This window comes from Thalassophryne amazonica, chromosome 20 (genome assembly GCF_902500255.1).
Source record: "Thalassophryne amazonica chromosome 20, fThaAma1.1, whole genome shotgun sequence".
Classification (NCBI taxonomy): Eukaryota; Metazoa; Chordata; class Actinopteri; order Batrachoidiformes; family Batrachoididae; genus Thalassophryne; species Thalassophryne amazonica.
In genome coordinates, this window is record NC_047122.1 from 22,769,066 (window position 1) to 23,011,086 (window position 242,021).

General features: G+C 41.6%; 4 protein-coding genes and 2 long non-coding RNA genes across 9 annotated transcripts; 3 read left to right on the forward strand and 3 right to left on the reverse strand.

The window, feature by feature from the left end:
• The first annotated feature begins 1,240 nt into the window (after positions 1 to 1,240).
• On the forward strand, positions 1,241 to 32,957 carry LOC117502258 (hepatic lectin-like). 2 transcript variants are annotated; one of them, XM_034161303.1, is made up of 8 exons: positions 1,241 to 1,249; positions 10,847 to 10,853; positions 18,075 to 18,182; positions 23,510 to 23,638; positions 23,911 to 24,072; positions 24,386 to 24,570; positions 25,178 to 25,293; positions 31,536 to 32,957. In XM_034161303.1, exons 3-8 carry the CDS (start codon positions 18,092 to 18,094, stop codon positions 31,714 to 31,716), a joined length of 864 nt encoding a protein of 287 aa, XP_034017194.1. In that variant the 5' UTR covers positions 1,241 to 1,249; positions 10,847 to 10,853; positions 18,075 to 18,091; the 3' UTR covers positions 31,717 to 32,957. The 2 variants fall into 2 exon arrangements, with proteins under 2 accessions (XP_034017194.1, XP_034017193.1); XM_034161302.1 differs by lacking the exons at positions 1,241 to 1,249; positions 10,847 to 10,853 and having other exon boundaries at positions 17,992 to 18,182.
• An 8,621-nt stretch (positions 32,958 to 41,578) lies between these two features.
• gnb3b (guanine nucleotide binding protein (G protein), beta polypeptide 3b) lies at positions 41,579 to 60,904 on the forward strand. 3 transcript variants are annotated; one of them, XM_034161368.1, is made up of 9 exons: positions 41,579 to 41,776; positions 44,540 to 44,650; positions 50,068 to 50,213; positions 50,655 to 50,718; positions 51,010 to 51,166; positions 55,951 to 56,017; positions 56,718 to 56,919; positions 59,262 to 59,478; positions 60,745 to 60,904. In XM_034161368.1, the coding sequence occupies exons 2-9, from the start codon at positions 44,582 to 44,584 to the stop codon at positions 60,849 to 60,851; spliced, it is 1,029 nt and encodes a 342-aa protein (XP_034017259.1). In that variant the 5' UTR covers positions 41,579 to 41,776; positions 44,540 to 44,581; the 3' UTR covers positions 60,852 to 60,904. The 3 variants fall into 3 exon arrangements, with proteins under 3 accessions (XP_034017259.1, XP_034017261.1, XP_034017260.1); XM_034161370.1 differs by having other exon boundaries at positions 44,547 to 44,650; XM_034161369.1 differs by lacking the exon at positions 41,579 to 41,776 and having other exon boundaries at positions 44,508 to 44,650.
• Positions 60,905 to 84,001: 23,097 nt separating this feature from the next.
• Positions 84,002 to 107,866, reverse strand: LOC117501640 (gamma-enolase-like). The gene is given in 14 exon segments (XM_034160562.1): positions 84,002 to 84,777; positions 90,977 to 91,035; positions 91,699 to 91,807; positions 95,025 to 95,226; positions 95,418 to 95,615; positions 98,824 to 98,954; positions 99,146 to 99,237; positions 99,352 to 99,485; positions 99,601 to 99,670; positions 102,064 to 102,122; positions 104,686 to 104,739; positions 104,742 to 104,780; positions 107,240 to 107,325; positions 107,750 to 107,866. Coding segments are annotated over 13 exon segments (1,302 nt in total). The 5' UTR covers position 107,325; positions 107,750 to 107,866; the 3' UTR covers positions 84,002 to 84,707.
• Positions 107,867 to 124,504: 16,638 nt separating this feature from the next.
• On the forward strand, positions 124,505 to 205,155 carry LOC117501335 (cell division control protein 42 homolog). The gene is made up of 6 exons (XM_034160191.1): positions 124,505 to 124,589; positions 129,858 to 129,962; positions 195,643 to 195,715; positions 195,806 to 195,915; positions 196,140 to 196,337; positions 204,821 to 205,155. Exons 2-6 carry the CDS (start codon positions 129,858 to 129,860, stop codon positions 204,908 to 204,910), a joined length of 576 nt encoding a protein of 191 aa, XP_034016082.1. The 5' UTR covers positions 124,505 to 124,589; the 3' UTR covers positions 204,911 to 205,155.
• On the reverse strand, positions 161,835 to 178,197 carry LOC117501336. Its single transcript, XR_004558012.1, has 3 exons — positions 178,186 to 178,197; positions 170,027 to 170,032; positions 161,835 to 162,162 (listed from the first exon to the last, which is right to left on the reverse strand). It is a non-coding gene; the product is annotated as an uncharacterized LOC117501336 (long non-coding RNA).
• LOC117501337 lies at positions 201,502 to 217,834 on the reverse strand. The gene is made up of 3 exons (XR_004558013.1): positions 217,823 to 217,834; positions 209,680 to 209,685; positions 201,502 to 201,829 (listed from the first exon to the last, which is right to left on the reverse strand). It is a non-coding gene; the product is annotated as an uncharacterized LOC117501337 (long non-coding RNA).
• Between the last annotated feature and the right edge of the window lie 24,187 nt (positions 217,835 to 242,021).

Consider the following 242,021-nt stretch of genomic DNA (forward strand, 5'->3'; position numbering starts at 1 on the left):
CTTTTCAGGGATGTCTGTCACTGCCAGGAGTATCTTAGTGCCACCTTTGACAATATTAATTATAGCAATATGTGTGATGACTTTTTGTAATATTTTTACATGTATCTATGTTATACGTTTAAGGCGAGAGGTGGAATGGGTAATATTTCAACGAATGCGATGAAATTGACACTGTTTACGATATAGTCAATGTTTATGGATGGAATTCACATTTACCTATTTCCATACAAAGTTACATAAATTGATTGGTGCAAAACACCAAGAGTGGAAATGTATAATAAAAATGTTATTGTGCTGTTTTGCACCTGTCTTAAAGTAACCCTGAGAATGTACTTGTTATTCAACTTTGTTTTAGCATGCTGGGGTCAGACTGAACTGGGAGTGAAGAGCTGGATGTACTTGTTATTATTCACAACTTTGTTTTTGTTGCTATTGACGACTGCGCTGAAGAGATGTTTTTGCAAGAGGAAATACCTTTTTGATGCCTGTTGATTAAAGAAATTATGTGCGCCAGGGAGTTTGAAATGGCCACTCACCCTCCCTTTGCGCACACACTAGAAAAGAGGAGGCAGAGCCATGCTCCGATAGAGTCTGCTGCGGGTTAACGTACGAACGCCCAGCCGGTTGACAAGCGCACTTTACCGAAGGTGTTGGCTCTCCACCTTAAAGGCATCACGGTAAGAGAAGAAGAGATATTTCATGCGCTGCAACCACTTGTGTTTGATGTAACTGCTTTTGTGGGGAATAAATATACGCCTTTTTATTCTAGCAAAATGCAGTCTGTGTGATCATTTCTGTGTGCCGATCTGACCGAACCTTGTGTTTCAAAACACTATATCTGCTGTGAATTAATAAACTGCTGTTCTTGATCATCTGCCTTCTTGTCTGGCTGACCTGCTATTGGGGTTCAATTTAGCCTGTCCCTACAACCCACCATAACATTTGGTGATAATTTGCAGAGCTCTGCACGTTCAGATGCCACTTTACATTAGTGAACTCCTACTTGTACATCCTTATCCTCCAAGCAGTTCTCTGAGGTCTGCAGACCAGAACTTGTTGGTTGTGTTGAGGTCAAGGTTGAGAACCAAGGGAGACTATGGATTTGGGGTGGTAGCTCCCAATGTATGGAATGCACTGCTACTGTATCTGCACTCTGTGGACTCTGTTGGAGCTTTGAAGGAGAAGCTCAAAACTCATTTGTACAAAATTACTTTCATGTAGTGTTGTGTTCTTGCTGTTTTTAATCTTTGTGTTTTAATTTTACTGTGTAGCACTTTGTAATTGTATCTTGAAAGGTGCTATTTCCATAAATTTTACTTAATTTCTTATTTATTTCTTCTGTCTTCACTTGAAAATGTACAAAATAGTCAAACGGGTAGTTTACGTGATAAATGTTGCCATAAGGTTTAAAGTATGTTTCCTGAAAATAATTTGGTGGTAACTGTGAAATGTTTTAAACTTTTAAATATTCTGAAGAATTTGACTTTAATGGAACTGAAATGGAATTTTTATACAATCTCAGGCCTTCATTATCACATCCCCATAAAATATGCTTTTTTGCAGATGACACCCCGTTGTACATGATTTTTGTAAATGTAATTATTCTTTATTTATACATATATTCTTATTGGGACACAGAGTCTAATTCTCAAGAGAGACCTGTGTCAGACAGACATACAATATAACAAACAGCAGTTAGTTACAGACAGACTGAGATATAATATACAGTTTTAGAACAATACAGTACAATCAAAGTGCCAAATGAAAGCAGATTAAAATTCCATTAACAGGAACAAGTTTCTAGAGATTTTTCAAGTACCCTGAAAATAAGTTTGAAATCCCCCACTGGAATCAAACTGGACAACTTCAGAGCATTTTTGCCAAGCTCTGTCATTGCTGAAGGAACACTGAAAGTAATAACGGCCTTGGAGTGTAGGCTATGACTACACTATCTGCATGACATGTAGGAGGACATACTATATGAGTACAACAGCACAAGGATTGATTTGTATATTAAACGGTTCCAGTGCAAAAGTGTATGTATGGATAGTGATGACCAGTTGACGAGTACAGTGGTGTGTTCAGAGCCACTTATGAATCTTTGCACTCCATAGTAAACAGCATCCAACATCTGTAGAGAGCTTACAGAAGCATTTATATAAACAATGTCAATAACTGGGAAGAAAATGGCAGCTACAAGCTGGCACCTGGAGTTGAATGTGAAACATGACTTGTTCCTGAAGAAGAAACGTAGCTTCAGCTTCTTTACAAGGTTTTCAATATGGTACTTAAAAGAGAGATTTTAATCAATTAAGATTCCTAATTATTTATAGGAGGCCACACCTGTTCTTAAATAATTTCTACAACTTTTCTAAGTGGTGATTTTTTTTAAAACAGTTTTTAGTCATGTGTTGCACTCTTGAAACAGACAGGACAGGACTCCCCAGGACTTTATTCTCCTTGGTGCTGCGTATATATTTTTAAAAGGTTTATCTGGAGGTAGCGGGAGCACACACAATCACACCATTGCAAGGTCGCACTCAACAACTACCGCCCTGCGTACATATTGATGATTTACACTGTTGTTCATCATGCTGTAATTTACTCCTTTCAGAATAATTCACAATGAAATTCAATTTAATTTCATTCAATTTATTTTATTTATAATTGTACTCAGAAGTTTACATACCGTGGCAGAATTTTTTTATTTTTTTTTTTTTTTTTGGCCATTTTTCAGACATTATGAATTCTAACGCAAAAACTTTTTTTCACTCATAGTTAGTGGTTGTGTGAAGCCATTTATTGTCAAATAGTTGTGTTTACTCTTGTTAAATCATAATGACAACAGAAACTACCCCAATGACCCTGATCAAAAGTTTACATACCCCTGTTCTTAATACTGTGTGTTGCCCCCTTTAACATCAATGACCGCTTGGAGTCTTTTGTGGTAGTTGTGGGCGAGACTCTCTGATGGTGAAGCTGCCACTGAATAGGGTCTTGGACTTTATTTACATCAATTATGAAGAAATAAACACTATGGCACTCTATGGTAAATCTGCATGGAGTAGACAGTTCTCACACTGCAAAAACTGTCCCTCTCAAAATAAGCCAAATAATCCAAAATCTAGCCAAATTGACTTTAATTTAGCAAAAAAAAAAAAGACCTCTGCCAATAGGGTAAGAAAATTTACTTGGTTAGAATTCTCAAAACAAGCAAAATGTCTAGGCACTGAATAATCAAAATGTGCCTTAAAAATATAGCAAAAACTATTTTGTTCCTTTCTTGGATGATTCGAAATCCATTGCCTTTCCTTGTTACTGGTTACGTACAGCTTGATATTAGCTGGAAAAACCTATTAAGAAAAAGTGAGATACATTTTCCCAAAATAAGACATTTTTTTCCCATGTAAAAACTGCTTGACAAGATTATTTTTCTAATTAGACAAAAAATAAGTAAAATTTTCTTTAAACAATTCTTTTTTACTTTCTTAGATATCAGTTTTTGCAGTGCAAAACTGAGCGACTGTACAAGAAGGAGAAGAATGAGGAAAGACACCCAGACAACCCAGAAGACGTTACAGTATAGGCTTATGTGACTGTGATTGGAGAAATTGTGCACAGTGCAAATTCTGCATTTTGCATCACCACTCTTAGCTTTCATAGTGGAGTAGAGCGGACAAAGATATTCTTTTACCAAAACAGATCAAATCCAGGCTTGCATCTCAGATGTACCTTCTGGCAATTTATAGCTAAACTTTCAGGTCTTCTTTTTAAGAAAATCCTCCACTATACCACTTTATCATGAAGCTGTATAACTGGTATCACTGGTTGATTGAAGCTGTCACTCGGAAATCATCCTCATCACAATCATGACTTTGATGTCAGTCCTCGTCTGGACTCTGCTCTGCTGCTGCTTCACAGGTAAAGTTCGGAATCAAGCTTCTCTGAGAACATGTGAGATGAAGCGATCAAACCACGATGCTGAGTTCTGTTTTTGTGTCCTCAGAGGTCAGATCCCAGTCACTCAGTTCTGTCTTCCATCCATCCATTTTCTATACCAGCTTACTCCATTTAAGGGTCACGGGGGCTAGAGCCTGTCCCAGCAGTCATGGGGAGTGAAGTTCACCCTGGACAGGACACCAGTCTATCACAGGGCCACATATAGACTAAGTCTATGAGGCAGGTTACACAATACATTTTTCTAAGAAGTTTGAAGTAAATTTGAAATTTGTGAAAAGAATTTGGTAGTAGCTTTGACATGTTTAAAGTTCTCTTAAATATTGCAGTGTTAATTAAACAAATTAAACTGGAATGTTTCCAATATCTCAGGTTCTCACTATCATAATTCAATTTAAAACAAATTTATATACCTTTAAATCGTAGCATTATTACCCCACATTTTACAATTAAGGGGCACAGGGTGCCGGAGTCAATCCAAGGGGTTAATCCCAGGGCAAGATGATTGGTTCATCCTGTACCGGACGTCAGTCTATCACATGTAGACAAATGAACACATTCACAGTCCCTTTGAAGTTTCCATTCCACCTAATCTCCATGTCTTTGGAAGTGAGGGGAACCCAGAGCGAACCCATGAAATCTCTACACAGAAAGGACACATTCTTGCTGTGAGTCATCAGCACTAAACACTAAGCCACTGTGCTGCCCTAAAAGTAGTTCCATTTAACACTAATGTTAGTCATACAACAGAGAGAAAGGTGTCTTTAATCTTGATTTGAATGACTCCACACAATCAAACTGTTTTATTATAGCAGGCAGACTGTTCACAGAACAAGTGCTTGATAAGAAAAAGCTCTGTGGTCTGCTGAATTCTTTTTCATCATGGGAACACACAGTAATCCAGCATCCTGTGAAAGCAGAGCACAGGCTGGTAGATAAAGTTCAGTAACAAGTCTATGAAGGATTTTGTATGTTAACAACAAAACATTAAAATCCGACCTTAAACAAACAGGTATGACCTCATAAAAACTTCTTGTTTGTTGATGACAACTTGTTATACAAAACCATTTTTTAAGATGTGATCAATAAGTATATTCTCTTGTGTATCTCTGATTTGAATCTGATTTAAATGTATAAATTGTCAATGTGTAATAAAATACAAAAATATAGCAAACTCTTAATAAGACACAACAGTAAATGGCAATGTGTAAATATAGGACACTTTAGATTTTTCCGTGACCTCCAAGAATGTCTTCACAAACAGTCATGAAGTCAACATGTATGCGGATGACATATTTTTGTACAGATGACATTACAATTATTCTGTTTTCCCTTGTTAATATGTAGAAATGTCTAAAAGTCAGCTGACATTATGAATTTAGCTATAAAGTTTGAAGTGTGTTTTAAAATGTTGAAACACTCAGATACTGTATTATATGTTGCATTTTACTGTCATGGAACTGGAATTTTTTCAAAATCTCAGGTCCTCATTACACCTTCTTATGTCATCATTTCACTTTCTTGTAAACTATGCTTGTATGCTGATAACTCCATGTTATACACTATACAACCATCATATTTTTTTTTCTTTTTCAAGATTTGATCAATAATTACATTGGATTTTCTGACCTCACGCATTGCTTTTGATAAACTCTCATGATGACAAATATATAAATGGCAATCTGTAAATATATGACAATTTATATTTTTCCATTACTTATGAAATATTTATAGAGAGTTATCCTATATGATAAGTCTGAGCCAAAGGATAAAATGGCTAAATTGTGATAATTAAAAACAAGACAAATGAAAACAGTGTGTCTTGTGGTAATTAAGACAATTTTTTTTTTTTTTTTTTTTTTTTATGAAAGAAAATGGAGAATATCACTTACTGCAAGCAAGAAAAAAAAATCATAATTATTAAATGCAATGATTTTGGATGGAAAATGGAAGGAAAGAATGTAGCTATGTCCAGACTGACTGCAGCAGCAGGTTGACACCAGCAGGGGTCAGTACTGGTCCCTCAATGTCTCTCTCAGTGAAGTCTGGGAGCCCCGTGTGGTCTCACAGGTCACAGAGTTCATTGTGTTCCACTGGTCTGCAGAGAGCCTCAGGGTGCTGCCCCAGCTGTAGAGGGCGCCCTTCTCCGTCATTCTTGAGATCTTGTTCTCCTCCGAAGCAATGCTGCTGCTGCTGTCCACCTTCCAACCCAGAATCCAGTCAGAAGGGAAACATTCAGCAGCCAGGCATATGAGCGTGGATGTTCCATGCTGCAGCTCCTCACCAGATGGGGCCGCACTGTCAGGGTTGAGACAACAAGTCCCACTGCAGGGAACAGAGAAATCAACTGTTCTGTTCTAAACCCCTTTTTGGTGGAGCATGGTGCATGTGGTTGCGACTCAGCAGGTGGACAGATTTGGTAAATTTGGTTTTGATACAACCAAAAGTCCTTGTATTCCACTTTATTGATACAGAATAGTTAGAACGAGAATATTGATAATATTTTAAATTGGTATATTTGATTAAGAGTTGTCAGGTCAATCAATTCCTTTTCAGTCAATGTTGAAATAACTCATTTTCTGCTGTGGTCAATACAGCAGACCCAATCCCACCCTCCTTTCAGTGCACCAGAGAATAGTAGTGATGTTACAAAAAAGAATGAAACACTCTTTGTTGTGTGTTGGGGGGTGTGGCTGGATGTTTTGGTGTTTTTTTCTTTTCTTTGCTCTTCAGGTGGCATGGAAACTGATTCTTCTGTGGAGAAGGTGCTGGCTGAAGAGTCCTCACCCTCATCAACATCATGTGTAGCACCTGTGACTGGTGCTCACATGCAACCTTAAAGACTTTCAGCTGAAGCAGATAATTGGATGGCGTTCTGCATTTAAGGCATGTGTGATTCAAGCAGAACTGCCGGGAACTCGACCTTGTGATGTTCGTTTGTGAGACGCTGAGGACCACGCCTGGGTTTGACACATCGAGCCCATGAAGCAAGGAAGGGTGAGGACACATGCTGTCAGCACACAGCAAAGGTGATTAAGTGTTTGACTAATTGTTGATAGTAACTTGGTGTTTTGTTACACAGTATACTTGAATTGTGATGAGAATTGTGCAGCTTGCTTCTCACTGCTGTGGCGTGCGGATAAGTGATCCTCCACCTGTTGTGAGAAGCTGCTCATTTGCATGAAGTTAAAAAGATACAGACCTGAATGTGTTGCTGATAGCGTGTGTCTTTTGAAAGATATTGTTGTAACTGCTGACTTACCTCACCTCTTCTTTGCTTCACAGAGTCAGTTTGTCGTGTCCACCTGGGGGGTGTTTGGCGGTGGTAGTGGGTCCAGGAGCGCCGGGCTATGATCCTTACGGGCGCTGGAGAGCGTGCCAGCCTTCACTCCACCAGAAGGACGCTATTTTTGTTTTTACACTTTTTATGCACAGCAGGTGGAATAAATATATTGTTTTTGGAACCGCTTTTCTGGTTATTTGTAGCGCTGGGTTCCGTCTGCCGCAGGTCCGCTCCTCAACTCGCGTCGACACATAACAGTAGTTCCCGGCCATTCCATAATGGACCCAGCGGCAGAGGCGGTTCCTTTTGCCAAAAAAGTTCAAGAACACTTGGAGAAAATATGGGAGCAATTACAGCATCTCGCAAACCAAATTAAACAAACAGACGCCCGTGTTATGGAGCTTGCAGCGCAAGCCGCTCCGCTTCCTGCTGCTCCAGCTGCGGCACCATCGATACTAGTGCAGATAACTCCGTCACCCAGAGATTCGGCGTCCGAACCGATTGTTTGTCATCCGGAGCCTTGTGCGGTGATGCAATGTTCTCTGGTTTCTGCTCAGTCAGGTTGGAGCGCCACAGCTTTACGAGGAATGTTTGTAGATGGGTTAAATGAGTCATTAAAAGACGAGCCGGCAGTCCGTGACGAGCCAAACGATTTAGATGAGCTAATATCGTTGGTGATTCGTCTAGATGATCGGATGAAGGAGCGTGGACGCGAGAGAGGGCGGCCATCAAAGCGGGTTTTTTCGTCTCGGGGCTTTCCCCGACACAGATCTGGGCCGCCTCTTCTTCGCCCCACTGAGGCTCCTCCGACGGGACCTCTGGCTCCTCCTGTTGACGAGCCCATGCAGCTCGGACGAGCAGAGATTACTGTATTGCCCCGACATATAAGTGTCAAGAAAAATAATGGTGACGTATCTCCAGGTGTTCTGGGACAGGCAAAATAACACACATTAAAAAAAAAAAAATAATCTAGCACGAGTAAATGTTTTGTTTTCTTTAAATAGGGGTTATAATTGTATGGGCAGTCAGAGGCGTATCTGGTGGAGTGATTGTTATGCGGTTCGAAGTCCGCCTGGGCTCACTTAATCGTTAATTTTTTATGTGTTTTTAGGTATTTTCTGTTTGGGTTGTTGGGTCGTTTTATTTTGTTGTTTTTTATTTCTCTACATTCCTAACCCCAACCTCACTTGCCCCAAGACCGTTTGTCTTGTGGGTTGTGGGGTGGTGCAGGTTGGTCACGCTGAGCATTCTCAGAAGACCTCTGCACCTAGGGGGGGGTGTTAGAGGCGTTTTTCTTGGTTTGGTTAGGGCCCGGTTCCACTCCAGCCTCGGTGAGCCTTTGTACCGTTCGTCTTTGGTGTTGCTGGGGTGTGGTGCAGCGGAGACTTACCTCGGTCGGAGGGGTGGGCCGATCTGTTGCCGTTCGCCATTTCGGTAGTTCCACCCCTCCCGTGAGGCTGGGGTATGGTCAAGTTGGGGCACCGGACGCATTTCCGGTTCTCTGCTGCGCCTTGGGGTTGGAGCTGGGTTAGTTTTTTCCTGTTCCCTTCTCCGGCTTAATATTTTGAGCCGTTCGCCAAAATTGAGCCGCCGAGGGGCTCTGGGAGGGACCTGGGGTCTTTCGGGGTGCCGGGGAGAGTAACAGGGTTTATGGTCGTTTTATATCCCCCCGGGGTTGTTTTTGGTAGTCCTCCGGGGGTTGATTTTTGATTTTGTTCTGTTTCCTTCCGGGTTCCACCTCCAGGGTTGATGGGACGGTCCTCTGGGGGGGAATTGGCTTGGAGCCAACTAGCCAAGTGTGACCGGGTCTGGGGTTCCGGGGTTGTGGGGAGGGTACCTCCTGGGGTTGATGGTACGGTCCTCTGGGGGGCGCCGTTTGCTCCATGTACACCTGGGGACCTTTGTGGGATTATGGTTCTGGCTGTTCCTCCTGGAACTGGCGATGAAGGCCTTCTGGGGGGGGTTAGGCTCTGCAGGTCATTCTGGGGGGGTTGTTTGTTATTTTTCTTTTATGCATTTACGTTTGTATTGTGTTTGTGGGGCTGTGTTGGGTTTTTGTGTTTGGGAGTTTTTCTTTTCTTCCCGGGGTTTGATGGGACGGTCCCCTGTGGAGATTTTGGGTGGGTTTTATGTTTTTTTCTGTGTGTTGAATTGTACTGGGGAATGTTTTGGGGCTTTTGTTGATGCCAGCCGGCCTTCCAGCTGCGGTGCCTGTCCTGCTGTCTGTGGTGGGAGCGTGGTGCTGTCTGCTTCCTGACGTGGACCCCGGAGGGAGGTGCTGTTCTCGGGCCTGGTCTGTTCGGTCACCGGGAGGCTTCCCGTTGATGGGGGGGTACTGTTGTGTGTTGGGGGGTGTGGCTGGATGTTTTGGTGTTCTTTTCTTTTCTTTGCTCTTTTGATTAAGTGTTTGACTAATTGTTGATAGTAACTTGGTGTTTTGTTACACAGTATACTTGAATTGTGATGAGAATTGTGCAGCTTGCTTCTCACTGCTGTGGCGTGCGGATAAGTGATCCTCCACCTGTTGTGAGAAGCTGCTCATTTGCATAAAGTTAAAAAGATACAGACCTGAATGTGTTGCTGATAGCGTGTGTCTTTTGAAAGATATTGTTGTAACTGCTGACTTACCTCTTCTTTGCTTCACAGAGAGTCAGTTTGTCGTGTCCACCTGGGGGGTGTTTGGCGGTGGTAGTGGGTCCAGGAGCGCCGGGCTTTGATCCTTACGGGTGCTGGAGAGCGTGCCAGCCTTCACTCCACCAGAAGGACGCTATTTTTGTTTTTACACTTTTTATGCACAGCGGGTGGAATAAATATATTGTTTTTGGAACCGCTTTTCTGGTTATTTGTAGCGCTGGGTTCCGTCTGACGCAGGTCCGCTCCTCAATCCGCGTCGACACAGAACGCTCTTTTTCTCTTGAGTGAAGCTTTAGTATTATTTTGTTTTTGTTGGTGTTGTTGTTGTTTAATGAACAAGCTACTCATTTTACGCTTTCATAAATGCATCTTGTGGAAACCTGAAAAAAAGATGAATGTATTCTGCATTGGTAAAAGCATTAAACCATTATTTGATCACTATTCATAAACATTGTGGAATTCTTATCACCACAGTAAAAATTCAGTTAAATGTTTTAGGATTTTTTGACAAAAATAAATGTGTTACAGCAGCATGTGGGGATATAACCTAATCAAGCCGGAGCACCTGGAGGGAGCAAGCTAACTAGTCCACTGATGGTTTTTAAAGTTAGCTGAAAAGCTAATCTGCTAACGAAAACTTTAGCTTCATTAATTTGCGCTCAGCAGATTAGCAGAACCGTGCCCACCACTGCAGACCGTCACCAGTCTTTCCCATTAACAGCCATGGTGCAATGGAAACTGGTGCACCGTTTGTTTATTTGCTTGTTTGTTTGTTTGTGGAATGTGGACGTAATCTCATTGTTGTTGCACTTGTAATGACAATGACAATAAATCTTATCCATCCATCCATCCATCCATTCTTGTGTTCAGTTCAATATCACTGTGTGCGCAAGCAGAGCATGTCCGAAACCCACTTATGTAAAGCAAATCTGAGTACTGCAGCAGAAAACTCTGCTCTTGAGTTTACATCAGATTTTTGGTACTCTACCATCATTCCTTTCTGCTTCCTCATCTGTTTTAACAGTAGCTACATTTTGGCATAATTACCAGCATTTATGTCATTAATTTGGCAAAAACAATTAATTCCCTCTTTTTATGGACAAGTTATAACAGAAAAACCACAACACTATTACACAAAGTGTTACACAAAGTGTTGCACTTTACCACAGTGTTCCATTTTGTAACAGTTCCATCATGTTCAATCAGTTCAATCATTCAACAGATTATAAAGTCCAACTACAAAGCCAGAAGAGGTCCATGTTCCCTTTCAAAGTAAATTAAGAAATTTTTTGATAAATATAAATTAACATTTTAGTCACATTAAACCAGTATTGTCTTATATAGGTTATTCTATGTTCATCATTTTAGTGATTAGTTAAATGTGCATGAGAATGGAATGAATAAAAATTATTTTAGAACACTTGTATGGGACAAGTTGTATTTCCACTGATGTTTAACAGCTCTAAATCCAAGAAAGCCATATATTAAAGTGATGTCATCTAGATTAATTAGAAATAATAACTTTATTTCTTTTTAAAATGAATTTAAATCAAATAATAGCTGTTTCTATACAGGATTTAGACAGCTATGCATCAATAATGACCTGGATTTGATTTGGTTAAAAGAGGCTAAATATAACTCATGGAACTATGTTTAAATTGGGTGAGATAAAATAGTTTGTCCTGGATATTACTGGATTCATATATATATATATATATATATATATATATATATATATATATATATATATATATATATATATACATATACACGAGGTCTGTTAGAAAAGTATCTGACCTTATTATTTTTTTAAAAAAACCATATGGATTTGAATCACGTGTGATTGCGTCAGACAAGGTTGAACCTTCGTGCGCATGCGTGAGTTTTTTCATGCCTGTCGGTTGCGTCATTCGCCTGTGAGCAGGCTTTGAGTGAGGTGTGGTCCACCCCTCTCGTCGTTTTTTTATTGCGAATAAATGTCTGAACGATTTGGAGCTTTGCTGCATCAATTTTTTTCCAGAAACTGTGAGAGACCTCCAGGTGGACACTGTTCGAAAAATTAATATGGCTTTCAGGGACAATTTTATGGGGATTAAACAGATTACGAGGTGTTACTGCCCCTTTAAGGACGGCCCACAACTGCTGAGAGCGCGGCGCGCTCCCAGCCCCCATCGACAGGCTGATACCCCGCTGGAACAACCAGATCAATTCCAACGTGAAAGCTTTGTTGATCCGGGACCTCGTCTGACTTTCACAAAAAGGCAGAAGATGCAGACATCAGCACTTTATTGGCACATTCCACCATTACAGGAGTTTTTTTCATGGAAAAAGAAGCGGAGCGATGCGCCACCGTGCCGCTCATGGCACGGCACAAAACCACCTCGGTGTTGGTTTCACAGGACGGCTTAAAGGTGGATTTCAGACGGCTGTCGGTTACTTTCCAGTCGTGTGATTATCCGATTGTGCATGAGCTGGACCTGCCCCAACATGTCCTGGAAGGCTTCATCACGGCGTTGCTTTGCGTCGAGCGGCTGCACCGCGACGCGCGGTGGAGCAGCTTCTCTTTCCATGACAAAAACTCCTGTAACAGTGAAATGTGCCGTTCATTTTTAAACTGGACGCTGTCTTGATCCGGTATGTCATCTGACTAGCACAGGAATTGTGAAAAGACGTGGACATCAGCACTTTTCCGGCACATTCACCGTTACAGGAGTTTTTTTCATGGAAAGAAAAGCGGAGGGACGCGCCACGGCTCCGTTCATTACGCGGGACAAAACCACCTCAGTGTTGGTCTCTCAGGACAGCTTTCTGGTGGATTTCAGACAGATTCCGGTTGCTTTCCAGTCGTGTGAATATCCGATTGTGATTGTGCATGAGCTGGACATGCCAGAACATGTCCCGTGAGGCTTCATCACGGCGTTGCTTTGCGCCGAGCGGCTGCACCGCGACGCACGGAACTCCTCCGCACGCCTGTCTTAATGTGCCAGAAAAGTGCTGATGTCCACGTCTTTTCAAGCTTGTCTGACCCAATCACACGTGATTCAAATCCATATGGTTTTTGAAAAAAATAATAAGGTCGGATACTTTTCTAACAGACCTCGTGTATATATAAGCATTTTAAAGATATACATTAGTGTGGGCTCCAGATTGACCCAAATTACAGAAGCATGCCAAATGGCAAATGGCAGCTCTCCCCAGTTTGTCCGTGATTGAAGTTACACATGCGCACAGACGTACACTGAGGCCACTTGGCTTTTAATGTATAGATTACCTTCTGGTGGGGAAAGAGCCTGAGCTTGTGCGTGAGGTTGAGCGATACCATATAGAAATAGTTGGGCTCACCTCCACACATAGCATGGGCTCTGGAATCATACTCCTGGAGAGAGACTGGACTCTCTCTTTTTCCAGAGTTGTCCAGGGCGAGAGGTGCCGGGTGGGTGTAGGAATACTCACAAGTCCCCAGCTGAATGCTAGAATTATGGACTTTTACCTGGTGAATGAGAGGGCTGCCTCTATGCGACTTTGTGTCATGGAGAGGAATCTGACTATTGTTTGTTCATATTCACCAAACAGCATTCAGAGAAGGCTCCTTGAAGACTCTGAGTGGCATCTTGGAAAAGGTTCCTGCTGAAGACTCCTTAGTTCTACTGGGGACTTCAATGCTCACATGGAGAACACCTGGAGGGGAGGGAGTGGGAGGAATGGTCCCCCTCATCTGAATCCAGACCTCTATGCTGGTCATGGATTGGCCATAACTTTCAATTTAAATTTATTTTCATTTATAGTTCAACAAATCACGACAAAGTTGCCTCAAGGTGCTTCACACAAATAAGGTCGAACCTTACTAACCCCCAGAGCAAGCACACAGGCGACAGTGGTAAGGAAAAACTCCCTCTGAGGAAGAAACCTCAAGCAGACCAGACTCAAAGGGGTGACCCTCTGCTTGGGCCATGCTACAAACACAATTGACAAAACAATTTACAAATTGAATGTACAGGAATTTTTTTGCTGGTGCACAGGACGGGAGGGTTGCAGAAGTAGACACCACACCCACCTCAGGATGGAGCCGCACCTCAAACAGAGAGAAAAAAAAATGAATATACAGATAAAACAGAATCAGGCATCAGAAAGACAACAAATACAGTATAAATTGTCAGCATTAATAAACAGGAAGAACAAAAAAAATACTAAGGTGATCGCCGGCCACTAGCCCTAAGTTTCACTAAAAGAATTTAGATAAACCTGAGGCCACGGCCCACTCCATTTCCTAATAAAATGAATTTGAAAGAGTAAAAAGCATAGTAACATACTATTCCAGTATGCTAGCCACACTTGAAATTTTATTTTATTGACTTGAAAGTGTCTACAGAATCTGTTTTATTGATGCAGGGAGATCATTCCACAGAACAGGGGCACGATAAGAGAAAGCTCTGTGACACGCAGACTTTTTATTCACCCTAGGGACACAAAGTAGTCCTGCACCCTGAGAACGTAAAGCCCGGGCCGGTACGTAGGGTTTAATTAGGTCTGCTAAGTAGGGAGGTGCCCGTCTGTGAACAATTTTATAGGTTAGTAGCAGAACCTTAAAATCTGGTCTCACAGGGACAGGAAGCCAGTGAAGAGATGCCAAAATGGGTGTAATGTGGTCAAACTTTCTTCTTTGTGTCAAACGTCTGGCAGCAGCATTTTGAACCAACTGGAGAGCCTTAATGTTAGACTGCAGTAAACCAGAAAATAGAACATTGCAGTAGTCCAATCTAGAAGAGACAAACGCATGAATCAGGGTCTCAGCATCAGCCATAGACAGGATGGGACAAATCTTTGCTATATTTCGCAGGTGAAAGAAAGCAGTCCTCATAATATCGCTAATGTGGATGCAAAAGGACAATGTAGGATCAAAAATTACCCCAAGGTTCCTCACTTTGTCAATGTGATGTATGACACATGAGCCTAGGCTAAGCCATAGCTGGTCAAATTGATGCCAATGGCTTACTAGATCAAGAACCATCATTTCAGTCTTATCAGAGTTTAAAAGTAGGAAGTTGCTAGACATCCAGCTCCTCACTGATGCAAGGCAATCTTCTTAGGATTTTATGTGGATGAGATTACCAGCAGTTATCGGCATGTATAACTGAGTATCATCAGCATAGCAGTGAAAGGTAATCCCAAAACGTTGAAATATGTGCCCAAGCGGTGCTGTATAAGTGAGAAAAGCAGAGGGCCTAAGACAGACCCCTGTGGAACCCCAAATTTCATGTCACTAAGGTTATAGGTAGTGTTACTGTACAAAATACAGTGAGAACGACTGGTCAGGTATGATGTCAACCACACAAGGGCACTCCCAGTAATCCCAAAATGATTCTCCAGCCTATTGAGAAGAATATGATGATCCACAGTATCAAATGCAGCGCTGAGATCCAACAGCACCAGAACCATAGTGGTGTCCGAATCCATTGCAAGCAGCAGATCATTCACTACTTTAGTGAGAGCTGTTTCTGTGGAATGATATTTTCTAAAAGCAGACTGCAGTGGCTCAAAAAGATTATTCTCAGTAAAACAGTCCATGAGCTGCTGTGAAACCACTTTTTTTCCAGAATTTTAGAGAAAGATGATTTGATATCAGCCTATAGTTTTTCAATACACTAGGGTCAAGATTAGATTTCTTAAGTAATGGTTTAATCACTGCAGATTTGAAACATTTGGGGACAGATCCAGAAGATGATGAGAGATTAATCATTTCCAGCACAGTCAGCCCAAGAGTGGGCCACAGGTCCTTAAACAGTTTTGTTGGTATAGGATCAAATAAGCAGGTTATGCTTTTTGTAGACGTTATGAGTTTCTTCAGCATGCCCAGTGAGACACTATCAAATTCTGTAAATCTAGGTAATAACTTGGTAATGGCACCCACCTCAATAGCAGGGTGTAGTGGCTGGGTTAAGGCATGCCAGGATGTGTTTAACCTAATGTCTTCTAATTTCTTCTCAAAGTAATCCAAGAAAGCTTGTGCTGTAAAAGGAGAGCGACTTATATATAGGTGGTTGTCCATGAATACGTCTTGGCACTGTGTCGAACAACAACTCATGTTCATGTTTAGAACAAGAACATAAGTTATGCTTGTTTTTGTTGATCAAATCAGAGTAATAGGTCCACTTTGTAGCCAGCAGTGCATGCTTATAGTCTAAGCATCATGCCACATGAGGTGGATTACTTCTAATTTTGAACTACACCATTTCCATTCTAGACCGCTTGCCTTATGCTTGAGGTCACGCAAGTAATCATTGATCCAAGGTGACTGTTTTTTGGGGGGGGGGGTGTGGTTTTAATAAAGGTGGTGCAATCATGTTGACTGAAGTTTTGAGTGCTGAGTTTAAACTATCCACAAGACTGTCTACTGATTGGGCATTTGCCATATGTGAAGCTAAGACATCAGGCAGTCTAGCTTCGAGTTCAGTCGTAGTTGAGTAGTTGACGCGTCGCCGCATCCGACCTGCGACCATGTGTCTTGGATACTCAGGTGACGAGAGGGGCAGAGCTGTCAACTGATCACCACCTGGTGATGAGTAGGCTCAGATGGCAGAGTAAGCTACCAGGCAGACCTGGAAGACCTAACGTTGTGTGAATTTTCTGGGAACATTTGGTGGAAAAGACTGTACAGACTGCCTTCAACTCGCAGCTTGGAGGAAACTTCTCCCAGATCTCGAAGGAGGTCAAGGACATGGAAATAGAGTGGTCCACGTTCTCCCATTTTGTATGAGATGAACTCAAAGATCTAAAACTTTTTCCACATATACAATATCACCATTTCCCTCAAATATTGTTCACAAACCAGTCTAAATCTTTGATAGTGAGCACTTCTCCTTTGCTGAGATAATCCATCCCACCTCACAGGTGTGCCATACCAAGATGCTGATTAGACACCATGATTAGTGCACAGGTGTGCCTTAGACTGCCCACAATAAAAGGCCACTCTGAAAGGTGCAGTTTTATCACACAGCACAATGCCACAGATGTCGCAAGATTTGAGGGAGCGTGCGATTGGTATGCTGACAGCAGGAATGTCAACCAGAGCTGTTGCTCGTGTATTGAATGTTCATGTCTCTACCATAAGCCGTCTCCAAAGGCGTTTCAGAGAATTTGGCAGTACATCCAACCAGCCTCACAACCGCAGACCACGTGTAACCACACCAGCCCAGGACCTCCACATCCAGCATGTTCACCTCCAAGATCATCTGAGACCAGCCACTCGGACAGCTGCTGAAACAATCGGTTTGTATAACCAAAGAATTTCTGCACAAACTGTCAGAAACCGTCTCAGGGAAGCTCATCTGCATGCTCGTCATCCTCATCGGGGTCTCGACCTGACTCCAGTTCATCGTCGTAACCGACTTGAGTGGGCAAATGCTCACATTCGCTGGCGTTTGGCACGTTGGAGAGGTGTTCTCTTCACGAATGATGCGAAGGAGATGTGTTGCACTGCATGAGGCAAATGGTGGTCACACCAGATACTGACTGGTATCCCCCCGCAATAAAACAAAACTGCACCTTTCAGAGTGGCCTTTTATTGTGGACAGTCTAAGGCACACCTGTGCACTAATCATGGTGTCTAATCAGCATCTTGGTGTGGCACACCTGTGAGGTGGGATGGATTATCTCAGCAAAGGAGAAGTGAATATTTCAGGGAAATGGTGATACTGTGTATGTGGAAAAAGTTTTAGATCTTTGAGTTCATCTCATACAAAATGGGAGCAAAACCAAAAGTGTTGCGTTTATATTTTTGTTGAGTGTACATATATAGTTTGTGTGTGTGTGTGTGTGTGTGTGTGTGTGTGTGTGTGTGTGTGTGTGTGTGTGTGTGTGTGTGTGTGTGTGTGTGTGTGTGTGTGTGTGTGTGTGTGTGTGTGTGTGTGTGTGTGTATACGTGAGTAGTTTAAAGACGTATTTTGACCAATTATGATATTTTGTCTCAATCTAAATATTTGCAAATAAATAACAATCCAGAGATTAATTGATGCGAGCACTCCTAAAATAGCTTCGAAAATTGAGACTTTTATTTTGAAAGTGCCAACAGGCTTGCATGTTATTTGTTGTGTCGAACTTGACCACAGAGATAACTCTATAAACAGCTGGTCTCTGCCGAAAACAGCATCGATTGTTTTGGGATTTTTGTTTTTTAAGCTTTTATCTGAAGTTTTATTGTGAGTTTGTCACTGTGTGGAGATGTCTAGCGGTTTTCCAGCCTGTGAGATGATTTATTCCAAACTGGTAGACGACAACGAGCTGCAGCGCAGACCAGATGTGGAGCAAAGTGGTAAAAAAAAAAATAATAATAATAATAATAATTCAATTCATCCATTAAAATAAAATAAATAAAAAATATAAAAGTTTCACAGAGAGCGAGAGAGAGTGCACATTTGTACTATAGCAACGCAAGAACGTCACAATTTCACAGTAAGTGCTGAAAATCAGCAAATACTGATTTGGAGCTGAAAATCGTCTGCAAAAGGAAAGAAATAAATAAGTAAACGTTATACTTTCATTTGTTGCAGTTTAAAAGTTTTTATTGTTGTTTTGGACTGCTGCTGGGACATAATTAATGTTGGAGGTGAACCACTGAAATGGACTCCGATTTAGTTACCTGTATAATACTGTAAATGGACACAAATGTGATGTCTATACCAATGACCTTGACCCAGATTTCCAATGTCATCTGAGATAACAGCAGACAAAGACACCCACCTTCTCACCACAAAAGACTACTTTTTCTCTCAAAATATTGATTTTACAGCTTACTTTGTATTGAACACCTAAAGCAAATCAAGAACCTGACTCTCTTTGTTACATTTGGACTTGAACCTCTGGGTTAAGGTTAGACATGCAAATGGATTAAAAAATAGAACTTTTTGGGTCTATTTTTCCTTCTCGGCACTAAATTTCTCTTCTAAAGCCTAAATTTGCGTTGAACACCAACAGTAAATCATTCACCCCAGCTCCCTTGAGCCAACTGTGTTTGACCTTGGACCTTAGGGTCAAGGTTGCACATGAAAATGAATGGAATACTACTCTTTCCTGTATTAATTGGCCTTTTTCCACTAATTCTTTATTGCTCCCCACCATGAAATAGGGGGACTATTGAAATGGATTCTATGTGTGTCAGGTTTTTGGTCTTTTGGGTTGCTTTTGGGTTCTGTCTGTCTCTTGCTCTGTCTTTTTGGTTGGTTGTTCTCCTTCCTGCTTTCTCTTGTCTCCCTCTCTGGGCTCTTGGTGGTGGGTGTTTCTCTCTGTCTGGCCACACCCCGGTTCTGGGAGCTTCTCCACACACCTGTTCCTGATTTGCACTTAAGCACCTGGGTGCTTTATAAGCCTCACAGTTTGCCTTTGTCCTTTGCCAGATTGATGTGTCTAGTGCCTCTTTCCAGCCCTATTGTAATATTTTTGCCTCGCTCTGATTGCCTCCTTGTGTTTTTTGACAACCTGCTTATGTACCTTGACCACGCCTTTAGCCTGATGCTCTTGATCCTGTTGCTCTGTGTGGACTGCTTTTCCGTGTACCGACTTCAGCCTGAAAACCATGTAAACGATTTTACGCCACTAAGCTGTGTTCCTGCGTCCTGCATTTGCGTCCTGCCTGTCCTGTCAACCAAACCTGATAATGTGTCCATCCGTGCTTATTTGTTTAATTTGTCACCCTGCTGTATCAGCGGCGGGGGCCTCAGCTGAGCATTGGCTTGTTGTGTATTTATCTCACAAACTGGAATTCATACAACCCCTGGCAAAAATTATGGAATCACCGGCCTCAGAGGATGTTCATTCAGTTGTTTAATTTTGTAGAAAAAAAAGCAGATCACAGACATCATTAGTCTGCATCTAAAAAGGAGTGAAGACACCTTGGAGAGCTGTTGCACCAAGTGGACTGACATGAATCATGGCTCCAACACGAGAGATGTCAATTGAAACAAAGGAGAGGATTATCAAACTCTTAAAAGAGAGTAAATCATCACGCAATGTTGCAAAAGATGTTGGTTGTTCACAGTCAGCTGTGTCTAAACTCTGGACCAAATACAAACAACATGGGAAGGTTGTTAAAGGCAAACATACTGGTAGACCAAGGAAGACATCAAAGCGTCAAGACAGAAAAATTAAAGCAATATGTCTCAAAAATCGAAAAATGTACAACAAAACAAATGAGGAACGAATGGGAGGAAACTGGAGTCAACGTCTGTGACCGAACTGTAAGAAACCGCCTAAAGGAAATGGGATTAACATACAGAAAAGCTAAACGAAAGGCATCATTAACACCTAAACAGAAAAAAACAAGGTTAAAATGGGCTAAGGAAAAGCAATTGTGGACTGTGGATGACTGGATGAAAGTCATATTCAGTGATGAATCTCGAATCTGCATTGGGCAAGGTGATGATGCTGGAACTTTTGTTTGGTGCCTTTCCAATGAGATTTATAAAGATGACTGCCTGAAGAGAACATGTACATTTCCACAGTCATTGATGATATGGGGCTGCATGTCAGGTAAAGGCACTGGGGAGATGGCTGTCATTACATCATCAATAAATGCACAAGTTTATGTTGATATTTTGGACAATTGAAAGGATGTTTGGGGGATGATGAAATCATTTTTCAAGATGATAATGCATCTTGCCATAGAGCAAAAACTGCAAAAACATTCCTTGCAAAAAGACACATAGGGTCAATGTCAATGAGCAGATCTGATTTGATGCAGGTGTTAATTTGGGGGCTGAAAATTTACAGGGTGATTCCATAATTTTTTCCTCAGAATTGAGTGATTCCATATTTTTTTCCTCTGCTTGGTCTAAAAAAGTAACCGTTACTGACTGCCACAATCTTTTTTTCTTGATTTCTTATAGTGTTTCCTAAAGTCAGAAAGTTGCCATTTGAAATGACTTTAGTTTTGTGTCATGTCTGTGATCTGCTTTTTTTCTACAAAATTAAACACCTGAATGAACATCCTCTGAGGCCGGTGATTCCATAATTTTTGCCAGGGGTTGTAGGTGTGATCTCTGTATCACTTAATTTGCATTATTTGTTTGTTTGTTTGTTGGTGCTAAGTTCATTTGAACAAACTTCATTAGCATTATTAACTCAAGTTTTAATTTTTTTTTTTGTCTGTTACCAAGGCAAAAACAGAGAGTCCAGTCCACATGACTTTGGAGTAACAGCATTTACCACCTGTTTTAAGATGCTATCAACCATCTCTATAACAAGAGAAAAGCAAGAAGTCGACTCATAAATATAAGCAAAATGGAATGTGACAGCAGGTATTTAAGTGGAATTCTTAGATGGGAGATCAGTTAGGGTAAGCGTATAAGGAGACAGGTCACAATGATATGATGTACCTAAAGGAGCACCGCTAAGTTGTGTGCTGGGGCCATTACTGTTCTCCCGAGTGATTAATGATACCTTTTCACAAGTACTGAGTGACATAGGGTTTAATAATTGTTAGTAATGTCACATTATGTTTTAGGAAAATGCAATGACACGATATTAAACAAAAGAACATTGGATGGACAAATCTAAATAATTTTTTTCTAAGGAAAAGGATTAGACTGGACTATTTTTTTTTTTTTATTTGAAGGAGCGATATTCTATTCCACGTTAGACCTAACCTTTGTCATGATCTGGACTTTTTGCTTTGTGTTTCTGTTTTGCCATGTTTACTTGAGGTTCTAGTTTTGTTCTGTTTAGTTTAGGTTTTGATTGTTTTGTATGTGTGTGATTTCTCTTGCTGGGTTTTTCCTGCTTGGGCTTTGTCTGTCCCTATCTCTCTTGTCCATCCCTCTTGGTGCTTGGTGGTGGGCATCACATCTGTCTGGACCACACCCTGTTCTGGATCTTTCCGCACACCTGTTTCTACTCTGCAGCTCATCACCTGGGTGTATTTAATCCCCAATGGTTGCACTAATTCCCCGCCAGATCGTTGCGCCTTGTGCCTTCGCACCCAGCTCTGTATTCTATGTTTTCGAGTCCTGCTACCACATTGTTTCGATCACCTGCCTGTTTGTACCGACCACACCTTACGCCTGATGCTTTGGATCTGTTTGCTCATCTTTGACTGCTTGTTGTGCGCCGGACCCCACTGAATCCTTCAGTAAATGTTTTTACTAACCAGAGCTACTGTGTTGAGTCCTGCAATTGTGTCCAGACGTTTCTGTCCATCAAACCTGATAACCTTCTCACCAGCTTTTATTGGATTTCTGAACTTTGGTCAGATTATAAATGCTCATCTCAAGTAACTAGTGCAGCAGATACCAGAATATTTCAGAGGAATCCTTCAAATGGTGATACAAGCACCAAAGTTGCCACAAATGCTCCTTAAACATTACTCTAGCCACGTGCATTTTCAATAGGCGGCCAGGTATGGATCAATTTAAGAGTTACACAGGGGTCAAAATTTACAGAAGTGTACATTTTGTAAAATTTATGTTCAAACAAATAATGTGCCTCAGCTTTCAATATGATTGGAACATTTTCAATTGACCCCTACGTAGGCCTATTGAAAATTTAAGGGGATACTCAGTTTTTTTCAAAAGAGTAATGTTTAAGGAGTATGTGTGCCCATTTTGGTGCTTGTTTCCAGAAATTAACAATTTTTACAGTTATCTGCTCTACTAAACTAAATGGACTGCAGGGAGAAGAACTGGTGCCAGTGGGTCCCAGCACCTTTCTAGGGCTTACTTCTTTTTCTTTTTTTTCTGACACACACATGATCACTGGAGTCAATTAAACATAGGCAGATCCAAGACTCGCCACCACAGAAGAAGATCCATCCTCATCTCAGCTAGATTGATTGATAGGTCAGCCTGATCTTGCTCTGGTCTTGGACAGAGTTTCTGGATCTTGGACCCTTAAAAACCTCTTAAGATTATTCAGCCACCTTGCCTAAGTACTCTTCAAAATTTGTCTGTATTTTTACACTGATTTTCCATATAACTGCAAACAGATCAGTTGTACATGAATATAGATTTTAAAAAAAACCTCATTGTCCAAGTGATGCCCCTCAGCAGTTTCAGTTCCTTAAATGGAGCTGTTTGCTCACGTTTTTCTGCTGAATGTTCTTGCTCCAGGTCCAACAGAATAAAATACAGTTCTAAATAATTTGCTTTAGCACCCATGCTGAGGAAGCAACATTTATTTCTTTCAGTAGGACGGTGGGCAAAGACTTAGAGATTTCAGGAAAATATGATTGGACTTTGAGGTGGATCTGCATGCAAGGTCATGTTTACCATGTGCACCAACAAAGTAGGGTATGATCATTGGTCCCATGTGTGTTTCTGCCTGTGAACTACAAACAGCTGGATGGATTTCCACCAAACGTGGTGGGAATATTACTTAGGCAGATACCTCGAGATGTTTAACTTTTAGAGAAGACTGCGCAATCGAGATGTTTAACTTTTAGAGAAGACTGCGCAAAAGTTTAGGTCAACAAAAACGGTGCAAAAAACATTTTCTGCTATGATCTGCTAGAAATGATCTGGTTTATATTGACCAGCAATATATATATATATATTTGTATAAACTGTGTCATGATGATGTCACCACTACCGCCAGTTTTGCACTCAAATTGTTGAGTTAATGACTATCTGCTGTATCTTCACCTCTATCCAGCTGAACCAGTCACCCCAGTCTTCCTGACCCTCAGGCCGAGCGGCCCCAGGTGCTACCGCCTCGCCACCATCTGCTTAGCAGCGCTGTGCGCCATCCTTCTGATCTCCATCATCGCCGTCACTGCACACTGTGAGTAACGCCCGTCAGTTTATTAATAAATGATCAGGTCAGCCTTTGCTGGAAGTCAGGTGTGAATCCACATTTTGCTCACACACTTTTGGCATTTTAACAAAAACGTGAAAATGTTGGGAAAAGTTGGAGAACTGATTTGTTGAAGTATTTACATCATATGTGTATTTCTTTGATTAATTTTAGAGCAGTCTGTGTTTCTACTACATCTTCCAGGAAAGGTGAAGATAGACGAAAATAAATGACGAAACTGACTTTCTTTGTTTGTACAGACAAGAACGGGCCTCAAGGTGGCAGCAGAGAGGCCTCAGAGGGGACGCTGCAGAAACAAAAGCAGGACGCAAATGTTTCGGATCTGACCGCCACCATCAACAAACTTCAGCGAGAGAACGAGGAGCTGAAAGCAAAACTTGCTGCCAAACTGGCAACTAAAGGTAAAAAAGGCTAAATACAGTTTCGCCTCTTTTTTGTTTGTTTTATATAATGTAAAATGATCATGACGCGTACGTTATTGTGGCAGTAAATGACGTTTTTGCCATGTCAAACAGGAACTCTGCCATTTTGTTTCCGTATCTGTTGTTGAAGCTGCACGTCTTTGTCTTTTTTGGGGCATCTTTGTGATTTTTGGATCTGTTGCTTTTTCTGTTTTATGCATCAGTGGCCACTGCACATCAAAAATGTTAACCTAATAAATCACTCAAATCATGGAGGAAAAAAAATGAATCTTCTTTTTTGCTGTCCTATTAGCTCCTGAGCCAGTCAGGCCTACAACGAAGGCGACAGCGCCCCCTGTCATCTGCCGCCAGGACTGGTACCTGTTCAACAACAGTTGTTACTTCATTTCCAGGTCCAGCAAGAACTGGGAGAATAGTCAGCAGTTCTGTCAGACCAACGGAGCTCACCTGGCCATCATCCACACGGCCGAGGAGCAGGTAGGATTTAACAAGTCTTTGTGATGTCATAAACTGCCGCAGCAGCTTTTGATGTAACTGTGTCTGTTAGGAACGTACTGTTAGTTCTTAAATATTGGCCGTTATTACCTGTCAGCGGGATAGGTGTGGATCTGTGTGATGTCATAAGGAAAGATCCATCCCACTCGTTTGCTTTTGTCATGTCATGAGATGCATAAATAAAAAAGAAAAAAAGATCCTTCTGAATGTTAAGTGAGGAAAAATAATTAAATTATAATTAACTTTAGTCTTAAGTTCAGTGATTTTGAAATCGATTGTTTTAAGTGATCTACATGTAGCAAGGTGAAGTCCAGATTGAGAAGATGTTCCCGCTAGCTTGGCTAACGGGGGAATTCCCCTTTGGCTGACCTGGTAGAGTTGTGGTCTTTAGTTCGAGCAGTCCAGGGTTCAAACCCACCGCTGTAATTAAAGAAGAGAAGCGTTGTTACTTATAACGTGAAAACTAGTGGGCGCTCAGACAGCACAGATGTAGCAGCTTTCTGTGGCGTGCGTTCTCCTGACTGCTGTTCTAGTTTATTCCTTGTGGTAAATGTATTGTATGTATTTAAACACATGCGTTTCCTGGCAGACTTTTCTGTGGAACCTTCTTCCCAGAGGCCACTGGAATGCCTACTGGTTCGGGATTACAGACGAGCACACGGAGGATCAGTGGAAGTGGGTGGACGGAACCCTGCTGGTCGGAGGGTGAGTTCACCTCGTTAACTGCTCGACTGTGAATAAACATCCACAGAGTTTGAACGCTTGATTCAACTGGTTTTAAATCTGTTTTTCAGTAAGTTTGAATTATGGATGAGAACTCTAAGCTGCATCTTTGCCGATAAAATAGTTAATATAATATGAGTTATGATGAGACAAGTCAAGACTTTTAATAAGAAAGTAGCTAAAGTTCTGCCTCCAGATGCTGGGTAACTGCAGTGTGTGTGTTGTGTGTATGTTTGTGTGGTTTGGTGCATTCTTGGTCAGGGTTCACCTTGTTTCTTTGTCTGGGATCTGTGTGTGCTGTGTAGGTGATCTCTTAGTTCCTCTGTCTCGTTCATGCTGCTGTGTGTGTGTGTGTGTGTGTCCCTGGCGTGTGACATCTCTGACCCATTACTCTGTTCTCCATGTCCGAGTGTCCCCTCGTCTTGAGTCTGCTCATGTTGTCGCCCCTGTGATTTTGTTTTATTTTTGCTCTGTGTCCATTTTATGTTTTACGTGATTATTGCACTTGTGTTCCGTTGTTACGTCCGCCAAGGACGTAATAAAATCATCAGCATTTATTTATTTGTCTGTCTGGCTTGTTAGCAGGATTACGTCAAAACAGAAGACTCCATTAAATTCCGGAAGTGATCCAAATCCAGGATCTGGATCAAGTTTCACGTTATATTCCCGTTGAAGGATTACGTCAAAGCTACTATACAGATTCTCACCAAATTTTCACCACAGATGCATATTAGGCCTTGGAAGACTGCACTGAATTTTGGAGGTGATCCAAATCTGGATTCTGGATCAAGATTCATTTTATAGAGGCTTTGAAGTATTACGTCAAAACTGCTTCACGGATTCTCACCAGATTTTAACCACAGATGGATATTAGAGCATGGGAGACTCCACTGAATTTTGGAGGTGATCCGGATCCAGATTGGCGGACATCAGAAATCTCTGATTGCTCTTAGTTTCTGTTATTGTGTTGTTTTCTGGCGTATTCGTTCTGGTTTGTCTTGATCAATTCTGTTTTTACACAGCTTTATTCCCACATCTGTTTCTGTAGATTACCACTTGGATTATATGTTTGTTTTTGTTACTTCGTCTGTGGTAATATTATTTTTGTCGCATTTATTGTTATGTTTTTTCTTTTATTCTTGAGTCGGGTTTCTGTCTCTTTTCATTCTGTTTGATCTTGCATGTGGGTGATTCTTTAACTACGGGCACTATTGGCCTTGTAAATGTAATTTCCACCACACCATTGCCTTACAATATAAAGCGCCTTGGGTTAACTGTTTGTTGTGATTTGGCGCTATATACATGTGCTCTGATGTCACTGTTTATCTCCATAGAAACTACCCAAACAATCTTTCATACAAACTGTTTAGGGACATTACAGTGTTGTGGTGGAAATTACGGCAATAGTGTGGGACAACTACATTTTGTTTAAAAAAAAATCACAACAGTTGTATGACATTGAATACCCCAATTATGTTTTGATTATTTTACTGACATTTTATTCAGAGATATTTTAAAACATTAGAAAAAATGTTTCTTTACCATTCATTTCTATCATTGAAGATCAAAAGTCTGGGTGTGGGACAAGCACAAAACGGCAATATTTGCATATAATGATGCTGAAAAAAGGTGAAAAAGTCATCATAGACTACTAGAACAAATTTCTTAACACACTTTCATTGTAAAGATAACTATAAAAGTGTGAAATTTCCCCTTTTTTCTGTTTTTCATACAATATGATCAAAGGACATAAGTGCCCGTAGTCTAAGAATCACCCATGTATTCGGGTTTCCACGGTTTCCTTAATGATTGCACCTGTCTCTTATTGATTCGTTCATTTAAATCTTCACCACTTCTTGTTTTGTTGCTGATTCATTCTCTGTGGTGTGCATTCTTGGCAGGAAAATGTCAACAACAAAAAAACATGTTTAACATGAAACATTCTGTCTTCACATTTGCTTACCAGTCATATTTTGTCCTTGTGCAATATTTTGTTTTCACTTCTGCAGCAGAACATAATATTCATTTAAAAAAAAAGATGTTTTCCTCTTTCGTGTAGGTTTTCTAATAATCAGCTGATTTTTTTTCCTTCCTCCTTCTAACAACATGCTGATGATTAATTGTGCCCCTTCCTCTTTTCCTGCTGTGTGTGTGTGTGTGTGTGTGTGTGTGTGTGTGTGTGTGTGTGTGTGTGTGTGTGTGTGTGTGTGTGTGAGTCAGGTGTATGTATGTCCAATACACATACCCCCCCATTCAATGGCCACTTTATTAGGTACACCTTGCTAGTAGTGAGTTGGACCCCCTTTTGATTTCAGAACTGCCTTAAGTCTTCTGGCATAGATTCAACAAGGTGTTGGAAACAGTTCTCAGAGATGTTGGTCCATACTGACATGACAGCAGTCAGTCGCCCATTCAACCAGTCTGGCCATTCTCCTCTGACATCAGCAAACCATTTTTGCCCACACAGCTGCCACTCACTGGATATTCTGTCTTTTTCGGTCCATTCTCTGTAAACTCTAGAGATGGTTGTGTGTGAAAATCCAAGTAGATCAGCAGTTAGTGAAATACTCAGACCAGCCCGTCTCGCACTAACAACCATGCTGTGTTCAAAGTCACTTAAATCCCTTTTCTTCCCCATTCTGATGCTCTGTTTGAACTTCAGCAAGTTATCTTCACCACATCTAGATACCAAAATGGATTGAGTTGCTGCCATGTATACTGGCTGATTAGCTATTTGTGTTAAGCAGTTGAACAGTGTGTGCCTAATAAAGTGGCCGATGAGGGTATATATGTATACACACGCACACCTGCAGGTGTTGAATGAGTGATCACTTTTTATAAGTATTCAAATAAAACTAAAGCAGCTGTTATCATTTTCTGTTTATGCAAAGTTGTCTTTCTTTTTTAGTTGCAACACTCAGGAAACATGTGCACACCTTCCTGTGTGTGTTGGCACGCTGGAGTTCCACTTGGTCACTGTTTCTGCTCTTTATTCATTAAGTGTGCTTTGATCCTGTATACAGTGCATTCAGAAAGTATTCACAACACTTCACTTTTTCCACATTTTGTTATGTTACAGCCTCATTCCAAAATGGAGTAAAGTAATTTTACCCTAAAGTCTCCCCACAACACCCCATAATGACATGAAAAAGTATTTTTGAAATTTTTGCCAATTTATTAAAAATAAAAAACTAAGAACTCACATGTACATTTCAGTATTCACACTCTTTGTTCAATACTTAGTTGATGCACTTTTGGCAGCAATTACAGCCTCAAGTCTTCTTGAATATGATGCCACAATCTTTGGGCAGTTTTTTCCCCCATTCCTCTTTGCAGAACATCTCAAGCTCCATCAGGTTGGATGGGAAGCATCGGTGCACAGCCATTTTCAGATCTTTCCAGAGATGTTCAATCAGATTCAGGTCTGGAGCAGGTTTTCATCCAGGATGTCTCTGTACATTGCTGAATTCATCTTTCCCTCAGTCCTGACTAGTCTCCCAGTTCCTGCTGCTGAAGCATGATGCTGCCACCACCATGCTTCACTGTAGGGATGGTGCTTCATTTCTTCCAAACATGACACCTGCCATTCACGCCAAAGAGTGCAATCTCTGCCTTATCAGACCAGAGAATTTTGTTTCTTGTGGTCTTAGAGTCTTTCAGGTGCCTTTTGGCAAACTGCAGGCAGGTGTTATGTGCCTTTTTACTAAGAAGTGGCTTCTGTTTAGCCACTCTACAATACAGGCCTGATTGGTGGATTGCTGCAGCGATGATTGTCCTTCTGGAAGGTTCTCTCTCTCCACAGAGTATGGCTGGAGCTCTGACAGAGTAACCATCAGGTTCTTTTTCACCTCCCAGACTATTATTGGTTGAGCTAAAAGTATTATAAATAGAACAGTTTTGAAGGTGTGGAAAGTAAAAGGTCAAACAATGTCAACATCCACTGGATTGTAAGACACGTGACATGTTACCCCATAACGTGATAACCAAGCATGACACATACAAGCTATTAACCCAACCAGTAATTTGCATCACTTTTTACCAAAATTGGAGCATATTTAACATTTGACACCTTTACCAATTGAAATTGGCCTGTATTACCATTTTTGCTGTTTTTACCAATTACTTCATAACATTCAGTCATAGGTTGTTACAGTTGGTTCCAGGAACACAGTCAAGTAAACCCCAAGATGCAGGACAGCAAAAATGCAAAAGATGAATTTCAAAGGATGCCACGGTTTAATTAACAATTGGTGAATTCAAAACACATTGACAGGTGTAGAGAAAAGTCCAACAAAAATACAGTCTTTACCCAGCTCTGAGTGAGGAGGTCTGCGACAAAAACAATTGAGGAAGGGTTCCAGCAAAAATGCAGTCTTTACCTAACTCTAGGTCAGGAGTACAAACAAATAACAAAAGACAAGCAGGAGTGCAACATCAAGGACTAAATACGTACAACTGGAACCAGGATGACAGATGACAGAGGAGACATGCAACGTATGACATACATTGGACACACAGGAGCACAAACCCAGGTGCAACTTACATACTAACTGAAGTAACTGCTGACAGGTGTAACTGGTCAAGGGAGACAAGAACATGTGATGAACTAATCTGAACACAAAGGGCAGCAGATAACAAAACATACATGGGTGACTGAACATGATCATTACACCTAATTAGGAAAAAGCAGCCACAAAGTCATAACTGAGAAACTCTCAATATAGAAATAAACCAAAGAACCCAAATAACACTAGAATATAACTAAGATACAAAAACACTGGGGGGGTATAAATTAAAGACAAAAAGGACCCGGACAGGAAACGCTACATGCTCAAGGCACGGGGCCCTCACATGACAGCTGTCACAACAGCACGCTGGCTGCGAGGCAACACCCCGACAAGGAGCTTGAAGCAGGAACCAACAAGTGACAGTCACAGAACACACATGCATACAGACCCCAGGGAGACAGGACAGGAAACCAAGACATAAAAGAACACGGAGACCACTCAAAAACCCGGCCACAGACAAAACTTCAACATAGATAGTCCAAACTTTACCTTTTTGGAATCTTTATAATCAGACAAATAATGTGGTATATTTTGAATATGATTGCAGCATCTTTCAATTTTGACCCATGTGTAATTTTTCATTGATTGCTGTAGGTCATTAGAGTTCATGCTTTTATCACAGAAATGCATAGTTATTTTGCCTATCTGCGGCACTATAAAAATGTTTGTAGCTGGTTGCCTTGTGTTTTGACTGAATAATCCACCTGTTGCAAAGTGGCATGCAAGTGTCATTCTTAGTTTCCACCTTAAGCCCCTTTCACACCCGAAAACTACTTCCTTTCTGCAACCAGTGTTTTACGCAGAAAAAAAAACGCAAAAAATTTTTTTTTAAATTAAACATTTATAATTTTTTTAAACATCTTTAATTTTTTGCATCTTTTTCGCATCACCCTTGGCGGCAAAACTTGGCGGCGTCATGACGCAACTCTATGTTGGGCTGATGTGACAGGGGGTTTACACAGTTGTCATTTTTACATCCCACGCTCACGTCCTCATGGAGCTGGTGCACTGATTCAGTCCCTTTGCAGAAAGTGTTTGCAGCTCAGGCCAACAAAAACCTGGTCTAAATTTCAGTGCTGCATTTAAAGAGTGTAGCGTTCAGGTCCCTATTGTGATGCAAAAAATGTTTTCCGTAGATGGTGCAAATCCATCTGTGGTGTGTCTGAGTGCACATTGCTATTTAAGTGGCATAAAAAACTGAGACAAAGCCAAACTCTGGGTGCACAAATGTTGGTTGTAAACTTGTTTATGTAAGGTGCATCTGAGTGTTGCACTCTGTACATAAAAAAGTCCATGGTGCTGGACTTTACATGCAGTTTTTCCTGACACAGCTGCACCTTGGTAAGAGGGAAAAAAAACTACAAATGTAGCAGTGGATGTCACCAGTCACTGTAACATCCAGCGTTATATCTCTCCTGACGCTACACAGAGTGGTACGCTGGGACACGGCCCAAGTGGGTTTGCGCCACACGCATTTGTGCCAGGCCTTTACATTTTGTCAACTTTTTGTTTTCAGTGTGGCACCAGAGAAGTTATATTTTTGCAGAAAAACAACTTTAATCATTGACTGAGTGAGATCATGAACATGTCTTACTACTTATTGTGTTTTGCATTTTAGGACTTACTCTGCATTTTGTTAATTTCATCTGATGGTAGGTTCTGGGAGGACGGTGAACCAAATAATCACATTGACGAGGACTGTGGCTACATCGTGAAAACAAGAGTGCTGCAGCGTGTGGCAATTCGGAGCTGGTATGACGCCCCCTGCACCATGTTCTGGCCTTTTATCTGTGAGAAGGAAATGGGCGGAGCCACAAACACCACTGCATCACACTGAAACGTTTGAGACTGCATAGGACAGCTGGTGCTGTTTATACTTAAATTGCATTTTTGCAATCTGCATCTGCAATTGCAAAGAATGATACATTCAAACTAATAATAATAATCCATCTAAAATTATAAATCACATCATGATTAGAATGGAATGTATGAAAAAGTATATTGTGGCATACAAAAAAGTACAGTATATTGAAGCATTTTGTGTGTGGGTTAAACATTTTAATTCTGATTTTTTATTTTACATTGTTTCAATTATGCCTCTAAAAGATATATGCAATGAATGTACATTTTAAACTAATGTGATTTATGTTGAAATTTCAATAAGACCGCCAGGTCCAGATGGTAAACTCTCGCTGTGAAAATCGATACTCGCAATATTGAATTTTACAATATAAGAATCTATTTTTAAAGTCCAGAATCAATATAATTTAAATCCAATTTCTGTAGGAAACAATGTAGATGTGGACTCCTCTGTTGCTTGATTTGAGCGCAGCTTTTGATACAGTTGATTAGAGTATTTAATTGGAGAGAATTGAGAATTACTTGAGTATTTCTGACTGAGATCATACTTGTTGGGCTGACTGCAGTGTGTTTACTATGATAACACAATATCAGAATGTATGTTCAAATTAGCCATTGATTGGAGTGAGGCTTTCAGTAAACAAGAAATGGTCTGCAATCTTACCATGAATAGAGTACATGTATTATTTAGAAACTGTTATTTCCACGCTTTTTTTTGTTGTTGTTGGTGGCTGACGCTCAGATGCGCCAGTACCCTCTCTGTTTTGAACCAGGCTTGTAAGAACAGTGTCTTGTGGCTTCCCTCACTGTCTCTTTTGTATACATGATTTAAATTTCAAGCAGTGTCTTGAAAATGTTCTTTTGTGCATCTCCTGATTTGTCTAACACTAAATTGCTGTGAAAGTGATTGTTTGATATTGTGAATGCTGAAGTTTATGTTTCTTTATTGCATAAAATGTATTCTTCTGATAAATGGCTCGTTTAACAGCCAATACAATGGCACCACCATGTGGTCAATGACTGTTATTACCACTTGGCTGCTGGTGGGAGAAGACTTTCTGTGATTGTAGGTTTTCTGGATGCTGTTTACCTAGGCGTAAGGTGATTTTTTTGTTTGTTTGTTTGTTTTTAATAATGTTTTTATTTTTGACAGCTTGTTGTTTGTGTCAGGGCAGCACAGTGGCTTAGTGGTTAGCACTGTTGCCTCACAGCAAGGAGATCATGGGATTGATTCCCGTCTATGGCCTTTCTGTGTGGAGTTTGCATGTTCTCCCCGTGTTTGCATGGGTTCCCTTCGGGTGATCCAGCTTCCTCCCACATCCAAAGACATGCAGGTTAGGTGGATTAGAAACTTTAAATTGTCCGTAGGTGTGTGTGCGGGTGTGAATGTGTGTGTTATATAATGCCTAAAGGCCCTGTCACACCTTGATGATTTAGCCAGTGTATGTCAAAAAACGCTGGTATAAGTCCAATAAGTTAAGGGTAAGTTTTTGATTAAAAACATGTTGAAACACACTGAAGCTCGCTCATGTACGTCCTGATAAGCTGAGCTCCTCAAAAAATTTGGGCCATGCTGAAAATTTTCAATGAGTGCCAGGGTGTGACCCATATGTCTCGCACATGCGGGACATAAGTTGTAGGTAAGTTATGTGATTGTTGGCACACGTTTCTTGTAATTTACTCATAAGTCTACATACATCCATTAATGCTGGCCACTGAATCCACATAAAGCTCCTGAATTTTAAAAATGACATCTGGAAATACTTTAATTTGTGGCTGGAAGCGTAGCAAGTCCCTCTGTGGTTTTCTCATGCCGGCGTCGCGCGCTGTGATCACACAGAAGTGTTGCAACGATTTAAACTTTTAAAGCATCGCTGTCGATGTGATCATCAGAGGAACTGAACGATCGATTGATCAGGGTGATCACACCTGATTAATGCGCTGTAACTCTTTAAAGTGCCGTCGATGTTGGTGTGATCATCAGATGACCTGATCGATCAGGTATGGTCATGCCTGACTAATGCGCTGTTTAAACATTTAAAGCGCTGTCACTGTCTGTGATCACCACACCGTCAGATCACACAGCACTTCTTTCAGATCACACCCGATCGCGGTCGACTGGCGCTTTAAAAGTTTAAATCATCACAGCGTTTCATTATTCAGGTCTGTGATGACCTGATCAGTGGACCTGAAAGCAGCCGCTCGGCGCTTTCAAAGTTTAGAGTCACAGCCCTCCATTCATTCAAGGCAGCGTTTACCACAGCCAGTCGAATCATCAGCATTCTGTACACAATGAAAATGGTCCACCAAGATAAAGAATGAAAATTAGAAAATAAAATAATGTTAAATTATTCTGTTTCTAACCGGCACCGCACCATGCAGTACCGACCCGAACCAGTGGGTGGAAACGGGGCTGTTGGCAAATCTGGTTAATCGTCAAGGTGTGACAGCTGCATTAATTTAATAGACATACGCCAGCATGTGCCAGCATTTTTAATACGGTCGGCAGCGCTTTTAGGAGCGGCCCAAGCCATTAAATATGGCGATACTGATTGGCCAAATGTCATTGTTTTTCCTTAGCAACCATACACAATTGGTCATTTCACTACACTTTAAGGGGCTCTTTGAGTGAGCGCCCAAGAAGAGAAGTGATACGTTCTGGCGGTGGAAATACACTGTTGAATGAGTCGGTTAGTGGAAATGTTGTTGTAATAATTCAGATTACATATAGGCACATACTATTAAGTAAAACTAACTGTCATTGATAATACTTTTTTTAAATATATATTTTATAATTTTTTTCCCCTCCACATCTGGGAGGGCAGCGCCCGAGCACCCCCTATGGGCCAGCCGCCACTGGATTGCCTCCAGCCCCCCGTGACCCTTAATTGGAGTAAGGGGTTGAAGGTGTGTGTGTGTGTATGTTGTTGCTGTTGTTTGTCACTGCTTGTTTATCCATATGTTTTTCAGTTACAGCGTGACGGCTGTGGATCATTGATTTATGATGCGTTATCAACAACTCGGTGATTTTTAGTTTTGCTGTTATTCTACATAGTATCAAAACAACCTTTGGTCACTTTATTTGTTTTAAACATTGAATGGAGTTGACCTGAACCAAACCTCTAGTGTCAGATTCATATTAACTGCACTTAATGCACAAATCTTTATATTTAAATCATGATAATTCAGCACTGTAACCATGTCTGTGATTACAATTATTTTATAATGCACTTTTCTTCAGTCATATTTTAGTGTAGCTGAAATGAGATGTGTGAAATGAATACTTTCTGTGGATCATGTCAATAAATTTTAATTGATGTCTTCACTGTGACTTTCTTTTTTTAATTAGAATCCTTATTAGCTTCAATGAAGCTGATGATATTTGTTCACAGCACATTAACAATTAACTTTAAAACTGTACAAAAAGGCATGCCTTTACGGAAATATATACTAAGTGGCCACTATAACAGCTAGCTCCAAATTAGCATATTGTTCCAAATATGCCAATATTATGCCAAAAAAAATTTTCTCTTGGCTGTACATATGTGGAAAAAAGATTTACATTCAGGATCTAGACTGTTACATGTCATATACATCTATAAAAGTAGGTGGTGACAAATACCTATGAAGTATCCCTCCTAGAAATGAAGTGACCCACAACTCCAATTATCTTAAAGTGCTGCATGACAGAAAAACACTGTGATCATCCTGAAAAGACTGTGGCTCAAAAGTTGGGTAAGTTAACAAGCAACTGAGGAGAAGCCATGATGTAAACTTGAACCTCATGGTGATGCATGTGATGGAGTCATCAAACAACTGTCAAGTAGCCATGAAATATGGTGTGTTAGAAGAGGGCAAGCCCAAAAAATGCTAACAATCAGAAAAACTTAACATGGTCCTAAAAAGCAGCTTGTTGTAAGTAGGTGAAAATATAATTAGGAGCTGCCCATGAAATGTGCTTTTATTAGTATTATTTTCAAATACATTTTTTTTTTTTTTTTGTATCTTTTATTTTTAAGGTTTGGTCTTCAGAGTATCTTTTGCTCAAAATATATCTTGGGAAGGGGAGCTTCAATAGGGTGGAATGGCTTAATGATTTGTGCAACATATATGACCGCTCGGAGTATGTACCTTTGTCTCTCAAGCATCCACCCATTTCTACCACTTACAACTCGACAGGTTACACTGGTATTAGTCTTTCAGTATTGCATCAGATTAGTGCCAAAAGCACTCATGTGAAAATTTTAATTTATTTTCAATTTATTTTGTTTATATAGTCCCAAATCATAACAAAGCCACCTCAAGGTGCTTCACACAAGTAAGATCTAACCTTTCCAAACCCTAGAGCAAGTACACAGGCGACAGTGGTAAGAAAAAATCTCCCTCTGATGATATTGAGGAAGAAACCTCAAGCAGACCAGACTCAAAGGGGTGACCCACTGCTTAAGCCGTTTTAACAGTTACAGTGATTTTGCGAAGTTTTACAAAGCTGAAGAGACAGAAAACAGGAAATCAAACACCACAACGAGAAAACATGCAGTCGGGCGTATTACACTCAACAAAAATATAAACGCAACACTTTTGGTTTTGCTCCCATTTTGTATGAGATGAACTCAAAGATCTAAAACTTTTTCCACATACACAATATCACCATTTCCCTCAAATATTGTTCACAAACCAGTCGAAATCTGTGATAGTGAGCACTTCTCCTTTGCTGAGATAATCCATCCCACCTCACAGGTGTGCCATATCAAGATGCTGATTAGACACCATGATTAGTGCACAGGTGTGCCTTAGACTGCCCACAATAAAAGGCCACTCTGAAAGGTGCAGTTTTGTTTTATTGGGGGGGATACCAGTCAGTATCTGGTGTGATCACCATTTGCCTTGGATGTACTGCCAAATTCTCTGAAACGCCTTTGGAGACGGCTTATGGTAGAGAAATGAACATTCAATACACGAGCAACAGCTCTGGTTGACATTCCTGTTGTCAGCATGCCAATTGCACGCTCCCTCAAATCTTGCGACATCTGTGGCATTGTGCTGTGTGATAAAACTGCACCTTTCAGAGTGGCCTTTTATTGTGGGCAGTCTAAGGCACACCTGTGCACTAATCATGGTGTCTAATCAGCATCTTGATATGGCACACCTGTGAGGTGGGATGGATTATCTCAGCAAAGGAGAAGTGCTCACTATCACAGATTTGACTGGTTTGTGAACAATATTTGAGGGAAATGGTGATATTGTGTATGTGGACAAAGTTTTAGATCTTTGAGTTCATCTCATACAAAATGGGAGCAAAACCAAAAGTGTTGCGTGTATATTTTTGTTGAGTGTGTATTATTTCACACGCGTAAATATCAACTGTGACCGCGCAAATTATCTCTGTGTATTATCTCTGTATCTCAGGGGAAACTATTCCCTGAACGAGGACAAAAGTACTGCGAGCGAGGAGGAATATGTGACCACCTCCCCCCCCCCCACACACACACACACACAAAGTTGATTTCTGCTCGGAGCAGTTTCCTCTGACTGTGCGCGTGCAGTTAATATCGCCGCATGTGAAATAACATAATACGCCCAAATTCTTTTGGCACTAGTCTGACGCCATATTTCAGGAAGCACAGACGTTCTTCTCCCAATCCACATCATCCCAGGAGATAATAATAATCCTAATAAGTGGTCTAGTAAGTAGTCTGTGTTTTTATTCTGATGTGAGATGTGCAGTCGAGCCATTGTCTTGTCACAGAAGGAGGAACTGGTGTTTGTGCTCCTCTTGCTTCCTGACCTCGTTACTATTAGAACTCCTCAGGAAGTCAGGAAGACCTCTTGTGTCACACTTCGTTAAACCCGGATTATAGGCCAGGGCTGACCAAGTGGAGAAATTCCCAGGCGCTGTACCAAAAAGCTGCCAAATGGCAGAATTTCAAAACCATCACAACAAACACATCATTTAAAGGCTATAATTTGGGACCTGGCATGTGATTGGATGCCACATTGTTATGCAGAAAACCCACCTGTTGTATCTTACAGAATGTACCTCTTTTAGAATCAAAACCCAAAACAGAATCATGACTGGAAGGATACGAGTCATTTGCATCAATGACTTTAAACTAAAAATCAACCAGCCAGAGAAATTCTCCTGCCACTTCTGATCATAAACTGTAGGTGTCAGTAAACCGCTAACTGCTAGCATTTTGTTTTGCCTTCAATTACAGTTATGCATTTTTTACAGCAACTGTGGTATTTTTTGAAGAATGTTGGACTGAGTAGAATGACACTTAAAAAAATAATGGAATTTTTTTTTTTTAAATGTGAACTAGAAGCTTTTGTTGCAATCCTTCAAAATAAAAAAAAATGGAAATAATATAATATTTGGCCTGATGTGTTTTACTAGATGTCTTCCACCACCACCCACTAAAGTGTTTTTGAGCAAGGCATGAATATAATGAAGGCACCATATACAACCCTGACCTTTGACCTCTTGTCAAAATGGGAAGTTTAGATGATGATGATTATTATTATTATTGTTGTTGTTGTTATTATTATTATTATTACTATTACAAATTCAGAGAGAGATCTATTTAATATTATGAAGTGTTTATAATGTGAAGTCTAATTACAAATGCAGGAGAAAAAAACGAGGAGGAGCAAAGACGTCATCTCATCAACAGTTAGCTGACTTCTTTCCTTTCATGACCCAAACTCTTATTCTTTGATGTGATCTGTGTCCAAATATATCTGACCTCATTCAACAAGAGGAAATCATTCATGAATTGTTGTGTTGTCTCCCGGTCATTGTTTCAGTATTGTGTATCAGCTGCGGTTCTCACATTGGGGGAAACCACATTTTGAAGCCAAATTCTTCGTTTGGGTCTTGATCCATTTCGTCACAGCCTTTACTGTGTGTCGGCTGTGACGCATGTTTGGCCTGACCTGCTCTAATTCTCTAACGAGATTGACCATCCCTGTCGTGTTAGATCCTGATTAACGAGCTCAGCTCATTAGCTCTGACAAACCAGTCCACCTCCTGCATCCTGGCAACAAAGAAAGAGGCACCGCAGTGCCAAAAATCAGACGACGACGCTACCGCCGCCTCTCTCCAGTAATGATTGCTGAAGTCCTTAAAAGGAGTCTAACATTAGTTGAGGGCCAATGGACCAGTTCTGTCCTTCGATGGGTCTTGAACCAATCCAAAGTATCAGTATCACTTTTTACGAAGGATCAACTTCAGAAAGTCTGATGTTGTCATCAAACCTAAACGTTCTAAAAAGAAGATGAAAACTGTTGTATTGTACTTTTGTATTTTCTTGCAAACAGACAGGTATGCCCTTGAGTTTGACCTTTCACGGTCACCCAAGGTCGAAGCCATGTCACCAGTGGAAAGTTGATCTATGGTTTTATGTTAGTGTTTAATGGCTTTAACCGGTTCCTCGGGACTGTCACAGCGATGGGTCTTTGACTTTGACTTTTAATCTACCACAAAAATCAATGACTTTGTTCTTGGCTGTCCTTCAATCAGTCCACCAGGTTTGGTTATCAGATCAAACATTGAGTTATCTTGTTCACACCTAGACAGACAGACAGACACAGGACTGAAAACAACGCTGCAGATTGTAAGCTAATATGTTTCCAACAGTATCAAATAGTTTGCTGTGTGAATGCACATTTCAAAGATTTGCTCGAAGTACTTACTCCACGGAATGTTTCCTCAAATATGTCTTTGCATTTAAAGTGCAGCAAATTACATCAAAATTAAAGTAATGTTTCTCAGAAAGTTTATGGCCATGTCGGACCGACCTCTAAATTTGATTTATAAACAGTAACGATCCATTAAGTGCCTTGTTTGAGAGCATGTTGATAAATGTTCTTCACACGGACATATCCATGCAACTGAGGGGTTAAACAACCTGGTCTCACGCCAAGTTTGTGGCGTCTAAATCACCAAAAGTGATTTAGTCTATTGGTTTGTGATGCCATCATGAAATGTTACATTTTCATGATGGTATCACAAAATTTGCAGCATCTCACACTTTTTTGCATCACATTTTCATGATGCAATCAAGTTTAGTTCATTATTTTTAACCCTACCCCAAACCATAACCTTTAACCATTACCCCCACAGCCTCGAAGATGGCTGTTATGATCGAGCCGAATGAACCGAGTTAAGACCAAAAAATGCACGGAGCTGTGGTGAAAAGCAAGGTTACAGTTTATTGAATGACACAAATAACCGATTTTGGAATGTCAGTTGGGACACCAGAGCTCGGAGACATAGACTGGACCAAAACGGGTGGAGTGGCAGAGAACCAGAACTAGGCGGCTGCACACAGAGCTGACAGGAGGCTGGAATGCTGGAAAGAGAAAGACAAAAGGTGAGTCAGAAAATGAGCAACAGTAACACAAGAGCAACATGAAAACACTACCATGGAGGCCAGGTTACCACAGAGCGAATACTGAGTTTCTGGTGAAGGTGAAGTGAATGAACCAGGGCTTTTATGTAAGTAAGCTGATTGCTGACAGGTGCAGTAATCAGCTCCATAGCGCAGTGCCTGGGGAAAACAGAGAGAGAGGGGAACCAGAGCAGAACAAACACCAAGGCAGCACAACAGGTTGTTTACCATAATGGCTAATGTATGAGTACACCGCTTTACTTAGGGCCCCTTCACACATAGTGCGAAGTTTGGACGAAGTGCACACTTAGTGCACATGACGATGATTCATATCATTTCATGAGTGTTTGTCTGTGACCATTTGTCATCACCAGAGGAACAGACGGATCATATTTGTATTGCTCCCTTGATAAATGCTGTGTTTTTATATGGTGTAGGATTTAAAAAAAAAAAATTTTTAAATACTTCCATGTCCTTCCTGACATGAGGCAGCTTCCCACAGCTTTCAAAGAACAGCTCTGTAGCTTAGTGGTAAAGTCTCTGACTGGCAATCAGAGGTTTTGAAAGGTGTGAGTTTGCATCCCTGGTGGTGTGTTTTTTTTTATTAATATTATTATTATTATTCCACATAAGTGGTGCCATGTGCTGCATCTGGCACTGTTCCTGCTCGACGGACACTGGCACGTGCATGAACTCTCGCACAGGGTTTGTGCACGCTTGCCCATTGGCGCAATGTTTCGTGCGCAAATTTTGAACTGTTTCGCCGTTTTCATCCAAACACCATCCAAACTTTGCATTATGTGTGAAGGGGCCCTTAATGAGGCTGCAGGTCATTTGATAAAGCTTGCTGTGGACCAAAAGGTCTCTGCTCATGGGGCTCGTGCTGCCATGGGGCCACTAGTTTGGGACCTCTAATGAAGAATTGTCCTTTAGTATTTTCACTCTCATATGTTATTTGCTGTCTGGTGTTTTATTTTCTTCTGGAAATGCTTTTAATTTGTTTTTGGGGGGTTTTGGCTCTTTATTTTCCTGTTTTTATTCTGTTTGGTTTTGTTTTGCTGTGTTGTTAATTGTGGCTTGAACTGCTTTCTGTAACTAAATCACTGCGTCTTTGGTGCTGCCATTGTAGATGTCACTTGGAAATGAGATTTTAAATCTGGTTAAATAAAGAAATACAAAGATGAACGCTACAAATAGATTTTTGTGCAACAGGTGTGGTTTGCAATTTTCTCACATTTCACCTCCACCTGTTCCCTTTCTCCTCCCCTCTTCTTTCATTTCCTCACCTTTGCTCCTGCCTTTTCACCTCATAGACTGATCCAATCAGTTTATCTTCCCATCTCCCTCTCTCCGTTGTCTTTCGCTTCCCCTCTCTATTTCCATCTTTGAGCTTTATCCCTTCGTTTCTGATCTCCTTCATCCCTTCCAATCCTCATATGTTCTTCACTGTGGAGGAAGAGGGACAGAAAAAAGAAAGACAGACTGTTTTCCTGGAGGTTCCAGCAGCCTCAGAGCACCGGAGGAACCAGTGAGCAAAGCTGCATTCTGGGATAGGAGCTCAAGGGGTTCCGGAACAGGATCTGTGCCTGTGCAAAAGAAGAAGAAGAAGAAGAAACTAAACGCGAGCACAGTGTGTGTGGAAAGGTAAATATCTGCTTCCATGTTTCTATAGTTGCTGTTGGTTTTTGGACTCTGACCTGATCATTAGTGACACCTTAAGAAGAAGTTTTTTGGTTTTAACAGGATAAGATGATAATGATTCATCTGCACATAAATTCCTCAGGAAGCAGGAGGACTTTGCAGTTTTGTAGGACTTTCGGAGGAGCTCCAAAGTTGAAGTTGTTTGATTAAAATAAACTGTAATAAAAGCTTCAGCACCTGTTGCATGTTTAAAATACAGCCGATGGATCCGATGGAATGATTCCTTAAACCCTTTGAAGGTGATCTGTGGATTGTGGTGACACTTCCAAAGCAGATTGCAGGTGTGACCTGTAATCTGCAGCCGGAGCTCAACGGCCTGAACTCACCCTGCTCGCTTTATCCAACCGGGTCTGAAAAGCCTCGATCTGAGCTCATTCAGGGTCTGTGCCCCAAAATATTTAAGTCGAAAACAACTTTGGTCTTTGAGATGTCTTCATATTGTAGGGGGCAGTTCTTCAAAAAATTTAATCTGGAGAAAGGTGGTTCGGATTGGATCAAATCTTGAGACCAGGTTGCTGAAAAAATAAAAAGAGATTCTGTAATCGAATCTGATCATGTAAGATAATCTTGGTTTTGATCCGGTGTCGCAGACCGAATAGTCCCCCTAAAAAAATTAGAATGATTTAAGAGGTTTTACCTTTATCATCTGATGATTAATAATCCCATTAATTTGTTTGATTGCTTTGAGTGAAGAGAGTTCGCCTCAGACGTGCTGCTGTGGTCTGAAATGACGCATGTGCAGATGCAAAAGGCGGACCGATTTTTAGGGGCGGACCGTTCAGTCTGCGACACTGGATCAACACTTCAATTTGTGTTGCTCAAAACCTTTAAGTAGGATCGGGATATGATCCAAAAAAAGATTAATTATTCTGATCCAGCAAAATATAATAAAACTAATGTAAAACTGGTGGTGAAATAATAATGACACAAATGTTGTATTATTTCACCAGTGCAATAATATACCTCTTTGTACATTTAAGTGGAAAAATAGTAAACATAAAATAATCCCCAAATAATTTTCAATATTAAACAAAAGTTAGAAAAATGTAACTTTAATTATAATAATTATTACAGTCACACTGTCAAAAATAAATTTTGCACAGAGATCTATGTCTTACAAAATGCTCCTGTCTTCATAAATGAAGAATTCTGAATATACATTTTAAACGTATCATTTTTATGATTAAAACACATGTACAAATAATGAACAAATTTGTGAACAACATATAGATTTATGTTTTTTTGGGGGAGTGGGTGGTATCATGTATCATATATTTACTCCCATTTAGAGAACTATCCAGACTTGATAATCCTGAAAGTCTGTCTGGATCAGAGTAATCCAATCCAATGTTGCTTTAAAGAAAGGGGGAAAACTTAAGATGGATTCCGTGATCCTAGATACTGAAAAAATGGGATTCCCAAATTCATCCAGATTAAATCTTTTGAGGACTGGCCCTTGGCAAGATTTTCCATCATAGGGATCCATTTTTAGATTGTGTCTTCCCTTTTCCGTGCATTAATAATAATACGTAGGGCTGATCAATACGCAAAACTGTGCCAACTGTCGAAAGTCTGACTTCACATGCAACAGAATTTGAGTAATTCTATGGTAACAAAATTATAAAATTTAGCACATCTATAATGGGAAGATAAAATATGGCCAGATTTTGCTGTTACTCTAATTCTGTCACCGTAGAATTGCTCATTTATTGCACACAATTTTCTTTTATTTGTTTGTTTGTTTTCTACCATCGAAACAGTCAACTGCAGTAGTTCATCTGATCTCACAAACTGATATTTGTTTCTTCCGAAATCTTCAATAATCACTTAATGACAGAACAGGACACGTTTGTGGTGATAAAATTTAACAAAGAATTACATTAAAACCAAAACAGGGATCAAACTTTAAGGAAATGATCAGTATTGATATGAAATCACTTATTCCTCAACATTGATGAGATGTTTTTGTTATGAAGTTTGCTTTGAATTCCATCCACTTCTTGCAATGAGATTTTCAGGTTTGAAACAACACACGGCTTCTATTGATTATTGATCCATTCCAGTAGATGTGATGATCCATGGATTTGAACCTGATCAGGTGCAACCCAGATTTTAAAACAGTACCTGATCTCACACCTGCCCTGGGAACACTGAAAGCCAGAACTAACGATGTGCACAACTGAGAGTGGAATAAAAAGTTTAAAAAAAATCTAATCTGAAGCGGTGACTGTCCCCCGGCGTCGCTCGCACTTCCTCCCCTCTCACTGACGAAGAGCTGTCCTAATTGGATGACAAGAGATTGGAAAAAGCTTCCTTTAAGACTTCTTAATAGTTTTTAAAACTCCTGAAATGACCCCGACATTAGCCACCTCCCACTTCACGTACCCCTAGCTCCGCCTCTTCTGTGAAATACACTTTTTGATTTTGTTTAAAAAATATTTTTGTTTTAAATTTCACATTTTTATAATTTTTTTTTTAGATTTTCTGGTGTCATGTTTTGATCATAGCACAAAAAATGATTTGTTGGTCTATTTGTTGAAAAATGGAACATATCAAAAATAAATGAAAAAATATGAGTGCGATATGTATGACTGAATTTTTTTCAATACACATCACAATTTTTATTCTGTACACAAGTGATTGTGCAGCTGTTAAGCTTCCTTTTAACAATCATTTTTGTTTCTGGGTTTTGTTTTTTTTTCTTAGCTCACAGCTGCAGTTTTCCTTCATTGCTGAGCATCTGTTGCCATGGCAGCTGAGAAAGCTGAAATAGATGCGCTGAAAAAGGAGTGTGATGAGCTCCGTACAAAGATTGAGGTGAGCATCGCTTGCAAAAAACACCAACTTCCTGCAGAACGTGAGGAAAATTCATGAAAACAAACAGCAAATAAAAGGATTTGGCTTATTATCCTTTCTCAAGATCATCACAAGTTCTGTACTGATCTCAAAACCCAGACAGGTCAAGTCCAAATATTATCATCATCTTTATCTAGAATTTTAAAGAAGAGAGGTTTTGGCAAAATAATTGGGACAGTCAGAGATGAAGAAAGTGGACAGGAGTATAAGCAGATGTGGCGTGAGAGAAGAGAAGTGTCAAAAGCTAAAGCCCCCGTCACACATAGCAAGAATGTGCAGGAACCAGGCCAAAACAGCAAATATTACCATAATCGGACGCAGTCGGGAGGAAAAGGGGCGTGGTCAGCAGTGTCAGAATGCAGCCAGATTTCCTCGTCCACACCTGCACAATGGCATCCAAAGCCTATGTAGACAACAGGTAGATGACACAGACTGCTGTCAGACGGCCATAAATGGCGCTGAAGACTACCCGATGTCCAAACCCCTGGATGGCAAACACGGGACTGGAGTGGGAGGGAGCACAATGACGCATTAAGCCTCACACCACGGACTTACTACACAACAGGAGTAACTAGAGGATTAAGGACCTTGCCCAAGGGCCCTTAGTGATTTTCCGGTCAGGCTGAGATTTGAACCGAGGATCCTCTGGTCTCAAGCCCAGCGCTTAACCACTAGACCATCACCTCCCCTTGGTTTGATTGCACGCTGATCACACCCACTGTACATGATGAATGTGTGCCACATACATGTTACTGCATATGACCATTTCCTTTGCCCTCCTAGGCCGGGGTCCAGTGGAGGTCGACATCCCACAACATGCTGGCAGGCTTTGCTGTGACCGATTGATCTCAGAGCTCAATCAGCCACCATCAGATTATTTCAGATGCTGTTTTGATGCCGTCAGAATATGTAGAGGGCGATTAGATGACGCAAAAACTGCACATAGACCGCCGTCAGATGTGCCTCCCATCTCAATGGCACCAAGAGTGTTTTGAACATGTGCAACACACTCGGGACAGCTGAGCGAATGGGACCAAATATGTACATGCTCACAGACACCTGTCCATAGGTCTTCAGACTGCACCTCAATATTTCCTAATTGTGGCCAAATGTGTCATTCTGACGCAATTTGGCCACAATCGGCATATGTGTGATGGGGTATAATACTTCTGTCACACTTGAGGCTGAATGAGCCCAAATGCCGCCTGAATGAAAATTCGACATCCATTCGGGCAAAGTCAAGGTGCAATGGAAACCCTCTGACAGCATACTGTGTGCATTCTAAACAGTCGGGAAAATTCATGTGGCCGACCGTCAAAACAGTCAAGGTAGAGCTGAGGTGGAAGAATATTGTACGGCAGTCGAGGTGGAATCCAACTGCAATCTGACTGCATTCTAAATATTCTCATGGCATAAAAACAGCATTCAAAACAGTCTGATCGCGTTTGAGGTAAATTTGCCATTATCAGGCACATCTAATCCTACCGGCATGTCCTGGACTGACACGCATTCATTTTGTGAAGTAGATGTGAACATTGCGCAATCAAACTGAAAGCACCGTGTGTGGCTGCAGGTCAGTCCGTCTTGCAGCTGTGTATCAGCGTGAACAGCCTGTCAGAACTGTAATACACATCATATGACAGATATATTGTCAGTCCACCTCATGATTTAGAAGATGTACCTTTAATATGATGTTATCATGGCTGTAACCGGCCGTTCAGATGGCTGCGCTGCTGGTCAGCGCACCTCTGAGCGGCGGACCAGCGCGTGCAGCTGAACGCGGTGTCACAGCTGTAATAAACATATTATGGCTGATAACTCTTCTAAACCATTAGAAAGATTGATGACGCAGCCGTTTACCAAGAGACAAAGTGTGCTGTTCCTCCTACTTTTAACTACAGAGGCATAAAGTTGATCAACTACACCATGAAGTTACGGGAAAGAGTAGTAGAAACTAGGCTTAGAAAACAGGTGTAGATCTGTGAGCAGCAATATGGTTTCATGCAGAAAAAAGGCACAACAGATGCAATGATTTCTCAGAGAATTCTGATGGAGAAGTATAGAGAAGGCCAGAAGGGGGTGCCAAGAGAGGAGTTGTGGTATTGTAGGAGGGAATCTGGAGTGGCAGAGAAGTATGTAAGAGTAGTGTGGGACATGTACAAGAATAGTGTGACAGCGGTAAGATGAGCAGTAGGAATGACAGACTCATTCATGGTGGAGGTGGGATTACACCAAGGATCAGCTCTGAGTCCTTTCTTGTTCGCAATGGTGACATACAGGTTGACAGATGTGATCAGACAGGACTCTCCATGGACAACCCAGTCTCATGGCAAGTCGTGATTCAGCAGCACGAAATATACATTAATCTATTGGTTCGTGATATTGTGACACAAAGCGCCTCATTTTCATCACGGCAGCATGAATTCATTCTAATTCATTCCGTGATGGCTGCACGAAATTAAAAGTCAAGCGGGGGGGTCGGGGTGGTTATGGTTAGGATGGGTAGAAAGAGTAAGATTAGGTTATGGTTAAGGTTAGGGTTGGGGGTAGGAGTAGGGTTAGTAATAGTAAGTTTTAAAAAACGTCATGAAAATTTGACTCATTTCGTCACAGGAGCATGAAAAAAAATGTGAGACTGGGCTGCCATGGGCTATGATGTTTGCAGATGACATTGTGATCTATAGTGAGAGTAGAATGCAGGTTGAGTCTATCCTGGAAATGTGGAGATAGGCTCTGGAGAGAAGGGGAATGAAAGTCAGTAGGAGCAAGACTGAGTAGTTGTGTGTGAATGAGAGGGAGCCCAGTGGAATAGTGCGGTTACAAGGAGTAGAAGTGGTGAAAGTAGATGAGTTTAAATATTTGGGGTCAACTGTCCAAAGTAATGGAGAGTGTGGTAGAGAGGTGAAGAAGAGAGTGCAGGAAGGGGGAAATCCAGAGAGTGGGTGGAGAAAGGTGACAGGAGTGATTTGTGACCAAAGAATATCTACAAGGGTGAGGGAGAAAGTTTACAAGACAGTAGTGAGACCAGCGTTGTTGTACGGTTTAGAGACGGTGGTACTAACAAAAAGACAGGAAGCAGAGCTGAATGTGGCAGAGCTGAAAATGTTGCAATTCTCTTTGGAAGTGACGAGAATGGACAAGATTAAGAATGAACATATCAGAGGGACGACTCAGGTGGGACGGTTTGGGGACAAAATCACAGAGGAGAGATTGAGATGGTTTGGACATGTGCAGAGGAGGGACCCAGGGTATATAGGGACAAGGATGCTGAGGATGGAGCCACCAGGCAGGAGGAGAAGAGGGAGACCAAAGAGGAGGTTTATGGATGTGGGGAGGGAGGACATGCAGATGGCTGGTGAGACAGAGGAAGATACAGAGGACAGGGTGAGATGGAAGCGATTGATCTGCTGTAGCAACTCCTAACAGGAGCAGCTGGAAGAAGAACTCGCTATAGGTGCTGTAATTAATTAATGGAAATGAACGTGTTGTCAGCCATAATAACATCTATCTATATAAAGCAAGAAACGTTTGTGTGTGGGTATGTGGCTCGCATATCTCTCTGACTGTTTGTCAGGTAAAAGATGTACATCTTTTATTATGAAAATTTTGGGGATTGATTTTCAAAACCTTTATTTTGACATTAAACCATTATTTTGACAACATAACATTAGTACTTCCAAGATGGCGCCTCTTTGGCGCCCTCTGTGGTGTAAGCTAACTCTGACTAAGAGCTGCAACTTCAGTGTCAGGGTAAAGTGAGAAAATAGACTGCAGGAGAATGAGTTTTGAGAATAGCAGTCAGTTAAATGTGTTCTTGCATGTTTGTTTGCAAATAATATCAACTGTTAGAGGTGGGCGGATCGATCCTAATATCGATAATATCGATACCAATGCTGGTATTGATAATGAACAATCCTCATGTAAAAAGATCAATACTCAAGCTTTTTTCTCTCCCGCACGCACTGACTGCTGCGCACACAGATTCATCAAAGTCTGCTCTCTGTCTGTAAGAGCAGCGCTGCACTGTGTCACACAACACGGAGCAGCGTACCCTTGTATTGTGGTTTGTCAGCCCTCTACCTCAGGAGATTTTGTTTTAAGTTGTGTTGAGTGATATTTTTTAAACAAAAATGTTGATTGTGATAATAAAGTATCTTGTTGTCACGTACAATGTTTGGCAAAATTCTATCCTAGGTCTTTTGGATCCTTTGAATCTATGAAGCTTAGCAAGTCCCTTCGGCTGCTCCCTTGTTTTGTACTCGGGGTCGCCACAGCAAATCCAAGGTGGATCTGCATGTTGAATTGGCACAAATTTTACGCCGGATGCCCTTCCTGACGCAACTCCACATTACATGGAGAAATGTGGTAGGGGTGGGATTCGAACTTTGAATCTATGAAGCTTAAATATGAAAAAGTATCGGTATCGATATCGGGGATACTGGGCCTGTATTTACTTGGTATCGGATCAATACCAAAATTCCCAGTATCACCCACCTCTATCAACTGTGGCTCACTGATGTTACTGGTAGCAAAGTTAAACAACATCAGATAGTTCATGTTGCTCGCACCATTTCACAATAAAATGTTTAATGCCAGCATCCCAGCAAATACTTTTGCTGTGAAAGGCATCCTGTTAGTGTTTCTTGCGACTGAGTTTAATTTGACAACACTGAGGAGACGTTAGCTAAAATACGTTTTTGCTAAAAACAAAAAAATTCCCACAATTTCTGCAAAGTTTCAGTCAGTACATAAGCTGAATAAAATCTTACATTTGCTGTGAGTTCAAGTTTAAATAAACTGTATTCAGGAGGTGGGGTAGTGAGGATTTGCTGTTTTAAATATTCTCAATGTTCTGTTTAATTTTCTGTGATTCTCTTCCAATAACCTGTTTAATAGGAATCCTTTTACTTTAATATAATTAATAATAAAACTGATTTTTGAAAACAATATGAAATACTATATTCAAATAAAAATATAATGTAACATATCAATCAAAATAAACCCAAATGACAAAAAAGTGCTTATCATCTCAATGTCCACCATGTCTTAACAAACATACACTTTGTCTGTTAAAACTATGTAAGAGTAAGTACACCTCTTTGTACATTCCACCTTCAAACACAGCCACATATGACCATCCATGAAAAATCTACTTAAGCTCCCAATTTTCTATTGGAATACAGAATTCCTACAGGCACTGTACTAGTAATAAAATAAATTAAATGATAATAACAAATGGTTTGGTGATGGTAACACACTCACCAGGAGAAATGTCCAGCAGAGTGAAATCCCCTGTTTAATCCGTGTTATTGAGTTGGAGGTAGGGTTTGCATCCTCACGGTTTCCCTCTACCTGTCTTTCCCTTTGGGTGCCAATAGGCAGCTCGCAAGGCTGTCAATGACAGCAGCATGTCTGCAGCGGCAGGGAGCGTGGCCTCAGTAGGCCGTGTCCAGTTGAAGCTGAGAAAGACGCTCAAAGGTCACCTGGCCAAAATCTACGCCATGCACTGGTCAGCTGACTCCAGGTGAGAAAAGGTCATGTGAATGCCTCCTCTGTGTCTGCCTGTCTCTCTGTGCCTGTTTGTCTGTCTACTTGTCTCTCGCTCTCTCTGTCTGCTTGTCTCTCTGTGCCTGTTTGTCTGTCTACTTGTCTCTCGCTCTCTCTGTCTGCCTGTCTCTCTGTGCCTGTTTGTCTGTCTACTTGTCTCTCGCTCTCTCTGTCTGCTTGTCTCTCTCTGTGTCTGCCTGTCTCACTATGCCTGTCTGTCTGTCTAAGTGTGTGTGTGTGTGTGTGTGTGTGTGTGTGTGTGTGTGTGTGTGTGTGTGTGTGTGTGTGTGTGTGCCTGCCTGCCTGTCTCGTGCTCTCTCTCTCTCTCTCTCTCTCTCTCTCTCTCTCTCTCTCTCTCTCTCTCTCTCTCTTTCTCTCTCACCGTCATGCACGGTGACTTTGTGGTTCTTTCTCACAGGCAGATGGTCAGCGCATCACAGGACGGCAAACTTCTCATCTGGGACTGTTTCACGGGAAACAAAGTGAGATGCCGTCTACGTCCAAAATACATCTTATTGATTTATTGTCATTCCAATAAGAGCAGTAAATCTGTGTTCAGAGTGAAACCGAAGTAACAAATATGAATAAAATGATATCAATTTGTTTTTAAATGAACTGATATGGCCTCAAACCCACACGGTTAAATGGACACCAACTCTGACTTTCACCTGAACTCTGTTATAAATCAAAGTCCTTTGATTGTACTTTTTGTCACTTTATTTGATGCAGTTTAAAAATAATCTGAATAATATCCTGAATCCTTTACACTGCAGTTGGTTGCTGTGCCGCTGAAGTCAGCCTGGGTGATGAGCGTCGCCTTCGCACCCTCTGGGAACCTGGTGGCCAGCGGTGGTCTGGACAACATCTGCACAGTCTACAACATCAAGGCTGCCAGTCCCAAAACCCTGAGGGAGCTGGACGCTCACACAGGTGACACTCGTCTTAGGGTGGACACTATCCTGTTGCTGAACTGTGATGCCTGACTGGCTACATTTTTGATACAAAAAATAATTAGATACCCAATCGCAGCCTGATGCTAGGTCCACACTGCTGACCATCAGAAAATTTTTGATCATGTTTCAAAAATGTGTCATGTCAGGACCCATCTTGATCCAAAACAGTGAATAGTCAGATGTAATTTGTGCTGCATGTAGAAGGACTCAATCATACTCAGGCGTATTCAGCAATTTGTAATTTGCTCACTTGTAAGCGGTCATAAATTGAGATTGATGCAGACAGGACACCAGAGGGGCGCCGGTGTGTGCTATTGCGCACAGAGAATTTTGAAATGTTCCAAAAATCTTTCACACGCAAATGTCGTGCTATGTGGCGCGATCTAATCTCCAACACTACATGCAGCTTGTCAAGTGGATAAACAAGAAGTGAACAGAGCGAGTGGTGACGTCAGCGGCCATTTTTCAAGATGGCCACCATCTCTCTTCCAAAAATCCCTTTGTAGTGATATCATTGCTGATATTTGCCCTACAGTATTGATCTTGGTGTTGAATTATATATTTGGACCATGTAGAAGCTGAATTTAGAACTCTGGAATAACTCAGAAGCTTCCTTCTATCATATCCCCTAGATATAATAAAAATACTTTACAAAATAGAGGTCTAGGTCAGCTGAAATCCATGTAGGTAGTAGCAGTAGTAGGGGTGTAGGGGTGTAGTAGTAGCGGTAGTACCTTTGTTTCAGCAGTCAGCCACATCCTCTGGATGGACTCTGGCACTGGTCCTCACTACTTACCCAATTCTCACCTATGGCTCCAAGAAACTGCTTGTGCATAGCAGCGGCCACACCCCGGGACACCGCGTTGGCTCGCGCACTGAGATGGATGGTAGCTGGTCCTGAACTCAGTCACTTGGTTGAGCAGTATGAGGCAGCATCTGGAACCAAAGAGGTTACTCAACATACCAGCCATCATGAGCAGACAGAACGAGCTCAACGGGTCTTCCTGGAGAAGATTGACATACTCTCAGAAACCATGAAAGATATGGGCAATCCATTCCAAGAAACAAGCCGGGACCTGCTTTCATTGGTCACAAAGGACATTGCCCATCACACTGCAGCTGAACTGGTTGCCAAACACCATGAGAAGGGCAGGGCGTGTTTCCAGCAGTTCATGAACAGACTAGAGGGGGGAGAGTCCACATTCTATGAGCCAATCAAAAAGAACAAGATAGACTTTTTCAGACAGGAACCATCCTCAGTTGGTGCATCAAAGGAAAAGGCATTGAAGGAGGACTGCCAGCTCTTTTCAAAGCTCTTCATCTCCTGCCAGAGCCGAGAATGTGACCTTAATGCCTTCTTTCAGCATGAGAACCAGGCATTCCCTGCTGCTCTAAGTGATGGTGGAAAGCTTCACACCTGTCAGAAATCCCAGCTTACTACTATTCTTGAGACCCATGTTACCATCCCCGATACAGAACCAAAGGCTGACACCATCATCATCAGTGGTTCAGCACTAGTGTATAGTCTGCCACCAAGGACCTCAAAGACTTTTGAGCAGTATGCAGTACTTGATGTTCTTCCAACCATACAAAGCTACTTGACCAAGTACAGCAGGACAGACATTGTGTTTGATGTGTACCAGCTATCGAGTCTGAAAGCTGAAGCTAGGTCAAAGCGAGGACGGGGAGTCAGATGCAGGGTGACAGAGAATGGCCAAGTCCCCTCAAACTGGCAGAACTTCCTCCGAGACACTGACAACAAAACCGAGTTGTTCAACTTCCTGGCTGACAAGATTGCACAGATGGCAGCTCCAAACCTGGTCATTGTGACCAAAGAAGAAGATGCTGTCAGCAACCACCCCATCAACCTGGCTGAGATGGCTCCATGTAGCCATGAAGAAGCCGACACCCGGATATTTGTGCATGCCAAGCACGCAGCAGTAGAAGGCAGCAAAGTCCTCATGGTCAAAGCCAGTGACACAGATGTTCTGGTGATAGCAGTGAGTATTCTGCTAACCCGCCAGGAGATTGGTCTTCAGCAGCTGTGGATTGCCTTTGGCCAAGGACAGAAAACTAGGTGGATTCCAGTACATGACCTCTGCCACTCCCTTGCACAGGAGAAGACCAAAGGAATTCTCTTCTTCCATGCCTTCACTGGCTGCGATGTTGTCTCGGCATTCCGTAGGAAGGGGAAGAAGACTGCTTGGCAAACCTAGGGTGTGTGTGACGAGGCTTCTGATGTCTTGAGGAAACTCAGCCAGTACCCACTAGCAGTAGAAGATGCTGACCTCAAGACCTTGGACAGGTTTGTGGTCATGATGTATGACAGATCCAGTACAGCTGATGGTGTAGATGATGCTAGGTTAGACACGTTTGCTCGGAAGCAGAGACCATATAAGGCAATTCCTCCTACTCGAGCAGCTCTACTGCAGCATGTGAAGCGCGCTGCCTACCAGGCAGGCTGCAGATGGGGTCAGTCATTGGTATGCTAGCCAGAAACACAGAGTCCTGCCGACTGGGGCTGGACTAAGGAAGCTGATCTCTGGCAGATCTTCTGGACTGAGCTTCCACCTATTGCAGAGAGCTGTCAGCAACTGACCAAGTGTGGATGCAAATCAGAATGCCTTAGGTGATGCAAATGCTACCGCTTTGGTCTGACCTGTACTGGACTGTGCAGTTGTAGATGTGATGTGTAAGAGTTCCAGTAATTCCGAGAGTTCCAAGTAGACTTGCATTAGCACATATACTAGGTGTATTCAATAAGGTTTGATACTTTTTTCCCACAGGAGAAGTTATAATCATCCCATACTATGGTAATTTAGATATGTTATTAACAGATGTATAATGAGATGCCATTCCATTTTTTGTCAATATAAGGTGAAAGATATGGCTATACATGGATGTTAATTGGATCCTACTAAACTATGCTCATCATAGCTGTCTTTATTGGTTCCAGTGGAGGCATTTGATTCGAATGGTTTCCCTCTGGACAATGCGAGTTCTTGAGGGAGTTCCAAAAGAGAATTCATCACGAATGGCCAGCACTCTTCAAAATCCAACCTGTGGCATTTCCACCATGACAATGCCCCAGTCCATAATTCCATCCATGTTTCTAAATATTTGACTGGGATTGGCATCAAGACTGTTCTGCACCCTCTCTACAGTCAAAACCTAGCTCTGTGTGACTTTTGGTTGTTTCCCAAGCTTAAAGAAATCCTCAAAAGCAGTTTTGAAACCAATGAGTGGATAAAAGAGAGAGAGAGATGCGGTGAGGGTCATCGACATGTTCATACATGAGGACCTCCAGAAATTGTTGGAATGATGCAACAAGTTAATTGCAGCTGAAGTTTTGTGCTTGTCCTGGGAAAAGTGTCTTTAAGAAAAAAGTCTCAACTTACTGAATGCACCTTGCATTGAACATGTGCTATGGACATTATCCTTTCTTGTCATGTTTCTCAATTAGAATTTAATATCCAAACATTCCTCATTGTTCATACTAAATGTGAACATACTTTTTGTATTGGCATACGTTACATAATAAATGTTTTATTGAAATTATTCTGTGGTTTGTCTGTATTTTTTCAGCTTTTTTGGTTAAAATTGGCACAATGAAGCCCTCAAATGTATTTAGAGCTATGAAATCAAATTCCCCATGATCAAAAACATAGGATTCGATACTAAAATCATCCAAATTGGTCCAGGGATTCCAATTATATAGCAAAAAATGTGTCGTATACCCGACATGGTGGCCATCTTGAAAAGTGGTGGCCATTTTGAAATTTCAAGTGGCTAACGTTTTTTTTTGTTGTTGTTGTTTTTCAAATTACTGGCCCCAGAAGTATACCCATGCAAATTTTGGTGCTTGCTTCCAGATTTGAAAGATTTTTCCCCTTATGTGCTCCACTATTACTTCCAGGTTGGTCGTTGTCATGAACTATCCAGCATTTTTTTTTTTTTTTTTGTTCACTGGCTTTATTAACATTTACGGACCCATACAAACTGCAGAACAATGTGCTTCACTCTTCAGTTTTTTCGTCTACACTTTCGTCAACCTTTTTGTGCACACAACGCTGCTCAGCGTAACAGAGACGCCCGGTGGCTCATGTGAGAACTGTCACAAACACATCATGACAGTCGTCTGCTGCAACCACGGCCAAAAGCAGAGGAAGTTCTCCTTTTGGAGGAAGCGATGTAGGGGTGCTTTTGAATGTTCAATCAAGTGGTCATACACGGTAGCTGCCATTTTTTGAACTAAGACATTGAAGTTTTATCGACTAAAATAAGATTAGCCTCCTCTATACCAGACTAAAAAGTTTAGTTGGGTAATGTGAAACTTCAGCCGACTAAGCGCTTTGTGCAACAACTAACGTCTAAAAACTAGTTAACTAAGTGAGTTTATTCAACTAAACAAGATCAGACTGCTTCATGAAACCGGACCCAGGACACAAATTGGCACCAAAAAACTGGCAATAGGAGACAGGCCTTAGCCGGAGCAGGGGTGGTAGCCAAGTGGTTAGTGCGCTTGGTTTCAAGGTTCCAGGTTCAAACCCCACCCCTGCCACATTTCTCCATGTAATGTGGAGTTGGAAGGGCATCTGGTGTAAAACTTGTGCCAATTCACCATTTAGATGAAAACAAGGAGCAGCCGAAGGGACTTGCTTACTAGATAGGTCCTAAAAAAAAAACATCATTAGACCTGTGTGCTAACAGGAAAAGGACGATATCTCCAAATACCTATTGGTTCTGTCTCTCTTCATGCAGGTTACCTGTCTTGCTGCCGTTTCCTGAGTGACACTGAGATCATCACAGCTTCTGGTGACACCACCTGGTGAGTCCACCATGAGCCGTTTTGATTATTATATGGTGTTACCAGCTCTAAGTCGCACAACGTCCAAACATTTCCAGGAAAACTATGGTGGAGCACATAAAATAATACAAACAAGGCTTTAATGTAAAACACAACAATAAATATGATTGGCTGTGGTGCGACATCTGCAAGGGCCACAATGCATCACTCGTAACTAATGATATATACCAGCTATTACTAATGGAGCACTGTCACATTGCATGATGGGAACTTGGACACCTCAGGTCACAATATTTTTTATGTTTATTTAAGCAAAGTAATTAAAATTATGCACAATTATGTACAGCCCTCACTGGTAAAATGGTTCATGAAAATGGAAATTGTCATAAATTATATCCTAAAAGTGGTACAAAGTGATGTTTGCACTATTCTATTATCTATAATCATAATAATTTTGATTTATCCAAACAGTGACCCATGAGTTTTTTTTAAAGGAAGCTGGCTGTGAAAGTGATGCGTTAGTTGTTGTATTAAAATGTGTTGCTATTTGTGCATAATTTTATTGATATTTTTAATGAATGTATCTTGTGGAGATCTTTGTATTTTTTTAATGAAGAATCCTGGATTTTTAAAAATTCAGATTTGGTATCATAAATCGTGTGGAAGCCCAGGGAATTGATTTGCCCCTTTTCTCCCTTCCTGCTGTCCTCCATCTCTCCAGCTGTTTGTGGGACTTGGAGACTGGGAAGCAGAAGACGGTCTTCACAAACCACATTGGCGACTGCATGTCGCTGGCTCTTTCGCCCGACATGAACACCTTCATCTCGGGAGCCTGCGACTCTCTGGCCAAGCTGTGGGACCTGAGGGATGGCACCTGCAAGCAGACCTTCTCTGGACACACCAGCGACATCAACGCCATCGCTGTGAGGACACCACGAGCAGTCACATGACCCCCACGCTGCTGGGGCGGGTTATGCTGTGCTCCGTGTGACACGCCCACATTGTGAGGACAGGGGGCGTGTCAAACAGCAGCTTCTTTTCATTTAAAACAACAAACGCAGACATGAGGTGTTTCTTGGAAACACAAAAAAATTCTGATGCAGAATTGAATGATTGTCCAACCCAGTTCATGCTGGTTTAAAGAAAATACAGGCTAAAATACAACATTGTAGCAAGAAACCTGCTGGAAGTCCATACAGCAAACTGCACACCATCTTTTTGTTTTGAGTGATAACACTGCAGACATTTCTCATCACTCTGAAACGTAAAACTTATTTTTGTGGAAATCCAAAATGGAATTCAGTTTTGCAGACATGTACGTGTCAATATCCAGCTTCAAGACTTCTGAGGCTTCAGCTTTGCTACAGTACAACAAGAAATTCATTTTATTTAAAAAAAAAAAATCTGCAAGACTTACAGTGCAACCAGAAAATATTCATAGCCCTGCACTTTTTCAGCATTTTGTTACGTTACAGCCTTATTCCAAAATGGATGAAATTATTTTTTTTTCCTCAAAATTCTACACACAATACCCCATAATGACAATGTGAAAAAGGGTTTGTTTGTTTTTTTTAGATTTTTGCAAATTTATTAAAAATCAAAAAACTAAGAAATCACATGTACAAACATTTTCACAGCCTTTGCCAATGAAGCTTTAAACTAAGCACAGCTGCATCCTGTTTCCACTGATCATCCTTGAGATGTTTCTACAGCTTAATTGGAGTCCACCTGGGGTAAATTCAGATAATTGGACATGATTTGGAAAGGCACACACCTGTCCACATATAAGGTCCCACAGTTGACAGTGCATGTCAGAGCACAAACCAAGCATAAAGTCAAAGGAATTATCTGTACCAGATTGTCTTGAGCCACAAATCTGGGGAAGGGTACAGGATCATTTCTGCTGCTTTGAAGGTCCCAATGAGCACAGAGGCCTCCATCATCCATAAATGGAAGAAGTTCAGATCCACTAGGGCTCTTCCTATAGCTGTCCGCCCGTCTACACTCAGCGATCAGGGGAAAGGGGCCTTACTCATGGAGGTGACCAAGAACCTGATGGTCACTCCATCAGAACTCCAGCATTCCTCTGTGGAAAGAGGAGAATCTTCCTGAAGGACAAATATCTATGCAGCAATCCACCAATCAGGCCTTCATAAAAGGCACCTGGCAGCTCGCCTGGAGTTTGCCTAAAGGCACCTGAAGGACTCTCAGACCATGAAAACAAAATTCTTTGGTCTGATGAGACAGAGCTTGAACTCTCTGGTGTGAATGCCAGGTGTCATGTTTGGAGGAAACCAGGCACCATCCCTACAGTGAAGCATGGTGGTGGCAGCATCATGCTGTGGGGATGATTTTCAGCAGCAGGAACTGGGAGACTAGTCAGGATTGAGGGGAAGATGAATGCAGCAATGGACAGAGACATCCTGGATGAAAACCTACCGTGACTACTCTTGACCTCAGACTGGGGCGATGGTTCATCTTTCAGCAGGACAGTGACCCTAAGCACACAGCCAAGATATCAAAGGAGTGTCTTCAGGACAACTCTATGAATGTCCTTGAGTGGTACAACCAGAACCCAGACCTGAATCTGAAAATGGCTGTGCACTGACGCTCCCCATCCAACCTGATGGAGCTTGAGAGGTGCTGCAAAGAAGAATGGACAAAACTGCCCAAAGATAGGTGTACCAAGCTTGAGAGACTTGAGGCTGTAATCGCTGCATCAACAAAGTATTGAGCAAAGGGTGTGAATACTTATGTACTTACGTTTTTATTTTTAATAAATTTGCAAAAATTAAAAAAAAAGTTTTTCATGTTGTCATTATGGGGTGTTGTGAGTAGAATTTTGAGGGAAAAAAATGCATTTCAACCATTTTGGACTAAGACTGTAACATAACAAAATGTGGAAAAAGTGAAGCGCTGTGAATACTCTGTGGATGCACTTTACACCCAGACCTTCATTTAAAGATTTCTGATTCAATATTTGCACCATTTTATTGACTGTGATCACAGTACCTCATTCAGATAAACTGCCAGTTAAAAACCCAGAACTACAACACCACCAAGTGTTGGGATATGTAATTACAGCTTGGCCCCTGGTAGAGGAAGCCTGCAGTGGACCGCTGATGCTTGTCAGACAAACATATTCATGACGCTGGGTTTTTTGGAGGGGAGGGGGTTGTTTTTGTTTGTTTGTTTACACTGTGTGGCCTCTGTTTACCTTCTAAAATTAGTGAATTCTTACTCACTTTATTTTCTTTTGCCGCAGTTCTTCCCGAATGCAAACTGTATCATCACTGGCTCAGACGACTGCACATGCAAGATGTACGACCTGCGCTCTGATCAGGAGGTGATCAACTACCAGGACGCCAGCCTGAATGCTGGCGTCACATCTGTGGCTCTGTCTATGTCGGGCCGAATTATTTTTGCTGGCTACGACGACTTCAACTGCCACATGTGGGACTCACTGAAGGGGGACAAAGTTGGTGAGTAACAATAACTGTTTGATTACTTGGCATTCCCAGTGTCCTGTTGGGGGCACTAACTGTGGAAGCATTGTTGTGCCAGGACATCTGCAATGCGTGACCCAGTCTCCAAAATATGAGCCGTGTTTGCATTTCCAACACCATGAAAATTCAGTAAGGTATTCATTCCAAATCTAGGGTAGAACTCTACTAATGTATACTAAAGTATATCTAAATATCTAAAAAAAAGAAGAGTAGAGCCACTTAGGTGCCTGGTCGTGAGAACCTGGGATGGTAGGTTTATATGTTATATAATGTTATGCCATGTTATACCTATTGGACTAAGGTTAGCTGTTAGTGTTTTATACCTTTTGGACTAAGGGTATTGGACCTTTCACCGGTCCTGTTCATGATGTTGATGGACAGGATTTGAAGGCGCACTCAGGGACCAGAGGGTGTCCAGTTTGGTGACCTCAGAATTATATCTCTGCTTTTTGCTGATGATGTGGCTCTGTTGGCTTCATGAGGCAGTGACCTCTGGTGTGCACTGAGCAGGTCTGAGGCTGAGTGTGCAGAGACTGGGATGAAAATCAGCAACTCATTTGAGACCATTGTCCTCTCTTGGAAAAAGGTGAACTGTCCCCTGTGGGTCAGTTGTGAGCTTTTGACACAAGTGGAGGAGTTCCGTATCTTGTTCATGAGTGGTTGTAAGTTGGAGCGTGAGATTGACAGACAGATTGGAGCATTGTCTGGTATTTTGCGGATGCTGTGCCGGATCATTGTGCTGAAGAAGGAGCTGGACCAGAAGGCAGGCCTCTCAATTTATGTTCCTATCATCACCTATGGTTTTGGAGTTTTGGGTAATGATCAAAAGAGCAAGCTTGCAGATACAGGTGGCAGAAATTAGATTCGTTGGGTATCTTGGCTTACATTCAGGGACCAGGTGAGATGCTCAAATATCTGGGAGGACCTCTGAGTCAAGCTGCTGCTTCTTCTCATTGAAGCCAAGGTGGTTCAAACATCAGGTAAGGATGCCCCCTGGTTATCTCCCTAGGGAGGTCTTCCAGGCACATCCAACTGGGACAAGGCCCAGGACACACTGGAGGGATTATATATCCCAGCTGGCCTGAGAACACCAAGAAGAGTTAGAGGACTTGGCCAAAGATGGGCAAGTGCAGAATGAGCTGCTTAGTGTACTGCCACCGTGACCTGGACCCGGATAAATGGCAAAAAAAAAAATGAATGGATAAGTGAACTAAACTTAAAATATGTGCTTGTTTCCTCCAGGTGTCCTCTCTGGACATGACAACAGGGTTAGCTGCACCGGTGTTCCCAATGATGGGATGGGAGTCTGCACAGGATCCTGGGACAGCTTCCTGAAACTGTGGAACTGAGCCACCCAGGTGCAGAAGACCACCTGGATAAGAGGAAGTCAGAAGAAGAGGTGGCGGGTGCAAAGGAAAATGAGATAGGAAGCCAATAAGATGTAGGAAATATCTGGTGGATGATTTAGCAAACTGCTATCTTCTTCTCACGAACCTTTCTCGCTCTTCTTCAGTTACTTAAGTGAAACAGAGGCTTTGACGGAGTCACTTTATACAAAAACAGTGCATCTGCTGTATTTATGACAGTCTAACACACACCCACGCACAGAAAGAGACACACACAACACATAAGGAGCTTTTTTTTGGTCAAATATGCACTTAGATTCTTGGCAATACAAAGAAATAAAGTGGGAACATTAAAACTATTGAGCAAAAATGTAGGAATATACATTTATTTTTATGTAGCACTTACATAGAACTATAAATGTCTTTGTATTTTACAGATTGACAGGATGGAGAGGTTTATTTCATTTTATTTTATTTGCCCTCATTTTTATTTCCAGACATTCTCCGGAGAAAAGCAGCAGCAGAGCGGCCATCTTGGCTCCCTGCTAACAGCCAGCAGATCTAAGATGGCCACTGTTTCCCTTTTCACAGTGCAAAACCAGCGATGTACCCAGACAAATAAAGGTCATATCAAGGTTTAAATGTCAAGTCTAACCCATGAAACAGTGTACAGACGTTTTTTTTGTTTGTTTGTTTTTAGTTTTTTTTTCACCCCTGGCTGCATGTCTTAGCACTTTTACAGACATGCAGTAAATCTCTAAAAATAACAAAATGTTTGTTGAAAATGTTTCTAATAAACATAGAGTTGTGCATTAACACCATGACAGACTCTGTGAGCTTATATGTATTAATGTCAGTGATTCATCATTCAGCAGGGAAACATTCTGCCTCAAGTCAAAGTTGATGCTATCAACCTTCAAAATGTACATGAAGTGGCTAATCGGGAGGACCGGGACAATTCCCGGTGGTCTGGTCTGATGTTCAGGCTGTGAGGGCCGGTGTTGCAGACCGAACGGTCCGCCCTGCCTCCACTGCACATGCGTCATTTCGGAGCTCAGCCACTTGTCTGAGACAGAGTCTCTTCACCCAAAGTGATCAGATTAATGGTATTATTAACCATCAGATGGCAAGGTAAGACCTATTAAATCATTCTAAAGTCAGTTTTAAGCAGAAACGTAGCGATACTTGGTGATGTTTTGAAATGACCGCCGCTCTGTGAACGCATCAGCTAGCAACTTGTGTCGCTTCCTCTGTCTTCTATGATGAAATAATGTTGAATTTAAGTGGAAATGATTGTTGTACAAAAGCTTCAGATATCTCACTGAGATAGATGACGACTGGAGTGCAGTTTTAAGCAGAAACAAGACGATAATCAGTGAATCGCGGCTAATGACGCATGCGCAGTGAAGGCAGGGTGGACCGATTTTTAGAGGGGACCATTCGGTCAGTGACACTGGCGTTCACTTCTTTTTGGGGGGGAGACAGTGTTCAGTCATGGCACTGTGTTGATCACGTACAGTGCTACCGCTGTTCCTGGGATCTTTTTTTTCCAGATGCATCCTGATGTAACACGTCCGTGCACTCGGTTAGTGCATTTGAAAGACAGAAAAGAGAAAGATCAACGGTGGCGCAGAGAAGACCAGGATAAAAAAACAGGAAAGCTCTGGAAACAGCTGCAGGAAAATGCCTTAAAATTGGCACATTTTTCACTAAAATGAGGTCACGAACAAAATGAAGATGATGAAACAGGTTAGGCAAGATGTTCAGCTTTGCCTGCAAAACACCATTCAAGTTAATTAGTCATCAACTTAATGAACTGTGTGGTGTAGTGGTACGTAACCAGTGTTGCCACAGTTACTTTGAAAAAGTAACTTAGTTACTTTACTGATTACTCAATTGTAAAAGTAACTAAGTTAGATTACTAGTTACTTTTTTAGTTACTTTTCCCAGCTGCCGACAACAACCCTCTGCCACCTCAACATGACAATGATACCTGTTTTGCCAAAACTCACTTTATAGTCACCCTTTCTTGACTTCAATGAAAATAAATACTTGTTTTATAAAAAGTAAAATAAAGACGTCTTTCTTGACCTCATATTTAACAGTTGACAGCACTGTAACAGTAAAACTTGCAATTTCGAGCCTACATTGTTTATAAAGGTAACTATTAAATTCTAACATTTTTCTAACATTTAAATTCTCTCTAAACATTTTACTTGTCGAAATTATTATTATTTTAAGCAATATTAGTTGTAGTAAAAAACGGCTTCAAAATTTCACCTTTAATCTAGGGGTGTTGTGAGGGGGGCACATCCCTCCTCCACGCCCCCATTCCATCTGGATTCGCCCCTGCTTTGGCGTTTGAGCACAAAGAATGGATAACATTTATTTATGCAGAAAACAGGACCAGATTTACAGGTAAGAAAGTTTTATTGCGTTTTCACATCATGTGGTCCTCAGAAAGAGAGTTTAGGTGCATTTGAGTGGAAAATAGTGTTAGTTGTTGACGTGTCGCGGAGGATCAGCTGTTTTTAACGACCAGATACAGAGCGGCTCAGCTCAGAATTCTAAATAAAGGAGGAAAAAAAGTATAAAAATGTCTTTGTAAAGCTCAGTGCAGGTGTGCTGATCACCGCGCTTTAAGAGGTGAGGACGAGTCGAGCAGCTGCAAAAAACCGCGGATTAAAAGCTCACAGCTCACTTAAAGTGGGCAGTTCAGTTGAACCCCGACCTCCTGCCCACAGACCAAGTTTAATGCTGTTATCGACCCACAATGAAAAATAATAGTAACGCACAGTGACATGGAGAAGTAACTTTAATCTGATTACTGACTTGGAAAGATTAACGCGTTAGATTACTCGTTACTAAAAAAAGTGGTCAGATTAGAGCATCACTGTACGTAACATAATGTTATGTAATGTAAATTATCAAGTTAATGAATTGTGTGGTGTTGTGGCATGTAACGTAACATTATACAATGTAAATTATCAAGTTAATGAATTGTGTGGTGTAGTGGTACGTAACGTAACATTATACAATGTAAATTATCAAGTTAATGAATTGTGTGGTGTAGTGGTACGTAACGTAACATTATACAATGTAAATTATCAAGTTAATGAATTGTGTGGTGTAGTGGTACGTAACGTAACATTATACAATGTAAATTATCAAGTTAATGAATTGTGTGGTGTAGTGGTACTTAACGTAACATTATATAATGCAAATTATCAAGTTAATGAATTGTGTGGTGTAGTGGTACGTAACGTAATGTTATGTAATGTAAATTATCAAGTTAATGAATTGTGTGGCGTGCCACTTAACATTATATAATGCAAATTATCAAGTTAATGAATTGTGTGGTGTAGTGGTACGTAACGTAATGTTATGTAATGTAAATTATCAAGTTAATGAATTGTGTGGCGTGCCACTTAACATAACATTATATAATGCAAATTATCAAGTTAATGAATTGTGTGGTGTTGTGGCATGTAACGTAACAATATACAATGCAAATTATCAAGTTAATGAATTGTGTGGTGTTGTGGCATGTAACGTAACAATATACAATGCAAATTATCAAGTTAATGAATTGTGTGGTGTTGTGGCATGTAACGTAACAATATACAATGCAAATTATCAAGTTAATGAATTGTGTGGTGTTGTGGCATGTAACGTAACATTATACAATGTAAATTATCAAGTTAATGAATTGTGTGGTGTAGTGGCATGTAACGTAACATTATACAATGTAAATTATCAAGTTAATGAATTGTGTGGTGTAGTGGTACGTAACGTAACATTATACAATGTAAATTATCAAGTTAATGAATTGTGTGGTGTAGTGGTACTTAACGTAACATTATATAATGCAAATTATCAAGTTAATGAATTGTGTGGTGTAGTGGTACGTAACGTAATGTTATGTAATGTAAATTATCAAGTTAATGAATTGTGTGGCGTGCCACTTAACATAACATTATATAATGCAAATTATCAAGTTAATGAATTGTGTGGTGTAGTGGTACGTAACGTAATGTTATGTAATGTAAATTATCAAGTTAATGAATTGTGTGGCGTGCCACTTAACATAACATTATATAATGCAAATTATCAAGTTAATGAATTGTGTGGTGTTGTGGCATGTAACGTAACAATATACAATGCAAATTATCAAGTTAATGAATTGTGTGGTGTTGTGGCATGTAACGTAACAATATACAATGCAAATTATCAAGTTAATGAATTGTGTGGTGTTGTGGCATGTAACGTAACAATATACAATGCAAATTATCAAGTTAATGAATTGTGTGGTGTTGTGGCATGTAACGTAACATTATACAATGTAAATTATCAAGTTAATGAATTGTGTGGTGTAGTGGCATGTAACGTAACATTATACAATGTAAATTATCAAGTTAATGAATTGTGTGGTGTAGTGGTACGTAACGTAACATTATACAATGTAAATTATCAAGTTAATGAATTGTGTGGTGTAGTGGTACTTAACGTAACATTATATAATGCAAATTATCAAGTTAATGAATTGTGTGGTGTAGTGGTACGTAACGTAATGTTATGTAATGTAAATTATCAAGTTAATGAATTGTGTGGCGTGCCACTTAACATAACATTATATAATGCAAATTATCAAGTTAATGAATTGTGTGGTGTAGTGGTACGTAACGTAATGTTATGTAATGTAAATTATCAAGTTAATGAATTGTGTGGCGTGCCACTTAACATAACATTATATAATGCAAATTATCAAGTTAATGAATTGTGTGGTGTTGTGGCATGTAACGTAACATTATATAATGCAAATTATCAAGTTAATGAATTGTGTGGTGTTGTGGCATGTAATGTAACATTATATAATGCAAATTATCAAGTTAATGAATTGTGTGGTGTTGTGGCATGTAACATAATATTATATAATGCAAAGTATCAAGTTAATGAATTGTGTGGTGTAGTGGTACGTAACGTAACATTATGTAATGTAAATTATTAAGTTAATGAATTGTGTGGCATTGTGCCACGTAACATAACTTTATGTAATGTAAATTATCAAGTTAAATTATGTAAATTATCAAGTTAATGAATTGTGTGGAGTTGCCACGTAACATAACATTATATAATGCAAAGTATCAAGTTAATGAATTGTGTGGTGTAGTGGTACGTAACGTAACGTTATGTAATGTAAATTATCAAGTTAATGAATTGTGTGGTGTAGTGGTACGTAACGTAACGTTATGTAATGTAAATTATTAAGTTAATGAATTGTGTGGCATTGTGCCACGTAACATAACTTTATGTAATGTAACTTATCAAGTTAAATTATGTAAATTATCAAGTTAATGAATTGTGTGGAGTTGCCACGTAACATAACATTATATAATGCAAATTATCAAGTTAATGAATTGTGTGGTGTAGTGGTACGTAACATACCACTACACCACCAGTGTAATCTTTACGTGCCTTAACTAAAGCACTCCTGCTGAATCACCTCTAAATTATTTACACATTATTCACTTTGCGTGTATTTAGGAATCCGCTAGCTTAGCGTAGCTACTAGCTCTTAGCCGATTTAGCATGGCGGCTTCTCCTGTCTCTCCCGCACTTTTCTGCTCTGGGTGTGAAATGTTTATTTATTCCTCGGCCTCCTTTAGCAGTAACGGTACTTGTAATAAGTGTAGCTTATTTGTAGCTTTGGAGGCCAGGCTGGGTGAATTGGAGACTCGGCTCCGCACCGTGGAAAATTCTACAGCTAGCCAGGCCCCTGTAGTCGGTGCGGACCAAGGTAGCTTAGCCGCCGTTAGTTACCCCCTGGCAGATCCCGAGCAGCCGGGAAAGCAGACTGACTGGGTGACTGTGAGGAGGAAGCGTAGCCCTAAACAGAAGCCCCGTGTACACCGCCAACCCGTTCACATCTCTAACCGTTTTTCCCCACTCGACAACACACCCGCCGAGGATCAAACTCTGGTTATTGGCGACTCTGTTTTACGAAATGTGAAGTTAGCGACACCAGCAACCATAGTCAATTGTCTTCTGGGGGCCAGAGCAGGCGACATTGAAGGAAATTTGAAACTGCTGGCTAAGGCTAAGCGTAAATTTGGTAAGATTGTAATTCACGTCGGCAGTAATGACACCCGGTTACGCCAATCGGAGGTCACTAAAATTAACATTAATCGGTGTGTAACTTTGCAAAAACAATGTCGGACTCTGTAGTTTTCTCTGGGCCCCTCCCCAATCAGACCGGGAGTGACATGTTTAGCCGCATGTTCTCCTTGAATTGCTGGCTGTCTGAGTGGTGTCCAAAAAATGAGGTGGGCTTCATAGATAATTGGCAAAGCTTCTGGGGAAAACCTGGTCTTGTTAGGAGAGACGGCATCCATCCCACTTTGGATGGAGCAGCTCTCATTTCTAGAAATCTGGCCAATTTTCTTAAATCCTCCAAACCGTGACTATCCAGGGTTGGGACCAGGAAGCAGAGTTGTAGTCTTACACACCTCTCTGCAGCTTCTCTCCCCCTGCCATCCCCTCATTACCCCATCCCCGTAGAGACGGTGCCTGCTCCCAGACTACCAATAACCAGCAAAAATCTATTTAAGCATAAAAATTCAAAAAGAAAAAATAATATAGCACCTTCAACTGCACCACAGACTAAAACAGTTAAATGTGGTCTATTAAACATTAGGTCTCTCTCTTCTAAGTCCCTGTTGGTAAATTATATAATAATTGATCAACATATTGATTTATTCTGCCTTACAGAAACCTGGTTACAGCAGGATGAATATGTTAGTTTAAATGAGTCAACACCCCCGAGTCACACTAACTGTCAGAATGCTTGTAGCACAGGCCGAGGGGGAGGATTAGCAGCAATCTTCCATTCCAGCTTATTAATTAATCAAAAACCCAGACAGAGCTTTAATTCATTTGAAAGCTTGACTCTTAGTCTTGTCCATCCAAATTGGAAGTCCCAAAAAACAGTTTTATTTGTTATTATCTATCGTCCACATGGTCGTTACTGTGAGTTTCTCTGTGAATTTTCAGACCTTTTGTCTGACTTAGTGCTTAGCTCAGATAAGATAATTATAGTGGGCGATTTTAACATCCACACAGATGCTGAGAATGACAGCCTCAACACTGCATTTAATCTATTATTAGACTCTACTGGCTTTGCTCAAAAAGTAAATGAGTCCACCCACCACTTTAATCATATCTTAGATCTTGTTCTGACTTATGGTATGGAAATAGAAGACTTAACAGTATTCCCTGAAAACTCCCTTCTGTCTGATCATTTCTTAATAACATTTACATTTACTCTGATGGACTACCCAGCAGTGGGGAATAAGTTTCATTACATTAGAAGTCTTTCAGAAAGCGCTGTAACTAGGTTTAAGGATATGATTCCTTCTTTATGTTCTCTAATGCCATATACCAACACAGTGCAGTGTAGCTACCTAAACTCTGTGAGTGAGATAGAGTATCTTGTCAATAGTTTTACATCCTCATTGAAGACAACTTTGGATGCTGTAGCTCCTCTAAAAAAGAGAGCTTTAAATCAGAAGTGCCTGACTCCGTGGTATAACTCACAAACTCGTAGCTTAAAGCAGATAACCCGTAAGTTGGAGAGGAAATGGCGTCTCACTAATTTAGAAGATCTTCACTTAGCCTGGAAAAAGAGTCTGTTGCTCTATAAAAAAGCCCTCTGTAAAGCTAGGACATCTTTCTACTCATCACTAATTGAAGAAAATAAGAACAACCCCAGGTTTCTTTTCAGCACTGTAGCCAGGCTGACAAAGAGTCAGAGCTCTATTGAGCTGAGTATTCCATTAACTTTAACTAGTAATGACTTCATGACTTTCTTTGCTAACAAAATTTTAACTATTAGAGAAAAAATTACTCATAACCATCCCAAAGACGTATCGTTATCTTTGGCTGCTTTCAGTGATGCCGGTATTTGGTTAGACTCTTTCTCTCCGATTGTTCTGTCTGAGTTATTTTCATTAGTTACTTCATCCAAACCATCAACATGTTTATTAGACCCCATTCCTACCAGGCTGCTCAAGGAAGCCCTACCATTATTTAATGCTTCGATCTTAAATATGATCAATCTATCTTTGTTAGTTGGCTATGTACCACAGGCTTTTAAGGTGGCAGTAATTAAACCATTACTTAAAAAGCCATCACTTGACCCAGCTATCTTAGCTAATTATAGGCCAATCTCCAACCTTCCTTTTCTCTCAAAAATTCTTGAAAGGGTAGTTGTAAAACAGCTAACTGATCATCTGCAGAGGAATGGTCTATTTGAAGAGTTTCAGTCAGGTTTTAGAATTCATCGTAGTACAGAAACAGCATTAGTGAAGGTTACAAATGATCTTCTTATGGCCTCGGACAGTGGACTCATCTCTGTGCTTGTTCTGTTAGACCTCAGTGCTGCTTTTGATACTGTTGACCATAAAATTTATTACAGAGATTAGAGCATGCCATAGGTATTAAAGGCACTGCGCTGCGGTGGTTTGAATCATATTTGTCTAATAGATTACAATTTGTTCATGTAAATGGGGAATCTTCTTCACAGACTAAAGTTAATGATGGAGTTCCACAAGGTTCTGTGCTAGGACCAATTTTATTCACTTTATACATGCTTCCCTTAGGCAGTATTATTAGACGGTATTGCTTAAATTTTCATTGTTACGCAGATGATACCCAGCTTTATCTATCCATGAAGCCAGAGGACACACACCAATTAGCTAAACTGCAGGATTGTCTTACAGACATAAAGACATGGATGACCTCTAATTTCCTGCTTTTAAACTCAGATAAAACTGAAGTTATTGTACTTGGCCCCACAAATCTTAGAAACATGGTGTCTAACCAGATCCTTACTCTGGATGGCATTACCCTGACCTCTAGTAATACTGTGAGAAATCTTGGAGTCATTTTTGATCAGGATAGGTCATTCAAAGCGCATATTAAACAAATATGTAGGACTGCTTTTTTGCATTTACGCAATATCTCTAAAATCAGAAAGGTCTTGTCTCAGAGTGATGCTGAAAAACTAATTCATGCATTTATTTCCTCTAGGCTGGACTATTGTAATTCATTATTATCAGGTTTTCCTAAAAGTTCCCTAAAAAGCCTTCAGTTAATTCAAAATGCTGCAGCTAGAGTACTGACGGGGACTAGAAGGAGAGAGCATATCTCACCCATATTGGCCTCTCTTCATTGGCTTCCTGTTAATTCTAGAATAGAATTTAAAATTCTTCTTCTTACTTATAAGGTTTTGAGTAATCAGGTCCCATCTTATCTTAGGGACCTCGTAGTACCATATCACCCCAATAGAGCGCTTCGCTCTCAGACTGCAGGCTTACTTGTAGTTCCTAGGGTTTGTAAGAGTAGAATGGGAGGCAGAGCCTTCAGCTTTCAGGCTCCTCTCCTGTGGAACCAGCTCCCAATTCAGATCAGGGAGACAGACACCCTCTCTACTTTTAAGATTAGGCTTAAAACTTTCCTTTTTGCTAAAGCTTATAGTTAGGGCTGGATCAGGTGACCCTGAACCATCCCTTAGTTATGCTGCTATAGACGTAGACTGCTGAGGGGTTCCCATGATGCACTGTTTCTTTCTCTTTTTGCTCTGTATGCACCACTCTGCATTTAATCATTAGTGATCGATCTCTGCTCCCCTCCACAGCATGTCTTTTTCCTGGTTCTCTCCCTCAGCCCCAACCAGTCCCAGCAGAAGACTGCCCCTCCCTGAGCCTGGTTCTGCTGGAGGTTTCTTCCTGTTAAAAGGGAGTTTTTCCTTCCCACTGTAGCCAAGTGCTTGCTCACAGGGGGTCGTTTTGACCGTTGGGGTTTTACATAATTATTGTATGGCCTTGCCTTACAATATAAAGCGCCTTGGGGCAACTGTTTGTTGTGATTTGGCGCTATATAAAAAAATTGATTGATTGATTGATAATGCAAATTATCAAGTTAATGAATTGTGTGGTGTAGTGGTACGTAACGTAACGTTATGTAATGTAAATGATCAAGTTAATGAATTGTGTGGCGTGCCACTTAACATAACATTATATAATGCAAATTATCAAGTTAATGAATTGTGTGGTGTAGTGGTACGTAACGTAACGTTATGTAATGTAAATGATCAAGTTAATGAATTGTGTGGCGTGCCACTTAACATAACTTTATATAATGTAAATTATCAAGTTAATGAATTGTGTGGCGTTGTGGCACATAACATACGCTGTTTAATGTAAATAACCATACGATGCAATACCACAGAAAAGGGAAACTTTATCTTGTAACCCCTCAGAGACAAAGCCAAGATCCAGCACCAAGAACCAGCCATGAGCCCACAAGTCCAGAGTGGGCAATTCGGACTGCTCATTGAGTGAAAATTATACAATTATAGACTTTTGATGAGGTGAACCCCATCCTGACCAGGTCCGCATAATCACGGGTACACCGAAATCAAAAGTCTATAACTGCTTTATTATATGGTTAACAAGAAAATTGGGAGTTTGTCAAACATACTAAAACTGAAAAATCAATCTGAAGTTTCAACTCTTTATTACTACTGTCATACTGCACCAACTGACATCCCATCGATCGACTGGAGATGCCTGTTAAATCCGTGACAAAGAGTCATCAGGCTTGTTTTCTTATAAAGTTCGCCATTTGCCTGTCTAGCTTCTGTGTAAAATCGACCGAGTACTCCGTCAAGCATCTGTCTGTCCTAAGTTTCAAAGTTGGGCGCATGTCCCTTTTCAGTGACGTACTTGCGAAACAGGATGGCTGCTGACTGTGTATTTCTGCAGGTGTTCTTTGTATCTTTTTCGTGTAAAATTTGTTTTAAGTCAGCATCGCTAACAGACACAAACCTGAATTCTGCCATGTTGTCAACAAACTGACAGCCAAAGTAGGCATTGTATCGCGTTATCTGATTGGTCGTTATTGATAGAAGGCGTCGCTCGATTAGCTAGCGCTACGCTGCATGCAAGGTGTACTTGTTTCCAGCGGTCAACTCGGCATGTGGTACAGCTCAGAAAATGGCGAATGGGCCAATCAGAAGTTGGCAAAATCCCATACCATATAATAATATTAGAATTAATATAATAAAGAGTATGGTATAGACCTGCTATATATGAAAAGTACCCTGAGACGCCTGCTGATTCAGCACTACATTAATAAAACTGACCTGTATTGATCAGAAAACTTTGTAAAAAGGAGAGATTTGTGCTGAGATTCATGACCATTATTAAAATGTGTTTTAATGTCAGAAGCAGGAGCCAGTAGTGATGAGGGGATCACTACTGTCGGTATGGAACGAACAGGTCAACTCTTACCCCCCACCAACCCATGAAAGGCAACATTCCTACAGGGCAGCACTGATTAAAGCTTACCCAAACCTTGATAAGGCCCAATCAGGGGTAGAGCAACCTTTTGTAGCGGCTGCACTCTGCATTGTGTTGTTATGACTCCGCCCATTCGCTCTCCTCGGGACACGAACTCACGAGCTCCGGCATGGGAGTCGGACTCTCTAACCAGAAGACTAAAACCCAGGGCTCTGGCCTCGTGACCAGAGAATCCTTTTGAGCTGTTGGGAGTAAGGTTTACTAACTACATCTGCACAGCGACACCTGCTGGCCTCCGTTACACTTTAAACTATATTTCATGGATGTATTATGGTCCCAGATGAAGCACAGTTTGATTGCTCCCCTCCACAGCATGTCTTTTTCTTGGTTCTCTCCCTCAGCCCCAACCAGTCCCAGCAGAAGACTGCCCCTCCTTGAGCCTGGTTCTGCTGGAGGTTTCTTTCTGTTAAAAGGGAGTTTTTCCTTCCCACTGTTGCCAAGTGCTTGCTCACAGGGGGTCGTTTTGACCCTTGAGGTTTTTCTGTAATTATTGTATGGCCTTGTCTTACAATATAAAGCGCCTTGGGGCAACTGTTTGTTGTGATTTGGCGCTATATAAATAAAATTGATTTGATTTGATTGATGGTCAATGATATTGGTATTGTTTCTGTATGTATCTATAGCTATTTACAACAGTAATATTTCCTGTTCTGAAGTATCTTTAAATCCCCCTTCTTCAGAATGGAAGATCTTGCTTCTATAGCTAAACTTTGTGCATCTACAAGTAGTAGTTTTTATCAAATGGTCTATAATCAGTCAAGGGCAAGACCACATCCCTGTGACATAAACTTTCAATCTTGTTTTCCACTTTCTCAGCCATGTATAAATCTGGGTACGATGAAATGGGTCACAATGCTACAGAAGACTTGCTTTTCAGGGATGGGGGAAGATATCCAGGTCAGAATATCTTGCTCCCCACCCCATCCTTACGTGAGAAGGTCAAATAATACATGACTAGATGCGCTAGTATCGCACTCTGATCGATCCACCGTCTTTTATTATGAAACAATTCTGAATTTATGTGGAATCGATTGTTGTACAGAAGCTTCAGAGATCTGTTGCTGAAACAGGTGATGACTGGAATGCAGTTTGACAGAGAAACTAGGCAGTTTTAAGCAGAAACAAGGCGATAATCTGCAAGTTGCTGCTGACGCACTGAAATGACGCATGCACAGTGAAGGCAAAGGGATCGATCAGAAGGGGGGACCGATCTGACTGTGACAGTACGACGGGTCTCGGCACTCCCCTCGTCTAAGCAATCCTCTACACTAGTCTGCGCATGCGTGAATCCGGTGTCGCAGTCGGATCGGTCCCCCTGCCTTCACTGCGCAAGCAGCGATTAACAGATTATCACCTCGTTTCTGCTTAAAACTGATTTTAGAATGATTTAAGCAGTTTTTTGTTTGTCATCTGATGGTTAATAAAAGCATTATTTGGTCGGTAGAGAGTCAGTCTCAGACACGCTGGTGTCATGCTCTGATCAGCTCCCTGTCTTTTATTATGAAATATTGCTGGATTTATGTGGAAAAGACTGTTGTACAAAAGCTTCAGAGATCTGTCGCTGAGACAGATGATGACTGAGTGCAGTTTGAAGCAGAAATGAGGTAATAATCAGCGAATCGCTGCTAACGCTCCAAAATGACGCATGCGCAGTGAAGTCAGGGGGCCTGACCAAAAGGGGGGACCAAACTGACTGCGACACTGGCGCACACGGTTTACCGTACAAACACATGTAGACACGCAATTGATTTTTAAGTGGCGACAGCGTGATCGTCATATATGGCTGACGTCATCAGTTATGTCACCCTGAGAACTAGAAAAAAGGAAAATGCTAAAATACTTATAAAAGTCAATTGAAAAAAATATCTCAGGGTTTAATGTGTTGGGTGACAGTGATTTTTTTGCAGATGGAGTGCTTATTAATTTATTTGATTGTTTGTTTGTTTGTTTTACTAATCAAGATGAAGAACAAAGACAGGTAAATTAAGTTTGGGCTTTAGTTTAGGGTGTTTTGTTTGTATTTTACTGAGTATAACAAAACAAAGCAAATACGTTTGATGAGTCGGTGTTGGAGGAAGTTTAATAACATACCAGTAGGTGGCAGCAGCGCACTGTTTAGGAAAAAGCTAATAAGTATTCAAGATTCGATTCCAAAAGTCAGTCCGTTTCATTACAGTCTCTTTAGCCAGTCTTAAAAAGCTTGTAGCTCCACTTACTAAAGGTGTACATGTACTAAATGTAAAAATGTGTTTTATTACATCTCTCTTCAGGTGATTTCCGGTCGCACATCCGGGCGCAAAAGCTATGTACGCCACTGACGTTAAATTAAGATATAGTACACTCCTATTTGCACCACCCTCATCTACACAAATTTAACGTATAATATTAAATGCAATATGGCTTCCTCTGCTCTTCCCGGGTCAAATTCAAAAAGCCTTCTGATGAAGTCAGATTTCACAGCGAAATATTTGATCCACTCCCCCTCTAGCTGCCACTTTATTGTGGTGGGGGAGTTTGCGTACCCGGATGATCCTAGGAGCTATATTGCCGGGGGCTTTGTGCTCCCTGTAGGGTCTCCCAAGGCAAACAGGTCCTAGGTGACGGGTCAGACTAAGGGCAGTTCAGAACCTCCATGACCAGTAAAAAATCAAGAACCGAGACGTTGCCCGGTATGGTGGGGCCGGGGCCCCACCCTGGAGCCAGGCCTGGGATTGGGGCTCGCGCACGAGCACCTGGTGGTCGGGCCTTAGCCCATAGGGCCCGGCCGGGCTCAGCCCTCCTGTGGGTTCACCACCTGCAGAGGGGGCCATGGGGGTCGGGTGCAGAGAGGATTGGGTGGCGGTCAAGGGCGGGTGGCCCGGCGGCCCGGTTCATGCTCACAGCCCCTGGCTGTTGAGACGTGGAATGTCACCTCACTGGGGGGGAAGGAGCCTGAGCTTGTGCAGGAGGTTGAGAGATACCGACTAGAGATAGTCGGGCTCACCTCCATGCACAGCTTGGACTCTGGTACCCAACTCCAGGAGAGGGGCCGGACGCTTCATTTTTCTGGCGTTGCCCATGGGGAGAGGCGGAGAGCTGGGGTCACATTGCTTATTGCTCCCCAGCTCAGTCGCCCTGTGTTGGAGTTCACTCCGGTGAACGAGAGGGTCGCGTCCCTACGCCTTCAGGTCGGGGACAGGTCTCTCACCGTTGTCTCGGCCTACGGGCCGAGCGGCAGTGCAGAGTACCCGACCTTCCTGGAGTCCCTGGGAGGGGTACTAGATAGCGCTCCGACTGGGGACTCCATTGTTCTCCTGGGGGATTTCAACGCCCACGTGTGTGACGACAGTGAGACCTGGAGACGGGTGATCAGGAAGCACAGCCTCCCCAATCTGAACCCGAGTGGTGTTCAGTTGTTGGACTTCTGTGCTAGTCACAGTTTGTCCATTACGAACACCATGTTCGAGCACAAGGGTGTCCATAAGTGCACGTGGCACCAGGACACCCTGAGCCGGAGGTCGATGATCGACTTTGTAGTCGTATCATCTGACCTTCAGCCGCGTGTCTCGGACACTGGAGTGAAGAGAGGGGCAGAGCTGTCGACCGATCACCACCTGGTGGTGAGTTGGATCCGCTGGGAGGGGAGGAAGCCGGTCAGACCTGGCAGGCCCAAACGTATCGTGAGGGTCTGCTGGGAACGACTGGCGGAACCCTCTGTCAGCGAGGTCTTCAACTCCCACCTCCGGGAGAGCTTCTCCCAGATCCCGGGGGAGGTTGGAGACATGGAGTCCGAGTGGACCATGTTCTCCACCACCACTGTCGATGCAGCTGCTCGTAGCTGTGGTCACAAGGTCTCTGGTGCCTGTCGCGGCAGCAATCCCCGAACCCGGTGGTGGACACTGGAAGTAAGGGATGCTGTCAAGCTGAAGAAGGAGTCCTACTTATCTTTGTTGGTAGGTGGGACCCCAGAGGCAGCTGACAGGTACCGGCAGGCCAAGCATGCCACAGCCCGTGCGGTCACAGAGGCAAAAACCCGGGTCTAGGAGGAGTTCAGGGAGGCCAAGGAGGAGGACTATCGGTCGGCCTCGAAGAGATTCTGGCAAACCGTCCGACGCCTCAAGAGGCGGAAGCAGCTCTCCACCAGCATTGTTTACGGTGCGGGTGGGGAGCTGTTGACCCTGACTGGGAATGTTGTCGGGCGGTGGAAGGAGTACTTCGAGGATCTCCTCAATCCCATCGTCATGTCTTCCAAAGAGGAAGCAGAGACTGGGGACTCAGAGGCGGACTCATCCATTACCGAGGCCGAAGTCACCGAGGTGGTTAGAAAGCTCCTCAGTGGCAAGGCTCCTGGGGTGGATGAAATCCATCCTGAGTACCTTAAGTCTCTGGATGTTGTGGGATTGTCTTGGCTGATACGCCTCTGCAACATCGATGGCGATCGGGGACAGTGCCTCTGGATTGGCAGACCAGGGTGGTGGTCACTCTGTTTAAGAAGGGGGACCGGAGGGTGTGTTCCAACTATAGGGGGATCACACTCCTCAGCCTCAGTGTGGTTTTCGTCCTGGTCGCAGCACACTGGACCAGCTCTACACGCTCCATCGGGTGCTCGAGGGTTCATGGGAGTTCGCCCAACCAGTCCACATGTGTTTTGTGGATCTGGAGAAGGCGTTCGACCGTGTCCCTCGGGGCACCCTGTGGGGAGTGCTCTGGGAGTACGGGGTCCAGGGTCCTTTGCTAAGGGCTATCCGGTCCCTGTAAGACCACAGCAGGAGTTTGGTTCGCATTGCTGGTAGTAAGTCAAACCTGTTTCCAGTGCACGTTGGCCTCTGCCAGGGCTGCCCTTTGTCACCGGTTCTGTTCATTATTTTTATGGACAGAATTTCTAGGCGCAGCCAGGGTGTAGAGGGGGTCTGGTTTGGGAACCACAGAATCTCGTCTCTGCTGTTTGCGGACAATGTGGTTCTGTTGGCTTCGTCAAATCAGTGCCACGACGAAGAGGCGTGGTCAGAGGAACTGTGAAATACTGGTGAGTCACTATTAATAATTTCTTACGTGTCCAACCTCGTTAAAATTAAATTTGTTAGTTCGAAAAGCCATCATATTTATTTATAGGAAAACATTCTATTTTTTTTCTACTAAGGTTTGAACTTTGAGTGTTTACACAGGAGAGAAATGTGAGAAAATGTTAATGCCTGTTTGAGAAAAGTGTATAAAGTGTGTAGTGAGGGGTTTTATACGGAAGCGTATCGCATTCAATGGATAAAAAAAATTTTGACCACTGATCTTGTAATGACGAGATCCTGATCTCGTAATTATGAGAAAAGATCAGGTGTCCAAATTGTTTTATGTATATACTTCCGTACTTCCATTCCCTCAGTAAAGACGCGAGCTGAGCTCAGCCGATGATAACACACTATAATCAAACACAAAGTCTGGATTTTTCCCCTGAAGTGCTCCCGGATGAATGTCCAGGGAGGAGCACGGGGCAACTTCCAGCTTTCACTCACACAGACCCACCGACCACTGAGGGACAAAGCGGGGCTCACTCCCACACCAGTCTGTGTGCCCGAGCTGTGTCTCGCCTCGCTGGAGGAGTTTCATTCATCCAGCAACAGTTTAGTGGGAAATCCATGGTGTGGATCACAGTGCAGTGTCGGAGGTTACAAATTGGCCGATTTTCAATTATGACTCGGGCATTCTCACACTTGTCTTTACCGAGGGACTGGAAGTGCGATTACACACACACACACACACACAGAGAAAATAAATAAATAAAAAAGTTGCTTGATCTCATAATTACGAGATCCTGATGTCGTAATTACAAGATCTTTTCTCGTAATTATGAGATATTTTCTCATAATTATGAGATCCTGATGTCGTAATTATGAGATCTTTTCTCGTAATTACGAGATCAGTGGTCAAATTTTTTTTTATCCAGTGAATGCAATACACTTCCGTAGTTTTACAGCCTTAAAACATCTATAATAATTGTAAAAAAATAACGCTGACTACTTCGCGGATTTCGCCTGTCGTGGGTTATTTTTAGAACGTAACTCCCACGATAAACGAGGGACCACTGTATATGATAAAATCGTTATCAAGTTGTTCACCAATGAATATGGCTTTTTACACCCTTCAGAAAACCATACAATATTTATCATTTATAGGTATATGATAAAATCGTTATCAAGTTGTTTTACCAATGAATATGGCTTTTTACACCCTTCAGAAAACTGTACATCATTTATCATTTATAGGTATATGATAAAATGGTCATCAAGCTATTTTACCAATGAATATGGCTTTTTACACCCTGAAGAAAACCATACACCCTGAGGCCGAAAGCCGATTGGTGAACAACTTGATAACTGATAATATGCACCACATATGCATATTGCATCCATATCTCACAGTATGCACAACCCATGGTGTATATAGGCAGTCCACATCCCATCCAGGCACTCCATCTGTGAGGTCTTAGCAACGTGCTTAGCAATGCCGGCTGGCGTGACAATAATCGAACTGGGTGGATTGTTTAAGTTTAATCAGATGTGGGTTTTGTTTTACATTTTAGCTACTGTTTTTGTTTTGTTTGGTTTTTTTAATGCCTGTGCAATGCGAGACAGTGGGTTGCACCAACAATGTGAGAAAGAAAATCCGTTGTGTGTTTCTGTGAAGGCTCTCAGTTGTCCAGGTATGTTCCATAGTAGAGAAGCTTGAATCTTCAACTGGACTGGGCTGCGAGGACTTTTCGCTTCTTCCAAGAGGGTGCTAACTAGGGTACAATAGGTGCTAATTAGAGCAATTGCTAATCACTAGCCAATAGCAGTCTGCCTCTTGGTAGGAGGGTTCTGGTTAGGTTTAAAACTCCAGCTTTTACTGGCTTCTGTTATTCTTCTCTACAAGAGTCAAGACAGAAGTCAGACTACCAGAGCAAGAAATTTCGGCAATTAGAAGCGAAACGTCCTCGCGTCAAGCAACCCAGTCCAATCGAAGATTCAAGCTTCTCTACAATCCATTGCGTGATTAAAAAGAAAACATACAATGCAAAATTTGGGTAGCATGGCCCTCCTCAGCACAGGCCAGTATTTCATGAAGCATAATGATGACACACCAAGAGGATTATGCATCAGATCGATCAATTCAATATCATGCGTTACTCTGGCGGCAGACCAGCAATTCACAATGCATACATGACATACATGATATAAAATACAAATTAATTTCATAAATACCTGTTATGTCTATGAGATATTAATAAATATCAGGATAATGAACATCTGGCCATTGTGTAGGACCATTTTTCCATCGTCCAGCTTCAAGTTGGTACAGACAAGATGCCAGTCCTGCTGCTGCTAACTTGGTTTTGGTTTGGATATTATCCAAACCCTCTGAATACTAGTTGAAGGCCACACTAAGGTCCCATCAACATAAACATAACTAAAAACATACAAATAACTAGAAGCACTCAGAGAGTGTAAATCTCCGCCAAGGCCATGGGGTCACTGACGCCATAACATCTACATGCCGTGGAATCATTGAACCTAAAAAAGTCTAACAATGATGTTTGCTCAGTAGTAAAAAAAAGTTTCTTCTGCTGTGACTGGATAGCATGTATCCTTAGCGCTTGGCATCACAGTTTATTGCAACTTGCACCTTTCCCAGAAGCTACTGTCATCTGAGCACTGATATTGCATGTGCTTATAGACAAAAACAAATAAGAGACAAAATTCTATTTATTATTCAACTAAACTGCAAATATATTAATTTTTTAACATTTTTGAAACACTTCTCTAAACAAGGCCATAGGGTCACTGACCCTAAAGAGATTCCCTCCTTGGCACAGTGATCTATTTCTTTTTGTCTCTTTCTCTAAAATTGTATATAATAATCATTAGATTATTAATATATAAACAAAAATAAATTTAAGAAATATTACAATTTGAAAACAAATGCACCCGACCGTGATGACAGCTGCAACTGCTTAATGCTAACTTTTAACATTGAAAATGCCATAGACATGCTAACGCGTTAGCATCAGGATCCGGATCGTGATCCGGATCACCACTAAAATTTAATCACTTGTTCCTCTTGTCATTTCCAACCACTCCACAAAATTTCATCAAAATCCGTTCAAAACTTTTGGAGTTATCCTGCTGACAGACAGACAAACAAACAAACAAAGGGGACCGAAAACATAACCTCCTTGGCGGAGGTAATTATTTAAATCTGGAATTCAAGAGCAAATACCCCTCCCAAATACACAATTTAACTCTATGGTAAAACACTTCGACAGCCATATATTTTCACACCAGTGACTGACTGACGCAGAAGCACACTGGCAGTGACGTGGCTGCCACCAAGTCAGTTTCAGAATAATGGCCAGCTGTCATTATTATACAGTACTTTTATTTTGAAGGAAGCTGTTTATGGCTAAACATTTGACTAAAACTATAAATTCTTCACAACTGAATTGTTTTTTAAGCAGTTTGTGAAGTTGAATGCTTATTCAAAGGTTTTATCTGTCATAAACTAAATTAAAGTGGGATGCTGTTTCACCAAATTAATAATAAAACACAAGTCAGATGTTGACACTCTTCTTTTTATCTTACGGCTGCTCCCGTTAAGGGTTGCCATACCATATCAATTGTTTCCATCTCACCCTGTCCTCTGAATCCTCATCTGTCACACCAACCACCTGCATGTCCTCCTTCAGCACATCCATAAACCTCCTCCTTGGCCTTCCTCTTCTGCTCCTGCCTGGTGGCTCCATCCTCAGCATCCTTCTCCATGTATGTTCTGGGTTCCTCCCCCGCACATGTCTAAACCATCTCAATCTCACCTCTCTGACTCTGTCTCCAAACCATCCCACCTGAGCTGTCCCTCTGATATGTTCATTCCTAATCTTGTCCATTCTCGTCTTTCCTAAAGTGAATCTCAACATCTTCAGCTCTGCCTCCTGTCTTTTTGTTAGTGCCACTGTCTCTAAGCCGTACAACATAGCTGGTCTCACTCTTGTCTTGTAAACTTTCCCCTTCACGCTTGCTGATATTCTTCGGTCACAAATCACTCCAACCACCTTTCTCCACCTACTCCACTCTGCCTGCACTCTCTTCTTCACCTCTCTACCACACTCTCCATTACTTTGAACAGTTGACCCCAAGGACTTAAACTCATCTACTTTCACCACCTCTACTCCTTGTAACCACACTATTCCACTGGGTTCCCTCTCATTCACACACGTACTCAGTCTTGCTCCTACTGACTTTCATTCCTTTGCTCTCCAGAGCATATCTCCACCTCTCCAGGCTAGACTCAACTTACTCTCTAGTCTCACTACAAATGTCATCTGCAAACATCATAGTCCATGGAGATTCCTGTCTAATCTCATCTGTCAACCTGTCCATCACTATTGCGAACAAGAAAGGACTCAGAGCTGATCCTTGGTGTAATCACATCTCCACCTTGAATGCGTCTGTCATTCCTACTGCACTTCTCACCGCTGTCACACTATTCTTGTACAAGTCCTGCACTACTCTCACATACTTTTCTTCCATTCCAGACTTCCTCATATAATACCACAGCTCTCTGTTGGCAGCCTGTCATAAGTGTTGTCTAAGTCCACAAACACAATTTAACTCTTTCTGGCCTTCTCTATACTTCTCTAACAGTATTCTCAGAGCAAACATTCCAGCTCTGTCCCTTTGTCTGGCCAATCGGTACAAAGGATTCAAGGATTCAAAGGATTCAAAAGAAGTTTATTGTCATATGCACATAGGAACATGTTCCCTGCACAATGAAATGTGTTTACTGCATTTTACCCATCCTAATTGCCAGTTAGGAGCAGAGGTCACCTTTTTGGTGCCCGGGGACCAGCTCCAGATGTATATCCCTGCCCTAGGTCATGAGCAGGCTGAGCAAACCTTGACCGGCCTCATGACACACTTAACAAACAACAACACACATAAGCCAGTCCGGTACAGGAACACATATAAAAGCACACACAAGGAAAGAATTGGGAAAAGAAAAACCTCCATTGCTGCTGCGTTGAACTCCTGCAGCACCACTGGAGAGCAAAAAAACCCATAGCACAGAAAAACAGTCATAACAAAAATGGATGTGTCCAGTGTCCAGACAGACAGCCCGGAAAGGCCGCCCTTGAGGCGCCATCAGGCCTTATCTGTCCATCCTGGGGGGGGGGGGATCCCAGTCCTGAATCAGTCCACCAGAGTCTCAAGGTCCCACAGTCAACATCTCAGGACTGGGAAGGGAGGGGGGCAGGGGAAGACAAGGAGGCGGGGGAGACGAGAAGCGAGGCTATCAGGAGTGTTCTTCGGAGGGAGGATTTTATCCCAGCGGCCTTGAAGGACAGCTGGTGTTTGGAAACCAAATAGATATCCAGATTAACAGATGCCTGGCAGATTCCACAGTCTGAAACTTCAGAGTGGCTCCCAATACATCTGAATAGAGGAGAGATGTGGTCTTACAGATGATCAAAGCGGTTTTCCAGTGCAGCCATTCTCCCCGAGATGGATTCCAACATGCGACTGAGCTGACACTGCCCTTCCAATCGAATCAATCATGTGGGGCAGCCTGGACGGGCCAATTAATGCCGCCTCCACCTTCTTAATTTTCCGGTAAACCAGTTCTGTGGCCGCTCCACACAGCAGAAACCCGGTCACCCGGTCACACTGGCCAGGTCACTCCAGGACCTTGAAATGCTTCTTACGGAGCCCCTCCTTAGTTGCCCTGACTGTGTGTTTGGGGTCATTGTCATGCTGGAAGACCCAGCCATGACCCATCTTCAATGCTCTTACTGAGGGAAGGAGGTTGTTTGCCAAAATGTCACAATACATGACCCCATCCATCCTCCCTTCAATACGGTGCAGTTGTCCTGTCCCCTTTGCAGAAGAGCACCCCCAGAGTATGATGTTTCCACCCCCATGCTTCACGGTTGGGATGGTTTTCTTGGGGTTGTTCTCATCCTCGAAACATGGTAAGTGGAGTTGATTCCAAAAAGCTCTATTCTGGTCTCATCTGACCACATGACCTTCTCCCATGCCTCCTAAGGATCATCCAGATGGTCACTGGTGAACTTCAAACAGGCCTGGACATGTGCTGGCTTGAGCAGGGGGACCTTGTTGCCCTGCAGGATATTAAACCATGACAGCATCATGTGTTACTAACGTAATCCTTGTTACTGTGGGCCCAGCTCTCTTCAGGTCGTTGACCAGGTCCTCCTGTGTAGTTCTGAGCTTTCTCAGAATCATCCTTACCCCACAAAGTGAGATCTTGCATGGAATCCCAGACCAAGGGAGATTGACAGTCATCTTGTGTTTCTTCCACTTTGGTAGGTGTTCAAATACTTATTTGTAGCAGAAACATACAAATAAATTATTTTAAAAAATCATACATTGTGATTTCCGGATTTTTTGTTTTTTTTTTTATTTCAGACCCCTCCATGATTTCTAAGTGGGAGAACTTGCCAAAATTGCAGGGTGTTCAAATACTTATTTTCCTCACTGTATATCTCCACAAATCCTTTGATATTATTATTTTCTTTTTCTTTTTTAAGAAATAGATTTTCTGTCTGCAAAGAGAAACAAACACAAAGTTATCAAAATAAAATTATTGTGAAAAGGCAGTGCCTAGTTTTGTCATAAAAGTAAAACCTATATGTGTATCGATCTTTTTTTCTTTAATATTTCTTCAAATGGCAAACAACAGACACAAAAGAGAGAACTGACGCCCAGCTGTGATTAAAACTGTAAATCTTTTTATTTGACATATTTTCACATTATTTTCAATGTCAAGCATTCTGTTTATTACATTTTAAATGATTCCCTTTTGTCTTTTTCAACAGCTAATCTACAGACATTGAAGAGGAACAGAAGGATTTAGGGTTCAGAGGGTTATTTTAATGATCATTATTATGATTATTATGATTATTATTATTAGGGGACTTTAAGCATGACTGAGAAATCATCAGTCGTGGTCACATCAGGGCAGAAGAACAGAGAAACGGCACAATGAAGAAAATGAAGCGATGGAGGACAGAAGTGGGTGCATTAGTGTTCCGGGTGAGAGACTGTGTAGTGGATCGTGTGTTAATCCTTCAAAGTGCGAGTTTTATTTTCAACTGCATGCTGCTGTATTTAGTACCTGTTTATTATGTTTGCTGCGTAAAACAAAGCTCTTTATTTCTGCAGTCTGTCCTCCAGCTGGACACCAACTAATGCCTTTAAAACTACAGTAACAGTGCATGTCTGGCTTATAAAGTTTATTTTTTAATCTTGTTCCCCTGCGTGTATTACATTTGCATACTCATGTGCATACGGCATCGTCTCCCTTCCCAAAAGTCCAGTGCATAATTTTTTTGTTTTGTCTCTTTTGTGTATTGGTGTGTCGTCGTGTCTGCATCTGTGTGACCACATGTCAGTCGCCTGTCTGTCGTGCGCTTTCACAGGACGCTGGGGTTTCTGAAGTTATGGCCTGCAAAACGAGCTTGGTCGCCCAACTCCTCCTCGATCCTACAAGGAGACAAAAGCAAGAAGACAACTTGATGTGAGAATTTGTCTGTGTCCTGATTAGATTAGATAGAACTTTATTATTCCCTTGGGAAGAGAATTATTGGTTTAAAATTGCAAAACTATGACTCTATAAGCTTGAAATACGAGTGAATTGGCACATTTTCAGCAACATTTCAGTTCATTTTTCAAAAATTCTGTTCTGGGTGGCACAGCCAATTTGAACCCAAGAGCCAGGCGGAAATTTGCAGTACCGGGTCGAGCCGCCCCGCGTCGCCCACCGTGGCTAGAACCCTGCCCCATTGTACTCGGAAAAAAAGGTATTAAGGATTGGAAAAGTGCATTCAAATTGGAATTCCAAGTTGGAAACGTGACGTCACGGTAACATGGCGATGCACACAGCATGCAGTAAGCAGAATTACTATGTCTTTGATTTTTACTCATATGATGGTTGGTTGTATGCAATACACGTATCTGGGTACAAACTTTAGTTGTGGATCTCGGTGTTGTTGTCAGTATGGCAATGGATTGCAAACTTGTGACAATCCCCCTCCCAAAATATTGTATAAAGTGGCTCAATGACCCAAACAGGCATGAGAATTTTGTACTAAAAAGGATTTTTCCTGAATTCCACATTTTTTAGGATCTGGATGAAATATTTTTCAAGGGTCTGCTGTGCTGCTAAAATAAGGCTTAAAATAAGTCAAATTTTGTATAAAATCCAGGGGATCCTACAGCGGGCCTCAGACCCCCAGCCAACTTTCAGAATGTCTCACTCTAAATCCTGAGCCACACAAATATTACAGGCATCCATGTTTTCCATAGAGATGCACTGGAATAATACATGCACATTCATATTTCAGTCTGGATTGCACCTTGCTAATTGATTAGCCATTCATTTAACAGAAAGTTTTTCCATCGGTACCCAAGAATCCTCCGCAGCAGTGTAGCACTGACCTGGACTTAGGCTCTAATTTAAATAAATTAAGAAAAGTCTGTCTGACGTGCAAAAGCTTGACAGCAGTGATTAGCGTTGACTGCTGGCTAATGCCCGTAAGTCTCCTCAGTAGTCCTCAGATTGGATTACAATGCTGAGCCGATCCCACCTTCCTGTTCTGTCTCCTGCTGAATGGACCGCACATGTCGGGTGACACTGACTACTATGTTGCTTAGCTCCACAATGACAAAGACAGTGTCTCCAAGGACAACCCGACCCTAAATTCTCGCGATGCTTCACCACGGCCTTAATCCACCAGATGTCCCCCAGTCCACGAGCTCCCTGTTTGATCCGCTCTGCACATCTGAGGCAATCCACCTTCAGGAAAGTTTAAAATATTTAGGTTTTACTGTATGAAATTACTTCAACTTCAGGATGTTACAGGACCTAATAATATTTTTATTTTAATTCATTTATAACAAGTTGTAGAGATTTGTTTTCAGTTTGAGTCTAAGGAATATAATTTTAGAAATTCTTATATTGAGAAGCCTGATTTACTTTTTGTATTTGAAATGCCATAAACAAATTAAAATGTATGAAATACCAAGAGGCTGAATACTTTTGCAAGCCACTGTATAATGCAATAATATATATATATATATGTGTGTGTGTGTGTGTGTGTGTGTGTGTGTGTGTGTGTGTGTGTGTGTGTGTGTGTGTGTGTGTGTGTGTGTGTGTGTGTGTGTTTATATTTATATACCTATATTACCAACAAAAATGACCACATACAGCATGTGAATGATTTTCTATGAATGAATTTACTGAACTGTGCAAACTTTCAGAACAAACTATTTACAACATGCAAATTATTAAAACACACAACTACTATTTACAGTTTAGTTACTGCCCGTGACACAGCATGAAGCTATTCTTTTTTGAGTTCAGACACAGAGGCACATTACACTTTGTGCAATAAAAGCTTGTCTTTACTCTTGGGATGCCATGGTCCAGGCACCATTTGCAGTGTTTCCTGACCCTAGTCCCATCATATAAATTAGACATACACATTGTGGTGGATTTAGGGACTCCTGCAGCTGAGGCTGTGGGGGAAGCCTTTGTGGAGGCTTCAGGTGCTACGGCAAAGTGGAGCATCTCCTCAGCTAACTGTTCCTGAAGATTTTTTGGGTGATGGGCGACAGCTCCTTGTACAAAAGGAAGTTGTTTACCACAGCGATGTCAACAAAGTGATAAAAAAAATGTCTTATACCACTTCGTAGTTTTGTGGTGGACAATGTAATAACCAATAAGTACATCGGGTAAGTCCACACCCCCCATATTTGCGTTGTAGTCCTTGATGCAGTCCGGCATAGGAATATCTTTGTTTTGCCACCTGCCACCCTCCTTTACCTTTCTAGATACTGTCAGGCCACTGTCTGCTGTATGGATTGTGGAGCACATTGTCACCTCCCTCGTGTCCATCCACTTCACAAACAACAGGTCGCCATCTCTGATCCAGTGCATGTCTCCTCTCTTGGCCTTTTTGGGCAGGTCATTGTTTTGAGTCTGTGGGAAGCCAACTTGGTTTCTTCTAATAGTTCCACAAGCACCAATGTTAATTTTGTAGAGGTCATTCAGCAAAATAGGGCTTGTGTAAAAATTGTCTGTAAACAGTCTGGACCCACTACCATGAAGCTGCCTTGGAAGAAGGTCCATAACAGAGGTGTAGCTCAGGCCTGGGGGGGTAAGGGAATGGGGTGGAGGGGGCTTTTCCAGTGTAAACAAAAAAATTCCATGTGTAGCCTATTTTGGAGTCAGCAAGCACAAAAAGTTTATAGCCCCAATTGGTGGGTTTGTCTTTGGTGTACTACTTCATGCTGATCCTCGCTTTGGTGGCAACCATACGCTCATCAATGGATATATTTCTGCCTGGTTGGAAGTACGCTTTGCAAGCAGACGTGATCTCTGTGTACAGGGGTTTTATTTTGTGTAGTTGGACATATCCGGGTGTGGTGTTCTTCTTCTCATTTTCGTCATCCTCTGTGGGGTTACTGAGATGGAGTGAACAGACAGTAGACTCAAAGTGGTCTCTTTTTATAGTGTCCCTGGTGAAGGGGAAGTTGTAAGTCCATTTTGTTCTCCACAGATCAGCCCTATGGTGAAGGGTAACAAAGCCGGTAAAAGGTATGATGGACAAAAACTTGTAAATAAAGTCCTTCACTGTAAGGACCTCTGCCATTGGCATGCCATCCCAGCTGCCTTTTTTCTGGCAGCATTGGCATTTGTGTTGTCGGCGACAGTTTTGACAACAGAGGCCGAGAAGAAAAGCTGTAATAAATTGAGGGGAGACCGTGTTTTTGAGGTGTCAATGTTAGGACCTGGGGGCGCTGGCTGGCATGAACCAGGGAGGACTGGGTGTAATGTCCACCTCGTCCCTGCCATGCCACCTGTTCTCCTCCTCACTCTGTGGAGTTCTATGTTTAGTTTTCTGGGCTTTCTTTTTTGATGGAGGAGTTGTCCCCTGTGACTGTCTTTTTTTGGTGGAGGGTGGTGGTGGTGATGGAAACAACGGCTGAGGTATTGGGCTTGGCTGAGGTGTTGATGCAGCTCCTGGAGACAATGGCTGAGGTGATAGTGTTGGGGGTGGTGTTGGAGCCTGCTGTTTAGTTCCTCTTTTGAGTGGGTTGTAATCTTCTTCACTGTAAACACATTTAAAAAAGTAAATTAATTTATTCAGTGTCAGTGTCACTACATGTAATCATATATATTCGTAGATACACACACATACACACCTACATATGTCATTGTATTTCATATCTCCATGTAACATTTACACTGGATAACAAGGCCACTCTTCTGCTCTGAAAGAGCTGCAATACAATCAGCGAGATCAGCTCTATATTCTGAAATGTGTTGCTGAGACCATAAAATAAGCTACACAATAAACTTCTGCAATAATAACAACACATAATTATCTTCTACTGGACACCTTATTATATTACGGACACTTCATTCTATTGCACTACAACACCTGTTAACTTGGCTCATTGGGTCAATTGCACTAAACCATTTACTGCTGAATGTTGCACACTGATGCACTATTATGTACATAGGCCATTACACAAGTATATTTTAGATTTCCCCTCTTATAATGTATATTTCTATTTTAGTATATTGCTTTGTTATATTCTATTGTTTTTACCAGCATGCTTATTTTATGTTATTTCATATTTTTTCCCATTATATTTAGATATTTTATACTTAGAGTCATTTATATATATATATATTTGGGCATCCAGTGTGGGCAGCAAAGTAAGAATTTCATTGTACAGGGAAACGTGTTTCTTTACTGTGCATATGACAATAAAAGCTTTGAATCTTGAATAACGTTAATGTAAAAAGGTTATTACTACACCACCATTGTGTGACTGAGGAATGAATGAATATTGCAATTGGGTACCCAAAAATGTGCTATATAACACTAATATATACACGTTATTATTTGCATTGCATACCTTTCTGAATCTGATGGAGGATAGTATTCCGATTCACTGTGGCTATTTTCTGGATGCCAAAGGTCTTCATCATCTGATGACGAGTCGTCCACATGTATCTGGCACTCGTCGTCATCCAGCTTCCGACGCGGTGTACCTCTTTTTGGACATTGTTTAATAATTGTAATAAAAATGGCTAAACACGCAATCTACCCCTCAAATTGTAATAAAATAAACTAATAATTGTAATAAAAAAACAGCGTCACTTGAATAAGCTCCGATGAGTCATGCGCCCTCATGCGTAATGGCCGATTCCTCAAGCAAGCTTTTACGCCGAGACCTACCCCTGTGGCGGATTGGTCAATTTGCATGATTGACACCATCGACAATCGTGGCAGCCAATAGAATGAGACTAATACTTGCAAAACAAGATTGTCATCACCCCCAGCCAACCAGGAGGCAGAGATCCGAGACACATGGAACAGATACGTTTTTCATTCATTACACTTAAGCCCCTTTCACATTGGCGTATTCGTAGAGCTGCTCATTGTGGCGTATCGTCTACGCCGAGTTGAGCAGCTCTACGCCAATTTTTAGCAGCTCTACGTCGAGTTTTTTCTCCTTACGCAGCAGTATGTTGAGGGCTACGCGCGTAGGATGGAAGAAATTAAACATGTTTAATTTTCTTTGGCGTAGAGCGCTGGACACAGTTTTAAGCAGGTCTGCACAGCACAGCGTTACTGCATGCAAGTCTGTGCAACGCTGCGCTTCTGTACACAACCAAAAACTGAGTGCTGCATCCAGAGGAATCAGCTGAGAACATGAGAACATGATCACACAGCCAACCGGGAATAAACCCCCCTGCTGTCCTGGAGACAGAAATGTGGCAAGTGGGTTGACAAAAGTAAGGTTTTTGGAATTTGTTCTAAAGTAATTCATTTACGTATCATCAGAGTTGTGTTTGTGTCCGGTAAAAACAGTTTAGATAGCCTTGTAGCGCTTGCTGTTTAATTTGATATGCAGTGTTACTATGTTTTCTGTAATTAGTGCATTGTCTTATAGCCTGTTTTGAAAACTTTCTCCGAAGGTCCCCCAACTGGGGGTTCAGGAATTACACAAAATAACATAACTTGATAACATTAACCCACTAACTTGTAAAGTTACAGTCAGCCTTATGTGCGTGAGGAAGTTGCCATATAAAGTCTCAGTGCTCTGGACCAATTTAATCAATTAATTTGCTACTGTGAGATTAACATCTAGCTGCTGTGCAGAATTTGCCCATGTAGATTTTGACTGATGATATGTAAAAGCAAGGTGCAAAATCAAATCTTCGATCAAGTTCGAGATGATGCACGGGTCGTGCACACTGCTGCCTCACAGAACTGCTTCGGACCCTGACTGGCAACGACCCCAGCAGACGTGCGGTGCATCCTTATCTCCTGCAAGTAAAGAGCTACGTTCACAGCCTGGCATCTCATGGGTGTCCTCTGGGCCCCATCCAGCCAGCTGGATTCATGCTGGACCATCTCCAAGTGGACTCAGACTGTCCTTTGAGAAGATCTCAAAACAGAGTGGCTGCCTGAGAAGTGTGCACAAGGATTTCCAATTGAACCCTGAGTTTTGTGTTGGTGCCGATTAAACTGGGCAGTTTGAAAGTAGGTGACATTTCCTTTTTTCAACATGGACTGGTCATAGTTTCAAAGCGTCTACACTGTCTTGTGGTCTCAAATAAAAGACATCAAGCACAGGGGGTGAAATATAGCAGTACACAGACCTCATTAACTGGTTGTACTTGGCCAGCCTCTCAGACCTGCAGGGGGCACCAGTCTTAATCTGCAGAAACATCATGGAGGGATTGATCATTCAATACAACCCAAACCCAAATCCACCTACTTTACAACGTTAATATCCTGGTTCTGTCTTTTTACACATCCAGGTTTGAGTCAAGTCTTCACAAAATTTTCTAAAAATGCCTCCACAAGTACAAACTATTTGGTGTTTTATTAAAAAAAATTCTAAAAATAACAGTTGTGTTTTTTATGGAGGTTCACATCCCATTGTGGTCAGTGAATTCAAGGGATAGACAGATCCTTTTAACCACAACTGGCTCATTAAAAAATAAATAAATGGCCTATCTTACCACATAAAAATGCTTTAAATCAGGGGTGCCCAAGTTCGGTCCTCAAGATCTACCTTCATGAGACTCTTAGTTGTCTCCCTGCTCCAACACACCTGAATCCAATGAAAGGCTTGTCAAAAGCCTGCTAATGAGTCTTTCAGGTGTGTTGGAGCAGGGAGACAACTAAGAGTGTCATGAAGGTAGATCTCAAGGACCGAACTTGGGCACCCCTGCTTTAAATGATGTGTCTGCTTTCCCCACCCCAGTATGGAATTTGTTTCAAGAATTCCTGTCCTTCCTGTTGAGCTGCCCTCATATTATAGCTATGAGTGGAAGCATAACTTTGCTTGCAGATGTAAAGCTGTGTCTGTGTCCACCTGTCCAGTGCAGAGTCCCACCACCAGGTCAGCGATGAAAGTGTCCTCTGTCTCTCCCGAACGATGGCTCACCATCACACCCCAGCCATTAGCCTGAGCCAGCTTACACCTGAATGTAAAGATTCATTCACAGATTCACAATGTTCTGGGCTCAATCACTTTATGTCATATATTTTAGTTTTTATTGCATTTTGTTGCAGACAGGGTGGTTTTTGTAATTGTAGCAGTATGCCACCTTAAACAGTGGCAGATCCTGTTTTTGCACCATGCATGGGAACACAAGTGTGTCTATTAGGTTCACAATGTTCATGTACTAGTTCTTTTTAGAATTTTGTGGAGATTTGAGAAAATATGCATTTTTTAAGTGTGTGCAACAGCCACCAGAAGCCACCATTTTGGATTTGTAAAAATGATACATTAAAATTATGGAATAACCCTGTTGTGTCTGATGATTTGCAGATGTTCATGCTAGATTTTACGGTCGCAAATTGAGTTTTACGATATTTGTGACCGTAATCCACCATTAATGTTCACAAATGTTAGTAATCCCCTCAAAATTCCAATAAAAGTACATAATGATCCTGATCACGTGTCTTCAGCCCAGTTCTCACTTTCACAGATAGGAATCCTTGAAGGACGTGATCTAAAACTATGACAAACAGGCATGTGAGGATCACTGTTGCCCACAAATATGATCTGGCATGTGATATGATGACATAACGCACTGTTCTAAGATGGAAAAAAAAGAAACTGGCATCAGCTTTTAAATATTACTCTATTGTTATGCTTACATTTATTAGTTTCACTTAAAGGATATTTATAATATGGTTGATATGTTAAATTCTACATGTGTACATTGAGAGAAGCTACCAAATTTAGATGTAACAAATTATTGCTTCTTTTAAGTTTCACTTTTTTCAGTGTAGTGTACCATGCTGGCTTGTACCACATAATGTTTACAAAGACAACCCTAGCATAGCGGTACACACAGCCCTGTAGCATAACTTCACCAAAACCAAGGTGCTTCCAGAAAACCTACTAGTGATGTTACAGCATGTGTGGCAATGTTAGAAGCTCCACAGAAACGGAAGGGACTGCCAAAGGTCAAAGACTTCTGCAGAAAAAAGAATTTTCAAAGATCTTGAAAATTCAGCCAAGGTTAAAACAAGACCACAGTACAATGACTGAGTACCCCAGCTCACTAAGGCCACCCAGAGGATCCTAGGTGGCCTTAATGAGCCACCTATCTAGGTTCCCCAACGGATTGAAAAATCACTAAGGTCCACTGGGTGAACCTGAAGCAGATGGAAACGCTTTATAGAAATGCAGTCCATTTACAGTAGTGTTCAGAATAATAGTAGTGCTATGTGACTAAAAAGATTAATCTAGGTTTTGAGTATATTTGTTATTGTTACATGGGAAGCAAGGTACCAGTAGATTCAGTAGATTCTCACAAATCCAACAAGACCAAGCATTCATGATATGCACACTCTTAAGGCTACAAAATTGGGCTATTAGTAAAAAAAAGTAGAAAAGGGGGTGTTCACAATAATAGTAGTGTGGCATTCAGTCAGTGAGTTCGTCAATTTTGTGGAACAAACAGGTGTGAATCAGGTGTCCCCTATTTAAGGATGAAGCCAGTACCTGTTGAACATGCTTTTCTCTTTGAAAGCCTGAGGAAAATGGGACGTTCAAGACATTGTTCAGAAGAACAGCGTAGTTTGATTAAAAGGTTGATTGGAGAGGGGAAAACTTATACGCAGGTGCAAAAAATTATAGGCTGTTCATCTACAATGATCTCCAATGCTTTAAAATGGACAAAAAAAAAACAGAGACGTGTGGAAGAAAATGGAAAACAACCATCAAAATGGATAGAAGAATAACCAGAATGGCAAAGGCTCACCCACTGATCAGCTCCAGGATGATCAAAGACAGTCTGGAGTTACCTGTAAGTGCTGTGACAGAAGACGCCTGTGTGAAGCTAATTTATTTGCAAGAATCCCCCGCAAAGTCCCTCTGTTAAATAAAAGACATGTGCAGAAGAGGTTACAATTTGCCAAAGAACACATCAACTGGCCTAAAGAGAAATGGAGGAATATTTTGTGGACTGATGAGAGTAAAACTCTTCTTTTTGAGTCCAAGGGCCGCAGACAGTTTGTGAGATGACCCCCAAACTCTGAATTCAAGCCACAGTTCACAGTGAAGACAGTGAAGCATGGTGGTGCAAGCATCATGATATGGGCATGTTTCTCCTACTATGGTGTTGGGCCTATATATCGCATACCAGGTATCATGGATCAGTTTGGATATGTCAAAATACTTGAAGAGGTCATGTTGCCTTATGCTGAAAAGGACATGCCCTTGAAATGGGTGTTTCAACAAGACAATGACCCCAAGCACACTAGTAAATGAGCAAAATTAATGCCTCGCAGATGTGAAGAAATCATGAAAAACTGTGGTTATACAACTAAGTACTAGTTTAGTGATTCACAGGATTGCTAAAAAAGCAGTTTGAACATAATAGCTTTGGGTTTGTAGCGTCAACAGCAATAATTATGGAATCACCGGCCTCGGAGGATGTTCATTCAGTTGTTTAATTTTGTAGAAAAAAAGCAGATCACAGATATGACACAAAACTAAAGTCATTTCAAATGGCAACTTTCTGGCTTTAAGAAACACTATAAGAAATCAAGAAAAAAAATTGTGGCAGTCAGTAACGGTTACTTTTTTAGACCAAGCAGAGGGAAAAAAATATGGACTCACTCAATTCTGAGGAATAAATTATGGAATCACCCTGTAAATTTTCATCCCCAAAACTAACACCTGCATCAAATCAGATCTGCTCATTGGTCTGCATCTAAAAAGGAGTGATCACACCTTGGAGAGCTGTTGCACCAAGAGGACTGACATGAATCATGGCTCCAACACGGCTGTATTATTGTGAACACCCCCTTTTCTACTTTTTTTTACTAATAGCCCAATTTCATAGCCTTAAGAGTGTGCATATCATGAATGCTTGGTTTTGTTGGATTTGTGAGAATCTACTGAATCTACTGGTACCTTGTTTCCCATGTAACAATAAGAAATATATTCAAAACCTGGATTAATCTTTTTAGTCACATAGCACTACTATTATTCTGAACACTACTGTATCCTCACTCTCTGGAGACTTTATGGTTTCCCAAGGAAATGACTTGATTTCAAACCATGACCTTCTGGGATGCATATTCTTAAAAGTGAGAAGGGGACTTAAGAATCTACTGCTACTATTGAACACTGCAGTCAAAAGTCCGTTGTAATTTAAGTTTGACATCAAGCAAACGTACGCCTGTATCGCCTCCGTCACTGTGCCAATCTGGTTGACTTTGAGCAGAAGGCAGTTGCAGGCTCGTTCCTCTGCAGCCTTTTCTATCCTCTTGGGGTTGGTCACAGTCAGATCGTCCCCAACTACCTGGATCCCTACCTGGGCTGTGAGGCGAGACCAGGCCTCCCAGTCATCCTGATCAAATGGGTCTTCAATGGACACCACTGTGAAAGAAGACAGAAATAGTCTGTTTTTGGTTCATAAGTCTCTGAATGTGCCATGTGCCAATAAGGAGATGAAGGTTTTCATGTTGGAACTCTTTGCATAAGTAGCAAGTTCTGCTGAATTTATGTTAAACAGAATCCAGCTGTGTGTTGGTCTGCAGTCATTAAAATGATAAATACTGCTGTTAGACCTGGGTAGTTGTTGACGAAGCCCTGGTAGATATCAGCCAGTTCATCTGCAGTAATGTGTCGTTGTGGATCCGGTGGGGATTTGAAGTCCAGGTCATATTTCCCATCACGGTAAAACTCAGAGGCAGCCACGTCCATCCCGACCACCACCTTATCAGTGAATCCAGCCTTTTCTATAGCAGTCTGCAGCAGGTCCAGAGCTGAGGAGTGAAGAATCATTACAGAAAAAACAAAATGGGATGACTGAGTGAGAATTAGAGAAGGGAAGTGAGATTAAAGCAGAACGATGGATTAACATAGAGGAGTATAGGCTTAAGGTAAGAGCTGGGGTGATGGTTGAAGTAAGGATTTGTTTTAGGGATCGAACAACATGGAAATTCCATTTCCTCCTGAGTCACATGCTGATGCAGGATATTGTCTTTGTAGATATTTTGCTGAGTCACTGTTGGACGTTTTGTGAATTGTTGATAATGTTGATGGTGTTGCATCTCACATTTGAGCCTGAATTCTACGTATGATTCAAACCATCAAGAGAAAAGGACAAGTTTTTGTCACAGGCTCTGAAATATGAAAAAGTTAGGAATTTTCCTCAAGTCACTCACAGATCTTTGGGTTTTGCCAAAAGGCATTGTGTGAATTGAAAACTGTAAAGTAGAGATGTCAGCCTCAGTGGTGGGCAGAGTTCCGCTAATCTGCTAACCGCTAATTAGCAAAGCTAATGTTTTCGTAAGAAGATTAGCTTTTCAGATGACTTTGAAACCCATTAGTGGACCAATTAGCTTCCCCTAAATTTAGTTCTGCTAACTTTAGGGCCCTGTCCCACTGGCATTTAGGAGGATTTGCGTATGGATTGCGCACAAAATTGGCCCATATTCGCGAAACATCCGCAATATCCGTGTAACATGCCTGTATGAGTCGGGCGTCATCCGAACACGCCCGTGATCATCCACAGAGGCACGCATGTCCACAGCCAGGATTTTTGAGCTGTTCAAAAATCTGAATGCGGATGACATCCGCCTTACATACTCCATACATACTCAATTCATACACAATACATACTCACTCTATGCACTGTATGAGGTCTGTCCAAAAAGTAACGGACCTTTTTATTTTTTCAAAAACTATATGGATTTGAATCATGTGCGCCTGCATCAGCTAAGCTTGAACCTTCGTGCCCATGCGTGAGTTTTTTCACGCCTGTCAGTTGCGTCATTCGCCTGTGGGCAGGCTTTGAGTGAGCACTGGTCCAGCCCCGTCGTCGGATTTTCATTGTCAGGGAAATGGCTGAGCGACTGCCGCTTTGCTCCATGAAAATTTCTTCAGATACTGTGTGAGACAGCCAGGTGGAAACCATTCGCAAAAGTCAGATGGCTTTCGGTGAAGATTCTATCGGCGTCACACAGATTAAGGACCATTACAACCGGATTAAAGATGGCCCACACCGGCGGAGGGCGCGTCACGCTCTGAGCGGCCATCGACAGGCTGAAACGACCAGATCATTTCTAAAGTGAAGGCTGTGTTGATCCGGCACATTGTGTGACTACCAGAGAAATCGCAGAAAATGTGGACATCAGCACTTTTGCGGCACATTCCACTGTTACAGGAGATTTTGTAATGAAAGACGTGCGGAGGAATTCGCGCGTCGGGACGGAGTCGCTCATGGCGCACAACAAACACCTCCGTGTTGGAAACCATTCTGAAGATTCAGACGGCTTTCGGTGGCTTTTCAGTCGAGTGAGTATCCGAGAAATTGTGTAACAGCTGGGCATGCCACAACTTGTCCTGTGAGACTTCCAACATGGAGGTGTTTGTTGTGAGCCATGAGCGACTCCGTCCCGACGCGCGAATTCCTCCGCACGTCTTTCATTACAAAATCTCCTGTAACAGTGGAATGTGCCGCAAAAGTGCTGATGTCCACATTTTCTGCGATTTCTCTGGTAGTCACACGACGTGCCGGATCAACACAGCCTGCACTTTGGAAATGATCTGGTCATTTCAGCCTGTCGATGGCCGCTCGGAGCGAGGCGCGCCCTCCGCCGGTGTGGGCCATCTTTAATCCGGTTGTAATGGTCCTTAATCTGTGTGACGCCGATAGAATCTTCACCGAAAGCCATCTGAATTTTCCGAATGGTTTCCACCTGGCTGTCTCTCAAAGTTTCTGAAAAAACTTTCATGGAGCAAAGCGGCAGTCGCTCAGCCATTTCCCTGACAATGAAAATCCGACGAGGGGGAGGACCAGTGCTCACTCAAAGCCTGCCCACAGGCGAATGACGCAACCAACAGGCGTGAAAAAACTCACGCATGCGCACAAAGGTTCAAGCTTGGCTGATGCAATCACATGTGATTGAAATCCATATAGTTTTTGAAAAAAATAAAAAGATCCATTACTTTTTGGACACACCTCGTAGCTAACACAAGTGCTGCTAAGAAGACAAGAAGTTACACTGTCGACAAAAACATTATGTAAGCAGCTCAAAAGCAGTATTTTTATTTACTTATTTTTTGTGCAGTGGTTTTGTGTTTGTGAATGCAATACAGGTGAGCCATAGCTCTGTTAGCAGTTTATAAATATATAATATAGAGAGAAACTGTGAATTTTAAAACTGCAATTTACTGCTTTTGATACAAAAATTATGACAGTGTTTAGGGTTCTATTTCTTATTTATTTATTTTTCGTGCGTTCATTTTGTGTTTGTGATCCTGAATTTACCCAGCAGCCCCTGCGATGCTTAAACTCGAAACTGGCTTATCAGTAGCCGAGAATGTAATCCGATGTGGCTGCAACTGAGTCAATACTAAAAGTTCTTCCTAAATCTTTTAGCAGTAAATGGTTATAGAGTTATAAAAGTTAACTTTTCAGTTAGCAGTTTCATGGTTACCAAAGCTAACTTTCAGTTAAGTTTGGTTCCACTCCTCCAGCCAAGGCAAAGGAGTCGGTATCGGGTTATTTGGTCACGTGACTTTTAGTCAGGATTCTGACATTTTGCTGATTGGCTGAGACACGCTGCTCTCTGATTGGCTGCAGCCTTTGTTTACAACGTTTCAAACCTCCAAATGTTTTCGGTTGCCGTGCGAATTCCAGACACACAAAGCAAATACTTGGTTTCCATTTTGGTTTGACAGGGGTGAGTTAAACTCCCACCCCCGACATCTGCGACATTTTGCAACTAGTTTGTCTCACTTTTCAAGTCTTTCGGTTTGTTTTTCACATTTTCAGTGGTTACACCACAGCCAATCACAGAGCGTGGCGTGATAGCCAATAGCGGCCAACGTATCAGATGGACCAGTCACAGCCATGTTTTCAAAAACATACTACCAGTCTCTTTGTACAAGAAACTGTGGTACCAGTGCTAACTTTTCAGTTAGCTGTGCCCACTACTGCTCAGTCTGAGTCAACCCCTTCCTCACCTTCACTGTTTTCCAGTATGTTGGGAGCAAATCCTCCCTCGTCTCCCACATTGGTGGCGTCCTGACCGTATTTCTGCTGGATCACCCCCTTCAGCGTGTGGTACAGCTCCGATCCTATCCTCAATGCCTCCCTGAGAGCAAGAGGAGATGAAGGAGGCACAAAGGAGGGAAGAGAATGGAGAGATATGGTCGGGCACCAGGGAGAGTCCAAAGAAGAGAACAAGATTCAGGAACAGATGTTCGGAAAGAAAAATTTTAATATAATTTATAGACACCAAACACTCTTTATGCTCAGAAAAGAGTTTTACAAAAAAACACACACTTGAAAGACTCTGCCCCCACAGGAAGAACCATGAACTCCTGCATGGCCAACTTGTTTCCTGCATGAGAGCCTCCATTTATCACATTAAAAGCCTGAGTTGGTAAGGAGACAAGGAGAGAGGAGAGCATAAAAGTAAGCCAGAAATTATAAAATTTTAAATAATCATCTTTTTCTAATAAAAACATTTTGTATCATTGGCGTCTTACAGGAACCGGCAGCACCAGCTCCGTGTTTCCGGCCAGATCAGCAATGTGGCGGTACAGGGGGACGTCTTTCTCTGCCGCACCCGCCTTACAAATGGCCAGAGACACGCCCAGTATGGCATTAGCACCAAACTGAGCTAACAGGACAGAGAACAGGAAAATTATTGTTATTTAAAAATATATCGCTGAGAGACCGAAAGGCGGCTCGCGGATAAAGTAATCTCGACTTGGTTCCGTCACGTTTTGACTCACATTTGTTTTCTGTGCCGTCCATCTCGATCATCATGTTGTCCAGCTGCTCCTGCTCCACCACGCTGATTCCCTGTACACAGAAATACACACAAAACACTATACCTTTGTTTGTCTCTCTACATACATCCTGAGGAATCAATCCATGCTTGTTACTTCACCCAAAAGAATTTGGACACGGAGACCAGAACCTCACGTACACTTCCTGAGTTTAGATTTCCTGCTTGTGACAAACATCAAGGCTTTATAATCTCTTTGTTTGATTTTTGTTTGTTTATTTATCTTGTGGTCATTCTACCATGATTTGTAAGGTTAACTCTGACACAGTGGCCATATAGAGTGTTTGACCTAGACCGGTGTCGCTGATCGAACGGGCCCCCATAAACATCAGTCCACCCTGCCTTTACTGTGCATGCGTCATTTCGGCGCATCAGCAGTATTATTTCTGAGGGTCAGTGGCTATTCTTCAATTATTGTCTCGTTTCTTGCTTAAAACTGCACTCTAGTCATCATCTATCTCAGCGAGAGGGTATCTGAAGCTTTGTACATCATTTCCACATAAATTCAGCATTATTTCATAATAACAGACGGGGGAGCGATCAAAGCACCACAGCGCGCGAGTGAGTCTGACGTCATTTCGGAGTGTCAGCAGCAATTCACCGATTATCCGCCTCATTTCTGCTTAAAGCTGACTTAGAATGATTTAAGAGGTTTACTTTGTCATCTGTGGGTTAATACGACAGAAGCGACGTGAAGCTCGCTTATGTCAAACACTTCCTGAATCCCACGAACCGAGATCTCGTGGGATCTCGCAGGAATTTGGTGGCAAGTTGAGACTGAAATAGGAAGTGCCAAATTTTGAGTCCACAGTGAAACCAGAAATGTCAAATGTCAAACACTTCCTGGCATGGGCGGAGCTAGAACAGAGGCCAAGGTTGCACTGGACTCCCCTGAAATCTGATTGGACACAGATGATTGACATGTCATGGCACCGCACGTCTGGTTGAAAAGAGATGCATTTTTAATTCAGTGACACATGTTGACTGCTGGGTCCCTCCTGTACAGTTGCTGGTGCTGTGTACTAGGGTTCTAGCCACTGTGGGCGGCACCGGGCGGCCCGCCCGGTACTACAAATTTCTACCTGGCTCCCGGGTTCAAATTGGCTGTGCCACCCAGTGCAGAATTTCTGAAAAATGAACTGAAATATTGCTGAAAATGTACCAATTCGATGGTATTTCAAGCTTATGAAGTCATAGTTTTGCAATTTTAAGCAAATAATTAAAGTAATAAATATATTTCTCATTTTCTTCATATCAAATCACAAACAGCAGAGATCAGAGAGTCAGCGCAAGGTACTTACAGGTATTATGACGCTTTAGAGATTTGCTTTCAGTTTGAGTTTGAGGAAGATCATTTTCAAAATTTTTATTATTTATATTTTTTTGTATTTCTTGTATTTGAAATGGCATAAACAAATTAAAATGTGTGAAATACCAAGTGTTCCAATACTTTTGGAGGGCACTGTATCCTAACCTTATGATGAGTACAAAATGAGTGTGATATTATTACTGTTTTGTTTAAGAATGTTTAATTTTCACTGTTGCTGCACTTTGTGAAATCATAGTCACATCATATATCATATTGATATGACAATAATGAGATACGATAATTTGGCCATATTGTACAGCCCTACTGTCAACTAGCTGAAAAGTTTATTAATTTACATCTACATTAAAAAAAAATGTGTAAGTGGCAGGGGGTTAAGAGGGCTGTAATGGGGGGGGGGGGGGTGTCTGGGCAGAGCCCAGAAGCTGAATGGTTTTAGCCATACTAATGTTCCCCTGCAGCATTTGCTCCAAAAAAAAGTCTGAAGGACCTAAATGACATGGTGAGATGCTGAAGAGCTTCACTCGTTCATGTCTGCGGCATATACATATTAATCACATTATTCCCTTTGATCACTTTGGTTGTAGAGAGTCAGTCTCAGATGTGCTGCTGTGGTCCGAAATGATGCATGTGCAGTGAAGGCAGGGCAGACCAATTTTTAGAGGGGAAAGTTCAGTCAGGAACACCGGTTCATAGACCCACATACCCGCGACAGAGGTGGTGAGGACAGCAGGTGTTCCCAAACCTAATGTTACCTGGCCATGGTATTTCAATTCCTACAGGGAGTGTTGGCATGTAAACCAACAACCAGATGGTATCTTGGCTCACTTGCATTGCAGCATATATTTAATTTTGCATGTGTGTATGAGCTGCTAATTCTAATTCTTTAATATACCTGCAGATCACTGCAGGAACTGAAAGAAAAGAACCTCCACACCTTCTTTGACTTGCATTGGTCCCAAAATAGTTGTTCCAACAAAATGATCACCAAGATGTTTTGTACCTAAATTGGACTCTTAATAACAGGAGATGTTGTCACTTTAAATATGTTACTGCATGACATCTGATTAGGAGACTCACAGATGCGATGAGCGCTGGACCCAAAGTATCATTGATGTGTCCGACGGCCTTCAAAACTCCTAAAGGAGGGGAAAGAGGCAGAAAGTGTCAGAAAAAAGCAACGAGACAAGAAAACATTAAATGAATGGAAACTTTGATGTGCTATTGTAAAGCTGGATATGTTGTGTGTGTGGGTGGGTGTGTGGTGTGTCGCCTCAAGCTAGATCTCAATGACCACTCCGTGTCATGCTTCTTTTGACTGTTCTCCTTTTGCTGATGGTTGACACAGTAGATTCCATTATGGACCCACATCTACAACCGTTACTGACACGGCTCCAAAAGGCCTGGGTGGGCTTGAATCAAACCGTCTTGCTTTGAGGTAAGAGTGCTCCACCATGTCACCCTCTTCATGATGATGATTTATGACACGAATACCAAATCCTGGTCTGGTTATACCACATTTTATGTGACTCGAACAACCAGTTTTATGAACATACTACTGTGAAGTTTTAGGACCCTGTCCCACTGGCGTTTAGGAGGATTTGCATATAGATTGCGCACAAAATTGGCCCATATTCGCCAAACATCCGCAATATCCATGTAACATGCCTGTATGAGTCGGCCGTCATCCGAACACGCCCGTGATCATCTGCAGAGGCTTGCATGTCCGCAGCCAGGATTTTTGAGCTGTTCAAAAATCTGAATGCGGATAATACCCGCCTTACATACTCCATATATATTCAAGTCATATACAATACATACTCACTCTATCTGCCGTTAACCGCTGATATCCGCAACTGACGGGGATTTGCGGCTTGGCAGCGGACCAGGGCAGTATGTAAATCAGATATATTGCATGCCTATCATGTCCACATCACAAACTAAAATATGTTGTAGCGAATGCATACAAATTGTCCACGAATAAAGCATTTTTACTACATCTGCTTTGCAGCTGATTTGCGGACAATCTGTGAATGCATAACAAACATGTCACGTAAACCGAAAGTATTATATGTGGCAGAAAGCGACATACCTGCCAGTCAGTGCCAGTCCGGCTGTGTAAATCCACAAAGACGTAATAGCTGCTGCAATCCAGGACTTTTATTTAACACCAACAAAAGGAAGAGTTGCTGTTTAGCCACAACTCACACTGAAGTCTGTTTTCTGTGACACTCTCAAAAAACAAAAAAAACCACCGTCTCACACCCCGAGCAGCTTCCCCCCTCCTGCTCCCCAAACTCATGAACAATTAACCCTCACATGACAACCCTCTGTGATCAACTTGTCCAAGTCCAGCAAATGCTCCAGAGCCTGTATTGTTGATGTGAATAGTGATGCTGATGGCCCGAGTGAGCTTATTTTATGACCGCAATGCAGATGCCGTGCACGCGCAAAACGTGCGCGATGCATTCATAATACACCCGTAATACTGCCGTGATAATCTCAATGTGTCGGATCAGTTTCCTCACTACATGCGTTATATAACCGTGATTGTTCATCATATATTTGTTATATATTATTAATATAGCCGTAATTCATACTGGGACATTTGTCATTTTTGGCCATTTTTGTTGCAGATGACAACGAACGCCCGTAATTTGTGTACTCAATTCATGCGCAATTAATCCTCTCCCCAGTGGGACAGGGCCCTTAGGGTCTTTAGCTGAGACTAACAAATTATTAGTCATGATATAACCACAAATCCACATTCTCACAGGCATTGTATATATCATTTTGTGGTGAATAGAAAGAAGCAACTTTTTCTTTTTTTTCTTCTTTTTTTAACATTCGATACTTCAGAAACACCAAAGAAACTGAACAGGAACAAAAAATGAACACTGGCTAGCTAAAAGTGCAAATGGCGCATTAAATAGCTTTGGCTCCCATATTAGCTAACTGTTTTACAAAACATAGTTTTATAAAATCCCTCTCTGCCTGTAGTTATATTATTCCAAAATTAGGATCAAATAGTTTGTGTTGGTTATAAGACAAGACACGAAAAATCTAATGGTGCTATAGCACTAAAAGTGATTCTTCAGCGGGTTCTATAAGGCACCTAAAGTGGTTTTCATATGACGACAAGCTAAAGAACCACTGTTAGTGCTATTTAGCAACATTTCTTGGGTGTGGTGTGTGTGTGGGTGGTGGGGGGGGGGGGGGGGGGGGGGGGGGGGGGGGGGGGGGGGGGGGGGGGGGGGGGGGGGGGGGGGGGGGGGGGGGGTGGGTGTGAAGGTAATACAAATATCCTCCATATCACAGCTAATTGGTAAACAACCTCACTAGCCTAGCAAGCTGACACAGTCAATACAGCAATGTGTCAAGCGAGCTAACTTGAGTAAATTACGCAAAAAGGCTTGTTTAAAGTAGTTTGGGTGCACACTACTATATTTAGCTTGACACCCCCCCCCCCCCCCCCCCCCCCCCCATTGTTATTACTACTATTCTGTGATTATTTTTCACCCGTGGTTTGTCCCGTCAGATCAAACATGTGATGGCACAAATGGAACACTGTGGTTGTGGTTGGATCTTGAAGAAGTCATGATGTGATTCCACCCATTCTTCTCTCAGAATGGTTTCATCTCTTTGACAAATGGGTCAAACATATAGTTGACACACAAAATCATACATATTTTGATCTTGTACCTTTCCCCTTGTAACGGCTCTTGTCTCCATCTCGGAGCTCAAGAGCCTCGTAGATCCCGTGGAGGCTCCGCTGGGTACAGCAGCCCTGAACAGACCTAGAAAAGACAAAAAGATGTACATCAGTCACAACAAGCTTAGGAAAGGAACATTTCCTCCTTGATGGAGGTAAATATCGTTATCACAACTGTGATGTCATGAGGACACTGGACAGAGGTGTTTGTCATCGTGATATGGTTGCAGGAGAATAATGAAGATCAGTGTCTTTTGGGTCGTGGTTCTTACTGTATGATTGTGAGACTTGGACTCTAACCAGTGATGTAAGGTGATGACTGGATTTCTTTGGTACTCGGTCTCTGTGGTGGATCCTTGAGTCCTACTGGAATGACTTTGTATCAAATGAGCGGTTACTTTGGGAGACTTAGGTGAGGAGGATCTCTTGCATTGTGAGGGAACATCAGCTATGACATTTTTTATATGTGGCCCAGTTCTCTGGACATGATCCTCTTCTACATCAGGTGCTATGTAGAAAACATCACAGAGGTCACATGCATCTGGGTCTTTCCAAACAGGAAGCCATGGATGACAAAGGAAGTCCAGACCTTGATCAGAGCTCGTACTCGGCCTTCAGGATGGTAGACAGAGCTCTCTACAGTACCGCCAGAGCTGACCTGAGTAGGGCATCAAACAGGCCAAGGGCTCCTACAAATGAAAATAGGGATGCCTGATGGACAATAACCTGCGTCAGATGCGGAGGGGCATCCAGACCCTAACTAGCTGCAAAGGCCACCCTCCTCCAAAATCCTCCAGCATTAGCAGTACACTGGCACACGAGATAAACAGCGTCTTTGCCCAGTTTGAGCCCACCACCACACCCTGCAGTCAATGCCTCCCCCTGGTTCCAGAACCACACCTCTCTCTCTCCAGGAGCATGAGGTATGGATAAACCGAGGAGCAGTGAACCCCAGGAAAGCTGCTGGCCCTGACGGTATCCCGGGGGTGATGAATAAAGCATGTGCAGACAACTGGCAGGGATCCTCACCGAACTCTAAAACCTCTCCCTGACACATGCCACCATCCCCACATGTCTGAAGGCCTCCACCATCATCCCCATCCCCAAAAAACCTGCCATAGACAGCCTGAATGATTACAGACCCATCGCTCTGACAGCTATAATCATGAAGTGCCTGGAACGATCAGTCTCCCAGCATATCAGAGACGGCTTCCCTCGACCCCACCAGTTTGCTTACAGGGCAAACCGGTGGGCAAGCCGAACAGAGATCACTTTCTCCCTGCTGAACGGGAAAACCACCAAAATCCTTTAGTGTTTATCCAGTTACTCCCGTGAGAGCTGATGATACATTTAGAAATTACTTTATTTTAGAGTTGAAAGGCTTTGTGTTTGCTCAGCAGGAAAACGGCCAGCGAGGGAGAGACAGAGAGAGGGAGGGAGAGAGACAAAGAGGGAGAGAGGACTTTTACATCACCACCTGTTCACCATCTGTAGCTTGTCTGTGCTCAAGCTATGTCACAGCAGTGCTGCAAGCGATCCAGGGTTTTTTTTTTCTGATTGGTTAAAATTGTGTCAATGGCAGCATTCATGAATCAATCGAATTCTGCTTAATACCAACTTTCAAGGTGGATATGTCAGGTGTAAAGAGCTCCTTATTTTCATTGATATGCATCAGTCATTAGTTTATAGCACAGTCTATCTTCCCAGCTATATTTTATCAGTGTGTTTTCTTTTCCTTTAAAGTATAGGGGAAGCAGTGTCACCGACCGAACGGCTCCCCTTAAAAATTGGTCCGCCCTGCCATCACTGTGCGTGCGTCATTTCTGTGTGTCAGCCACGGTTCACCAATTATCACCTCGTTTCTGCTTAAAACTGTACTCAGTTATCATTTGTCTCCGCAACAGATATCTGAAGCTTTGCACAACAATCATTTCCACATTAATTCAGCATTATTTCATAATGAAAGACGGAGGAAGCAATCAGAGCGCCGCAGTCAGACGAGCTGCTTGCTGCTGTGTTCACTACTACGCCTCCATCATTTCAAAGTGTCAGTAGCGACTCACTGATTATCGCCTCATTTCTGCTTAAAATGGACTTTAGAATGATTAAAGAGGTTTTACTTTGTCATCTGATGGTTAATAATCACATTATTCCCTTTGATCGCTTTCTGTGTAGAGAGTCAAACTCAGACGAGCTGCTGTGGTCCAAAATGATGCATGCGCAGTGAAGGCAGTCTGGACCAATTTTTAGGGGGGACCATTCGGTCTGCGACACCGGTATTTTCTGACCTGGTTAAACGGCTTTATTTATTATGCCATATTTATTATGTTTATTTCTGAACTATTTTAAATGCTGTACTTAAATTTCAGGAGTGCCAATAATTCAGCCTGCAGGAAATCTAATCTTCCTTTGACTGAATTGATCTGGACAGAGGTCGAATGAAGGTCATTTGATGTCCAAACAAATTTACAAACACAGCAAGTATATTCTATCATGTTTTGGAAAATAAAATTGCCATTTCTTCACTCTGATCTACACAGTCACCTTTTTCTGTGTGAAGGTCCACTTCCACAGTCGGGTTTCCCCGGGAGTCCAAGATCTCCCTGGCAACAATGCTTACGATCGACATCCTGAGAGAGAGAGAGAGAGAGAGAGAGAGAGAGAGAGAGAGAGAGAGAGAGAGAGAGAGAGAGAGAGAGAGAGAGAGAGAAAATATGACTTGATGTTTCCATCCTGCAGTTCATGCTTTGTGATCGACCCTATATTTTTTTCAATGCAATGCTTGATTTGTTTTTAAAAAAGCAATTTGCATCATTCTCAAGAGTCAGAGTAAGAAGTAATAATCATATCATCCATCTTTGATTAAAGTGAAAAATGTCAGTGCAGGTGACCTCAGAAGAGCCTGCTTTGACATTTTTGCTGTTTTTGTTTGTTTTGGGGTTTTTGGGGGGGGGGGGGGGGGCAATGAATCATTGCTGAAAGAATCAAAACTAAAACAGAATGAATCCCTGCCATCTCGTTTGTTAAAGAAGATCAGTTATTGGCTTGTGTCACTCGCGCTGATGCTCTTTGTTATTCCCATTGGGAACAGGCAACACTTACTGGAAAGGCAACGCTCATCATCTGATCGGATCTGATCAGTTCTGCTTCGAGGGAATTTACACCCACAGACTGCTGACACTGAAATCACCAGCTGTCACATTAGTCCCTAAAAGGCAACAACAGCAGACAAATGGATGCAGCTCTCGTATTATCGTGTCAGATGAAACAATTCTGCAAACACCATCAACTGAAATCGAAACTGTTTCAGAACCACAGTGATTATTTTACAGTCAGTTGTAAGACAGCAATGGATAATAAATAAATAATAATAATAATTAATTTTGCTTGAGGCAGGCTTGAAAGCTTGAGTAAATAATTATTTTTTGCTTCTGTATACAGGTGCATAACTGGTGCTCAGGCACTCGTGCGGGAGGGAAGCCCTTCTCAGGAGGAAAGCAATGATGAGAGCTCTTCACTCAGTGTTCTGGAGCTAATCATTTATTTTTAGCCTGCACGAGCACCTGAGCACCAGTTATGTGCATGCCTGTCGATATGTTCATCGGGTAACATTTGCCTGATGAGCAGTTAGTGATTTTCTAGAGTTTAACCTGGCTCCTCCTCTGGTCTGTGCTTGGCAGGGCAGTGTGATAGCATCATGGAGTCCAGTGAGTTTGGTGCCTTTTTTGATGAGGAAAAGGACTGACCTTCAGTTTGCAGACAATACCATCGTCTTTGTGGAATCAAGACTAAGATCCAGGTTGTCAATGACTTTCTGGACTCAGCCATCAGAAGTGCATCTGTATGTGGTGAGTGTGTTGAACTTGTAGAGACATTCGATGATCTCAGCAGTGATGTTCATGTCTCTGGGTCCTCTGCCTTTGAGATCCAAAGATGCCTGGGAAACGCTTATGGAGTCATGAGGTTAAAGGTCAGTGGCGTTTGGTGATGCTGATATAGCTTGGTGCTTCTTGTCTGACTGTATAGTTGTGAGACTTGGATTCTAGCCAGTGACCTAAGAGCATGGGCTGGATGTCTTTGGTACCAGTACCTTTTGAAGGATCTTTGGGTACTTTGCTTTGAGATCCTTAGGAAGACTCAGATGATGAGGGGTATCACTTGCATTGTGAGGGCACATCAGTTTTGACATTTTGGCCATGTGATGTGCTTCTCTGTGGATGATCCACCACGCAGGTGCCTCAGTGTTGAGCACCCCAGCAGCTGAAGAAGATCAAGGGCACCCCCACATTTTAGTTGGCTGCAGCCGATAGATGGTTCCTTTGGAGATGTGGGGATGGACTGGATATCTGCCTGTGTGGTTGCCATCTGGGACACAGGGTAGTTCTCTAGTATGGTGGATCCAGTACATGCATCCAGTCCTGATCTGACCTGACAGCTCCAAACTGGGCTGAGAAAAATCGAGAGAGACCTCAGGGGTAAAAAGGTCTATTTTTAAAATGCATCACTGCAGAGTCATCGTTTGTTTGCTGTTTCTGGAGGCAGGTTAGAGCAAAGGTCTTATGAAGTAAATTATTCATGCCTTTTTTTTCCCACTGTTTTTATCAAACTGGAGGCTGCAATTGGCTGAGATTTTACCATCACTGCCCAGCGTGTAGTTGTGTTTCTCACACATTTTGGGGCTCAGTATGTTCGATCCATCACCTTTATGAACACGGGGACATGTTGGAGTAATAGTTAGAGAAGTGAGTGATCCCTTCACCAACAGAGAATTGTGGGTGGGGAAGCTATAAAACACGACATAGCTCACTCACATTACCTTTGCTAACGTGCCCTTGAGCAAGGTCCTTCATACCCATAGTGTTAGGTGAGTGTGATTGTAAAGACACTGAGCGTTTTCAATCTTTCATTTTTAAAGCAATAATTATCTGCACATTGGAGGTGTGTAATTAATAATCCATCCATTTGGGAGGTGATGGTCTAGTGGTTAAGGGTTAGGCTTAAGGCCAGAGGATCCTCGGTTCAAACTCCAGTCTGACTGGAAAATCACTAAGGGCCCTTGGGCAAGGTCCTTAAAACATAGATAGATAGATAGATAGATAGATAGATAGATAGATAGATAGATAGATAGATAGATAGATAGATAGATAGATAGATAGATAGATAGATAGATAGATAGATAGATAGATAGATAGATAGATAGATAGATAGATAGATAGATAGATAGATAGATAGATAGATAGATAGATAGATAGATAGATAGATAGATAGATAGATAGATAGATTTGTTGTCATTACAAGTGTAAAGAAATTTCTTCCTACCCAATCACCTCAGTCAAAAATACAATTAATCCACAAATATTACTAGTTGAACGTAATAATGGCACACATCAGAATTAGAACAACCATACATATACATTTAATTGTTTATAAACTTTAAGACAGTCTGTCATCCGAATTGAGGCAATGTGAATGTCGGGCAGGGTGGTGTGGGGGGGGGGGAGCAGCAGTGTCGCACGCAGCTGTGAGCGTGGGGGGGGAGTGGCAGGGCCGAGGCAAGGAGGGGGTGATAGAGGTGGGAGGGAGATGGGGCGTGCGTCATGAGTGCAGTTGAGATGAGTTCGGATCAGTCAGATGAGTTTGTATCAGTTTCTGTCAGTGTGTGCATAATGTCTGGAGTTGCCTCGACAACATCAGACCGACTGTCGGGGAGGGCAGAAGATAAGAGGGCAGCTGCATGGTTCACCAAGGCCGTAGAAATTCTTCTGGAGGAAAACAGCGGGGCATATTTACCTTCGGAGGCTGATAAGCCTGCCATGTTTTTGGTTGAGCAGAGAAAACACATTTGCACATCCTCTGACCAACCAAATCCAATTTATGAGTATTCCTTGGTCTCCGACATCTTCCTTTGCAAGGCGTACATTTGCTCTGAGATGTTATCCAAGTTACGTCTAAATTCTCAATGGTTAACACAGTCTGAGAATGTATCGCCTTGCCCAACTCATTAATCATGACGGACAGGTGAGGGGTCGTGGTTCTGGTGGCAGCCGTCTTGCCAATTCTCCAATCCCCTAGTTGCCCCCGGTGTGTAGTACCTTGCATGGCAGCACCCTGAGATCGGCGTGTGGGTGTGTTTGTGCGAATGGGTGAATGTGAGGCATAATTGTAAAGCGCTTTGAGTCTCTGATGCAGATGAAAAATGCTATATAAATGCAGTCCATTTCATTGTTAAAACCCTTTTATATCAACAGACAAACACATTCAATTTAGAGTCACCAGTTCACCAAACCTGCATGTTTTTGGAAGTGGGAGAAAGCCGGAGGGAAACCCACTAGAACATGGGGGAGCATGCAGACACCACACAGAAAGGACCAGGCGGGAAGCGATCACATGACCTTTTTGCTGTGAGGCAACAGTACTAACCACTAAGCCACTGTGCCCCTCCTGTAACATGGTAATTTTCATTACTAAGTAGGTTGTCAGTTATTTTAAGAATGAATTAGTGATTCTGTGAAATGCCTAAAATCAGTTAAAGTTCACATCACAGTGGAAAAATTTTAAAGGTAGCCGGTGTTTGGAAAATCCCATTCAAACCACTTTCCTACTGGATTATAGATTTTTAAAGTCAGACACACACAAAAAAAACAACACAGGTATTTGGTTTCAAATCCAGATGAAGCTGCTTCAGACAGTTTAACATAGGCTGAACCTTTTTACATCTTTTAAACCGGATTAAATCAGATTTAACTGGATTAAGTTGAAGTCATTTTATTGTTAATATTTTAACCCCATTTGAAGGTGTTTAATTACACTTCACCAGATGATTCTTTGGATAAAATATTAAACCAGTTTAAAATAAAATATCTCAAATAAAGCAAAAGGGAGACATGTGCCCCTTTTGTATCTAATAGTAGCAGCTCTTCGGTGGTACTGGTTCGGTACTGGTTTTTCCCTCATTCCTGTTTACAGCTGGTGTTTCTCTCCCAGCAGAGGCGGCTCAGAAAATCCTGCAGCACTAATATCGGAAAGATGGATCTCTGGCCGCCATCCGACTCTTTGGAAAAACAGCTTGAGACTTCAAATAGGGCACAGCATGGCGCAACGTTCTCACACAAGCTCCAGTTTCCATGATTTTACTCACCCTCCCACCCCTACCCCCATCCAACTTAAACATGGCTCAGCATGGATCAGTTCAGTCTGCAAAGAACAAAAGGTTTTATGTTGAATTCTCACACTGCCTGCCACAGAGGCTTATGATTCAATCCCAAATCAATTTTGTATTTCTCAGTGTCAGAAAAAACAAACAAAACCATGACCGTCATCCTAACCTCTGCCACAACGCTCACAGAAGGAGAACCTCAATACTTCACATTATCTACAGAAGATGTTGCTATGCAGATACCGTCTGTGTGCAGCGACACAAAGGAGATCTCACAAAATGTCACTATTAGACATCTCGCTTTTTCCCATACTGAATGTTAGTGCTACATGCTCACTGTCGACCGAAAGGGAATGCCTTCATTTGAAAACATTTTTCGACCATTTATACCAAATGTGAATTGATTCAGAACACACTCAAAAAAATAAATAAATAAAATAAAATAAAGTACTCACCAGATTAACTGAATTAAATTTTGTGCAAGATTTCCATACAATAAATATGAGTAACTGTGAATCAATGAAATTCAATCATATTGCACAGGTGTTCTTTGATAGAGTTGGTAGAATATACAGAGCCATCCAAAAGTATTGGAACACTTGGTATTTCACACATTTAAAATTTGTTTATGCCATTTCAAATCCAAAAAATAAAAATGTATAAAATTATCTTTCTTAACCTTAAACTGACAGCAAATCTCTACAACTTGACATAAATTAATTAAAATGTAAAGCCAAGATGATGGGTTACATAAGTAATGGAACACTACATGCAGATTTTCTAGGGAAAATGAACAGAGTAAGAATTTCATTGTGTAAATGGACTGCATTTATATAGCACTTTTCCATCTGCATCAGACGCTCAAAGCGCTTTACAATAATGCCTCACATTCACCCCAACACACCGGGAGCAACTTGGGGATTAAGGACCCTTAGCAATTTTCCGGTCAGACTGGGATTTGAACCAAAGATCCTCTGGTCTCAAGCCCAATGCTTAACCACTAGACCATAACCTCCCCTTGTGTGATACTGTGTAGTATAACTGCATGTTTTTACTGTGCACATGACAATAAAAAAACCCTTTTAATTTGCCATTTGGTATGCTTATGTATTTTGGGTCAAGGATGAATGCTGCGAAAACAGAAGTTGATAGGACTAGGGGAGGTGGAGGTGATGGTCTAGTGGTTAAGCGTTGGACGTGAGACCAGAGGATCGTCAGTTCAAACCCCAGCCTGACCGGAAAATCACTAAGGGCCCTTGGGCGAGGTCCTTAATCCCCTAGTTGCCCCCGGTGTGGGTGCCTTGCATGGCAGCACCCTCACATCGAGATGAATGTGAGGCATTATTGTAAAGACTTTGAGACTTTAGGACCTAATTCAGGCTTGTACCTGGAAACACATAGCCAAATCCCCGAAATTGCCAAATTTGGCCGAGCTGGATCCCATAGGGGAAAAAGTGATTTTTTTTGCTATATAAATGCAGTCCATTTACCATTTATGACTAATATTTTTGGAGAAATTAGCGATATTATCTAAGAACAGTGAACAATGGACATTGTGCTGCAATGCACCATGGGAGTTCAGGGGTTTTGGGATTTTCATTGTTATTATTGTAGTTCATGTTAGTTTAACAGTGTTGTTAGTGTTATTGATGTATTGTGTTTTTTAATCAATTTGGCTTTTTTGTTTGATAACTGAGAACCAACTGTTCATCAAAACAGTTGTTTTCTGTAATTTGAAATAATGTCATTAAAACGTTGACTGTAAAATGATTTTTGCTGTATGTAGCTGGATTCAGTTCCAGCCCTCAGTATTGCCATCAGTCCATTACAGGTTTGAGAGCCTGAAACATTTCTCAAACCTGGTTCATGATGAATTTCATATTTTTGTGTAAGTGCCGCATTATAACTTGCACTGACCCAAGACATGAGGAACACCGTTGCCAATTTTCATCTCTGATCATCTCGTCTGTGGGTGTTTTCTTTCTGCTCGTTGATATTCCAGGCATACACCACTGCACCCATATATCAAAAAGTCCTTTCACACTGTCCTCGTCTCCATACTGTATGAATTCTGTATTGATCTGCAGAGACCTTAATGTGACTCACAGGCAGCCAAAGACACTAAAAAAAAAGAGCTGTGTCGACTCTTTGAGACATTTACAGTATTATTTATATCTTCAGTTCGTGCAACCTGAGCACTTTCAACTTAATTCTATTCACACTGTGTAATAAGTTACTGCAAAGTCACGTGTTGTCACATATCCTCAGTGTTCTTTCTGCACGACCTCCAAAATTAATGCAGGTAAGAGAAACCTGTTATTAGGTTTAGCCAGTGTTCTAAAGAAAAAAAAGGTTACTGGTGAAAACTGAACAATTTATTGTGAAATAAATCTGTGATTTATTTCACAACCTGTTATTAGGTTTAGCCAGTGTTCTAAAGAAAAAAAAGGTTACTGGTGAAAACTGAACAATTTATTGTGAAATAAATCTGTGATTTATAAAAATGTAGAAAGTAGAACTGTTTGGTACCATTGGCAGAGACTGACACTGTGGATAAGCACCCCAGATTTACACTTAAATACACTTTGTATTTTGACCATAGAATGTAACTTTCCATTTTTGGAGGATGCGTATTTTCTGTCCCCAATAACTTTCAGGGTTCCAACCATATCGGGACCTAATTCAGGCTTGTACCTTGAAACACATAGCCGAATCCCTAAAACTGCCAAATTTGGCCGAGCCGGATCGCATAGGGGGAAAAGTAAATTTTTTCAGACCCCAGTAACTTTTAGGGTTGTAGGCTGATCATGACGATAATAAAGTATGCACTGCTCCACCCCCAGCCAAACCCTTGTGCCAAGTTTTGAGCAGATTGGCCCAGCAGCCGCTAGGAGGTAGTCCAGAAACCTACACATGACAGACACACACAAATACGTACCAGCAATTATTATAAGATGTAATGCCTCCATCAGCAACAGTGGCAGAAGAAAAAAATACTGAGCTGTCAAAACAACAGCTAGCGATTCCGGTGGGTTTAGTTGACTGCTAAAGGAACATCTGTGCAAGTCAAACAAATATCATATTGGTGTGTTATCATTTTCTGCAGTGGCAACAACCAGAGAGGAGTTTGCTCATTAACATAAAGATGATGTTCTCCTCTCACAATCATACTGCACTAATCTGCCCCCTGGTGGTAGAAGGTAGGCAGACGACGCGAACAATGATGCTTCTGGTGTGCATATTATGAGTTGTCAGAAACTAAGGGGTGCAGTGACTTCTAGTCATTTCTGGTGCTGCTCTTGTGTTATAAAGGTGGTGTTGCACATCTAATTTATTTTGGCTTCTTGTTATTTGCTCAGGGTCACCACACTGGGTCTGGTATTGATCTGCATGTTTATTTGGCTTAAGTTTTAGGCCGCTACTATTGATACGGTACCATACACAAACTGCGAATTGCCATTACAATGGCACCCATAGTAATAGCAAACATCTATTTTTTTCTTTTGCTTTTTATTGCATTGTTTTTTGTTTGTTTGTTTGTTTGTTTTTCTAAAGCCCCACAGATATATCAGTTGTCTGATAATATAGGCCAATATGACCCCTTTGCCTCATATCGGTATCAACATTACTTTTGCCGATATGAGACCCTTTATTTTACTGAATTAACAATGCAGAAAACACATTAGCTTTTGAAAATAGCGTTATTATATCATGTGCCCAGCCAAAGGCGCTCCAACAGCATTGCTTACAATGCTGTCAAGTATGACTGGGACCCCATCACCCCTTGGTCACAGAGGCAAAGTGAACAGCTGCCATTCATTTTCAGTCAGAGTAGGCATTTTAGAGCAACAAGAGACAAGTGGTTGCTATGTCACCAGGTAGACGGGGCCAAAATAGACAAGATATCAATTTTGTGCAAATACTGAGCAATGTGACACAGCAACTGCCAATCTGGGTGAAGTCAATGTGACATTTATTGGTTGGTTTGTTGTTAAATTTCTAGTTATTTACAAAGCCCATCCCAATAATATTTCTTGTCATAACAGTTTGATAATGAAATTTTAGGAATCAGTCATTTTTATGTATATATCAGCAGAAATATTGGTTTCATCAATTTTTTTTACTCTCTAACATCAGTATCACCCCACCACCCCCCCACCCCCCCAAAAAAAATCCATATGGTTGGCCTCGAGTCTTTTTTGGCAGTAGATTTATAGCCTTATAGTTACACTGCTGTCACATCTACAGAACACACATATTTATCTCCATAAACATAAATATTCTCCTCCTCCCTCATTATCATCAACTCATTGATCCCCATCTTTATCTCTCTCTCATCATTCGCTGTGTGTGTCTCTGGCCCAGTGTTGTTGCCGTGGGTTACGTAAGCTCTCCAGCAGCAGCAGCACCAAGGACACCCATGAACGCATCACACCACACCTACCAGAGACTGCGGCGCTCAGCAAAAAGCGCAACATCACTAAAAAAAAAGAGTGGGCGAGCAAGGGAGGGGAGGAAAGAGGGATGAAGGCATGCAAGGAGAGATATCTATGTCGAGAGAGAGAAAGAAAGGGTGCATAGGAGGATGCATAGAGAGAGAAGGAAGGAAAGAAGGAATAGAGAGGAGTGAGATGATGGCTAAAGAGAAAGGAGGAAAGATGAGAATATGTAGAGAAGGGAGAGAGAGAGAGAATGGCTGGGAGGAAGGAGAGAGCAAGAGAGATGGAGGACGAAATGTAGAGTGGAAATGAGGCAAGGTGAATGAGATGAGAGATAAATTAAATGAAGAAGAAAGAGAGCGAGGATGTTCAGATTAACACGTAGTTAAGCTTCAGTTATCACCCACGTATTCCCTCACTATCTCTAGGACACCACTTTGAGTTTTCTGGGCATTTCCTTGAAACTCTCCAGCTGCTCTGAGGCCGGCGTCAGTGATGCCCAAACCTTGTCTATCCCATCCATGCTACAACAGGAACAATAACGCGCGGCTCCGTTAGGAAAGTTAAACCAAACATAAAGTCTGAAGCCTAAAAAAACTGAACTCCAAATTGTAAAACTTAACGAGGGTCGACTTTAAGATGATTGTGACGAGCACAGTTTGACCTGTGGACCCGTTTGGATGTTAGACTTGGTACTTCACGGCCTGAGAGCCCCTAGAGAAATAAAAGTTCAGCTTCAGTGATGTTCACCTTGGAATCTAACGGTGTAACAACTAATCATGTGAAAAGAAAAAGAAAAAGGGAAATATTTTAAGTAAAAACAGGAAAACCTCTCCTATCCTAGTTAAATCACAGCATAGGGGGCCCAAATGACAGCGTAGGGGATCCAAATCACAGCTAAGGCCCCCTATGCTCAACTGCCACTGGTGAAAGCCCTGAATAATAGAGGGTGGGCAGATCGATCCTAATATCAATACCAACACTGGTATTGATATTGAACGATCCTCGTGTAAAAAGATCGATACTCAAGCTTTTTTCTCTCCCGCGCGCACTGACTGATGCACACGCAGATTCATCAAAGTCTACTCTCTGTAAGAGCAGCGCTGCACTGTGTCATACAACACAGAGCAGTGCACCCTTGTATTGTGGTTTGTCAGCCCTCTACCTCAGGAGATTTTGTTTTGTGTTGTGTGATATTTTTTTTAAACAAAAATGTTGATTGTGATAATAAAGTATTTTGTTGTCATGTACAATGTTTGGAGAAACTCTATTCTAGGTCTTTTGGATCCTTTGGATCTATGAAGCTCAAATATGAAAAAGTATTGGTATCGATATCGGCGATACTGGGCCTGTATTTACTTGGTATCGGATCAATACCAAAATTCCCGGTATCGCCCACCTCTACTGAATAGAAATCAGAAAAACAAGACTGTGAGAAATACTGAAGCTTCCTCTTTGAATTCCAGGTGAGTTTCAGAAGCGTTTTTTTCCCAACAGCACCACACAGAGCTGCTGTGTGGAACTGCAGCTTTCATGCGCCATAACTATGAAAACTTGGAAGACCAATGGACGCTTGGGATCTGTGTTGCAGATGATGAAAAGCCTCAGTATTTCCACTGTCTGTGCCCAACCCTGTCTCACGGCATCAGGCAAGTAGCTACCTGCTCCCGGTGGAACCTGGACACGTCGGTATAAGGACAAGCACCGGCACGATGGCCCTCTGGGCCTGTGTAGGAAGTGCTTGTTCTAGACATACAAATTGTTTTTTCTTAAGATGCTACTGGAACCCTAAAGCTTTTGGGGGGCATTTAAAGACTTTTTCCTTATTGGACGGACCTCCACACATCTTCACACCGCAACATCCCCAAATTTGGCAATGGGATTGAAATTTACATGAATCCTGTGTGTATATTTAATCGTAACAGAGCTCAACCTGCGTCACAAACTGCATGTGTGACTGCTTTCAGTAATATCACTGAGAAATGCAGTAAAATGTCAAAACAAAATCCAAATTTCTTTAAGCAAATGAAAGATATTTTTATTTATTTATTACCCTGCACGCCGGCAAAGCAGGCCGTTATCCCGTGTGTGTGTGCGCGCATGTGTGAACAAGATAACTAAAAAGCAGCTAAATGTATTTTCACCCAACTTGATGGGAATATTACTTAGGTCGATATCTTGAGATGATTAACTTTCGGATCAGACAAAAGTCAAGGTCAATAAAAAAACAAGGTATTAAAGCATTTACTGCTATATCTTCACAAACCAATAGGGCTGGAGAGATTATCTAAAGTTGGTATTGATCCACAGAAAAAAAAATGTGGTTGATTGGTACACTTACTTGGTATCATGATGAAGTCATGTTTATTAAAAATAAAATAAAATAAAATTCCAGTGTGGCAGCACGTGCAGGATTTTAATCAGCCTCTGATGCCTCTTTTTTCTTTTTTAAAAGATCCAGAATCCACATCTGCTAATGCATCATTGCTCTAAATAATATTGATTATCTTTTCCCATTTTTTAAATTTCATTTATTTATTTATTTATTTATTTTTAAAGAGAAGGGAAACCTCCTGCAGAGCATTGGAGCATTATTTTATATTTGCTGTCTTTTTTACATCATTAATATCAATCAATCAATAATATAAATTCACACCTTTGTATGAATTTATATATTATGTATGGTAAAGCATCCATTGTCTGAATGTGTCCGCTGTCTGCACAGATTCTGTGTATAAAGATGAAGCCAAGCCGTCTTCATCGCCCCTCAGTGGCCAGTCTTACTTGGGTATTAGACCACAAAATTACAAAATCACCTGCCGACAAATATTAACTTGCTGAAATGGTGCATTGGATTTATACACACAGACATACACGTATATTACATATACATAGAGACAGAGAGAGAGTCATGAATATACGTGCACTCACATGCACACACACATTATCAGCTATTTTTGAAGAATCATGCAAAATACTTGATCCAGCACAGTAGCCCCCCCCCCCCCCCCCCCAAAAAAAAATATACCGAAGCACCGCTCTGACTCTCATATGGCATCATTCTGCAGTGAGCAATCAACAAGAATACAGCTCAAAAAAATTAAAATTCTAATAATGTCCAGACACACAATGGATGGAAAAAGAAAACAGCTCAAAGAGGAATGAAAGAGGAAGATAAAAGAAGAGATTTTCTGTCTTTACCTGCTGCCTCTGTGGCCTGCCTTCCACAGCCAGTGAGGAAAATAGTGAAGCAGGAGAGAGAGAGAGAGAGAGAGAGAGAGAGAGAGAGAGAGAGAGAGAGAGAGAGGAGAGAGGAGGGTGTAACAGGGGGGAGGGGAGATGACTCAGAGAGAGATGAGAGGAAGAGGAGGAGATGGATGGAACGCTGGGATGAAGGGATAAGGACGGGGTGCTGCTGCACCTCATCACCCAGCAGGGAGGTAAAAATAGAACGAGGGAGGATGGAAGGTTTTTCTCTCTCTCTCTGTCTCCCTCCATCATTGCAGTGGGGTTCAATGTAATGTATCTACACTTACATAAGCCGCCATGAAGAGATGTGAGAATCGATGCAGCAGAAACTGTGTCACCCCAGTGGACGGTCCGCAGTGAAGCTCTGGTCCAGAGTCTGGACGGTGAGGACGAGGCCCTTCTGTCTCCTCTTCTGTCACTTTTCTACGGCTCACTGTGGAGCCGTTTTGTTTGTGTTTGTGCCGCGGCCTAACTGCCGGCGTTACCCCGCGCATCTGTGGTCCTGCCCTGGAGTCGGTCCAAACTGTGACCTTCGCAGCAGCCTGTGAACCCACTGTTTCACAGTTGTGACCGCCTCCTAGTGATGCTGTCAAACTCACCAAACCAACAGCGCATCCATGGTTGCGTGTGGTCACATCGAGGTCAAACCGGAGAAAGAAAACCAGTTTAAACTCTTTAAATGGATTCTGGTCACAGTTACATTACAGCTCAGGATTACTGGCTGTGCGGTCATATTTGGAACATGGAGTATGATTTTTTGTTTGCATTATTGTAAATATACGGAGCCGGAAGCATGGTGGTCATTTTTCCCGCGGCACAGCCAGCAGGTTTGACGTCAATCAGTCAGGCAAAATTTCAAATTGTGAACAGATTACTGATTTTCACCAAGCTTGGTATTTATATTACACATAGTGACCCAACATGCCAATTCATTTGGAGTCAAAAGGTCAAATTTCAAGGTCACTGATGTGTACTTTGTTCAAATCTTTGTTTTTAATGGCCCAATTATCACCAAACTTGGTGTGAGTGTTCAGTACATTGAACACTCACACCACTTGAGTGATAACTTGAATATTAAACATAATGCATTCTGTAAAAGAAAACATTTTAGTGGCAGCAACAAGTAAGTCCACTGTTGGTGTCTAATATCCTATTCAGAGGTTAAACTGGTTGTTGTGGGAGCATTTTGGGGTTTTTTTGTGCAGCGTCCTTGAAACACTGAAGGCGAAGCGCTTTATGTGGACTGCAGAGTGACACTGATGCACACTGACAAGGCAAGAGGGGGAATTCAGTGCTTTCTGTGCTTCCGACACCTCTTTGGACGTCGTACTTGTGGATGAGACTCGACGCAACACACCGCTCCACCTGTGTGCATGTGTCGTGCATGTTTGTGTGTCGTTATGTGCGAGAGATAATCTTTAATTAAATTCTTTACTTTAATGGGATTATGTTTGGAAGACGAGCAGCACAATGTCCTTGACTTCCATCCACCAGTTAGCCATGGGTGACCGAGAGAGACAGAAAGACATACACAGAGATAGACAGACAGACACAGAGATAGACAGAGAGACAGATAGACATACGCAGAGATAGAGAGACAGACAGACAGACACAGACAGAGAGACAGACAGACATACACAGATATGGTATGGTAGAGTGGCCAGACGGAAGCTGCTCCTTAGTAAAAGGCACATGGCAGCCCACCTGGAGTTTACCAAAAGGCACCTGAAGGACTCTCAGACCATGAGAAACAAAATTCTCTGGTCTGATGAGACGAAGATTGAACTATTTGGCGTGAATGCCAGGGATCATGTTTGGAGGAAACCAGGCACCATCCCTACAGTGAAGCATGGTGGTGGCAGCATCATGCTGTGGTGGTGTTTTTCAGCAGCAGGAACTGGGAGACTAATCAGGATTGAGGGAGAGATGAATGCAGCAATGTACTGTTGTGGTGTACCCTCCATTCATGTCTCTGTCCTGCGTGAGTGTCCTCAGTGTCCAGCCCCCTGTCTTTTTCTGTGTCTACGTTTGTGTGTTTATTGTCTTTTGCCGCACCCCTTTTGTATTCAGTGTGTGCTCTTCCCTGTCAGTCATTCCTGTGTGTTCTCCTGGAGGTTTGTCCTTTGTCTGTGTCTGTGGTCTGTCTGTTCATTTTGTGATCAGTCCTCTGTCTGTGTGGTCTGTATGTTTCCCCTGTACCGAGTTCACCATATCTTTGTGTTTCTTGCTCATCAGTTTTCATTATGTGTTTCATAGGTTTATCATGTTTTGGCCCCCAGTTTGCACTTGGTTCACTTTTGAGTTCCATGTTTATTTTCTCTGTGTTCCTTGATTTAGTTTTTGGTTATTATTTACTTCTTGTTGTAGTTTGTGCTTAGATTGCATCTTGATTTGTTCTTAGTCTTCGTGTTAGTTTTTTTCCACTGTTGTACTTTAACTTTTGAGTTCTACATTTGTTTTTGCATCATGTATTTTTGGATTGAGATTGTAGGTTGTGAGTTCCTCTGTTGTGTTGTGTTTTGTTGTTGTTATGTTTTATTTAATTTTCTACTCACCCTTAGATGTCTGTATAGTTTTGAGTTACCTTTTGGTTGTTAGTTTGTCATGTGACCTTTGACCCTGTATCCCTAATTTACACACCTGTCCTTCATTAGTTTGCTTTTGTATTTAAGCAGCGCCTTTTCCTTGTTTGTTTGCTGGTTTCTTCGTGTTGGTCCCTCCTGTGATTTTTCATGCTCTTCACTGGCTTCCTGTCTCTGTGAGGTCAGATTTTAAGGTTATGATATTAACCTATAAAATTATTCACGGACCAGCACCTCCCTACTTAGCTGATCTAATTAAACCCTACGTACTGGCCCAGGCTGTGCATTCTCAGGGCGCAAGGCTACTTTGTGTCCTTAGGGTGAATAAAAAGTCCGCAGGTCACAGAGCTTTCTCTTATCGTGAACCTGTTTTGTGGAATGATCTCCCTTCATCAATGAAGCAGTTAGATTCTGTAGAGACTTTCAAGTCCAGATTTAAGACACATTTATTCTCCCTCTCATATGGCGAGCATACTGTTGTAGTACGGAACTATGCTTACTATCTTTTTAAATTAATTTTATTAGTAATGGAACAGGTCTTGGCCTCAACTTTATCTAAATTGTGGGTCTGTTAGTGAAGCTTGGGGCTCGCGGCTGGCAACCTCCTTACTATTTTCTCTGCTTTCCTGTTGATTTAATATTGATGAATTATACCTTAGATGTGGTTTTTCCAGCCAACTGATTCTGCTCTTTTTCTCTCTGTCCAAGGTGCGGAGGGAAATGCACAGGAGTGGCGTCTGTAGACAATGGGATGCTGGCCTGACCACAAGATGCCTTGCCTGAAGCTGATGCAGCAGATGTCTTAAATTCCTGTTTTCTGTTTCTTCAGCTCTGTAAAACTTTGAAAAACCTTGTAACTGTTAGAATGGCCTAAGCAGTGGGTCACCCCTCTGAGTCTGGTCTGCTTGAGGTTTCTTTCTCAATATCATCAGAGGGAGTTTTTCCTTACCACTGTCGCCTCTGTGCTTGCTCTAGTAATTGGTAAGGTTAGACCTTACTTGTGTGAAATGCCTTGAGGCAGCTTTATTGTGATTTGGCGCTATATAAATGTAAAAAATTAAACTGAAACTGAATTGAGTACCTACAGATTCTTTCTTATGCTGCCGGTCTGCTCTGTGTCAGCCTGATCCCATCAGATCTCAGAAGCTAAGCAGTGCGGCATCTGGTTAGTACTTGGATGATCTGGAGATATCTGAAAATGGCTGTGCACTGATGCTCCCTATCCAACCTGATGGAACTTGAGAGCTGCTGCAAAGAGGAATGGAAAAAACTGCCCAAAGATAGGTGCACCAAGCTTGTGGCATCATATTTATGAAGACTTGAGGCTGTAATTGCTGCCAAAGGTGCATCAACATTGAGCAAAGGGTGTGAATACTTATGTATGTATGATTTCTTATTTTTTATTTTAATGAATTTGCAAAAAAATAAATAAAATAAAAACTTTTTTCATGTTGTCATTATGTGAGTAGAATTTTAAGGAGAAAAATGAATTCACTCCTTTTTGGAATAAGGCTGTAACATATGTGGAAAAAGTGAATCGCTGTGAATACTTTCTAGATGTATTAAATGTTGTATTTTAATTATTTATATAATTGCTTTGTCTTGTTTGTTTGTTTGTTTGTTTGTTTGTTTGTTTGTTTGTTTGTTTGTTTGTTTGTTTGTTTGAGCCCAGGCCAACAAGCACTGAACAACACGCGGTGTATTTTATCGCCCCCTGGTGGTCATTCAGGTTTTAATGCGTAAAGATGGATTGACAAAAACAACAGCAAACAAAACAGGTACACAGCTACGTTCACGCACGGAATATTATGTACAATAAAGTACCAAATAAATAATGGCAGATTAATCAAAACGAAAGCCATCTGTTTCAGTTCTAGTTTCTCATGCCTCCAGTGAAACTGCACGTGTGATATATTATCAGAAACCTGTGGAGCTTGTTTTTAAAATAAATAAATAAATGCATCGAAACAACAAGACATACACTCTCACACTTTTGGTTATGTATCGTATTATGGAAATCCTTCTCAATTTATGCTGTTTCCAGACATCCTAAACGCACTAGTTAATTGCATTTAAATGTATTCAACTAAATGACATTTAATGTATCTAAAATTATTAAATATATTGACATATTTATTTAAATATGCTTTCGGCCAACTTTTCTTACATTAATAACAAAATAAATAATTGCTTTTTATTCGTAGTAAATGTATCTGAAATGTAAATTTAATTAAATTTATCTTGTTTATTTGACTCCGCAAGATGGCTTCAACTGGCTCCTTTCTTGAATGTGAAAAAAGTTCAAATGCATTCATACGCCGTCAAATTTTGTTTATGTTTCTCCGTTATATTATGCGTTTTCTGGTGCTAATGGGCTTCCATACCGTCTTTCTCCATCGTGTAAGTGCGGACTTTACAGAGTGCACCTGAATGCAGCACGGCAGAAGCAGTAGCTGCGGACGGACACGGTAAGAGCTGTCACTGTTATTACCTGAGATTTATAAACCGATCAATATCGGCGGTGAAATGGCTAGCAAATATATGTTGTTTTGAGGTTGTTGTTTTTTTTTATCTCTGCTATAAAAGTTATGACTGACATTTGACAGCTAAGCTAACCGGCCGGCTGCTAACTGTGCTATTTCGCCTGTGAATTAAAAAGTTGCGCTGTAACATTTGTAAAACCATACGACAGTTTAACAGCTTTTTGTTAACATTTTTTTCTTGTGTACTATTGTTTAGGTTTTGATTTTTCTTTTCAACTCACACCAAACATGCCGTTTTGGCTCCGGGTAGATGAAGTTAGCTAGCTCCCGAGGAGGAAACTTTTTCTTTGAAGTGCTGTCGGTAGTCACCGAAGTGTCACTTTTGTTATGTTTAAGTTTATTAAAGAAACCATGTAATGAAGCGTCTTATGGTCAGGGTGTGATTTTTGTAAGCTGTTGCTGCGATTTGCTACGCGGAAGTGACGGAAAGGCACCACCCGGTTACGTTCTTGTGTCGTGTAGCCAAATCTCAAGTTTGACAACAAGCGCTCGTATCGGTATTTAAAAGTTGACCAGGTTATTTAATGTATTATCACGTCTTTCCTTGTTACGCACGTGAGCCAAACTGATAATACTAGTCATCATAGTGACGAGAACAAATGTGTGCGGTCTCAAAGCGTAATAAAATAATACAATAATTGTGAATACTTCAGAAATCTTACAATTTCCAAGGATAATTGTTACACCTTTCAATTTTAATAAGGTCATCACTAAAGAGTGCTTTTTAAAAGCAGTTTCCCGTTACAACACACTAAACGAAGCAGCTGTTTTGAAATGTTTGAAATTGGTTCATAGGCTATTGGCCAAACTTGGTACTTCAGGGTGCAATAATGGTGTGCCTAAATTGTCAACATTACCTATGTCACCCCTGACATTGGGGTGAATGTGAGGCATGATTGTAAAGCGCTTTGAGCGTCTGATGCAGATGGAAAAGCGCTATATAAATGCAGTCCAGTTACCATTTTACCTCTGGTAGCTTTGGATTTGATTTACTTAATTTACAACAACTATCACACTAAAGATGAAAAGAGAGTGCATTCAAATAAATTATGATAAAGGAATATAAAATAAGTAAAATGTCTGCATTTGTTATTGTGCTTGAGCCCCATCCAGTCTTTGTCATAAAGAAGGACAAATAAAATATTTTGAGGCAGGTTTATATAGCCACACCAACATTTGCTCAACTTTTCTTTGACCCAAAGATCATCTCACTGTTTGACTGCAGTTCTATGGACAAACTGAGGTCAGAATATTTCCTCTACCTCTATTTGTTGCTCTGTAGCTAATGAGTTCAAAAGAAAGTTTCCACAATTATTTATACATTTGTTTATTTTAAGAAATTGTAGGCACCAAACTGTTTTGAGTGATTTTAGAGCAGATTTGTCTTGTTAAAAACCATCTCTAATTGCAACAATTCTATGACTGTTTGTGTGTGATTTTTACTGCAAAAGAATAATACGAGGTCTGTCCAAAAAGTATCGGACCTTTTTATTTTTTGAAAAAACCATATGGATTTGAATCACGTGTGATTGCATCAGCCAAGCTTGAACCTTCGTGCGCATGCGTGAGTTTTTTCACACCTGTCGGTTGCGTCATTCACCTGTGAGCAGGCTTTGTGTGAGCAGTGGTCCACCCCTCTCATCAGATTTTTATTGCGAATAAATGTCTGAACGATTTGGAGCTTTGCTGCATCAAATTTTTCCAGAAACTGTGAGAGACCTCCAGCTGGACACCATTCGGAAAATTTAGATGGCTTTCAGCGACGATTTTATGGGGATTACACAGATTAAGGAGTGCTCCAGCCGGTTTAAAGACCGCCCACAGCAGCTGAGAGTGCGCCGCGCTCCGAGCGCCGATTGACAGGCTGAAACAACCAGATCATTTCCAACGTGAAGGCTTTGTTGATCCGGGACGTCGTCTGACTTTCACAAAAAAGGCAGAAGGCGTGGACATCAGCACTTTTTCGGCACATTCTACTGTTACATGAGTTTTTTTCATGGAAAGAGAAGCGGAGGATTGCACCACCGTGCCGCTCATGACGCGGGACAAAACCACCTCCGTGTTGGTCTCACAGGACGGCTTTCAGGTGGCTTTCAGATGGCTTTCAGATGGCTTCCGGTTGCTTTTCAGTCGTGTGAGTATCCGAGAAATTGTGCATGAGGTGGACATGCCCCATCATGTCCTGTGAGGCTTCATCACGGCGTTGCTTTGTGCCATGCAGCTCCACCATGACGCGCGGAATTCCTCCGCTCCTCTTTCCATGACAAAAACTCCTGTAACAGTGGAATGTGCCGTTCATTTCTAAAGTGGACGCTGTCTTGATCCGGTATGTCGTCTGACTAGCACAGGAATTGCGTAAGACGTGGACATCAGCACTTTTTCGGCACATTGAGATAGACGTGCAGAGGAATTCCACGCATCACGGCGGAGCCGCATGGCGCAAAGCAACGCCGTGATGAAGCCTCACAGGACATGTTGGGGCATGTCCAGCTCATGCACAATTTCTCAGATACTCACACGACTGAAAAGCAACCGGAAGCCGTCTGAAAGCCACCTGAAAGCCGTCCTGTGAGACCAACACGGAGGTGATTTTGTCCCGCGCCATGAGCGGCACGGTGGTGCAATCCTCCGCTTCTCTTTCCATGAGAAAAACTCCTGTAACAGTAGATTGTGCTGATGTCCACGCCTTCTGCCTTTTTTGTGAAAGTCAGACGACGTCCCGGATCAACAAAGCCTTCACGTTAGAAATGATCTGGTTGTTTCAGCGGGGTTTCAGCCTGTCGATCGGCGCTCGGAGCGTGGCGCGCTCTCAGCTGCTGTGGGCGGTCTTTAAACCGGCTGGAGCACTCCTTAATCTGTGTAATCCCCATAAAATCATCGCTGAAAGCTATCTAAATTTTCCGAATGGTGTCCAGCTGGAGGTCTCTCACAGTTTCTGGAAAAATTTGATGCAGCAAAGCTCCAAATCGTTCAGACATTTATACGCAATAAAAATCTGACGAGAGGGGTGGACCACTGCTCACACAAAGCCTGCTCACAGGCGAATGATGCAACCGACAGGCGTGAAAAAACTCACGCATGAAGGTTCAAGCTTGGCTGATGCAATCACACGTGATTCAAATCCATATGGTTTTTGCAAAAAATAAAAAGGTCCGATACTTTTTGGACAGACCTCGTATTAGTGATGTTGACCGATGGGGATAGTTTATGACCTAAAGGAATTTTTGACATTGTGTTGTTGGTGAACGAACGAAATTTCCCAATACAGATGCTGTTTTGTTTTTGTTTTTTAAATACAAAAACTAATAAGTTGCTAAAATTGGATCTGGCAAACATGTATATAGATTGAAACAGGTGTGTAGCCAGGAGCAGAGACTGAGGTCTTCCTCTGCTCCCCCTGTTCTTCAATGCAACTTCAGCATGAAATCCTCTTGGATTTCTGCAGACCCACAGTTACATATCACACTTTAATTAGTTGAGTTAAATAAAATGTTTAGTAGATTAGTGAAAAATATACCGCCGCAACCAAAAAAATGTGTGGAGTCCTTTAAGTGGTATTCCTCCTAAACATTTTGGTGGATTTCCATGAAACTTCACGCTACAGGAGCACAACATGAAGATGGACATAAAAGAAAATAGTTCCACTCCAGTGCATCAAAGGGGAGATAAAAATGTACTTGTTTTGTTACTACGTGTTGCATATACACAGACAGGTTGATGAATTTGTTAATTCAGGTATTTTATCACAGAACTCATAAGACGTGAGGAAATAGTACAGCAGAGCCAGTCGCATTATTTTGTGAGCTTGATCACATATCTGTAGTTCTTGCTGCTGTTAATATAATTTAACAACAAACAAAATCCCCAAAGTTTTATTTCAAATTGTTGAATGTGAGGACAAGTAAAATATTTAAAACTGTCTTACGTCTATGTTGGATCCAGTTTTAAACCAGTGTACATCAAGGGTAGCATGGTTTAAAGTAATTTTAAGCTGATTTAAAGGCATTCTAGACTGACAGGTCTGCCTGCATTGCTGCCAGTCAGGTCTCAAGATTGTTCCAAAACTGTGGTGTATGTATCAATGCACAACAGCAGTGTATCCTACCACAACTAAGATAGATATCAGAGGTTTTAAACAGAGTTAAATTAATGGTAAACTGGTTTAAGATTAATATGACCTCTTTTGTAACTCGTTCTCAGATGCTAATGGAATGCATTTTAATTTTGGAGTGTTTGTCAGTAAAACTAATTGAAAGATGCCTCCAAATTATATGTATTTTAACTTTTTAAAATATTTATTTTATGGCCCAAGCCTGATCAAGTAATCACAAAATAATTTGCAGTTTATTCAGTCGTGACAGTAATGCTTACTTATACTTCTATTTAATTAGCTGTAATAATGCTAATTTGTTTCTGAGTCAGCACAGTCAATTTTATGCAGCTCTCTGCAAAAGTTTTTGTTTTTCACAACACGCTATGCCAGATGGCGAAAACAGCAAAAAGTTTATAAATGGCCAAATTCTTATGGACTTGATCTCATCACTCATCCTGATACAACTGGTGGCATGATTCCTTCACTTAATGTCTGCATGGCTCGACAGATTTCCAGTGGCCCAAACAAAGAACTAGTGATGAAGCTGTCGCCCAAACCTTCCAACTATTGTTGTCTTAATGAGCAGCAGCGTCGGCATGCGAGTAGCTCAATGTTCTAGCAGTCACAGGATGGCTGGTCAAAGTAAATGAGATACACGATGGCTTATGTTTTATTCAACACAGTGCCTCTGTGCATGATGCTCTCAGCACCCTTGTGGACCTCTGTTTTACTACCCATAAAACTTTCTCATGTTATTAATGTGAAATCGAGACTATATTGCTCTGTCTGAATCAACCTTTTAATCTCTTCGACATTCTTGCCTTGTAATATCACAAGGATCTGTTGGATATAAACAGAAGTTCAGACTGAAAAGTAACAATAAAGTAAACATTCTAACTGTGGGTTCAGGCTTTACATGTTAACTTTGGAAAAATGTCTTAAAATTGGTGAGACATGGCCGATTTCACAATTTTATAAAATGATTTGTGATTTTATGCAGATCAGGTCCAACCGTTTACATCTTGTTGATTGAACTTGAGTTGATTGTTGGTGAATGATGCTGCTGTCAGATTGATGTTTGTGTCCGTAAATGTTCTTAGATGCAGACGATAAAGTGTGTGGTGGTGGGTGACGGTGCTGTGGGGAAAACCTGCCTTCTCATCTCTTACACCACCAACAAGTTTCCCTCAGAGTACGTCCCCACGGTGAGTTTGTCGGCAAGATGGTGCATTGATCACATCATGTTGTACAGTTTTACTTGGAAAGCTCAGCGTGCCCCCCCCCAAAAAAAACAAAACAAGATGAGATCGATTTTTTTTTTTTGTTGTTTTTTGTTTTTTGATTGAATAGACGAAAGAATATGCAAAAGGCATTTTTGAAATGACCAGTGCAAGTTGCATTGAATTTTTTCCCCAAAATTTACTTATTTTAACAGACAACTGTGAATTTTTTTCCCCTAAGTTAGTCAATCAGCCCTGATTTAAACCTGGTTTGTTTCCAAATGTATAAATAAATTAGTACATATACATGACATGCAAAAAGATCAAATTATTGCATCAGTCTGACTAAAACCAGACTTTTAAAATTGTTAGTCCAACTGAAATTGGACTAAACTGAGCTTGAGTTAGCCGAGACTTTCCGCTCGAGCTCCACAGTTTCCTCCCCAGCCTTTGACCCGGAGGTAGGAGAGGAAGACAGTTACATGGTTGCGCTTGTTTGTAATATGATTAACGTGTGCAGAAAATATGAAATGTATGGCGCTACAACTAGCTGAAAGGGGTACAGCACCACCTGCCATGGCAGAGTTAAACATACTTTGGTTAGTAAATCTATTCCTCCCGCTGTCTGTGTACTGGATGCCCAATTGAATGACCATGTCGAGCTATAGCTGTAGCTTGACTAAATCACATGTAAACATACTGAGTGGCTCACAGAAGCATTGGCTTTTAATAGACTTTGATGGTTGTTTTGATTCCTGAGCAGTGTGCAGAATTCTAACTACTTTTTTTAACACATATATCTATATTATACAACCCCTGGCAAAAATTATGGAATCACCGGCCTCGGAAGATGTTCATTCAGTTGTTTAATTTTGTAGAAAAAAAGTAGATCACAGACATGACACAAAACTAAAGTAATTTTAAATGGCAACTTTCTGACTTTAAGAAACACTATAAGAAATCAGGAAAAAAAATTGTGGCAGTCAGTAACGGTTACTTTTTTAGACCAAGCAGAAGGAAAAAAATATGGAATCACTCAATTCTGATGAAAAAATTATGGAATCATGAAAAACAAAAGAACGCTCCAACACATCACTAGTATTTTGTTGCACCACCTCTGGCTTTTATAACAGCTTGCAGTCTCTGAGGCACGGACTTAATGAGTGACAAACAGTACTCTTCATCAATCTGGCTCCAACTTTCTCTGATTGCTGTTGCCAGATCAGCTTTGCAGGTTGGAGCCTTGTCATGGACTATTTTCTTCAACTTCCACCAAAGATTTTCAATTGGATTAAGATCCGGACTATTTGCAGGCCATGACATTGACCCTATGTGTCTTTTTGCAAGGAATGTTTTCACAATTTTTGCTCTATGGCAAGATGCATTATCATCTTGAAAAATGATTTCATCATCCCCAAACATCCTTTCAATTGATGGGATAAGAAAAGTGTCCAAAATATCAACGTAAACTTGTGCATTTATTGATGATGTAATGACAGCCATCTCCCCAGTGCCTTTACCTGACATGCAGCCCCATATCATCAATGACTGTGGAAATTTACATGTTCTCTTCAGGCAGTCATCTTTATAAATCTCATTGGAACGGCACCAAACAAAAGTTCCAGCATCATCACCTTGCCCAATGCCGATTCGAGATTCATCACTGAATATGACTTTCATCCACAGTCCACGATTGCTTTTCCTTAGCCTATTGTAACCTTGTTTTTTTCTGTTTAGGTGTGAATGATGGCTTTCGTTTAGCTTTTCTGTATGTAAATCCCATTTCCTTTAGGTGGTTTCTTACAGTTCGGTTACAGACATTGACTCCAGTTTCCTCCCATTCGTTCCTCATTTGTTTTGCTGTGCATTTTTGATTTTTGAGACATATTGCTTTAAGTTTTCTGTCTTGACACTTGTCTTCCTTGGTCTACCAGTATGTTTGCCTTTAACAACCTTCCCATGTTGTTTGTATTTGGTCCAGAGTTTAGACACAGCTGACTGTGAACAACCAACATCTTTTGCAACATTGCGTGATGATTTACCCTCATTTAAGAGTTTGATAATCCTCTCCTTTGTTTCAATTGACATCTCTCGTGTTGGAGCCATGATTCATGTCAGTCCACTTGCTGCAACAGCTCTCCAAGGTGTGATCACTCCTTTTTAGATGCAGACTAATGAGCAGATCTGATTTGATGCAGGTGTTAGTTTTGGGGATGAAAATTTACATGTACATTTAATTTATTCCTCAGAATTGAGTGAGTCCATATTTTTTTCCCTCTGCTTGGTCTAAAAAAGTAACCGTTACTGACTGCCACAGTTATTTTTCCTGATTTCTTATAGTGTTTCTTAAAGCCAGAAAGTTGCCATTTGAAATGACTTTAGTTTTGTGTCATGTCTGTGATCTGCTTTTTTTTCTACAAAATTAAACAACTGAATGAACATCCTCCGAGGCCGGTGATTCCATAATTATTGCCAGGGGTTGTAGTAGCCAAGTGGCCTATGCGTGTGTGTATGGCTTCAATCACGGAAATACTGGGGAGAGCCGACATTTGCTGTTTGCTAGGCTTATGGCTTATGTATGGCTTTTGCCTTACAATATAAAGCGCCTTGGAGCGACTGTTTGTTGTGATTTGGCGTTATATAAATAAAATTGATTTGATTTATGTATTTTGAGTCAAAGATGAGCTCTGCCATTTGAAGCAGACCTTTGATAGAACTAATATTTTTGGAGAAGCTACAGATATTGCATAATGACACTAAACAATGGATGTTGATAATTACATTCTGGGCTCACACGCCATTCCAGCAAATTGTCAGATGTTACATCTGAGATGCAACCGTAGCTTTAATCTGTTTCTGTGAAATAATATCCTATACTCTACTGCACTATGAAGCCATCCAGACCGTCTGCCCGAGGTGTTGGTCATTACCAAAAAAGTGGCAACAGCTACCATACTTATTCTGAAAGCCTGGAATCTCAGCTTGTCAGTGATATCTGATGGCCATCTGAGAAAAGTAGCTGTTACAAGTTATCCCACATAAAGTAAACTAAGGTTGAGAAAATCATGTGTACGAACTAAAGCAGGACAGTGAGATAACTGAAAATCTAAAACTGGTATAACAACAAATGAGACATGGATTCCCATGTTTTTGGGTATGGCGAACTCAATTATGGCATTGACATTGCTGTAAAAGGTCAAGGCCATGACCTTTTTGGCATAGTCGTTGACATTTTTTGACATTTTCATGCAAATTGTATCATTTTTCTCTCTGTTTCCCCCATCCATAATTTTGTTAAGACAGATGTGTGTATCTTCTTGAAATTCCAACGAAATGCTCTTTCAAAACAGTACATAGCATTTGTATAGTAGCCTAGTAGGAGGTAAATGTCGGCTTTTTACAAGAAGAATGAAAACTTGTGTGACTGGACGATGACACCTGTGTTGTATGCAGCCTTATAGGAATTCACATATCAAACGTACAGCTCCAAGTCCAGAATCGCCAACATCAATGAAATGAGGTGTGCACGTTTTTGCGCAAAGAAAGGCATCGAATCCTGGCAGTTACCTTAGTGCTTGGGAAGCACCGTCTCAGAACTATCAAAGTGCTAGCTAGAGGAGATGCTTTCAGAACAACCCTGAAGTTCCTTCCCCATTTGGCATGGGTGGAAGAATGTGACTTTCAGCTCTCCATAGACTGGTTCAATGTCCCCACTGGTCCTCAAGCAGTACTCGAGTTTCTGTCCTGGTCATGCAGGAAGGACTGTCACTCCATGTTGGTGTGTTGCCAACAACTTGGCCTGCACTGACCTGTGCCATGCAAGACGGTGCACAAACCAGAAGGACGACCTTGCTGATGAATGAGGATCAGTCCTGTTCCTCTGGTGAGGATGATGACAAAGACTTTAGTGTCGTGGCCTTGAATGAATCTAAAGAATATTCATGTATTTGTCAAAGATGATTGTATAGTAATTATTTGCTTGCTATGTTGATGATTTATCAGTTGTTAGCTGTCAGCCTGTCACACAGTCCAGTAAAGGAAACTAGATTTCAGCGTTGTTGATTTTTGCTTTTTGAATAGGTAAGTTCCACTGAATGTTCTGTGCAAGTTCCAAATTATTATTGATAAAAAGATAGATTACCACATTTATCAAACTCTCTGAATGCCATTCTGTGGATAGTGGAAGCATAATGCAAGGTCTAAGGTTAGGCTTTAAGGTGTCTAGTCTGATTTGTTAAAAAGGTTTAACAGTTTTGATTGTGTTATTTTCAGTCTTTTATATGTTTATTAATGTGTTCATACTTTGTCCAAGACTAAGGTTTAAGGTTTTCTGTGTGTGGTATCATCACTCCTTAATATTCTTATTCATGTGCTCATACATTGTCCAAGAGACTCTTAAGATTTTTTAATGTGATATTATCACTCCTTGACATGTTTGTTAGTTCATATATTATCCAAGACTGGCTTAAATTTAAGGTTATCTGATTCTGGTATTATCACTATTTAGAATGTCTGCTATTTGCCAATATTTTGGCATATGGGCAAATATATGGTCTCTGACCAAGACGGTCAGAGACCATTCTTGTCTGATTGTGTGGTATAGATGAGTCTTTTCATTGCATGCTATGTACAGAAGCCAAGCATTTGCAACAAAACACAAGATATCACAATGCACATATGTTTAGAATTACAAACAGCAATATAGTTGTGGGCATTTCACATTTATATATAATAATCATAGTATGTTAAAGAAACCTGAGTGGGAAAATTAATTTAAAAAACAGTAAATTTGCAGTAAACCCTGAAAATGTTACCAGCCTTGCTAAAAGGTTGTGACCAGATTTTGCATTACAAAGTTATTTTTAGAATTGGATGTTCCACACTCAAAAACATACTGTTGGAATCCATGTCTCGTTTGTTGTTGTGCATTTTTAGTTTTTCAGCTATCTCACTCTTCTGCTTTGGTTCGTATGCATAATTTTCTCAACCTTAGTTTACCTTATGTGCGATAACGTGTAACAGCTCCTCTTCTCAGAGGGCTATCATGAGATTCCAGGCTTTCACAAAAGGTATGGTAGCTTTTGCCACTTTTTCAGTAATGCTTTCCATATTTTGAGGCCCTGGCTGACAGTCTAATTTAGGATGCAAGCCTAGGTTTGATCTGTTTTGGTGCTCCACTCCACTATGAAGCCAAGAGTGGTGAAGCACAATGCAAAACTTGAACCATGCACTTTCTCCAATCACAGCCACAGGAGCCTATACCTTCTTCTGGGTTGTCTGGGTGTCTTGGTGGGTTGCCTCACTTGTCTCCTTCTTGCACAGTCTTGCAGTTTTTGAGAGCTGTCTACTGCACACAAATTTACCATAGAGTGCCATACTGTTTGTATTTATTCATAACCAGTGTAATTCATGTATCCATCCCCTGACTTGTCTGAAGAAAACTGGCAATAAAACTGATTATTTAGGGTTCTAGCTTGGACCATTTTAGTTTTGGGTAATTTACGTGATCATGGGTCACAGCCAGGGGTCAAGGGGGTAGAGCCCCCTGAAGTTAAAGGGCTTTATACCTCTAAAGCCCCTTTCACACCGGGCCCACTTCGAGTTGCTTCCTGTGGCATCATGATAACGCAGGAATGTCTGCATTAGGTGCACGCAGCAGGGGGCAGAGAGGAGGTGAGGACGCAGCCTGCAGGTTCTCTGCACAGAGGAATCAGAGTGCACAGTTTGGCTGCAGCCAGACTGTGCATTCTGATTTCTCTTCTAGTTTATATTTGTTCTTATGCTGAGCTGCAGGTCTGCGCTCTGAGTTCTGTTATAGTTTATCTTTCTTTCTTTGACCGCAAGCTGCGTGCACGCGTGTGTGAACCATCCATCCGTGAGTAAATGTGGAGATGTCTGGAGTTATATTTGATGTGGACATGTCCTGTCTCTGGCAGTCAGTCTGTGAGCAGGACTTTTTGTTGTGTGGGCCGCTGAAGAGGAGGTACTGCTGGCCCACCACCACCAGAGGGCGCCCTGCCTGGAGTGTGGGCTCCAGGCACCAGAGGGCGCTGCCGCCTCACGAGAGCAGCCAGGGTGACAGCTGTCACCCATCACTGGACACAGCTGTTCCACTCAGCACGGAGGTATATCAGCAGGACGGCGTCTCCACCTCAGTGCCGAGATATCGCCTTGAGATAGAGGTAAACTACTCTGCAGCATATTCTGTATATTTGATAATACGTGTTAAACCTTTCAGGACAGCTGACTACCGAAAGCCAATTGCTTGGATAAGTACTCACCTTCCTGTTTTAACGTGACGAGAGGTGGAGGCGGCTTCTTCCCTCTCCGTGTTACTGGGTGCAGCCGCATCCACACCTGTGTGTTTGTTGCTCTCTCTTGCCAGCAGTACCGGATCCGACGAGCGGAGGCAGTGGCCACCTGGGACTTCGGGACTTGGCGGTTCCGGTATTTCCAGGGTTCGGTGGCAGAGGAGATCTGGGTGGTTCCGGTTCGACTCGGACGGACGTCTCCTACCTTCGAGCCTGCCCACACGACACCAGCAGAATTCGGCTTAATCCCAAATTGTTGATTGTTGTATTGGTTGTGCTCGTTTCACAACAGTAAAACTTATTTACCTTCTCCATTGTCCGTTCATTTGCGCCCCCTGTTGTGGGTCCGTGTTCCTACACTTTCACAACAGGATATCTCGGCCAGCGTCATGGATCCCGAGGGGCGTCAACCGGCTGTTGAACGGCCAATGGAAGAACAGGACGCGCAGGCGTCCGCGGGAGGGGTAATCGGTGAGTTGCAGCGGATCCTCACCGCTTTCACGACTCGGTTGGATTGCATGACCGAGCAGAACGTCCTCCTGAACCGCAGGGTGGAGGCTCTCGCCGCGCAGGTGGAAGCGCGCCCCCCGGGCGCCGCTGCAGCTCTCCCTCCCGTAGATCCTGTGCGTAACGTTGACGTTCCACTGGTTGTTCAACGACCTCTCCCTCCTTCCCCGGAAGCATACATAAGCCCTCCAGAGCCGTACGGAGGCTGTGTGGAGACGTGCGCGGATTTTCTGATGCAGTGTTCGCTCGTCTTCGCACAGCGTCCCGTTATGTACGCGACCGATGCTGGTAAAGTAGCTTATGTCATAAACCTGCTTCGCAGTGAGGTACGCGCTTGGGCTACAGCGCTCTGGGAGCAGAATTCACGGCTCCTTCTGACATACGATGGGTTTGTGAGGGGGCTCAGAACCGTGTTCGATCACCCTAATAGAGGAGAAACCGCTTCAACCGTGCTACTGTCAATGAGACAGGGGCGCCGGAGCGCAGCTGTTTATGCAGTCGACTTCCACATCGCGGCTGCGAGATCCGGCTGGAATAACGCTGCCCTCCGCGCCGCCTTTGTAAACGGACTGTCTTTGGTTCTCAAGGAGCACCTGGTGGCTAAGGACGAACCGCGGGATTTAGACGGGCTTATCGATCTTGTCATACGGTTGGACAACCGGTTAGAAGAACGTCGGCGGGAACGAGATGAAGGGCGTGGCCGGGCACGCGCCGTCCCTCTCCCTTCCGGTTCCGACCGCGCTCCGCCTTCCCCACGCTCCACGGCCCCTGCGCTCCGTGGGGCCACAGCTCCCCCTACTGACGAAGCTATGGACACGAGTAGGGCAACATTTAGGGCACCAGCTGCACAGAGGAGACGGGCCCATGGAGCTTGTTTTGTTTGTGGTGCACTAGAGCACCATGTGAGAGACTGCCCCGAGCGGTTACAACACCAACGCCCGCCCCTAGAGACTGGGCTAGGGGTGGGTCGAGACATTCACGTGGGACACACCCACATTGCTACACGACTCCCAGTCACGATCCTGTATGAGGATTTAACCCTGAAGGCCCCAGCACTGGTGGACACGGGCTCTGAGGGGAATCTGTTGGACTGCAGATGGGCCAGGGAGATAGGGCTCCCTCTGGTGGCACTTACCTCGCCTGTGCAGGTTCGAGCACTAGATGGCTCCCTGCTCCCTCCGATCACACATAAGACACCACCTGTAACGCTGGTGGTGTCAGGAAACCACCGGGAGGTGATCGAGTTTTTTGTGACTCAGGCCACTTCCCGTGTGGTTTTAGGCTTTCCCTGGATGTTGAAGCACAACCCCCGGATTGATTGGCCGTCCGGGGTAGTGGTTCAGTGGAGCGAGACCTGCCATCGGGTGTGTCTAGGTTCCTCGGTTCCTCCCGGCTCCCAAGCTAAGGAGGAGGTCAGAGTCCCGCCCAATCTAGGGACGGTGCCGGTAGAGTACCACGACCTTGTCGACGTGTTCAGCAAGGATCTGGCGCTCACACTCCCCCCCCCCACCGTCCGTACGATTGTGCCATCGATTTGGTTCCAGGCAGTGGGTTCCCGTCCAGTAGACTGTACAACCTCTCACGGCCTGAGCGCGAATCAATGGAGACCTACATCCGGGACTCGTTAGCTGCCGGGTTGATCCGAAATTCCACCTCCCCGATGGGCGCAGGTTTCTTTTTCGTGGGTAAAAAAGATGGCGGACTTCGTCCATGCATCGATTATAGGGGGCTGAACGAAATCACGGTTCGCAACCGATACCCGTTACCCCTGTTGGATTTGGTGTTCACGCCCCTGCATGGAGCCAAGATTTTTACCAAGCTTGATCTTAGAAACGCGTATCATCTGGTTCGGATCCGGAAGGGAGACGAGTGGAAGACGGCATTCAACACCCCCTTAGGTCACTTTGAGTACCTGGTCATGCCGTTCGGCCTCACAAACGCCCCCGCGACGTTCCAAGCCTTGGTTAACGACGTATTGCGGGACTTCCTGCACCGGTTCGTCTTCGTATACCTAGACGATATACTCATCTTTTCTCCGGATCCTGAGACTCATGTCCGGCATGTACGTCAGGTCCTGCAGCGGTTGTTAGAGAACCGGCTGTTTGTGAGGGGCGAGAAGTGTGAGTTCCACCGCACTTCTTTGTCCTTTTTGGGGTTCATCATCTCCTCCAACTCCGTCGCTCCTGATCCGGCCAAGGTTACGGCGGTGAGAGACTGGCCCCAACCAACAAGCCATAGGAAGTTGCAACAGTTCCTAGGCTTTGCTAATTTCTACAGGAGGTTCATTAAGGGCTACAGTCAGGTAGTTAGCCCCCTGACAGCCCTGACCTCACCAAAAGTTCCCTTCACCTGGTCGGATCGGTGCGATGCCGCGTTTGAGTTGAAACGGCGCTTCTCGTCTGCACCCGTTCTGGTGCAGCCCGATCCTAGTCGCCAGTTAGTGGTTGAAGTGGACGCCTCGGACTCAGGGATAGGAGCCGTGCTGTCCCAGAGCGGGAAGACCGATAAGGTCCTTCACCCGTGTGCCTATTTTTCCCGCAGGTTGACCCCAGCCGAACGGAACTATGACGTCGGCAATCGAGAGCTCCTCGCGGTGAAAGAGGCTCTTGAGGAGTGGAGACATCTGTTGGAGGGAACGTCCGTGCCATTCACGGTTTTCACTGACCACCGGAACCTGGAGTATATCAGGACCGCCAAGCGGCTGAACCCCAGGCAAGCCCGCTGGTCACTGTTCTTCGGCCGTTTTGACTTCCGGATCACCTACCGTCCCGGGACCAAAAACCAAAGATTGGATGCCTTGTCCCGGGTACACGAAGATGAGGTCAAAACGGAGCCGTCGGATCCCCCGGAACCCATCATCCCGGAGTCCGCTATCGTGGCCGCCCTCACCTGGGACGTGGAGAAGACCGTCCGGGAGGCCCTGACACGAGACCCGGACCCCGGAACCGGACCGAAGAACAAACTCTACGTCCCACCAGAAGCCAGGGCTGCAGTTCTGGACTTCTGTCACGGTTCTAAGCTCTCCTGTCACCCTGGGGTGCGAAGAACCGTGGCAGTCGTCTGACAGCGCTTCTGGTGGGCGTCCCTGGAGGCCGACGTCCGGGGTTACATCCAGGCCTGTACCACCTGTGCCAGGGGCAAGGCGGATCACCGTAAGACACCGGGATTGCTACAGCCGCTGCCCGTGCCTCATCGCCCCTGGTCCCACATCGGCCTGGATTTTGTCACGGGTCTCCCGCCGTCCCAGGGAAACACCGTCGTCCTCACGATAGTGGACCGTTTCTCCAAGGCGGCCCACTTTGTGGCCCTCCCGAAGCTCCCAACGGCCCAGGAGACAGCGGACCTCCTAGTCCACCACGTCATCCGTCTGCATGGGATACCATCAGACATCGTCTCCGATCGCGGTCCCCAGTTCTCCTCGCATGTTTGGAGGAGCTTTTGCCGGGAACTGGGGGCCACGGTCAGTCTCTCGTCCGGGTACCACCCCCAGACCAACGGACAAGCAGAGCGGGCAAACCAGGAGATGGAGCAAACCTTGCGCTGTGTAACAGCCGCGCACCCGACGGCCTGGAGTACCCACCTGGCCTGGATCGAGTACGCGCACAACAGTCAAGTGTCGTCCGCCACCGGCCTCTCCCCCTTTGAGGTGTGTTTGGGGTATCAACCCCCGTTGTTTCCGGTGGTTGAGGGGGAGGTCGGTGTGCCCTCGGTCCAGGCCCACCTACGGAAGTGCCGTCGGGTGTGGCGTGCCGCCCGTTCTGCTTTGTTGAAGGCCCGGATGAGGGCGAAGAACCATGCAGACCGGCGGCGGGCCCCGGCCCCTACGTATCGTCCTGGGCAGGAAGTGTGGTTGTCCACCAAGGACATCTCTTTGCAAGTGGACTCCCCAAAACTCCAGGAACGCTACATCGGACCCTTCAAGATCCTTAAAGTCATCAATCCCGCCGCAGTGAGGCTCCAGCTCCCGGCCTCACTGCGGATCCATCCAGTATTTCATGTTTCCCGGATAAAACCCCATCACACCTCACCCCTCTGCACTCCGGGTCCGGCACCACCTCCTGCCCGGATCATCGACAGGGAACCGGCTTGGACTGTGCGCCGGCTCCTCGACGTCCGTCGAATGGGCCGGGGTTTTCAGTACCTGGTGGACTGGGAGGGGTACGGTCCCGAAGAACGCTCCTGGGTGAAGAAGGGCTTCATCCTGGACCCGGCCCTCCTGGCCGACTTCTACCGTCGCCATCCGGACAAGCCCGGTCATGCGCCAGGAGGCGCCCGTTGAGGGGGGGGTCCTGTTGTGTGGGCCGCTGAAGAGGAGGTACTGCTGGCCCACCACCACCAGAGGGCGCCCTGCCTGGAGTGTGGGCTCCAGGCACCAGAGGGCGCTGCCGCCTCACGAGAGCAGCCAGGGTGACAGCTGTCACCCATCACTGGACACAGCTGTTCCACTCAGCACGGCGGTATATCAGCAGGACGGCGTCTCCACCTCAGTGCCGAGATATCGCCTTGAGATAGAGGTAAACTACTCTGCAGCATATTCTGTATATTTGATAATACGTGTTAAACCTTTCAGGACAGCTGACTACCGAAAGCCAATTGCTTGGATAAGTACTCACCTTCCTGTTTTAACGTGACGAGAGGTGGAGGCGGCTTCTTCCCTCTCTGTGTTACTGGGTGCAGCCGCATCCACACCTGTGTGTTTGTTGCTCTCTCTTGCCAGCAGTACCGGATCCGACGAGCGGAGGCAGTGGCCACCTGGGACTTCGGGACTTGGCGGTTCCGGTATTTCCAGGGTTCGGTGGCAGAGGAGATCTGGGTGGTTCCGGTTCGACTCGGACGGACGTCTCCTACCTTCGAGCCTGCCCACACGACACCAGCAGAATTCGGCTTAATCCCAAATTGTTGATTGTTGTATTGGTTGTGCTCGTTTCACAACAGTAAAACTTGTTATTTACCTTCTCCATTGTCCGTTCATTTGCGCCCCCTGTTGTGGGTCCGTGTTCCTACACTTTCACAACACTTTTATGGACTTTATTTAAACAGTTATGAGAGAATTTAAAAGCATGGAGCTGCAGCAACAGTCAGGATGAGCATTTTTTTTTTCCTTAAGTTTCACTGCGTTGTGTACACGGTATAAAAACAATCCTGCATGACTTATACTTAAAGAACAATGGAACACAGCAGGAATCAAATTGGTTCGGGTAACGTTGTATTGTGAGGGTGTAGCTTCCAGTCACGTTGAGTGCCATCGCTTTGCCCTGACTTGCATTGAAACCACTTAATTTCTGCGTTGAGCACAAGACGCAAAAAAAAAAATTAAACATATTTAATTTTTGGCATCCGATTCGCTTCGTCCTTTGTGTCCCTCGCGCTGTTGTGGCATTGAGCTACATCGTCTCGGCACTAGGTTGCTTCCACGTGGCATCGTCATGACGCTGCACGACGCAACTCGAAGTGGGCCCGGTGTGAAAGGAGCTTAAAAGGTTATTGACAAGCCCTATTTTAACTCATTTTCAGTGGTTTTAGATGTATTGAAAGCAAGAATAATAGACAAAATTACTTTTATGTTGTAATGTTTGTAATATCACAGTTCTTTTTTGCATGTTGCTGTCAAAGTTAATAAAATAAATAATAATACATTTTATTTGTAATGCACTTTAATTCCATGGAATCTCAAAGTGCTACAGAGCAGAGAGTAAAAATAAACAATATACACATAATGTTGAAAAGGCCAAAACCACATTAATATTTGATAGACATAGCATTTGCTGTCTTCTTCAAAAATGGCACCTTTTAATCCAGTGAAGCAGGCTTTTTTCTGTCATGACAGTTATGGTTTTTTTGTTGTTTGTTTGGATTTTTTTTTTCAACATTTTTGAGTGGGATTGCATTACTTAAAAAAAAAAAAAAAAAAAAAAAACTAAAGTTATTGACATAAAAATGTCAATATGTCAAAAACTAGGGATGCACCAGTATCAGCCTGATCCCATATTCACTTACTTGTACTTGTAATCATAATGAAGTGGCTACAGGTACGTACAGCCGTATCTTCTGCGGGACTGCTAAAGATACGGTCCGAGGTTCACTGAGTGGACGTACGTGACACCAGTGGGAAATACACACGTGGAACAAGAGGTGACGCTCTTAACAGACACAGAATATTTTACGTCCACTTCAGCTGAACTGTGCTGTTTCTTTTTTTTTTTTTTTTTTTCTCCCTTGTTTCAGAAGCCGCAACTGTCTTATAGTGTTAGCGGAGGTTGGCCTGTAAGCTCGCCGTCATGCTCATAATCATTCCAGTACATTTGTTTAATGAAGCTGCTGTAAATTAAGAAATTCATCAAATGTAAATGAAGAAATCCATCAAAATATCGATGTAAATTGCAAAGGTGTCTTGCTTCTTTCATCATCCATCCACCTCAAGTTCCAAGCGCTGTTTTCTAAGTGAGGCGGAAAGAACTGTACATGACACCGGACCTTTAGCCGCATATGGTACGGGTACGGACATATTTGCGCATTCTGATTGGTCGGTAAGACACCCTCCGTATCTTTAGAACGGTCTCTGTAGATACAGGTCCGTAGCCACTGCCAATCATAAAACGTCTCCAATACTACGTCACCCGATACCCCTTTACAGCAGTGTGATGTCAACTTCTTAGTGAGGGATTTTTATGCACACTCTCCGTAATTTCCAGACTATAAGCCGCTACTTTTTTCATACGTTTTGAACACTGCGGCTTAAACAATGATGCGGCTAATTTATGGATTTTTACAGGCTTTCATGTAATGTACTCATAAGTCGAAATATGTCCGTCAGTGCTGTACACTGATTAGCTGTAAGCCGCAGTCCACTATGCGGAGTAAATTCACACACGGAGTCAATTAAAGTCTTACCTGTTTCAGTGGAATTCATCATCACATGATCCTGAGGGAAAATAATCCACACAAATCCTCTTGAGTTTGGAACACAACATCTGAAAATACTTTTAATTCCTCCTGTAGCTGAAAAAAGTTCCTCTGTGAGTTCGGCACTTTGCGCCAGTTCCTCTGTCAGAACTTCAATCACAGTTTCAGCGGCGGAGGTTGTCCATCAGGTTGGTGAGTTTCAGCCCTTGTGGGTGTTCAGGTGTAATCCGTTTGTGAAATGTCTGTGGCTTGAGTCACTGCTCCCCGTTATCGACTCCATTACCACAGGCAACGGACGATTCTGTCTGAACGCGAGGAAATTATCCCATTATCCACAAAGAAAAAATAAATAAATAAAATGTTAAAATTACTCCATTTTGCCTCCATGTGTTGCAGAGATGCCGTGTGACACTGTGTGTGAGGGTGTGCGCACGCGTGTGCATGCCGTGCTCCTCCAATATTATATGTGCCACCTTTTTTGGGGGGGGCATTTATGGTTTGTATATGTTACCGGTACGTATTTAATTAAAAGTTTTTTAAAAAATAGTGTGGAGAGTGGAAGGCTGTATCTCAGTGTCACATATTGTAGTTAAAAACAGAAACAGGCTCACAGCTGATAACACAGAGAAGCTTAATTTCATCAAAATGAATCTGTCCCTCACATTTTCAAAAAAAAAGCTCAGTCCTCACAGACATAGTTATTGATGGACAATTTTAGTTGTGTTCCTGGTGTTGTATATTTTGTAGTGCTGAAGTCCACAGATTACATTTAAGTGAGATGTCTGGCAGTTCATGTTTGTTAGGAAACACACGATTAATACTATAGGCCAATTTGTTGACCTCAAAAAGTGAAGTCATAATTTAAGTGAATTTTTTGGAAATAAAAACAAAGCTAATGATATTGGTAGCCATTACAGTCAAAAAGTAAGGAACAACTGATGAATAAAACATGTTTTCAAAGTCATCATAAAACTGTAATGGTATCATTAAGTATTCATATCAGTACTTGGTATCAACGAGTACTCAAATGTATGTACTCGTACTCAGTCCGGAAAAAAGTGGTATCAGTGCATCCCTATCAAAAACATGAAAACTATTAACTTTTCATGTGGAAAATGAGTGAAGCCCTGCTCTCCCCTCCCCCTCGCGCTCACAGAGCAAATGAAGCATTTTAGAAACACGAAGCCTTTAAACTGTAAAATAAACCATAAATTTCTGAATGTATCACCATCTACAGACACAGAATGAACTCTGGATTATTTCATTAAAGAGTCTGTTTCATTAAAGTTCCCCCCCCCCCCCCCCCCCCCCCCTTCATTCAGAGTGGAGAGAGCTGTCCACTCTAAGCTGCCTTCAGCACTGTGGCTTCACAGAACACTGAAAGCAGCTGACTGCTGATCTCTGTTGTTCGCAGCGGATTTGATAAGAAGAAAATGAGATGCATATTTCTTTAATTATTTGGTTGAAATTGCAAAATAAAGCAAACTACGAAACACAATCGAATTGGTACATTTTCAGTAACATTTCAGTTCATTTTTTGGAAAATCCGTGCTGGATGGTACAGTCAATTTGAACCCGAGAGCCGGGTGGAAATTTGTAGTGCCAGGCGGTGCTGCCCACTGTAGCTAGAACCCTGATTTATGTGTGTTATACCAAAGAGGACCATTACTAATCCAACCCGTTATCATATTTTTATTTTGTTTATATGAAGTTGTAGAGATTTACTTTGAGTTGAGGGTAATGTTAGAAATGTTTATATTGGAAACCTGAATTACTTTTTAGATTTGATGGCATAACACATTAAAATGTGTGAAATACCAAGGGGCAGACTACTTTTTCAAGGGAAGTATTGAACACATGTTGTAAATGTTTGTTAATCAAACAGAAGAACTTGTGAATGACAAGGAAAACTGTGGTCTCGTTGTGGTTTTCAATTACGCAAACATATGTGACATAACAGAAACACTGATCACAGGATATATCCCAAAAATCAAAATAAAGACAGAGACCAAAGACCACCAGGCAAAACCAAAACAACAAAAGCAACCCAGACAAAACCTCAAGGAAAAAATAGACCACCCCCTCCCCCCCAGAGAGAACACACTTTTCTTTTTTTTCAAAATATCCTAAGTTTGAGTGACCTTGGGTCTCAGTCTGAGTCTTGCCTTAAGATGCCAGACAAAACACAGGTTGACATAGTTTCAGGCAGAAAAAAGGGCTTGTTTTACAAAAAGTTGAGAACTGATCAACCAAGCAAAACTATTAAACTGGACAAAATTAGTGTACAGTGATGTAATATAGATGTAATAAAGAACAAAATGAATATAACTGCAGTATAAATGACTGGAGATACAAAAAAGTAACAACACACGTCACTATTTTTCTCAGTAAATATTTCTAATGGTGCTATTGACATGAAATTTTTGACAGATGTTGGTAACAACCCAAGTAGCACACACACACAAACCACAACAAGTGAGTACAGAAATGAAGGTATGTGTAATAAGATGGAATGACACAGGGAAAAAGTATTGAACACAGTTACTGAAATTTATGTAATACTTCCTACAAAAGCCTTCGATGGTAATGGCTGCTTCAAGACACTGCTTGTATGGAGAAACTAGTCACATGTATTGCTCAGATGTGGTTTTGGTCCATTTTTCCACACAGTCTTCAAATCTTGAAGGTTCGGTGGACCACTTCTATGAACTCTGATGTTCAGTTATCCAAGTTTTTTTCATTCTCTGAAACCAATTGAGTTTCCTTGGCTGTGTGTTTGAGATCACTGTCTAGCTGAAATGTCCACCCTCGTTTTATCATCATCCTGGTAGATGGCAGCAGATTTTTATCAAGAATGTCCCTGTAGGTTTTTCCATTCATCCTCCTTTCAGTTATATGAAGTTTGCCAGTGCTTTATGCTGAAAAACAGCCCCAAAACTATGATGTTCCCACCTCCAAACTTGACTGTTGGTATGGTATTTTTGGGGTGATGCACAGTGCCATTTGATCTCCATACATACATAGTGTGTATTATGGTATCCAAAGCATTCAGTTTTGTTGTCATCTGACCACACTATATTCTCCCAGTATTTCACAAGTTTGGCTAAATGTTGTGCAGCAAACTTTAAACAAGCTTCAACATGTTTTTTTTCTTCAGCAGTGGAGTCTCATGTGCTGAGCGTACATACGGGCCATTGCGGTTGAGTGCATAACTTATTGTTTTCTTTGAAATGGTGTACCTGCTAATTCCATGTCTTTCTGAAGTTCTCCATAAGTGGTCCTTGGCTCTTGGACAACTCTTCTGATGATTCTTTTCACTCCTGTCAGAAAGCTTGTGAGGAGCACTTGGTCGTGACCGCTTGATGATGAAATGATGTTCTTTCCACTTCCAGATTGTGGCCCCAACTGGAACATTCAGAAGTTTAGAAATCCTTCCTTAGCCAATGTCATCAGTATGTTTTGCAACAATAAGTTTGCGAAGATCTTGATAGAGCTCTTTGCTTTCACCCATCATGAGATGTTTCTTGTGTGACACCTTGGTAATGAGACAGCTTTTTATAGACAGTCACTTGGGACTGAACCAGCTGATATTAAATTTGCACTGACAAGGGGCAAGATTGCTTTGTAATTACTGGTAGATTTCAGCTGGTGTTTTGGCTTTGCATGCCTTATTGCACCTCCCTTTCTTCAGACGTTCAATACTTTTTCCTGGTGTCATTTCATATTTTATACATAATTTATGGACATCTATGGTTTGATTTCTTTGTGTGGATCACTTGGGTTGTTACCAACATCTGGTGAAAATTTCATGTCAGTAGGACCTTTTAGAAATAAATTTACTGAGAAAATGGTGATGTATTAAATACTTATTTTACCTGCTGTATATACTGACACTTTAAATGTTGTCAGGAGGAAAAATCCACTCTACCAAATGTGGTGTTTTTACTTCATTTTGTGTGTGTGTGTGTTCAGATTACTGACATGGTTACATTGCATCATAATATATGAAACTTTGAGTTTTTGCACTGCTACATGAACACATCATCGACATAGTGTTTCACTTTAAGATGCAGAAAAAACTAAAACATGACTTGTAAACGCACCATTAGGAAATAAAACTCGGTCAAATTTTTCACTGTTACAGATTGCTGCAAAGGTTTTTTTTTTTGTTTGTTTGTTTGTTTTTTAAACAATCAGCTCAACTTTAATCTCAGTCCATAATAAAATTAAGCCAGTGGAGCATAGAAACTGTAAATTGTATATTTACAGCTGAGAGGTGATGTTCGGGAAACTTTATCTGCATTTCCTCTTTGATAAAGTGCTCCGTCAAGCTGCGTGTTTGCAGCAGCAGGATGATGAAGCAAACTGTCGGCAGCCTGATATACACTGTGCTCCAGACTCTGCTTGATTGATTGTGCAGACTCTGACTTTTGGATGTTGACAGGCAGAATCATCTTTAAAATCCCTTCATAATCACGACAAAGTGATGAGTCATTTGTACTCCAACATGTATGTGTCATCAGCACACTCAGAGAATTGCAGCGTCATCTCTTTTATTTAGTCTGGCCTCATCATCCAGAAAGGGTGTTCTGGTTGTCTGCCTGGCTGGTTGCCATCCAGGACACAAGGTGGTTCTGTAGTGTGGTGGCTGCGGCACAAACGCATGCGGCCAGACCTGATCTGACCATCCAGAAAGTTTCCCTTAAAGCTGTAGTCCCTCTGGGCTTTTTACAGTTTAACTTATGAAAAGGATTTTCTTTGGCCCCAATATGACATTGTTCCTTCATATTCAAATGCAGGATTCACAATATTATGTGTCCAGTATGCTCAGAATTCACCTATTCTGGAAACAATCTGGAAATATGACCCACGTGAGTTAAAATAGCAGCAACAAGATACTGTGACACACTGGGAAACTCAGTTTCCCAGCAGGCAGTTTGAGTGTCATGCTGGATATCTGCTGGACCATGAAGATGACACTCACACAGGTCTGCTGTGTTAGTTGTTAAAGGAAAACAAAACCTTCAGTATAGAAGGGGCAAAGCACGTAAGCGGAAGTCAACATCCCGGATTGGTATCGGGTTCCGATGCCGACATAATTCGCGGATCAGAATTTCCAAATCCAACCTGCGGGATTTTCCGATACTGGAGAGAACCACGTCTGTGAAACCTCTGTCGTGCTGTCTGCTGTTTACTACTGAACGGGAGGAGAGGAGGGGGAGTGGGAAGTTTCTGCGCTGAAGGCGAGCTGGTTCTTCTGTGCACCGCAGCCGAGACGAGTTTTAATCCACCGGTAACGGCAAATTTACGCCCGGCTCTCGTGTTCGAATGATCTGTGCCACAGAGCATGGATTTTCCAAAAAATTAACTGAAATGTTACTGAAAATCAGCCGCTTCAACATTCCAAGGCTGTAATGTGAAATGCTTTAATAGCAGCTCAGAGTACAGCTGAGGAGGACAGCTGAACAGAGTCACTTTCTCTCTGCTGAATGGAAACCCACCAAAATCCTTCAGTGTTTACCCCGGGTTACTCCTGTGAGCGCTGCTGATACATTTAGAAATTTAGTTTATTTTACAGTTGAAAGGTTTTGTGTTTGCTCAGCAGGAAAATGGCGAGCGAGCAAGAGAGAGAGAGAGAGAGAGGGAGAGAGACAGCGCAAGAAAGAGGATTTTTACATAGTGTTCGCCATGTGTAGCTTTCTGTGCCCATGCCTTGTCACAGCAGTGCTGCAAGCGATCTGTTTTTTTTTTTTTTTTTTTTTTTTCGGATTGGTTAAAATTGTCAGTGACGGCATTTATGAAATCTTCGAATTCTGCTTATATGCCGACCTATGGAGGTGGATATTTCAGTTGTAAGAGCTCTTTATTATCATTGATATGCAGCAATCGTTGGTTTATAGTACAGTCTATCTTCCCAGCTGTATTTTATCAGTGGGTTTTCTTTTCCTTTAATGCTAACTTTAGTCGGTTAGTTATTTTGGGCATTGATAAAGCACAGAAGGACTCTGAGTAGAACTGATTTAAAACAAAGCAACTCAAAAGTGCACAGCTTTTATTGCAGCTTTTGTCATGCAGCAACTACTGTGGTCTCTCAGAGATGAGTACGGTGTCGCAGACCGAACAGTCCGCCCTGCTCCACTGCGCATGCATCATTTTGGAGCTCAGCCACTCGTCTGAGACAGTCTCTTCACCCAATGCAATCAAATGGATTAATGGGATTATTAACCATCAGATAACAAGGCAAAACCTCTAAAATCAGTTTTAAGCAGAAATGAGACGATACTCTGTGATGCTTTGAAATGAGTGACGTGCAGTGAACGTATCAGCTAGCAGTTTGTGTAGCCGCGGCGCTCTTATCGCTTCCTGCGTCTTTTCTGATGAAATGATACTGAATTTATGTGGAAATGATTGTTGTGCAAAAGCTTCAGATATCTGTCGCTGAGATAGATGATGACTGCAGTGCAGTTTGAAGCAGAAACGAGGTGATAATCCATGAACCGCGGCTAATGACGCATGCGCAAAGACGGCAGGACGGACCGATTTATACGGGGGAGCGTTCGGTCAGCGACACCGGGTCTAACTCCTGTGGAGGCGGACTCAGTCTGGGGGTGGGTCTGGATGGAACTGTGTTTTATTTCCCATAGAAATAAAATAAGAGTAAGGGTACTTTATCATATGACTTCAACACAGTATTTTTTTTTTTTTTTTTTTTTGGGGGGGGGGGAGAGATTGGAAGAGGGCTGACCTGTAAACTAGACAATATTGGAATATTGGTGTAAAACAACTTAAAATCAGTTACCAACCACAAAACAAAGAACTGACAAATCGCCTAAAGTAGAGCTGCTACCTTTCAAGATGAGTCATCTTAAAGTAGCTGCTGCCTGTAAAGAGCTCTGAGATTTTTCTGGAGTGATAATTGCAACAAACTAATACATAATTATTACCTACTCATAGTCTGTTTCCACTGTTAACTGAACTGGTTTCTTTTGTATTTCAGCTTTGCGTTACTGTTCATTCATTCATGTTTCCATGAATAATGGTCAGTGCTGCACATTATTCATCCTAATTTGAACATGTTTTTCTGTCTTATTAATCTCACCCTGGCTCAGATTTGGGTCCTGCCAACGAGGGCTGACATCAGTGTTTTCATTTAAAACCTGCTGACGATCCAGCTGTTTCTGTCCTCGTAGCCTGAGCTCTTCTTCTGTTGTCATCGAACACTTTCGAGCAGCTTCTGTGCTCCGAGCGCCGTCCAAACACATTACCGTCACACACATGACTGTTTTTGTTTGTGTAGCTGATTGGAACATGTCTGTGCCTCAACACATCACTCTGTGTCTCTGCCTCAACATGAACTGACTGGTGACCCGGCGCTGATTCTTCTGACAAAACATAATATCATAAACTATTAGCAGGTACAGTGACGGGATTACAAACCGTTATATATCTGTTGGTTTTACTGGTGCACATTCTCCTCCGCCAGCTGCAGTCCAGTGAGTGGAGGAAAAGTATCATCATGAAAAATACTGGAATTTAAAAAAAAGTTGCCGGCACTGAACAGTTTAGCGTTTGAATGATGGTTTTCTTTTAACATACATCACTCTAACCATGTTCAACTGTCATGGAAACATTACTGATTGGATTATTGACAGGTTTAAACAAGTTCTTGATTAATTTCTAGAAGTGGATTGAAATATATGTATAAAAAAATTTTTTTAAAGTGCAAAGAAGGCAAACCATAATCCACATTCAGGTTCCAATTGGCACTAAAATGTTGTTGGTTCCTCCATCTTATGTTGAGATCAGATTTTTTAAAAATGTTTGTGTAGTTCTACAGACAAAATTGGGGATTCAATTGTGTCTTGATGTTCTACCGTAGAAAAGATTTCTTTTTATTCAGTGTGAAATTCATTTTAAATCCATGTTGTTCCTCTGACTGTGATCAGTCGTTCCTCCAAATATTTTGTAGGTCAGCAGAAAATTGTAAACTAGAAGGCATTCAGAGAATGCATACTCCCTCCAAGGCTGCCTGGGTTCCAGATGAAATTCAAAATAATGTCCATTGTTTTCTATCTGCCCACCAAATTTCATCACCATCCTCTCATAGGTTTTTGAGTTTGGTGTCGCTGTGTGCTAAACATTCTTATGGATCTCAGTTCCAGAACATATTCTGGATCACCTCCAAAGTTGAATCCCTTACTTCCTGGATGATTATCTATCTGCTCACCAAATTTCATAGAACCCTTTGATTACCCTTTGAGTTACCCTGCAGACAAATGGGGAAATGGCAGTTAAAACTGCACAGAACAAAAAATAAATAAAATCTCTATCCTTATTGGATAATAACAGTTCAAGGTTATTTTCATTATAGATTAATTTGTTGCTTATTCTTGCATTTAATTATTTTGTTTATACATTATTAGAGCAGCTTGAAGAAAAATTTGTGATCCCAGTGACACATTTTCAGAAGACTTTATTTCAGTCAGCAGCGCCAAATCGAAACCTGTCAAAATATCTTCAGGGGATATTTTAAAATGTATAATACTGGATTTAAAACAGTTTAAACCATTTTCATGTGGTCTGAAGGGTCTGTACTTGTCAGAGGACTGTTTTTAAAATGTCAAAAGCCGTTTAAAGTTAAATATTTATTACGTCTGCCAAGGATGTAATAAAATCATCGGCGTTTATTTATTTATCTGCCTGTCTGTTAGCAGGATTATGTCAAAACTACTGCATGGATTTTAATGAAATTTTTACCACAGATAGATATTAGGCCATGGAAGACTCCATTATATTTTGGAGGTGATCCGGATTCTGAATCAAGTTTCACTTATATAGGCTTTGAAGGATTACATCAAAACCATTTCAGGGATTTTCACCAAATTTGCATCATAGCTAGCTATTGGGGCATGGTAGACTCCACTGAATTTTGGAGGTGATCCTGATCCAGATCCGAAAACTGGCTCAGGATTTCACTTTTATATCGGCTTTGAAGGATTACATCAAAACTACATTACATATTCTCACAAAATTTGCACCACAGATAACATATTAGGCCATGGAAGACTCCATTAGATTTCGGAGGTGATCCGGATTCTGGATCAAGATTTCACTTTATATCGGCTTTGAAGGATTACGTCAAACTACTTCACAGATTTTCACCAACGTTGCACGACAGATAGATATTAGTGCATGGAAGGCTCCACTGAATTTTGGAGGTGATCCGTATTGGCAGACAAAAGAAATCTCTGATTGTTCATGTAGGAATTTAAATGCGAGTTAAGCCCTCAATTATCCAAACAGCTGACAACTATTTTTGATTCATTTGTTTTTTTTTTTTGTTTTTTTTTTTTGTTTTTTTTTTCAGTTCTTGTCTGTGTTTATAAATGAAAATGGGGCACCTAAAGTGACCAGCACCCTGACCAGTTCAAGGTCAGATTTTCTTTGCTGTGTCACTTCTGATTTTATTTTTTCACTGCAGCCCCACCTTCATGATTACAGACTCAGCTGGCTTGAATCCATGCTTATGCTGCTGAGCTTCATTACAATGAAGCGTGTCTGCAGGCTGCTGCAGGTCCACAGTGTTTTCCAGCAGCTTCCCCTCGTTCCCACGGTCAGAGACATACTGGAAACTCGTTGTCTGGAGATGCGATTAGAGATGAGTCACCATCACGCCTGGCTTCATTTCAGAAGAACGTTTTAGATGAAATGGTAAAAAAAACGCTGAATAATTTTGCCTTCTCAGCTGAAGTTCATGTCCTTTTGATTTGAACACGACAGTGCAAACACAGACAGAATTCTAAAATTGACAAGCTCAGTGTGTTTGCAGACATGGAAGCATTTGACAGTTCCACAAATTAGGGTGTAGTCTTAGGTTGCTTTTTTTCCATTCTAGCAGCCTTTGCAGTGCGACGGGCTAATCACGCCACTTGTGGCGTAAATGGCTGTTGTTGACTGCAGAATTTAAAGAGTGCAGCTGCTGAATTGCATGAATCTATATTATAATAGCCAAGTGGCCTCTGTGTGAGTGTGTGTATGTGTGGCTTTGATCACACAAAAAGCGGGATGAGAGCTAACATTTGCCCTTTGGTATGCTTATGTACGGTATTTTGGGTCAAGGATGAACGCTGCAAAAACAGAAAGTGATAGGACAATATTTTTGGAGAAATAGCAATTTTAGCTAACCAATAAACGGATGCTGTGCTGCAGTGCAACCATGGGATGTTCGGGGTTTTTTGGTCTTAAATGTTGTTGTGGTTTATATTAGTTTAACAGTGTTGTTAGTAGGATACACCGATCTATAATTTTTCACTTCCAATTGATACCGATACCTGAATTTGGATATCTGCCGATACCGTACTTTTCCAATTCGATACTAGAGGTCTGTTTGCTTTAATATTATTATATTAGTAGTAGTATTAGTATTGTTGATTTTATATGAGGATTTTCTTAAAAGGAGACCTGAACGTTGAGCTACAATTTGCAAGAAGGTGTATCTAAGATGAAAGCCTAGATGTGATGTTTTGGTGAAAGAATGAAGTACTTTTTTTCTTTCTTTTTTTTATGGACTTTTATAGCCTTATTTTGTCGATTTAAAGAGAAAAGACAGCACTGCCCATTGCTCTCCCTTTCTCTCTCTGTGCCTGTCTCCCTCGCTCGCTCTCTCTCTGTCTCTCTTGCTCGCGCTCTCTCTTTATCTCTCACTCGCTTTCTCTCTCCCTCCGTCTCTCGCTCGTGCTTTCTCTCTCGCTGTTTTCTTGCTACGTAAACCTCGAACTTTTTTGGAAACACGAAGCCTTTCAACTGTAAAATAAATATCAGCAACCTGCAGGATTTTAATGGAGATTTTTTTTTTTTTTCCCCCTTTCAGTGGACAGAATCTCTGATCGGCGGCTTCTCCTCGGCTGCACGCTGAGCTGGCGTTTACAGCCTCAGGACAGTGAAGCGGTAACTTTTTAGCACACATTTTTCAGCAACAATTCAGTTAATTTTTTGGAAAATCCATGCTTGACAAACAAACAGTTTGAAGCTGATAGCCGGGCAGAAATTTGCCACTAACCACAGCTAGAACACTGTGGAAGAGAGCTCTCTCAAACAGTCTCAGCTTCAGGAAAACCTCCCCCCTCCTCCTCCCCGTCGGCAGTAAACAAGCAGAGAGCAAACAGCAGTTGAGAAGATTCACAGTGGCTCTTTCCGGTATCGGAAAATGTCGTGGGTTGGATCGGTATTTCCGATATGTGAATTACGTCGGTATCTGAACCTGATATCAAGCCGGTGATCAGATCGGTCCCATCCCTAATTGTTATTGATTTATTGTCTTTTTGTAGGTCAATGGTTTGTCAGTTTAGATAAGATTCATGTTGCTCTTACCATGAGTGACTTAAGTTTCATGTGGGTGCCATGAGTGAAATCATGGTTTTAATGTGTTCAGCCACTGTCTGTGTGTGTCAAATTAAAACCACCTACTTAAAGCAGCTGTGTGTGTGTGCATGCTGCTAAGTACTTTCTGGACTCGCGCCATTCCAGCAGTGGGTGGTAAGTCATCTTTATATTAAAAGCGTGAGTGTGGTGAGTGATTTTAAGTTCAATGTAAATACATAATGTAATTGTAAATATGTTAAAAATATATGGATGACAAGAAGTGAGACACTTATTCATTGTGTCCATTCAAAATCAAATGACAAATAAAAGTAATAATAAAATAACAGTGTATATGATACCAAGAACCCTAAACAATTTATAACCGCATGAAGACAGTAAATTAACATTAAAAAAATTTATATAACAGGAAATAAAAGGGTTGAGTTCTTCTAAAAATTGTTTTTGAGGTCTAAGGTTCTAAAAGCATTCTGGACTTGGACACCATGCCAACTCATTATACAAGCTTTGCTAATTATTACCACCCTTTTCACAAAATTGTCAGCTACCTAGTTTATAATACTACCCAATCTAGAGCCCAATGGATCCCCATGGGCAACACACTACTTTCTAGTAGTATCTGTAATTTTTTTTTGGACTTCTCCCTTTCTGCTTGGGTCACCACAGTGGATCCAGCAGGCCCTTCCTGATTTAGATTCACATTACATGTGAGAATGGGTGTGGTGGGCTTGAACCAGAACCTTCTGTTTTAAAGGGAGTGCACAAGATATAAATTGCTTTGCATGATATGCAAAGTTTATTTCCTGTTCTCTTTGCTTGCTGTCTTGCAAAGTTTATTTCCTGTTTATTGTTGATGTCTTACCAGTTTCCTGTCATCATCTTTGTTTCCTCAGGTGTTTGATAACTATGCAGTGACGGTGATGATCGGCGGTGAGCCATACACTCTGGGACTGTTGACACTGCGGGTAAGAATGAAGAACATGTAAGTGCGGACTGCAAGAATTTTGATCGTCACTGCCTCAGTATTTGTTTTCTCTGTGCGGTCTCCCCCTACAGGTCAGGAGGGACTACGACAGGCTACGACCCTCTCAGTTACCCTCAGACAGATGTCTTCCTCGTCTGCTTCTCTGTCGTGTCGCCCCTAGTCCTTCGAGAACGTCAAAGAGAAGGTTGCGAAGTACAGTACCTCATAATATTCACCTTGCCACTTGATCTATGAGCAAGCTTTAATCTCCGGCCTGCTGGATCATGTCCTGATGATCGTAGTTCTCCAGAGACTCGATAATCCATCCATCAGACCACAAACCTCTGTGACAGAAATGTCCAAATGTTTTGGTCTTCAGAAATCCATTGTAGAACCAGATGGTGCATCTAAAGCTTCTCTGCCTTCACAGTGGGTACCAGAGATTACACACCATTGCCAAACGCCCGTTCCTGCTGGTCGGGACCCAGGTGGATCTTAGAGATGACAGCAATACTTTGGAGAAGCTAGCTAAGAACAAACAGCGGGCCCTGACCACTGAGAGCGGAGACAAACTGGCCCGCGACCTCAAAGCTGTCAAATACGTGGAGTGTTCAGCTCTAACTCAGGTAATTAAAAAAAAAAAAACTCAACTGCTGATGGTTGGCTGAGATTTTACTGTTCCCTGACACAAAGTGGGAAGGGCGGTTCTGGAATGAGTACAGTGTGTTTATCCGGGAACCCGTACAGGAGAAGCTACAACGCAAACTGCCAAGAAGAGTTACAGTCCTGGTCAGCCCAACAGTTTACATCTGGAATTTAAAATATGTTCATAAATAAATGTGAATTAACCAATTCTCTATAATTAGAATAGCCTGACTATAAACAGTGATAGATGTGTGAGGCTCTCTGCATCTGTAAGCAGCAAAGGTGGGCCTCTCATCATAGTGGTCTTCTCTGTGCATAAACTGCTTCCAAAAACTAGAGCGCGCACTTCCTAGGTTATCCGTTACGACAAATGACCATGAAAAAAGCCGTATTATCTAATATATAAAGCTGACCATGTGGGTGTTCGCTATGCACAGCCACAGTAATTAAGCAATCCACACCAAACTTGGTATGGTGACTGTGGGCACCAAAGAGGAGGTCAGTGAGGCCCTTAGGTTGAAAGAGTGTGTGTGAACACACACAGAGATAGCCTTATTTATTAGATCATGACCTGCTCAATTGAGCCCTTATTTTCACAGTACACATGGTACTCAGGTCAGGTAGCAAGCATGACACTTTACTTACTGCTTAGTAACAGCTGGCTAGGGTGCACTTTAATTACAATCTGAATGGGCCAGCGTGCTCCGTGTGCAAGTTAAGGTGTGTGTTTTTTCAGTTAAAATGTACTTGCTGTGTACGGCATGCCAGGGCATTGCCGTGATATGACATACTGTCACCTTTTATCATCATTCACTTGAGTCTCTTGAATGTCGCAAATTGCTTGATGAAAATTAATGAATACTACATACACACAATGCAATGTAATTTACTACACCTCAACTACAGTGACATGAGATATACAATGACATGGCTAAAATTCTTCCCTATTATCCGTGTGGAGAACGGGTAACTCAGCTAGTTGCATATTTTGTAATAAAATGCTCAGAAAGGAGCCAGTCAGCCATACTAACATTAGCCATTTGCAGAGAAGCTTGAATCTTCGACTGGACTGGGTTGCTTGACACGAAGACGTTTCGCTTCTAATCTCAGAAGCTTCCTCAGCTAAATTTCTTGCTCTGGTAGTCTGACTTCTGTCTTGACTCTTGTAGAGAAGAACAAACAGAAGCCAGCAAAAGCTGGAGTTTTAAACCCAACAAGACCCCTCCTACTGAGAGGCAGACTGCTGTTGGCAGTGACTCAAGGTGTTAACAGGTTTAAAGTAAACTGGGATTTTGTGCTGTCTGAAGATCCTCTGTAGTTTTTTCCCTACTCCTGCTAAATAAGGGAGAGACACTCCTCTTCTTCTTGGCTCCGTCTCCTGTCTGTCTGGCCTCCTAGTTCTTTGGGACAGAAATAGTTGAGATAGAAATTAGTTCACCCTAAGGACAGGATCCCTAGTTACAAACAGAGCAGTGTAGTGTATTCTATCAGATGTCATGAACACTACATAGGTGAGACGAAGCAGCCGTTGCACAAAAGGCTATACCAGCACCGCAGAGAGGGCGCCGGTGGACCTCAGTCTGCAGTTCATCTTCACCTTAAAGACACTAACCACACGATTGAGGACAAGGAAGTTAAAATCTTAGTCAGAGAAAAGAAATGGTTTGAGAGGGGAGTGAAGGAAGCAGTGTATGTGAAACAGTCGAAACCCAGCCTTAACTGGGGAGGGGGTCTAAGACGCGCTTTGTCCACTGTTTACAATGTGGTACTCAGGTCAAAGTAGTTTCACTCTTTTGTTCATGGTAATGAGTCATTCACATCGTCAGGAGAGGCGTCAGTCCCATTGTTAGGAGGAACAACTGCCCTGTCATTAGGAAGGTGCTAACTAGAGTACAGTAGGTGCTAATTAAAGCAATTGTTAGTCACTGCCATTAGCAGTCTGCCTTTCGGTAGGAGGGGTCTTGTTAGGTTTAAAACTCCAGCTTTTGCTGGCTTCTCTTTGTTCTCTACAAGAGTCAAGACAGAAGTCGGACTACCAGAGCAAGAAATTTAGCTGAGGAAGCTTCTGCAATTAGAAGCGAAACGCCCTCTCATCAAGCAACCCAGTCCAGTCGAAGATTCAAGCTTCTCTACTATGGAAACCACCTGGACAACTGAGAGCCTTCACAGAAATATTAGCCATTAGCCTTGTGCTATGTGATGCTAACAGCTTTCAAAAGGTGATGGTTTCAAGACACGTAAGCAATTTAAATCCAGTGTTCCCACAGTTACTTTGAAAAAGTAATCCAGTTACTGATTACTCCTTGAAACGGTAACTTGGTTACTTTACTGATTACTCAGTTTTAAAAGTAAATAAGTTAGATTACTAGTTACTTTATTAGTTACCTTCAGCAGCATCCGCCATTCTGAGAATAAAGTTCACATTTAGAACTTAATAAAAAAGCTGTTTTTTCTTTTTTGTTATCTCTTGATCACAAGCCTCCTTTAGATGTGCATACTGCCACCTACTGTATCGGAGTGTATGGAATCATGCCATTAATTCTAAAGGGTCTTTCATACCGAGCACGCAAACGCGGCGACCATCGCTCTAAAACCCATTATTTTCAATGAGAAGCTTTGCACAAATGACGCATTGTGGTGTGACGTGCAGAACGCGAGCTTGTGCGGTGCTCCACTGTGAGCGTACTGTTGCTTGATGTCATACTCACCGCTGCCAAAGTTCAACCCAATCCAGGTTTCACCGCTGCCCGCTGATTGTGTGTCCAATAGAATGAAACAGAGTTTGCAGCTAGCTAGACCAGCCACTGACATCACGGCCCACTCTACTCTGATTGGCTGTCACCCCCCGCCCCTCAGAGAAAAATGGAACAGAATTAAATGGAATGTGGCTTTTTATCCTCTTAAAATACCTCTAAAAATTGGTCAGGATTAGCCATTTTTGAACTTGTCCAAGGTCTGTGTCCTGGACCAATGCTGAGCACGGATGGACCGACACAAAGTCTTAGCGATACCCGATGGCCATCTTTGATGACCTTGAGTAAAAATCATTTATTTTATGAAAGCTGAAAGTATATTTCTGTCATTATTTTCTTAGTCACAGTGGTCCCAGGAGTCACCGCAGCTGTCCATCGTCTATTCAGCATTCTGCTCGCGACGAAAATAATAACCCTTAATGATCCACTAAGACAAAAAAAATTATGTTAAGATACACTGTCCGGGCTGCTGATGAGAACATCAACAGCCCAGTGGCTGTTGTCTAAAATACATTGGAGTGTTGTCTCTTGCTACTATAATCTTGATATTTACACAGCAGTTTTCTAAAGGAAATCCTTACAAATGTTGGGGGGGGGGGGGGTCTTTTTACCAATGACTGCAGTGTGTCTATTAAAGATTAATTTATATGTTCTACAGTCACATTTCATTAACTTTTGATGGTTATTTGTCAGCACATGTAGTCATGTGACATAAACCTCATGACATCATTTTTTAATTTAGTAATTTCAACTTTTATTTACTACTTCGTTGACTATGTGATTGCTTTTGATGTTGTAATCAGGACAGAGTAATTACTAAAATATGAATTTGACTATAGTGATTATGAATACTTTGACATTATGCACAATAGGAACTGGGCTTCTACTTGTGCAAGTCTCTTATTGGCTGAACCTTGACTTCTTGGGCATGTTCAATGATTCATTCATTGAATATGAAAATATGAAAGGAAACTACTGCTTTTTCAAATAATAAAATAGTTGCTCTTTAAAGAGCCTTTGTTTTATTTAGAAGAGCAGCAACAGGTGTGAGTTTTCAGAGACAACAGGTGAGCTGGACCCTCAGGATATTTAATCAGATGAAGGTCTCCTCTACAGCTTCAACCTCTTGGTGGAGTTTTTGGTGACACTTTCCTCACATTTTGAAGAGCAAAGATATGCTCTTCTTCCACTTGGACTTCAGCTGTTGGTGATCAGCTCCATCACTGGAAGTGTTCGAAGTGCATCTGTATTTACAAGGTTCTCTGCACAGCAAAGGTTGAAACAAATTCTTCACTTATTCCTGATGTGGGACAAGTGAAGAAATATATTTCTTAAAATATAAAGAAACATGAAACAGTGCTGTGCTATTTTCTTTAAGGTCTGATTACTAGATAGTTAAAAAAAAATCTAAGTTATTTAAAGTTTAGACTGTTCTTGTAGTCAGAGCAGTAACCATTAAAAAAAACTATTGTGTGGATTTATTTGTTAAAAAAATAAAAATAGATCGAACAGTTTACAATTATAAAACATTCAGTCAGCTTGACTGTTTGCCTGCTGCTAAAGGCTAAGCTAATGTTAGCCGATAAATCTTCAGTGTTTATTCATTCATTTTCAGCTGCTTGGCCGGATCATGGTGGCAGCAGAGCAAGCAGCTCAATCCACACTTCCCGATCCTCTGCCAAGTCCTGTAACTCTTCCCAGGGGATCCCAAGGTGTTCCCAAGCCAGCTGGGAAATATAATTTCTCCAGTGTGCCCTATGTCTTTCCCAGGGCCTCCTCCTCGATTGGACGTGCCTGGAAGGCCCTCCTTAGGGAGCCGACCAGGGAGCATCCTCACCAGATGCCCGAACAACCTCAACTGGCTCTTTTTGATGCAAAGAAATAGCGGCTCTCCTCCGAGTCCGTCCTGGATAATCAACCTTCTCACCCTGTCCAGGAGTGTACGCCCAGATACATAACGGAAGAATTTCTGCTGCTTGTATCTACAGTCTTATTCTTTCAGTTATTACACAAAGTTCATGACCATAGGTGAACATAGGAGTGTTAATCAACTAGTAAATTCAGTCTTTTTACCATGATGGTCCAGTACAACGTCTGTAAAACCTCAGACACTACTCCAGTCCGTCTATTGATCTCCTGCTTAACAAGACCTCGAGATACGTAAACCCCTCCACTTGACGCAGTAAGTCTCCCCTGACCCAGAAGGGACAATCCATTGTTTTCTGACAGAGGACTAAGGTCTCAGATTTGAAGGTATTGATTCTCTTCGTACTCTCTTCACGCTTAGCCTTAAGCCTGCTCAGTGTGCGCTAGAGGTCACAGCCTTTTGAAGCCAACAGAACCACATCATCCGCAAAAAGCAGAGCTGCGACTCTGAGGTCAAACTGGACACCCTCTGGTCCCTGACTGCACCTTGAAATCCTGTCCGTGAACCTCACACACAGGATTGGTGACAAGACGCAGCCCATCTCCCACCAGAAACAAGTCTGATGTAATGTGGACACGGCTCCTATTGCACAGTGTAGTGAATCCAGTACCCCATACTTATGCAGCATCCCCCGCAACATACCTTAAGAGACCCAGTCATACGCCTCTTCCAAGTCCACAAAAGACATGTAGACTAGTTGGTCATACTCCCAAGTTCCCTCCAATATCCTTGTGAGGGTAAAGAGCTGGTCCACTGTTCTACAACCAGGATGGAACACACATCGTTCCTCCTGAATCTGAGCTTCGAGTAACTTTCTAAGTCTCCTCTCTAGTACCCTGGCATAGACTTTCCCAGGGAGGCTGAGAAGTCCAATTCGGTGTTCAGTGGTACTCTAACGTGTTTTATTTTCAAACTATTCATGTACCTTAGACAAATTTGCAGAAGTCCCATTGCTCAAACTGGGTGTGTGGTCTGTATATGTCCAAAAGTGAAGAGTTTTGGATTGAGCGTGTCTGCTCAATCACATCGACTGCTTCGGCTCCGCCCGGTCTCACTGACAAACAATCACTGAAAAAGAAGCTCCTCCCAGCAGGGTGATGTCTCACTCGTTCTACTGTGTTTTGCTTCTAATCTTGTGGTTATGACTTGCAGACTGTTTTTCTTTTTTTTTTTTCTTTTTTTTCTTTTTTGGGGGGGGGGGAACACACAACTCTTCACAAACATGGTGATGTAAGAAACTCTATCCCCTATGCACGTTCTGCGCATGCAGACACGCTTAAACAAAATTCGAGTGGAAGTGGAAAAGTGAGCACAATGCGCACTTGATCTGAAAGGTCTTAAGTCAGTACAGTGCAAAACATGAAACAATGATTTAAAAAAAATAAAATGAACATTAAATAACTTAACAATGTTACAAAACAATACAAATTTGATATCTCACTCTGCTGTGGCATACACTCGGGTCCCTGAGTATTTGAGCAGGCAGACATGCATGTGATTTTATATACATAACTCGTTCATTTACATTTAATTTTCAACGTATTATAAATTTTGCACCTAAAATTCAGGGATGGTGGTCATTCTGACCAGGACTGTGTGTGCATAGGCGGTTTTATCCTTCCATAGACCTGGTTGGGGGGCCAACAGTTCAGCAGCCTGCTGCTGATAATAGTTTGGTTAGGTTAAAGCGTGAGATAATAGTTTGGTTAGGTTACAGCGTGACCCAAAGTGAAATGTTTGTTTTAAAACCAATAACACGATTAGTAGGTGCTCAGTCTCAAGCAAATTTAAAATAAAACCCAAACAGCTTTTGTTTAGTCAGACAAAAAGCTTCCTCTCACAAACGGGCTTCAAACGAAGTCTGTTGGGTTTGTTTAATCTGGAGTAATGGCTGACAGATGAGCGGTGATGCAAACTGAACAAGGCGAGAGCGGACGCTAGGGTGGTCCCCAAAAAATAAACTTCAACTTTTTCCAAGGTGTTTATTCATTTTTTGGTTCCTTTGCTGGCATACCCAACCGGGTGATCGCGGGCTGATTTCCAGTCGATCACATGGGGGGGGATCTCACACGGTTCTTTCTATCTGCGGATGCGCAGGGTCAAGAGGTCATGAGGGGCTACAGTGGCAGAGGCGAAAAAATCCAAAACTGATCATTTCTTCCAGAGTGGGAGGAAGATTATTTATTTTTTCATTTATTCGAATGGCAAATCATCTGCCTTATCTACAATACAAATGTGGCATTACCGAACAAAGGCAATTTGGAGCAGTATTTTAAGACGATCCACAAGATCTACAACGCTGTCTTCCCCACTAAATCACCTTTTTGTAGCCATCGGACTTGTCAAAAAATGAAAAATGACATTGAGGTGAAATCCAGAGCAACATGTGGCATAAAGTCCAATTTTAGAGTCTAATGTAGAAAGAGAAGCACCCCAGCCTCAGACAAACTGCACAGAATTTGACTGCACTTTTTGGATCAACTTGTGTGTGAATCTGCCTTTTCACACGTGAAAATCATCAAGTCAAAATACAGATCCACCATGACTGATGAGCACTTTGCAGCCTGCTCACATCTGGCACTCAGCTCCTACTGTCCGGATTACGAGAGACTAGCTGCCTCCTCTCAGTGCCAGAAGTCCCACTAGGGTAGGGAACAACTTTTCCAACTTGAATTAAGGATTGTATTATTTGAGTTGTTTGTTGTTGTTACATGCCAGTCCTAGGCCTACTTGTGCTTATTCTTTGCACCATGCACATTTACTGCAGTAATGTATTATTACTGTTAAACTTTATATTTGTGCCAGAAAATTGTTATATTGGTGCACAATAAATTGCGGCTACGCTATGGCGTTCAATATGGCTTGGTAGATCTCAATACACTGTCAACTTTAAAAGTAGATGTCAGTTCAAAAAGCTTGGGCACCCCTGCTTTAGGGGCAAAAATAAATTGGATGAAATTTCATGATTTGAAAAATACCACAGCCGCCTGGCCTGTTCTTTTTGTGTGTGTGTGTGTGTGTGTGTGTGTGTGTGTGTGTGTGTGTGTGTGTGTGTGTGTGTGTGTGTGTGTGTGTGTGTGTGTGTGAGACGTGTGAGTGACATTTTGAGTTATGGACTGGATACATTAGTTCATTAGTGGCAGATTTTGTTACATCTGCCTCAGGTCGCATTTTTGAGGAATTTAACATGCACTTCCTCATCAAGGACTCCTCAGAGTGAGAGGATGACCCATCATTCCAGTCGTCACAGCAGGTCCTGGATAACATCACTGCTGTCAATGATTTTACTGAGCGAGGACTTGCACTTATCCAGGATTACAATCAGATCCTAACAAAGGATGAACAGTAGGACCAACACCTGCTGCAAATTGTTGAGTGGCATCAACCTGAGGTTCCAGAGGTGAAGAAAATCAGAACCAAACGCCACTCCCCATGACTTTGTTTTCACCAAATAGACAGTTACATCTAATGCTTTTTATCTCTCCTGTATGGTCATTTAAAGGAGAAAAGATTGTTTCAACTTGTATTTCATTTGTGAACAGGTACATTATTATTGCTGGTTTGCGCTAATATACTCAATCATTGCAGTTTCCACCACGCGTCGTATCAAAATATAAAATTTTGCACCAAACATTTTCTCATGAAGATGAAGAATTTTGTCAGGAAGCACCTTAAAGTCATATTTTTATTTTTGGCATACCATAGAGGACCACCCTAGCGGACGCGTTGTTTTAGGATTTTATCTCGCAGTGTGGCGGATACACGAGTAACAACTGTTTGTTTGTGTTCCAGAGAGGGTTGAAGAATGTGTTCGACGAGGCCATACTAGCTGCTTTGGAGCCTCCAGAAACCAAACCCAGAAAACGTTGCGTGCTGCTATAGATGCCACGAACGCAGCAGGAGATGGACAGGAAGCTATGAGAGGGAGAAGCGCGGGGACAGGAGGAGATGGACTCTTCAGTGCCTTCAGCTAAAGCGACTAAACACGGGTGTGGTTTTGGAACCGACAGACTGTATTTTCATCATTAGCTGTAATAATGTTTAACACTTAAATAGCACTCCTTTCTTAACTTGTGGGCTTTTAACAAAAACACAAAGCAGGTTCAGCTGTTTAGACGTATGTGCCTCACAAACACCTTAAAGTGGATGAAGTCAGGATTCCAGTAAAAAAAAAAAAATTGTTAGACCTGCTGCCACGTCTTGTAGACAAGAAGTGGAAATCCTACACATTTATTTGTTGTGCAAGAATTTCTTATAGTTCTGGGCCCATATTCACAAAGGATCTCAGAGAGCTCCCAACTTAACTTAAAGATTCCTACCAAGGAATCTTAGCCTAAGTGTCCAGGAAGTGTCTGAGAGCAGCTCTGAGCAAGGAGGGGACAGAAACCTTTCTTTAGGTGGTGCGGTTGACCCCATTGCTAGGTTAGACACAGTCTTCTAAGAGCTGTGATTGGTTGTCACAAAAAGGGAAAAAGAAAAAAACAAATGTTCTCCTAGTTGACAGTAAAATCAACCGATCATATAACCTGAAATGTATAATGGTGAAAATAATTTAATGTCAAGATGAAACTCAGCAAAATTAAATGTTAGGCAGTTTCAGAATGTTGGAACATACCTCATTCACATGGCAATTTTTATGTTAATCATCTTATCGTTATGATTACTCTCTGTGCTGTTAATTGCACGCAAGTGACGAGTGTGAGAAGCGCTGGTGCGTGCTGCAATCCAAAGCAAGAGCAGAGATTGCAGCACACAACCCAAGTTCTTCTCAAACAGCTGAGTTTAGGCTTTGACTGTTGACATTGCTTACTTTGATATTAATAATTGTATGAATGTTATAGAATAGACATTTTTCCCATAGCCAGGTGTTGCAGTGTTGTGATAACCTTCATCTCAGGCGTTATTATGTTACTATACTAGGCGGGAAAAGTAAGCTCATTTATGATGAGGTCAACCAGAAACATTATCCCTGCACCACCAAGCCGGTAGCGTGTTACTGAATCACTGCCATTCAACATACGGAGAATATCTCACCTTCTTTTCTGTCTTTCTGCCATCTTCTCTGTTGACGACACTCTGAGGCTTCTTAAAAGTGCTCGTCCCTCCTCTTAATAGTTTGGCACCTTAGGAGCGCTCTTAAGGTTTAAGGTCTTAGGCCTTAGAAATGCCTTAGAATTTGAGGAATTCTAAGGTTTTTCTTAGAATGACATCACTCAGAGCTACTTTTAGCCTTAGGATGCTTTGTAAATATGGGCCCTGGTTCTTAAAGTGCTCGCTCAGGAATCCAGCACCTGTCGACATGTTCAGTTGATTTGTCAGATTCTCTGCAAAATCACAAAAGAAAATGTATTTAAAAAATTTGGATTGAGGTTCGATTTTTCCTTCAAGTTCAGCAGAAATCACAAAGGTGACTTCTTTTTACTGTTAAAAACTTTATTGTGATTGCTTTTGCACAAAAAAAAACTGATTTTGAAGCTGGATCAGATATGTGCCTTCAAACTCTAAGGTGGCGTGTCACTCTTTGACAGCTCAGACAGAAAACTCTTACTGCACAAACAGCTGTCAGAAATGGGTTTTTCCTCAAAAATCTTTCTTTTTTGTTAGTGATATTGAAAATTAAAAGAACATTTATCATAAACATCAAGCTAACTAGCGTTCCTACAACAAGAGTAGTTACCGCTACCAAAATCTGGCGTAACGTTCTAACAAAGTTAAACATGCGTGACATTGCACCGCTACGTGAAGAGCACATGCAAGCGAGAAACCGAAAGTGATTTGTGATTGGTTGTGGCTTTAAAGGATGTAGCATTCCTCATCTGAACATTTGTTCGGTTTGTCGAGAAAAGCTGCTGCCTTTATGCCAACAGGCAGCCGGTGAAGATAAAGTTCTTCTTTTTCTTAGTTGGTAGAAAGGTAGGGGGCGCCATTCTGCAGCCATGGTAAGCTACATTTTTTTGTCATCTACCCACAATCATCTGCATGCTGCCCCATGGTTAATTTTGATTAAAAACTTAATTTTCTGTTACATTCTAAAATCTCCTGCAGCAGGTATTTTTTTGTTGTTTTGTGTTGTTTTACTTCTAGATGGAAACTTAAAAAAAAAAAAAAAGCTGTCATGAATGCATTTGTGATTCTACACCAGTGGATTTAAACAGGCACTCCCTGTGGCAAACGGGATGATTTTAATAAAAAGAGGCAGACTGGGACATGACCCGGGCGCTAACGAACGTTCCCTGCAGCCGCGTCCCTGCTGGACCCGCAGACACCAACTGGACTTAATCCACATTAATGGAAAGAGATTGAGATTCCAAATCACGATTCAGTTTCACACTCCTGCAGTAATCGGAGAACATCAAATAATTAAGTGCGTCCTCACTGACTTTGGTTTTTAGGCTTTTACTCTTAAGTGACATTAATGCCAAAGAGACTGTGTACTTTTTATGGGCCTCTTTCCATCTTCTAGGAGTGTTGCTTACCTAAAACATCACTCAGGACTAAATTATATAAAACGCTGGGTTGGGTTTAAACCTGGTGTGTCGGTTCTTGAAGTTAAATTTGTGGAAAAGTCAACAAATTTGGTTTTGAGCTGTTTTCAGTTTGACTGGAAGCCCAAGCACGTGTTGGTTCATTAGCGCCACCTGGAGGCCTCAAGCAGGAACAGCACTCAGTCTAATGGTGACAAAATATTAAGTCTGAACATTTTCAAATTTTATGCTTTATTTCTGAGGGAGGAAAAGAGAAAAATGTCTCTTAAAAAAAAAAAAAAGAACCCTTAAGTCTTCTGATCAGGTCTGAAAATATAAAGTTTGTGGGATCAGTAACTGATTGAACTGGACCAATAATATGAATATTTTAACTGAGTGCATAAAAATGAACTCTGCTGACACTTATTTTATTCTTCCCTTCTTTTGGAGATGATGGTTTAATTTGAATAATCTTATGACAGTTACAAGTATTTTATAATTTTTTTTTCTTGGGGATCATTATGTTATTTCTGATACTTTTTTATTATTTGATGTTTGGTGCATCTTTGGCCTCGTCCCATGGACTGAAAATCTTGCTGTTAGTAATAATAAGCTTTTAAGGCAATAATTACAAATAAAGAAAATTTTGGATTCAAAGATGAACTGTTGGGTGCTTAGAAGTAATAATAAAAACAGTACTTGAATGGTGTTGGTGTTTTTTGTTTTTGGTTTGTTTATTTTATGACATCAGCCTGAGGGCCCCACACACACAAGCAACTTTTCATCCTTGTTTTTCTGCTAACCTATATAGAAATCTATATATTTGTAATTCCAAGCTTTTTGAAATGCAGCTGTGCATGTGGTTCATGATTTTCACTTAAATCTAAGTACTTCATTTTCTGACCAGTAAGTTCGTCCCTTCTGCTACTCCCTTGTTTTCACTCTGGGTCGCCACAGCAGATCCAAGGTGGATCTGCATGTTGATTTTAGCACAATTTTTACGCCAGATGCTCTTCCTAACGCAACTCCACATTACATAGGGAAATGTGGCAGTAGTGGGGTTTGAACAGCCTTTCGCACTGAAACCAAGCTCACTCTAACCACCCCTGCAGCTTTATTTTTCTGACCAGTAATTCAGTTATATTAGTTGAAAAAAATGTTAGTGAATTATGTCAACGGTTTCATCTCCCCCCAACAAAAAAAAATTATTCAAATGATTTAATGTTCTCACCAAATTGTCACTAATCCTCTCAACTGTCTTATTTTACTCTATCTGATTAGTGCAACAAATAAGTTTTATTTCAGAACTGAGTCGCTCACGATTTTGACCAAAATATACTCTTATTTAATAAAGGAACGCTTTTAAATCAGAGTACAGTGTCAATTCATTTCATCTGGGATACTGATGTGGTCAATTAAGTAGCAGAGGGGGTTGTTAGTTTCAGCTGCTTTGGTATTAATGAAATTAACAGGTGCTCCAGTGGGGCAACATTGAGACGAACCCCAAAAGAGGAATAGTTTTACAGGTGGAGGCCACAGACATTTTTCCTTCCTCATCTTTTCTGACTGACTTTACAGTAGTTTTGCATTTGGTTTGGGTCAGTGTCACCTACTGGTAGCGTGGTATGGTACCTGGACCCGATAGAGGTTGCACAGGTAGTCCCAGTCCTCCAGGATGGCACATCAATATGTGCCTTTGCCAGAACTTTTGTTGCAACTCCCAGCATGGTCTCGTGCATGGAGGAGATTTGAGGAGACGGGCAGTTACTCTGCGAGAGCCGTAGAATGTTCTGAACTAATAAACAGGACTGGTGTCTGCTACTTTGTCCAAAGAGGAACAGGATGAGCACCGCCAGAGCCCTACAAAATGACCTTCAGCAGGCCACAGATGTGAATCTCTGACCAGATCATTAGAAACAGACTTTATGAGGGTGCGTGGTTAAACGATGGTATCCTGGCTGTGATTAGGTATTGGGATGAAATCCTTGGACCCATTGTCAGAACCTACACTGGTGCAGTGGGTCCTGGGTTCCTGCTGGTGCGTGACAATAGTCGGCCTCACATGGCAAGAGTACGCAAGCAGTTCTTGGAGGATGAAGGAACTACCATTAACTGGCCCCCATGTGCACCTGAGTTAAATCCAATAGAACACCTCAGACTTTGTGTTTCGGTCCGTTCAACACCGCCAGGTTGCACCTCAGACTGTCCAGAAGCTAAGTGATGTCCTGCTCCACATCTGGGAGGCGATCGCCCCCCCCGGACACCAGCCGTCGCCTCATTAGGAGCATACCACGATGGTGTCTTTGAGTTCAGCCCTCTGTAGGATGACTGTTTTCATTTCCATCAAACGATGTGGCGTCCTGTCATTCCTGAACATTACCTGGTCCATATCAGGAAAGATTTTCACCTCCCCCATTGAGAACTGGCGTGTTTTCAAAGCGTTCCTTTAAATGTTTTAGCAGTTTATAAAATGTCCTGATGTAAAGAATTTTATACCTTCTCGAACAAAACCAGTTTAGTGGATTTTAATGAAAAGTCACATGATTGTCGCACCCCATGTGATGCATGAAGGAAGATGATTCTTGTTTGACATCTTAAAGCAGTGCTGCCGAAAAGGGGAGAATAAGGAGAAGGATTCTAGGGGCCCATGATTGACAGGTGCCAAGAGAGGTTCCTAATACAATTATAATACTGACGAAATAATATGGGGGGTGGCCCAGTAATATTTCTTTTCATGGGCCCCAAAATCCCTGGCAGCACCTCTGCCTTAAAGGAGTGATAACTGGACTTTTATCGTTTTAAATGCATCATGTTTGTCAGTTACAAAAGCAGATGTTGCCCAGTTTAATTTCTGTGTTTCATCACTAGATTTGCTACCATCGTGGGGCGGCATAGCAAAACAATTGTTCATTTTTTGATAAAAGCATGGAATTTGGCACACATATTCTAAATTAACTTCAATTTCAGATATGGAGCCATCCTGGAGCTGAACTCTAATGAGCTACAGGGGTCAATAAAGAATTACACAGGGTTTTAAAATTTAAAAACTATACCACATTATTGTCTGATCATAAAGATTCCAAAAAGGTATATTTTGGTCTATCTATGACTGAATGTTCTGGAGTTATGGCGTAAAAACTGCAAAAATTGTGACAAAGATCAGTTTCAGTTTGTACAGGGGCCAAAAATGAAAGTTGCTCCAATTCTGGTTAAAAAAAAATGTGATGCAAATTATTCTGTTACTATTTGAATAATGAACCATGTCTAAATCTATCACATATGTGCTATGCAGAAGGCTCTATGTGCCTCTAAGTACCTCACATGTGCCCGGTATCAGCCTCTAATCAGCCACCTGTCATTTTAGCCCCGTACAGTCTCAAATGGCTCGTGTCACTGCATATGATCCATGTAGCACCATATAATGTGACATTGTTGCCCGTTTAGGCAGGGGTTTGGTCCAACCCTGCATCCTTGGTCCCTTTAAAGTGTGGGTTTTCAATTCACAGCATCCATTCAAGATGTTTTCACATTTTTTAAACGCAGTCCAAAAAAAAGACACTCCTGCACAGTCCAGCCTGTGTGCGCATCCGTGCACCAGGCCACAGTTCACCTGTGTTCCAGAGTTATTAAATGCACTTCTTCTCGCTGTCTCTATTTCTTCCACGGCTCACCCTTGATCCAACTTTTAACTTCATGTTCGGCCATTATTGTCTGCAAAATCACTCATCAAAATCACTTCTGCGCGCTCGTGTTCTGCGTAAATGCTCGTCTTCATTTTGACACCAGTGATCCAACTTTTAAATTTGTGTTCGACCGTTATTGTCTGCAAAATCACTCTTTTGCAAGCTGGCATTCTGCGCAAATGCTCCTCTTGAGTGCAAGTCATTGTGAAATCTATCATAAACATACTTTTACAGCTGCTTTTAAAGAAGGAATGAACATGCAACTTTTACCAAGTTATTACAATATAATTATACCTTTTAGGCTATTACAATATGTTCTCCACCTCATGAAGCACACGAGAGACAGGAAAAAAAGGGTCCAGATGAAACAGTTCTCTGTGATTCCAGAAACGATTAGAGGTGTTTTCAACTGCCAAACTCTGACAGAAAATGATTAATCCGCTACAAAATAATTATTTTGTATAGTGTCCAGTGCACAAACCAGGTGGGATTGTCACAACAAGTGCGCGAGAAGGCAGAGCAAACATAGCCTGTCCTGTCTTCGTAGCCACCAGCTGCTCGGATAATGGGCTTTTAACTGCCTCGTCCTCACCACAGCCATGCCTCTAAAATTCTCGTTTGTCCTTGTAGTAACTCATACACAAACTGCCCCACGCTGTTTATGTATGAGGTACTACATGTAAATCATCATTGCAGACTCTTGTAAGTTTACATGTAGCAGTCCTATGGAGATACCTTTCAGCACACAAAAGGTTCAAGGTCTTAGGAAGGTCAAACAATAAATTCAACAAAACAACTTTTCTGGTCACAATTTTTAAAATTTTGCCTCCAGATTTGGCATGAACATAGTGATTGGCCTTGCCCATAAGCCATTACCTGGGATAAGAGATCGACATTGACCTTCAGGGTTTTGCTTGAGGTCAAAGGTGACCTAAATTAGGTCAAAATTCAGATTACAGTAAAAAATGTTGTGTAATACACCAAATTAAAGGGCTTGGTGAGAGGATCCAGAATATATCAAAGGTTTTAAGTTGTGATGTCATTGATAACATAATCATGAAAAAACTTGCAAAATTTAGATTTTTTTTTTTTAAGGTGTGACAAAGTGTGTAAATCATTATTGCAGACTCTCACAAGTTCACCTATAGCAGTCCTACGGAAATACCTTTCAGCACACAAAAGAGTCAAGGTCACAGGAAGGTCAAACAAAAAACTTTTTTTCAAGGGCGTGAAGAGTGTAAATCATCACTGCAAACTCTTGTAAGTTGACATATAGCAGTCCTATGGAGTTAACGTTCAGCACACAAAAGGGTCAAGGTCAAAGGTCAAGACCACAGAAAGGTCAAACACTAAAAATAAACCCAAACAACCCTTTGCTGGTCACAATTTGTGCTTTTTTGCCTTCAAATTTAGCATGAATATAATGAATGGCCTTGCCCGTCAGTCCCTCTTCATGGTGGTGGTTCCTCGTGGTAGTCTCGCTTGTTCATCTTTTGGCAAGATACCGGTCACTCTCAGGGTGACAGTTGTCATTATTATGTCCTAGCGGGCAGCACGGTGGCTTGGTGGTTGGCACTGTTGCCTCACAGCAAGAAGGTCATGGGATCAATTCCCACCTGTGGAGTTTGTGTCTTTTCCCTCTTGTTTGTGTGGTGCACCGGCTTCCTCCCACATTCAAAGTCATGCAGGATAGGTGAACTGGGAACTTTAAACTGTCTGTTGGTGTGCGTGTGAAAGTGTTTGTCTGTATGTGGCCCTGTGACAGACTGGCATCCTGTCCAGGGTGTACCCTGCCTCACGTCCTATGAGTGCTGGGATAGGCTCCAGCAGCAGCCCCATGACCCTTAATTGGAGTAAGGGGTATAGAAAATGGATGGATTATGTCGTTGCACAGATAACCCAAATTCTCAGTATCTCGAAAGCTATTACATTCTTTGAAGCAATACTACAGTGCATCCAGAAAGGATTCACAGTGCTTCACTTTTTCCACCTTTTATTTTACAGCCTTATTCCAAAACAGATTAAATTATTTTTTTCCTCCAAATTCTACACACAATACCCCATAATGACAATGTGAAAAAGTTTTTTTTTATTTCTGCGAAAAACTTTTTTGAGATTTTGCAAATTTATTAAAAAAAAACTAAGAAATCACATGTACATAAGTGTTCACAGCCTTTGCCATGAAGCTCAAAATTGAACTCACATGCATCCTGTTTCCACTGATCATCCTTGAGATGTTTCTACAGCTTAATTGGACTCCACCTGGTGCAAATTCAGCTGACTGAACATAAATTGGAAAGGCACACACCTGTCTACATATAACGTCCCACAGTTGACAGTGCATGTCAGAGCACAAACCAAGCATGAAGTCAGAGGAAATGTCTGTAGACCTCCGAGGCAGGATTGTTTTGAGGCACAAATCTGGGGAAGGGTACAGAAACATTTCTGCTGCTTTGAAGGTTCCAATAAGCACAGTGGCCTTCATCATCCATACATGGAAGATGTTTGGATCCACCACGACTCTTCCTAGAGATGGTCACCTGTCTAAGATGAGGGATCAGGGAGAAGGACCTTAGTTAGGGAGGTGACCAAGAACCTGATGGTCACTCTGTCAGACCTTCCAGAAGAAACTTCCAGAAGGGCAACCATCTCTGCAGCAATCCATCAATCAGGCCTGTATGGTAGAGTGGCCAAATGGAAGCCACTCCTTAGTAAAAGTCACATGGCAGCCCACCTGGAGTTTGCCAAAAGGCACCTGAAGGACTCTCGGACCAGAACCAACAAAATTCTCTTCCTATGAAGCATGGTGGTGGCAGCATCATGCTGTGGGGGTGTTTTTCAGCAGCAGGAACTGAGAGACTAGTCACAATTGAGGGAAAGATGAATGCAGCAATGTACAGAGACATCCTGAATGAAAACCTGCTCCAAAGCACTCTTGACTTCAGACTGGGGCGGCGGTTCATCTTTCAGCAGGACAATGACCCTAAACAGACAGCCAAGATATCAAAGGAGTGTCTTCAGCACAACTCTGTGAATGAGTGGTAGAGCCAGAGCCCAGACCTCAATCTGATTGAACATCTCTGGAGAGATCTGAAAATGGCTGTGCACCGACGCTCCCCATCCAACCTGATGGAGCTTGAGAAGTGCTACAAAGAGGAATGGGCAAAACTGCCCAAAGATGGTTGCACCAAGCTTGTTGTATCATATTCAAGAAGATTTGTGGCTGTAATTGCTGCCAAAGGAGCATCAACAAAGTACTGAGCAAAGGGTGTGAATACTAGTTTTATACTTTTAGTAAACTTGCAAAAATTATAAAAAAAAAAAAAAACTCTTTTCATGTTGTCATTATGGGGTGTTGTTAATACAATTTTGAGGTAAAAAAAAAATAGTTAGCTTCATGTTGGAATAACGGTGTAACATAAAATGTGGAAAAAGTGAAGCGCTGTGAATACTTTCCGGATGCACTGTAAAACCTGATCCACTGATCTCAATTCTATTTTGTTTTGTAAATCTGTTTCTTACCTTTTGACTTAACATGAGTGGACGCAAAATGGTTTTCGTTTATATTTTAACTGGAACTTTCTTGTGATTAGAATTTTTTAATGCAGTTTTGCACAGTGAGCGTTAGGTGGCGCTGTTCCCCTGGTTTTGTTTGGTGCCCAGCACTGTATGTAAATGACCCGGCTTCATTTTGACTGACACTCTAAAATGGATCTGGCTCTTTTGTCTGAGCGTGAAACCTGAACCCAACCTGTTTTCTGTTTCTTCATGTCATTATTTAATCCTTAATGTATTTTTTCCCATCATGCCCCTCTGCCCTCTGCCCATTTTTATTTTTTTATTTATAACCTCTTTGACCGAAAAGTGTCTTTCTGGGGTTTCACTTTGACCCCAGATAAAGAATCCAGATCATTTATTGAATTTCATGGATTTATTTCAACACACTCTGTTTAAGGCCAAATTGAGGTTATAGTATAACTGTGGAGGTCAAAGGTCAGCTGTGTGGTTTTTCTTTTCTTTTTTTATTTTTGTACCAGTGGTGCTTTAGGCTCTGTGTTACTGATGTTAACAGGTTTTGAAACGTCTTTGTGGACAAACTATAAAGATCTGTTGCTTTAATCCTTTACGAACCAGTTATTGTGATCTCTGTGACGACTATGGCGGGTTGGGGGCGGTGTCACCAGTGAGGCGGGTTGTGCTTAATGTTGTGGTGAAGGAGCCGAGCCGGAATGCTGAGCTGCTGATTTAGTGGTGTAGACTAGAGGTGGGTAATACCAGGAAATTTGGTATTGATCCGATACCAAGTAAATACAGGCCCAGTATCGCCGATACCGATACTTTTTCAAATTTAAGCTTCATCGAGCCAAAGGATCCAAAAGACCTAGGATACAATTTCGCCAAACATTGTACGTGACAACAAAATACTTTATTATCACAATCAACATTTTTGTTTAAAAAAATTATCACTCAACACAACTTAAAACAAAATCCCCTGAGGCAGAGGGCTGACAAACCACAATACAAGGGTGAGCTGCTCCGTGTTGTGTGACACAGCGCAGCGCTGCTCTTACAGACAGAGAGTAGACTTTGATGAATCTGCGTACGCAGTAGTCAGTGCGTGCGGGAGAGAAAAAAAGTTTGAGTATCAATCTTTTTACACGAGGATCGTTCAATATCAATACCAGCGTTAGTATTGATATTATCGATATTAGGATCGATCCACCCACCTCTAGTGTAGACCCAGAACATGTAATGGTCGGGGAACTCCTTGGGTCGGGAACTCCAGGAGGATCACTGTGACCTCCAGGACAAGGTGGAAGACGGTGACCTCATGGATCAGCTCACTTAACTAACTTCAGCCACAGCTAAGTGCCCCAGGGCCAGATTTGAGCCTCTTCTGGTTTGTCTGATTCTGATGCTTGGTGATGTTTCAGCCTGCGTGCAGCCCAGGCTCGGTAACAACATAAGGATGACCCAAGACGCCATCATTCCATGCCATTTGCCATCCAGATGGATTTATGACTGTTCGATTTCCATTTATTCAAAATTAGCGCAATTTGACAGGAAGCTTGGATCTGCAGTTCGAATGTTCAAACTGATCCCAGCTCAATTTCACACGTCTGGTTTTCTGCCATCGTCGTGTTTTTACGAAGTGGCCGTCAGGACACATATCCAGTCCATCCCATCATGCCTCATTCTCCCTTCTGAATATTACTGGATGTCCATCTGACCTCATTATAAGTGTGTTGGCACGGGCAACGTAGCTGGGAGAAGAGGGAGGGGTTAGAATAGAAAAGCTGTATCATGGGATAGAAAAGTGAATGCTTGATTTTTTTTTTCTCCCCTTTGTCTAAACAGACTCACATGCACAAACATGCATGTGTGCACACATATAAATGACAGTGCAACTTTTGTGTTGTGAATGTTAAAAACACAAATGTCAAAAAGTGTGTTCAATGTAGACATTTTTGTGTCTTTTTTAATTATTTTTAAATGTCTTGTGACTTTAGTGTGTTTTCTGGCAGTACTTTATGCTTGTGTGTTGTGTGTTCATACTGTTTGTGTTACTTTCTTCTATTTTTCTGTGCATCTCATGTCTGATTTTTGCTCCTTTACGTCTTGTGCCTTTGTTTTTGCACATTTAATGATTTTTGTGCCTTTGCATATTAATTATGTGCATTGTCATGTCTGTGTCCTCGTGCCACTGTGCACAGAGATGCATGTTTTGTGGGTTTGTGTTTCTGCAGCTTGATTTTAATATCACTTTTGTTTTTGTATTAAATGTGACATGTTTTGGACACTTGTGATTGTCAGAAAAATTGTGTGTGCATCGCATTTTGTGCATCTGATTACGATGTGCGTCTGTCCGTGACTTTGCATGTGTGCTGCTGTGCATTCTTACTTGTGTCCGTCTTTGTGCACGTTTAAATCTTGTGTGTCTTTTGTGAGACTGTTTTGACCTCTGTGCACTTTTTGTGTGTCTGCCCTAAATGTTGTGTGACCGTGTGTTAAATCGTGCATGTTTGGTTATTGTGTTTGTTTATTGCCTATAATTCTGTGTTTGTGTGGGTGTTTTTGTGCGTTCAAACTTTTATGTGTCCTTGTTTAGTTTGGTGTTTATATTGTGCACACCTCTCTGTGCACTTTAGTGTGTGTATGGTTTACGTGCATGTGTGCCGCTGTGTGGTTTGTGCGCCTGCAGTGGTTGTGTGTGTGTGTGTGTGTGTGTGTGTGTGTGTGTGTGTGTGTGTGTGTGTGTGTGTGTGTGTGTGTGTGTGTGTGTGTGTGTTCATACATACAGTGCATCACGCAGATACACACTCTGACATAACTGGTTGCCATGCAAACTGTGTGACTCTGACTATTATGGGCTGTTCTTTGTTTTGTCACGACGTGCCCTACGATGGAATGGGAGGGGGAGGGGAGCAGTGTGTGTGTGTGCGTGCATGTACATGTGCATGGATGGAACCCCCCCCCCCCCCTCCAACGTGTGCGTTGCATACGTGTGCATGTGTTTGCATGTGTTGGGTGGGGGTTGGGTGCGTGAGCGTGGAATATGTGCGTGAGAGAGAGAGAGAGAGCGCAGGAGTGTGCATGTGCTTTTAGAGTAGGTAAGATAAAATGGCGGCTCGTGAGGCCTCGCGGGAGGAACCACAAAGTAAAAGTAGAAACGCACTCGTCACAGTGCGCTCGTCTGCCCACAAGGTGTGCGGAGCAACAGGCCACCAGAATATTCTCAGATTATTTCAGTCACATTTCACAGATTAGAACTGTCTGAAGACACCATATGGTCTTGAGATGTCTGTGCAGAAATTCTGAATTCAAATTTCTGCTCCAGCACTCGGTCGCAGGCCGTCTTCACACTGCTGACCTTTGGAATTAAACCTGGATGGAAAACCTGCGCCGTGCACTACAGGAATATTTTCAGTCCCATTCCCGCGTGGAGCTGGTGACGTTGACAGACATTCACCCTGTTGCTTACAGTTTCTGCATCAATCTGTCCACATATTAGGATTTAAATCTCTGAAGTGAAAGGCAGCAGAGGGCTGATGCACCCCCCCCCCCCCCCGAGCTCTGCTAACCACGATACAAATGTACAAGTAAATACACATCGGTCTGTGTCAGTGTTTTGACTGTGTGACTTCTTCATGTGACTTCTGTGTCATTCACAACATTTTGCTGATCAATATGCTTGAAATCATCCATCTGGGCTCCTCCGCTGTTCAGATATACAAAAATATGTTTTTTGTTTGTTTTTTTGACTGCGCTTTTCTTTGACCTTTGACCTTTTACAAAAGTTGTCTAAAATCTAACCACCACTAGATATCTATCCAAGTTATGTTCCCACCAAGATTGATCCATCTAGGCTTCTTCGTTGTTGTGATATATAAAAAGATGTTTTTAGGACCATGTTTTCCTTGACCTTTGACCAAACTACCTCTAGATATCTGTGCAAGTAATGTTCCCACATTTGAAGGAAATTCATCTGGCCATTTTTGAGTTATCTTGTCTACACACACACACACACACACACACACACACACACACACACACTCTGCTTCACCAACACACATGGGACTTACATTCATGTCAGTGTACTTTTACTGTGACACGGACCAGATTTAGAAGTACACTGACATTAAATAGAAATTCTGCAGGATAGGATGTAACTCAGCGGCACTGTTTTGGGTTGATCGTTTTCCTGTGGCGCAGTGTGAGGACACACCATGCAAACAACAATAAATAAAGTACTTACTGGAGGACGGCACAAGTATATGATGTCAGCAGATTACATGGTGGGATGAGGTGTAATTGTGCTGCACTGTGAGAAATGGAGAGATACATGCCACGGCGGATCGCACTCATTTCACCTGGCTGTGGCAGACGGATGGTTACTTTCCAGAGGTGAGGATGGACCTGTTGTCTGCCGGAGTGGTTGTCATTCAGCAGCCAAGAGGGGTCCCTAGTGGGGTGAATGTGGCAACACGTGTTGCTTCAGCATACTCTCCTACTGCACAGAGAGAGAGCAAAGAGGTGCTGGGTGCAAACATAAAAAAACACCTGGGGGATGGCACACATTTATGAATTCAGCAGATTAATTAAGAAGCCAGTGAGAGTGAACATGAACAAACAGAAGCTCATAAAAAACTATTTTTTTTCTCACTGCAGTGACTGAAGTTACAACAAGAAGCGCTCCAGAAATCATCACCCCCCCCCCCCCCCCCCCCCCCCCACACACACACACACACTTAATCCATATAAAATAAGACATTCCTTTATTATTCCTGCATGGGTGCATTTGCAGCGGCATAGCATCAGTGGTAATAGAACTGTGCAACAGTAGGGCAAAGTAAAATGTCCAAACAGAAAGCAAAAGCAAATACCTAGGCCCGGCAAAACAAGAGGGTGAAAACTAGAGCAATACTATGGACATTGTAAGCAGGACATAAATGCAGTATATGAGGGCAGCAGAAAAGATTATTAGGGGCAGGCTGCCAACCATTGGTGAACTGGCAGAACAGCGCTGCTTGTCCAGGGCAAGAAGGATAATCGGACATTTCACATCCCTTTAACAATCTGTTTTCCTTCCTGGCCTCAGGTAGACTATACCGTAAACTGAGTTGTAAAACAAGCAGATTCATGGATAGCTTTTACCCAACCGCCATACGTAAGACAGTTAAATACAAATTGACAAAACTGTGCAATACAGAATGTAGGACATAAAATACACTGTAGCATCGGGTAGCAACTTGATGCTTGTAGCATCTTCATATGTGCAGTATCCTGTGTCCTTTATTTATTTATTGTATGTTGCGTATTCACAGATACAGAGACAGTTATCGATAGGTTTAATAAAAAACTCTATATGCTCTATATACTCTATATATATAAAAAAGTCTATATGCTGTAGGTAGAATAGGTCCAGGGTGTGTACAGTCAGACAGATTTAACAAAAACACTGCACAGTTTGTTGACCTGGAATACGAGTATACATCAGTAAATATATATACACTTACTGGGAGCAGTACAGATTGTAGCCTAATAACAGCAGGAAGGAAGGACCTGTGGTACCTCTACTGGCTGAAGGTGCTTCCCGGTGCTATGACGGTGTCCTGGAGTGTATTATATGCACTCTGTGATTGTTCCCAGGTCAATCTTAGTTTTGTGCAGAGTTGTTGAGTTTCACACTAGTGAAGTTCAACAACACAGAGATGTGTTCTGCTTCCTTTTCAGGAATTTCAATTTATACTGTATGTCATCCGCCAATCAGATTGCAGCTCTTTATTATCCTGCATTAGGGCGTTGGCTGCAAAAAACTCACTCGGTGGATGTTCCCACTTCTGTGGCATATGTCACAAAAAAACCCAAAACGACATGTTTCTGCGCTAATTCCAGTGAATGTCAGCGTTCCTTCTACATGCAAACACTTAGAAAGGTGGGTTTTTTAAGATAATTTAATATGAAACCTTAAACTTGCATAAGTGTTAAAGGTACATTCTGCAGACACGCTCAAAAAAAAAAAAAATGATTAAAATGTGTTAACGTAGCCAGAAACAATTTTGCTGAGTGACCTAAGTGTAAATGTGTTGGGCCAACATCATAAATTTATGTTACTGTTACTCAATTACCATGGTTCAGGCCAACTAGATTTGTAAGGGTAAATGTAACAAAAATACAAAGTAAGTCCCTGTGGCTGCTCCCTTGTTTGTGTTGTCGGGGTCACTACAGCAAATATGAGGTGGACCTGCATGTTGACTTGTCACTGGTTTTATGCCAGATGTCCATCCTGACGCGACTCCACATTACATGGAGAAATGTGGCAGGGGTGGGGTTTGAACCGGGAACCTTCCGTACTGAAACCAAGTGCACTAAACACTTGGCCACCAGCCCTCTGCCCTGTAAGGGCAAATGTAACACACTGATGTAATGTCCTAGGACCATTCAAACTTGTTTGATATGATTAAGAGTTACTTATTTTATTAGGGGAGTTACAACTACCTTAAAACGGTACAGTTACATGTCAACTTAACTTTGCTGTGTTGGATCAGCATAATATATGCAGATCCACCTCGGTTTTGCTGTGGTGACCCCGAGCACAAACAGGCGAGCAGCAAAAGGGTTGTTTGTTTGTTTGTTTTTTTGCTACATTTACCCTTACAAATCTAGTTGGCCTGAACCATGGTAATTAAGTGACAGTAGCATAAATTCATCATGTTGACCCAACAAATTTATCACTCAGGTCACTCAGCAATTGTTTCTGGCTACGTTCACACATTTTACTTGGGTGGAAATACTTTCCATAATTCACAGCGTCATGACAAATTTCTGAAATAGTTACTTATAAAATAGCGCTGCACCAGTTAGTGACATACTTTTCTCGTTATCCGTGGTGATGTGTTTTCTGTGATGATGTGACGGAGGAACCTCTGGCTGATCAGAGGCGACGAACGCGTCACAGAGAGGAACGCGGGGTATTTTCGGTTGTTTGGAGGAAAGATGTACTTCAGGGAGGCCAGAAGACAGGAAATGATGTCTGAATGAAAGAGAGAATTAGCAGCGAGATTATTACGGAGCAGCAAAATAATAATACATTTTATTTGTAATGCACTTTAATTCCATGGAATCTCAAAGTGCTACAGAGCAGAGAGTAAAAATAAACAATATACCATAATGTTGAAAAGGCCAAAACCACATTAATATTTGATAGACATAGCATTGCTGTCTTCTTCAAAATGGCACCTTTTAATCCAGTGAAGCAGGCTTTTTTCTGTCATGACAGTTATGGTTTTTTTGTTGTTTGTTTGGATTTTTTTTTCAACATTTTGAGTGGATTGCATTACTTAAAAAAAAAAAAAAAAAAAAAAACTAAAGTTATTGACATAAAAATGTCAATATGTCAAAAACTAGGGATGCACCAGTATCAGCCTGATCCCATATTCACTTACTTGTACTTGTAATCATAATGAAGTGGCTACAGGTACGTACAGCCGTATCTTCTGCGGGACTGCTAAAGATACGGTCCGAGGTTCACTGAGTGGACGTACGTGACACCAGTGGGAAATACACACGTGGAACAAGAGGTGACGCTCTTAACAGACACAGAATATTTTACGTCCACTTCAGCTGAACTGTGCTGTTTCTTTTTTTTTTTTTTTTTTCTCCCTTGTTTCAGAAGCCGCAACTGTCTTATAGTGTTAGCGGAGGTTGGCCTGTAAGCTCGCCGTCATGCTCAGAATCATTCCAGTACATTTGTTTAATGAAGCTGCTGTAAATTAAGAAATTCATCAAATGTAAATGAAGAAATCCATCAAAATATCGATGTAAATTGCAAAGGTGTCTTGCTTCTTTCATCATCCATCCACCTCAAGTTCCAAGCGCTGTTTTCTAAGTGAGGCGGAAAGAACTGTACATGACACCGGACCTTTAGCCGCATATGGTACGGGTACGGACATATTTGCGCATTCTGATTGGTCGGTAAGACACCCTCGTATCTTTAGAACGGTCTCTGTAGATACAGGTCCGTAGCCACTGCCAATCATAAAACGTCTCAATACTACGTCACCCGATACCCCTTTACAGCAGTGTGATGTCAACTTCTTAGTGAGGGATTTTTATGCACACTCTCCGTAATTTCCAGACTATAAGCCGCTACTTTTTTCATACGTTTTGAACACTGCGGCTTAAACAATGATGCGGCTAATTTATGGATTTTTACAGGCTTTCATGTAATGTACTCATAAGTCGAAATATGTCCGTCAGTGCTGTACACTGATTAGCTGTAAGCCGCAGTCCACTATGCGGAGTAAATTCACACACGGAGTCAATTAAAGTCTTACCTGTTTCAGTGGAATTCATCATCACATGATCCTGAGGGAAAATAATCCACACAAATCCTCTTGAGTTTGGAACACAACATCTGAAAATACTTTTAATTCCTCCTGTAGCTGAAAAAAGTTCCTCTGTGAGTTCGGCACTTGCGCCAGTTCCTCTGTCAGAACTTCAATCACAGTTTCAGCGGTGGAGGTTGTCCATCAGGTTGGTGAGTTTCAGCCCTTGTGGGTGTTCAGGTGTAATCCGTTTGTGAAATGTCTGTGGCTTGAGTCACTGCTCCCCGTTATCGACTCCATTACCACAGGCAACGGACGATTCTGTCTGAACGCGAGGAAATTATCCCATTATCCACAAAGAAAAAATAAATAAATAAAATGTTAAAATTACTCCATTTTGCCTCCATGTGTTGCAGAGATGCCGTGTGACACTGTGTGTGAGGGTGTGCGCACGCGTGTGCATGCCGTGCTCCTCCAATATTATATGTGCCACCTTTTTTGGGGGGGGCATTTATGGTTTGTATATGTTACCGGTACGTATTTAATTAAAAGTTTTTTAAAAATAGTGTGGAGAGTGGAAGGCTGTATCTCAGTGTCACATATTGTAGTTAAAACAACAGAAACAGGCTCACAGCTGATAACACAGAGAAGCTTAATTTCATCAAAATGAATCTGTCCCTCACATTTTCAAAAAAAAGCTCAGTCCTCACAGACATAGTTATTGATGGACAATTTTAGTTGTGTTCCTGGTGTTGTATATTTTGTAGTGCTGAAGTCCACAGATTACATTTAAGTGAGATGTCTGGCAGTTCATGTTTGTTAGGAAACACACGATTAATACTATAGGCCAATTTGTTGACCTCAAAAAGTGAAGTCATAATTTAAGTGAATTTTTTGGAAATAAACAAAGCTAATGATATTGGTAGCCATTACAGTCAAAAAGTAAGGAACAACTGATGAATAAAACATGTTTTCAAAGTCATCATAAAACTGTAATGGTATCATTAAGTATTCATATCAGTACTTGGTATCAACGAGTACTCAAATGTATGTACTCGTACTCAGTCCGGAAAAAAGTGGTATCAGTGCATCCCTATCAAAAACACGAAAACTATTAACTTTTCATGTGGAAAATGAGTGAAGCCCTGCTCTCCCCTCCCCCTCGCGCTCACAGAGCAAATGAAGCATTTTAGAAACACGAAGCCTTTAAACTGTAAAATAAACCATAAATTTCTGAATGTATCACCATCTACAGACACAGAATGAACTCTGGATTATTTCATTAAAGAGTCTGTTTCATTAAAGTTCCCCCCCCCCCCCCCCCCCCCTTCATTCAGAGTGGAGAGAGCTGTCCACTCTAAGCTGCCTTCAGCACTGTGGCTTCACAGAACACTGAAAGCAGCTGACTGCTGATCTCTGTTGTTCGCAGCGGATTTGATAAGAAGAAAATGAGATGCATATTTCTTTAATTATTTTGGTTGAAATTGCAAAATAAAGCAAACTACGAAACACAATCGAATTGGTACATTTTCAGTAACATTTCAGTTCATTTTTTGGAAAATCCGTGCTGGATGGTACAGTCAATTTGAACCCGAGAGCCGGGTGGAAATTTGTAGTGCCAGGCGGTGCTGCCCACTGTAGCTAGAACCCTGATTTATGTGTGTTATACCAAAGAGGACCATTACTAATCCAACCCGTTATCATATTTTTATTTGTTATATGAAGTTGTAGAGATTTACTTTGAGTTGAGGGTAATGTTAGAAATGTTTATATTGGAAACCTGAATTACTTTTTAGATTTGATGGCATAACACATTAAAATGTGTGAAATACCAAGGGGCAGACTACTTTTTCAAGGGAAGTATTGAACACATGTTGTAAATGTTTGTTAATCAAACAGAAGAACTTGTGAATGACAAGGAAAACTGTGGTCTCGTTGTGGTTTTCAATTACGCAAACATATGTGACATAACAGAAACACTGATCACAGGATATATCCCAAAAATCAAAATAAAGACAGAGACCAAAGACCACCAGGCAAAACCAAAACAACAAAAGCAACCCAGACAAAACCTCAAGGAAAAAATAGACCACCCCTCCCCCCCAGAGAGAACACACTTTTCTTTTTTTTCAAAATATCCTAAGTTTGAGTGACCTTGGGTCTCAGTCTGAGTCTTGCCTTAAGATGCCAGACAAAACACAGGTTGACATAGTTTCAGGCAGAAAAAAGGGCTTGTTTTACAAAAAGTTGAGAACTGATCAACCAAGCAAAACTATTAAACTGGACAAAATTAGTGTACAGTGATGTAATATAGATGTAATAAAGAACAAAATGAATATAACTGCAGTATAAATGACTGGAGATACAAAAAAGTAACAACACACGTCACTATTTTTCTCAGTAAATATTTCTAATGGTGCTATTGACATGAAATTTTTGACAGATGTTGGTAACAACCCAAGTAGCACACACACACAAACCACAACAAGTGAGTACAGAAATGAAGGTATGTGTAATAAGATGGAATGACACAGGGAAAAAGTATTGAACACAGTTACTGAAATTTATGTAATACTTCCTACAAAAGCCTTCGATGGTAATGGCTGCTTCAAGACACTGCTTGTATGGAGAAACTAGTCACATGTATTGCTCAGATGTGGTTTTGGTCCATTTTTCCACACAGTCTTCAAATCTTGAAGGTTCGGTGGACCACTTCTATGAACTGATGTTCAGTTATCCAAGTTTTTTTCATTCTCTGAAACCAATTGAGTTTCCTTGGCTGTGTGTTTGAGATCACTGTCTAGCTGAAATGTCCACCCTCGTTTTATCATCATCCTGGTAGATGGCAGCAGATTTTTATCAAGAATGTCCCTGTAGGTTTTTCCATTCATCCTCCTTTCAGTTATATGAAGTTTGCCAGTGCTTTATGCTGAAAACAGCCCCAAAACTATGATGTTCCCACCTCCAAACTTGACTGTTGGTATGGTATTTTGGGGTGATGCACAGTGCCATTTGATCTCCATACATACATAGTGTATTATGGTATCCAAAGCATTCAGTTTTGTTGTCATCTGACCACACTATATTCTCCCAGTATTTCACAAGTTTGGCTAAATGTTGTGCAGCAAACTTTAAACAAGCTTCAACATGTTTTTTTCTTCAGCAGTGGAGTCTCATGTGCTGAGCGTACATACGGGCCATTGCGGTTGAGTGCATAACTTATTGTTTTCTTTGAAATGGTGTACCTGCTAATTCCATGTCTTTCTGAAGTTCTCCATAAGTGGTCCTTGGCTCTTGGACAACTCTTCTGATGATTCTTTTCACTCCTGTCAGAAAGCTTGTGAGGAGCACTTGGTCGTGACCGCTTGATGATGAAATGATGTTCTTTCCACTTCCAGATTGTGGCCCCAACTGGAACATTCAGAAGTTTAGAAATCCTTCCTTAGCCAATGTCATCAGTATGTTTTGCAACAATAAGTTTGCGAAGATCTTGATAGAGCTCTTTGCTTTCACCCATCATGAGATGTTTCTTGTGTGACACCTTGGTAATGAGACAGCTTTTATAGACAGTCACTTGGGACTGAACCAGCTGATATTAAATTTGCACTGACAAGGGGCAAGATTGCTTTGTAATTACTGGTAGATTTCAGCTGGTGTTTTGGCTTTGCATGCCTTATTGCACCTCCCTTTCTTCAGACGTTCAATACTTTTTCCTGGTGTCATTTCATATTTTATACATAATTTATGGACATCTATGGTTTGATTTCTTTGTGTGGATCACTTGGGTTGTTACCAACATCTGGTGAAAATTTCATGTCAGTAGGACCTTTTAGAAATAAATTTACTGAGAAAATGGTGATGCATTAATACTTATTTTACCTGCTGTATATACTGACACTTTAAATGTTGTCAGGAGGAAAAATCCACTCTACCAAATGTGGTGTTTTTACTTCATTTGTGTGTGTGTGTTCAGTTACTGACATGGTTACATTGCATCATAATATATGAAACTTTGAGTTTTTGCACTGCTACATGAACACATCATCGACATAGTGTTTCACTTTAAGATGCAGAAAAAACTAAAACATGACTTGTAAACGCACCATTAGGAAATAAAACTCGGTCAAATTTTCACTGTTACAGATTGCTGCAAAGGTTTTTTTTGTTTGTTGTTTGTTTTTTAAACAATCAGCTCAACTTTAATCTCAGTCCATAATAAAATTAAGCCAGTGGAGCATAGAAACTGTAAATTGTATATTTACAGCTGAGAGGTGATGTTCGGGAAACTTTATCTGCATTTCCTCTTTGATAAAGTGCTCCGTCAAGCTGCGTGTTTGCAGCAGCAGGATGATGAAGCAAACTGTCGGCAGCCTGATATACACTGTGCTCCAGACTCTGCTTGATTGATTGTGCAGACTCTGACTTTTGGATGTTGACAGGCAGAATCATCTTTAAAATCCCTTCATAATCACGACAAAGTGATGAGTCATTTGTACTCCAACATGTATGTGTCATCAGCACACTCAGAGAATTGCAGCGTCATCTCTTTTATTTAGTCTGGCCTCATCATCCAGAAAGGGTGTTCTGGTTGTCTGCCTGGCTGGTTGCCATCCAGACACAAGGTGGTTCTGTAGTGTGGTGGCTGCGGCACAAACGCATGCGGCCAGACCTGATCTGACCATCCAGAAAGTTTCCCTTAAAGCTGTAGTCCCTCTGGGCTTTTTACAGTTTAACTTATGAAAAGGATTTTCTTTGGCCCCAATATGACATTGTTCCTTCATATTCAAATGCAGGATTCACAATATTATGTGTCCAGTATGCTCAGAATTCACCTATTCTGGAAACAATCTGGAAATATGACCCACGTGAGTTAAAATAGCAGCAACAAGATACTGTGACACACTGGGAAACTCAGTTTCCCAGCAGGCAGTTTGAGTGTCATGCTGGATATCTGCTGGACCATGAAGATGACACTCACACAGGTCTGCTGTGTTAGTTGTTAAAGGAAAACAAAACCTTCAGTATAGAAGGGGCAAAGCACGTAAGCGGAAGTCAACATCCCGGATTGGTATCGGGTTCCGATGCCGACATAATTCGCGGATCAGAATTTCCAAATCCAACCTGCGGGATTTTCCGATACTGGAGAGAAACCACGTCTGTGAAACCTCTGTCGTGCTGTCTGCTGTTTACTACTGAACGGGAGGAGAGGAGGGGGAGTGGGAAGTTTCTGCGCTGAAGGCGAGCTGGTTCTTCTGTGCACCGCAGCCGAGACGAGTTTTAATCCACCGGTAACGGCAAATTTACGCCCGGCTCTCGTGTTCGAATGATCTGTGCCACAGAGCATGGATTTTCCAAAAAATTAACTGAAATGTTACTGAAAATCAGCCGCTTCAACATTCCAAGGCTGTAATGTGAAATGCTTTAATAGCAGCTCAGAGTACAGCTGAGGAGGACAGCTGAACAGAGTCACTTTCTCTCTGCTGAATGGAAACCCACCAAAATCCTTCAGTGTTTACCCCGGGTTACTCCTGTGAGCGCTGCTGATGATACATTTAGAAATTTAGTTTATTTTACAGTTGAAAGGTTTTGTGTTTGCTCAGCAGGAAAATGGCGAGCGAGCAAGAGAGAGAGAGAGAGAGAGAGAGAGAGAGACAGCGCAAGAAAGAGGATTTTTACATAGTGTTCGCCATGTGTAGCTTTCTGTGCCCATGCCTTGTCACAGCAGTGCTGCAAGCGATCTGTTTTTTTTTTTTTTTTTTTTTTCGGATTGGTTAAAATTGTCAGTGACGGCATTTATGAAATCTTCGAATTCTGCTTATATGCCGACCTATGGAGGTGGATATTTCAGTTGTAAGAGCTCTTTATTATCATTGATATGCAGCAATCGTTGGTTTATAGCACAGTCTATCTTCCCAGCTGTATTTTATCAGTGGGTTTTCTTTTCCTTTAATGCTAACTTTAGTCGGTTAGTTATTTTGGGCATTGATAAAGCACAGAAGGACTCTGAGTAGAACTGATTTAAAACAAAGCAACTCAAAAGTGCACAGCTTTTATTGCAGCTTTTGTCATGCAGCAACTACTGTGGTCTCTCAGAGATGAGTACGGTGTCGCAGACCGAACAGTCCGCCCTGCTCCACTGCGCATGCATCATTTTGGAGCTCAGCCACTCGTCTGAGACAGTCTCTTCACCCAATGCAATCAAATGGATTAATGGGATTATTAACCATCAGATAACAAGGCAAAACCTCTAAAATCAGTTTTAAGCAGAAATGAGACGATACTCTGTGATGCTTTGAAATGAGTGACGTGCAGTGAACGTATCAGCTAGCAGTTTGTGTAGCCGCGGCGCTCTTATCGCTTCCTGCGTCTTTTCTGATGAAATGATACTGAATTTATGTGGAAATGATTGTTGTGCAAAAGCTTCAGATATCTGTCGCTGAGATAGATGATGACTGCAGTGCAGTTTGAAGCAGAAACGAGGTGATAATCCATGAACCGCGGCTAATGACGCATGCGCAAAGACGGCAGGACGGACCGATTTATACGGGGGACCGTTCGGTCAGCGACACCGGGTCTAACTCCTGTGGAGGCGGACTCAGTCTGGGGGCGGGTCTGGATGGAACTGTGTTCCATCCAGACCCGTGTTTTATTTCCCATAGAAATAAAATAAGAGTAAGGGTACTTTATCATATGACTTCAACACAGTATTTTTTTTTTTTTTTTTTTGGGGGGGGGGGAGAGATTGGAAGAGGGCTGACCTGTAAACTAGACAATATTGGAATATTGGTGTAAAACAACTTAAAATCAGTTTACCAACCACAAAACAAAGAACTGACAAATCGCCTAAAGTAGAGCTGCTACCTTTCAAGATGAGTCATCTTAAAGTAGCTGCTGCCTGTAAAGAGCTCTGAGATTTTTCTGGAGTGATAATTGCAACAAACTAATACATAATTATTACCTACTCATAGTCTGTTTCCACTGTTAACTGAACTGGTTTCTTTTGTATTTCAGCTTTGCGTTACTGTTCATTCATTCATGTTTCCATGAATAATGGTCAGTGCTGCACATTATTCATCCTAATTTGAACATGTTTTTCTGTCTTATTAATCTCACCCTGGCTCAGATTTGGGTCCTGCCAACGAGGGCTGACATCAGTGTTTTCATTTAAAACCTGCTGACGATCCAGCTGTTTCTGTCCTCGTAGCCTGAGCTCTTCTTCTGTTGTCATCGAACACTTTCGAGCAGCTTTGTGCTCCGAGCGCCGTCCAAACACATTACCGTCACACACATGACTGTTTTTGTTTGTGTAGCTGATTGGAACATGTCTGTGCCTCAACACATCACTCTGTGTCTCTGCCTCAACATGAACTGACTGGTGACCCGGCGCTGATTCTTCTGACAAAACATAATATCATAAACTATTAGCAGGTACAGTGACGGGATTACAAACCGTTATATATCTGTTGGTTTTACTGGTGCACATTCTCCTCCGCCAGCTGCAGTCCAGTGAGTGGAGGAAAAGTATCATCATGAAAAATACTGGAATTTAAAAAAAGTTGCCGGCACTGAACAGTTTAGCGTTTGAATGATGGTTTTCTTTTAACATACATCACTCTAACCATGTTCAACTGTCATGGAAACATTACTGATTGGATTATTGACAGGTTTAAACAAGTTCTTGATTAATTTCTAGAAGTGGATTGAAATATATGTATAAAAAAATTTTTTAAAGTGCAAAGAAGGCAAACCATAATCCACATTCAGGTTCCAATTGGCACTAAAATGTTGTTGGTTCCTCCATCTTATGTTGAGATCAGATTTTTTTAAAAATGTTTGTGTAGTTCTACAGACAAAATTGGGGATTCAATTGTGTCTTGATGTTCTACCGTAGAAAAGATTTCTTTTTATTCAGTGTGAAATTCATTTTAAATCCATGTTGTTCCTCTGACTGTGATCAGTCGTTCCTCCAAATATTTTGTAGGTCAGCAGAAAATTGTAAACTAGAAGGCATTCAGAGAATGCATACTCCCTCCAAGGCTGCCTGGGTTCCAGATGAAATTCAAAATAATGTCCATTGTTTTCTATCTGCCCACCAAATTTCATCACCATCCTCTCATAGGTTTTTGAGTTTGGTGTCGCTGTGTGCTAAACATTCTTATGGATCTCAGTTCCAGAACATATTCTGGATCACCTCCAAAGTTGAATCCCTTACTTCCTGGATGATTATCTATCTGCTCACCAAATTTCATAGAACCCTTTGATTACCCTTTGAGTTACCCTGCAGACAAATGGGGAAATGGCAGTTAAAACTGCACAGAACAAAAAATAAAATAAAATCTCTATCCTTATTGGATAATAACAGTTCAAGGTTATTTTCATTATAGATTAATTTGTTGCTTATTCTTGCATTTAATTATTTTGTTTATACATTATTAGAGCAGCTTGAAGAAAAATTTGTGATCCCAGTGACACATTTTCAGAAGACTTTATTTCAGTCAGCAGCGCCAAATCGAAACCTGTCAAAATATCTTCAGGGGATATTTTAAAATGTATAATACTGGATTTAAAACAGTTTAAACCATTTTCATGTGGTCTGAAGGGTCTGTACTTGTCAGAGGACTGTTTTTAAAATGTCAAAAGCCGTTTAAAGTTAAATATTTATTACGTCTGCCAAGGATGTAATAAAATCATCGGCGTTTATTTATTTATCTGCCTGTCTGTTAGCAGGATTATGTCAAAACTACTGCATGGATTTTAATGAAATTTTTACCACAGATAGATATTAGGCCATGGAAGACTCCATTATATTTTGGAGGTGATCCGGATTCTGAATCAAGTTTCACTTTATATAGGCTTTGAAGGATTACATCAAAACCATTTCAGGGATTTTCACCAAATTTGCATCATAGCTAGCTATTGGGGCATGGTAGACTCCACTGAATTTTGGAGGTGATCCTGATCCAGATCCGAAAACTGGCTCAGGATTTCACTTTTATATCGGCTTTGAAGGATTACATCAAAACTACATTACATATTCTCACAAAATTTGCACCACAGATAACATATTAGGCCATGGAAGACTCCATTAGATTTCGGAGGTGATCCGGATTCTGGATCAAGATTTCACTTTATATCGGCTTTGAAGGATTACGTCAAAACTACTTCACAGATTTTCACCAACGTTGCACGACAGATAGATATTAGTGCATGGAAGGCTCCACTGAATTTTGGAGGTGATCCGTATTGGCAGACAAAAGAAATCTCTGATTGTTCATGTAGGAATTTAAATGCGAGTTAAGCCCTCAATTATCCAAACAGCTGACAACTATTTTTGATTCATTTGTTTTTTTTTTTTGTTTTTTTTTTTGTTTTTTTTTCAGTTCTTGTCTGTGTTTATAAATGAAAATGGGGCACCTAAAGTGACCAGCACCCTGACCAGTTCAAGGTCAGATTTTCTTTGCTGTGTCACTTCTGATTTTATTTTTTCACTGCAGCCCCACCTTCATGATTACAGACTCAGCTGGCTTGAATCCATGCTTATGCTGCTGAGCATTACAATGAAGCGTGTCTGCAGGCTGCTGCAGGTCCACAGTGTTTTCCAGCAGCTTCCCCTCGTTCCCACGGTCAGAGACATACTGGAAACTCGTTGTCTGGAGATGCGATTAGAGATGAGTCACCATCACGCCTGGCTTCATTTCAGAAGAACGTTTTAGATGAAATGGTAAAAAAAACGCTGAATAATTTTGCCTTCTCAGCTGAAGTTCATGTCCTTTTGATTTGAACACGACAGTGCAAACACAGACAGAATTCTAAAATTGACAAGCTTCAGTGTGTTTGCAGACATGGAAGCATTTGACAGTTCCACAAATTAGGGTGTAGTCTTAGGTTGCTTTTTTTCCATTCTAGCAGCCTTTGCAGTGCGACGGGCTAATCACGCCACTTGTGGCGTAAATGGCTGTTGTTGACTGCAGAATTTAAAGAGTGCAGCTGCTGAATTGCATGAATCTATATTATAATAGCCAAGTGGCCTCTGTGTGAGTGTGTGTATGTGTGGCTTTGATCACACAAAAAGCGGGGAGAGCTAACATTTGCCCTTTGGTATGCTTATGTACGGTATTTTGGGTCAAGGATGAACGCTGCAAAAACAGAAAGTTGATAGGACAAATATTTTTGGAGAAATTAGCAATTTTAGCTAACCAATAAACGGATGCTGTGCTGCAGTGCACCATGGGAGTTCGGGGTTTTTTGGTTTAAATGTTGTTGTGGTTTATATTAGTTTAACAGTGTTGTTAGTAGGGATACACCGATCTATAATTTTTCACTTCCAATCTGATCCCGATACCTGAATTTGGATATCTGCCGATACCGATACTTTTCCAATTCGATACTAGAGGTCTGTTTGCTTTAATATTATTATTATTAGTAGTAGTATTAGTATTGTTGATTTTATATGAGGATTTTCTTAAAAAGGAGACCTGAACGTTGAGCTACAATTTGCAAGAAGGTGTATCTAAGATGAAAGCCTAGATGTGATGTTTTGGTGAAAGAATGAAGTACTTTTTTTTCTTTCTTTTTTTTATGGACTTTTATAGCCTTATTTTTGTAGATTTAAAGAGAAAAGACAGCACTGCCCATTGCTCTCCCTTTCTCTCTCTGTGCCTGTCTCTCGCTCGCTCTCTCTCTGTCTCTCTTGCTCGCGCTCTCTCTTTATCTCTCACTCGCTTTCTCTCTCCCTCCGTCTCTCGCTCGTGCTTTCTCTCTCGCTGTTTTCTTGCTACGTAAACCTCGAACTTTTTTGGAAACACGAAGCCTTTCAACTGTAAAATAAATATCAGCAACCTGCAGGATTTTAATGGAGATTTTTTTTTTTTTCCCCCTTTCAGTGGACAGAATCTCTGATCGGCGGCTTCTCCTCGGCTGCACGCTGAGCTGGCGTTTACAGCCTCAGGACAGTGAAGCGGTTAACTTTTTAGCACACATTTTCAGCAACAATTCAGTTAATTTTTTGGAAAATCCATGCTTGACAAACAAACAGTTTGAAGCTGATAGCCGGGCAGAAATTTGCCACTAACCACAGCTAGAACACTGTGGAAGAGAGCTCTCTCAAACAGCTCAGCTTCAGAAAACCTCCCCCCTCCTCCTCCCCGTCGGCAGTAAACAAGCAGAGAGCAAACAGCAGTTGAGAAGATTCACAGTGGCTCTTTTCCGGTATCGGAAAATGTCGTGGGTTGGATCGGTATTTTCCGATATGTGAATTACGTCGGTATCTGAACCTGATATCAAGCCGGGATCAGATCGGTCCCATCCCTAATTGTTATTGATTTATTGTCTTTTTGTAGGTCAATTGGTTTTGTCAGTTTAGATAAGATTCATGTTGCTCTTACCATGAGTGACTTAAGTTTCATGTTGGGTGCCATGAGTGAAATCATGGTTTTAATGTGTTCAGCCACTGTCTGTGTGTGTCAAATTAAAACCACCTACTTAAAGCAGCTGTGTGTGTGTGCATGCTGCTAAGTACTTTCTGGACTCGCGCCATTCCAGCAGTGGGTGGTAAGTCATCTTTATATTAAAAGCGTGAGTGTGGTGAGTGATTTTAAGTTCAATGTAAATACATAATGTAATTGTAAATATGTTAAAAATATATGGATGACAAGAAAGTGAGAACACTTATTTCCATTGTGGTCCATTCAAAAATCAAATGACAAAATAAAAGTAATAATAAAATAACAGTGTATATGATAACAAGAACCTAAACAATTTATAAACGCATGAAGACAGTAAATTAACATTAAAAAAAATTATATAACAGGAAATAAAAGGGTTGAGTTCTTCTAAAAATTGTTGAGGTCTAAGGTTCTAAAAGCATTCTGGACTTGGACACCATGCCAACTCATTATACAAGCTTTGCTTAACTTATTACCACCCTTTTCACAAAATTGTCAGCTACCTAGTTTATAAATACTACCCAATCTAGAGCCCATGGATCCCCATGGGCAACACACTACTTTCTAGTAGTATCTGTAATTTTTTTTTGGACTTCTCCCTTTCTGCTTGGGGTCACCACAGTGGATCCAGCAGGCCCTTCCTGATTTAGATTCACATTACATGTGAGAATGGGTGCTGGTGGGCTTGAACCAAGAACCTTCTGTTTTTAAAGGGAGTGCACAAGATATAAATTGCTTTGCATGATTCATGCAAAGTTTATTTCCTGTTCTCTTTGCTTGCTGTCTTGCAAAGTTTATTTCCTGTTTTATTTGTTTGCTGTCTTACCAGTTTCCTGTCATCATCTTTGTTTCCTCAGGTGTTTGATAACTATGCAGTGACGGTGATGATCGGCGGTGAGCCATACACTCTGGGACTGTTTGACACTGCGGGTAAGAATGAAGAACATGTAAGTGCGGACTGCAAGAATTTTTGATCTGTCCTGCCTCAGTATTTGTTTCTCTGTGCGTCTCCCCCTACAGGTCAGGAGGACTACGACAGGCTACGACCTCTCAGTTACCCTCAGACAGATGTCTTCCTCGTCTGCTTCTCTGTCGTGTCGCCCTCGTCCTTCGAGAACGTCAAAGAGAAGGTGCGAAGTACAGTACCTCATAATATTCACCTTGCCACTTGATCTATGAGCAAGCTTTAATCTCCGGCTGCTGGATCATGTCCTGATGATCGTAGTTCTCCAGAGACTCGATAATCCATCCATCAGACCACAAACCTCTGTGACAGAAATGTCCAAATGTTTTTGGTCTTCAGAAATCCATTGTAGAACCAGATGGTGCATCTAAAGCTTCTCTGCCTTCACAGTGGGTACCAGAGATTACACACCATTGCCCAAACGCCCCGTTCCTGCTGGTCGGGACCCAGGTGGATCTTAGAGATGACAGCAATACTTTGGAGAAGCTAGCTAAGAACAAACAGCGGGCCCTGACCACTGAGAGCGGAGACAAACTGGCCCGCGACCTCAAAGCTGTCAAATACGTGGAGTGTTCAGCTCTAACTCAGGTAATTAAAAAAAAAAAAACTCAACTGCTGATGGTTGGCTGAGATTTTACTGTTCCCTGACACAAAGTGGGAAGGGCGGTTCTGGAATGAGTACAGTGTGTTTATCCGGGAACCCGTACAGGAGAAGCTACAACGCAAACTGCCAAGAAGAGTTACAGTCCTGGTCAGCCCAACAGTTTACATCTGGAATTTAAAATATGTTCATAAATAAATGTGAATTAACCAATTCTCTATAATTAGAATAGCCTGACTATAAACAGTGATAGATGTGTGAGGCTCTCTGCATCTGTAAGCAGCAAAGGTGGGCCTCTCATCATAGTGGTCTTCTCTGTGCATAAACTGCTTCCAAAAACTAGAGCGCGCACTTCCTAGGTTATCCGTTACGACAAATGACCATGAAAAAAGCCGTATTATCTAATATATAAAGCTGACCATGTGGGTGTTCGCTATGCACAGCCACAGTAATTAAGCAATCCACACCAAACTTGGTATGGTGACTGTGGGCACCAAAGAGGAGGTCAGTGAGGCCCTTAGGTTGAAAGAGTGTGTGTGCACACACAGAGATAGCCTTATTTATTAGATCATGACCTGCTCAATTGAGCCCTTATTTTCACAGTACACGTGGTACTCAGGTCAGGTAGCAAGCATGACACTTTACTTACTGCTTAGTAACAGCTGGCTAGGGTGCACTTTAATTACAATCTGAATGGGCCAGCGTGCTCCGTGTGCAAGTTAAGGTGTGTGTTTTTTCAGTTAAAATGTACTTGCTGTGTACGGCATGCCAGGGCATTGCCGTGATATGACATACTGTCACCTTTTATCATCATTCACTTGAGTCTCTTGAATGTCGCAAATTGCTTGATGAAAATTAATGAATACTACATACACACAATGCAATGTAATTTACTACACCTCAACTACAGTGACATGAGATATACAATGACATGGCTAAAATTCTTCCCTATTATCCGTGTGGAGAACGGGTAACTCAGCTAGTTGCATATTTTTGTAATAAAATGCTCAGAAAGGAGCCAGTCAGCCATACTAACATTAGCCATTTGCAGAGAAGCTTGAATCTTCGACTGGACTGGGTTGCTTGACACGAAGACGTTTCGCTTCTAATCTCAGAAGCTTCCTCAGCTAAATTTCTTGCTCTGGTAGTCTGACTTCTGTCTTGACTCTTGTAGAGAAGAACAAACAGAAGCCAGCAAAAGCTGGAGTTTTAAACCCAACAAGACCCCTCCTACTGAGAGGCAGACTGCTGTTGGCAGTGACTCAAGGTGTTAACAGGTTTAAAGTAAACTGGGATTTTGTGCTGTCTGAAGATCCTCTGTAGTTTTTTCCCTACTCCTGCTAAATAAGGGAGAGACACTCCTCTTCTTCTTGGCTCCGTCTCCTGTCTGTCTGGCCTCCTAGTTCTTTGGGACAGAAATTAGTTGAGATAGAAATTAGTTCACCCTAAGGACAGGATCCCTAGTTACAAACAGAGCAGTGTAGTGTATTCTATCAGATGTCATGAACACTACATAGGTGAGACGAAGCAGCCGTTGCACAAAAGGCTATACCAGCACCGCAGAGAGGGCGCCGGTGGACCTCAGTCTGCAGTTCATCTTCACCTTAAAGACACTAACCACACGATTGAGGACAAGGAAGTTAAAATCTTAGTCAGAGAAAAGAAATGGTTTGAGAGGGGAGTGAAGGAAGCAGTGTATGTGAAACAGTCGAAACCCAGCCTTAACTGGGGAGGGGGTCTAAGACGCGCTTTGTCCACTGTTTACAATGTGGTACTCAGGTCAAAGTAGTTTCACTCTTTTGTTCATGGTAATGAGTCATTCACATCGTCAGGAGAGGCGTCAGTCCCATTGTTAGGAGGAACAACTGCCCTGTCATTAGGAAGGTGCTAACTAGAGTACAGTAGGTGCTAATTAAAGCAATTGTTAGTCACTGCCATTAGCAGTCTGCCTTTCGGTAGGAGGGGTCTTGTTAGGTTTAAAACTCCAGCTTTTGCTGGCTTCTCTTTGTTCTCTACAAGAGTCAAGACAGAAGTCGGACTACCAGAGCAAGAAATTTAGCTGAGGAAGCTTCTGCAATTAGAAGCGAAACGCCCTCTCATCAAGCAACCCAGTCCAGTCGAAGATTCAAGCTTCTCTACTATGGAAACCACCTGGACAACTGAGAGCCTTCACAGAAATATTAGCCATTAGCCTTGTGCTATGTGATGCTAACAGCTTTCAAAAGGTGATGGTTTCAAGACACGTAAGCAATTTAAATCCAGTGTTCCCACAGTTACTTTGAAAAAGTAATCCAGTTACTGATTACTCCTTGAAACGGTAACTTGGTTACTTTACTGATTACTCAGTTTTAAAAGTAAATAAGTTAGATTACTAGTTACTTTATTAGTTACCTTCAGCAGCATCCGCCATTCTGAGAATAAAGTTCACATTTAGAACTTAATAAAAAAGCTGTTTTTCTTTTTTGTTATCTCTTGATCACAAGCCTCCTTTAGATGTGCATACTGCCACCTACTGTATCGGAGTGTATGGAATCATGCCATTAATTCTAAAGGGTCTTTCATACCGAGCACGCAAACGCGGCGACCATCGCTCTAAAACCCATTATTTTCAATGAGAAGCTTTGCACAAATGACGCATTGTGGTGTGACGTGCAGAACGCGAGCTTGTGCGGTGCTCCACTGTGAGCGTACTGTTGCTTGATGTCATACTCACCGCTGCCAAAGTTCAACCCAATCCAGGTTTCACCGCTGCCCGCTGATTGTGTGTCCAATAGAATGAAACAGAGTTTGCAGCTAGCTAGACCAGCCACTGACATCACGGCCCACTCTACTCTGATTGGCTGTCACCCCCCGCCCCTCAGAGAAAAATGGAACAGAATTAAATGGAATGTGGCTTTTTATCCTCTTAAAATACCTCTAAAAATTGGTCAGGATTAGCCATTTTTGAACTTGTCCAAGGTCTGTGTCCTGGACCAATGCTGAGCACGGATGGACCGACACAAAGTCTTAGCGATACCCGATGGCCATCTTTGATGACCTTGAGTAAAAATCATTTATTTTATGAAAGCTGAAAGTATATTTCTGTCATTATTTTCTTAGTCACAGTGGTCCCAGGAGTCACCGCAGCTGTCCATCGTCTATTCAGCATTCTGCTCGCGACGAAAATAATAACCCTTAATGATCCACTAAGACAAAAAAAATTATGTTAAGATACACTGTCCGGGCTGCTGATGAGAACATCAACAGCCCAGTGGCTGTTGTCTAAAATACATTGGAGTGTTGTCTCTTGCTACTATAATCTTGATATTTACACAGCAGTTTTCTAAAGGAAATCCTTACAAATGTTGGGGGGGGGGGGGGTCTTTTTACCAATGACTGCAGTGTGTCTATTAAAGATTAATTTATATGTTCTACAGTCACATTTCATTAACTTTTGATGGTTATTTGTCAGCACATGTAGTCATGTGACATAAACCTCATGACATCATTTTTTAATTTAGTAATTTCAACTTTTATTTACTACTTCGTTGACTATGTGATTGCTTTTGATGTTGTAATCAGGACAGAGTAATTACTAAAATATGAATTTGACTATAGTGATTATGAATACTTTGACATTATGCACAATAGGAACTGGGCTTCTACTTGTGCAAGTCTCTTATTGGCTGAACCTTGACTTCTTGGGCATGTTCAATGATTCATTCATTGAATATGAAAATATGAAAGGAAACTACTGCTTTTTCAAATAATAAAATAGTTGCTCTTTAAAGAGCCTTTGTTTTATTTAGAAGAGCAGCAACAGGTGTGAGTTTTCAGAGACAACAGGTGAGCTGGACCCTCAGGATATTTAATCAGATGAAGGTCTCCTCTACAGCTTCAACCTCTTGGTGGAGTTTTTGGTGACACTTTCCTCACATTTTGAAGAGCAAAGATATGCTCTTCTTCCACTTGGACTTCAGCTGTTGGTGATCAGCTCCATCACTGGAAGTGTTCGAAGTGCATCTGTATTTACAAGGTTCTCTGCACAGCAAAGGTTGAAACAAATTCTTCACTTATTCCTGATGTGGGACAAGTGAAGAAATTATTTCTTAAAATATAAAGAAACATGAAACAGTGCTGTGCTATTTTCTTTAAGGTCTGATTACTAGATAGTTAAAAAAAAATCTAAGTTATTTAAAGTTTAGACTGTTCTTGTAGTCAGAGCAGTAACCATTAAAAAAAACTATTGTGTGGATTTATTTGTTAAAAAAATAAAAATAGATCGAACAGTTTACAATTATAAAACATTCAGTCAGCTTGACTGTTTGCCTGCTGCTAAAGGCTAAGCTAATGTTAGCCGATAAATCTTCAGTGTTTATTCATTCATTTTCAGCTGCTTGGCCGGATCATGGTGGCAGCAGAGCAGCAGCTCAATCCACACTTCCCGATCCTCTGCCAAGTCCTGTAACTCTTCCCAGGGGATCCCAAGGTGTTCCCAAGCCAGCTGGGAAATATAATTTCTCCAGTGTGCCCTATGTCTTTCCCAGGGCCTCCTCCTCGATTGGACGTGCCTGGAAGGCCCTCCTTAGGGAGCCGACCAGGGAGCATCCTCACCAGATGCCCGAACAACCTCAACTGGCTCTTTTTGATGCAAAGAAATAGCGGCTCTCCTCCGAGTCCGTCCTGGATAATCAACCTTCTCACCCTGTCCAGGAGTGTACGCCCAGATACATAACGGAAGAATTTCTGCTGCTTGTATCTACAGTCTTATTCTTTCAGTTATTACACAAAGTTCATGACCATAGGTGAACATAGGAGTGTTAATCAACTAGTAAATTCAGTCTTTTTACCATGATGGTCCAGTACAACGTCTGTAAAACCTCAGACACTACTCCAGTCCGTCTATTGATCTCCTGCTTAACAAGACCTCGAGATACGTAAACCCCTCCACTTGACGCAGTAAGTCTCCCCTGACCCAGAAGGGACAATCCATTGTTTTCTGACAGAGGACTAAGGTCTCAGATTTGAAGGTATTGATTCTCTTCGTACTCTCTTCACGCTTAGCCTTAAGCCTGCTCAGTGTGCGCTAGAGGTCACAGCCTTTTGAAGCCAACAGAACCACATCATCCGCAAAAAGCAGAGCTGCGACTCTGAGGTCAAACTGGACACCCTCTGGTCCCTGACTGCACCTTGAAATCCTGTCCGTGAACCTCACACACAGGATTGGTGACAAGACGCAGCCCATCTCCCACCAGAAACAAGTCTGATGTAATGTGGACACGGCTCCTATTGCACAGTGTAGTGAATCCAGTACCCCATACTTATGCAGCATCCCCCGCAACATACCTTAAGAGACCCAGTCATACGCCTCTTCCAAGTCCACAAAAGACATGTAGACTAGTTGGTCATACTCCCAAGTTCCCTCCAATATCCTTGTGAGGGTAAAGAGCTGGTCCACTGTTCTACAACCAGGATGGAACACACATCGTTCCTCCTGAATCTGAGCTTCGAGTAACTTTCTAAGTCTCCTCTCTAGTACCCTGGCATAGACTTTCCCAGGGAGGCTGAGAAGTCCAATTCGGTGTTCAGTGGTACTCTAACGTGTTTTATTTTCAAACTATTCATGTACCTTAGACAAATTTGCAGAAGTCCCATTGCTCAAACTGGGTGTGTGGTCTGTATATGTCCAAAAGTGAAGAGTTTTGGATTGAGCGTGTCTGCTCAATCACATCGACTGCTTCGGCTCCGCCCGGTCTCACTGACAAACAATCACTGAAAAAGAAGCTCCTCCCAGCAGGGTGATGTCTCACTCGTTCTACTGTGTTTTGCTTCTAATCTTGTGGTTATGACTTGCAGACTGTTTTTCTTTTTTTTTTTTCTTTTTTTTCTTTTTTGGGGGGGGGGGAACACACAACTCTTCACAAACATGGTGATGTAAGAAACTCTATCCCCTATGCACGTTCTGCGCATGCAGACACGCTTAAACAAAATTCGAGTGGAAGTGGAAAAGTGAGCACAATGCGCACTTGATCTGAAAGGTCTTAAGTCAGTACAGTGCAAAACATGAAACAATGATTTAAAAAAAATAAAATGAACATTAAATAACTTAACAATGTTACAAAACAATACAAATTTGATATCTCACTCTGCTGTGGCATACACTCGGGTCCCTGAGTATTTGAGCAGGCAGACATGCATGTGATTTTATATACATAACTCGTTCATTTACATTTAATTTTCAACGTATTATAAATTTTGCACCTAAAATTCAGGGATGGTGGTCATTCTGACCAGGACTGTGTGTGCATAGGCGGTTTTATCCTTCCATAGACCTGGTTGGGGGGCCAACAGTTCAGCAGCCTGCTGCTGATAATAGTTTGGTTAGGTTAAAGCGTGAGATAATAGTTTGGTTAGGTTACAGCGTGACCCAAAGTGAAATGTTTGTTTTAAAACCAATAACACGATTAGTAGGTGCTCAGTCTCAAGCAAATTTAAAATAAAACCCAAACAGCTTTTGTTTAGTCAGACAAAAAGCTTCCTCTCACAAACGGGCTTCAAACGAAGTCTGTTGGGTTTGTTTAATCTGGAGTAATGGCTGACAGATGAGCGGTGATGCAAACTGAACAAGGCGAGAGCGGACGCTAGGGTGGTCCCCAAAAAATAAACTTCAACTTTTTCCAAGGTGTTTATTCATTTTTTGGTTCCTTTGCTGGCATACCCAACCGGGTGATCGCGGGCTGATTTCCAGTCGATCACATGGGGGGGGATCTCACACGGTTCTTTCTATCTGCGGATGCGCAGGGTCAAGAGGTCATGAGGGGCTACAGTGGCAGAGGCGAAAAAATCCAAAACTGATCATTTCTTCCAGAGTGGGAGGAAGATTATTTATTTTTTCATTTATTCGAATGGCAAATCATCTGCCTTATCTACAATACAAATGTGGCATTACCGAACAAAGGCAATTTGGAGCAGTATTTTAAGACGATCCACAAGATCTACAACGCTGTCTTCCCCACTAAATCACCTTTTTGTAGCCATCGGACTTGTCAAAAAATGAAAAATGACATTGAGGTGAAATCCAGAGCAACATGTGGCATAAAGTCCAATTTTAGAGTCTAATGTAGAAAGAGAAGCACCCCAGCCTCAGACAAACTGCACAGAATTTGACTGCACTTTTTGGATCAACTTGTGTGTGAATCTGCCTTTTCACACGTGAAAATCATCAAGTCAAAATACAGATCCACCATGACTGATGAGCACTTTGCAGCCTGCTCACATCTGGCACTCAGCTCCTACTGTCCGGATTACGAGAGACTAGCTGCCTCCTCTCAGTGCCAGAAGTCCCACTAGGGTAGGGAACAACTTTTCCAACTTGAATTAAGGATTGTATTATTTGAGTTGTTTGTTGTTGTTACATGCCAGTCCTAGGCCTACTTGTGCTTATTCTTTGCACCATGCACATTTACTGCAGTAATGTATTATTACTGTTAAACTTTATATTTGTGCCAGAAAATTGTTATATTGGTGCACAATAAATTGCGGCTACGCTATGGCGTTCAATATGGCTTGGTAGATCTCAATACACTGTCAACTTTAAAAGTAGATGTCAGTTCAAAAAGCTTGGGCACCCCTGCTTTAGGGGCAAAAATAAATTGGATGAAATTTCATGATTTGAAAAATACCACAGCCGCCTGGCCTGTTCTTTTGTGTGTGTGTGTGTGTGTGTGTGTGTGTGTGTGTGTGTGTGTGTGTGTGTGTGTGTGTGTGTGTGTGTGTGTGTGTGTGTGTGTGAGACGTGTGAGTGACATTTTGAGTTATGGACTGGATACATTAGTTCATTAGTGGCAGATTTTGTTACATCTGCCTCAGGTCGCATTTTTGAGGAATTTAACATGCACTTCCTCATCAAGGACTCCTCAGAGTGAGAGGATGACCCATCATTCCAGTCGTCACAGCAGGTCCTGGATAACATCACTGCTGTCAATGATTTTACTGAGCGAGGACTTGCACTTATCCAGGATTACAATCAGATCCTAACAAAGGATGAACAGTAGGACCAACACCTGCTGCAAATTGTTGAGTGGCATCAACCTGAGGTTCCAGAGGTGAAGAAAATCAGAACCAAACGCCACTCCCCATGACTTTGTTTTCAAATAGACAGTTACATCTAATGCTTTTTATCTCTCCTGTATGGTCATTTAAAGGAGAAAAGATTGTTTCAACTTGTATTTCATTTGTGAACAGGTACATTATTGCTGGTTTGCGCTAATATACTCAATCATTGCAGTTTCCACCACGCGTCGTATCAAAATATAAAATTTTGCACCAAACATTTTCTCATGAAGATGAAGAATTTTGTCAGGAAGCACCTTAAAGTCATATTTTTATTTTTGGCATACCATAGAGGACCACCCTAGCGGACGCGTTGTTTTAGGATTTTATCTCGCAGTGTGGCGGATACACGAGTAACAACTGTTTGTTTGTGTTCCAGAGAGGGTTGAAGAATGTGTTCGACGAGGCCATACTAGCTGCTTTGGAGCCTCCAGAAACCAAACCCAGAAAACGTTGCGTGCTGCTATAGATGCCACGAACGCAGCAGGAGATGGACAGGAAGCTATGAGAGGGAGAAGCGCGGGGACAGGAGGAGATGGACTCTTCAGTGCCTTCAGCTAAAGCGACTAAACACGGGTGTGGTTTTGGAACCGACAGACTGTATTTTCATCATTAGCTGTAATAATGTTTAACACTTAAATAGCACTCCTTTCTTAACTTGTGGGCTTTTAACAAAAACACAAAGCAGGTTCAGCTGTTTAGACGTATGTGCCTCACAAACACCTTAAAGTGGATGAAGTCAGGATTCCAGTAAAAAAAAAAAATTGTTAGACCTGCTGCCACGTCTTGTAGACAAGAAGTGGAAATCCTACACATTTATTTGTTGTGCAAGAATTTCTTATAGTTCTGGGCCCATATTCACAAAGGATCTCAGAGAGCTCCCAACTTAACTTAAAGATTCCTACCAAGGAATCTTAGCCTAAGTGTCCAGGAAGTGTCTGAGAGCAGCTCTGAGCAAGGAGGGGACAGAAACCTTTCTTTAGGTGGTGCGGTTGACCCCATTGCTAGGTTAGACACAGTCTTCTAAGAGCTGTGATTGGTTGTCACAAAAAGGGAAAAAGAAAAAAACAAATGTTCTCCTAGTTGACAGTAAAATCAACCGATCATATAACCTGAAATGTATAATGGTGAAAATAATTTAATGTCAAGATGAAACTCAGCAAAATTAAATGTTAGGCAGTTTCAGAATGTTGGAACATACCTCATTCACATGGCAATTTTTATGTTAATCATCTTATCGTTATGATTACTCTCTGTGCTGTTAATTGCACGCAAGTGACGAGTGTGAGAAGCGCTGGTGCGTGCTGCAATCCAAAGCAAGAGCAGAGATTGCAGCACACAACCCAAGTTCTTCTCAAACAGCTGAGTTTAGGCTTTGACTGTTGACATTGCTTACTTTGATATTAATAATTGTATGAATGTTATAGAATAGACATTTTTCCCATAGCCAGGTGTTGCAGTGTTGTGATAACCTTCATCTCAGGCGTTATTATGTTACTATACTAGGCGGGAAAAGTAAGCTTTATGATGAGGTCAACCAGAAACATTATCCCTGCACCACCAAGCCGGTAGCGTGTTACTGAATCACTGCCATTCAACATACGGAGAATATCTCACCTTCTTTCTGTCTTTCTGCCATCTTCTCTGTTGACGACACTCTGAGGCTTCTTAAAAGTGCTCGTCCCTCCTCTTAATAGTTTGGCACCTTAGGAGCGCTCTTAAGGTTTAAGGTCTTAGGCCTTAGAAATGCCTTAGAATTTGAGGAATTCTAAGGTTTTTCTTAGAATGACATCACTCAGAGCTACTTTTAGCCTTAGGATGCTTTGTAAATATGGGCCCTGGTTCTTAAAGTGCTCGCTCAGGAATCCAGCACCTGTCGACATGTTCAGTTGATTTGTCAGATTCTCTGCAAAATCACAAAAGAAAATGTATTTAAAAAATTTGGATTGAGGTTCGATTTTTCCTTCAAGTTCAGCAGAAATCACAAAGGTGACTTCTTTTTACTGTTAAAAACTTTATTGTGATTGCTTTTGCACAAAAAAAAACTGATTTTGAAGCTGGATCAGATATGTGCCTTCAAACTCTAAGGTGGCGTGTCACTCTTTGACAGCTCAGACAGAAAACTCTTACTGCACAAACAGCTGTCAGAAATGGGTTTTTCCTCAAAAATCTTTCTTTTTTGTTAGTGATATTGAAAATTAAAAGAACATTTATCATAAACATCAAGCTAACTAGCGTTCCTACAACAAGAGTAGTTACCGCTACCAAAATCTGGCGTAACGTTCTAACAAAGTTAAACATGCGTGACATTGCACCGCTACGTGAAGAGCACATGCAAGCGAGAAACCGAAAGTGATTTGTGATTGGTTGTGGCTTTAAAGGATGTAGCATTCCTCATCTGAACATTTGTTCGGTTTGTCGAGAAAAGCTGCTGCCTTTATGCCAACAGGCAGCCGGTGAAGATAAAGTTCTTCTTTTTCTTAGTTGGTAGAAAGGTAGGGGGCGCCATTCTGCAGCCATGGTAAGCTACATTTTTTTGTCATCTACCCACAATCATCTGCATGCTGCCCCATGGTTAATTTTGATTAAAAACTTAATTTTCTGTTACATTCTAAAATCTCCTGCAGCAGGTATTTTTTTGTTGTTTTGTGTTGTTTTACTTCTAGATGGAAACTTAAAAAAAAAAAAAAAGCTGTCATGAATGCATTTGTGATTCTACACCAGTGGATTTAAACAGGCACTCCCTGTGGCAAACGGGATGATTTTAATAAAAAGAGGCAGACTGGGACATGACCCGGGCGCTAACGAACGTTCCCTGCAGCCGCGTCCCTGCTGGACCCGCAGACACCAACTGGACTTAATCCACATTAATGGAAAGAGATTGAGATTCCAAATCACGATTCAGTTTCACACTCCTGCAGTAATCGGAGAACATCAAATAATTAAGTGCGTCCTCACTGACTTTGGTTTTTAGGCTTTTACTCTTAAGTGACATTAATGCCAAAGAGACTGTGTACTTTTTATGGGCCTCTTTCCATCTTCTAGGAGTGTTGCTTACCTAAAACATCACTCAGGACTAAATTATATAAAACGCTGGGTTGGGTTTAAACCTGGTGTGTCGGTTCTTGAAGTTAAATTTGTGGAAAAGTCAACAAATTTGGTTTTGAGCTGTTTTCAGTTTGACTGGAAGCCCAAGCACGTGTTGGTTCATTAGCGCCACCTGGAGGCCTCAAGCAGGAACAGCACTCAGTCTAATGGTGACAAAATATTAAGTCTGAACATTTTCAAATTTTATGCTTTATTTCTGAGGGAGGAAAAGAGAAAAATGTCTCTTAAAAAAAAAAAAAGAACCCTTAAGTCTTCTGATCAGGTCTGAAAATATAAAGTTTGTGGGATCAGTAACTGATTGAACTGGACCAATAATATGAATATTTTAACTGAGTGCATAAAAATGAACTCTGCTGACACTTATTTTATTCTTCCCTTCTTTTGGAGATGATGGTTTAATTTGAATAATCTTATGACAGTTACAAGTATTTTATAATTTTTTTTTCTTGGGGATCATTATGTTATTTCTGATACTTTTTATTATTTGATGTTTGGTGCATCTTTGGCCTCGTCCCATGGACTGAAAATCTTGCTGTTAGTAATAATAAGCTTTTAAGGCAATAATTACAAATAAAGAAAATTTTGGATTCAAAGATGAACTGTTGGGTGCTTAGAAGTAATAATAAAAACAGTACTTGAATGGTGTTGGTGTTTTTTGTTTTTGGTTTGTTTATTTTATGACATCAGCCTGAGGGCCCCACACACACAAGCAACTTTTCATCCTTGTTTTTCTGCTAACCTATATAGAAATCTATATATTTGTAATTCCAAGCTTTTTGAAATGCAGCTGTGCATGTGGTTCATGATTTTCACTTAAATCTAAGTACTTCATTTTCTGACCAGTAAGTTCGTCCCTTCTGCTACTCCCTTGTTTTCACTCTGGGTCGCCACAGCAGATCCAAGGTGGATCTGCATGTTGATTTTAGCACAATTTTTACGCCAGATGCTCTTCCTAACGCAACTCCACATTACATAGGGAAATGTGGCAGTAGTGGGGTTTGAACAGCCTTTCGCACTGAAACCAAGCTCACTCTAACCACCCCTGCAGCTTTATTTTTCTGACCAGTAATTCAGTTATATTAGTTGAAAAAAATGTTAGTGAATTATGTCAACGGTTTCATCTCCCCCCAACAAAAAAAAATTATTCAAATGATTTAATGTTCTCACCAAATTGTCACTAATCCTCTCAACTGTCTTATTTTACTCTATCTGATTAGTGCAACAAATAAGTTTTATTTCAGAACTGAGTCGCTCACGATTTTGACCAAAATACTCTTATTTAATAAAGGAACGCTTTTAAATCAGAGTACAGTGTCAATTCATTTCATCTGGGATACTGATGTGGTCAATTAAGTAGCAGAGGGGGTTGTTAGTTTCAGCTGCTTTGGTATTAATGAAATTAACAGGTGCTCCAGTGGGGCAACATTGAGACGAACCCCAAAAGAGGAATAGTTTTACAGGTGGAGGCCACAGACATTTTTCCTTCCTCATCTTTTCTGACTGACTTTACAGTAGTTTTGCATTTGGTTTGGGTCAGTGTCACCTACTGGTAGCGTGGTATGGTACCTGGACCCGATAGAGGTTGCACAGGTAGTCCCAGTCCTCCAGGATGGCACATCAATATGTGCCTTTGCCAGAACTTTTGTTGCAACTCCCAGCATGGTCTCGTGCATGGAGGAGATTTGAGGAGACGGGCAGTTACTCTGCGAGAGCCGTAGAATGTTCTGAACTAATAAACAGGACTGGTGTCTGCTACTTTGTCCAAAGAGGAACAGGATGAGCACCGCCAGAGCCCTACAAAATGACCTTCAGCAGGCCACAGATGTGAATCTCTGACCAGATCATTAGAAACAGACTTTATGAGGGTGCGTGGTTAAACGATGGTATCCTGGCTGTGATTAGGTATTGGGATGAAATCCTTGGACCCATTGTCAGAACCTACACTGGTGCAGTGGGTCCTGGGTTCCTGCTGGTGCGTGACAATAGTCGGCCTCACATGGCAAGAGTACGCAAGCAGTTCTTGGAGGATGAAGGAACTACCATTAACTGGCCCCCATGTGCACCTGAGTTAAATCCAATAGAACACCTCAGACTTTGTGTTTCGGTCCGTTCAACACCGCCAGGTTGCACCTCAGACTGTCCAGAAGCTAAGTGATGTCCTGCTCCACATCTGGGAGGCGATCGCCCCCCCCGGACACCAGCCGTCGCCTCATTAGGAGCATACCACGATGGTGTCTTTGAGTTCAGCCCTCTGTAGGATGACTGTTTTCATTTCCATCAAACGATGTGGCGTCCTGTCATTCCTGAACATTACCTGGTCCATATCAGGAAAGATTTTCACCTCCCCCATTGAGAACTGGCGTGTTTTCAAAGCGTTCCTTTAAATGTTTTAGCAGTTTATAAAATGTCCTGATGTAAAGAATTTTATACCTTCTCGAACAAAACCAGTTTAGTGGATTTTAATGAAAAGTCACATGATTGTCGCACCCCATGTGATGCATGAAGGAAGATGATTCTTGTTTGACATCTTAAAGCAGTGCTGTCGAAAAGGGGAGAATAAGGAGAAGGATTCTAGGGGCCCATGATTGACAGGTGCCAAGAGAGGTTCCTAATACAATTATAATACTGACGAAATAATATGGGGGGTGGCCCAGTAATATTTCTTTTCATGGGCCCCAAAATCCCTGGCAGCACCTCTGCCTTAAAGGAGTGATAACTGGACTTTTATCGTTTTAAATGCATCATGTTTGTCAGTTACAAAAGCAGATGTTGCCCAGTTTAATTTCTGTGTTTCATCACTAGATTTGCTACCATCGTGGGGCGGCATAGCAAAACAATTGTTCATTTTTTGATAAAAGCATGGAATTTGGCACACATATTCTAAATTAACTTCAATTTCAGATATGGAGCCATCCTGGAGCTGAACTCTAATGAGCTACAGGGGTCAATAAAGAATTACACAGGGTTTTAAAATTTAAAAACTATACCACATTATTGTCTGATCATAAAGATTCCAAAAAGGTATATTTTGGTCTATCTATGACTGAATGTTCTGGAGTTATGGCGTAAAAACTGCAAAAATTGTGACAAAGATCAGTTTCAGTTTGTACAGGGGCCAAAAATGAAAGTTGCTCCAATTCTGGTTAAAAAAAAATGTGATGCAAATTATTCTGTTACTATTTGAATAATGAACCATGTCTAAATCTATCACATATGTGCTATGCAGAAGGCTCTATGTGCCTCTAAGTACCTCACATGTGCCCGGTATCAGCCTCTAATCAGCCACCTGTCATTTTAGCCCCGTACAGTCTCAAATGGCTCGTGTCACTGCATATGATCCATGTAGCACCATATAATGTGACATTGTTGCCCGTTTAGGCAGGGGTTTGGTCCAACCCTGCATCCTTGGTCCCTTTAAAGTGTGGGTTTTCAATTCACAGCATCCATTCAAGATGTTTTCACATTTTTTAAACGCAGTCCAAAAAAAAGACACTCCTGCACAGTCCAGCCTGTGTGCGCATCCGTGCACCAGGCCACAGTTCACCTGTGTTCCAGAGTTATTAAATGCACTTCTTCTCGCTGTCTCTATTTCTTCCACGGCTCACCCTTGATCCAACTTTTAACTTCATGTTCGGCCATTATTGTCTGCAAAATCACTCATCAAATCACTTCTGCGCGCTCGTGTTCTGCGTAAATGCTCGTCTTCATTTTGACACCAGTGATCCAACTTTTAAATTTGTGTTCGACCGTTATTGTCTGCAAAATCACTCTTTTGCAAGCTGGCATTCTGCGCAAATGCTCCTCTTGAGTGCAAGTCATTGTGAAATCTATCATAAACATACTTTTACAGCTGCTTTTAAAGAAGGAATGAACATGCAACTTTTACCAAGTTATTACAATATAATTATACCTTTTAGGCTATTACAATATGTTCTCCACCTCATGAAGCACACGAGGACAGGAAAAAAAGGGTCCAGATGAAACAGTTCTCTGTGATTCCAGAAACGATTAGAGGTGTTTTCAACTGCCAAACTCTGACAGAAAATGATTAATCCGCTACAAAATAATTATTTTGTATAGTGTCCAGTGCACAAACCAGGTGGGATTGTCACAACAAGTGCGCGAGAAGGCAGAGCAAACATAGCCTGTCCTGTCTTCGTAGCCACCAGCTGCTCGGATAATGGGCTTTTAACTGCCTCGTCCTCACCACAGCCATGCCTCTAAAATTCTCGTTTGTCCTTGTAGTAACTCATACACAAACTGCCCCACGCTGTTTATGTATGAGGTACTACATGTAAATCATCATTGCAGACTCTTGTAAGTTTACATGTAGCAGTCCTATGGAGATACCTTTCAGCACACAAAAGGTTCAAGGTCTTAGGAAGGTCAAACAATAAATTCAACAAAACAACTTTTCTGGTCACAATTTTTAAAATTTTGCCTCCAGATTTGGCATGAACATAGTGATTGGCCTTGCCCATAAGCCATTACCTGGGATAAGAGATCGACATTGACCTTCAGGGTTTTGCTTGAGGTCAAAGGTGACCTAAATTAGGTCAAAATTCAGATTACAGTAAAAAATGTTGTGTAATACACCAAATTAAAGGGCTTGGTGAGAGGATCCAGAATATATCAAAGGTTTTAAGTTGTGATGTCATTGATAACATAATCATGAAAAAACTTGCAAAATTTAGATTTTTTTTTTTAAGGTGTGACAAAGTGTGTAAATCATTATTGCAGACTCTCACAAGTTCACCTATAGCAGTCCTACGGAAATACCTTTCAGCACACAAAAGAGTCAAGGTCACAGGAAGGTCAAACAAAAAACTTTTTTTCAAGGGCGTGAAGAGTGTAAATCATCACTGCAAACTCTTGTAAGTTGACATATAGCAGTCCTATGGAGTTAACGTTCAGCACACAAAAGGGTCAAGGTCAAAGGTCAAGACCACAGAAAGGTCAAACACTAAAAATAAACCCAAACAACCCTTTGCTGGTCACAATTTGTGCTTTTTTGCCTTCAAATTTAGCATGAATATAATGAATGGCCTTGCCCGTCAGTCCCTCTTCATGGTGGTGGTTCCTCGTGGTAGTCTCGCTTGTTCATCTTTTGGCAAGATACCGGTCACTCTCAGGGTGACAGTTGTCATTATTATGTCCTAGCGGGCAGCACGGTGGCTTGGTGGTTGGCACTGTTGCCTCACAGCAAGAAGGTCATGGGATCAATTCCCACCTGTGGAGTTTGTGTCTTTTCCCTCTTGTTTGTGTGGTGCACCGGCTTCCTCCCACATTCAAAGTCATGCAGGATAGGTGAACTGGGAACTTTAAACTGTCTGTTGGTGTGCGTGTGAAAGTGTTTGTCTGTATGTGGCCCTGTGACAGACTGGCATCCTGTCCAGGGTGTACCCTGCCTCACGTCCTATGAGTGCTGGGATAGGCTCCAGCAGCAGCCCCATGACCCTTAATTGGAGTAAGGGGTATAGAAAATGGATGGATTATGTCGTTGCACAGATAACCCAAATTCTCAGTATCTCGAAAGCTATTACATTCTTTGAAGCAATACTACAGTGCATCCAGAAAGGATTCACAGTGCTTCACTTTTTCCACCTTTTATTTTACAGCCTTATTCCAAAACAGATTAAATTATTTTTTTCCTCCAAATTCTACACACAATACCCCATAATGACAATGTGAAAAAGTTTTTTTTTATTTCTGCGAAAAACTTTTTTGAGATTTTGCAAATTTATTAAAAAAAAACTAAGAAATCACATGTACATAAGTGTTCACAGCCTTTGCCATGAAGCTCAAAATTGAACTCACATGCATCCTGTTTCCACTGATCATCCTTGAGATGTTTCTACAGCTTAATTGGACTCCACCTGGTGCAAATTCAGCTGACTGAACATAAATTGGAAAGGCACACACCTGTCTACATATAACGTCCCACAGTTGACAGTGCATGTCAGAGCACAAACCAAGCATGAAGTCAGAGGAAATGTCTGTAGACCTCCGAGGCAGGATTGTTTTGAGGCACAAATCTGGGGAAGGGTACAGAAACATTTCTGCTGCTTTGAAGGTTCCAATAAGCACAGTGGCCTTCATCATCCATACATGGAAGATGTTTGGATCCACCACGACTCTTCCTAGAGATGGTCACCTGTCTAAGATGAGGGATCAGGGAGAAGGACCTTAGTTAGGGAGGTGACCAAGAACCTGATGGTCACTCTGTCAGACCTTCCAGAAGAAACTTCCAGAAGGGCAACCATCTCTGCAGCAATCCATCAATCAGGCCTGTATGGTAGAGTGGCCAAATGGAAGCCACTCCTTAGTAAAAGTCACATGGCAGCCCACCTGGAGTTTGCCAAAAGGCACCTGAAGGACTCTCGGACCAGAACCAACAAAATTCTCTTCCTATGAAGCATGGTGGTGGCAGCATCATGCTGTGGGGGTGTTTTCAGCAGCAGGAACTGAGAGACTAGTCACAATTGAGGGAAAGATGAATGCAGCAATGTACAGAGACATCCTGAATGAAAACCTGCTCCAAAGCACTCTTGACTTCAGACTGGGGCGGCGGTTCATCTTTCAGCAGGACAATGACCCTAAACAGACAGCCAAGATATCAAAGGAGTGTCTTCAGCACAACTCTGTGAATGAGTGGTAGAGCCAGAGCCCAGACCTCAATCTGATTGAACATCTCTGGAGAGATCTGAAAATGGCTGTGCACCGACGCTCCCCATCCAACCTGATGGAGCTTGAGAAGTGCTACAAAGAGGAATGGGCAAAACTGCCCAAAGATGGTTGCACCAAGCTTGTTGTATCATATTCAAGAAGATTTGTGGCTGTAATTGCTGCCAAAGGAGCATCAACAAAGTACTGAGCAAAGGGTGTGAATACTAGTTTTATACTTTTAGTAAACTTGCAAAAATTATAAAAAAAAAAAAAAACTCTTTTCATGTTGTCATTATGGGGTGTTGTTAATACAATTTTGAGGTAAAAAAAAATAGTTAGCTTCATGTTGGAATAACGGTGTAACATAAAATGTGGAAAAAGTGAAGCGCTGTGAATACTTTCCGGATGCACTGTAAAACCTGATCCACTGATCTCAATTCTATTTTGTTTTGTAAATCTGTTTCTTACCTTTTGACTTAACATGAGTGGACGCAAAATGGTTTTCGTTATATTTTAACTGGAACTTTCTTGTGATTAGAATTTTTTAATGCAGTTTTGCACAGTGAGCGTTAGGTGGCGCTGTTCCCCTGGTTTTGTTTGGTGCCCAGCACTGTATGTAAATGACCCGGCTTCATTTTGACTGACACTCTAAAATGGATCTGGCTCTTTTGTCTGAGCGTGAAACCTGAACCCAACCTGTTTTCTGTTTCTTCATGTCATTATTTAATCCTTAATGTTTTTTCCCATCATGCCCCTCTGCCCTCTGCCCATTTTTATTTTTTATTTATAACCTCTTTGACCGAAAAGTGTCTTTCTGGGGTTTCACTTTGACCCCAGATAAAGAATCCAGATCATTTATTGAATTTCATGGATTTATTTCAACACACTCTGTTTAAGGCCAAATTGAGGTTATAGTATAACTGTGGAGGTCAAAGGTCAGCTGTGTGGTTTTTCTTTTCTTTTTTATTTTTGTACCAGTGGTGCTTTAGGCTCTGTGTTACTGATGTTAACAGGTTTTGAAACGTCTTTGTGGACAAACTATAAAGATCTGTTGCTTTAATCCTTTACGAACCAGTTATTGTGATCTCTGTGACGACTATGGCGGGGGGGGCGGTGTCACCAGTGAGGCGGGTTGTGCTTAATGTTGTGGTGAAGGAGCCGAGCCGGAATGCTGAGCTGCTGATTTAGTGGTGTAGACTAGAGGTGGGTAATACCAGGAAATTTGGTATTGATCCGATACCAAGTAAATACAGGCCCAGTATCGCCGATACCGATACTTTTTCAAATTTAAGCTTCATCGAGCCAAAGGATCCAAAAGACCTAGGATACAATTTCGCCAAACATTGTACGTGACAACAAAATACTTTATTATCACAATCAACATTTTTGTTTAAAAAAATTATCACTCAACACAACTTAAAACAAAATCCCCTGAGGCAGAGGGCTGACAAACCACAATACAAGGGTGAGCTGCTCCATGTTGTGTGACACAGCGCAGCGCTGCTCTTACAGACAGAGAGTAGACTTTGATGAATCTGCGTACGCAGTAGTCAGTGCGTGCGGGAGAGAAAAAAAGTTTGAGTATCAATCTTTTACACGAGGATCGTTCAATATCAATACCAGCGTTAGTATTGATATTATCGATATTAGGATCGATCCACCCACCTCTAGTGTAGACCCAGAACATGTAATGGTCGGGGAACTCCTTGGGTCGGGAACTCCAGGAGGATCACTGTGACCTCCAGGACAAGGTGGAAGACGGTGACCTCATGGATCAGCTCACTTAACTAACTTCAGCCACAGCTAAGTGCCCCAGGGCCAGATTTGAGCCTCTTCTGGTTTGTCTGATTCTGATGCTTGGTGATGTTTCAGCCTGCGTGCAGCCCAGGCTCGGTAACAACATAAGGATGACCCAAGACGCCATCATTCCATGCCATTTGCCATCCAGATGGATTTATGACTGTTCGATTTCCATTTATTCAAAATTAGCGCAATTTGACAGGAAGCTTGGATCTGCAGTTCGAATGTTCAAACTGATCCCAGCTCAATTTCACACGTCTGGTTTTCTGCCATCGTCGTGTTTTTACGAAGTGGCCGTCAGGACACATATCCAGTCCATCCCATCATGCCTCATTCTCCCTTCTGAATATTACTGGATGTCCATCTGACCTCATTATAAGTGTGTTGGCACGGGCAACGTAGCTGGGAGAAGAGGGAGGGGTTAGAATAGAAAAGCTGTATCATGGGATAGAAAAGTGAATGCTTGATTTTTTTTTTCTCCCTTTGTCTAAACAGACTCACATGCACAAACATGCATGTGTGCACACATATAAATGACAGTGCAACTTTTGTGTTGTGAATGTTAAAAACACAAATGTCAAAAAGTGTGTTCAATGTAGACATTTTTGTGTCTTTTTTAATTATTTTTAAATGTCTTGTGACTTTAGTGTGTTTTCTGGCAGTACTTTATGCTTGTGTGTTGTGTGTTCATACTGTTTGTGTTACTTTCTTCTATTTTTCTGTGCATCTCATGTCTGATTTTTGCTCCTTTACGTCTTGTGCCTTTGTTTTTGCACATTTAATGATTTTTGTGCCTTTGCATATTAATTATGTGCATTGTCATGTCTGTGTCCTCGTGCCACTGTGCACAGAGATGCATGTTTTGTGGGTTTGTGTTTCTGCAGCTTGATTTTAATATCACTTTTGTTTTTGTATTAAATGTGACATGTTTTGGACACTTGTGATTGTCAGAAAAATTGTGTGTGCATCGCATTTTGTGCATCTGATTACGATGTGCGTCTGTCCGTGACTTTGCATGTGTGCTGCTGTGCATTCTTACTTGTGTCCGTCTTTGTGCACGTTTAAATCTTGTGTGTCTTTTGTGAGACTGTTTTGACCTCTGTGCACTTTTTGTGTGTCTGCCCTAAATGTTGTGTGACCGTGTGTTAAATCGTGCATGTTTGGTTATTGTGTTTGTTTATTGCCTATAATTCTGTGTTTGTGTGGGTGTTTTTGTGCGTTCAAACTTTTATGTGTCCTTGTTTAGTTTGGTGTTTATATTGTGCACACCTCTCTGTGCACTTTAGTGTGTGTATGGTTTACGTGCATGTGTGCCGCTGTGTGGTTTGTGCGCCTGCAGTGGTTGTGTGTGTGTGTGTGTGTGTGTGTGTGTGTGTGTGTGTGTGTGTGTGTGTGTGTGTGTGTGTGTGTGTGTGTGTGTGTGTGTTCATACATACAGTGCATCACGCAGATACACACTCTGACATAACTGGTTGCCATGCAAACTGTGTGACTCTGACTATTATGGGCTGTTCTTTGTTTTGTCACGACGTGCCCTACGATGGAATGGGAGGGGGAGGGGAGCAGTGTGTGTGTGTGCGTGCATGTACATGTGCATGGATGGAACCCCCCCCCCCCCCTCCAACGTGTGCGTTGCATACGTGTGCATGTGTTTGCATGTGTTGGGTGGGGGTTGGGTGCGTGAGCGTGGAATATGTGCGTGAGAGAGAGAGAGAGCGCAGGAGTGTGCATGTGCTTTTAGAGTAGGTAAGATAAAATGGCGGCTCGTGAGGCCTCGCGGGAGGAACCACAAAGTAAAAGTAGAAACGCACTCGTCACAGTGCGCTCGTCTGCCCACAAGGTGTGCGGAGCAACAGGCCACCAGAATATTCTCAGATTATTTCAGTCACATTTCACAGATTAGAACTGTCTGAAGACACCATATGGTCTTGAGATGTCTGTGCAGAAATTCTGAATTCAAATTTCTGCTCCAGCACTCGGTCGCAGGCCGTCTTCACACTGCTGACCTTTGGAATTAAACCTGGATGGAAAACCTGCGCCGTGCACTACAGGAATATTTTCAGTCCCATTCCCGCGTGGAGCTGGTGACGTTGACAGACATTCACCCTGTTGCTTACAGTTTCTGCATCAATCTGTCCACATATTAGGATTTAAATCTCTGAAGTGAAAGGCAGCAGAGGGCTGATGCACCCCCCCCCCCCCCCGAGCTCTGCTAACCACGATACAAATGTACAAGTAAATACAATCGGTTGTGTCAGTGTTTGACTGTGTGACTTCTTCATGTGACTTCTGTGTCATTCACAACATTTTGCTGATCAATATGCTTGAAATCATCCATCTGGGCTCCTCCGCTGTTCAGATATACAAAAATATGTTTTTTGTTTGTTTTTTGACTGCGCTTTTCTTTGACCTTTGACCTTTTACAAAAGTTGTCTAAAATCTAACCACCACTAGATATCTATCCAAGTTATGTTCCCACCAAGATTGATCCATCTAGGCTTCTTCGTTGTTGTGATATATAAAAAGATGTTTTTAGGACCATGTTTTCCTTGACCTTTGACCAAACTACCTCTAGATATCTGTGCAAGTAATGTTCCCACATTTGAAGGAAATTCATCTGGCCATTTTTGAGTTATCTTGTCTACACACACACACACACACACACACACACACACACACACACACACTCTGCTTCACCAACACACATGGGACTTACATTCATGTCAGTGTACTTTTACTGTGACACGGACCAGATTTAGAAGTACACTGACATTAAATAGAAATTCTGCAGGATAGGATGTAACTCAGCGGCACTGTTTTGGGTTGATCGTTTTCCTGTGGCGCAGTGTGAGGACACACCATGCAAACAACAATAAATAAAGTACTTACTGGAGGACGGCACAAGTATATGATGTCAGCAGATTACATGGTGGGATGAGGTGTAATTGTGCTGCACTGTGAGAAATGGAGAGATACATGCCACTGCGGATCGCACTCATTTCACCTGGCTGTGGCAGACGGATGGTTACTTTCCAGAGGTGAGGATGGACCTGTTGTCTGCCGGAGTGGTTGTCATTCAGCAGCCAAGAGGGGTCCCTAGTGGGGTGAATGTGGCAACACGTGTTGCTTCAGCATACTCTCCTACTGCACAGAGAGAGAGCAAAGAGGTGCTGGGTGCAAACATAAAAAAACACCTGGGGGATGGCACACATTTATGAATTCAGCAGATTAATTAAGAAGCCAGTGAGAGTGAACATGAACAAACAGAAGCTCATAAAAAACTATTTTTTTTCTCACTGCAGTGACTGAAGTTACAACAAGAAGCGCTCCAGAAATCATCACCCCCCCCCCCCCCCCCCCACACACACACACCACACTTAATCCATATAAAATAAGACATTCCTTTATTATTCCTGCATGGTGCATTTGCAGCGGCATAGCATCATTGGGTAATAGAACTGTGCAACAGTAGGGCAAAGTAAAATGTCCAAACAGAAAGCAAAAGCAAATACCTAGGCCCGGCAAAACAAGAGGGTGAAAAACTAGAGCAATACTATGGACATTGTAAGCAGGACTAAAATGCAGTATATGAGGGCAGCAGAAAAGATTATTAGGGGCAGGCTGCCAACCATTGGTGAACTGGCAGAACAGCGCTGCTTGTCAGGGCAAGAAAGGATAATCGGACATTTCACATCCCTTTAACAATCTGTTTTCCTTCCTGGCCTCAGGTAGACTATACCGTAAACTGAGTTTGTAAAACAAGCAGATTCATGGATAGCTTTTACCCAACCAGCCATACGTAAGACAGTTAAATACAAATTGACCAAAACTGTGCAATACAGAATGTAGGACATAAAATACACTGTAGCATCGGGTAGCAACTTGATGCTTGTAGCATCTTCATATGTGCAGTATCCTGTGTCTTTATTTATTTATTGTATGTTGCGTATTCACAGATACAGAGACAGTTATCGATAGGTTTAATAAAAAACTCTATATGCTCTATATACTCTATATATATAAAAAAGTCTATATGCTGTAGGTAGAATAGGTCCAGGGGTGTACAGTCAGACAGATTTAACAAAAACACCTGCACAGTTTGTTGACCTGGAATACGAGTATACATCAGTAAATATATATACACTTACTGGGAGCAGTACAGATTGTAGCCTAATAACAGCAGGAAGGAAGGACCTGTGGTACCCTCTACTGGCTGAAGGTGCTTCCCGGTGCTATGACGGTGTCCTGGAGTGTATTATATGCACTCTGTGATTGTTCCCAGGTCAATCTTAGTTTTGTGCAGAGTTGTTGAGTTCACACTAGTGAAGTCAACAACACAGAGATGTGTTCTGCTTCCTTTTCAGGAATTTCAATTTATACTGTATGTCATCCGCCAATCAGATTGCAGCTCTTTATTATCCTGCATTAGGGCGTTGGCTGCAAAAAACTCACTCGGTGGATGTTCCCACTTCTGTGGCATATGTCACAAAAAAACCCAAAACGACATGTTTCTGCGCTAATTCCAGTGAATGTCAGCGTTCCTTCTACATGCAAACACTTAGAAAGGTGGGTTTTTTAAGATAATTTAATATGAAACCTTAAACTTGCATAAGTGTTAAAGGTACATTCTGCAGAATGATCCTTTAACACGCTCAAAAAAAAAAAAAATGATTAAAATGTGTTAACGTAGCCAGAAACAATTTTGCTGAGTGACCTAAGTGTAAATGTGTTGGGCCAACATCATAAATTTATGTTACTGTTACTCAATTACCATGGTTCAGGCCAACTAGATTTGTAAGGGTAAATGTAACAAAAATACAAAGTAAGTCCCTGTGGCTGCTCCCTTGTTTGTGTTGTCGGGGTCACTACAGCAAATATGAGGTGGACCTGCATGTTGACTTGCCACTTGTTTTATGCCAGATGTCCATCCTGACGCGACTCCACATTACATGGAGAAATGTGGCAGGGGTGGGGTTTGAACCGGGAACCTTCCGTACTGAAACCAAGTGCACTAAACACTTGGCCACCAGCCCTCTGCCCTGTAAGGGCAAATGTAACACACTGATGTAATGTCCTAGGACCATTCAAACTTGTTTGATATGATTAAGAGTTACTTATTTTATTAGGGGAGTTACAACTACCTTAAAACGGTACAGTTACATGTCAACTTAACTTTGCTGTGTTGGATCAGCATAATATATGCAGATCCACCTCGGTTTTGCTGTGGTGACCCCGAGCACAAACAGGCGAGCAGCAAAAGGGTTGTTTGTTTGTTTTTTTGCTACATTTACCCTTACAAATCTAGTTGGCCTGAACCATGGTAATTAAGTGACAGTAGCATAAATTCATCATGTTGACCCAACAAATTTATCACTCAGGTCACTCAGCAATTGTTTCTGGCTACGTTCACACATTTTACTTGGGTGGAAATACTTTCCATAATTCACAGCGTCATGACAAATTTCTGAAATAGTTACTTATAAAATAGCGCTGCACCAGTTAGTGACATACTTTTCTCGTTATCCGTGGTGATGTGTTTTCTGTGATGATGTGACGGAGGAACCTCTGGCTGATCAGAGGCGACGAACGCGTCACAGAGAGGAACGCGGGGTATTTTCGGTTGTTTGGAGGAAAGATGTACTTCAGGGAGGCCAGAAGACAGGAAATGATGTCTGAATGAAAGAGAGAATTAGCAGCGAGATTATTACGGAGCAGCAGACCGAGTAGCACTCTGCATATTATGGGATGTCAACGTCAGGAAGGGGGAGGGGTGGAGGCGGTGAAGTCAGAAGAAGGTGGGAGGGTGAATATTATGGTCTGGCCAAGGCCTGTCTTTGTGTGCGTGTGCACGCAGCGTGCACAGCGAGGGGAACGTGATCCGTCTTCAGGTGTGAGTCACACTTAAAGAGTCAGGTGGAGCCGAGCTGAATGTGCAGGAAGTAGACCGAGCCCTCTGGATGTGGTTTACATTGTTCTCTGCCCATAGCCGCTTCCTCACAGCCAAAACGATAACGAAACGAAATGTCAACACACACAACACCAAAATCTGAAATCAACAAGACAGAGGGGACGTGTTACTAAAACATAAGACATAACTAGAAGAGCACTTGGAGTGCGTTGCTGTGCCGTCAGAGGGACAAAGGTCAACAGGTTGCAGAATTCTGACTTCTATTCCACGTTAGCTTCTGTACTTCTAGTCTGTCATACATTTAATAAAAGGGGAGTGGCCTCTGTGTGTTTGTGTATCCGGCGCATCAACTGAAATCCAGAAAGAGCTGACTTTCGTCTTTTGGCGCACTCATGTATTTTTTTCATGAGTATTTAAGTCTTGAAAACAGCAAGGTGATCAGAGCAATACACGCTTCCACAATAAGAGCTTGTGTTTCAAAATAAAAGTCTGAGGTTGCTGCCGACCTGACAGAATTTGTCAGTTTGTCCATCTTCTAACATCCCAGACAGCAGATTTAAATCTGGATATTTTCTGTCTGCATGTGATCCCAAACCCAGAATTAACATGTTCACACTCCGGACAAAATAGCAAAATTCCTCTCAACAGTGTCTCACACAGGCCAAAAAAAAGAAAGAAATTTGTTCTAATGTGAACACTGTCAAAGTGCAAATATTAATCTTCAGTTATTTGTAATTTCTTTACATGCAGTATTGTACTGGTCAAGCAGCTTCGAAAAAGCTTATTCGGTATTTTAACGTTTCCCATAATCCCCCTGCACTTCCCAGAATGCACCACAGCGCCAGCGGAGTTCCGGCATCTCACAGCGCATGTAAACAATGGCTAGCAAGGATGTGGATGGTGCCGATTCAACAAGTTCACAAGCGATTATGATGATGACACGTTCTCTCAAGTTTAGAGGGTTACCTAGAGGAGGTGTAGCACCTGTGATGAACTTCTGCCATGCCCCAATGTTGTCTTGTTGCCCATACTTCATGAGATTTGTTTACACTGTGCCTTGAACCGGTGTCGCCGACTGAATGGTCCCCCCCTAAAAATCGGTCCACCCTGCCTTCACTGCTCATGCGTCATTAGCTGCGGTTCACAGATTATCACCTCGTTTCTGCTTCAAACTGCACTCCAGTCATCATCTATCTCAGCGACAGATATCTGAACCTTTTGTACAACAATCATTTCCACATAAATTCAGAATTATTTCATCATAAAAGACAGAGGATGCGATCAGAGCGCCGTGGCTACACAAGCTGCTAGCTGATGCATTCACTGTCCGATGCGTTCACTGCTGATGCGTCACCGAGTTTTGCCTCATTACTGTTTTACCTTGTCATCTGATGGTTAATCCATTAATCCATTTGATCACTTTGGGTGAAGAGACTCTGTCTTAGATGAGCGGCTGAGCTCCGAAATGACACATGCGCAGTGGAGGCAGGATGGACCAATTTTTAGGGGTGGACCATTTCAGTCTGCGACACTGGAACTCTGCTCAAACCGACCTCTCGCGTGAGTGACCGACCGAGAGACGGCGCGAGATTCACAACTGCAAAACAGCAAATTGAAGACAAAAAATAATAATTTTATGAAATTGAACACAACCGAAAACAGATTAAACCTTCATTGATTTTTTTTTTTTATGTTAATACTTTAAAAAGTTGCATAATTGTAAACAGATTTTCCCCAAAAGTCAGCTGTCCTCCATATATAGTACAAATGACCACGTCTGGAACCCGTGGTTCCCCACAGGTCAACGTCCTAGTAATATCTCTAAAATTCAACGAGTGATGTCAGTCAAACTGAGTGGACGACTCGGGTCAGATCAGGTTTGGTCTCAGGCATGTCCACAGAACTAATCTGGGTCCTGGATGGAAACCATGGAACATCAGTGGGCTGATGAGAGTGTCGGTGGGGGGGTCTAAACACATCATGGAAGAGTGGACGTCTGTCCTCAGCAGAGGTCTGCACGTCACTCTGAGTGCCGTTTAATTTTACCCATGGGTCTGCTTCTGTGTAATTGTGACTGGATTTGGGTTGTTGGTTTTTTGGTTTGTTTTGTATTTATTCTTCCTCTCAGAGGTCAGAGGTGAAGTCTGTGACATCACCAGTGGTCTGCATGTTAGTTTTTCTGCTTCATGCGTCTGTCGGCCCTGTGGCAGACATGTTGGCTCTGATGGAGTCCATTTGCACTTATGTGCTGCTGTAGGGCGGGGGGTGCAGGGGGGGGGCAGTAAGGAACTATTATGGTATGCATTATGACTTGTATGATAATATGACCCAGCCTGTATGTTTCCATGGCAACCAGCAGTCTCAGAATCTTCTCTTATGGTGTGGCGCTTATCTCGCTTCCACCTTTTTCTTCACAAACGATATTATTGTCATGTGATATGCAAATGTGGGATGCTGGGGTGGGAGGGGCACCAGGAACCGTGCACAAGTTTCCATGACAACCACCCAGAGTATCCATCTGATTGGTGATTATGGGATGTTACCCCACCGCCACCTTAAATAAATACACACGAACGCCGACGATAGTCAAAGAAATGAGAAACGTGGGGGAGGGGAAGAAAGATGCCAACCAATGAAGCAGAAAGAAATGAAGAGAATGATGGAGAGCGAGAGAGAGAGAATGATGTGAATAACTGAATTCATGGTATAAACCACATTGTTTATTTGTGCATAGTATTATGGTACTGATACACATACACACACGCAAAATTGCCATATGCTAGATACTATATTTTATTAAATGTATCGTTTTCTTTTTCTGTGTCGTAACAGAACCTGGTGCTTGGACAGTCCTGTATTCTCTACATTCATGCCAATAAAGCTTTCTGAATTGAATTGAGTTGAAAGATGGAGAGAGAATGATGGAAGAAGAGAAATCATTTTTATGTCAGCAGCGAGACAAAGGAACGAATGGGGGGGAAAAGAGACTAGATGGAGTGCTGAGGTAACTGGAAATGCATGAGATGAAATCAGAAGAGGAGGCGCTATCATCCTCTGGAGTCCAGGGTATAACTGGCTGTTTGAGACTACTTTTGGTTTTGCCTTTATAATTTACCTTTATGAAGTGTTTACCTGCCCTTGTTTGGTGTCATTTCTTTCAGCACAACCTCACCTGTGTGCCTTTCCAGGTTTTCATTCATTCTGACGTTCTGTATTAACACAGTGACCCTAAAATCACACACAAAATCTGAGTAGAAAGTTTTTTTGTTTTTTTTTTACTGTGAAAACCACAAACTTGTTTAAAGAACCATTTTCATAACTTCAAATGTAAATATAAATTGTAAATTTCAAAAACATGTACAAATGTAGCAACAAAACAAGATTAAATACAACTATTTACATAAATGCAGGAAATGCTTTCAGGTGTTTTTGTACAATTATTTAGAAAACAGTCAGACTTCACAATAAGATTTAGAATTTCAAAAACATATGTACAAATATAGTGCAGGAAATGCTAATGCTAAACTATTTAGAAAACAATCATGTCAAAATAAGATTTAGAATGTAGAAATATAAATGGTAAATTTCAACAACATATGTACAAATATAGTGCAGGAAATGCTAATGCTAAACTATTTAGAAAACAATCATGTCAAAATAAGATTTAGAATGTAGAAATATAAATGGTAAATTTCAACAACATATGTACAAATATAGTGCAGGAAATGCTAATGCTAAACTATTTAGAAAACAATCATGTCAAAATAAGATTTAGAATGTAGAAATATAAATGGTACATTTCAACAACATATGTACAATGTAGTGCAGGACATGCTAAACTATGTATGAAATAGTCAGATATCACAGTAAGATTTAAAATGTAATAAATATAAATTGTACATTTCAAAAACATATAGTGTAGGAAATGCTAATGCTAAACTAGAAAACAATCACGTCAAAATAAGATTTAGAATGTAAATATAAATGGTAAATTTCAAAAACATGTACAATGTAGTGCAGGACATGCTAAACTATGTGTGAAATAGATATCACAGTAAGATTTAAAATGTAAATATAAATTGTACATTTCAAAAACATATAGTGCAGGAAATGCTAATGCCAAACTATTTAGAAAACAATCATGTCAAAATAAGATTTAGAATGTAAATATAAATGGTAAATTTCAAAACCATATGTACAATGTAGTGCAGGACATGCTAAACTATGTGTGAAATAGTCAGATATCACAATAAGATTTAAAATGTAATAAATATGAATTGTACATTTCAAAAACATATAGTGCAGGAAATGCTAATGCTAAACTATTTAGAAAACAATCATGTCAAAATAAGATTTAGAATGTAAATATAAATGGTAAATTTCAAAAACATGTACAATGTAGTGCAGGACATGCTAAACTATGTGTGAAATAGATATCACAGTAAGATTTAAAATGTAAATATAAATTGTACATTTCAAAAACATATAGTGCAGGAAATGCTAATGCCAAACTATTTAGAAAACAATCTTGTCAAAATAAGATTTAGAATGTAAATATAAATGGTAAATTTCAAAAACATATGTACAATGTAGTGCAGGACATGATAAACTATGTATGAAATAGTCAGATATCACAATAAGATTTAAAATGTAATAAATATAAATTGTACATTTCAAAAACATATAGTGCAGGAAATGCTAATGCTAAACTATTTAGAAAACAATCATGTCAAAATAAGATTTAGAATGTAAATATAAATGGTAAATTTCAAAAACATGTACAATGTAGTGCAGGACATGCTAAACTATGTGTGAAATAGATATCACAGTAAGATTTAAAATGTAAATATAAATTGTACATTTCAAAACATATAGTGCAGGAAATGCTAATGCCAAACTATTTAGAAAACAATCTTGTCAAAATAAGATTTAGAATGTAAATATAAATGGTAAATTTCAAAACATATGTACAATGTAGTGCAGGACATGATAAACTATGTATGAAATAGTCAGATATCACAATAAGATTTAAAATGTAATAAATATAAATTGTACATTTCAAAAACATATAGTGCAGGAAATGCTAATGCTAAACTATTTAGAAAACAATCATGTCAAAATAAGATTTAGAATGTAAATATAAATGGTAAATTTCAAAAACATGTACAATGTAGTGCAGGACATGCTAAACTATGTGTGAAATAGATATCACAGTAAGATTTAAAATGTAAATATAAATTGTACATTTCAAAAACATATAGTGCAGGAAATGCTAATGCCAAACTATTTAGAAAACAATCTTGTCAAAATAAGATTTAGAATGTAAATATAAATGGTAAATTTCAAAAACATATGTACAATGTAGTGCAGGACATGATAAACTATGTATGAAATAGTCAGATATCACAATAAGATTTAAAATGTAATAAATATAAATTGTACATTTCAAAAACATATAGTGCAGGAAATGCTAATGCTAAACTATTTAGAAAACAATCATGTCAAAATAAGATTTAGAATGTAAATATAAATGGTAAATTTCAAAAACATGTACAATGTAGTGCAGGACATGCTAAACTATGTGTGAAATAGATATCACAGTAAGATTTAAAATGTAAATATAAATTGTACATTTCAAAAACATATAGTGCAGGAAATGCTAATGCCAAACTATTTAGAAAACAATCTTGTCAAAATAAGATTTAGAATGTAAATATAAATGGTAAATTTCAAAAACATATGTACAATGTAGTGCAGGACATGATAAACTATGTATGAAATAGTCAGATATCACAATAAGATTTAAAATGTAATAAATATAAATTGTACATTTCAAAAACATATAGTGCAGGAAATGCTAATGCTAAACTATTTAGAAAACAATCATGTCAAAATAAGCTTTAGAATGTAAATATAAATGGTAAATTTCAAAAACATATGTACAATGTAGTCCAACACATGCTAAACTATTTGTGCCACTCAAAAAAAAAACAATTCCTGTCCAACACAACACAGAGGGGCACATCGCAGGCCTGACACTTCCAAGGTCACTCCTCTAGTTGCCCATGTGATGGCACCGTTGGCACCTCATTCTGCCTTTTGTGGCCTTTTGGTGAGGATCTGTGCCTGTCACAACTGGCACAGGAACGTGGTTCTGGCTCCTGTTCTGTGTGACACCTGTTTTGTCTGTGCCACACAGTTGACACTCCAGCTCCACCGTAAAGTCCTTATGTGTCATGGGTTGCTTGACACTGCTGAGCTCATGATGCAAGATGAATGCATTTGTGGATGCAATGTCAGGGAAGTGCAGCAGCACTGTCCTGTACCAGCGTGCAGTTTTCCGATGGGGGGAATAGTACTGGATGAGCTGGTCAGATAGGTCGACTCCACCCATATTTTTATTATAAGCCAACACTGGGGTAGGACAGGGAATGTCTTTCACTGTCCAGCATCCATCCTTCGCATCCTTCACCCTTCTCCGCACTGTCTCACCGAAAACGCATGATGGATGGTGGAGCACACAGACACCTCCGTGTGTCCATCCACTTTACAAACACCAGAGGTCCCTCTCTTATGCATCTTATAGATCCTCTTTCAAATTTTTTTGTGAGAGCATTTTCCCTCCCTCTGGGGCATCCTCATCTGTTCTCCCTGTATGTGCCACATGCCCCAAACGTCATGTTAGCCAGGTCCATGAACAGTTTGGCTAACGGGGAATTCCCCTTTGGTTGACCTGGTAGAGGAATGGTCTTTAGTGCGAGCCATCCGGGTTCGATCCCACCGCTGTCCTGGCCACAAAGGTCCTGCGGTCACAATCTGGTATCAGGAACAGGATGTGGGTAGTCACAGAACATGCTTAAATGCACCTGTGACTTCAGGACAAAGTCAAAAATGGTGGGGAGATATGTAGCGGGATGAAGGTCCTGGGTCCTGATTGAAAAGACGTTCCCGCTAGCTTGGCTAACGGGGAATTCCCCTTTGGCTGACCTGGTAGAGGAATAGTCTTTAGTGCGAGCTGTCCGGGTTCGATCCCACTGCCGTCCCGGCCACAAAGGTCCTGCGGTCACAAAATATTAAATCATTCCAGTTTTTTGCCTTCATTGCCACCATCCTTTCATCCACTGTCAGCTCCCTCCTCAGGTGGTAATAATCCTGGCAGGCACTGAGGATGTCATCATAAAGAGGCCTGACTTGAAACAGTTTGTCATGACCTGCTGTTCCCTTTTTCTATCATTTTCTACATACTCATCTGGATCACATAGGTGGATGTTCCAGAATATCGACCTAAATCTGTCTCTGGACATTATTTTCTCTGGAAGGGGCACAGACAAAATGTGACTTTGTTTCCAGTAGTACTGGAGACTCGGCAGTAAGACCAATGATATGTATATCAGAAGTCAAAAAAATTTGTCCAAATCTTCCATTTCAATGTCTGTCCAGTTGTATTTTTTCGCTAATGCCTTGTTTTTTTGCAGCATTTTTATTGGTGTTGGCACAAATTGTTCTAATTATGTTAGTTGCAAAAAACAAAAGAAAAAGGTCTTTTGGACTTTGGGTGGAAAGTGTATCAACCTGGATTCCTGGTGTTCTCCAAGGCTGAAATCTGCTTACTGCTGGACCAGTGTCTGCATCCTCCTCCGTGTTCCAGCAGTCAGCACTGGGGTGTGTCTCTGCTGCGCGTCCAAGCGGAGATCTAGATCTGGAAACAGAAGCGCAAGCTTTGACCCTCTCTTCAGATCTCCATGCACACATTGGTGGATCCACCTGCTTTGGTTGCTCCTCCAGAACGGGAGAGGGATCATCTCTTTCATGACCAGAATCCTTACTGTCTGTTTCAGACTCTGACAATGTGCTGCATGCTTCGTCTTCCTCCAATTCAAAAAATAACTGAAGCACATTCATAAAATGCCTCATTTTTACAAAAAAGAGAGAAAACGCACACACAATCAGACCCATGTGGGGTAGGTGGTCTGTGATCAAACACACGTGGGTTTAGTGACTTCTGATTGGTGGAAAATTCACAAGCCAGCCAACCAATGAGGAAGAAGAAGTCATATTTCTTCCCACCGTTGTCGCTGCTGCAGTAGAGAAGGAAATGATCCTTTTGGTTGCGTGTGTGTACATAAACGCACAGCGAAAAATGACTAATATTCATGAAAAGGCATGGCATAAAAAATACTCATAAGTCAAGTTATACTAGGCCTATTAAAATTTAAAAAGTACTATAATGGTTGAAGTCTCCACATTCAACACGCATTTAAAGGGAGCCTCAGAGTGCAGCAGATTGAGTGGTACATCCGCTTAATTAGGTCATGTGACTTTTTACACGAGGGTGCGTCATTCGACTCCAGAGGGTTAATCAGGACTGGCTCCAAACCGTTTGATGACCCTGACTTTGACCTTTCAAGGTATCCAAGGACAAAGATCATGTGATATATGATTTTATATTAGTGTTTAAGAGTAAAAGCAGGTACATTTTGAACCAAAATCCTCAAACTAGCTGTTGTAAATATTTCCTATATATAAGCACTGGGCCAATCTTCAGCCTGGCCTCTGACCTTGACTTTTATCTGATTATCTCAAAAATAATATGATTTTGTCCTCACAAAGTTTGGACCAAATCTGATCAAAAGTCTTTGAGTTATTTCCTGATCAGGTTCAGACCAAAAAATGAGGTGGGCTTCATAGATAATTGGCAAAGCTTCTGGGGAAAACCTGGTCTTGTTAGGAGAGACGGCATCCATCCCACTTTGGATGGAGCAGCTCTCATTTCTAGAAATCTGGCCAATTTTCTTAAATCCTCCAAACCGTGACTATCCAGGGTTGGGACCAGGAAGCAGGGTTGTAGTCTTACACACCTCTCTGCAGCTTCTCTCCCCCTGCCATCCCCTCATTACCCCATCCCCGTAGAGACGGTGCCTGCTCCCAGACTACCAATAACCAGCAAAAATCTATTTAAGCATAAAAATTCAAAAAGAAAAAATAATATAGCACCTTCAACTGCACCACAGACTAAAACAGTTAAATGTGGTCTATTAAACATTAGGTCTCTCTCTTCTAAGTCCCTGTTGGTAAATGATATAATAATTGATCAACATATTGATTTATTCTGCCTAACAGAAACCTGGTTACAGCAGGATGAATATGTTAGTTTAAATGAGTCAACACCCCCGAGTCACACTAACTGTCAGAATGCTCGTAGCACGGGCCGGGGCGGAGGATTAGCAGCAATCTTCCATTCCAGCTTATTAATTAATCAAAAACCCAGACAGAGCTTTAATTAATTTGAAAGCTTGTCTCTTAGTCTTGTCCATCCAAATTGGAAGTCCCAAAAACCAGTTTTATTTATTATCTATCGTCCACCTGGTCGTTACTGTGAGTTTCTCTGTGAATTTTCAGACCTTTTGTCTGACTTAGTGCTTAGCTCAGATAAGATAATTATAGTGGGCGATTTTAACATCCACACAGATGCTGAGAATGACAGCCTCAACACTGCATTTAATCTATTATTAGACTCTATTGGCTTTGCTCAAAAAGTAAATGAGTCCACCCACCACTTTAATCATATCTTAGATCTTGTTCTGACTTATGGTATGGAAATAGAAGACTTAACAGTATTCCCTGAAAACTCCCTTCTGTCTGATCATTTCTTAATAACATTTACATTTACTCTGATGGACTACCCAGCAGTAGGGAATAAGTTTCATTACACTAGAAGTCTTTCAGAAAGCACTGTAACTAGGTTTAAGGATATGATTCCTTCTTTATGTTCTCTAATGCCATATAACAACACAGTGCAGAGTAGCTACCTAAACTCTGTAAGGGAGATAGAGTATCTCGTCAATAGTTTTACATCCTCATTGAAGACAACTTTGGATGCTGTAGCTCCTCTGAAAAAGAGAGCTTTAAATCAGAAGTGTCTGACTCCGTGGTATAACTCACAAACTCGTAGCTTAAAGCAGATAACCCGTACGTTGGAGAGGAAATGGCGTCTCACTAATTTAGAAGATCTTCACTTAGCCTGGAAAAAGAGTCTGTTGCTCTATAAAAAAGCCCTCCGTAAAGCTAGGACATCTTTCTACTCATCACTAATTGAAGAAAATAAGAACAACCCCAGGTTTCTTTTCAGCACTGTAGCCAGGCTGACAAAGAGTCAGAGCTCTATTGAGCTGAGTATTCCATTAACTTTAACTAGTAATGACTTCATGACTTTCTTTGCTAACAAAATTTTAACTATTAGAGAAAAAATTACTCATAACCATCCCAAAGACGTATCGTTATCTTTGGCTGCTTTCAGTGATGCCGGTATTTGGTTAGACTCTTTCTCTCCAATTGTTCTGTCTGAGTTATTTTCATTAGTTACTTCATCCAAACCATCAACATGTTTATTAGACCCCATTCCTACCAGGCTGCTCAAGGAAGCCCTACCATTATTTAATGCTTCGATCTTAAATATGATCAATCTATCTTTGTTAGTTGGCTATGTACCACAGGCTTTTAAGGTGGCAGTAATTAAACCATTACTTAAAAAGCCATCACTTGACCCAGCTATCTTAGCTAATTATAGGCCAATCTCCAACCTTCCTTTTCTCTCAAAAATTCTTGAAAGGGTAGTTGTAAAACAGCTAACTGATCATCTGCAGAGGAATGGTCTATTTGAAGAGTTTCAGTCAGGTTTTAGAATTCATCATAGTACAGAAACAGCATTAGTGAAGGTTACAAATGATCTTCTTATGGCCTCGGACAGTGGACTCATCTCTGTGCTTGTTCTGTTAGACCTCAGTGCTGCTTTTGATACTGTTGACCATAAAATTTTATTACAGAGATTAGAGCATGCCATAGGTATTAAAGGCACTGCGCTGCGGTGGTTTGAATCATATTTGTCTAATAGATTACAATTTGTTCATGTAAATGGGGAATCTTCTTCACAGACTAAAGTTAATTATGGAGTTCCACAAGGTTCTGTGCTAGGACCAATTTTATTCACTTTATATATGCTTCCCTTAGGCAGTATTATTAGACGGTATTGCTTAAATTTTCATTGTTACGCAGATGATACCCAGCTTTATCTATCCATGAAGCCAGAGGACACACACCAATTAGCTAAACTGCAGGATTGTCTTACAGACATAAAGACATGGATGACCTCTAATTTCCTGCTTTTAAACTCAGATAAAACTGAAGTTATTGTACTTGGCCCCACAAATCTTAGAAACATGGTGTCTAACCAGATCCTTACTCTGGATGGCATTACCCTGACCTCTAGTAATACTGTGAGAAATCTTGGAGTCATTTTTGATCAGGATATGTCATTCAAAGCGCATATTAAACAAATATGTAGGACTGCTTTTTTGCATTTACGCAATATCTCTAAAATCAGAAAGGTCTTGTCTCAGAGTGATGCTGAAAAACTAATTCATGCATTTATTTCCTCTAGGCTGGACTATTGTAATTCATTATTATCAGGTTGTCCTAAAAGTTCCCTAAAAAGCCTTCAGTTAATTCAAAATGCTGCAGCTAGAGTACTGACGGGGACTAGAAGGAGAGAGCATATCTCACCCATATTGGCCTCTCTTCATTGGCTTCCTGTTAATTCTAGAATAGAATTTAAAATTCTTCTTCTTACTTATAAGGTTTCGAATAATCAGGTCCCATCTTATCTTAGGGACCTCGTAGTACCATATCACCCCAATAGAGCGCTTCGCTCTCAGACTGCAGGCTTACTTGTAGTTCCTAGGGTTTGTAAGAGTAGAATGGGAGGCAGAGCCTTCAGCTTTCAGGCTCCTCTCCTGTGGAACCAGCTCCCAATTCAGATCAGGGAGACAGACACCCTCTCTACTTTTAAGATTAGGCTTAAAACTTTCCTTTTTGCTAAAGCTTATAGTTAGGGCTGGATCAGGTGACCCTGAACCATCCCTTAGTTATGCTGCTATAGACGTAGACTGCTGGGGGGTTCCCATGATGCACTGTTTCTTTCTCTTTTTGCTCTGTATGCACCACTCTGCATTTAATCATTAGTGATCGATCTCTGCTCCCCTCCACAGCATGTCTTTTTCCTGGTTCTCTCCCTCAGCCCCAACCAGTCCCAGCAGAAGACTGCCCCTCCCTGAGCCTGGTTCTGCTGGAGGTTTCTTCCTGTTAAAAGGGAGTTTTTCCTTCCCACTGTAGCCAAGTGCTTGCTCACAGGGGGTCGTTTTGACCGTTGGGGTTTTACATAATTATTGTATGGCCTTGCCTTACAATATAAAGCGCCTTGGGGCAACTGTTTGTTGTGATTTGGCGCTATATAAAAAAATTGATTGATTGATTGATTGATTGATTCACACTGGGGTTTGCAATCCAGGTTAATCCAGATTCAATCCGGATTGCTTTCTATTCAGATGGTGTTCAGACTTGTTTTTCAAATCCGGCTCATCCTACGAGGCCACGTTCAGACTGAGGTTTGCAATCCAGCTCGAGCCACATCTTAATATCAGCCATAAACTGATAAATTTGATCACAGAGACTTCTTTCACTCAAGCCTAAGTCCTTGACATTGTGAAAAAAAATCTGATTTACCTGGTTTTCCACAACTTGTCACTGCACCAAAATGCAGAAAATTGTACTTAAATATTTGTTCACAAATGCATGCTCCCCCACCCACCCCTTTACAAAATCCTGGATCTGCCCCTGGATTTAAAGAGTGACTTTCAAAGTACAGGTTCAGACTGCAGATTTTTGAGGTCATGTCAAATCATGCAGATGCGTATTTTTTAATTTTATCTCGTTCTTATTTTGTGCAAATGCAAATTTTATGGGGAAAAGTGAACGTCTCCGTGCACAACAAACTTTCCAGACTGGATGGTGTGACATTTTTCTGACGTCTGAATGAACACAGGTGCGTGCTTGTGTGTTTTTGTGTGGCAATAAGGCCCCACAAAAAAGTTGCTGTGCCGGTGTCCCAGGTTATCTTCCACAGTGTACCATGGCCGTATGCCAGCCATCACAGGGTGGCAGCTGTAGCCAGATAGGAGTCAATAAAGAATTACATGGAGGTGAAAATGTAGGAATGCTCCAATCATGTTTTTTGTCTGATCATAACGATTCCAAAAAGGTATATTTTGGACTATCTGTGACTGAATGTTATGGAGTTATGAGGTAAAAGCAGCAAGAATGGTGACAAAGGTCAGTTTCAGTTTGTACAGGGGTCAAAAGTTAAAGTTGCTCCAATTTAAGTAAAAAAAAAAAATGCAAATTATTGTTTGGGTTAATAGGGTTCTAAAAGGAATAGTTTGCAGCATCTGTCATGCTTAGTTATCATGTTACAGGGTAACATATATGTGACAAGTCATAGAATCCAATGGACGTCGACCTTGTTTGACCTTTACTTTGGAGACCAAACATTCAACACAGTCAGAAATATTAAGTCGGATAAAACCTCAGTCTGAACAGGGTCTTAGTTAAGGTGCACTGACACTAGCTGCATGCATGTGCATGCACGTCATCGTGATGATCCCACCCGCTGTGATCCCAGCTGGACACCATGCTGTGCCGGCTGCCACGCGCTCTGTGCTGGACACTGTCTATATAAAATAATTATTTCATAGAGTATTAATCATTTTCTCTGTAAGTTGTCGGTTGAAAACGGCTCTAATCTCCTGCAGTGCCTTTATCGTGCGCACTGAATGAGCTGGAGAAAGCATTTGGAGCCTTCTAAAAAGGTCATTATTTGTCATGTTTACATTGTCATGGCTTGGTAAAACAGTTGCATTTTCTTTCCTTCTTGTCTGCAGCTGTAAAAGTATGTTTATGATAGATGTAACATCTCCTTGTAATCATTCAGATGAGCTGCGCTCTGATGCGATCCGCTGACGCAACCACTCTGTTCATTTCTTCTTTACTCCATTTGCCAAGCTGCACGTTGTGTTTTGGCGAGCAGATCGTGCCAGGTAGCACGACATTTATGCGTGAAGGATTTTTTGAACATTTCAAAATTCTCTTTGCAAGCACCGGCGCCCCTCTCACGTTCAGTCTGCACCCGTTAAAGACGGGTTTACTCCCCTGCACAACACAGGATGTGCAAGTGCGTGAATCAGTGTCAGTGCACCTTTAGTGGCTCAAGACTGGGTGGGGGGGGGCAACCTCCTCAACTACAATGTGTAGAACTCCTGTGTTTCAGCCCATGTAGCAGCGACTGTCTCTGCTCTACGGGGGTTTGTCAACACTATTGTCTTGCTTCGATCCTTCCCACACCCAGACAGATTGTCAGAATGAACACATTGAATTTGCTGCATGCAAAAACCTGCACAGATTTCTTTTTCTTTTCTCAGTGTAAATTATTTTCTCAGTGCTATAAGAAACCATGCGGCGGGTCCAGACTGCCTGCAGACTCCTGTAGAGGGAACCCGCTCAGCTTTAACACCACACAGCTCCTTGTTTTGGGTTTTGAGGGCAGAAGGCAACAGTTTGACCTCTATGACCCCAACCTTTTACAGGCATGTTGACATTTTAACATCACCTGGTTGTTTGCACAATTTGACCTCTGCTCGGCCTGATGGGTGCTTTTAGAACGTTACAAACCAAAAACTCTGCTTCTGTTTGAAATGACTTTTGTTGAACTGCTGACATTTAAAGTGAGCGATGAAAAACATTCTCGTCTTAGCTCACAGGGAAGATCATGTGAGCTGACCTCCAGAAAACCTCCAGTTTTTGCCGTCCACACAAAAGATTTTCTAAAGAGTTTTATAGAGACGAGATGGATGAATACATGAACATTTGACGTTTGTCTGTTACATCACCAGTTACAGAGCTTCATGGAACTCAAATCTATTTACAAGAACTGCTTAAAGATACAACTACGGTCACTATTAATACTAATCCAATTACATTTGTTCTGCAAATCTGATTGGTTAATTGTATGAGATTTCAGACCACAAAAATATCACGTTGACGGTGGCAAAATATTCAGCCGTTTCACAAATGATGTATTACTCCGCGCCATGACTGCACACGTTGCTACGCAAATGTCAATAATGGTGCTGTCAGCCGAGAGTAAGAGAAACTAGCGGCGCGACGACTGCTGAAATAGGTGAAGTTAAGCTACCATACAAAAGTACTGATGTGGATTCTGATACAGGATTACTCAATGCATCTGACGAGATGGAGAAATCTGTGGGTCTGCTCACAGAATTTCCAGTTTGGTGTGAAGACGCTGTTATCACCAGTTAGAAATTCTGTATTTCTATTTTTATTTTTTTGCCTTTTTGATTTTATCTTGAAAAATTTTCCTTACTTACTAATATAAAATCAGATGCCCCCATTTTATTGGTCTCATGGCCTTTTGACCTTGGGTGGCCTTGAAAGGTCAAGTTTTTAGAAAATGACTTTCTAGGAATTGGTTACAGCTACATCTATAGTTACTATTAAACACTAATACGAAATCAGGTGCCCCTATTTTATTGGTCACATGACCTTTTTGACCTTGGGTGGCCTTGAAAGGTCAAGTTTTTAGAAAATGACTTTTTAGGAATTGGTTACAGCTACATCTATAGTTACTATTAAACACTAAGACGAAATCAGGTGGCCCTATTGTATTGGTCACATGACCTTTTGACCTTGGGTGGCCTTGAAAAGTCAAGTTTTTAGAAAATGACTTTCTAGGAATTGGTTACAGCTACATCTATAGTTACTATTAAACACTAATACGAAATCAGGTGCCCCTATTTTATTGGTCACATGACCTTTTTGACCTTGGGTGGCCTTGAAAGGTCAAGTTTTTAGAAAATGACTTTTTAGAATTGGTTACAGCTACATCTATAGTTACTATTAAACACTAAGACGAAATCAGGTGGCCCTATTGTATTGGTCACATGACCTTTTGACCTTGGGTGGCCTTGAAAAGTCAAGTTTTTAGAAAATGACTTTCTAGGAATTGGTTACAGCTACATCTATAGTTACTATTAAACACTAATACGAAATCAGGTGCCCCTATTTTATTGGTCACATGACCTTTTTGACCTTGGGTGGCCTTGAAAGGTCAAGTTTTTAGAAAATGACTTTTTAGGAATTGGTTACAGCTACATCTATAGTTACTATTAAACACTAAGACGAAATCAGGTGGCCCTATTGTATTGGTCACATGACCTTTTAACCTTGGGTGGCCTTGAAAAGTCAAGTTTTTAGAAAATGACTTTCTAGGAATTGGTTACAGCTACATCTATAGTTACTATTAAACACTAATACGAAATCAGGTGCCCCTATTTTATTGGTCACATGACCTTTTTGACCTTGGGTGGCCTTGAAAGGTCAAATTTTTAGAAAATGACTTTTTAGGAATTGGTTACAGCTACATCTATAGTTACTATTAAACACTAAGACGAAATCAGGTGCCCCTATTGTATTGGTCACATGACCTTTTGACCTTGGGTGGCCTTGAAAGGTCAAGTTTTTAGAAAATGACTTTCTAGGAATTGGTTACAGCTACATCTATAGTTACTATTAAACACTAATACAAAATCAGGTGCCCCTATTTTATTGATCACATGACCTTTTGACCTTGGGTGGCCTTGAAAGGTCAAGTTTTTAGAAAATGACTTTCTAGGAATTGGTTACAGCTACATCTATAGTTACTATTAAACACTAATACGAAATCAGGTGCCCCTATTTTATTGGTCACACGACCTTTTGACCTTGGGTGGCCTTGAAAGGTCAAGTTTTTAGAAAATGACTTTCTAGGAATTGGTTACAGCTACATCTATAGTTACTATTAAACACTAATACAAAATCAGGTGCCCCTATTTTATTGATCACATGACCTTTTGATCTTGGGTGGCCTTGAAAGGTCAAGTTTTTAGAAAATGACTTTCTAGGAATTGGTTACAGCTACATCTATAGTTACTATTAAACACTAATACGAAATCAGGTGCCCCTATTTTATTGGTCACACGACCTTTTGACCTTGGGTGGCCTTGAAAGGTCAAGTTTTTAAAGAATTACTTTTTAGGAATTGGTTACAGCTACATCTATAGTTACTATTAAACACTAAGACGAAATCAGGTGCCCCTGTTTTATTGGTCACATGACCTTTTGACCTTGGGTGGCTTTGTAAGGTCAACCTTTTAGAGAATGACTATTTATAGGAATTGGTTACAGCTACATCTATCGTTACTATTAAACACTAATACGGAATCAGGTGCCCCTATTTTATTGGTCACATGACCTTTTGACCTTGGGTGGCCTTGAAAGGTCAAGTTTTTAAAGAATGACTTTTTAGGAATTGGTTACAGCTACATCTATAGTTACTATTAAACACTAAGACGAAATCAGGTGCCCCTATTGTATTGGTCACATGACCTTTTGACCTTGGGTGGCCTTGAAAGGTCAAGTTTTTAGAAAATGACTTTCTAGGAATTGGTTACAGCTACATCTATAGTTGCTATTAAACACTAATACGAAATCAGGTGCCCCTGTTTTATTGGTCACATGACCTTTTGACCTTGGGTGGCTTTGTAAGGTCAACCTTTTAGAGAATGACTATTTATAGGAATTGGTTACAGCTACATCTATCGTTACTATTAAACACTAATACGGAATCAGGTGCCCCTATTTTATTGGTCACATGACCTTTTGACCTTGGGTGGCCTTGAAAGGTCAAGTTTTTAGAAAATGACTTTCTAGGAATTGGTTACAGCTACATCTATAGTTACTATTAAACACTAATACGAAATCAGGTGCCCCTATTTTATTGGTCACACGACCTTTTGACCTTGGGTGGCCTTGAAAGGTCAGGTTTTTAAAGAATGACTTTTTAGGAATTGGTTACAGCTACATCTATAGTTACTATTAAACACTAAGACGAAATCAGGTGCCCCTATTGTATTGGTCACATGACCTTTTGACCTTGGGTGGCCTTGAAAGGTCAAGTTTTTAGAAAATGACTTTCTAGGAATTGGTTACAGCTACATCTATAGTTACTATTAAACACTAATACAAAATCAGGTGCCCCTGTTTTATTGGTCACATGACCTTTTGACCTTGGGTGGCTTTGTAAGGTCAACCTTTTAGAGAATGACTATTTATAGGAATTGGTTACAGCTACATCTATCGTTACTATTAAACGCTTATATGAAATCATGTCACCATAATATTGGTCACATATTTGACCTTGGGTGACCTTGAAAGGTCAAATCTGTATTATTTCAAGTAATTTCTTCCAGATACACCTATAGTTATTACTAAATGTGAAATCACATCACCTTTCTATTGGTCACATGACCTTTTAGCCTTGTGCAACAGAATGGCTGAACTCAAGGTCATATCTGCTTAACTCAAACATTTTGGGCCCGATATGGATTAAACACAGTGGAAGGATCATCTGTCACTGAATCACAGAGAAGTTATTTACACCAGACGTTAACTGAAACCGAATGGATTTAAATGGATATAAAATAATTCAAGATGGCTGAGTCAGAGTCTGTCTTTGGTTTATAGCTGTTATTTAGGAATACACAACAAATTAATCAATAAATCAGTGTGTGTTACTAAATCCGGGACCGCATCGCTAAATCTTAACATTAGCTTTATTACCTTGACATTGGGGTGAATGTGAGGCATTATTGTAAAGCGCTTTGAGCGTCTGATGCAGATGGAAAATGCATGCAATGCATTGGATTCAAAAATCAACAGTAAGCTAGCTTTAACAGGTTGCAGTGTATTGCATCCAAAGATCAACAGTAAGCTAGTTTTGAGAAGTCGTAGTGTATCTGACACAATGTTCAGCAGTAAGCTAGTTTCAAAAAGTCAGAACGTATTGGATTCAAAGATCAACAGTAAGCTAGCTTTAACAGGTTGCAGTGTATTGCATCCAAAGATCAACAGTAAGCTAGTTTTGAGAAGTCGTAGTGTATCTGACACAATGTTCAGCAGTAAGCTAGTTTCAAAAAGTCAGAACGTATTGGATTCAAAGATCAACAGTAAGCTAGTTCTGGGAAGTCTCAGCTTATCAGAATCAAAGATGAACAGTAAGCTAGTTTTGAGAAGTTGCAGTGTATCGGATTCAAAGATCAACAGTAAGCTAGTTTCAAAAAGTGTATTTGGTGTTTTGCAGTTGTGAATCTCATGCTATCTGGTGGTCTGTAACTCACGTGAGAGGTCGGTTTTAGCAGAGTTCCGGTGTCTGGAGCTCAGCAATCACAGTGTAAACACATCTCGTGAAGTACAGACAATAAGACAACGTTAGGGCACAGCAGAAGTCCATCACAGGTGCTACATCTCCTCTCGATAACCCTCTCAACTTGGGAGAGAGTATAATCATCATGATCGCCCGTGAACTCGCTAAATTAATGCCATCCACATCCATCCTGTGAGACAGTGGAACTCTGCTGGCACTGCAGTGCATTCTGGGAAGCACAGGCGGCCCCCTTGATCAAGGGGTGTTTTGCTTTCTAACATTAGAAAGTGAAACATGTTTAGCGGCTCATGTATTGATTAGCTAGGTGTGCAGCGATGTCAGTAGGTGAGGACATTTTTGTCTTTCAAGCTCACCTTGAACTTTATTGTTGTATATTTATTTCCACATACATACAAAAACAATGATTACAACATCGACTGTCTTGTCCACCAGGATCTCCAGCTCATGTGTGGGGTCACAAGGGGCGAGATCTGTTTAGACAAACACAGATTTGGTCCTAGTAAGGGAGGTGGATGATTACGGCGCACCGAATGCGTGTAACATGGTGGTGCACCTGTTACACCACAGACTCGTACTTCATCGCGATGTAGCAAGTTGGCTCCAAATAACTGAAACGATTCACGACTGAAAACTTTGTAAAGTGTAAACGCAGCGGCGTAAATGCCTCAGATGGATCACGCCGTTGGGTCAAGGCCCCATCATAACGGGGTCGCCGTGTATACTATTGATGACCCTGATCACCGTCACCCTACGGCCTTGTGTACAGTACAGTACAGTGCTACCGTGCACGCCCAAGTTAAGCAGTCAGGCAGCGCGCACGGTTGCCATGTGACGCCTCTTCCTTTTTTTTTTCTCGCCTTGCTCCTATCTCTCTTTTTGGAGTTATGCTTATTGTGGGATGTCACTGACTGCACTCATTACTATTATGGG

Bases quoted from the DNA above. Each gene is read 5' to 3' on its own strand.
- LOC117502258 (XM_034161303.1), top strand. From the start codon at position 18,092: ATGTCTAGCGGTTTTCCAGCCTGTGAGATGATTTATTCCAAACTGGTA. The intron at 18,183-23,509 runs GTAAAAAAAAAA...ACCTCTATCCAG, and splicing joins ACCAGATGTGGAGCAAAGTG to CTGAACCAGTCACCCCAGTC. The intron at 24,073-24,385 runs GTAAAAAAGGCT...CTGTCCTATTAG, and splicing joins TGCCAAACTGGCAACTAAAG to CTCCTGAGCCAGTCAGGCCT.
- gnb3b (XM_034161368.1), top strand. From the start codon at position 44,582: ATGGCAGCTGAGAAAGCTGAAATAGATGCGCTGAAAAAGGAGTGTGAT. The intron at 56,018-56,717 runs GTGAGTCCACCA...CCATCTCTCCAG, and splicing joins GCTTCTGGTGACACCACCTG to CTGTTTGTGGGACTTGGAGA. The intron at 56,920-59,261 runs GTGAGGACACCA...CTTTTGCCGCAG, and splicing joins GCGACATCAACGCCATCGCT to TTCTTCCCGAATGCAAACTG.
- LOC117501335 (XM_034160191.1), top strand. From the start codon at position 129,858: ATGCAGACGATAAAGTGTGTGGTGGTGGGTGACGGTGCTGTGGGGAAA. The intron at 129,963-195,642 runs GTGAGTTTGTCG...TTGTTTCCTCAG, and splicing joins CCTCAGAGTACGTCCCCACG to GTGTTTGATAACTATGCAGT. The intron at 196,338-204,820 runs GTAATTAAAAAA...TTTGTGTTCCAG, and splicing joins AGTGTTCAGCTCTAACTCAG to AGAGGGTTGAAGAATGTGTT.